The following is a 288,358-nucleotide window of genomic DNA, read 5'->3' on the forward strand; positions in this document are numbered from 1 at the left end:
AATTTAGATTTGAAAAAAAATAGTTCAACTCAAAAATCTATTCAAACATACAGACACATGGATAAAACAGATCTGGCTATAAAACAAGACCAAGCTGAATGCACTGCACAAAATTAATCCCTGGTGTAACTCCATTGACTTGACTTCAGTGGAGTTACACTGCAGGAAACTGGCCCTTGCTTAATTTATCTGGTTATTTCTGCTGGTGAAAATGTGAAATGGTTAAAAAGCTTGTTTCAGTAACATGTATAATTTTGATGGAGGAAAATGGGGCCTAAAGAATCTGGCTTTTTTTTTTAAAAAAGTCATTTTTCAAATCACCTTTCTGACACATTTGTCCATATTGATTAGATGCTTTTAGAATAACATTGTCTGACCTGTCTAGATCTATCAATTGCTCTGCTGCTGATGCCTAATTCCCAGGCTACTTTAGCTTCTAACACTATGCTATGAATATAATTCATAAAGTCTTTTTGCTAAAAAGATCAATAATATGTGCATATTAAATCTGCATTATGGTTGATGTTCAAGTAGCCCCTTAACTGGCCACAGACTATACTTTTTTTTCATACAGAGCTCTAGATTGTAAACATTTCATTAGTAACATTTAGAGTGTACATATTTGATAGTGTATCCCCATGACTCTCAAGTGAGTTTTAAGGAACTTTTCAGTGTTAGGATAAATGCAAATTCCCAATGGTTTTCATTCTATTTCCACATTGTGTGCCACAAACTCTACAATTAAATATGTTTTGTGCACTTAAAAACTGTTTGGTAGGGAAGGCATGCCTTAATTGTTCCCAAGACATTGGGTAATGCTCTATCGATGGGCCTTAGGTTGAACTAATAGGCAAGCAAGTTTGCAGCTTAGCTTCAGCAGGTTTTAAAGCACTAATGAGGCACAATATACTTAAGTTAAAAATTTGTCAAGATAGGCAAATTAAAAGTTGATACAATCTTACATATTTTCTTTAATCACACACACACACACTCTCTAATTACCTCAATTTATACTGTACAGCAGTATACGCACAAATTAAATATTTCTAGGTTAATGGACAGATAATAACCATACAAATCTTAAAGAATTCAATTATATCTTGAGTTTCATGTAGTTGAAATATGTGATTTCAGGGAAACAGGAAGGAAGGAATATGAAGGTTCCAACTTTTCAACACTAGATGCCTACGCTGGATATGCACAAGGTGAATATGCTTGTAAAATATGCATTTGAATGAGCAAAAGGAGTAAACTGCATGTTTTGGGGTTTCCAGATACCACTTCCAGACACTGCATGTGTATATGTAGTATGTGCAAAGTGTGAAAATGTGGCACCTTTTAAAACCTTAAAAAATAAATACTGTCTGTTGTCACTTAAACTTTATGGTGTTTTTCTGGAAGCCCCTTTAAAACAAAAAGGTGAGATTCTAGGTGTTTGAGTAACTGCAGAGTGGATTGTAACTTCATTGGATTTTAACTGCTGCATGCCATGCTCTCATGTTCAGTGATATAAAATCTTTCATTTTCTATTTATGATATAAATGTTTAAATGTCCTGCTGCTGAGATGTATCATTCAAATCAAAGGTTCAAATGTAATATTAGCCTAATGCCAGGATGAGAGTGAAAATGATGCTTTAATTCACAGTCACTCGGTACAAGATGTCTTCACAGTCAATAACAGACTCCTGGATATTCTCCTTGCAGACCCATTACTTCAGCATTCGTAAAGTGGAACACAGCACTTCTTAGAATGCTATAGGTTTGGGGGTTTGTTAAAGACCATAAAAATGTTGGTTACATTGAAAAGGAAACATCAAACTTGTTTTCAGAAGGATAATTTCAAGACAGGCCATTCAAACAATTAAAGCCCAGAGTGTTTTGTGGTTATATTTCACAGATGTTTGAGGAATGGTTATAACCTGCCCAAATTCATTTTTATTAAGCCCACTGGAAACTTGCAGCAGTGGGTAGGAATACTGTACACCACAAAATTGATTTTTTTAATGGGACTGTGCCTTTCAACATACAAGACATGAATATTGTAGATGGGGTTGGTGGACTGTGCAGCTAGTTCCCTGTGCTTGTAAAGCTCAACTTGTTTTAATGCTCAAGAACAAACCAAAAAAGTCATATTAATAAAAGCATCTTGGTTTATACCTCCCGACACACCTTCTATACACTTTTCACTTCACAGTTAACTTAGCCCAGCATACATGCTCAGTGTGGCCTTTCTTAGCTGTACACTTTACAGGCTTAATGAAAATCTGTCCCAAATGTACAGTGCATGCTTCAAGTACAGTTTTCAAGGGCTCATAACTTGGTCAAACCAGACTTCACTGAAACAATCAAAGGCACTTCTCCACAATGAAGGCTGTTTAGTTCCATTCCAAATTTCAACTTTCATCTGCCAGTCAGGCAGTTGAGCTGTTCTAAACAAAGCCACTGCAATTATATTATAATAGAAATGCATTTTTCCACCCTTCTTTGAGTCAGAAATTATTGACTTGTTTTTTGCTCAAATATTGAAAAAAAAAATCACCTCCAAGCAGAGACCCAACCTGAAAAGTTTCAGCCTGAAAGGTGAAAGTTTCAGAAAGATATACGCACCTGAAAACCAAGGGGTTAGTTTGGAAATAAAAATGCTATTCATAATGTAGTGACTTTTTTTAGGGATGATCATATGGTAAAATGTTTGTCTGTGCAGTTAAGCATCCAAAAGTTTGACTGCATAACCAGAAACTTTTGAGCTTTCCAGTCTTGCATCTTCCATGTTCTCTTTCACAATCTCCTGCTTTACCAACTCAAAAAGAACAGGAGCATTTGTCTCACCTTAGAGACTAACAAATTTATTAGAGCATAAGCTTTCATGGCTACAGCCCACTTCTTCGGATGCTTATGCTCTAATAAATTTGTTAGTCTCTACGGTGCCACAAGTACTCCTGTTCTTTTTGCGGATACAGACTAACACGGCTGCTACTCTGAAATCTACCAACTCAGTTCTCTCTGGCAATCCATTTTTCCACTTGGCAATGCTGTTATAATCCTAGCCTTCACAACCTCCTCAGGTAAGGAGGAGATTGTGAAGGCTAGGACTATAACAGCGTTTAAAAGAGAACTGGATAAATTCATGGAGGTTAAGTCCATTAATGGCTATTAGCCAGGATGGGTAAGTAATGGTGTCCCTAGACTCTGTTTGTCAGAGGGTGGAGATGGACGGCAGGAGAGAGATCACTTGATCATTATCTGTTAGGTTCATTCCCTCTGGGGCACCTGGCATTGGCCACTGTCGGTAGACAGGATACTGGGTTAGATGGACCTTTGATCTGACCCAGTACGGCCGTTCTTATGTTCTTATGTTCTTATGTAAATCATCTCTAGGCATGGCTGGGTCCTTTCAAATGGAAGTTGCTCTTCAGGAGCTGTGAGGCAGCCCATCCTTTCAGTGGCAGCGGATAAATGGCTCTCCAGCTGTATTAGGATTTTGGGGGCTCCCTTGAATTTGCACCTGGAAAGGACTACATGTTTCTGAAAAACTTTGGGCCTGATCCTCCTTTCAGGTCCTGGTCCCCAGCCTTCCAGTAGAATGAGAACAATCATTTTAAAATGCCACCAAGTCTGTGCTGAAGTACATTAGTACACAAGTACTGAAGTACACAAGTTTAAATGATCTGGTAACACAACATTTTATTTAACGTAATGATGGTGCATGGATCAGATATGCCAAACAGCTTATATAGTCATAGATCTGAAGGCCAAAAAGGACTATTATGATGATCTAATCTGACCTCTGGCACCACACAGCTATAGTACTTCACCCAGTAATCCCTGCATCAATCCAAATAACTTGAGGTTGGGCTAAAGCATATCTTTTAGAAACATGTCCAGTCGTAATTTAAAAGCTTCAGGCAATGGAGAATTTACCACACCCTTTTATAAGTCTGAAGCAGCTAGCAAAGTGTAGTCACAGAGTTTACATTCTAGATATATGAGTGGGTATAATACATTACAAGACAAGACAAGACAGAACAAATACACTGGGCCAGATTCTACACTATTAAAACCAGTGTAAATCAAAACAACATTTACAGCAAAGCTTCTAGGGTCTAACCCTGCTATTACTCAAGTAATTGAAAGTCCTAGCCACTAGCTTCAGTGAGAGCAAGATCAGGCCCCAAAATAATTAAAGAAAAATAACACAAAAATCATACTTTGTTATTTCATATCATAACCAACTGTGACCGGAGACCCAGAGTAGGCAACTGAGGTCACTCAATGAGGGTGAACTGCAAAGAATGGGGCAGATAATCCCCGCTGCGAGCAGCGGCACCGGAGGCAGCAAACAGGGCGGCTAACAGGGGAGTTTGAGAGGGAGTTTGCAGGGGGAGGTAAGGGGGGAGGCAGGAGGGCGCGGTGTGGTGTGTGCTCTGAGTCCACAGGTGCTGAGGGCAGAGACTACAGCAGCCATGAGCCAAGCAGCAGCAGCAGACAGAATGCAGATGGCTGCATGTGGAAGCTGTGGTATGTACATGGTCCTAGCAGGGGAGCTGGAACACAGGTATGTGTGTATGAAGTGTCGCCTAATAGTGTTACTGGAGGAAAAGATTAAGGGGCTGGAGATGCAGGTAGATACCCTGGTGGAGTTTAGGCGGGGGTTTGAGCAGCTGATGGAGGACAGGCAAGGGGGGGCTGAAGGAGAATGCCCTGTGGTGCAGGTAGAGGCAGAGGTAGAGGACGGTGAGAGGGGAATGGAAGGGGGAGAACATGGGAGGTGGAAGCATGTGACTGTGAGAAGCAGGCCAAGGAAAAGAAGGGCCAGTGAGGGGGGAATAGAACTCAGGAATAGGTTCGAGTGTTTGGATAGCGAGGTGGAGGGGCAGCAGGTGGCGACTGAAGGTGGGAGGGTGAGGAAGAAGAGAAGAGCAGCTAGTCCAAGAGAGAGAGGGGAGGAGTTGATGGAGACAGCACCAATTCTGGGCCCCGGGAGGATTCAGGAAGGCATAAGGGGGAGCATAAGGGAAGATAGGAACAGGCACAGGTCAGGACTAGAGGGATCAGAGACTAGATTACTAGATCGCACTGTTGCCAGGCAACGGCAGGTGTATGTAATTGGAGACTCTTTACTGAGGAGATTGGACAGGCCTGTAACCAGGGCGGACCCGGAGAACAGAAGGGTGTGCTGTCTACCGGGCGCAAAGATACGCGATGTGGACCTGCGGTTGAAAAGGATCCTAAAAGGAGCAGGTAAGAACCCCTTGATAATCCTTCATGTAGGAACGAATGACACGGCTAGGTTCTCGTTAGAGAGAATCAAGGGAGATTATGCCAGGCTGGGGAAGACGCTCAAGGAGATAGAGGCTCAGATTATCTTTAGTGGGATTCTGCCCGTTCCGAGGGAAGGGCAGCAAAGGGCTGATAGGATTGTGAGAATAAATAGTTGGCTAAGGGAGTGGTGCTATAAGGAGGGCTTTGGGATGTATGGCCACTGGGAGGCTTTCGGGGACAGACACCTGTTCTCACGGGATGGGCTTCACCTGAGTAGGGAAGGAAATAGACTTCTGGGAGGGAGGCTGGCTCATCTAATCAAAAGAGCTTTAAACTAGGAAGTTTGGGGAGACGGTTGGGAGATGCACAGTTAATCTCCACGCCAGATTCCAGTATGGAAAAGGTGAGTAAAATGAGAGGAGACATAGCCGGGGAGATGAGATTGGACATAGGAAGGACAGGGGGGACGGACACAAGGAGGCCCGCAACATATAGTGCTACTAATGGGAGACAGGCTAAACGACATACATTAGGGTGTTTATACACCAATGCCAGAAGCCTAGGTAATAAAATGGAGGAATTGGAGCTCTTGGTCCAAGAGCTGAAACCAGATATCGTAGGAATAACGGAAACGTGGTGGAATGGCAGTCACGACTGGAACACAGGTATGGAGGGGTATGCGCTGTTTAGGAAAGACCGGAACAAAGGTAAAGGTGGGGGGGTGGCATTGTATGTCAACAGTGAAATAAGCTGTAAAGAAATAATAGTTGATGGATTAGATAACACAGAGTCCATCTGGGCAATACTCACACTGGGTAATAGGACTACTAGAGCCTCTCCGGGGATAGTGCTTGGAGTGTGCTATAGACCGCCGGGATCAACCCAGGATATGGATAAGGAACTATTGAATGTGTTTAGAGAAGTAAATACTAATAGGAACTGTGTGATTATGGGGGACTTTAACTTCCCAGATATAGATTGGGGAACAAACGCTAGTAGCAATAATAGGGCTCAGATGTTCCTAGATGTGCTTGCTGATCATTTCCTTCATCAAGTGGTAGCAGAACCGACAAGGGGGGAGGCCATTTTAGATTTGATTTTGGTGAGTAGTGAGGACCTCGTTGAGGAAGTGGTAGTAGGGGACAACTTGGGCTCCAGTGATCATGAGCTAATCCGGTTTAAACTAAACGGAAGGAGTAACAGAATTAAGTCAAAGACTAGGGTTTATAATTTTAAAAAGGCGAATTTTAATAAATTAAGGGGACTGGTAAGGGAAGTGGATTGGGCAAACGTATTAATGAATCTTAAGGCAGATAAAGCCTGTGATTACTTTAAGTTAAAAATGCATGAGCTGTCAGAGGCCTGTATTCCAAAAAAGGGAAAAAGATTACTAAGCAAGAGATTTAGACCGAGCTGGATGAGCGACCGACTCAAAGGGGCGATTAGGAAAAAACAGAAAGCGTACAAAGAGTGGAAGAGGGGAGGGATCAGTAAGGAAATGTACCTAAGTGAAGTCAGAGAATGTAGAGATAGAGTGAGAAAGGCCAAAGGCCGTGTAGAGTTGGACCTAGCGAGGGGAATTAAAAGCAATAGTAAGAGGTTTTACAGCCACATAAATAGGAAGAAAGCAAAGAAAGAAGAAGTGGGACCGCTGAAGACTATTGCCGGAGAGGAGAATAAAGACAATCTAGGCATGGCGCAATATCTCAATGAATATTTTGCATCGGTGTTTAATGAGGCCAATGAAGGTATTAGGGATACTAGCACCACTACAGAGGGGCATTCAGGATGGGGGATTACCGTATCCGAGGTAGAAACAAAACTTGAACACCTTAATGGGGCTAAGTCGGGAGGACCGGACGATCTTCATCCGAGAATATTGAAGGAATTGGCGCGGGAAATAGCAGGCCCATTAGCGATAATATTTAATGAATCTGTAAACTCGGGGGTGGTCCCGTTAGACTGGAGAATAGCTAATGTGGTTCCTATTTTCAAGAAAGGGAAAAAAAGTGATCCGGGTAACTACAGGCCTGTTAGTTTAACATCTGTAGTGTGCAAGGTGTTAGAGAAAATTCTGAAAGAGAAACTAGTTGAGGACCTGGAGGTTAGTGGCAATTGCGATAAATTACAACATGGTTTTACGAAGGGCAGATCGTGCCAAACGAATCTGATCTCCTTCTTTGAGAAAGTAACGGATTTATTAGATAAGGGAAATGCGGTGGACCTAATATACCTGGATTTCAGTAAAGCGTTTGATACTGTACCCCATGAGGAATTATTGGTTAAACTGAAAAACATGGGGATCGATATGAAAATCCAGAGGTGGATAAGGAATTGGTTAATGGGGAGAATGCAGCGGGTCGTATTAAAGGGTGAACTGTCAGGTTGGAGGGAGGTTACTAGTGGAGTGCCTCAAGGTTCGGTTTTGGGACCCATTTTATTTAATCTATTTATAACTGACCTCGGAACCGATTGCAGGAGTGGGCTGATAAAGTTTGCGGATGATACGAAGGTGGGAGGCGTTGTAAATTCGGAGGAGGATAGGGATATCCTGCAGGGAGACTTGAATGAGCTTGTGAATTGGAGTATCAGAAATAGGATGAAATTTAATAGTGAAAAGTGTAAGGTGATGCATTTGGGGATGACTAATAACAATTTTAGTTACAAGATGGGGACGCATTGGTTAGAAGTAACGGAAGAGGAGAAGGACCTAGGGGTTCTTGTAGACCGCAGGATGACTATGAGTCGACAATGTAACGTGGCGGTGAAAAAAGCCAATGCTGTCTTGGGATGCATTAGGCGAGGGATATCTAGTAGGGATAAGGAGGTCCTGCTTCCGTTGTACAAGGCACTGGTGAGACCTCATTTGGAGTACTGTGTGCAGTTCTGGTCTCCCATGTTTAAAAAAGATGAACTCAAACTGGAACGGGTGCAGAGAAGGGCCACTAGGATGATCAGAGGAATGGAAAACCTGTCGTATGAAAGGAGACTAGAGGAGCTTGGGTTGTTTAGTCTGACAAAGCGAAGGCTGAGAGGGGATATGATTGCTATCTTTAAATATATTAGAGGGATTAATACAAGGGAGGGAGAAGAATTATTCCATCTTAGTACTAACGTGGATACGAGAACGAATGGATATAAACTGGCCGTGGGGAAGTTCAGGCTTGAAATTAGACAAAGGTTTCTGACCGTCAGAGGGGTGAAATATTGGAACGGCCTTCCGAGGGAAACGGTGCGGGCGACGGACCTGTCTGGTTTTAAGATTAAGTTAGATAAGTTTATGGAGGGAATGGTTTAATGGTAAAACATAGTAGTCAAGGAAAACCAAGCAATGGTAGGTAAATAGTATAATGGCTAACAGGGGTCAGGCTGGAGACTCTTGCCTATATGCTCGGGGTCTTACTGATCGCCATATTTGGGGTCGGGAAGGAATTTTCCTCCCGGGCAGATTGGCTGAGCCTCTGGAGGTTTTTCGCCTTCCTCCGCAGCATGGGGCAGGGATCTCTAGCAGGAGGGTCTCTGCCGATTGTAGTCACTAAAACAGGATTGGGGACTTCAACAGCAGAGTCCAGGGAAGGGGTAGGGATGGTTTTATGGCCTGCAGCATGCAGGGGGTCAGACCAGATGATCATAACGGTCCCTTCTGACCTTAAAGTCTATGAGTCTATGATTCTAAGCTGGTGGATTCCAATACTTAGATTTACCAAGCCAGCACAAACCAGCTTCTATAATACCTCACTGATTACCCAGAAGCCAACAACATAGCTCCCTTAATGTAACCCAGCCTCAGGCCTCCACCCAGACACCCAAGTCAAATATGATGAGGATTACTGAAAATCTTATTCATCATATAAAAAAGTTCTACCAATCCCAAAGGATCGGACACATTACCTCCCAGGTTAACGAATAGTACAGATCTTACCCAAATACACGCTAACAGCCAATTCTTATTAACTAAACTAAAATTTATTAAAAAAGAAAAGAGAGAGAGAGTCCTGTTTAAAGATCAGTATACATACAGACATGAGTACAGTTCTTGAGATTAAATTCATAGTAGAGATGGCGAGCTTTGTAGTTGCAAAAAGTTCTTTTAGAATTAGTTCATAGGTTATAGTCCAATGTTCATATTCAGGGTGATTCCAAACTAGGGCTGGAGATCTCAGCCTTATGGCTTAAGCTTCTCCTGCAGGAAGCATCAAGCAGATCTGAGATAAAAAGAATCAGGACCCAAGGGTCTTCTATACAATACCAGGCCTTCTTTGACAGGTCGGAGTCCTTAGGCAAACAATGGGCAATCAGAGCAACTTTGAAGTAGCCCTATTTCTTAAGCATCACAGGTAATTAGCGATACGGATTAACATAAGGCAATTTATCCATTAGGCAGACTATCACAAACTTTAAAGAGACATAAACAAATGACATTATTTCACCCAAGAATTCATCTAAATGTTAATATTCCCTTTTGATCTCTGAATCAATAGCTATAGTAACAGACAGGAACTGTTTACATGGCTAACATTTAACAAGATATGAATACACACATACAATTAGTATCACCTCTAATTTCTAACAATATAGGTTTGCATTTCAAAGTTCTAGCCTATCTACCATGGAGTATCCCTAATTATCATTCATATACTTTTCTAACCTGTCTCTAATGGTTGACTCTGGTCATTTATCCTGCAAGCTGCTTCACCCTTTCTGGTCATGCATCACACCAACCTTTACATATAGGTTCAACTTTGCTTTTAACAAATAGACAGCAAAGAATTACTGTATGATTGATTTTAAAAGTGGCTGTCAATAATTGGAAAACCTTTGGGTCTACTAAACAAAGCAGGCATATAAAATTAGCTGTTGTACTTAACCCATACATGCAGTCATAGTAGCTGATTCTGCTTGGCTCATGACACTATAATCAGAATTGGGACCAGTGTTTTACAACAATGCTGGTGACATTGCATTATGATATTGTGATCAGTGTTTAAAACTCCCATGGGTAACATCCCTGGCCAGAAGGATAATACACGAACAAATTGTCCTTCATTTCCTATATTTCATCCTGTGCTGTCTATGGCTTTCCAATAGATTCCTAGCTCCCTCCTTGACAATTAATAATCTTCCAGTCAGTCTCAGTTCACTTTCAAAATGGTGAACATGGAATAATGCTTCCTGTAAGTCACTGATACACTGTCGGTAACACATGCAGTTGAGTTATCCAGTTCCATTTCTCTTCTAGCTTTGGTTACACATTTTTGCCAAATTCACACATGCAACTTCATCCCACAAATCTGGAAGTCCTTCTTTTGCCCCATTCTTTATTAGTAAGTACCTTATCATTAAAAGGAAACCACTGGGCACATCACCTGCAACTGAAAATGGCTTCTTGTCCTTTGACCCTTCCCAGACCATAACAGTGAAATTAACGTCCGATGTATTTCTTGCAATGATCTCACACTTTGTGCACCTTGGAGGATAATTTTATGTCACAAGACACACCATGATACATACATGCAGCTTCACAACAGCTGCTACTATGTGATCTTTAGTGAAATCTTTAACAGGGAAGACCTTAGCATTGTGTTTTCAGAACTCCATGTGTATCATAGGGTCAGATCATACTTGGCCCTTCTGCAGGACAGTAGGATGCAGTGAGTGCAAGGAGTTTTCAATTTTTTCCTTTTCTGTGGTCTGCATATGTGCCAGTCACAAGTGCAGTCCCTGATTTCAAAGGAACACAAGGACTTCTCCCTTAATACACCCCACAGGAGTGTATGTGCTCCCCAAATGGGCACAGATGTCATAGCCCCAGCTCTCTGCACACCACTCAGTAGATGTGAGTAGCATAGCAATGAGCATGCTATCTCTGTGCACTGGGAACTCCAGGAGGATTTTGTCTCAGGCAGAATACCTCCTTTTGCTTCCCCTGGAGCAATGCCACTCCACATTTCCCCCCCCCCCTTCTCTGCAACATGGGGAGGCACTCTATGGGGATTAGATAGACAGCTATAGGGGATGGAAGGCTTTGGAGGATGACATCCAAATCAATACAAACCTGAAAATGGTTTGGGTTTGACTCAGCTCTTATACTTTCTGAACAAGCTACCCTTCTCTAATAGAATCCTGATGTAGCACACCCTCTGGGGGCACAAGTGAGATTCCAGTTCTTGAAGGCTGAAAGTCAATGTTAACCATCAGTCTGATCTCATTTTGGAAATGTATTTCACCCTCTCATAACACTGAACTTCCTCTACCAGCAAAATCATGCCAAATGTTTTCCCACAACACATAAATGCATCTTACTATTGCTGACCTCTGTAAAATGACCTCCTCTGCCACTTAGCAACATTGGTGTGCAGTGCTGTGTCCCCACTACAGCACAATGTCACTGCTGGAAGTACTACAGCATCCTTAGCGGTTAACGTCCATTGCCTGTCTCTAACCTTGTCTCTTCTATCTGTCGCACAATGGAGCTTTCTGGACTCTATATAAAGTATCATGGGGGAAACAGAGAGCTCAGAAATGCAATTGTTACAAAGGCTTGTTGCAAAATAAATCATGATGTCTCCCCTTGCAAATGATTAAGCACTGTTTGAGTTAATGCTATTGTGGAGGCTTTCGCTGTAATATGTTTTTCCTGCTAGGCAAGGCAAATATTATCAATAATATTGCCTCAGAACTACATCAGCAACGCAAACCTATGATGTTGTGCCCCCACAAGGCACCTTCTGGCTGCCCAGCACGAAACTCAGCAAGCAAGGACATAGGCCACTGGCAACAGAAAAAAATGCATTTATTTATTAATCACCAAGCCCGAGGGTTACAAAAATGCCACTGAGACTTAGTGTACTTCCTATATAAATTATTTAGCATTTTAGAATTCAACACATACTATGAGAGCAGGTAATGCACATAGTTCAGGGCATTAACTGATACTCAATATGGTATATAATAAGCATAACCCAGGGCCAGATGAACTCCTTTTATACCATTTCCACCTCCAGCTGATGGGTAAAGTCCAGTCCCCTAGACTTGACAGTGCTATATATTACCTGTAGTTCTCATGCTAGTTAGTTAAAAATCCCACACCATACTGTCCTTCCCTGGAGGACTACACTATAATGGAGTGCCTGGCTCTAACAAACACTGAAGTCTGATCATTCTTACTCAGAATCATAGAATCATAGAATATCAGGGTTGGAAGGGACCTCAGGAGGTCATCTAGTCCAACCCCCTGCTCAAAGCAGGACGAATCCCCAACTAAATCATCGCAGCTAGGCTTTGTCAAGCCTGACCTTCAGGTTTTGCTCCATCCTGCCTTTGGTGGACTTCTCTTGTATTCTGTGACACTTGGCTTCAGTTTGGTTTATTATTTCCAGCAGGTCTCTTGAGGTCCTTTTGCAACACAATAATAATATTCCTTCTATTGACAGACATCTTGTCTCATTGCCCTCAGGCATATCCAAACCAATCACTATACCCTGGTGTTCCAGGTCTCGTAGGTTTGCTCTGGAATATCCCAACAAGGCTGAAGTAAATAGGATGAAATTCAATAAGGACAAATGCAAAGTACTACAATTAGGAAAGAACAAGCAGTTGCACACATACAAAATGGGAAATGACTGCCTAGGAAGGAGTACTGTGGAAAGGGATCTGGGGGTCATAATGGATCACAAGCTAAATATGAGTCAACAGTGTAACGCTGTTGCAAAAAAAGCAAACATCATTCTGAGATGTATTAGCAGGAGTATTGTAAGCAAGACATGAGAAGTAATTCTTTCGCTCTACTCTGCGCTGATTAGACCTCAACTGGAGTATTGTGTCCAGTTCTGGACACCACATTTCAGGAAAGATGTGGACAAACTGGAGAAAGTCCAGAGAAGAGCAACAAAAATGATTAAAGGTCTAGAAAACATGACCTATGAGGGAAGATTGAAAAAATTTGGTTTGTTTAGTCTGGAGAAGAGAAGACGAAAGGAAACATGATAACAGTTTTCAAGTACATAAAAGATTGTTACAAGGAGGAGGGAGAAAAATTGTTCTTCTTAACCTCTGAGGATAGGACAAGAAGCAATGGGCTTAAATTGCAGCAAGGGCGGTTTAGGTTGGACATTAGAAAAACTTCCTAACTATCAGAGTGGTTAAGCACTGGAATAAATTACCTAGGGAGGTTGTGGAATCTCCATCATTGGGGATTTTTAAGAGCAGGTTGGACAAACACCTGTCAGGGATGGTCTAGATAATACTTAGTCCTGCCTTGAGTGCAGGGAACTGGACTAGATGACCTCTCGAGGTCCCTTCCAGTTCTATGATTCTATAAGGCCCTGACCTTTTTTCTTTTTCAGGCTCAAAGGCCTTTTACGGTACAAGAGCCTTGCCTAAATTCAACCAGAGAAGACAATGCACTTGTCTCCCCTAGCATGGCTGTGCTGGCATGAACATGGCTAACCCAGACTGAATGTGACTGATCTTAACTGTAAAGAGAAAATTCCTTAGAGTGAGAGAAGTCGCCTGCAAAAAACATTACGGTTCACTGATAAATTCTGAGAACACTGGTGGCATAAGACTCCATCCACCATCATCACAAAGACACAGTAACAGAACCAACGAGAGCCTTTTTCTCCATCACCATCATTTCAGCCACAGAGCTATTTTGTCTACTGAACCAGCCCATCTGCTCAGACAGCATAGTCCAACCATATCCAAGTAAGAGTTGGAAAGAGCTTTCATCCTACTTTGCAGAAAAGATTAACTGAATATGAAAGGACCTCCAAGAGGCAGAAAATTTTAAATCAGACATTAATGCATTAGTCAGTCTGCCACCTGTGATGGAATTTGGTTCCATCATGCATGTAGAAGCTCCACAGCCCTCAGAAATATTATCCAACGTGAAACAGATCCAGGCCCTTTATGACTACTTTAAACCAACAAAGAACAACTGTGTCTACTGCTAACAGAATGCTTCCCTCACCTGAGAGGCCCACAGGGACTTATCCTAAATAGTTTTGCTCCTCTGAAAAAATGCATTTTATAAAACACAAGAGATGATTTGAGAGAACTGGAAATATGGGATAGATTCTCAGCTGATGTTAATGGGCATAGCTCCATTGACTTTAATGGAGATATGCCAGTGTATGCCAAACTCAGACCTGGCCCAAACTGTTTTCAGTAGAGAGAATCTGGCTGTAAACCAAGGCTGAAATAGGACATTAGCCTAATCCAGTCTGACTACCTTTAGGGCTCGCATCAAGATCTTCCTCTTGGATGACGTTTTTCTACCACAATTAGGCAGAAGACTCTCATGAAGTCCACTGGTGACTTCATAAACCAGATATAATTTACCTTTGCAGCATTTAGATACTGCGGTAATGGGTGCTATAGAAACCCCTAAAATGGATAAATAGATTATGAAAGAACTGGCTGCATGTGTCATACTGACATACTGAATAGACTTTCCCATCCTGCTACCATCAATGGGAAAGCCATCTACATTGACAAAATGGAATACTTTTGGTTGTACTACAAGAGAATGCATGGCAGATTTTTTTTCCTCATAGTGTCTCTTTAAAATTAATTATTTTGAGGACTCTATATTTTTATACTAACTTGACAGATTAATACAACTACAAGAACTATTCTTTAAGTTCCTCTCTATGTTCATGTTCCATGTCTTATTACCGTAATTCACTTACCAAAAGGAATCAGAAACTCATTATCTAAATTCAGGTGTGCTTTTGAAAGTGCTGAAAAGCCTACTTTAAGACTACAGTCATTATAAGCTCATCCCATTGTGTTTGAAACCATAGCCATAAAACATATGTACATATTAATCTGTGCCATTCATTTATTCCATTCAGTTGTTTTAAGTGTGGAATAGATGTAATCTAAGTTAATGGCCAGGTGGGCCACATACAAATGCTACAGGTTTCTACATCAAACTTACACCAACCAATTTTTCTGTGTTGAGATGATGGTCCTGGTGGTTTCTCTTCAAAAGGATTGACTCCACCCATTTAGAAATTTACACTGAATGTTATGTCCAGTAATAAAGTATGCCATAATCTACCTCCATGCTTAGTAAAGAGGCAGCTTGATCTACTGGTTAAAGCAGACCACAGAGAGTCTAGAAACGGGCTTGATTTTCCTCTCACTTAAACTAGTACAAGTCACTCACTTGGAATGCCCTACATAACTCACCTATTCATGAGTAATGCACCTACCCCAAAATCATTTCAATAAAACCCTTATATCTCACCATCTGTGTATCTGTATGTGTAAAATCCATTACACATATTTTGTTCAAATATCTATTATGTAGAAACTTTTTGATGTTCATTGGCTGTATATCTGACATGACCCCTCTTGGGGAAGCTCTGAGAATATTTTCAACTTTTACCAGCAAAACCAGGTTCATGCATAGATTCATGATGGTTTTAGGGAAGACATTTAAGCATGGTTGTAATTTACCTTTATACTTCTTGACAAAATCTCAGATAAGATGAAATATCATTCATAACTCCCTTTTCACTCTCCTGCCATATGCAGAAAATATATAAACCTTACTTATGTAACTATCAATAGAATTTGGTTAGACTCTCTTGTCTGGATTTAACTTTCTTCCAATATGCTTCACCATCTAGACATCATGAAAATGTGCCCTCATACAGGTTTTATTTCACAAATAAAGGCACCACAACATGCTACCTAATCTTTATTATGTGTTCTGAAGATCCGCAACTACCAAATATTCCTCAACCATAATTCCTCAGTTCTTGCAGTGGTCTAATGGTTTTGGGGGTCATCTTGCTCTATGAATATTTCAGCAGCTTTCCCAGATTTGGTGCTTGAATCATGGGGATGGGATAACTTCCTGTCTATTACAATTGCTTTTAGGGGCACCTGACAAAGACAAATCTTGCTGGACCAAATCTCGCGTTGTTGCCCATTATTTCTATAACTTTGCCACAAACAAGGCTGTAGGATTTCCCCCTAACTGTCAGTGGTTAAATGATGGAAGAACTGGAACCAGTTTTTGACAAGTCATAGATGAGACATGAGATCTTGGCTTTGTTCTGGAGCACAGATCCTGCAAAAACAGCCACAAAAACATTCCAGCCACAGCACTCTCAGGTGGGGAGCTCTGAGCACAGCTTTATCCAGTGAACCAACCTTTCATAACAAAACCAAGTCTTTTTATTAGATGAGTCCTAAAAGGAACTCAAACTCAGTATATTCCCAAGATTTGGGAGTGTGTAATGGGGGGATATTTTAAGAAGAACCCTTCTTAGTGTTGCTGACTCACTCTGATGTTAGCGCAGATGGGTCCTATCATTCCCAACCCAAGAGTACAAGAAGACTTGAAGTGTCTCTTCAAAGCAGAGGGATTGAGTAAAATGGAAGCAGGAAAAAATATTGCAACTGCCAAAATCAGGAGAAAGCTTAAACTGAGGTATATGTTTGATTGCTATTTATATTAACAATAAAGGCAAGCCCTAGAAGGGAGTAAGGATTTGGAGCAAGATAGGAGCTCCACCGGTTTACAAAATGCCTTACAGATTGTGCTCGACCCCACACAAATATGCAAGCCTCCCTTTGAAGGTGAATTCAGGCCACTTGACAATTGTGGCCCTTCATGTTCCTCATGCAATTAATCGGGATGACAAAGCAATATTTTGACAGATTTAAAACTCTCGGCACGGTCAAATATATATATATTTTTTCTGGTAAGTGAATGTAATGCTTGTGGAAAGTATCAGACTGACAGCATGGAACTCAAAGGCATAGCCATGTGGTACAAGCAACAGCAATTTATGTTTCCCCACATTGTCCTGCTGAAGTGTCTCAATCCTCCTTTCAAAACGTGACTTCCACAAATTAGAATGTAATTCTCTTGCAATGCTGATTCAATCCTTCATCTTCCTGTTGTCTCTAATAACCGGAGTACTAATTAGTGTCACTGTAATGGTGGTTTCTGTACTATGAACATTCTGCAACTGGGAATTGAATTAAGACCATCTTCTCGTTTCACACTGGGCACCGAACAGTCATCATACCATAATAACTTTCGGTCGCCAGAACCAGGGGTGGTCTAGAGCAGACCAGTGACCCTGGAATGACAAGGCCTGTAGCTCTTCCATTTTTCAAACAGAAAAACAAAGCCAATGGACCCCAGGACTGGAAGGAATCCAAATTTAATGCATCAAGCTCTGAGCACTAAAATGAAAGCCAATGAGATCTATTTTATATCACCCTTCCTTGTTAAGATCTTAAAACTCGCCATATTGGGATTCCACATTCAACATTAGAATATGTGATCTGCAGTACATACAGAGCCCACAATCACTGATTTCTGATGATCTATCACCCTCAGCTAATTGTCTAAAACTCTTTTGTCACAACAGTTTTTGTTAAAGAATGATTTATATCCAGGACATTAGATATTTTGGACTCTGGACACTGTGGCAAATAGACACTGACTGCCTAAGTACCTTGTTTATTTTAGTTATTAATTCATATTAATCCAAGGGGAGGACTGTTGTTATCAAGCCAGTTTCTATTCTCAGCAATGCCTGTACATCTTGAGCCAAGTTAGTGGGGTTGCTTCAGTTAACTGGGATCAGATTGTAGCCCATTTTTTCACACCATTAAATAATGTTATGAGTACTCTACATATGAAGTGTAATGCTCTTGGTAATTTGTGTGGTTCCCATCCCTTTCATGTGTTGTACATATGTAACATTTGCTTTATTTTACTCTCAGAAAATTCAGTTTCAAAATTTAGAGTTAAAAGACTATATATGTTATCATTTTAAACAAAAAATCTAGGACTTGGGGGTCCAGAAACATTGACAATTTCAGGATTCTGTATTTAGGTTCCTGCCCCTGAAAAGTCCTAACACTGGATCCTGCAATGTATGTGAGCAATTTCATTATTTTTAAAAAACAACAAGAACAAAACCCACCTGTAAATCTGTTTTCTCATCCCCAAGAAATCCTTTACGAGAAATGTAAGGAAATGCATTGTGGACTGCTGTGAGTTGAGCAATAATCATAAAATTTGAAACAAAAGAATCAGAACAAAGCTTTTTTTAAAGATTCTAAATCACACACAAAACATTTGTTCTGCTCCAGCTCTTTGTGAACTAATTGGCTCTCCTGGAGGGACAGGTAATTGTACTTGACTACACAAGCTGTCCTGAAGCTCCCTTGGAAAGCTCCAGTAAGCTTCCAGTGTTAGCAGCCATCAAGGATTTCACAGGTCAGGCATCAGATCGATACAGCTAAAAGCAGCAGGGACTGCAATGTCGACAGCAGGTTTCAGAAAACGCTGCAAGTGCCAGTTTGTTCCCCTTCATGCAGAAGCTCAAGACAGCTTAATTAACCCTTGGAAAATACAATTTATCCAGAGGCTCTCCGGGTCTGTACTAGGCCTTATTGGTGAACTGATAGCAGAGATACTATAGCTGGCAGCTCTGAATTCCCATTTCCCCCTTTAATGCTATTTCAGTTAGGATGCAAAGAAAACATGATTTTAGGTGGATGTGTTCATCTTGTCCTGAAGAGCATGCTACGGGAGGCCACTGAGGAAGGTGTTTTGTTAGAAGTCACATGTGATTTCAGCAGGAGCCCTGCCCAGCAGGAGCATTGATCCTGGGTTGTGCGTATGTATGTGTATATGTGTGGTGTGCATGTGTGTGTGTGTGAGAGAGAGAGCACTATCTCCCACAGGTCTAAATGCTTCTTTGCCCTCTTGCAAAGATGCTCCCTTGTTAGCTGTCTATTTTTACTGTCTTTTAATACCATATGGCCATGAAAAGTGCAGAGTAGGTAATTTTCTGCATTCCAAAACACCTACATTTTAGAAGACAAAAGAACTTGCCGGGGTGACAGACCAGTAAGAAGTTAGCTTGTCTGATGTGTTATTCACATTTGTGTCTCTAAGGTCAGGTCAATAGGCCAAGGGGTATTGTCCTTCCACAGTTCTTTTCAAGCTAAGGAAAGCAGACATGTATAAAACTAGCAAAAAGAAAAACAAATCCTGAAGTTAGTGAGGCTTACTAATTTTACCATAAAAACGTGGCCGTGAATTCGGTTTACAGATAATTTTGAATATTAAATCTACTTATTTTTACATTAGTTATGTTTTTAATTTGTAAAATATCAATAAATTCATGGTAATGGATCTTCTTGAGTTTATATTTACTGTCATTAGTGTAGGAATACATGTAGCTTTTGTTCCAGAACGGTGAACAGTGCTGGGGTAAACAGGGTAGATACCACTTTCCTTCCACTGGTTCATTACCATTTGTGATCAGTTACAGGTTGTATGGATGAGTAGGCTGGAGTGGATTAACTCAAATTAAAGAGGGTTGGTGAGTATGTGTTTGTGGGGGGTGGGGGGAGAGTACAGTGCCATACATATTCTACCATAAACTTAAACTTATATGTGAAGGCTCATGGCATTAACTATGAAACTCTGAATCCATATTCTCACATCCAGAAATATACAAAACTAAGAATTTATTATCAAATAGGACATACTGAACAGTGAATAGCCCAAGATTATAAAGAACAATGTCAAGCCAGACAAAGTTCATGAGTCTTTTTTTTAAACTCAGTGACAGAATTAGTGCGCAAAAGGAACCTAGTGGATTTATTTAATATAGGTGGACTTGTAAAGTTTCCATATAATCTTACTTGCAAAATGAATTCACATTTTCTGGGATATAAGGACTGTCAGAGGCAGTGACAGACACTGTCCGAAGGCCTACAGTCGAACGGTAATGATAGATGGCAGCATATCAGGCTGACGGGAGGTATCTTGTGGAGTGCCATAAGGTGCACAGTATAAGATCTAGTCTCATGTGACATCCATATTAATGATCAGTGAGAGGGGATAAACAATGCTTTGATGATATATATCAAGGGCCAGATTGTGCCTGACCTCACCCAGGTGTGCAAGTGGGGCGGGTGCCCTGAGCCTCCCTCTCTGTTGAAGAACTTGTGTGCAGGATTTGCATTGGGCTCCCAGGGATAATCCCTTCTCTCCCTAAAAGTACAAGAATAGGGCAGGGAATTGGCTAGCCAAAGAATGCAGCATATGCTACACAAAGCTTCCCAGAACTCCCAGTGGGCTAGAGGGCGTGGTTCTGCATTGTCCCCATGGGCCTGTTCCTATCAGGCACAATAGAGCCCTAAATTAAAATTAAGACATGGTGCAAAGCCTGGTAGGGAGAGAGATAATACACAGAGGGGTTAGAAAAACATGCAGGTAAGAAAAGAAAGTGATTTATCCTGGAAATACACCAGCAAAAATAATCTGAAATACTAATACTCATCCCATGGGAAATACCTAGAAAACAGCAATGCTCTATCTGACACTGGCTGTCAATGGTGTCAGCAGTCTTTCTAGCAGCCGAGGAACAGCTGTGCAGAGGGGCACCCCGGCATGTATCCTGAGCAGCCAGGAGCAAGGGAAGGAAAAGGTACCACTAGGGCAGCCGTAGGCCACCACAATTTCCCTTTTAGAGAAATCTTCCACTGCAAAACTAGGAGCAAAACCAGAATGGGACTAGAGAATCAGGAAAAGTTTTGTAAGAGTAAGATCTGCTACAGCGTAGAAAATTTTCATAACAAGTTGAGTAATTCCCGTTGCTCTGGGATATTTAAAGCCAGAATGAAGAAGACCCAGATAACAGTGTAGGCAATGTCAGCTAGGTGATTCACATGTAGTGTTAGGGTTTAGTTCAGTAACTTAAAAGTTTTGTTTCCAAGTAAAGGACAACTGAACAGGGCCGTGGGAGATCTGACTCTATTCTATTCTATTCTATTCTATTCTATTCTGCCACTGACTTCTTATATGACCTTAGGCAAGTCATTTATCCTCTCTCTACCTCTGTTTCCCCTTTCACTAATGGTCTGTTTTGTCTATTTAGACTGTTAGGTCTTTGAGGCAGGAAATGTCTCTTACTATGTGTTTGTAAAGTGTCTCCCACAAATGGGTCCTGATCTCAGTTTGGACCTCTAGGCACTAATGTAATAATAATAAAAAAAATCTACATTGGGATTAGCTAGAGTCCATGTGAGCTGGAAGTGCCTGGGAATAGTACAAAGTTTTGCAGTTAATTATGTAGCTTGTACAGTACTTGTGTTTAATTAATTAATATGGGGATGGACTGTGCTTGAGTGCCACTGGAAAGTGTTGGTTTCTAAGTTGGTTACATTACTCTTTTCATCCATATTGTTCCTTGGAATCGTTCTTTTTAAAGATCCAATGTAAGCATTTTGTTAAGGAATTCCAAGCGGATTCATAGATACTCAACCAGAAGAATTCATAGATACTCAACCAGGAGCTGAGGATATGGCTTGGGTTAGTCAGGAGACTTCCAAAGGGAGTTTCACTCTGAATTGTTCCAAGAAAAATTATAGTTCATTACATCTGCAAAAATAAAATCTCTAAATAGCTTGTCTACATGGTGGCATAATGCCCAATATGGCAGTGTGATTTCTAAAGCGCACTAATGTTTCTAACAACACTATGTTAAAGCACACTAGGGCACTTTTAGTTAGCACCCGCAGGGTCTACATGGATCAGTTAATGAGCATTCCAGTAGTACGCTTTAGAAATCACACCCCTGAAGTGCGCATTACTCCACTGTATAGACAAATCCTAATTCTTCTGAACCACCATTAATTTGGCTGTGTAGTATAGCTTGCAAACTCCATTTTAATACTAGCAAAGAGCTAGAATGCTCCTATAAAATGGCCTGGAACGTAGTTCCTTACAGTAATGATGTTGCATAGTAAAGACAAATTGAAGATTCTCCAGTGTGGTGCAGTCACTTTGTACCACACTGCCTAGGCAATCTGCCCCTGAAGCTAGCATAGTCAGTCCCAGGAGACTCCCTGCAGTGCAAGGGGTGATCATGGGATTCCATACAGCCTCTTTTGCCCCTGCTTGCTGATGGTGTCGCAGGGAAAATGGAGCAAGGCTGGGATGGTCCTAAGCTGAGCTGATGCCTGGCTGCATTTTAGACCTCTGGAGGTTATTAACGTCTAGCATAAATAAGAGTAGCCCATGAGACTGCATCAGCTCAGTGCAGAGGCACACAGTGACAATAGTGTCAGGAGAGTGCAAAGTTGAGCTTTAATGCACTTTTACACACACACCCATGCCTGATTTATGCTGTGGGAGTTTTGCCCACAGCAGAGAATGTGATCCATTATTTTTTTTACTAGTGGGAGAACATGTCAAGTATTGACAAACAGCTAATTTTCAATCTAATCCCAACAGGGGCTCCATTTTTGCATCTACAAAATTGCAGACACATTTTTCCCATAATACTTTGTGCCTCAAAAATTGCATGACTTTTATATCTAAATTCCTGATTGCCTCAGTCCACAAAATTGGAGTCCAGCTCCTGAAAATTGAACCTTAATGCCACCATGGAAACTGAATGGAGTTCTTCAGTTCTTGATACTGTGTTTCCAGAACAAACACTATTCCAGAACGTTACATACTAAACTTGTGAAACCAGCTCTTTATCCATCTACCACCATGGTGTATGAGCTGGACACAGAAACACCCAACAATTTTTTTTAAGAAGTGGCAGAAAGAGGTCATTTGGGAAAGTGCCTAGATGAAGCTTGGTGAGAGAGGTTTGTTTTGGGTGAGTAGAACCTTGAACAATGGTATCGCTGCTGCAAACAGAACATACAAAACACTCAGTGTTAAATCTTGGCCATAGAGAGTGGTTAGATTTTCACAATAATATTACAAAGCGGGCAGCTGTTTGCATTTCATTCATTTAGATTTTAAATAATTCACTCATCTCTGTTCTATCTGCATGTATATGAAAATTGTACAAAATAAACCATTATCAAATCATAAACTCTTCTTATCTGAGCATTAATACCATCATCACAGTAACTGAACTCCCTCACACGTTCAGGCCTAATTACCATCCAATAATCCACTTACTCCCCGCCCTCCTTTCAAACAAATGCTTTTTTAAAATCTGTGTTGTCAGCTAGGCCTGGTAGCATGCTCTGAGTGCCAACAAAAGGGTTAATAATTCTCAGAGTTAAGGGACCCTCATTGAAAACACCCTGCCTACAACCATGTGAGCTCCAGTGCCTCAGCTGATGTTGGCAGCTGTGATACATCACATGGTGGAGATGGGCAGTCTCTCAAGCAGTCAGCCCTGATAGCGTTTCTCCATTGTTGCAATGTCCTGGTGAAATCGCTCGCCGTGCTCGTCGCTCACTGCTCCACAGTTCGGTGGAAAAAAATCTAGATGAGAGTGCAAAAAATGTATCTTTAGTGACATGTTGCAACCAAGGCTTTTATATGCCTTGAGGAGGTTTTCCACCAACAACCTGTAGTTGTCTGCCTTGTTGTTTCCGAGAAAATTTATTGCCACTAACTGGAAGGCTTTCCATGCCGTCTTTTCCTTGCCACGCCCGCATGGTCATATGTATCATCTCGAAGAAGTTCACGAATCTGAGGACCAACAAAGACACCTTCCTTTATCTTAGCTTCACTTAACCTTGGAAATTTTCCACGGAGGTACTTGAAAGATGCTTGTGTTTGTCAATGGCCTTGACAAAGTTCTTCATCAGACACTTGATGTGTAAAGGTGGTAACAAAATCTTCCTTGATTCAACAAGTGGTGGATGCTGAACATTTTTTCTCCCAGGCTCCAATGACTGTTGGAGTGGCCAGTCTTTCTTAATGTAGTGGGAATCTCTTGCATGACTATCCCATTCGCAGAGAAAACAGCAGTACTTTGTGTATCCAGTCTGCAGACCAAGCAAGAGAGCAACAACCTTCAAATCGCCACAAAGCTGCCACTGATGTTGGTCATAGTTTATGCACCTCAAAAGTTGTTTCATGTTGTCCTTCATATGGACTGCATGACCAACTGGAATTGATGGCAAAACATTGCCATTATGCAGTAAAACAGCTTTAAGACTCGTCTTCGATGAATAAATGAACAGTCTCCACTCATCTGGATCGTGAACGATGTTGAGGGCTGCCATCACACCATCGATGTTGTTGCAGGCTACAAGATCACCTTCCATGAAGAAGAATGGGACAAGATCCTTTTGACGGTCACGGAACATGGAAACCCTAACATCACCTGCCAGGAGATTCCACTGCTGTAGTCTGGAGCCCAACAGCTCCGCCTTACTCTTGGGTAGTTCCAAATTCTTGACAAGGTCATTCAGTTCATCTTGTGTTATGAGGTGTGCTTCAGAGGAGGAGGATGGGAGAAAATGTGGGTCCTGTGACATTGATGGTTCAGGACCAGAAGTTTCATCCTGTTCCTCTTCCTCGTCTGACTCAAGTGAGAATGATTCTGGTGCATCAGGAACCGGCAGTCCTTCTCCGTGGGGTACTGGGCGTATAGCTGATGGAATGTTTGGATAATGCACAGTCCACTTTTTCTTCTTTGACACACCTTTCCCAACTGGAGGCACCATGCAGAAGTAACAATTGCTGGTATGATCTGTTGGCTCTCTCCAAATCATTGGCACTGCAAAAGGCATAAATTTCCTTTTCCTGTTCAACCACTGGCGAAGATTTGTTGCACAAGGGTTGCAGCATATGTGTGGGGCCCACCTCTTGTCCTGACCTCCAATTTTGCAGCCAAAATAAAGGGTGATAGGCTTTCTTAACCATAGTGGTTATACTGCGCTTTTGTGGTGCAAAAGTCACTTCACCACAAACATAGCAGAAGTTATCTGCACTGTTCACACAAGTATGAGGCATCTCTGCTCACTTTGGCTAAACAGAAATGTGTCCCTTTGCAAAATCAAACACTGACAAATAAGAGAGCACGACACTGTATGATTTCTAGAGCTGATATAGGGCAATTTGTTCAGCAGAGTGATGTAAGCTTCATTATGATTGCATCATCCATGACTTCTAGGAATAACATGATGCAATTCATAGCATGTATGACGCAATACCAGCTTCAGATTGCATCGTTCATTGTTTTGCCTAAAAAGCAAGTACTGTCCAAACCCAGTCATAGATTTATTCATAGATCCAGTCAAAGATGTATTTTAGTCATTTCTGGTTTAAATTGAGATCCCTTCCCTTTATAACTCACTTATCCTCCGCCATTCCCAAGTCAAGGGTTGTATATACTGACCCAATAGCATATCTTGAAAACTAGAGCCAATCAACAATTTTAAGCATCATTTTCATTCTCAGTCACCCAGAATTAGTAAAGTTTGACTACATTTATTTCAGAAGCATTTTGGCTGTAGAGCAGTGTAATTTTTAACCTGGCCATTTCAAAGCTGAATGTTCCTGTTACAAGGAACATACTGAGTTCATGGGATTGGTGTGGAAGTCTTAAAGCCTCTCCCAGAGGAAAGTGAAGCAGTATCCAAAGTAAACATTCTAAGAATGTCACAAAACTGAGGTGATTTTTAGCTATAGCTATGTAAAATGGAAGTTTCCAGCAAGCTTGCCAGCAATCCGATATATACGTAATAAATCCAGTGACTGAGTCCTTAAAAAGGATAGTCTTTGGCTTTGGACTAGCAAATGCAATAAGGTATTTAAATATACCAAGATGCTGAAGATATTTCTGCTATGTACATTTTTATTTAAATCACAATTGTTAGCCTGTGACAATTCACCTATATGTCAGAGGTGATTTTATATTACATAAAATGTCAATAGGACTGAAAGGCAAATTGTTTTCAGAACTTTAATTTAAAACAATAAATTGGCTCAACTTAAAAAAGACAAAGTATCTTATTTGGATTTGCATTTCTAAATAGTAGAAATTTTAGTGATTACAGATCATAAACCTCTTGTTAAATTTTTTGGACCAAAAACAAGTATAACAGTTGTAGAAGCTGCTAAATTACAAAGACAGGCTCTGATGATAGTATCTTATCACTATGGGTGAGATTCTGCCAGCTTTACCCATGTTGAATAATACCTTACTCTGCAAGTAGCCCTGCAGAAATCAATCAAGTCACTGGGGCTCCATGCAGGTGCAGGGGTTTGCCTGAATGCTTCTCACTGCAGGCTGAAGGTACAATGTTACTCAGCATGAGTAAGGCTAGAAGAATATACGAGAACAGGCTCAAGCCATCTGAAACATACAGAAATGCTAAAGAATCTGCCCTCACCAAATCCAGTTTTCAGAATCTCTTTTTGGGAAGAATTTATCCAATCTTGCCAGAAAAATTATAGCAGAGACTGAAAATAATGCTATCCCCAAAATGATAATCCTTTGTATGGGGAAAGTTTAGATGATGAACAACTTTAAGACATAGATATCTGAAGAGGTGAACTCATAACTAGAGAGAGAGACTGAATTTTGGAATGTCTGTGTGTAGTACCAAAAACCTTTAGGCCCAGATGAAACCACTTGAAAGCCACACTGGAAGGGTTAAAATGAAAGCTGTCAGCAGAAACTAACTTTGGTGGCCAAATTTGTACTAGGTTATAGAGTTGATGAATGCACAGAGTGATGTGTACCAACAGGCCTGTAATGTGCTTGTCAGTGCATCCTGCTATCTTTTGAAATGTGTTAAGAACCCAGGCCAGAGAATGACAAGCAAATGTTCCTCATAACTGTATTTGATACAAAAGGTGGCCAAAGATGAATGCCTGAAGTCATACCAGCAAAACCACTTGAAATTCTGAGAAATGGGCTTGTTACATACAGATTTACAGAAGTCTTTTCAGACAATGACCCTCATTTCACATCTGAGAAACTCCAAAATATTCTTAAAGAAGAATGGTATGAAACATAAGTTTCTTACCCTCTTGAAGTGTTTTGTCCAAACTTTACTGAGCAAAAGGTATATCACTCAGGTATATCAGGGCAGGTCTTCACTACGGGGGGGGGGGGGGGGGTGTCGATTTAAGATACACAAATTCAGCTACGTGAACAGCGTACCTGAATTCGACCTATCGGAGCCGACCTACCCCGCTGTGAGGATGGCGATAAAATCAACCTCCGCGGCTCCCCGTCGACGGTGCTTACTCCCACCTCCGCTGGTGGAGTAAGAGCATTGATTCGGGGATCAATTGTTGCGTCCCGACGAGACGCGATAATTCGATCCCCAAGAGATCGATTTCTACCCGCCGATTCAGGCGGGTAGTGTAGACCCAGCCTCAGTCAGTTGGTAGCAAATGTTAACTTTTCTTACTGTGCTGAACCACAGACAAAAATGCAGAAAAGACCAGCTGAGTAATTTTAGAAACATCATTTTAGAACCAGACTTTCAGTCTTAGGACCTCATATAGCAAAACAATTATAAGAGGAACAAGTAGGAAAATGTGGAAGCAAAAGAGTGACAAACAATCAGGTATTTTCTTCTAAACAATAGAATCCTGGTTCTGTTGAAGTCAATGGGAGTTTTGCCCTTGACTTCAGTGTAACCACAGTTGCACTCCAGTCATTTCCAGGTAGGAGAAAAGAGGAAGAGGAATGAAATGTAAAGGTACTGTGTCCTGTAACATAAATGGTGAAATGATTGAAAGGTTTTGAGATAATTTATCTTTTAAATATAAAATATTTTGGAGAACTTGAAAAGAATAGGTTTATTTTATCCTGATTTGATAGACTGATTTGCATCATTGGGCAATGCAGAGGTTCTAGATATTATGCAATCTATTTTAGAGATCAAGTAAATAAATTATCTTGTGATCAATGAAACCAACGCATCTGTGTATAACTGGGAAACTTATTTTATATGGATTTGGGTATTAAATACACTTTTTGCATATTCATATATCTTAGTTCAGTAACTAAATGGGTTAATTTTCTAAGGTTATAGACATGCACTAAACTGGAATTCTTCTGGTATGTTGTGACTGCTTGGAAAAGCTTAGAACAGTATAGGTGATATGCTGTTGCAACTAATGTTCTAGTCTACACCCACCTTTAATTAGTTTAAAGACAGCAGTGCTTGAAAACTACTAGAAAAGTGTGCTCAGTTATAAGTTAGATAGTCTGTTCCTTTGATCTCTAACTCATTGGTTTAATAAAAAGCATGGGGATCATCATGTATCAGCAGGGTAATAGACTACACCATAGTTCCATGAGAAGCAAAATATTGATAAACATGGGTTTGTTTTGTTTTCCTTTAGCATCTCAGAATCCCGCTATGTATCCATTAACTGTGCCATTGTAAATCCTTTATCCTACCAAAAAGTGACAAAGAGTCCTGTGGCACTTTATAGACTAACAGACGTATTGGAGCATAAGCTTTCGTGGGTGAATACCCACTTCGTCAGATGCATGTCCTTTATCCTACCATCACTGAAGCAATGACTAAGTTATGTTCCAACTTTAACTAAATCCTAGAAACAACTAAAGGGAGAAATCTCAGTGCTGTGACCACACTAATAAAGTCCTCCTTTACTGCATGTGCCTGTATTCCACTTTTAACTTGTTCCTACTTCACAATAATAAGAGGTTTTAAACATTTTTACTACATATTCTCAAGCTTATTTTAAACAAAAGAGTTGCTCTTGTTAAAAGCAATAGTTTGATGCATAAACTACAAATGATTTATTTTTTTCCCCAAACCTAAAAAAATCCTTGAAAGATCTCACACATTAGCATCATAATATATGTCACATGGGACAATTCATCACATACTAGCTCATATGCACACCGTAAGATATGTTTTATATATAGTTTTTTGTCAAATAACATGTAAGCATGTTGCATGTGTTAATGGAGGCTAGTAAAACAGAATAATAATGCACTGGCTGAAGTTTTGGACTTTTCAACACTTTGTCTACACTTGTGTTTCCTATGCTGTGTTTCATGGCTTATTCAAATGTCAGCATGAAAATCACTCTTGTAAACAATGCCCTTTAAGCATTTATATTATTACTGTGCATTTTGAACATGATTGTTGATATTTTCTTTTTACAATCAATTAATGAAAAAAACACTCTGAACTATACAAAGGAGATAATGTCAGGATCTGACAGATGCTTTGCATGTGCAGTGCATTTATTGCAATATTTTCACTTGAAAGAGAAGCAGCAAACACATGTTTTTGTCCATTGCTCCTCAGTAAATATATTTCCCAAGGTCCTGGGGAAATCAATGAGAAAGCACTCAAAATATTCAAACTAGAATACAGTGATTAATCAATTTTTTAAAAAATTGAAAATCTTTAGCACTGATGCCAAAAGAAGAAAACTAGGTTATTTTTAGTTTTTTGTTTATAATATTCTCTTGAAATCTAGAATGGAGCATGTCTCTTGTGCTTATTCCAATAGTTAGATCTGAATTTCCTCCCTCTCCTCTCTTCTATGGACCTCGATGAAAGTATCAGCCCAGCTCTGGGAGTAGCATTTACTTGTTTATAGTCCATAATTCCAGGCCAACCCAGGATCCTGGAGGACCCCAAAGACAGAAAAGGTCATTTAAGTGATGCATCTTAGTAGATGAAGTTGGACTCATTTACACATGTAAGTCAATCCCATGTAGGATCTTAAAAATTCCTATGTTGCCGTGTGATTGAATAAATGCTGGGAGCAATCCAGCCACGCTCCCCCCTCACAAACACTTGTAGCTGTGAGGAAGGTGATAAAAATTATAGGGACTTTAAGAATGTACTCCTAATTCACTTCCCCTTTTCCTTAGTCTTGTCTCTGTCTTACTCAACTTCCATAGTAGTTTTCCTCTCCACTTGCTTCTTCCTTCCCCCATTTCCTGTTTCTCATGGCATATTGTTCTACTTCCTCTTCTTTCATTCTCTGGCCTTTACCCTTTACTGATCCAATTAGGGTGTTGAAGGATAGGCCCTCCTGCTTTTGGAAATTAACTTTCTCTTCCCTAACTGGTCTGGTTTGTTCTCTCTGTCTCCCCCCACTCCAGAGTTCATTCTATTACTGCTCCCTATTGATTGCTATAGAGACAGACAGCCATGCTAGAAGAAGACAGAGGGAGTAATGATCAGGCCATCAGGTTGGAGTGTTACAAGAGAACTGATCTTGTAAAGGAGATGCATGAACCAGGTCCTCATCTGGTATATATCAGCATCCCTCCATTGATGTCAGTGGAGCTACAGTGATTCATACCAGCTGAGGACCGGCCCATAATGTGCTGAGAAGTACAGCTACATATCTGCCATCAGAAACAGGGCCGGCTCTAGGCACCAGCAAAACAAGCTGGTGCTTGGGGCGGCATATTTTTAGGGGCGGCATTCTGGCGCATGCCATGCCGCCCCTAAAAATGTGCCCCGGCCTCCCTAACTCACATCCACTGCTGCCGCTCACGTGCCACGGCGCACGAAACAGTTGATTCGTGCGCCGCTGCTCCCCCTCCCTCCCAGGCTCTCAAACCTGGGAGGGAAGGGGAGATCCCGAGCAGCCGCGACGCGCGAAACAGCTGATTCGCGTGCCGCTGCTCCCCCTCCCTCCCAGGCTCTCAAACCTGGGAGGGAGGGGGAGATTCTGAGCAGTCGCGGCGCGCGAAACAGCTGTTTCGCGTGCCGCGGCCGCTCGGGATCTCCCCCTCCCTCCCAGGTTTGAGAGCCTGGGAGGGAGGGGGAGACCCCGAGTGGCCGCAGCGCACGCGCTGCTTCTCCCTCTCCCTCCCTCCTAGGTTTGAGAGCCTGGGAGGGAGGGGGAGCAGTGGCGCGCAAATCAGCTGTTTCGTGCGCCGCGGCCGCTCGGGATCTCCCCTTCCCTCCCGGGTTTGAGAGCCTGGAAGGGAGGGGGAGACCCCGAGTGGCCGCGGCGCACACGCTGCTTCTCCCTCTCCCTCCCTCCCTCCTAGGCTTGAGAGCCTTGGGGGAGGAGGCAGGGCTGGGAATTTGGGGAAGGGGCCAGGGGTGGGGTAAGAAAAAAACGGGGGGGGAGCGGCCAAAATTGTTTTTGCTTGAGGCGGCAAAAATCCTAGAGCCGGCCCTGATTAGAAAGATATAATCTCAACAAGATGTTTCAAGGAAGGTCTTTCAAGGATTACTGCAGTGGTTAAACCTAAGATCATGCCAAAATGTAGGTATGAAAGGAATCCATATAGGGTTACCCGTGCACTGAGTGAACAAAGAGAGGAAAGCAGCATGCGACAACAGTTAGAGGTGATAGATAGTGGTGTTAAAGACACTATGGTAGCTTGTCACATGCATATTCCTGGGACAGGTGCCTTGTGACAATACATAGTAGCACAGGCCTAATGTTCCCACTGGATCTAACAGGACCAAAGAAGTATGTAGAAATTAGACAATAGGATAAACTGTCATTGCTTCAAAATAAAATATAAAACATTATGAAGAATGCATATGTTCACACACATCCAAACAAATGTTTCTGAGAAAAAGCAACTTTGAGATTTCCATGTCCATAGTGAATAATTCAAAACTAAATTCAGTTCAGAATAATCTGTTTTCTCTGATGGCCCATTCAAATCTGACAATGAACTTTAACAGTCAGGCTTTTACACACATGTTTTGTTTTCTTTTGCCTGGTTCCCCTTAGACTGCAAAAGAAATCAGTGAACCAGAGTCAGTGCAACTGATAAACATGACCTGTCTTTTGTTAGGCACCAGCATGTCATGTATAGCTGTAAGAAAAGAATTATACAGGGTAAACATACTTCCCTATGTCAGGTGATTCTCCAGAGGGCTAGACCATTGGCAGAAGCAAAATAAGTAGCACCAATTGCAAGTCTGCAGCAGCATAGTTTGTATTCATCGTCAGGGTCATTAGCATAGACAGAATTTGCAATAGTCTCCCATAAACATATATACTCAAAACCACCAGAGATCAACAGGAAGGTGTTGAGAGGAGGTGATTTTGTATTTGCCTTAGTTAGAAATTAACACTTTGTTTAAGTCCCCGTCCCCATTATAATTTTTTCATAAGAACACTCCTACCATTGCCAGTCAACTGATCAGGATATACATGCTCTCTTTTCTGTACAAGCAAATATTTCAAACCCAGAGTATTTTTGCACTTTACCTAATGGCTTTGGGCAACATGCCTCAGTCTGGCAGCTGAGAAGAACATCCATCCTTTAACATTTAGACACTTGTCTAAATTCTGCTTTGTCTTACTGAGACTTATAATGACTATTTTTTGTCAATCTCTCTCTGACTGCTACATTATAACAACATCGAGCATTGACAACACAGTGTCATCTAGGGCAGCATGGTGCTCAAAATGATAGAGCTCCAACGAATAATCTAATTCCTTCGAGGGCTGCAGTTTAGTCCCTAGTGAAGCTGATCAGGAATCACAAGTACAGTTGCATTAGGACTGTATGCATAAACAATGGCTGCTCCTGAGAGCAATTGCTCTCTAAAGGAGGTGAGAGAAAACAAGAGAGGAGGAGCGTTTGAGAGGAGCCAGGCTACTTTTCAAGTATGGAATGATACCAGATATATGGGCAGCACCATTAGCATTTTGTATACATGCCTTTCTCAGAGGGATTGAAAGGCCAGGCAGTGCATTAATAGGGAGCCTCCCATCTTCTTTGTTTGATCAAGATGGCCTGAGATTGCTGGAAACTACAGCCCAAGCAGTGAAAGACTTGCTCAGTGGGAATTTGTATTTTGTGAAAGGGTGAAAGAAAAGAGTCTTACAGAAAGCACTACAGGGTGGAAGAGAGAGTCAGTGTTCTGAAGCATATCCTTAAAGTTGTGAGGTTCTTGAAATAAAGCCTCACATTAGCCAAAGAAAGAAACAGAGTACTGAGGAGTCAAGAAATATAGCAGGAATCTCAGGGAGTTGATTCTAGATTGGCTCACGCTTTCTTTGCCAGAATGAAGCTTAATTCTCAGAATACTATTTAGGAACTGGGGAAAAGAAATGTCCCCAAAGGACTAGAATTAGTATCTTCCCTTATGCATTTAAGTGGTAAGAAAGAGACTTCTAAAGGCCCTGTGAAACTCTGCTGCACAGCCAAAGGAACATAGCACCATAAGAACTGAAGTATGAGAAGATCCCATATATCTTTTGGGGAACTCTGAGAACTTAGAAACAGAAAAATGTCAGCATGAAAAGTAAGCATTTCTAATGCAACTAATTCTCGTCAGTGAGTGCCTTATGCAGGACAGCAGAGGTTTAGAGTCCGAATGTGAGTTATATGGGTTGCAAAGGTGTGTTGGATTAAACTTGAAATGTTGTATACATTTGGGCAACTATGCTCTATCTGAACTATTAAAATCAGCAGATAATGTCACCTGTTTCAAAGTTTAGGAGTAGGAAAAGATAAGCACATGTTTTGAGGTGGGGACTTGTGTTAATTTTAAATAGAACTGTTGTGGTAACCTGGGATCCAGACACATCTAAAGAACACACAAAGACTTGAGAGATAATACAGCTGAAAGGTCAGCAAGTTTCATGGATTCAGAGCATTTAAGACCAGGAGGGCCTCCTGAATCTAGTCTGACCTCTTGAATAACAAGATTTGGCACCCAAGAATTTCCAGTCGTCCTTATCTTGAGCCAAAGCTGACAGCAGAGATCCTGTAAATGCTATAACTTTGTCACTGATTTGCTGTGCCTATCATCCATTGGTCTATGTTATAATGTCCTGTAAGTGTAGTCTTTCCTGCAATACGGCTAGCCCATTGCAGATTTAACATCTTTACCAGAATTGTTCACCTTGGTGGCTTATTGCATTTTTACATGTCTTGTTAACAAATTTACAAGGAGCTTCTGTATGGATTTTCTGCCATCTATGAGAATATGGAGTGTAACTCCATCTTCTTTACATGTATTGTGTCTCTCATTTGGATTCAGATATCCTTCACTCTTGAACTGGAAGGTCAGCTCTACCTTAACACAGGGGGAGTGCCAGATGGTCACCCTCCATTGACATAGGATGCTATATCTATATGATGAAGTCATTGCTTCTACCGCATAGTGTACACACATGGATATTATGTAGTCCTCACATTGCTTATGATGGTTTGATGGATTAAATCTAAGTCAAGTCAATGTGATAATGTTATGCTATATAAATAAAGCTACTGTCTTTTTCTGCCAATAACAGGGAATCATGCCTACCCCGCTGAACTGCAAGTCTACTCCCCACATAGATCTCTCCACCAGAAGGGATAAGATCTCAGCTACTTCCCTGGCACCATTTCCCAAAACTTAAAGAGAGGTTCTATGGGGAGCGGTGGGAGAGACAGGCTGGGGTGGGCGTGGAGTGTGTGAGGAGGGCTGTACTTCATCCCTCCACTAGCCTCATGGAGCTTAACCAACCACACAAAAAGATAATAGAGCCCTGGGTAATGTGAATTAGGGCAAGGACCAAGAGTGACTGTTGGAACCCACTGACCAACTGATTCATTTGCTGTTGGCATTTAGTGAGGAGAGGTGATAGGGTAAATAAGAGAGCAAACAGAGACAAGAGCAAGGAGAGGAGGCATATCCAGGGATAGTCTGGGGTTGGTGTGTGTATAAATGAAGCTGCTGTAGGTCACCAACATTTGTGCAAAACAGTTGTCCCATTATCTATATTAAAAGCAGTAGTATGTGAAGACTGAGGCTACATCTTCACTACCCGCCTGAATCGGCGGGTAGAAATCGATCTCTCGGGAATCGAATTATCACGTCTCGTCAGGACGCAACAATCGATCTCCGAATCGACGCTTGTACTCCACCAGCGCAGGTAGGAGTAAGCACCGTCGACGAGGGAGCCGCGGAGGTCAATTTGCCGCCATCCTCACAGCGGGGTAAGTCGACTCGGATACGTCAAATTCAGCTACGCTATTCGCGTAGCTGAATTTGCGTATCTTAAATCGACCTCTCTCCCCCGCCCCCCCCGTAGTGAAGACGTAACCTTTGTTCCTTAAGTAACAGAAAATAGGCAAAAAGGAAGACATGTCTCTGGATTACTGCAAGTGATATTTGTATCCTTAAGGAATTTGATGAAATACCCTCCTGTGCCAACCTTTTCCCCACAAAGGCTCAATTTGATGAACTACTCAACTATAGTGTGTCAGTGTAGTGATATAATGACAGTGTCAGGGACATACACACTTACATAAGGCAACAAGATTGTTCTATCATCTGATACAAACAGAAAAATTCTAATGAGCTCAGTGGAATTTCCAGTTACTTTAGTTACAATGTTTTAATTTTAGACTGATTTTATCACCCTTGTGCAATTTACCAACCGATGTCCCAGCCACTTGTATATGGGACACTAATTGAAACTGATTCTGTGCAGCTCAGGAAGAGAGGGGCATAGGTGGTTTCTACCATGGCCAGAGCAGCCTTCAGCTTAAGTCAAAGGAGTCAAAGATGCTGATCTAACTTACAGAAGTCTTCCAGGCTATATAGGAGCTGCAGAAGAGCCCAAAACCTGTAAATTGCACTTCTCTGCATCCTGTCCCAGGCATAACCCCTTTTCACCCTCATCTCCCACCGTCAGGGGCCCCAAACACTGGGGGCTGAAAGGGTGGATTATGTAGGGACATTTACATCAGCTCTCTGCAGCTCCTGTGACAGGGGAAGTCTCCCTCTGCCACTTGTGGTTCTTTTTAGCCCCTGTACGTTGTCAGAGCAGCATCTAGGTGCCCTAGTGGGGACAGAATTGACCAAGAGCTCTATATATGCATATTTAAATTTGAGATGCACTGGATCACTTAATACATTGTTTCCATCTCTAAATACTGTGACAGCTTTATAAAATATGGCCCTGATCCTGCAGCACCCGCTCACTCAGAATGTTCAAAATGAAGTCCTGCTTTCCTATTGATTACTACTGTACTGTTCCTTTAAGTAAAACAAGACTAGCATTGTAAACAGATTATTGTTTCTAGGACAACATACAGTTCAACTTTTTACTCTTCAACACAACACATGAAAGGGTGGCTACAAAGATACAATTATTTCATTTTGCTAAGTTTACCAACATTTATAAAAGCAAATATGACCTTCAGCTTGAACACACCTTGCATTTAGGCCATGTCTACACTAGGAGTGCTTTACCAGTATCGCTATGTCAGTATACTGGTGAATTAGTCCTTGTGTGGACACAGCTTATACTGACAAAATTGCACTTTGGCCAGGATAGCGTATTCCAGGGGCCCTGGGCAAAAGCACCATTTGCCCATAGAACTGTGTCTACCCAGCTATGTCGGTTGGGGATCACACCCCTTCACTCCCTTAACCAACAAAGTTACGTTGGAAGAAGTTTGTAGTCAACACACAGTTTGTGCCTCTGGCATTAAATTCCACAATCCAGTTGTTAGCTGCATATTGGTCATTATTACTTAAACAAAATCATACATATAATATCCTGAGGATATCCAAAATGTAATAGATTGCATGTGGATGATTCAATAACCTAATGCGGAATATGTTACTTCATATCTATAGTTAAAATGGCAAAATAATGTCACATGGATTTGAGGGTTTAGATGTGGATATTTATATTTAGGTACCTGGGACCTCTGTAAGGAGCTCTGGATAGGCTAACTCTTGCGGCGCTCTTTGCAGGATTGCAGCTGAAGTATGGGAATCTAGAGTATGTTATGGACAGTGTTCAAATGCCATGCCAATAGGTAGCTAGACCTGAATTAGAATTAGGAGCCCCAGACTTAAACCAGGACCCTATTGTGCTACAGACTGTACAAACAAAACAAAAAGACTATCCCTGTCTCAAAAGAGTTTTGTTTCTTGTGATTATAGGTTCTATATGGGATAGGTAACTGTGTACTGAGCAGGTCCCAGCCCTGGTTGGGCCTCTGGCTGCTACCATTATACATATAATATTTATGTGGAAGGTCAGAATAAATAGAAATAAATGTAAACGCTAGTACAATCTCTCTAGTAGTACCACTCACTTTTGAAAGGCTTTTAAATGGCAGGAAATCATAGTTATCAAAATTAAATACGCTGTTGGGATATTTTATAGTGTGTTAATTAATAGATGCCTAGATGCATATCTAGAGCTTATGTGTCATATGAGCATTTTACAAAAATTCTTGGATCTGAATAATACAGTTATTATGTACATTCTGGGCTGGTGCCAGCCAACCCCAATACGTCAGAAATATATTGTAAGATATCTATTCATAATCAGCAAAGACATATATTATCATGATGATTGATTCATAACGTGCAGATTTTCATGTTCAAAGTGGAGAGATGAGTGTTGTCCAGTGAGTTGTGCACAGGACTGGGAGGAAACCAAGTTTCTATTCCTGCCCTCTGCATGCCTCTCATGCTCCCCACTACATGTTTCTCCCTGCTGCTGACTCCATTAGTCTGTCTAATTAGTCGTTTTTGCTTTAAGATGGCTTTGGAGGGCCATTGAGATCATTCTTTGCTCCCCGCACCCCCCATGCATAAATGCACTCACTTTAAATTAAGGAAAAGGGAGAGAGACACACATTTGGGCCTCTGCTGTGCGAGAAGTGGAGCTCAGCTTCTTGCGTTGGGAGTCTGTGCCTCAAAAACATTTCCAAGGGACCCTTCTGTATGCTAGGTATAAAATCTTGGCTACACTGAAGCAAAGCTCCCACTGACTTCAATGGGACATGATTTCAACCCAGAAATCTTGGGACTCTTAGGGTCCCATCTCTCAGGGGACCTTCAGTGCACTCTGGTGAATTCTAAGTTAATAATGCTTTTACTCTGAAACTTTGCTGTGCTTTTCAACCTAGGATCTCAGACATTATTAGAACAAACCTCACAACACACCTGTCAGGTGGGAAAGCATGATCCCATTTTACTGATGATGAAACTGAGGCACGGTGTGCCATAATGACTTGCCCTGGATTACACAGCATGTCCATGGCAGAACTAGGAATAGAATCTTATATTTCGAACTCCTAGTCCCTGCTCTAGCAGCTAGTGCATGATCTCAAAGGTATGTTTACACAGCAATTAAACACCTATGGCTGGCCCAGGTCAGATGACTCAGGCTTGTGGGGCTCAGGCTGCTGGGCTATAAAATTGCAGTGTAGATGTCTGGGCTCAGGCTAGAGCCAGCGCTCTGGGACCCCAGGAGGGGGAGGGTTCTAGAGCCTAGGCTCCAGCCTGAGCATGAATGTGCTGAGTCTGAGTTAGCTGACCCCGGGCCAGCTGTGGCCGTGCCACGGATCTTTTATTCCAGTGTAGACATACCCTCTTTCTTGCATCAAGTAAGTGAACTGGCAGGTCAGCAGCTGAGCCAGCTCTTCAGCAGGCAACTGGTCAGTGGGCTGGAATGAGCATAGCAGGAATAGCTTATAGTTTTCATACAGCCCGCTGATGCAGCAGCCGCCTCCCAGTATTGTAAATGAGGGCAAGTCCTCCCAGTTCCCTTCCCCTGGCACCTGCATCCATGATTATACTATTGTGTATACATCGTCCCTTAAATCCCAGCAATATACTCTCAATTCAGTAGTTAAAGCATCTATGTAGCATACTGTAGTAAAACAAACAGCTGTACCCTACCCAGAATAATTCAAACCTCCGAATGAAATACTAAAATGAATCTCTATAGTGAGTCTAGCTTTATTGCATAGAGAGATGAGTCCAGGAAGACTGTACACACAAAAGCATTATTTTTTGATGGAAGCATAATACTTAGATTTCAGGAAGCAGTTGTGGTTGGTTTTCTGTGCTCTACTTGTAGGCTACAATAGCGTGTACCCAGCTGTCTCTTTTACACGGGTTTATGTATCACCGAATGTATTATTTATACCTGTAAAGGAGAGAGTAGCACAAAAGTCAGAACTCAGTTACATATTGTTTATGAAGTGAGATATCAGTGCTATTGTGTCAAAAAATTTAGTTTCATTAGTGGGCTTCTCTGTAATCGAAGGATAACAAAATCAGACCTTCAATTAATAGTGTTGAGATATCTCCCTTCCCAAAAATATTAGAATTTGTATTGATTTAATGGGCTGTTACTTTTAAAGTGACTGTTTTTAAAGAGTTGTACATAGTTGGCTTTATTACTACAAAAGAACTGTCAAGTGTGGAAGTATGGAATTATTGTACTTACATTAAAGAAAATTAAGGCAGAATGCCCATCTTTTTAACTTTATGTTCCTTTAATAGGCATTCATTCTTCATATTTTCCTTTCAAATATAAGAATGTTTGAAAGGCATAAAACAGGTTCATTTTAATAAGAGAAAATAAGAAGACTGCCATATAGAAAATGACTAAATTATGCTCAGTTTAGGGGTTTCACTTCTCTTTTTTGCCTCAGGCTTTTTGGGACATTAAGGCCATGTTATAAATCCTGGTCAGTGTTTTTTCTAAAGAGCAGAAATGAGAGTTTATTAGCATCACAGTGGTTGCCTCAATAATGACAAAACAGTTGCTCATTACTGCTCATTAGATTCATATTAGATTCATTTGCAATAGCAATACATCTTCCATTCATACTCGATTGCAAAACAAGAGATATGATTTGACACCTGCTGTAGTACAGAATTCATTACAAAGTAATAATACAAATAGGAATTCAAAGGATGGACTTACACTTGCCTCACTGATGGTTCTAAAATGTATGTCATTTAATGTAGAATTTGTATAGGATAAATAAACACAGCAGGCAATCAATTTTTTCAAGCACTATATACATTCTCATAAAATATTACACACACACATATATATTTATTTATTTGTATATGTAGGTAAATGTGAAAGGCAGATGAACAGATGAAAATTATTAGACTACATGCAGCATATTGTATATACACACACGCGCACACACACAGACACTTCAGTGACTGAAGTAATGTTCCAAGCTGGTAGTATTTCCAATATACAAATTAAAATATCTATTAATTTAGAGATTCAGAATGAAAAACAAAAATTAAAAGGCATGTTTTCTTTAAAATATCAGGTTAAATAAACAAAGGATAAAATTTCCCCTTGGTTATCGCAAGCAAGCCCCCCCTCCACTCCCCTCCAGGTAGAATCTGACCCCAGGAATTTACTTAAATTGTTCTTCTTAAATGCCATTACATTCATTTATATTAACACTATATTGCTGCTACTATATGTTCATACTTTAATTGTATCAAAACTGACTTACTGATTATGATGCTATTGGGCTGACTATCTCCTTCCTGTGTAAAAGACCCACAGGAGAGGGGGGAAAAGTGATTCAAAACATCTTGAGTTCTTGCCTACTTCACCCCTCATGGACGATGGGGTTTATGGCTCCACTGAGATAGCTGGAGATCTTGAGACCCTGCAGAGCCTAAGAATTCAGGAGCAGGTGGTTTCCAAGTCTCAGCCTTGCATATCCTCAGACAGTGCATATGAAGTTGCCCTGGACCCTGCTGCTCCTAGCAGCATAATTTATTCAGGTGCTGTTACAATGCATTTTCCCTCCTTGCCACCAAGAAGCAGAAAAACAAGAGCAACATTAATTTCCATCATTTTTTATTATTCCATTTTTCCATGCATACAAAGGAGCAGGGCATGTAAAGCAGTTCTGTCTTCCCAGACACCCCTCACACACACTAAACCCCTCAAATGAAGGGGCTTCTATGGTCTAGCGGGGTGGACACCCACTCCTGCCCTGAGGGGTTGAAAAAGCCCTGCAGAGGGCTGGGGCAGGGCAAGGTAAAACCCTGGCTGATTGGGGGAAGTGGCTGCAGCTGGGCCACATCCTAATCAGAGCCCAGATGGCCTATATAAGAGGCTGGGAGCCAGGAGCTTAGTAGAGTTTCTCTGCTTTCAGAAAGAGAAGGGTCTGGCTGTAGGGGGCTAGACAGGGTACCTGTAGTGGAGCAGGGCTGGGGAAAGGCTGAAGAGCTCCAGCCTGGATAGCCCTAGGCTGTGGCCTGGTAGTAGGCCAAAGGGTACTGGGGGTTGCAGAGGGCAGCCCAGGGCTAGGCTAAGGCAGCAGGTCCAAACCCTCCTTGCCAGTGATGAGTGGCCTATACTGCAGTCTGCCCCAGGGAGTGGGGGCTAGTTGGTGACTGGCAATGGCCTAGTGCTGAGGCAAGGTGGGGATAGTGGGTGGGGGTTCCCCAGGGAGGAGAGACCTAGCGTGTGAGGGTATTGCCAGGGGGTAGCACCCAGAGCAAGGGGCACCGGGGTCCTAGGAGGGACACGGGAGCCAGTGCAGAGGACAAGGTGGATCACTGGCCTGCAGAGGGTACTCCAGAGGCTGGTGAGCTAATTCCCTGGATGACCAGCAGGAGGTGCTGCAGGGGTGAGTCCGCTCCTCTTACATATGGGCTCAAAAATGTCAAGAGACACCCTACAAAATTAAAGTAGCTCCATTACTCCACCTCTAGGAAGAAGAATTCTCCTCCACATCTTCTTTTAAGCCAATATCTTACATGTCAGTTCCCAGTTATTGATTTGTAGAAGGGCTATACAGGATACTTTTTATGGATGTTGGGGTAAACAGTTGTTTGGGAACCACTTTGATTTTGTGTCCTACTTTGTTCAGTTTTAGGGGCCTTTTCTATCCCTTGGCCACTGTGCAGCAGAGGGGTGCCATTATTTAGACGCACTCCATTTTGATACGCTAACTGAGCTTGCTACAGCAGAATTGGCTAAAAGCATCCAATGCTATCTAAATTGTTTTAGACATGAAATCATGGACTTGACAATTGATTTCATACTTAAGAATTCCAGTGGTGAGCTGGAGCCGGTTCGCACGAACCAGTTGTTAAATTTGGAGCAGTTTTAGAACCGGTTGTTAACCTGCTTTCCTGCGAGGAGGGGGCGCTGTGGCTTTGATGGGCTCTGGCTGGGAAGTGATGTAATTCCTCCTCCATCTGCTGGGGGCGCTGCGCTGCCCCGATCCCTGGCCCTGGGGCTCCCGCTGCTGCCTGGTGGGTCCCCAACTGCCCTGCCTGCAGCCAGCCCCTGCCCCACGCCCCTGTCTGCAACTGGCCCCATGTCCACTGGTGCCCTGCAGTTTCCAGGGCAGTAACCCTGCTTCAATGAGGTGGTCAGGGAGCAGCTGGGACACACATGTGCACACTCTAGGGTGACCAGACAGCAAGTGTGAAAAATCAGGATGGGGGTGGGGGGGTAATAGGAGCCTATATAAGAAAAAGACCCAAAAATTGGGACTGTCCCTTTAAAATCGGGATATCTGGTCACCCTAGCACACCCCCAGGGAGTAGCGGGGACCCACACATGTGAAACGGAGCTCATTTCTAGTTCAGACCCATCTTTTTAAAAAAGAACTTTAGGTAGGGTTAACATACATCCATATTTTCCCAGACATGTCAGGCTTTTTGGTTCTTAAATCGCCGTCTGGGAGGAATTTTTAAAATATGGACGTAGGTAACCCTATTGGTACAAAAAATACATACTGTGGCACATCCCTTAAATCAGAACTTTTTATAGGGAACCGGTTGTTAACCTCTTGGCAGTTCATCACTGACAAATTCCCATTGGAAGATTACCAAAAACTTAATTCCAGGATTCCATAATAAAGGTAGAATTTAAATAAAATAGTGACTGAGATAGACAGACAGACATAAATTGGGTCAGTCTTTATAGAGTGGTCTCAGATTCTGGTCTGTAAATTTTTGCAGATGTTTTGGTTTAATTTGCATCTCCATTACTGGTCGACATAGGCAACACTGGGGGTATGGGAAATTTCTTTATTCTTACCCATTTGGTAAGAATGGGGCAACTAGGCCAATATTTTCAAACCTGGGTGCCTTGTGAAGCACCTAAAACCATATTCAGGCACCTGCTCAAAAGTGGTTTGACTTTCAGAGGTGCTGAGCAATCACTATTATCAATGGGAGCTGCACCTTACAGGGCTGCCAAGTGGCAGACATCTTGCAGCCCCATCATGTATCCCCACAGACTGGCTTTGGGCTGCTGGAATGGCCTAGAGGTGCTACTACTGACCCTGTTAGAGACTTCTCTACAGCCAGCCAGGCTGCCGCCTGTCTCGCAGCTCCCCTGCTGGCTCTGAATGGGGATTCGGGGATTGAGCAGCCAGCAGTGGTGGGGGCAGAAAGTGAGGCGTGTCTGGCACTAGCCACAGGCTCTGCCAGCCATCCCGCTCCAGCTACCCCCAAGTTCGCCACCCCCAACAGCACCATCCAGCTTCTCCTTAAACTACCCCAGACACCTTCTAAAGAGACCCTTACCAGGGCCCTCCCAATCAATGCCCGACACCCTCCAGGACCCACTCCAGCACCAACAAACACATTCCTCCCCGAGCTCAGCTACAGCTATCAAGTTTTGTACAGCTCTATATCCTACTTCCTCCCACTGGTGGGGTCAGGTTGTGTAGTGTATAGCTATGTGCTACTTACTTGAAAAATATGCAAATTAACTCATTAAATGATTTGCATGAAATGTCATACATGGAGCTGCTCAAAACCTGGTGGCTATTTGGAAATTCTGAAGTAAACTCAGCTAACCCTGTGTGCTAACTTTTGCCAAATGCCACTTTTTTTTTTTAATGGTGATCATGTGTGTATTATGACAGAGACCTTTACTTGAGAAGTGGTAAGCAGATGAGGTAATTTCTTCTTCATTTAACAGAGTTTACTCCATCACTTTCTTGCTGTTTGCAGTTTTTCTTCTCAGTGGGAGTCCTTTTGCAGTAACAGTGGCACCTACTGAATGACCCCCAGGAGCACTCTAATTGTATTCTTGGAAGGGAGGCTGCTTTCTTCACACTCACCTCCTGCCACAATGCACTAACAATATATGTTAAAAAAAAGTGCCCATGTAAAACTACATTTCTAAAAGGCAAACAAACATTCATTCTCTTTTAAAATGGGCACTTTATTATCTCAGGACCTTTGGTTACTGTACAGTATTATTTAAATGCTGCCTCAGATTTGTGACTCCTGTGTCCCTGCTTGTCATAGGGACATAACATTCAGTTACTGCTGAAGGAACATTTAAAAACAGACTGATTTTGGTGTAATCAGTCATTGGAACTGCAGCTTTAAAACTTGGTTTCCAAGATTCCCTATATTAGAAAAATCACATGATGTCCTAGCAGAGAGTGGTGTGACAGTCAGTTGAGTAAATTAGTGTTTTTAAAATAAATTATTAAAGATACTATCAATAATGAATTACTAAAGAAAGCAAACTATCAGCTACTATTACCCTTAATACCAAACAAAACTCTTCATTATCCTTCTTTACATAACTTGTGGCTCCTCTTCTGCTACTGACTCCATGTGGGTGCACTGCACTGAACAGTCAGTTGCAGGATGGGGGCCTAAATTATCAACTTGTGCACTGCATTCATGTGCACTCTGGAAACCAGAACACTGGACATATTATACAGGCTATTTAAAACTGTGTAGCTAATTTTTAAATGTTCACCAAAATGAAAGTGGCCTGAATTTTCATTAACATGCAGGAGTTTCCTAATTTCTCCTGGGAGAAGAGGAGATGGAGTCCACCTTCTTTCCTTCTGGACAAGATCTGAGAAATAACAATGCAAATATATTAATATTGCATAGTCAGGGCTACTTTTTATTAATATGCTATTAATATAATGACCTTTGCACTACATTTAATGATCATGAAGATCAATATTTATTCTGAGGTCAGGGGGAAAAAAATCAATCCTGCAGTAAAATGAGTCATATTTAATAGATCCCATCACAATAATTAAGTTTATGTATAAAAAGTAGCATTGATATGTGAACAATGAATGCTATGACAGATGGGTTTTGTCTCTCAAATAGATGGATAATATGGGAAATTAAAAGACCTTTCTTTCTGAGCACTTTGACAAATTCTTCCTTGTGACCCTAAAACTCTTTGCTAGCAATACTATTATATAGGAAAATTGGAAGCCATTGCTTCTTGTAGACCCAGAAGAAGCAGTGTGCTATTACTTCGACTCTTGCTGTTCCTTCCTTTCCTTTCTTGGCTGCCCTTTCAAATGACTGTTATGGTAGATATTGCTTGGACATCATGGAAGCTTAGCAATGTGCCTCTTGCTTTCCAGTAATTTATTTAATTTTACTCCTAGCTTATAATGTGCAATGGATGCCAATGAGGAACAACATACTTTTTAACTGCTTACATGGGAAACTAGTTCTAATTCATCACATTCCATTATAAGGTAACAGATAATACCAGCCAATCAGATCATAGCAACAGTAATAATCCTTACATACTACCTCTCATCTGAGGATCTCAAAGTGCCTGAAACAAGTCTTGTCATTCCCCATGAGATGGATAAAATGATAGCTAAGAAGTGACTTGTATAAAGTCACAGTTAGTTAGTGGAAGAACCAGAATTAGGACTCCCAGAATTATTCCCACAGTGAAAATAACTCCCAATCCCAAGGCTGTTGCTCTAACCACTAGAAAACATCTCCTCCCTGCAGATGCAATAAAAGATGCCCTGCCCAATGACAACAATAGCTCTGTTATCATTTTCTACATTTTTGAAAGTAGATGAATGAGGAAAAAAAGTTTTTCCATGCTGATATGTAGTTATTATATACATGTATGTACACTGGAAAACCACATGTGCAAATACACACAAAATAGAGTGTACATTAAGTGCCTGCTTCTCCTCTATTACAATGATGTACATTAGGAGTAATGTAATGCAAATGAAGTTACACAAATTGTGAGGAGTTGGATCACAGAAACCCTCTTGGGAGCTGCCACCTGATGTGCCAAGGCTACTTCTACCCCTGCTTTCTCTGCCAACTCGGGACACCAGCACCCTGTCTTGCTGAGCCAGACACGGCTGTCTGCTCCAACACAGACCCAGGGTCTGAATTACTTGCCCCAAAGCTGCAGACTTAACTGAAAGCAGCTTACAGAAGTGTTCCTGCCTTTAAACACTGAGGGTACGTCTACACTACGAAATTAGTTCGAATTTATAGAAGCCGGTTTTATTGAAATCGGTTGTATACAGCCGATTGTGTGTGTCCACACAATAAAATGCTCTAGGTGCTCTAGTCGGCGGACCGCGTCCACAGTACAAGGCTAGCGTCGACTTCCAGAGCATTGCACTATGGGTAGCCATCCCACAGCTATCCCACAGTTCCCGCAGTCTCCGCCGCCCCTTTGAATTCTGGGTTGAGATCCCAATGCCCGGATGATGCAAAACAGTGTCGCGGGCGGTTCTGGGTACATGTCGTCAGGCCCCTCCCTCCCCCGTCACAGCAACGGCAGACAATAGATTCGCGCCTCTTTACCTGGGTTACCTGTGCAGACAACATGGAGCCCGCTCAGCTGAGCTCACCGTCACCATATGTCCTCTGGGTGCCGGCAGACGTGGGACTGCATTGCTACACAGCAGCAGCTGCTAACTGCCTTTTGGCGGTAGACGGTGCAGTAGACTGGTAGCCTTCATCGGCGATCTGGGTGCTGGCAGCCGTGGGGCTTGCCTTTTGGCAGTAAATGGTGTATTACGACTATTAGCCGTCCTATTACAAGTCGGGTCATCGCACGTTAGCAGAGTCTTCCCCGAGCAGCCGATTGTGCAATAGGCCTGAAGACCATCATCATACGCCGCCCCGTATTTGCTGCCAAGCACCCAGAAAGATGCCGAGGGCTATCAGTCACGCTGCACCGTCGTCTTAAGATGTAAAAAATAGATTTGCTCTGTATTCATTTGCTTCCCCCTCCCTCCGTCAAATCAACGGCCTGCTAAGCCCAGGGTTTTTAGTTTAATCTTTGGGGGGAACATTCTGTGTGACAGTTGTTTGTGTTTCTCCCTGATGCACAGCCACCGTTCTTGATTTTAATTCCCTGTGCCTGTACGCCATGTCGTCACTCAGCCCGCCCTCCCTCCTTCCCCTTGTCCGTCAGATACTACGTTTGCGCCACAGCTCAGAGAGCCGAGAAGCGGTTCGCGCCTTTTCTTTGAATTCTGGGTTGAGATTCCAATGCCCGGATGATGCAAAACAGTGTCGCGGGCGGTTCTGGGTACATGTCGTCAGGCCCCTCCCCCCTCGTCACAGCAACGCAGACAATAGATTCGCGCCTTTTTACCTGGGTTACCTGTGCAGACAACATACCACGGCAAGCATGGAGCCCGCTCAGCTCAGCTGAGCTCACCGTCACCATATGTCCTCTGGGTGCTGGCAGACATGGGACTGCATTGCTACACAGCAGCAGCTGCTAACTGCCTTTTGGCGGTAGACGGTGTAGCATGAGTGATAGCCATGGGGCTGGCAGCCGTAGGGCTGCATTGCACCAGCCCCTTGCCAGGCGATGGTATATTATAACTGGTACCCGTCGTCATCGTATTGGTGTGGCTGTCAATCATGGCCACCTGGGCAGACATGCTACTGTTTCGATGATGATGGCTACCAGTCGTAATATACTATTTTCTGCCAATTGCCCAGTATTGTCTGCTAAGCACCCAGAAGAGGCCGAGGGCGATGCTGGGTGCTGGCGGACGTGGGGCTGGCAGACGTGGGGCTGCATTGCTACACAGCAGCAGCCCCTTGCCTTTTGGCAGATGATGGTATTTTATGATTGGTATCCGTCATCGTCATACTGGTATGGGTATGGCTGTCACTCATGCTGCACCGTCAGCTGCCACCTTAAGATGTAAAAAATAGATTTGTTCTGTATTCATATGCTTCCCCTTCCTCCGTGAAATCAATGGCCTGCTAAGCCCAGGGTTTTCATTTTAATCTTTGGGGGGACCATTCTGTGTGACAGTTGTTTGTGTTTCTCCCTGTTCCTGTACCTGTACGCCATGTCGTCACTCGGCCCTCCCTCCCTCCCGCCCTCCCTCCTTCTCCTGGTCCATCAGATACTACTTTCGCGCCTTTTTTCTGACCAGGCGCTATAGCTAGCACTGGGATCATGGAGCCCGCTCAGATCACCGCGGCAATTATGAGCACTATGAACACCACGCGCATTGTCCTGGAGTATATGCAGAGCCAGGACATGCCAAGGCGAAACCCGGACCAGGCGAGGAGGCGATTGCAGCGCGGCGACGAGAGTGATGAGGAAATTGACATGGACATAGACCTCTCACAAGGCACAGGCACCAGCAATGTGGAAATCATGGTGTCACTGGGGCAGGTTGATGCCGTGGAACGCCGATTCTGGGCCCGGGAAACAAGCACAGACTGGTGGGACCGCATCATGCTGCAGGTATGGGACGATTCCCAGTGGCTGCGAAACTTTCGTATGCGTAAGGGCACTTTCATGGAACTTTGTGACTTGCTGTCCCCTGCCCTGAAACGCCAGGATACCAAGATGAGAGCAGCCCTCACAGTTGAGAAGCGAGTGGCGATAGCCCTGTGGAAGCTTGCAACGCCAGACAGCTACCGGTCAGTCGGGAATCAATTTGGAGTGGGCAAATCTACGGTGGGGGCTGCTGTGATCCAATTTGCCAGGGCAATGAAAGACCTGGTGATAGCAAGGGTAGTGACTCTGGGCAACGTGCAGTCAATAGTGGATGGTTTTGCTGAAATGGGATTCCCAAACTGTGGCGGGGCCATAGACGGAACCCATATCCCTATCTTGTCACCGGAGCACCAAGCCACCGACTACATAAACCGCAAGGGGTACTTTTCAATGCTGCTGCAAGCCCTGGTGGATCACAAGGGATGTTTCACCAACATCAACGTGGGATGGCCGGGAAAGGTACATGATGCTCGCGTCTTCAGGAACTCTGCTCTGTTTCGAAAGCTGGAGGAAGGGACTTTCTTCCCGGACCAGAAAGTGACCATTGGGGATGTTGAAATGCCTATCGTGATCCTTGGGGACCCAGCCTACCCCTTAATGCCATGGCTCATGAAGCCGTACACAGGCAGCCTGGACAGGAGTCAGGACCTGTTCAACTACAGGCTGAGCAAGTGCCGAATGGTGGTGGAATGTGCATTTGGACGTTTAAAAGCGCGCTGGCGCAGCTTACTGACTCGCTCAGACCTCAGCGAAAAGAATATCCCCATTTATTGCTACTTGCTGTGCGCTCCACAATATCTGTGAGAGTAAGGGGGAGACCTTTATGGCGGGGTGGGAGGTTGAGGCAACTCGCCTGGCCGCTGATTACGCGCAGCCAGACACCAGGGCGGTTAGAGGAGCACAGCAGGGCGCGGTGCGCATCAGAGAAGCTTTGAAAACGAGTTTTGTGACTGGCCAGGCTACTGTGTGAAACTTCTGTTTGTTTCTCCTTGATGAACCCTCCAAACCCCCCCCCCCCCCCCGACCCGGTTCACTCTACTTCCCTGTAAACCAACCACCCCACCCCACCCTCCCCTCCCGCTTGCAGAGGCAATAAAGTCATTTTTTTTAACATTCATGCATTCTTTATTAGTTCCTTACAGAGGTAGGGGGATAATTGCCAAGATAGCCTGGGATGGGTGGGGGAGGAGGGATGGAAAAGGACACACTGCATTTTAAAACTTTAACTCTTATTGAAGGCCAGCCTTCTGATGCTTGGGCGATCATCTGGGGTGGAGTGACTGGGTGGACGGAGGCCCCCCCACCGTGTTCTTGGGCGTCTTTGTGAGGAGGCTATGGAACTTGGGGAGGAGGGCTGTTGGTTACACAGGGGCTGTAGCGGCGGTCTCTGCTCCTGCTGCCTTTCCTGCAACTCAACCATACGCTCGAGCATATCAGTTTGATGCTCCAGCAGACGGAGCATTGCCTCTTGCCGTCTGTCTGCAAGCTGACGCCACCTATCGTCTTCAGCCCGCCACTTGCTCTGTTCTTCCCGCGATTCAGCCCGCCACCTTTCCTCTCGTTCATATTGGGCTTTTCTCATCTCCGTCATTGACTGCCTCCACGCATTCTGCTGTGCTCTATCCGCCTGGGCGGACATCTGCAGCTCCGTGAACATCTCGTCCCTCGTCCTACATTTTCTCTTTCTAATGTTCACGAGCCTCTGCGAAGGAGAAACATTTGCAGCTGGCGGAGGAGAAGGGAGAGGTGGTTAAAAAAGACACATTTTAGAGAACAATGGGTACACTCTTTCATTACAAGGTCGCATATTTCGGCTTGCAGGCAGCCATCGTAGGCCACAGTGTTTTGGCTTTTTTAACCTTCTTAACATGCGGGAAAGGTTGCAAACAGCAGCGCATTTCCCATATCAAGGATGAATTGGGTTGTCCATTTAAAATGGGGTTTCAATGTAAAAGGAGGGGGCTGCGGTTTCCCGGTTAACATGCAGCACAAACACAAGTAAACCCCCCCCCCCCCCACACACACACACACGATTCTCTGGGATGATCACTTCACCCCTCCCCCCACCGCGTGGTTAACAGCGGGGAACATTTCTGGTCAGAAGAGCAGGAACGGGCGCCTCTGAATGTCCCCTTAATAAAATCACCCCATTTCAACCAGGAGAGCTTTCTGGAGATGTCCCTGGAGGATTTCCGCTCCATCCCCATACACGTTAACAGACTTTTCCAGTAGATGTACTGGCCGCGATTGCCAGGGCAAAGTAATCATTAAACACGCTTGCTTTTTTTTGTAATGTTTACAAATAGTTACAAAGTTACACTCACCAGAGGTCTCCTGTGTGCCCTGAGGGTCTTGGGTGAGTTCGGGGGTTACTGGTTCCAGGTTCAGGGTCACAAACATATCCTGGCTGTTGGGGAAACCGGTTTCTCCGCTTCCTTGCTGCTGTGAGCTACCTACAGTACCTCCATCGTCATCTTCCTCGTTCCCCGAACCGTCTTCCCTGTGTGTTTCTCCAGTGAGAGAGTCATAGCACACGGTTGGGGTAGTGGTGGCTGCACCCCCTAGGATCGCATGCAGCTCCGCGTAGTAGCGGCAAGTTTGCGGCTCTGCCCCGGACCTTCCGTTTGCTTCTCTGGCTTTGTGGTAAGCTTGCCGTAGCTCCTTAATTTTCACGCGGCACTGCTGTGTGTCCCTGTTATGGCCTCGGTCCTTCATGGCCTTGGAGATCTTTTCTAATACTTTTCCATTTCTTTTACTGCTACGGAGTTCAGCTATCACTGCTTCATCTCCCCATATGGCGAGCAGATCTCGTACCTCCCGTTCGGTCCATGCTGGAGCTCTTTTGCGATCCTGGGAGGACTCCATCACGGTTACCTGTGCTGATGAGCTCTGCGGGGTCACCTGTGCTCTCCACGCTGGGCAAACAGGAAATGAAATTCAAACCTTCGCGGGTCTTTTCCTGTCTACCTGGTCAGTGCATCTGAGTTGAGAGTGCTGTCCAGAGCGGTCACAATGAAGCACTGTGGGATAGCTCCCGGAGTCCAATAACGTCAAATTCCGTCCACACTACCCCAATTCCGACCCGCAAAGACCGGTTTTATCGCTAATCCCCTCGTCAGAGGTGGTGTAAAGAAACCGGTTTAAAGGACCCTTTAAGTCGAAAGAAAGGGCTTCGTTGTGTGGACGTGTCCAGGCTTAATTCGGTTTAACGCTGCTAAAGTCGACCTAAACCCGTAGTGTAGACCAGGCCTCAGATGCCCAACTCCCAATGGGTTCTAAACCCAAATGAATCTGTTTTGCCCTGTATAAAGCTTATACAGGGTAAACTCATAAATTGTTCGCCCTCTATAACACTGATAGAGAGAGAAGCACGGCTGTTTGCCTCCCTGCAGGTATTAATACATACTGAGTTAATTAATAAGTAAAAAGTGATTATTAAATACAGAAAGTAGGATTTAAGTGGTTCCAAGTAGTAATAGACAGAAAAAAGTAAGTCACCAAGTAAAATAAAACACGCAAATCTGTCTAATCAAACTGAATACAGATAATCTCACCCTTAGCGATGTTTCAGTAAGTTTTTTTCCTCAGACTGGACACTTTCCAGGCCTGGGCACAATTCTTTCCCTGGTATAGCTCTTGTTCCAGCTCAGGTGGTAGCAAGGGGATTCCTCATGATGGCTCTCTCCCCTTTGTTCTGTTCCACACATGTATATATCTTTTGCATAAGGCGGAAATCCTTTGTCCCTCTCTGGGTTCCCACCCCCTCCTTCTCAATGGAAAGACACCAGGTTAAAGATGGATTCCAGTTCAGGTGACATGATCACATGTCACTGCAAGACTTCATTACCCACTTGCCAGCACACCCACATACAGGAAGACTTACAGGTAAAACAAAGCCATCTGCAGTCAATTGTCCTGTTTAATGGGAGTCATCAAGATTCCAAACCACCATTAATGGCCCACACTTTGCATAATTACAATAGGCCCTCAGAGTTATATATCTTATTTCTAGTTTCAGATGCAAGAGTGGTACATTTATACAAATAGGATGATCACACTCAGTAGATTATAAGCTTTGTAATGATACCTTACAAGAGACCTTTTGCATGAAGCATATTCCAGTTACATTATATTCACTCATTAGCATATTTTTATAAAATCATATAGAGTGCAATGTCACACATTACTGGTGTGTGTGGGGGGTGGGGAGGAGATCAGGCCTTAGATGTCTGGAGAGAGGGGAATCCCATTCTGGCTCTTTCACATAGGTTCTCCAGGATAATCAAAGAATATCCATGATTCCTCTTTCTTTCAGCGTTTGTTGACAGAAGCCTTGACCTCAGTGTGTTAATCCCCTGTTCCAGCTAGTTCAGGATACAGAACTGATTTTGCACACAGTCATTTCTCCATTTTTTCTTAATTATTATTTTATACTTCATCTCTCTGGCATTGTTAGCAAACTGGCACTCTGACAGGGAAATTGGGAAGTACACACTTCTCAGAAGTTACTTTTAAAACAGTTCCATAGGTGAGCTAGCTGGCATTACACCCTTCTTGATAGGGCTCTGTAGAGGGGTTGGCCAGGGCTCGTCCCTCTCCAGGGCGGCGGGAGACCACGCCGTCTCGCTACTTCCTTCCAGTTGTTGATGGGGAATTAGCCTGGCAGCAGGAATCTCTCGCCGCGGCAGCAGTAGAGGCAAACACAGACAGTTTATTCATGCCAGCCCATGGTCGGCGGGCAACAGAGAGTCAAGGGCTCAGGCCCTCAGGCAGGGGCTGAGCAAAGGCAGGTAAACATCAAGCCCAGGCCCTCGGCTCAGAGGGGCCTGGGAGAGGGGAAGACTGCCACTGGGCTACTTCCGAACTGCCCATCTGGAGGTAGCTAGGTCCGGACGGTGTCCTCCCGTGGGGTTAAGCACCATGGGGTCCTCTGGGTAACTGGCGAGGGGCAGGCTGGGCAGCTCCTCTGGGCTTTGGTTGGTGTTGGGCGTCAACAGGCCAGGCCAGGCCAATCCTTGGTCTGCCGTAGGTTGCCGGGGTCTCCCAACTGGGAGCTGAGCCAGAGATAACTGCTGCCTGAGTGAGCTCTGGGGTTGGGCTTTTATACTTCCTGTCCTGTGCCTTGACCTCTGGGGGGCAGGTGCAGGACTCACTGGCTCTGCCCGCTCTGGTTTTGGGAGGGGCTCGTCCCTCTCCAGGGTGGTGGGGGACCACACCTCCTCGCTACAGGGAGGGATCAGTCCGCTGTGGCTGGTGCTCTCCCTTCTCCTGGGCTGCTGCTGGCTGGATTCTCCCTCCCTCCCTGGGCTGCTGCTGGCTGGAGTCTCCCTCCCTCCCTCCCTGGACTGCTGCTGCTGAGTGAGTGAGGTGTGGGGGGCCTTGCCGGCCTGCCCCCCCCCGCCTCTGGAGGGAGAAGCACGGGCCCCAACACCACCCAGGGGTCTCTCCTGCCTGCCTGCCTGCCTGGCCGGCTGACTGCTGCTTGCTGCTGCTGTGCTGGAGCTGCTGCTACCGTCGAGGTGTAGGAAGAGACCGAGTTCCTGTTGGAAGATATTGTGGAGGGGGTTGTTTCAGGACTGAGAATTGAGTGACTTTGGACATCTCTGCTCCTGGGGTGGTGGTGCCTCCAGTTGTTGTTGAAGGGAGCAAGGGGGTGGGGCACGGAGCCCTCGTCCATCTGCTCCCCCTCTGCCACTGCCCCCTCCACCACCCCACGTACCACCTGGACCTGTTCTTTGCCCCTCGACGGGGCTGCTTGCTCCCCCCGCCCTGTTTTTACCACCTGGGACTGTCTGTTTGCAGCAGTGAGTAGCAGAGACTGACCTACACGAGCACCGTGGGCGCACTTCCTTACCCACCTTGAACTTTTCCTGCCCCCCAGCTACGTTTGGCTGGTGGGGTCCCCTTGCTGTAGCCCCCCTGTGTTGGCCCTCCCCCACCCCGCCCATTGCCTGCTTTGAGCCTCCCTGTTAGTTTGTTTGCCCCGCCCTAACCCTTTGGCCTTTGTTACTTGCCCCGCCCCAAACTTTAGCTTGGTTAGGTTGCCTGCCCCGCCCTTGCAGTTTCCCTCCTGGACTTTGCCTGCCCCCTTGGTTTTTCCTTTTGCTGCCCCTTGCCCTACCCCACATTTTGCCTGTGCGCCCATGCCCCCCCCCATAAGCGCTTCTGTCCCTTTTTGGTTGCCCCCCGTGCACTGTTCACTGTTTTTTCCACTGATGTTGTAGTCCCCCCCACCCAGTGCAGCCAGAGGAGCCGGCATCCCTTTCTGGCACCTGTGCCCCCCTTTTCGCCCCTGTGTGCCCCACCATTGGTGCCCTCCTCCCCAGCCTGCAGCCTAGCGGGGAGGAGCGGTTGCTTTTTCCTTGTTCCCCTGCCACCCACCCTAGGGGCGCCCTCCTTCCCTTCCCGCAGCCTGTAAGGGAGGAGTGGTTAACCCCTTCCCCTTCTCCCCCATATTCCCCCCGCCCCTCCTGCTAGACCCTCCTCCTCTGCATCTTGCCTGGCGGGAGGAGCAGTTCTCTGATACCACCCCCCCCCCATATAAGGCCATCATGGCAGAGGACTCTGCTCCTTCCTCTGCTCCTGCCCCTGCTTCGACCCCTTCCCCCGCCACTGCCTCTGCCCCTACCCCTGCCTCTGCTGACCCTGTGGTTTCCCTGTTACCCCCCGCCCGCCCCAGTGGCTGGCCCCTCGGCTGCCCCTGGCCTGGACTCCGCCGCTGCCACGGCTGCCCCTTCCACGGGCAGGAAGGGCCAAGGAAAAAAGAAGGGCAAGGGCCCCGCCCATACGGCCAAACCTCCTGCGGGCGGGGCTGCCCTCCCCGCCGCGGCCCCCACACCTGCCGCGGCCCCTCCGTCTCCTGCCGTCCCTTCCACCAGTTCTGGGGGCGCTCCATCTCGGGCCCCCAGAGCGTACGCCCAGGTGGCCGCCGCCCCTCCGCGTACCGCCGCACCATCCGCCCCGACCGCTGCCTCCGGACCCATCCCTGGTGGCCGCGGCCCCTTCCCCTCGCTGACCAGGAGGTACGGCGTCCGCTGCCACCTGGTGCCTGCCTCGCCCCACAGTGAGACCTACGTGTGGGTGTTGGCGAGGGTGGTGGGGCCCATGGCCATCGTGGCAGCCTCCAAAATGTATGGGAAGGCTGTGTTCTTCCTGGCGTCGGAGGCCGCCGCGCAGGAGGCGGTGGAAAGGGGCCTGGTGGTGGGGGGTGTGTTTGTGCCCTTGGAACCCCTGGAGGACCTGGGCGTACGGGTGGTCTTGACTTCCGTCCTGCCCTACCTCCCCAACGCCGCCCTGTTGCCTGCCCTCTCCACCCTGGGGAAGCCCATCTCCATTCTCAGCCCTCTTTCGCTGGGCTGTAAGGACCCTGCCCTCCGTCACATCCTGTCCTTCCGCCAGCAGGTCCAGCTCCAACTACCGCTGGCGGCGCGTGACGGAGTGGCGCTCGAGGGGCCTTCCTGGTACCCTACCAGGGGGCCCACTATCGGGCCCATTATTCCACGGGGGAGGCCCGGTGCTTCCTCTGCCGGGCGACGGGGCATGTCCGGAGGGACTGTTCCCTGGCCCGGTCCGGAGAGGCATCCGGGACCCCCGGGGCCCGGGAGGGTGCCGGCCCTGTCATCACCGGTGACCCTGGCGGCTCGGCTACCGCTGTTGCCGCCGCCCCCCTCCTCCTGCCGTGACTCCCGCTCTGGCCGCGAGGACGGCCGAGCAGGCGGGCCCCGCCTCCGTTGAGTCTAGTTCGGCAGGGCCCGTGGAGGAGAGGGCGGGGAGGCTTCTGCCGGCTGCGGGAGAGGGCCCGCCCCAGGGGGAGGTTTCCCTTCCCCCCCGCTGTCCCGCCCTTGCCGCCCCGAAGCCATTGTCCTTGCCCTCTGGCCCTACCCCTGCTGACCGGCCTGCCGCCTCCGCTTCCACCTCAGAGGGCTGGGTGACCGTCCGGGGGAAGCGCGGCGCCCGCAGGTCACGGGCTCTCTCCCTCCCCTCCGATGAGGAGGGAGAGCAGGCCCCCCGAAAGATGCTGCGGGGGGCTGCGGTTGTTAGCTCTTCTACCGCGCCCCCGGACGGTGCCCAGCAGGAGGTGCCGGCCATGGACGCCGTGGCAGCGGCCGGAGAAACTCCTGCCCCTCTTGTCGAGCCCCCCCCACCCCGAGGAGGCTCAGGTGGCGGTTCTCCTGGCCCTTGTTCCGCCTGTGCCCCCCCGCCGCCGCCGCCAGGGCGGTTGTTGTCTCAGTGACTGGCAGGGAGGTTGCTGGGGCCAAGGGGACCGTGTTTGCCTCCATCTTCAATGAGATCGAGGCCCTGGGTCTGACCCCAGTCACCCAGGGGGAGGACGACCCTCCGCCAGCGGGCCTCGATCTGGGCGGCGGCTTGGTTCCGCCGCCCCCTCCTGTTTCCTGTCCCTCGCCCCACTCTGCCGCACCCGATCTGGTCCTTGGGGAACCTTGGCCCTACCCGTCAGCCCGGCCGCAAATACCACCTCATGCGAAGCCGCCGAGCCCCTCGGGGCGACGGCCAACGTTGAGCGGCCGGTTCCTGCCCTTCATCCCGCCCCTTCCTCCGGTTCCTTCCCTTGAGACTTCCTCTGTCCCTGCTGCCTCCGTTCCCTCGACCCAAGACCCTGGCCGAGAGGAGCCGCATCCCAGCAGCTCGGCTGTGGGAGATGGAGAGCCCGTTCCCATCCCTGCCCCTGTCTCCGATCCTGTCCCTTCTCCTGCCCCTGTCCTAGTTCCCGCTTCGAGCCCTGTCCTTGATCCCGCTTCTTTCCCCGATCCTGCCCCTGAAGTCTTACCTATCTCTCTCCCTTCCACCTCCAGTTCAACTGCCACCGCCGGGGTTGTCGCATTCCTGTTGCCTGCAGACAACCCTCAGGGGGTGGTTTTCGTGTCTCCCCTTCCCATCACTGTAGGGGCTGCATTGTTCCCTCCGCCGCCCTTTCCTTTGCCGGGGATGGGGATGGGCTGCCCGGCACAGCAGCGCCGGAGCTCGGCCCCTTGTTTGCCCATCTCCGTGGGCCGCGAGGACCTTTCAGGGGCCCCACCGGAGGACAGTGGTGACTTGGCCGCTGCCTCCTCCCCTGCACTGAAGGATGAGCTGCGCCTCTTTCTCTCGGACACCCGCGGCTCAAAGGGCAAGGTGCAGCTCGCCCTTCAGTGCTGGGGGGATTTCCATCGTGTCCTCCGGGCCGTGAAGGCGCTTTTGGGGGACGGGAGAGGGACCGGGGGGCGGGACATCGCGGCCTATCAGCGGGCCCGCAAGTTCCACGACTCCCTCTTGACCTTCGGGGTCGAGACCGGGGTCGAGACCAGGCTCTTGCGGGGCCCGCTGGAGGCCGTTGATCCCCCCGCCCGTGAGGAACTGCCCCAGCCCTCGCTATGACTGTCACCGTCTTTGCATCATTGAACACCCGGGGCTGTAGGGTGGGTCTCTGCAGGAGCCAGGTGCTCTCCTTCCTTCTGGAGGGGTGGTACTCTGTGATCTTCCTGCGGGAGACCCACACGGCTCCAGCCGTCGAGGCTAGCTGGCGGCTGGAGTGGGGAGACGGGGTTTATTTTAGCCACCTCAGCGCCCATTCGGCTGGGGTGGCCACCGTGTTCTCCCCCGAGCTACGGCCCGAGGTGCTGGGGGTCGCCGAGGTCGTGCCAGGCCGCCTGCTGCACGTCCAGGCCCGTGCTTCTCAACTTAGTCAACGTCTATGCCCCGAACACGGGCCCGGAACGAGTGCCTTTTTACCGGCGGGCGGCGGCCTTCCTCGGCACTCTGGATCCTCACGAGTTCCTGGTCCTGGGCGGGGACTTCAACACCACCCTCGAGGACCGGGACTGCTCAGGGCTTGAGACTTCTCAGGCAGCCGCGGGCGTCCTCAGGGAGATCGTGGACCATCACTCCCTGGTGGACATCTGGCGCGACCACCACCCGGATGACGACACCACCTTCACCTATGTTCGGGTGGAGGATGACCAGTCGCGCCACTCCCGGTTGGACCGTATCTATCTGTCACGTTTTCATCTGGCCTGGGCCCACGCCTCCGGCGTCCGGCCGGCCCCGTTCACGGATCACCATCTGGTGACCATGACGGCCTCTCTGAGTTCTGAGAGGCCGGGGCCGGCCTATTGGCATTTTAGTAATAGTTTGCTGGAGGACGTGGGCTTCGTGGCATCCTTCCGGGAGTTCTGGCTGGCCTGGCGGGGGCAGCAGCGCGCCTTTCCCTCGGCACGGCGGTGGTGGGATGTGGGGAAGGTCCGCGCGCAGCTCTTCTGCCGAGACTACACCCGGGGCGCCAGCCGGCGGAGGGATGCGTTGATAGGGCAGTTGGAGCGGGAGGTTGTAGAGCTAGAGAGGCGTCTAGCCTCCGGCCCCGAGGATCCACCCCTCTGCGCGGCATACCGGGAGAAGCGGGAGGAGCTCCGGGCCCTGGAAGACCACCGGGCCCGGGGCGCGTTCGTTCGATCCCGCATCCGTCTCCTTCGGGAGATGGATCGCGGCTCCCACTTCTTCTACGTCCTGGAGAAAAAGAGGGGGGCCAAAAAGCATGTCACCTGCCTCCTGGCGGAGGACGGCTCCCCCCTCACGGATCCGGAGGAGATGCGTGGAAGGGCCAGGGCCTTCTATGCCGCTCTTTTGTCCCCGGATCCGACTGAAGCCGAGGCCCACAGGGTGCTCTGTACCGAGCTCCCAACGGTCAGCGTGGGCGACCGAGACCGGCTGGAGCTGCCTCTCTCTTTCTGGCCGAGTTCTCGGAAGCCCTCCGCCTCATGCCCACCAACAAATCTCCGGGCATGGACGGGCTGACCATGGAGTTCTACCGCGTGTTCTGGGACGTCCTCGGCCCAGACCTTGTCACCGTCTGTGCCGAGTCCTTGCACAGCGGGGTCCTCCCTCTCTCTCGTGCAGGCGAGCCGTGCTCGCCCTGTTGCCGAAGAAGGGGGACCTCCGCGATTTATGGAACTGGCGTCCCGTCTCGCTCCTCAGCACGGACTATAAGGTCATAGCGAAGGCCATCTCGCTGCGGCTAGGGTCCGTGCTGGCGGACGTGGTCCATCCCGACCAGACCTACACCGTCCCAGGCCGGAGCATCTTTAATAACCTGTACTTGGTCCGGGACCTATTACAGCTGGGGCGTAGGGACCAGGAGAAGGCATTCGACAGGATGGACCACGGGTATCTCCTGGGCACTCTGCGAGCGTTCGGCTTCGGGCCCCAGTTTGTGGGTTTTCTCCAGGTGCTGTACGCTGAGGCGGAGTGTCTGGTCAGGCTCAACTGGACCCTGACCAAGCCGGTCAGCTTAGGGCGGGGAGCATGGCAGGGATGCCCCCTCTCGGGCCAGCTGTACGCTCTGGCGATCGAGCCCTTCCTCTGCCTCGTTCGTCCGAGGTTGGCGGGGTTGGCACTTTGGGAGCCGGAGCTGTGGCTGGTTCTGTCGGCGTACGCCGACGACGTGCTCCTCATGGTCCAGAACCCGGGGGACCTGGTGCGGGTGGAGGCCTGCCAGGCCGTTTACTCGGCGGCCTCCTCCGCCCGGGTCAACTGGGTCAAGAGCTCTGGCCTGGTGGTCGGGGACGGGTGGCAGGCGAGCTCCCTCCCACCCGCGCTTCAAGCCATTCGGTGGAGTGCGGGTCCGCTGCTCTATCTCGGCGTTTACCTTTCCGCCACGCATCCTTCTCCGCCGGAGAACTGGCAAGATTTGGAGGTCAGGGTGGGTGAGCGGTTGCGGAGATGGACGGGACTGCTCCGGTGTCTCTCCCTACGAGGGAGGGCGCTGGTGCTGAATCAGCTCGTCCTGTCCATGCTCTGTCACCGGCTCAACATCCTGAGCCCAGCCCCGGGGCTCCTGGCCAAGCTCCAGAGGATGGCCCTGGAGTTTTTCTGGCCGAGACTGCACTGGGTCTCTGCAGGGGTTCTGAGTCTTCCCCTGGAGGAGGGAGGACAGGGCCTTGTCTGCCTTCGTAGCCAGGTCCATGTCTTCCGCCTCCAGGCCCTGCAGAGGCTCCTTTATGGTGCAGGTAGTCCGGCGTGGAGCACGTTAGTGCACGCCTTCCTCCACCGCCTCCGAGGGCTCCGATACGACCGGCAGCTCCTTTTTCTTCACCCGAGAGGTCTTCCGCGAGACGTCTCGGAGCTGCCGGTCTTCTACCAGGACCTCCTCCGGACCTGGAAGCTTTTTTCGGCGACCAGGTCCATTGTGGCCATCAAGGGCGCGGACCTCCTCGCGGAGCCCCTGCTGCACAACCCCGATCTCCGTGTGCAGGTGGTGGAGTCTCCCTCGGTGAGCTGGAGGTTGGTCCTGGCTGAAACCACCAGGGTCGGAGACCTCCTGGACTACGCCGGGGGGACTGGGCGGATCCCCGTGCGCTCAGCCGGTGCATGGGGCTCTCCACCCTTTCAAGCCCTCTGCGTGTACTCCAGGAGGTGGGTGCTGCCTTGTCGCCCCCTTCTCTCAGATTCCTATGGTGGGCCCTGTGAGAGGGCGCTCCCCGCCCACCCCTCACCCCGGGCCCTCCAGACCTTTTTCTCGGGCCCCTGTTCCGCGAACCCCCCCCCCGGCTTCCCCGCTCCCATACTCCGAGCCGGCTGCACGCCCTACAGCCGGTCCGGTTCCGAACTGCGCCCAGAGACCACCTGTACACACTCGTGTTCCACACACTGCATCTCCTCACCCTCGCATCCCGCCCCGACACCAAATGGCGGGACTACTTACTGCCTGTGGAGGGTGAGGAACCCCAGTGAGCCAGCCTTTATTCTACCTTAGTCCCACGGCCCGCCGGGGACATCAGTTGGCAGCTCCTTCACGGAGCCGTAAGCACGGGCTTGTACCTGGCGTGGTTCACCCCTATTCCCGAGGCCTGCCCGTTCTGTGGCGTGAGGGAGACCCTGGCGCACGCCTACTTCGAGTGCGCCAGGTTGCAGCCCCTGTTCCGGCTCCTCCAGAACCTCTTGTTGAGGTTCTGGCTGCACTTTTCCCCACACCTGTTCATTTACGCACACCCTATCCGTGGCCCCACAAAGTCGCGAGACCTCCTCATCAACCTCCTCCTGGCTTTAGCCAAACTCACCATCAACAATACCAGGGAGAGGATGTTGGACAAGGGGGTGCTCTGCAACTGTGGGGCCTATTTCTGTACATCCCTGGTCTCATGTCTCCGGGCAGAGTTCCACTCGGCAGCGTCCGCTGGCTCCCTTGACACCTTTGAGGAGCAGTGGGCGCTGTCCGGTGTTCTCTGCTCGGTGTCCCCATCCGGCACCCTCATTTTGAACCTTTGACCGTCACTCCACTCCCTGTTTTTTCATTAGTTGTCCCAAGAGATTAGTTGGTTCCTGGGTCCAGTGGTCCCTCCTGCTAGGCTGGGGGAGGGGCCTCACAGTTGTTTCCAAAAAGGCCTCGCTACAGGCTCCTTTGTTGGTCTGGCAAATGGCAGTCCAATAGTCATTCATTCAGTCAGGCTGCTCAGAGCTAATGAGAAGCACATATGCTGCTGTTGCCAACTCTTGCATTTTAATAGAGCTTTAAAACCAATTCATTTGCAGTTATCGTTAAGATGAAAGCCCTGAGATCCCCAATTTTTATATTTTGTTTAAAGAGAGGCCTGCTTTCTTGTCTGTCTTTTAGCAATCTCAGCTGCCTTCTTCTGCTTTGTTTAACATATAAAAGCCTTTAATACTTTGAACTCATTGCAAGTTGCAAAATGCTAAAATTGTCTACGTGAAAAACCTTAATCAGTCAGAAAGTTGGTCAATTATACCTTTATGCCATCCTTATTGAGTATCCATTACTCCTGGACATAGCACATTAACTGACTCATTAGCTATTTCAAACCATATGGACTTGGGTTTGGGTGGGTCAGTTTGATAATATCCTGAGGTGAGCTTCCTAATTATTGTAATTATGTGATCTCAATCATGGGGCCAGTCACACAGAGTAATGTCAGAGACTTTAAAATGAGTGTCAATGCACCCAGACAATGACTGAGATGAGCGACATGCTCCCTGAATGTTGCATCTCCCTTAATACCCCAAAAAGTAATTACCTGAGAAGTTCTGAGAACCTGGCAAGACAGCGCAGTGACAACTGAGTAAGCTCACAGCAGTGCATGAAATGCTATAGCTGTGCACGAACATGAATAAATTTCTCAGCAGAAACTGAGAAACTTGATGCCTTGTTGCTGATATTCTTTATACATAGATGGCTCTAGTGTAAATCTAGCCATGATATTTTAAGCAGGAGGAGCAGTGGGGAGAAGGGGGAGGAAGGCAGAATTAAAAGAGGAAGTGCTAAAATGTCAGTGTTAAATACCACAAAGGTGTCACAATGCAACAGTGTGAGAAGTTATAAATTGTTCACATAGTGCAGTAAATTTAAGGGGCTTTGTGTGTGAAACTGAAAGATTTCAGATAATTGATTGAAATCTTTTATTCTCAGATTAGGTTTGAGCAAGTATTTAAAGAAAGAATTAAAATAAATGGAAAATTGATCTAAGTTGTAATGTACAGTACTTTAAAACAAAGTGAGAAACAAATATAGAAGCAGGGCAGGGGGGTTACATTTATATATAGCACTTGCTCCCTGAGAATGTCAAAGCACTTTATAAATGTAACCCATGCAAACATAAATGTGGCTCTTTGTCACCTGTGAGTAGCTACACCATGAACAGAGGTTTCTGAGGATACTACTGCCTCTAAGCTAAAGGATCAGGCATAAAATTTCGAAAGTTTGTAAGTGACTTATGAGCCTAAGTCCCATTTTCAAAAGTGCCTAGCCACCTAACTCCCATGGGAGTTTGAAAGTCAATGGGATTAGGCTCATAAATTACTTAGGTGACTTTCAGAAAGTTTACCCGGGTCATTTCATTCAATTGGTAAATGTTCATGCCTGTAGATCCAGCAGTCCAGTTCTGGGTTTTCCCTTTGCAGACAACCCAGTCAAGGGAGTCGTTACATAAACATTAATTAATTAATGTTCTGTGAGGTGGATATTAGCATTCTCATTTTACAGAAGGGAAAATGAGCCACAGAAAAATTAAGTGATTTGCCCAAGGTTAACTGTGACAGAATAACAAATAGAAAATATTTTTTTGACTCACAGTCCTGTGCTTTTTACAAGACCTGAGGGTTTTTTTGCCTTCCTCTGCAGCATGGGGCATGGGCCGCTTGGTGGATTCTCTGTAACTTGAAGTCTTTAAATCATGTTTTGAAGACTTCAGTAACACAGCCAGAGGTTATGGGACTATTTCAGGAGTGGGTGCATGAGGTTCTGTGGCCTGCAAGGTGCAGGATGTCAGACTAGATGATCATGATTGTCCCTTCTCGCCTCAAAGTCTATGAGTCTAAGACCATCATTTCCTTTCTCTGGTGATACAAAAGCGATTATCCCAGCATTGGGCCTACAGAGGAGCTGGTGAGAGCCACTCACCCTTGCATCAGACAGGGCAGGTAGGCCTAAAGAGGGCAACGTGGGGTGGGGATTGTTGAATGACACCCATATTTGGGGTTTGAATATACTAAGACTCCCAAAAGCAAATATCCAAACGTTGGTCTGATGGATCATCCCTAACATGTAATGCTGAAAAGCTATCTTCTGGGCTGCATACCACTGTTTGGCAATGCCACGCAGATGGAAAATGCCACAATAGACAATTTAAAACACATAATAAAACCTTTTGTCAGGAGTTTTGAGCTGTGGAAAGATCTACTAGGGCATCACCAACATTTCTATGCCCATGATCTAACAATACTTTCTAATTCAGGTCCCAATTCTGACATTCTTTCTCAGAGAATCATACAAATATAGGGCTGGAAGGGACCTCAAAAGGTCATCTAGTCCATGATCCTGCATCAAGGCACTTTTAAGTATACCTCGATCATCCCTGATGTTAATCTCTTCTTAAAAACCAATGACATGGATTACCACATGTTCAGCAGTAATTTATTCTGTAAGTAGTCTCATTGGAATCAATTGCAGAGATATGCCAAGCCCAGGACCCATCTCACCGGGACTCTTTGAAATGAATGGGTACTATTTGAAGAATACAGATACTACAGAATCGGGTCTTCAGTAGGACATCCTAAGTACTTAACCTGTAAACAGTTAGTCAAAAGTGGTGCACTCTAGATAAGTAAACTAAAAAGCACCAGATGATGCTTCCTGCCTCTACATGTGTGGGGTAGCAGAGGGCGACACCTCTAAAAAGTGCAGATTTACAAAAACTCTAGGTAATCAATAACCTCAGGAACAATAAGTAGACAATAGGTGAAGGTATACAGCAAATAGACCTATCCTTCTCCTCCCCGCCTCTACCCACCGCACCCCATATTCAGTCAGAGCCTCAGTATCTCACTCCAGTTGGATGTTAAATCTATGCAACTAAAGCAAAGGGGAAAGTCACACCACAACAGATAGCACTCTTGGTACATTGCATGACTGACAGGTCTAGCATAAGGACCTCCAGTTATAGTGCAGATGCTGCTATAAATTGAATCCTAAAATGGATGGTTGCTCCCCTACCTCCAACTAATAAAACATGAAAAGCAAATATTTGTGATAGACTCATAAAATCATAGAACCATAGAAGGGACCACAAGAGACATCTAGTCTAACCCCATGCCAAGATGCAGGATTTGTTGTGTCTAAAACATCCAAGACAGATGGCTATCCAGCCTCTTCTTGAAAACCTCCATTGAAGGAGCGTCCACAACTTCCCTAAGCAGTTTGTTCCATTGTCCTACTGTTTTTCGTTAGGAAGTTTTTTTTCTGAGATTTAATCTAAATCTGCTATGCTGTAGTTTGAACCCATTGCCTCTTGTCCTGCCCTCTGTGGCAAGACAAAATATTTTTTCTCCATCTTTTTATGGCAGCCTTTAAAGTATTTGAAAATGGCTATCATGTCCCCTCTTAAATCTCTTCTTTTCCAAACTAAACATACCCAGCTCCTTCAGCCTTTGCTCACATGACTTGCATCCCATCCCTTTGATCATCTTTGTCACTTGCCTCTAGATCCTTTCCAGTTTCTCTACATCCTTTCTATACAGCAGTGACCAAAACTGGACACAGCTGATACCTAAGTAGAGTGGCAATATCGCCTCACGTGACTTGCATGTTAGGCCTCCCAAAATTCAATTTTTTTTTTTTTTTTGCAAAATCGCATTGTTGACTCATGTTGAGGTTGTGATCCACCAGATCCTTCTCAGCAGTGCTGCTGCCAAACCAATTATCCCCCATTCTGTATTTGTGCATTTGGTTTTTCTTCCCTAAGTGTTGCACCTGACATTTATCTTCGCTGAATTTCATTTTGTTGTCTACAGCCCAGTTCCCCAATTTATCAAGATCCCTTTGAATTTTAGCTTTATCCTCAAAAGTATTTGCAACTCCCCCTAGCTTTGTGTCATCTGCAAATTTGATCAGTATGCTCTCTAGTCCTACATCCAAGCAGGACTGGTGCAAGGATATTTTGCGCCCTAGGTGAAACTTCCACTTTGTGTCCCCCTTCCCTCTTTCTCTCCCTTCCCCCGGGAGCATTGCTTATTATAAAGTTTCAAAAATGAATGCTGCATAATGTGGCATTGTTCATTAGAATTAATACAAGGGGGTCAGAGGAGATGATCACAACGGTCCCTTCTGGCCCTGGGGAACCTATGAGCAAGGAGGAGGCTGAGAATGCCCCCAGCTCGCAGGGTCTCTAAACGTTCCCAGGCTCTGAGTACTTCGCCCTCCAAGGGGGGACCCAGGGGCAAGGAGGGCAGAGCCAGGCTCTCCCAGAGAGCAGATGAGGATCTCCCTGGGGATCAGGGATGGCTCCCCCGCATTAGCACAGTGCCACTGGGGGGGTTGGTGTTTGGAAGCGGCACCTGCGCCAGCCCTTTCCTCTCCGTTGTGCTGCGGGGTTTAGTTTCACTTTCCCTCACCCCAGGAGGCGGCTGTGCCCGGCCCCAGGTGCGGCGTGTTGGAGGGCGAAGCTGTTCAGCACCACTGCCTCCCCCAATGGCTCCGTCCCTCGACCATGCTGGTTGCCGCGCCTGGCTGGCTGTCTCCTCCTTGCTCCGCCACAGGCTCCCACTGACCATCCTGCGTGGCGCCCCTCACTGCGGGAGCAGGTTTGTTATGGAGGCCTCACTTCCCACCCTGCCCCGCTCAGCTGACTCCCGTGACACTGGACACTGCTTTTTGGTGTCCCCAAATCTTGGCACCCTAGGCGGCCACCTAGTTCACCTAGTGGTTACACCGGCCCTGCATCCAAGTCATTAATAAATATGTTAAATAACACTGGACCCAGAACAGATCCAAGTGGAACCCCACTTGCGACCTCCTTTCAATCTGACATTCCATTAATAATTACTCTTTCTGGTTGTTTAACCAATTATGCATCCATTTAATGGTGGTTCTACCAAGCCCACATTTCTCCAGCTTACTTATGAGAATGTCATGTGGGACTGTGTCAAAAGCCTTGCTTCAGTCCAGGTATATTATGTCCACCGCATTCCCCTATCCACCAAACCAGTTACCTGTCAAAGAAGGAACTCAAGCTGGCTTGGGATGATTTGTTTTTAGTAAATTCTGATTATAAGAGAAAATCCAAGCAGCAGATATTTTCACTCTTTCACCTGTGCACACCTCTTCTCCTGTAGGGACACTCATACATGGTAGCCTCCCTGCCTCAGTTCTCTTGAGAGGGAGGCAGATTCCTTCATAATTAGCTTTCTCTGAAGAAACATGTCTAGGATAACATCAGACCTCCTTTTTGAACAGCTGGCCACTGTCTCTCTGTAACAACAGCTTAGAGGAAAAGGGGTAGACACCCTTGACTTGACTGTTGGGAGATCAAGTTTCTTAAGAGACAGGATAATACCAGGGTGGGAGCTTGTTAATAGGATCATGATCCTGGCAGTCAAAGAGTGAGTTGTCTCCAGTCTAGTGCAGCTAGGGAAGAACTTTTTCTTTGCCTCTTCTTTCCACGTAGCAGAGCAAAGAACCACTTACTGGGTGTGGAGCCTTACATTAGCTTCCCATTTAAGCAGAGCTACCACGAGATAAAATCCATTTTTTATTTCTTCAGTTGTCTGTTTATAAATATACATATGCTTATTTTTAGTCTTTCCCCCTTTTCTCCCTATCAAGCAAACATGTTTGTGAAATCCCTCATTCTTTGGAGAAGCACCATGGAATGCACTTCTTTAAGACACCAATATTATGGTGCAATATAGTAATAGCCATTCAATCATGGGTGAATCTGAAATGAACATACTCATGTTAACCCCTTTGAGGAATAGGCTGGTATGTCCAGGAACTAGGATGACCATGTGTCCGGTTTTCAACCAGAACACCCGGTCGAAAAGGGACATTGGCGGCTCCGGTGAGCACTGCTGACTGGGCCATTAAAGGTCTGGTCAGCGGTGCTGCAGTGCTAAGGTGGGCTAGTCCCTACCTGTCCAGGCATTGTGCTGTGCCCTGGAAGCGCCCAGCAGGTCCGGCTCCTCAGCAGGGGGCCACGGGGCTCCGTGCACTGCCAACTGCCCCGAGCACTGGCTCAGCACTCCCATTGGCTGGCTCCCAGCCAATGGGAGCTGGGTGGGGGGTGGTGCCTGTGGGCAAAAGCAGCATTAAGAGCCTCCTGCACCTCCCCACCCCCGCCTACTAGCGCCGGACCTGCTGGCCACTTCCAGGGCACACGCAACGCGGTGTCAGGACAGGCAAGAAGCCTGCCTTAGCCCTGCTGTGCCACTGACCGGGAGCCGCCCAAGGTAAGCCTGTGCCCCAACCCTCTGCCCCAGCCCTGAGCTCCCCCCAAACCTGGAGCCCCCTCCTGCACCCTAAAGCCCTCATCCCCAGCCGCTGCCCCAGCCCAGAGCCCACCCCCCAACCAGAGACCTCACCCCCACACACACCCCAGCCCTCTGCCCCAGCCCTGAGCCCCCTCCCACATTCTGAATCCCTCAGCCCCACCCCCCAGTGTGGAGCCTCCTCCTGTATCCCAAAGCCCTCATCCCAAGCCGTACCCCAGAGCCCGCATCCCCAGCCGGAGCCCTCATCTCCTCTCGCAGCCTAACCCCCTGCCCCAGCCCAGTGAAAGTGAGTGAGGATTGGGGAGAGTGAGCCACTGAGGGAGGGGGAATGTAGCGAGTAGGGGGCAGGGCCTCGGGAAGGGGCAGGGCCAGGGTGTTCAGTTTTATGCGATTAGAAAGTTGGCAACCCTAGCAGGAACGTGAATTTTTCAATAAGACCTTGTATGTCTTGAAGTGCTATTAATGGGGGCACATGCTGTCTTTAAAAATGCCACAAATGCTGTAGTGAATGGACTATTTTAGCACTGTCAAAAGATAGAAACATACTTAAAATTTGGTCTGTTCCCTATTTAAAATCAACTTCAGCCATATGCCTCATTTAAAACCAAATTCAGCCCTATTCCCTGTTTAAAAAGAAAAAAACCCATAACATTTTCCATTAGGATCTCTTCTCTGTCTTGTAAGTATATTCTATCCTTTGTTATACTTCACTGTAATCTTAAATTGTACAAGTCAAATAAATGTTTACATGATACCAACACTGGGAGTGATTTCAAATGATCTTGGCTTTGGATGGAGTTGTATCCATAAATCTGCAGTTTTTTAGTTATATAAGAAAATTATATAGCAAGCTTTTCATTTGAAACCAATGAAGACCCTAAACCTCAGCTACATATGCAGCTACGCAAGCCTCTATGTGGCTAAATGAGCCACTTCAAGAGTCTATGCAGTCTGACTTGAACGTACAAAAATAGGTGCAGGCTGCATATGCCAGAGTCTTCATTAGCAATGAATCAGATCCTTGTGTCTTTACTTGTAGTTTCACTTTTGCTTTCCAATGACTATTTTAAATATAGCTCTTCTTTTGCAGAACCTGTTTTCATTTTGTGACATTATCCTTGTTCATGAGTCAAAAGCTCAAGAGAGTTTACAGATATTTTTGGAGTTCAGAGTTTTACATTAAACCCCAACTTTCCACTAATTCACTGATTTCACGACGCTCATAAAATTGTTATATCCACCCCCAGTTCTCATTTTTTTTCATAAGAGGAAAAAATCAGCAACACAACCACAAGTTTTGTTTCTTGGGAAAACATATCATTCCTCTGTATTCAGATATAACAAGATTTTTTTCATGTAGTTTCTGCTAATTTTCACTGTTACTCTTTGGTTTCTATAAGGATCCTCCCAGGGTTTCCATGGGCAGGGAACATGTGGCCCAAACAGTCAGGCACTTTATTTCATTCTTTAATATTGGTTTAATACTTATGTTTCTCTATACGTGTATATATATCTCCTCAATATTTATTCCACTCTATATGCATCCGAAGAAGTGGGCTGTAGTCCACGAAAGCTTATGCTCTAATAAATTTGTTAGTCTCTAAGGTGCCACAAGTACTCCTGTTTAATACTTCGACTACTTCAAGCTGAAGCGGGGCATGTTCAATCTGAGGTACGACACCCATTATTTGACAATCAAGCCCCTTTAACTCCTCTCGGGCGGGCACCTCGCACAGGCTCTTGTGCGGAGCTGAGCCTGAGTCTCTCCCGCTGAAACGCGGCTTCTCTTTTACATGCACTTCCCCTGCCTGCCATCGCCGGGCACTGGGGCTCTCCCACAGGAAGCCGTGCCCGCTCTCTCCGAGCCACACCCAGCACAGCCCTTCGGCCCGGGCAGGCGGCTCTTCCCACCCACGCCTCCTCCTGCTGTCATTCATCCCCATGTGACTGCCGGGCCGCGGGGCTGCCCGCGCGCCTGTTCCTGGGCTCCTCCGGCAGCTGCTCCTTCGCTCCGCGGCCGGCGAGACGCGCCGCCAGCCTGAGGAGGGGCCGGGCTCGGGGCGGGAGCCTAGGCCGGTTAGTGTCTCGGGGAGCTGCGCGGATCGGACCGGCCTGGGAAGAGTCCGTGGCTGCTGCGGCGCCCCGGAGAAGAGAGCCCGCGAGGGCTCCCCCAGTAGGTGCAGTGATTGTGTGGGGAGAGCAGGAGCAACCCTCCGAAACGAGTTGGGGGAGCCGGGGGTGAGGGCGCAGGTTGTCGGAGGGAGCCTGGGGCGGCCTGAATAAGGCGGCAGGGGGGCGGGAAGCTGGGGGAGTTATTGGGAAATCGCCTGGAGCAGAGCGGGGAGTAGGAACACCTGGGTAGCCTTCCCCAGTCTGCTGCCATCTCCTTTAGCCGATCTGTCTGCCTCAGCAGCTGTTAGTCTCCCCGGCTGCGCTCGCCATCCCGTGCAACTGTGGGGGTGGCCTAAGAGACCACTCAAGCCAAAGTCAGCCCCGGAAAAAGGTGCAAGAGGCCCGTGCAGTGCAGATAGCACCAGCCACCTCTGTAAAGTGCTTTGAGAGTGATGTCAGAAAAATCCCACTTACAGCAAGAACTAGGTACTGTAAACACTCAGGGCTTGTGTGAAAGTCCACTTTGCTGTAAATTGCACCAAATCCAGTTTATCTAGCTCAAAAGGATAAAGGGCTCCCACTCAGTCAGGCCTGCCAACCTTTGAACACGTGGTTCCAGAGTGGGGTGTTGGTATGTGAAACCAGATGTTTAGATCCCCAAAGCCACCCCTGCTGATGCATCTCAACTTACTGAGCTTAATAAAGAATGGAGTGCAGACTCAGGTAGTTGTTCTGTCATCCATTGATTATTTTTATAATGGTGCATATTCCTAAACCACCAATGCATTGTTTAAAGGTTTTACTGTGGACTCATGCCAGGTTGCATGTTTATAGATTCTTGCAGTGCAACTTTTCTTCCATCCCTCTGTCTTAGCCACTTACCGAGTAATAATGTCGTTGCTTGAATGGGACTATCCCCCTCATTGTCTAAGCGTTGACTCCATGTAGTCATTTGCTTTCATTTTGAACTGGAATAAAATACTACCATTCTCATTTGGTAGCATTTTAAACCCTCTTTGCACAGGAGGAAGGTATTACCCAGGTACCAGGCTGTGAAGGACTTAACTATGATTTCCGTTTTGGACCAAGGGAATTGGAAGGTTTCATTTTCTTTCATAATGGTTTCATTTTCTTTTCTTTCAAAGGTGTGATGCCACCTAAAGGGCGTGGAAAAAGCAAGCTCCCTGTTCCCCTTCCCAAAGGAATGATAATGAAAGACACTGAAGGAAAGGAGTGGAGGTTGGGCAATATAATTGGCCAGGGAGGATTTGGATTGATCTATTTAGGTAAAGCACCAGTGTTAATGACAAGAGTATTTCTGTGAGTGTCTATACTACTTTATCCTTTAAAACAAAATGGTTTAAAAAAAAGAAAAAAGAAACAGCAAGAGGTGCCAGAATGTGTTTCACTATCTTAAACAGCGCTCAGGTTGAGAAGTTTTGCTGAAGGAACTGCATGATTCTTTCCTAGATTGTTCAGAGTACTGTTTGTATAACAGAGTGAAGGATATACCTTGGGCACATGTGGGGCAATACTTGAGTAGAAGATTGCCAGAGAGCACCAATAGTAAGTGCTGTAGGATATGGTGATTCAGTATGTGGCAGTAACTCTCTTGAGTCAGTACTGATCCAGTGCTCCAAAGTGCTGTTGGGGGCATTGGCTGTTGAAGGTGCCATCTTTCAGCTGAGACATAAAATCAAGATACAGAGCTTTTGGTCATTAAATAACCAATTACACATTTTATAACAATAGTAGTAGTAACTTTGGTGCTATGTATGAATTAAAGCCACACTTTTTCCAGAGTTTCAGCTGAAAATGGTATTCTTCACTTGTCCAAAATTGCATAGTATAGCTGCATGCTCTTCAACAGATGCTATATTCTATCCAGAGGTAGCTGCTTTTCAGTGGGGAATAAGTGAGTCTGATAAATAGTTTGTAAAACACTTTGGGATCGTTTATATATACGTGTAAATTACTAATGTTGGTCTCTATAAAAGAGAAAAATCTGTTTACAAGGCAGCATGATGGACTTTTCCTGTACCACACACATGCAGAATAAATATGGGAACTAGTCTACAATGAAAATCTGTCAGGAACTACGTTGAGCTTGTACTGAGACAGCAGTGAAGAATTAGTCCTGAATAGCAACATCAGTACAACCCATCATCCCTAAAGGCAAACATGCTCTTCTTAAGTTAGATAGCGATATGTTAACTAGTGTTTCCAGACTTGGGGTATTAATATTCAAAACCTGCTTATCAAGCCACTTCAATACATGGATTGAATGTGCATTGCACATAAAAAGATCTGTTGTAACTTTTTAATTTTTCTCCATTTATTTTGTCATGGAAAGTGTAATTGTTTGGGGTTTTTTTGGCATCCATTCTTTGTGTCACTTCTTTATTTTCTATTTTCCACTCTTTTTGTTTATGTGCTATGACATTTAGCTCATACAAATTGCTTTGTCAGAAGACGATATGCTAATACGTTTGGGGACAGCACAAGCTTTCCTTGTTGCATGGTTTCTAGACCACTGGAACAAGTCAGTTTTTCATTAGAACAAGCACCATATACAAAATGACTTATTTCTCTGTTCTTTTGTCTTTTTAACTGCAACTTCTTGTGCATGGGTGGATCCTCTCTGCCCATGCAGAGCTACACTGGAAGCAGAAGCACAGGAGTTTGCCCACATGGAGAAAATTGCAGGACTGGAGCCTTGGTGAATGTGGAACAAGTTTTTACTTTCTGTAGAAGGACTTATGGGTGTTTGTTGCATCCTATTCAGCCATAAATATAGGCATTTGATGTGCCACTGTTTTCTTGATAATAGATGCAGTACTGTCTCTTGCATTTTTTCTGTTCCATCTGTCAGGCAATGTCCTTGTTCCATTTATTTCCTTTGCTGCTCAGGAACAGCTGGGACTGAGCTGAATTCCTCCATATTTTTTCCGTGTTTGGTGTGGTGAAGCACAGAGCTGAATAGTGACTGTGCACAGTCATGAAAACCCATATTTTACTTCTTGGAGACTGGTTCTACCTGAGGACTGGTATGTTAGTGCTCTAAATAAAATGGATGCCTTCAAACCCTACTGTACCATCAGCAATGGTGGTTGTAAATTATAGCAATCATCAATCTGATCTGCACACTCTGATATCTACAATTTCAGTCACAAGAACCTGAAAAGAAAAACTATGAACAAGACTGCCATTAACCAAGATGTCCTGCTTTCTAGAATGGAAAAGAGGATGGCATCCATTCCACTGTATGGCTCCATAGAGGAGGGGACGAGAGAAAGAGATGATTTCAAATACCACTGCTTCTGATTGCTCTCCATACAGTCAGTCCTGTACCACTTGCCAATCATTTAAGCATACAGAGACAAACTAATATGTGCTTGACGCTTCTCCAAAAGATGCCCAGTTTAATCCACATTAAGACACATTTCACCCCAGTCCTTTGCTTCCCTGTGTATTCCATTAGTAAAAGAAGAAGCAGGCAAACTCTGCTTTAATCCACCTGTGTCCAATAATATTCTCTCTAAATATTAATCTTTCTTAATACACTCTTTTCGGAGGTGCTTGATCAGCATCTGTTGCTCAAGGCCAAGAAAAGAAAAAAAATCCGAGTTGTCATCTCTCTGTCTCATTCCAGTCTATAGAATTCTATTCATAGGGTGAGATCAGTAACCAAGGCCCCTCAGAAATGTGCAATCACAGAAGAGGTGAGGGACAGAGCAGTTCTGATATTTACATTTTTCTTTTGATGTACGTGATATGTTTTACGGACTTCTCTTAAACATCAGTCAGTTGCCTTGGAGAGATCCTATGTCTAGAGCCAGAGGTAGGCAACCTATGGCACGCGTGCCAAAGGCGGCACACAAGCTGATTTTTCAGTGGCACTCTCACTGCCTGGGTCCTGGCCACTGGTCCAGGGGGCTCTGCATTTTAATTTAATTTTAAATGAAGCTTCTTAAACATTTTAAAAACCTTATTTACTTTACATACAACAATAGTTTAGTTATATATTATAGGCTTTTAGAAAGAGACCTTCTAAAAACGTTAAAATGTATTACTGGCACGTGAAACCTTAAATTAGAGTGAATAAATAAAGGTTATTTTAGAGGGCTTGGCACACCACTTCTGAAAGGTTGCCGACCCCTGATCTAGAGCATATATAGGAAGCATTACCAGAGAAAATATACCCCAGCATGAGCAATGGAATGAAGTCAAGGTGCCTCCTGAAATTGTTAGTCAAGGATTATTTGTTGGGAGGGGAGGAAAAAGAAAGTAATGGAAGGAGGGTGGAAATGGAAACTTACAAAAGTTCCCACAGAGAAGTGAGAATGATTCATGGAACTCTGATGTAGTGATGAGGGGAAACTGAAGTGAGAACGTGGTTTCATTTGTTATAACAACACTTTTCTCCGATGGAACCCAGATTATTCTCGTAGGGCACATGTTTAGAACATCTGGTGCAACAGTGAACAAGGAATAATTCAGTGTAAGTAATTCTCAGTCTAAAACAAAAAAACATTAATTGTGTACCAAATCTACCAGGGTATTTCCTGTTACCGGAAAACCGTACAAGACCTTGTAAATGGTATATCGCATGGAGATTGGTACATGTTTCATGCAGTTTTTACTGGTTTTCTTTCTGACCACACAGACCACAGAAGACTTCAACTATTGTGGTGTATTGTTGTTTGAATCCCACCACGCTGAGGCAGAGAGCAGCCAGAGGAGTAGTATGGAATGATAGTGCAATCTAGGGCCCTTGTATATTTCAGTTTTGTGTTCCTGATGAGTATAGCAGGAATAGCCGGAAAAAATACAGCTGTTTGTTAGAATTTTTGCAAAAGTCGTTGTTGTTTACCTCTGCTTTCTCTCAGAAGGGAGACTTGGTACTGGATATGGCACTAAATTGGAGGCTTGGTTCCCCTTGTAACGCAGAAATTAGAAAGAGGAACATAACAGATTGACTCAGCAGTGCATAACTAACTCATCTGAAATAGGAAATGGATCAGACTTATCAGCAAAGATTGACTCTGTGCTGTAAAGAAAGGTCCAAAACAAGGAAGCTTATTTCTTATTCATTATGACTAGGCCCCTATCAAATTCACGGCCATGAAAAACGTGTCGCGGATTGTGAAATCTGGTCTTTTGTGTGCTTTTACCCAATACTATACAGATTTCATGGGGGAGACCAGTGTTACTCAAATTGGGGGTCTGACCCAAAAGGGAGTTGCGGGGGGAGGTGTCATAAGGTTATTTTAGAGGGCTTGCAGTATTGCCACCCTTACTTCTGCTCTGCCTTCAGAGCTAGGTAGTTGGAGAGCGGCGGCTGTTGGCTGTGCACCCAGCTCTGAAGGCAGCGCCTCGCCAGCAGCAGCACAGAAGTAAGAGTGGCAATACTATACTATGCCACCCTTACTTCTGTGTTGCTGCCTTCAGAGCTGGGCAGCCAGAGAGTGGTGGCTGCTGACTGAAGGCCAAGCTCTGCAGGCAGCAGTGCAGAAGTAAGGGGGGCAATATCATACCATGCCATCCTGACTTCTGCGCTGCTGCTGGTGGTGGCTCTGCCTTCAGAGTTGGGCTCCTGGCCAGCAGCTGCCGCTCTCCGGCTGCCTGGCTCTGAAGGCAGCGCCACTGCCAGAAGCAGCACAGAAGTAAGGGTAGCTGTACCGCAACCCCCCTTACAATAACCTTGCAACACCCACCCCCCAACTTGTTTTTGGGTCAGGACCCCTACAATTACAACACCATGAAATTTCAGATTTAAATAGTTGAAATCATGGGAAATTTATGATTTTTAAAATCCTATGACTGAGAAATTGACCAAAATGGACAGGCATTCTGTCTGAAATAACGCCAGCCAGATGCTCAGTTTGGGCCTAATTCTGCAAAGATTTGAGCACTCTTTAATCCCATTGTCTTTAGTGGTGTTCAGGAGTTCTGAACACTTCACATGGTCAGTTCCTTAGAAGGACATACTAATGAATAAGTACTAGGTCTCTTTTAGGTAGTCCTGTGTCTGAGATATGTCTTTTTTCACCCCCTTCTTGAGAGGAATAGAGTTCTGTTCATATATATATTGCTCTATGTTGTGGAGTGACTACTATACTTGAAATGTGGAGCTAATCCAGAGGAAATTCTATAGAACTGAACAAAATGGGCCACACAGTGGGATATGCTAGGTTTGAATGTCTGCAAAATGTGAACAGCACAGCTATTTTATAAAAATGAAGGTTAATTTTGCTGGCTGTATCTTTTAATAAGTAGTTTTACAGCAGTAGTATAAAGTTTTTGATGTGCATTGTTACAGCTTAATTCCCCATTAAGTGTACGCCATACTCCATTAAGCTTTAACAATGTACTTGAAAAATTTTATACTACTTCTGCAACATATTTACCAAAGATGCATTTCCTGGAAGGCTTTGTTCACTAAATCAAAGCTGTGGAAAGCTATTTACTGTCCCTGAGCTCTTGGATTCAATGGTGCACTTGGATTCAGCCGTTCAGGAATATGGCACCTAACCTTTTCTAAGTAGAAAAGTGCCAGTGTTTGCCCTTTATGCTCTCCTTTTTAAATATTTCTGTCTTCACTTTTAAGTGTCCTCTTTGCTCTGCACCTTCTCTTCCTTCATTGTCTTGCCTCTTCCTCTTAATTTTCACGTCTCTCTAGAATCCCTCTTAACAGCAGAAGGCTTACCAGCAATGTGGTTCCTCCCTATGCTCCTGAAGCAATTTGAAACTGTCTAGAAGTGCTCTGCTCAATTAGTTTCAAGCTACTGCTTATGCTGAGGGAGAATGCTATGGTTCACGAGCCTGTCCTGCCTAGGCTGCTCCATATTAGAGCTTTCCTTCTGTTACCTATACTCTACCAATGGGTTACTATGATAGAGCTCACACAGAATATTCCTATTCATTTAACGGGAGGGAGAAAAGCAAAGCAAACAGGGAACAATACAGCGTTTTCATGATACAGTGCCCAATTTAAAGTCCTTTAGGGAATAGTGGCAGTACATGGGAGAATTAAACAAGAGTTTAGAAGGGTGCAAGTGAGAGAGAATACCAGATATTCATTTATCTTCCTTATCATGGCTAGTGATTGATGCTGGTCTTTACATAAATCATTCTTTATTTCCAATGGCAATGACTCCTTTAATACACAGTTAGGGCTTAAAATTTAAATGCAGAAACATCACACAATACTCAGTTAAGTTTAAGGTTCCAACATCATTGTTAAGTCTGCTTTGCATTTCACCATCCATGTACAAGCTAGAAATTTCCTTCCTCACCACTGCCAGTGCTCGTACTTCCTTTGCACATATTCATTAGATGGTTACATCATAACATAAGTCTTCACTCCCAAGATGAGGGGTGAAGGCATAGAGATTTCTGGTCCATTTCTAGATGGTAGTTAGGAGTAGGGAGGTCAGATGTTACTGTAGGTATAGCTTTTTTTGTATGTGTTAAGATATGGGTAGAAAAGAGGTCCAGTTATAGGCTACTTCCCACATGATTTCCTAAAGGTATAATACTCTACTATTGAGATTCTTATGACGGAGATTGCCAGGGATATGTTGAGTTTGTAGCAAATCATGAGAAAGATGTATACAAAGTAAGAAGAAGGAGAAGAATCAGCAGAACTGCGTTCTTTGATGGCCATGAGCATTTACAGATGCAATGTGATATCATGCCATGAAGCATGTGTCCCTAATTTGGCATTACATGATAATAGGAGGAACTTCTGCCCTAAGATATGGCATTTGCTGCAATATGCAGGCTGCCCCTCTAAAACACATTTTTGATTGGCACCTATTCACTATTGAAACTGGCATAGTACCTTCTGAGCGGTCACAGTGTCAGGCTTGCAGATGAGCAGGAGTGCAGGCATTCCATAAACCAATGCATGCATCAAGTTTAAGAGCCTGGATTCCCATTCAAGAATGCTAAAACGGCTTTTGTTCCTTAGGTTAAAGGGTATGTCGTATCTCCTTCAGCTCAGAGCTAGATTAACTTTGAAAGTCAGTCAGTGTCTTTCATAGCTCTGGAAGGCAAAATTTTGGCTCTGGTGAATTAGGATTAAAGTTTCATGAAAAAATGACAGAAATTATAATAAAATTTTCACCAGAACTGTGCTGTACTGGAGGCATTTGCAGATACCCCACAAAATCATTTTGCAGTGGTGCTCAGTTTTCTGCTGAATAGTTTAGCCAGGTGCTATGGAAGCCAAATCCACAAGATTCTACTTTAAAGGCCAGTGGATACAATATCTGCTTAATAGAACCCCAAATTCAGAAAGGAAGACTTGAGAGAGACCATTTCCAAAGGCTTCCTCAGAAATTAGTCTAGCCAGAAAATGGTAGAGTATGGGATAAAATCATGATCACCAAACAGAGAAATCCTTCCTCAGGAAACTTAGAGTGTAAGGACTTGAAGAACTGAAATGATCAATTCCATGAGATACTGAAAGAAAACAAAAGGGAAAAATACAAAGGGCTCTATTAAAACTAGAAGTTGTTTCTGCATGTTTTGATAGGTAATACCACAATAATTTAACAACTGTAGATGGTAAATATTTAATCTTTTTAATGATTGCCACCATTGATTGCTTTTATTTATTACCAAGCCAGTGTTCTGAAAATGATTCTTTAGGATGTTTATATAAATCAAAACTTTCTTTACATTAAACACAGTGGGTGAAATCCTGGCCCTGTTGAAGTAAATGGCTAAACTCTCATTTACTTAAGTGGGGCCAGGATTTCACTAGTCTTTTCATTACTTTTACATAAACTAATTTGCAGTTCTTAGCCCTAGCTTTTGAGTACCATGTTAATTTTTGAATCATAGGTTTTGTTTTATTCCTGCGTAAACAGAGCTGAGAGGACAATACCACTAAACATTTTCATATCCTCTGGAAAACTAGGCAAAAGATAATAAAAAGGCTTCTTGAGCTTATTCATGTTTCCAAAATGAGCTTTTTATCTCCCAAATATCCAGCAGCAGCATAGAGACCAGCTGTGGACAGGAACAGGGATATTTTTTCTAACTGCCAAATACACTGCTTTTCTTTTCCACTGTGTAAACTTTGTCTACAAACTGATTTTATGAGAACCATTGTGAATACTTCACAATATTCTGAACATGACTACCACAAATTAAACTGCTAAAACTAAAGCTGGCACATTTGAACTGGCAAATGAAACTGGCATGTTTCTTTGTCACACTGAATGCAGTTTGTGCTATGCAGTCCTAGGGAATCGCAGTTCATCCAGAAATTCTGTTGTTACCTTGTCATATTTAAACACAGAAAGACTGATTAATTAAGATTGTGGTGCAAGCCAACAAACTCTATGAATTCATAGTTAAGGCTGATGTTGAGATCTTAGCCCAGCCTGCTGTCGCTGGGCAAAGCTAGGAAATTCTGGCCATGAGTTAATTTGATATCTTATTTTCTGCATTGCCTAGACACAGTAATTGGAAATTGTGGTGAAGAATGTAGACCTTATTTCAACTTGTATTTTTAATGTAGTTCTTCAGTTACTTTTCTCTGGTACAGTAGTTGTAACTTATGACAATATTTCCACTAACGCTGAAAACAAAAGTTCTAGAGGTGCGAGGATACATTTCAAAAATAATTCTTGGAATACAATGCATTCCTTTTTTTTTTTTTTTTTTGCAGCTAGTGTAGGTAAAATGTGCATGCCATAGCCAGAATCTGGATTACACAGTTGCCATATTATTTTGAAGTACTGTTGCTAGAATAGTCTAACCATATAGTGCGCCTGGTACTCTGTATGTACTTATATGCCATAAGAGTGCTGCTGCCAGGGCCGGCTCCAGGCACCAGGCAACCAAGCACATGCTTGGGGCGGCACCTGGTAAGGGGTGGCGGGGGGAGCGCGGCGCGGCATTCTGCGGGTGGGGGGCGCTCCGGCGGCGTGGTGCTTGGCGGGGGGGGGGCGGGCTCCGGCGGCGCGGCATTCGGCGGGTGGTGGCGCAGGCGCGGCGCTTGAGGCGGGGGGGGTTCCGGCGGTGCTCGGCAGGGGGCGGGGGCGGGCTCTGGCGGCACGGTGCTCGGTGGGGGGGGGGCGGCGCGGCGCTCGGGGGGGGGGTTTCCGGCAGCGCTCGGCGGGGGGGCGGGCTCCGGCGGTGCAGGGCGCGGCGCTCGGGGGGGAGGTTCCGGCGGCGTGGCACTCGGCGGGGGGGGGGCGCCTTGGGGGGCGGCGCTTTTTTTTTTGCTGCTTGGGGCAGCAAAAAAGTTAGAGCCGGCCTTGGCTGCTGCATTCCAGCACTGCTCTCATACAGGGTCTCTGCTTAGCCCATAGTCTAGCATTTAACTGATTGTAGTATTATGTATAGCCATGTGCTACCAAATAGAATGAGCATAGCACATGGCTAATTACATGTAGTATAGAGTAACTATGGGCTAAACTCGCAGGCGAGTATGTAGTGCTGGTCTGTGAGGTATGTAATCAGACTGTTCGTTAAACCTTTGGAGCCTTTCCAGTCTAAGTAACTCTACGTGGATGAATATAGTATCCAAGTGCCTCCCAACATAAAGAGAAAAGGTGGGTGAAGTAGTATCTTTTACTGGACCAACTTCTATTGGTGAGAGAGACAAGATTTGGAGCTTACACACAAGCCCTGAAGAAGAGCTCTATGTAAGCTCAAAAGCTTGTCTCTCTCACAACAGAATTTGGTCCAATAAAAGATATTCCTTCACCCATCTTGTCTCCCTAATATCCTGGGATCAACAAAGCTACAACATTGCATATTCAATATATAAGTGGTTAATAAAAAGCAATACAGTGATATGCCTATCACAGTGCTAACGTGAGCAACTTTGGGTATATCAGTATTTACAAGTAGTTGCTTTAAACATTCCTCCTGTTATTGACTGTATAGGATATTGGAGTGGACATTGTAATACTTTGCCATGTATAATATATATATATTTTTAAATTTAGCTTCTCTTTCCCTCATAGACTTTAAGGCCAAAAGGGACCATCATGATCACGTATTCTGACCACCTGCACATTGCAGGTCACAGAACCTAACCCACCCATTCCTGTAATAGGCCCATAAACTTTGGCTGAGTTACTGAAGTCCTCAAATCTTGATTTAAAGACTTCAAGTTACAGAGACTTCAAGTTTACCCTGGTTCAAGCGAGCAAGTGACTTGTGCACCATGCTGCAGAAAAAGTGAAAAAATTAGTCTATTTTAATGTAACATATTTTCACCAAAGTTTGGTGTGAGTGTGTAGTAGAGGTGCTCTAGTGGCTCTGTAGTTAAGATTGGGTTCACACATTCCATTGAAAGTACAGTAGAACCTCAGAGTTACAGACACAGGAATGGAGGTTATTTGTCACTCTGAAATGTTTGTAACTCTGAACAAAACTTTATGGTTCTTTCCAAAGTTTACAACTGAACATTGACTTAATACAGCTTTGAAACTTTACTATGCTGAAGAAAAATGCTGCTTTTAACCATCTTAATTTAAATGAAATAAGCACAGAAAGAGTTTCCTGGTCAATCTTTTATTTAAACTTTCCCTTTCTTTTAGTCTTTAACACAGTACTATACTATATTTGCCCTTTTTTTGGTCTCTGCCACTGCCTGATCGCATACTTCTGGTTCCAAATGAGGTGTGTGGTTGACCAGTCAGTTTGTAACTCTGGTGTTCGTAACTCTGAGGTTCTCCTGTAGGATTAATACATACGAGTATTATCAAAATAGGTTGAAGTTTTTTTAATTTTGAAATTTGGACAAAATTTCAAAAGGAAAACATTTCTAACAGTTTTGAGAAACGTTCCCTTCCCCTCTCCTCCCACCCCCCCCCCTTTTTTTGTTTTGTTTTGACTAAGACTACATGTTTTGCTCTTTAGTTGCAATTATATTGACTGTTCGTGGAAGTTTCATCACCATCTCTCTGATTTTACAGCTTCCTCTCATGTTCATATTCCTGTAGAAGATGATGCTGTGCATGTAATTAAAGTGGTAATGTTCATATCTCACTTCTAAATTATTTAAAGTACTAGCATTTTCACTTGCATTTTCTATTTATTCTTATTTTGAGCATTGAGTTGCATTGCATGTTTTTTGTGTGCCATTCTTCCATCATAGCATAATTTGTCTGCGGGAGGAATGTTTTGTGATTCCTTAATGCCTGCTGTTTCTTTGCTTCCATTACTAACCATGGACATCACAATGAGGGGGGGGGGAAATCAGACTGCGTATTTAAGAATATACAGTGATTGAAGTTAAAATGTATTAATTTAATTTCCTAAATAGTACTTGTGTCAGTCTGTATTACATGGTTTTTTTGGGGTATTTGCAGTGAACAGCTTTTTTTACCAACAGAAGTTATTGGTTTTTAAAGCAATATACTGGCTATATTTTATGTAAAATAACTTTTTTGTCAAATGTCATACTGTATCTTTTTTTAAAAAGTGGATTTTAACCCAATTGGAACTTCCAATCTATTATTTAGGAACTCCCTCCCCTCCCCTCCCCTCCCCCCCCCCCCCCGAACTCACTTTTTCACACCAAATTTATTTGTTCCTTTATAGGAATATCATGAAAATGGGCCTTTGTTTTCTGAATTAAAGTTTTACCAGAGAGCTGCAAAACAAGAGCACAGTAAGTAATATCAGCAAAACAAAATAAAATGAAAAGGTAATTTTTTCCAATTAGAGCAATTGATATCTTGAAGCTTTTATATCAAGCATAATTCAGACAGTGGGACTGATTCTGATCTGGTTTACACTAATTTTATTCTCACTGGTGTAAGTGAAAATAGAATCAGGACTAGTAGGGTGGCAAACCTGAGGGAGAACTAGCCTCTCTCCATAGTCCATTTTTTAGGATATGGACAGAGGCATTGCAAGGACTAGATAGTAAGGCTAGTATTTCAGGAATGAAGTTACTCACATGTTTAAGTGTTTGCAAGATTTAGTAGTAATTTAGGCACTGAACCTGCAAGCTCTTTACTCATAATAGCAGTCCCAATTATTTCAAATGAGCAAAAATTGCACATGTACTTAAGTATTCTGCTCGATTGAGGCCTAATTGCATACTCTGTTGATCCACGGTTTACTCTAGAGGGTAAATTCAAAAAAGTAAAGTTTTTAAAGGAACTAGTTTTTCTCAGCTACTGATTGGATTCCTATTGTGTTGTTATGACTCAGAGAAGCGTATATTAAAGGAACACAGAGCTTTATTTTTGCAGAAAGTTACTTGGTGAACTTTTTAATTGGGCTGTGGTAAAATAGTTACCTGTATGTGTTTTCATTTTAACAACAAAGATTCTAATGATAGTTCAATTACTAAAGTTAAACTGTAGATTTTTCAAACTACCTTAAATTCTGGCTTATCTATTATTATTTTGACAGTCAAAACGTGGATGAAGCTCAGACAAATAGGATTTTTAGGAATTCCAGTATTCTGGGGAACAGGCTCGGCTGAATACAATGGAAAAAGGTAATAACAAGGTGAATTGGAGTCAACACTGTTGGGCTCATAGTTGCCCGAAGATCTATTTTCAATTAAATGAAGGATGTTTTGAGCTTGTTGATATAAAGCTATCTGTGTCCCGTCTTACAAAGATTCCTTACTTGTGCATTTTCTAATAGGTATAGATTCATGGTCATGGAAAGATTAGGGGTAGACCTGCAAAGAATCTTGGACAATGATGGACACCGGTTTAAAAAAGAAACAGTTCTGCAACTTGGGGCCCGAGTGGTAAGTGCAGAGGGGAAGGAAATGGGCCTGTTTTTAAGGTATTGAACTCTTCTAATGCATCTGCTCTTTGTGAAATGCTGACATCTATTTTGGTCCCAAGTCAGCATGAAGTTGCATAGATACTTAAGTATCATCCTGAATCAGGGTCTTAATTTTCCTCTTCAAATTATATTTTTATGAAAAAGAGTGTTAATGATTAGGAATGGAAACTAGATACTGTTTACCCTAGATCTCTATGGACCTGAGCCAAAGCTCATTGAAGTGAATAGAAAAACTTCAGTGGGCTTTGGATCAGGCTCAGTAACAGGACATGAGACAAAATGTTCAAATATGGATGCCTAAAGTTAGGCACCTACACCCATATTTGGACACACCAACTAAGAGGCCTTATTTTCAGAGATTTTGAAGGTGCCTAATGTTCATAGAATCATAGAATATCAGGGTTGGAAGGGGCCTCAGGAATTCATCTTAGCCAAACCCCTGCTCAAAGCAGGACCAATCCTCAACTAAATCATCCCAGCCAGGGCTTTGTCAAGCCTGACCTTAAAAACCTCTAAGGAAGGAGATTCCACCACCTCCCTAGGTAACCCATTCCAGTGCTTCACCACCCTCCTAGTGAAAAAGTTTTTCCTGATATCCAGCCTAAAGCTCCCCCACTGCAACTTGAGACCATTACTCCTTGTTCTGTCATCTGGTACCACTGAGAAAAGTCTAGATCCATCCTCTTTGGAACCCCCTTTCACGTAGTTGAAAGCAGGTATCAAATCCCCCCTCATTCTTCTCTTCTGAAGACTAAACAATCCCAGTTCCCTCAGCTTCTCCTCATAAGTCATGTGCTCCAGCCTCCTAATCATTTTTGTTGCCCTCTGCTGGACTCTTTCCAATTTTTCCACATCTTTGTAGTGTGGGGCCCAAAACTGGACACAGTACTCCAGATGAGGCCTCGCCAATGCCGCATAGAGGGCAACGATCATGTCTCTTGATCTGCTGGCAATGCTCCTACTTATACAGCCCAAAATGCCGTTAGTCTTCTTGGCAACAAGGGTACACTGTTGACTCATATCCAGCTTCTCATCCACTGTATCCCCTAGGTCCTTTTTTGCAGAACTGCTGCCTAGCCACTTTGTCCCTAGTCTGTATCAGTGCATGGGATTCTTCTGTCCTAAGTGCAGGACTCTGCACTTGTCCTTATTGAACCTCATCAGATTTCTTTTGGCCCAATCCTCTAATTTGTCTAGGTCCCTCTATATCATATTCCTATCCTCCAGTGTATCTACTACTCCTCCCAGTTTAGTATCATGTGCAAACGTGCCGAGGGTGCAATCCACGCCATCCTCCAGATTATTAATGAAAATATTGAACAAAACTGGCCCCAGGACCAACCCTTGGGGCACTCCGCTTGATACCAGCTGCCAACTAGACACCATTGATCGCTACCCGTTGAGCCTGATGATCTAGCCAGTTTTCTATCCACCTTATAGTCCATTCGTCCAGCCCATACTTCTTTAACTTGCTGGCAAGAATACTGTGGGAGAGCATATCAAAAGCTTTGCTAAAGTCAAGGAATAACACGTCCACTGCTTTCCTCTCATCCACAGAGCGAGTCTTCTCATCATAGAAGACAATTAGGTTAGTCAGGTATGACTTGCCCTTGGTGAATCCATGCTGACTGTTCCTAATCTCTTTCCTCTCCTCTAAGTGCTTCAAAATTGATTCCTTGAGGACCTGCTCCATGATTTTTCCAATGACTGAGATGAGGCTGACTGGCCTGTAGTTCCCGGGATCCTCCTTCTTCCACTTTAAAAAAAAAAGTGGGCACTATATTTGCCTTTTTCCAGTCATCCGGGACCTCCTCCAATCACCATGAGTTTTCAAAGATAATGGCCAGTGGCTCTGCAATCACATCCGCCAACTCCTTTAGCACCCTCGGATGGAGTGCATCTGACCCCCAGGGACTTGTGCTTGTCCAGCTTTTCTAAATAGTCCTGAACCACTTCTTTCTCCACAGAGGGCTGGTCGCATCCTCCCCATGCTGTGCTGCCCTGTGCAGTTGTCTGGGAGCTGACCTTGTTCGTGAAGACAGGGGCAAAAAAAGCATTGAGTACATCCTCTGTCATTAGGTTGCCTCCACCATTCAGTAAGGGGCCCACACTTTCCCTGACCACCTTCTTGTTGCTAACATACCTGAAGAAACCCTTCTTGATACTTTTAACATCCCTTGCTAGCTGCAACAACAAGGGTGATTTGGCCTTCCTGATTTCACTCCTCATGCTTGAACAATATTTTTATACTCCTCCCTGGTCATTTGTCCAATCTTCCACTTCTTGTAAGCGTCTTTTTTGTGTTTAAGATCAGCAAGGATTTCACTGTTAAGCCAAGCTGGTTGCCTGCCATATTTACTATTCTTTCTACACATCGGGATGGTTTGTTCCTGCAACCTCAACAAGGATTCTTTAAAATACAGCCAGCTCTCCTGGACTCCTTTCCCCCTCATGTTATTCTCCCAGGGGATCCTGCCCATCAGTTCCCTGAGGGAGTCAGTCTGCTTTTCTGAAGTCCAGGGTACGTATTCTGCTGCTCTCCTCTCTTTCTTTCGTCAGGATCCTGAACTCGACCATCTCATAGTCACTGCCTCCCAGGTTTCCATCCACTTTTGCTTCCCCCACTAATGCTTCCCTGTTTGTGAGCAGCAGGTCAAGAAGAGCCCCTAGTTGATTCATCCAGCACTTGCACAAGGAAATTGTCCCCTACACTTTCCAAAAATTTCCTGGATTGTATGTACAATACTGTATTACTCTCCTAGCAGATATCAGGGTGATTGAAGTCCTCCATGAGAACCAGGGCCTGTGATCTAGTAACTGCTGTTAGTTGCCTGAAGAAAACCTCATCCATCTCATCCCCCTGGTCTGGTGGTCTATAGCAGACTCCAACCACGACATCACCCTTGTTGCTCACACTTCTAAACTTAATCCAGAGACTCTCAGGTTTTTCTGCAGTTTCATGCTGAAGCTCTGAGCAGTCATACTGCTCTCTTACATACAATGCAACTCCCCCACCTTTTCTGCCCTGTCTGTCCTTCCTGAACAGTTTATATCCATCCATGAGAATACTCCAGTCATGTGAGTTACCCCACCAACTCTCTGTTATTCCAATCGCATCATAATTCCTTGACTGTGCCAGGACTTCCAGTTCTCCCTGCTTGTTTCCCAGGCGTCTTGCATTTGTGTATAGGCACTTAAGATAACTCGCTGATTGTCCTGCTTTCTCAGTATGAGGCAGGAGCTCTCCCCTCTTGCGCTCTCCTGTACTCGTGCTTCCTCCTGGTATCCCACTTCCCCACTTACCTCAGGGCTTTGGTCTCCTTCCCCGGGTGAACCTAGTTTAAAGCCCTCCTCACTAGGTTAGCCAGCCTGTTTGCGAAGATGCTCTTCCCTCTCTTCATTAGGTGTAGCCCGTCTCTGCCTAGCAATCCTCCTTCTTGGAACACCATCCATGTGAGCCATGTAGGTTAGACAATTTTGGCCACAGTGCTTTCAGCACTGCCATCTTTGTTATGCAGAAGGATATTTAGTCTGATTTCACATCATTGTGCAGGCCAAAATAAGCCTGTAGGATTGTACATGTATCAATCTTGTTTTCAAATTCCTTTAAATTAGCATAGATTACTGGGAGATTATATGCTGTCGTTTGGGAATGCCATTTGGTTTGTGGGAGAGTGGCACAGTACTCCTTGCTATAACAAACCCCTGGGGACCCAAGCCATTTGTGCGGTATAGCAAGCGGGTGAGGAAGTGCTCCTCTGGTGGTCCTGGGGCCAAAGGAACCCTTTGTGCCCCCTCCCCCCCCACACACTTGCAGTCTTGGGGCCATAGGAGCTCTCAATCCCCCACCACAGGAGGCAGGGCTGGAGGCAGGATCCAGGGACCACATTCGCTATAGCTTAAGGTTTGCTATTGTAAAGGGCATTATAGCAAGGGTCTACTGTATTATCAAACAAATGCAATAAAATGCATTTATATTGCCCCTTTACCATCTTGCCTGCATTCTGTCACTAATGCCTTTTCACTGATGGACCAGTGGTTTTAACATTCCAAAACTGGGTGCCTCTCAAACAGCCATTTTTTTTCCTTTGTGTAAATCAGCCTGCTATAAACATGTTTCTCGTCTCATCAAATATGAAAGGACCCCTCCTGATCTGAAGTGCAGGGTGAGCAACAATTAGTCAGTTCACAAGATATTGGACTGTTAATAATCAGGACCAGATATGTTTTCCCTTTTGGAGAGTTAGGAATTCCCCCTGCCCTTCCAGTATTATAAAGTATTAGTTTCATTAATGGATCATGAGAGAAAAGACCTTAACATCACATTTAAAGATATTTTAGAAATTTCAAAGATGTATAGGGCAGATGTATAGGGATAAAATGTGGCCCAGCTGGCACGCCCTAACATCCCTGCATCAGCTACCTGTATTATAGCAGTGGAAGGAAGTGGATAGAATGGGGCAGGAAATGGATGGAGTCTTGGCTTTGCTTTCCTTCCCTATGCATCTGGCAGTGTACACTGGGATGGGCATAGATCCAGAACAATATAATCTATCCCTGGTCCCAGGGGAACCAGGAGGGCTTCAGCTAATGCAGGGCAGATCATTACCTCACATTCCAGCCCATAATGTGGCAGTTGAGGCTCATTGAATGAGTGAAGCACATTTAGGTGATAATGAGAATAATAATTAATAAACATTCCCTTTTGGACTTCTTTCCTAGTTGGATGCCTTGGAATATATGCATGAAAATGAGTATGTTCATGGTGACATTAAAGCATCAAATCTACTTCTGGGCTACACAAATCCACATGAGGTAAACACAGTATCTTTTACACTTACTGTATAATGTTGCCGTAACACTTTCACTGTTGATGTTCATTCTGTCCTATGCAGTTTTTGCATTGAGTCCACATATTAAAGGAAGAGATCTTACAGTATGGACACCATCTTTGGACTCGATCCTCCGTTCTATTAAGCTTATGCTCAGTATGGCTAAGGAGAGAAGCAAGGAAAGGCATTGCTAACCCACCTTTCAGGTCCCCTGATCCTGTGGCTGCCAGGGGTCAAAATGACCCATAGAGTAACTTGAAGAAGCCTAGTGGCTCTTCTGTATTATGTCATCTGGACTGGTGCAAAGGGACTTCACAAGGGTTAAGGATGTGGCCCATTGTATTCAGTTTCTCAAGATATTCCTGGCTTTCTGGTATTGTTATAAGCACTGTGGCCGTGTGGCTTTTACTTTACCTCTCTACAATGCACAGAACAGGATAGTAGGTAAGTAACATGAAGACTACTATATGCTTTTAGCATACAGCAGATTGTGAAGTGCTTTGAGATCTACTGATGAAAGAACTAGGTGATGCTATTACTAAGGCAGTAGAGTGGCCAAAAAGTGAAAACCCATTTTCAAGAAACATATTGAAATTTTTGGAGTTGTTTTCATTTCATAGTGTTTGAAATGGATCCATTTTTGTTTTTCACACTTTTCATTTTTAAATAAAAACCATTTTGGTTATGTCTTTTATAACAAAATTGAAAAACTTATCAAAAGAGCATGGGGAAATTTTTTGACAATGTTGACTGTTCTGGACAAAATTTCATTTTTGAATGAAGGCCATTTTTATGTGAGTTTTTCCTTTGAAAAATTTCAGCCAGCTCTAACGGACAATTTGATTTTTCTTCCAACATCTCTGACACACTCTGTGACAGACAGATGTTGCCAAAGTGTTATTTCACTTTGTTTGGAGATGTTTACCATTGAACGACTCAAGAACCACTCCAAAAGCTTACTTTATTTCCCAGTTCCCTTTCTGTATTTCAGCATTCAGAAATATTAAGCTCATATGATTGTTTAAAGAAAGCAGAAAAATTAATGTTAAACATAGGTCTTAAAAGTTAGCATGGTTGTTTGAAACAACTTCTTGTAGACATCTGTAATAGTCCATTGTCAGCTTATGGTGTTTACCAGACTAATGAGTCTGGGATACAGTTTTGGAGAAACAAGTTAATTGCTACCTAAGCTTATTAACACAACACAGATTGTTTTCCATCTTAGCTTTCCATGTTTTATTACGATAATGCTAAAATGCAATGATTTTTCATGTTGCAATCACTTTGTGCTGTTGAGTCAGTTTAGTGATTGCAAAAGGTTTTGAGTCGCTTAATGGACTTCGATTAGTTACTTATATGTTAGCCGGTTTGTGATTCGTGCCTCATTCTGTTTGGTATTAATCCTTCACTTTTACGAGTATTAAATTCACTCAAATTGAAAACAAGGTGACTGGGTCAGTGGGCAGAAGTTTGAATGGAAGTTTAATTTAGTTTGTACCAATAAAAAAATAATTTGGCTATATAACTCAGGGTGCATGATGTGCATGTTTATTGATGACAGATCTAGTTGCATTGAATGACTTTTTTTTTTCCTGTAGAAGCACTCAAATATTTTTCTATAGATAACTTAAAATGTAACTTCCATTTTAGAAAGGGGAGGGACTTACAATACCTGGCTGTACTAGATAAGGGTAGAATGGGGATTGAACTTTATTTGTGGATTCCCAGGCAAATGAAGAGGCATTGAGTGCTTGTAATAAAATAAGGAGTTCAAAAAGAATCAAATTTATGAGTCACGGTGTCCAATCCTCAATTGGTGTACATTGACTTCAGTGGAACTACTGTAGTAATTTGGTGTAATAATTTACACCAGCCAAGGATCTGATGCACAACATCTCAAAAATCTCTGGGTGCGTGTGTAGTGATTGAAAGTTATAAACACATTTTAAGATGTTTACTATACCTAGCAGATGGCAGATGGCCCAGTACCTGTGCCAACGATGGGACTATTGTTCACTAGAATGTAAAGGAAATCTTCCATAGGTAGTTTCCTGTATATCTTAAAATATTTATACAGTGCTATTTGCGGTGTGTGAGAAACAGAGAGTAACATCTTGACAGCATTATATCTAATATTTTCAAATGAGCAGCTGTACATACACTGCATAACTGAATAATTCTTCACCTGGAATCATCACCAGCGGCCTGATCCTGAAAGCTGTCTGCTTCCACAACTTGAACTGATATCAGTAAGAGTTCAGTGCTCGGGGGCCTTACAGGATCAGGCCTCGTGTTTCACACAGTAGTTTATTGCTTCTTGCACTAACAATAGCATCACTGAGTTCTGGGCCTAATTAAGTCAGCTTTCTAATATGCTGGTGATCCAAATGTATTATCCAACTAACAAAGCAATATATCATGAGATTTCATATGGCAGCTCTATTGACAAACAAGGAAGACAGTGATCTTTCACCCCACGTCGCATGTTTTGTAGCACCGTTAGTTGTACTGTTTTATTCTTAATTTGATAATCCCACATGAATCTCCCAGCACTGTTCATGTGAAATTTGACTCTAGGTCTTTTGTGCTGAGGATGGAATTTCATCCAACCTTTGCAGTGAGTTAAAAAGGTAGGTGACGTCATCCCTGTTTTTAAATTGACAGAACTGAAACACAGGGTTGTTAAGTGCTGGGCTAATGCAAGTCAGGGGTAGGCACAGTAAGGAATAGAACTCATATTGACCGACTTCTAGCTCCACGCTCGAAGCACGTGGGAGGCTTTGCTACCAAATAATTACTGTGTGGGATTTGTTTTTGTTATGGAAGGGGGGGTAATGTGTCAAAATTTTAAGGTTTAAGTATTTTTTAAAAGTCCAAATTAAGCTAGTTTTATCAATATCAGTCAAGATGCATTGTCACTTATGTGTAAAACAAATTTATTTAAAAATCACATTAGGCAGGTCAGAAAGTACAGTAATGTTAGGAGACATGATATCAGTTTTTAAAAAGTTTATTTTCTTATTCCATGTTATGTTTCAGAGACATAGACAGGTCTAGGCTTTCAGAACTATGTATGTACATTTACACCCATTATTTGCATTTATCGTTGAACGTGCAATTATTAGGATTTGTGCATGCATATTTGGCATGCATATCTGCATACACAGTTCCAAAAATGTATCCTTTAGCTTATTACAGTATTATGAGAACCTTTTAAATGTATAACTTTTTTGTACTGAGAGGTTTCAGAGTAGCAGCCGTGTTAGTGTACTGAGAAAACCTAGTCTGATTCTTTCTCATTCCCCAAATTCCATTTTGGAAAGTTCTGCTGTTCTGCATTATAGTACTTTGAGTGGGAATCTTTCCTGTTTTTATTTTACAGGGGTCATTACAGTAGATCTTGCATTTCTGAAATGCTTTTCTTCTAAAGCACCCTTGTAAAATACAAACTAGCACTCTGACCAACAGAATTCATAATCCCCTTTTTAAAATGAACAATAAGACAAATAACTTTTAAAATTCATATTCATGTCTCTTACCTCTTTTGGCAAGGCAGAGAAACAAATAAAGCACAGGTTCTATCACTCTGAGGCCTCCAAATGATGTTTAGAGATGGCCAGAAAATCAGAATCCACTGACCCAAGAGCAGCTTGCTGCAGATCCATTCAATAGGAGGGAGCAAGGCCATACAATGAGTTAAAGGTCAAAAGAGCAATTCTGTAGTCTATATGTTTCTTAACATGGAGCAAGCATAATGATTGACAGAGCGGGAGTGATGCGTTGGGGGAAGAACTTAGCCCATAGAACCAGGAGAGGCATGCAAGCAGACTTGCAGTTATCAGTCCTATAAATTCAAAGAGAGAACAAACCACTATTTCAGTATTGTGCAGGGTCTAAAGACAATTCACTACACGGCAATAGCTTTTTAGATGGTAATGCAGAGTGAGCATTATTAATATAGACCCCGAATGACAAAACTGAATCAATTAACCTCCTCAAATCCTGGTGCTATTAAAAGGGACAGCTGATTGACTGCCATTAAACAAACGCTTTAAAATCCGAGAGAGATTGATTTAAGTGAAACAAGCCTTGGGAGGGTGTCTGTTTAAAACACTTTACTTTTATCATTATTTTTATGGATTACGGGGGTAGGCATCCATACATTTCACATCTGCAGCCTTGCCAACTCTCAAGATTGTATTGCAAGTCTCGCAATATTTGTTTTTTTCTTAAAGCCCCAGCTGCTGGAATGAGGTTTTTACTTGAGAATCTTTGCTTTCATTTAAAAAAAAGTTTCTAGCCCAGGTGGCTGCTGAAGAAACCTTGCAAACATGATCCTTACATATTCTAACACAAGATGGCAAATAAAGAGAACCCCAAACATGCTTTTTAAAATCTCATTATTTTTAAGCCAGTCAGGACTTCTGTTTCCTGACTTATGGTTTTTGAATGCTTAGAGTTGGCAATACTCTTCAGAGCCCTCCCTAATCGACTTTTTCTCCAAAATACTTCCCCTCTCTGATAATGATAGAGTTTGTGGCTTAAAAGTGTTACTAGAACCCTCACGTTACTGTTACAATATTGAAAAGTTAACAGTAGATTGTGTTACGGCCTGCTTTCCCTGGGCAGCTACGGTACAGAAATCTTCTCATATGCTGATTAAGTGCACAGCAATTAATAACAGAAAAGTTAAAATATTTGGATTTCCAAAGTTAAGTAGTTATTGAGTCTGCGAAAGTTCCCTTTCCTTTCATTTACAGTGAATAAAATCTTTCGGAGATAAAAGTGCTGATTTTTGGTATTGGCAAGATATGGTGCAGTCTTTGTAGGAGGGGAAAATCCCACACCATTCCAGCTACACCGAACATCCTCGCAGGCACTGTACCCAGGTGTCGAAGTAAGGGGCAGAAGTGGGGAGCACAGCTCCTACTGCTAAAAGCAGAGGAAGAGCATCTCCTCTTTTCTTTGGCTTGGGTAGGCCCTTCTGCCCAGCTGCTCCACCCTTCACCTTGGCTGCTGTGAGAGCTCCATCTCCAGTCTCCATGGTTTAACCAGTGACTGTATACCAAGCCTCTTCTATAAAATAAATAAACTCATGCCCTCACGTTGATCGCCTTTGACCTTACTAGTACAGTACCATGTACACTTATGGTGCTAATAAATAGTAATTATTCACAGGGCCAAATGGAAAACAAACCAGAAAATCTGGGCATCATCATAAGCTCAATAACCATCACCAGACGTGTTCATCTAAAAATATAATACCATGGAGTATTGTAAGCATGTGACTTACTAGCCGGTGTACACTCTGGTTGCGGTTTAGCAGGCTCTCCTATAGCACTTCCTACTGACAGCCCAGGCACAGCGGCGGTCTGCTTCTTCTTGCAACTCAGCCCTTTGGCCAGGACACACACAGTCCCACCCCTTCAAGGGTAAACCAATAGTCCAAGACCTATCAGCCCTTCAACTTAGTCCAAGTCCAGATTTACTAGTCCATATCCCAGCTATTAGGGGTTTCAGTAGTCCTTACCCCTTGTCAGGAAGAGTTTCCACTCCACCTTCCTTGGTGGTTGGTAGGGAAATACTGGTCCTCCCTCTCTACTGGGTTCCAGTCCAGGGATCCTTTAATAAGCAGTCAAGTGGTGGCTGTGCCAACCCTTTACTGCCTTCCTGGGACACTTCCTACCTTACCCTGTCTTGAGTCTTTCCTACAGCTTCTTCCTGGGCTCAGAGGGTTTCAGCTCCTCCCTCTCCAAGCCTCTGCCCCAGGCTCACTGCAGAGCTTCTTAGCACTTTCTGTCACCCAGGAGGTTCTGTTACAGGAGTCTGGTTGCTCCTTGCAAGCCTACCTTTCTTTGGGAAGACTGTCCCATCAGCAGTTCTACTCTGCTCCCCGGCTCCAGCCAGAGTTCTCTCATTGAGTGAGAGCCAGTGAGCTGCTCTCCTTTCTGATCAGCTCCCAGGCCCTTTTAACTCTTCCTTCCAGGCTTAACCCCTTTAGTAGGTGTATCAGGGCAAGGCCTATAGGCTCTTATTAACCCATTCTAGCCCAGAGTGGGGTTGGTACACCCCATCACACGTCTAAAAGAGCGCTGTGGAATATCTTAAATAATTGGTCTAGGGTAGCATAAGTCTCCTGTTTACTTTGTTATTTAACATTTGTTTAAAGTACTTAAATATAAGCACTATGATCAAGTGTTCATGCATACAAATGAGCACCTACGTCTGTTGGGTACATAACTGGCCTTATCTGTGCATGCATATCTGGTATTTGCGTGTGTGATAGGCACACTTATGCATTAAATTAAGTGTGCCAGACTTGGAAAATCTGGTCCATAATCCATAACAGGCATTGCTAAGAACTGCTGGGTCCAGTGCATAATTACATGAAAAACAAAACAAAAACTAAACCAAACCAACCAAGTTCAACCCCTTGCCAAGCAAGCAGATTGGCTGTCTAGGGACAACTTCCTAGCTTTCCATGGTATTTCTTCAGTCTGACATACTGTCCTACATATTCTCTTTTTCTCATTTCCTATGGCTTGTTCCTGTTTTCTTTGTTTCTTGCAATGTAAAGCAGTGAACAGATGTAAATTGTTACTTTATGACATGTTGAGTATGGGCTAACATTGTACTTAAGTTTTGTATTTATTTTACTTTCTTTGTTACAGTCAGTGGCTTTTTCTCCCCTTCCTATAATGAAAAACATTTAATTAAAAACCCCAATAATGTATATAGTGAGTTAAAAGGATACCCTGATCTGCAATATCAAAAGCTGAAAACCAGGTTGGAAGAGGTGTTATTTAGCCTGAGAAAAGGGGTGTAATTGTAACTAATGAGATGAAATTAAGAAAAGGATCATTTAGACTACATGGGCCTGCTCCTGCTCTCATTGAAGTTGGTGATGAAGCTTTCAGGGTGAAATCCTATCTCCATTGCAATCAAAGGGAGTTTTGCTGTTTGACTTCACTGGTATAGGCTCAATCCCATCTTCATGGAGAAACCTGTTGGAAATGGAGCATCCTGATTATCACTACAAACGTTTTTTTTTTCTCCTGCTGATAATAGCCCACCTTAATTGATTACTCTCATTATAGTTAGTATGGCAACACCCATTTTTTCATGTCCTCTGTGTGTATATATATCTTCCTACTGTATTTTCCACTTCATACATCTGATGAAGTGGGTTTTAGCCCGCAAAAGCTTATGCTCAAATAAATTTGGAGGGTCCCAGAGCCTTGGCTCCAGCCTAAGCCTGATCCTGTGCACCACAGTTTTGCAGCCCTGCAAGCCAGAGTCAGCTGACACCGGCCAGCTGTTTGTTTAATTGCAATGTAGACATATCCTGTGGTTCCAGCAGGGCAGGAAGTGTGGAGATGTCTTGATGTCCTTCACTCACACTGCTCTGTCGTTTCTCTAACATGTCAAGAACCAGTTAAATTTAATATAAAAGTTGGCCATGCTTTTTAGGGTCTGGTTCAGTTTGGTGTCATTTTATCTATACCTGCCCAGCTATCCCTGCCCAAGACCTACAGTCAGGCAAAATCCAAATGCTGCTATTTAGCCAGGGAAGAACATACCTTGCAGCATCTTTCCACCACAGCCCACACCATATGTGGAAGTCTTCTCTCCACATCACTAAGCTTGATGATATGGTAGTTTAAATCCGTTCTCTGCCACGCTGACTCAGTGCATTATTGACTTCAGGCTCAATTAGGGCGGGTACCAGAGCATCTAGAATACACTGGAGAACACGGGAGAAAATCATTGGGTCAACCCAGCAAAGCTTGTGCCTTGTCCCAGATTTCCTAATGGTGCCTACAGTCTTTAATCTTGTATCACAGTTTGTACAGTCCGTCAGGTGAAAAACATAATCAATAATCTTAAACACATCACCCTGCAGGAAGAGAGTGCTACATCCCAGCTTACACGCTCCAAATAAGCACAGATCCTGCAGCAGAAACTGTAAAACCATGATGCCAGCAGCCCAAAATCTGAAGCTGCCTGGAGCACAAACAGGAATCAGTTATTTAACAGTGTGTGTTACAAAATGGTGGTGGTGTTTTTTTCCTGGGGAGGGACGTGGGAAGGACTGAAACCCACAAACAGCGCTACAATTAAATTAAAAGCACAGAAAACTCTTCTGTTACCAGATAAACTTATTCCTATTAAAACTAAAGGGAAACAAAAGTTACTAAAGATTATAGTAAGAAAACTAGTTTCTTATATTCTTACATTATAATACCTATTTAGAGAGTCTGTGCATTGACTTCAATAGGTAGTACAGGCCAGATCCAAAACCCTTCTTCTGTGAACTTGCAGCATATTACGTGGTAAGAAGCACTACGAATATTTACACAACATAATTTAGGTTGACCAGTTCTAGTAATAAGTGAAGAGCAATGGTCAGGCAAGCATGCAAAAATGAGGTACCACAAAACCAACCCTAGTCTAAAGTATATAAGTGATAGAATAGACATTTTTCTGCAATCTTACCTGCGTTGCACAGATGGGGAAACTGAGGCACACTGAGGTCAAATTACTTGCTGAGGGTGACACTGACTGTAGCAGAGTTGAGAGCAGAACACCGTTCTCCTGACTGTCTGCTGGTCTAACCATTAAACAATACTGCTTAATAGAGATTGCTTTAAAATGTGAGGCTTGCTGCAGTAGTTCTATCTTCAGTCTGCTCTATTATTAATATTCACATGGATGAGCATTCAGAATTTTTTTTTTAAAGTACATATCAGGTATAGTATTCAACCCCTTGGGGGTATGTACTCTCTTTGGGTACTTGGGTGCACATAGCCACAAATCTTGAAGAATGTGCTAGCTTTGTATTTCAAGATAAATGTATCATAATAAATGAACTCTTCCTGGAGTTCACAGTGGGGGCCAAAATCTGTTCTTTTTTATAACCGATGCAAGTCCTTTGAACCCCATTGGGTCTGCCCCAGTGTAACTCTCAATACAGTTTGATTCTGTGCTTGTAAAACTTTTTAAAAATTTTCAACATAAATGTTTCAACATAACGGAGGAACATTTTTTTCTGATTGCTTTCTGCGTTTTTCTTAAATTTTCTATATTCTGTTTAAAAAACTGTTTCCAGTACTGAGTTACCAGCAGTGATGATGATGATGTAGCTACTACCAATCTAATGACTGGCAATACCATGGTATGTTCTATATGCAAACTGGGATTTTGTGTTTTAGAGAAACTAGGTGACTTTCACTCTTTTTCTACACTTTTATAGGCCTTGCCATTATGAACTTGTAAATCTTAATTGTTGAAAGATTTGATCCGGTGTGTGTGTTTTTAGGAAGGAGAGAAAGGGGTCCCATAAGCTTTATGAGGACAGATAAGACATATAATGGTTTATGATGTTTAGATGCCCACCTGGAGAGAAGAGAGCTTAAGAACAAAATAAAAAGACGGAAATCCTACTCGACTCTGAAATAAGAGAAGAGCATGGTAGAAGAAGGATTTAAATGAGGAGGGCAGCTGTTACAGCACCCAGTTGTACATATTTTATCCTGAGACACCATTTGGTTTAATAAAATGTAGGTCTAAGACTGTCCTTAACCTATCAGTTTCTTAAGACTTAATTATAAAGGTTATACTTTCAAAGGACAAAAGCATTATTCATTTGTCTGTTCATGTCTTCCAGGTTTATCTTGCAGATTATGGACTTTCCTACAGATATTGTCCCAAAGGGAACCACAAACCGTATAAGGAAAATCCTAAAAAGGGCCATAATGGGACAATAGAGTTTACCAGCTTAGATGCCCACAAGGGAGTAGGTAGGTTTCTTCTTTTATTTCAGAAGAGTGATTACAGAATAAGTAATCAGGCTGTGTACATTAAGGAGCAGTGGTGGGTATTGGTTGATCAGAAGAAGCTCTTATGTGGTGACCTGTCACACCAGGTAATGTTGCTTCAGGTGCCATGGAAAGGGGAATGTGTTAACACTTAGGGCTTGGCTACACTTGCACTTTATACCACAATAAATCCTCCTAGAACGCGCTACCTTACTCCCCGTCCACACTATGTGCAAGGCACATAGAGAGCTCTGACTCCCCGGCTAGAGCGTTCCTGGTACTGCACCTCCACGAGAGGGATAACGGCTTTTGCACATTGGCTGAGATGTCCCAGGGCCAGTGTGAACGAGGAGTTACGTTACAGCGCTCTGATTGACCTCCAGAAAAGTCCCATAATCCCCTTAAGTCAAGTGGCCTCTCTTCTCTTTGTTGTGAGATCGGCTGAGGAATGCGGAAGTGCTGTTTCAAAGCTCCGTTTCAAACAGTCGGCTGCTTATCTGCAACAGTAAATGTTTGCTGTGAGTGAGTGAGAGGCGGGGGGAGGGGGATCTGAACTTACAAGACAGTGTGCTGACACACTCTCAGCACTCCAAAACCCCACTCTCTCTCTCTCTCTCTCTCCCTCCACATACACACAATACACTCCACCTCATCCCCCTCATTTGAAAAGCACATTGCAGCCACTTGAATGCTGGGATAGCTGCCCGTAATGCACTGCTCCCAATGCAGCTGCAAGTGCCGCAAATGTGGCCACGCCACTGCGCTGTCAGCTGTCAGTGTGGACAGATTGCAGTGCTTTCTCTACTGCGCTCTACCAAGGCTGGTACCCAAAGCGCTTTACAACTGCATGTGTAGCCAAGCCCTTAGAGAATAATGGGTGGGGTGGGCTGGAAGATGGAGGAAGAAGCTACAAAAGAAACTTGCCTTTAAACTTGGTCGTTTGTTTATATTGATAATATTATCATACAGTGGTTTGTTTTGTTAATGCTCTAGAACAACGGTTCTCAAACTGTGGGTCGGGACCCCAGAGTGGGTCTCAATCCCATTTTAAGGGTTGGCATTAGACTTGCTAGGGCCTGGGGCTGAAGCCGTAGTCTGAGCCCCACTGCCTGGGGCCAAAGCCCAAGGACTTCTGGTTACAGGTCCCCCACCTGGGGCTGAATCCCTTGGGCTTCAGCTTGATGACCCCCTTCCCCCCTGGTGTGGTGGGGCTTGGGCTTCAGCTTTGTAGTAGTAATTTTTGTTGTCAGAACTGGGTCGCGGTGCAATGAAGTTTGAGAATCCCTGCTCTGAACATAGAGATGGGGGAGATGTTTGGCAGTTTCACATTACCTAAGAAGAATTTCTGTGCCCTGATAAATATGCCTTTATGCAGATCTACACCTGTTTTTCAGTCTGTGTGTCAGACCATTTCAAGACATTCTCCTACAGAAAGAGAATCCTTTTTTAAAGCTACAAAGTGTTAACTTTTTGAAATCTTTTCCAGTAGCCTTTCATATATCTTACTTATTTAAACTCAATTTGATGGTATTGGAAACACATTTGCAGGTAAATTACATACATAGTCCTTTTATTGGATATTGATTGTACTGCCTTGCATTCCAAGGCAGACTTAATTCAACAATTCCCTAATTAGTTAAAGTCATAACCTATGTCTTGTATTCATTTACCATTAATTAAACCTTAGCTGTTTATTACACTGCAGTCCAAATTCAATAGCAGACTCACAGAGCCATGGAAAAAGGGAGTGGGAGGTCAATATTGAAAATATATGTTGCAAAGTCCCACTGATGGCTGCATTGTTCACAATCAATATGGTCAATGCAACACAACTTTCTTAGTTGCTATGTCAGCAAGACAAAAAGTCAATTCTAATATTATGCTAGTGAAAAATAGAGATTATTGAAAAACTTTGACTCTTGCTGCAAAACAATATTTTTGTTAAGTATTTCCACCCCCTCAAATTTTCTAAACCTGAAAGAATGGACTGGCTTTCTATTGCTAGCTATGCTAGGACCACAGTGTCACAAATGATAACTGTAGAAATTTGTGCTTGTTAATAGCTGCTGAACTGTTACCTTAAACTAATACTTTCTAATGAGTTTTAGTTGGCACAAACAACTGTATATTATTGCTTTTTCTATTAAAAGGACCATTGACCATGTAATGTAGAGGGTCTTGATAATTTGCCAGCGCTGTTAAAACCTGCAGTCGTTTAACGCTGGTCATTAGGAAAAATGAAATAAGACTGTCAAGTATATGCTGCTCAGACAATTGCACAGCTTCACCTGCTGAAAACATTTTGTGGTGAAGAGCATATGCTCCAGTCCCTTCCCGACCCACCCAGCACAGAAAGATCTAACTCTGTTACTTCCATCGACAGTGTGAGCTGTGTGACTGGATGCATGAGCACCACTCCGAAAACTGTCCCTTGGAGATCTGTGTGAATGTTGTTGAAGGGAGAAACTGGAAGTTGGGGCAGTTGGGGCTGAGCACCTGGGCAGGCATAACAGTTGGTTTAGTTTTCTGGCGAACAGGAGGCAGTTGAGAGTCTTGGTACTGGGGACGGGATGCATCTTTTATTTCCCTCCACCTTTTGAACAGGGCAGTCATGATTGGGTGTAGGTGGGTGAATTCTTCATTCCTCACCCCAGCAAAATCAGTGATCAGATCATCCCTTTCTGTGGTAAAATCAAAAGCCACGGTGGTGGTGGTGGTGGGTGAGATGGGGAGGGCTGTGGAAAAGGAACTCTCCACAAAGATCCCTTCACTGCCATTTCGTCTCAGTGTCGTGTGTGAGGGGCAGGGTTTGCCCCAAGAGAAAAGTCTACAGGGCCTGACACCAGACTGTATAAGGATAGGGGGCCAGACCCTGAGCTGCTATAAAAAAAAAAATGAAGATTTACACCAGTCGAGGATTCATTTGCTGCAGCTAGTTGTTGTGAAGGATTTGGACTTTTCCACTTCTAACTGCATGTTCTAAGAAAAGACCCTTATGGCAACTTCCGTCTCTTCTAGAACCTGCAGAGCACATGCTGCAGGTCTGGGTTCCACGTGGGGAAGGGAGCAGAGTCCAGGCAACATCAGAGGGCACATCTCCTCTCCAACCCTATGCATTTCCCATGGAAGTTAATATAGACTGGGACCAGGACCATGTTATCTTTTCCAAGGGGGTTGTGAAGGCACCCACTGCTAAGGGGAGTCTCTAATGTAATTGTATCAATGGATCTGGGCTGCCATTGAGGTGAGGGGGGAGTGTGCCAGGTTGATGTGAACAATCCTGGCCTCCCCTGAGGATCTGGCCTATTGTCATTATAGCTGATGGTGAGATAAGGCTCTCTCTATATATACACACAAGTATTACATTTAAAAATAAAACAACCACCAAAAAGCCCATGTTAAAAACATTAAGGTTTCAAAATCAAACACTTGAAAGATAGGAAATGCCAGCTTTATGATGGTCTGTGCAACCTTAATTCGGTCCCCTTGTGCATTTGTGTCATGACACAGTCTTTAATTACATGATCAAATACTATTTTTTTTTCAACAGAACCCCCAGCCTCATTCAGCGCTCATAGGATGGATGGTGCTCCCTGAATGGGCAGCTGTGTAGTATTTATTTTCATCTTCATTGTTCAGTTTGTGCTCCCATGCCATATATCCTGCACACTTTTCAAACCCTGCTCTGAATACAGAAGTATTACATTCCTTAGAATCTGAGTGATTCACTAACATTAAAGAAATGAATATTTTCCTGACATGCTTGTGAAATAGGGAAGTATTATCCCGTTTTAAAATCAGAAACTGAAGCAGAGAGAGATTAAGGCCAGAATTTTCAAATGTCCATGGATTTTGGGTGCCCAACTTAAGACAACCGGAGCTTGATTTTTTTTCAGGGAGTTTAGCATTCCGTAACATTTTAGAACACATTCTGTGCACAGCTTTCATTGACTTGAGCTGCAGTTGTTCGCATGTCTGCAAATCTGATCCCCAGTGTCTCAGATAGGGCACCTAGAAAACAAGGAACACAAAATTAGTGGCCCCTGTGAAAAGCTTAGTTTAAGTGGCTTGCCCAGTATCATAAGAAGTACGTGGCAAAGGCAGGGATAGAATCCTGTTATCTATGGTGGCATTCAACTGTCTTAAGCACGACACCATCCTTACTCTTCCTGCAGTCCTCGATCTCATTCACTACAAAACTTCCAGCTTTAGAAACAAATGGGGCATAGGACCTACAGACAACATCCTCATTCATTCCTGGAGCATACACTGTCCAGTGCAGGGAATGAGGCAGGCCTCTTGTGGAAAAAGCAGTATGTGGTGAGAATCATAGAATATCAGGGTTGGAAGGGACCTCGGGAGGTCATCTAGTCCAACCCCCTGCTCAAAGCAGGACTAATCCCCAGATAGATTTTTACCCCAGTTCCCTAAATGGCCCCCTCAAGGATTGAGCTCCCAACCCTGGCTTTACTAGGCTAATGCTCAAACCACTGAGCTATCCCTCCCCCCAGACTATCATAATGCGTATGCAGAAGGGGGGCAAATTAAGGTTGCACAGGCAACCATGATTCTGGCTCTTCCTAACTTCTGAGTGCTTGATGTGCAGCCTTAATGAAATTTGTTAGTCTCTAAGGTGCCACAAGTACTCCTGTTCTTCTTTTTGCGGATACAGACTAACACGGCTGCTACTCTGAAACCAGCCTTAATGATGTTCTTTGAACATAGTTGATTTAAAAAAATATATGTACATGTATGTATGTATGATTTTTTTTCCAAAGGGCTTTTCTGACTATATGTACCATACCGAAGTATTTTTAATGCCAAATATTTCAACAACAAAAATATTTATCAAGGGTTTTTATGTGCTTGTTTTCAAAAGGCCTGAGTGGTAGAACTTGTTATATTGAGTTACACAGATGGAAACCTTCAAACTTCCACTTATTCTTATTTATGAATTAGCTATACAAAAATGTGCAGTGGTTTGATTTGAGATGTCTGGCTTAGATTTCCAAAAAATATGAATTTGTGGCTTTTGAAAGTGCCTCTTGACAGTCCTTGAAACTGATTGCCCCTTTCCACAAAGCAAGTACCACACGGTTTCATTGCAAGCTTCCCACTAACTTAAATGAACATCGCTATCACAGGTAGGATAGAGAGAGCAATCCAGCCTCATGCACATTCATTCCCTGTACTCTTTGCTAAGCTTCCTAGTTATGGTGGCTGTTGTGATGTTATTCACTGGGAATCATACTGAGATCCTGGAAGTTATTTAGCATTGGACACCAAACAACCATTACATGGTATCAGTTTCCATTACTAGTCTGCATTTTTGTGACGGTCTTTTGTGAACCTAAGATCTGCCCTCCTGACCAGTATCATTCAGTATGGAACATGAATTGCTCTGTGCTTAATTTTCATTTGAGCTTCTGGGCTAGTTTCTAAACTAACTTGATAGACTTTGGTCGTCTTGGCTACTTGTTTGCTTTGGTGTTGTAAGAAAGAGAGGTTATAGGATGGCTTTTTTTAATTGGAGATTATTCCCCAAATTAAATCCCCTATTGTTTTTCAAAGGCACGGTTTACAAGACTGCAGTGTTTTAGTTTTTGCATAGAATTTGAGGGGACCATATTGAACATAGTCTTGCATTCATTTTGAAAGTTCATGCTGTATAAATAGTATTACATTTTTGTTACATGATAATTAAAGTGAATTATATCTGCATCAAATGTATGTTTTAAAAATTTGTTACATAGTTAGAATTGTTACTTTTTAACATTTGGATCAATGCATCATATGGATTTTTGTAGATTTTCTACTCACTGAGGCATGCAGTCAATATCTAATTTCTCTGGAGATATACTGCGCTTAACATATTGAGCTTTTTTTAAATACTCCAGACCCGTGCATTGAGTGTGTAAGACCAGTTTTAATTTGCCATCATAGATGAACATAAGAGTATGAACTGTCTAAGTTAAATTCCCTCCAATGTATATTTGTGTGTGCAGTGAATTTCAGGATTATTCTCCTGTTTCTTTTCCTTTTCCAAGCCAACACTTTACATAATTAATATTAATTACTTTCCCTTTTGTTTCAGTGGCAGAGACACCTCTAAATATGTTATTAGTTTAACAAAGCTTTTCTTTAATGTATGTTCACTCAAGCACCTAGAATGATTTAAAAACGTATGAAATAGGAAGGATGTTGCAGACAGAGATGATGTGTTAGGTTCAGGGTACCCAGAGCCTACAGCAAAAGGTGGTACCTGTTCCCAGTTATACCCAGTTGTTGTCAAATTTTTGTAGTTTCTCAGTGCTTTTTACTTCTGGATTCTTATATGGCATCACTACGAAGTGTCTTGTGTAGTCTGTGTCTGATTTGGCAGCTGCAACTATCTCTGATGTGGGCCTTGCCAGAGTTATCCATGCCTTTGTATCCTCCAGATTGGGTTAATGCAATTCATCCTGCATCAAGTCAGTTAGAATGTGTGCTCCCTAAATTAACATATTAGGGAGCTGGCACTGAGTTGTTCTTAGTGAATGGCCCTTGGGGTTACTTGCTTTCTCCACTGGTCTGACAGAGACTGTGTCTTTGAATCTGTAGGAAGTAGTGCACTAGTATCTGTTTTCTCAGGCTTTTGCTTGAGGAAGTTGATTCTGTATAGGTATTTAGTTTATTTGGGGTCTGTGTATGGCTGGTTAGTGGTGAGCATTATTTTTATTAATGTTGATCAATGAATTGTAGTAATTTGTATGTGTTCCTAGGGATTACATAATGGGTGCGTTCTAAACCTAAAAATACAGTAAATAAAAATGTACTCTTTATGGGTTTTGTCAAGTTTACAGAAGATTTAGGCCCCCTACTAGTTTGGAGAATCAAAAAATAAAACCTGTTTCACTGAAAGTATTTATTAAGGTAACAATACATGGCAACAAGTTATCAGCATGCAGTGTTTACGCTGCCACAAGCCAAATAACATGCTGTTAATTATTTCTACTTTTAGACATACCAGATTTTACAGCACTCCATACGCAACACATGTGGAGTTGTTCCCCTCTCCCCTCCCCCCCCCCCCCGCAAAATTCTGCTTGGCCTGCTGGGCTGGGGGAGGCTCCTTTCTCCCTGGCATGCTCAGTCCCTGTCCCCAGCAGCCAGGCCCAGGCAGGGAGTGGAAGGGGCAGGACCACCCCGGGTCTCTGCTCTGTGCAGTGTGGCGGCTGCCTGTGAGAGCCCAGCTGAGGAGATGCCAGCGGCTCACCCCCTCGGCTCCCCACCTGGGCCCGGCTGCTGCGGATAGGGGCCAAGTAAGCCAGAGGCCCCTCTACCCCTCGGCATGTTTCTAGCTTACTCAGCCCCTGTCCCTGGCAGTCGGGCCCAGAAGGGGAGCAGAGGGGCGAGTCGCTGCCACCTCCCCAGCCGAGCTCTTAAGCAGCTGCTGCGCTGCACAAAACAGTGACCCGGAGCAACCTGCTTCAGCCAGCATGAGAAGCAGCTTCCTCTCGCTCCCCAGCTGCCAGGAACGTGCCTGGGGAAGGGGCCCAATGGGAGAAAGACAGGGGGCCCCCGCCCCCAGGCAACTCTGGTGAGGCGGGGAAAGCACAATGGCCCCGGGCTGGGTGCAGGGTTGGGGGTGCTGGGGAAGATGCTGATAGCAGGTTCCCTGACATCTGCTTAGCCGAAGAAAGGGGCGTTGCCCGTGCCTCCCCTACTGAGGTGTCCGCAAACTCCAGGGAGACACTGGTGCTGTGAGTCTCCCTAGGCTAGGGCTGGCCTCAGCTGGGCCCAGAGGCACGTGCTCCCCACTCCTCTAGCCCAAGCCGCCCAGATTAGCTGCAATCACGTGTCCTCCCCTTTACATAGTGTGTGTCCCCCTTCCCCCGCACCCCAGTATCAGGAGGCATGAGTCATTTATGCTGCACCCATCATAAGTGAGATGATATTCATGTATTCAGACTATTGATGGGCAGTGGGGAAATTTACATGCTATCCACAAAACCTGGGGCCAACACTGTAGGTTTCACTACTGCTTTCACTAAAAATTCTGGCACTTCTGACCACCTTTCCTTGTTGTGTACTTTTTCTAGCAATTTTTGAGTTTGTTGTTCTGGTGTTTTGTTTTTATTAATAAACTGCATAAGTGCTATCAAAGTTACAGTGCCTTATGTGTATACATACATATATAATTCTATATGCTGTGTGCATGTGTTTGGCACTATAACTTTGAATAGTGCTTATGTAGTTTAACAAAAACATGTGATGTGTATATAATATAAATAGTCACTATATCTTTGGATAGCACTTAAGAGATTAAAAGACATAAACATATGGCCCCTGCCTCAAAGAATTTTCATTTTCAATAAGACAAATATAGAATGTGAAACAGGGTGTTGGGGAAGGGGGAGTGAGGTTAAAATAAAAAATGTGGGGCATTGTATAGTAAGTGAATCAAGTAAAGTCTAATATTTGTAAGGAGAGATTGAGCAATAGCAGGCAGCCCAGGAATAAAAGTCCGGGGTAGATTTCAAGGAGGGACTTGCAGTGTAAAAGTGAATGTGCTAGGCACAGAAGAATGTCATATTAGGTACAGAGAACACTAGGAAAAGAGATGTGCAGCCAAGTGTGGGAGGAGGAGTCAAAGGGAGGAACAAGGTGAAATGACTGAGCAGTGCAAGGGGGTGAGATGAGGTGTAAGCAAGACATAGCTTTACTGGAGAGTAGAAGTAATTCTGAGCTACCGAACATTGGATAGACGGGAGAGGAACATCAAGGAGGCCAGGGAGCAGGAAGTCAGAGTAGTGTAAGTAAGAGAAAACTGGAATTAACTGTGGCTATGGCAGGGAGGAGGAAAAGGAAAGGGAGGAGGAGAAGGAGGCCTGAAGTTGGCATTTCTAATTAGACTAACACCTTCCTTTGAAGGACCAATAGGCCCACAAATGCAAAGGCACTACAACTCCGTTAAGCTCCATGCCTAGGGGAAATCATTCATTACCAAAACCCCAAGCCAAATTCTCTGGATTCTCTTCTCTTTTCTTGTTACACTCTCATCCCCCTGTTCTTGGCTATTAACATTGGATTTGCCATACTCAACCTGATGATCCTGCAATTATTGGCTCCATTAATGGGGGAATATTGAGTAAGAGCAGAGAGGTTATTTTACTGCTGTATTTGGCACTGGTGTGACCAATGCTGAAATATTGTGTCCAGTTCTTGTGCCCACGATCTTGTTCATGAACGATCTTGATAAATTGGAGAGGGTGCAGAGCCATGAGATCAGAAGGGATTAGAAAACATGTCTTATAGTGATAGACGCAAGGACCTCAGTCTTTTTAGTTTAACAAAAAGAAGGTTAAGGAGTGACTTGAACAAAGTACCTACGTGGGGAACAAGGTTGAATGGCTGGAAGTGGAGGCTAGGCAAATTTAGATTGGAAATAAGGCCTAATTTTCTTAATAGTGAAAGTGGATAACCAGTGGAACAATTTTGAAATGAAGATCTGGTGTTCCTTTGAAAGATGTTGTCTAGTTCAAAAGGAAGTATTTTGGAATCTATGAACTGTTGCTGTCAGTTCAAGTACCACCTCTTTTCTTACACCCATGTCTATTCGTTAGGGCACTTGGTTGGGATGTGGGCACCTAAGGTTCAAATCCCTGTTCTGGAGCAGGGACTTGAACTTAGGTTTCGCCCCTGCCAGGTTAGGGCCCTGAACACCAGGCTGTAGGATACAGTGGCTGGGGTAGGTCTCTCTCTGTCTCTTATTTGGCAGCTGTTCCACTTTGTATAAATAATTATTCATTGGAACATGGGCTGCAGCCGGGTGCCCCAACATCTCAAGTCAGTGCCCTAACCTCTGGGCTATTGGTAGAAGGGGGATCACCACCACCCTGATTTTGCAAATCTAGCCATTTGTTTCCAAATTTCCTTTGCTTTTATTAAAAAAAAAAAAAGGTTAAAATGCCCTAAATTGAAACAGTGTTTTGTTTTTGTTCTATCCAAATCAATTACTTTTTGATTTGCTGATAATTTTGAAAATTTTCAGTGTCAGCTTGACTGAGAATGCTTCTCCTTCTTTCTCCCCTCCAGAACTGCTAGCAAGCTGAAAAATCTGATGTTCACAGAGTTCTGTGTATTTTGCGTACGCTGCCTACAAGTGTTGCTTAAAACTATCCAGCCTTCTTTTTAAAAACAATGCACCATATTTGACTCTGCCCTCCTGCTGCAGTGAATTCCTCAGGCTGACCATACCCTCAATGAGGCAGTACTTCATTATGTTTCTTGGAAATATGTCAGCTATTAATTTTCTCGAGTCTCATATTACAGTCTCGTTTATCTTCTTTGTCTTATTCTCAACCCCAAGCTGAACTGTTCTGTTACTTTATAGTGCCCTACAGATGACAACACTCATCTCATAAGATATAACTCCATAGGGTAATATATTTTTAAAATTATATTTCTAACTCCACAGTCAGTTTGACACACTTTTTTTCTTTCTAGGCTTTATGTGTTATGAAAAAACACTATTATTATTTATATTATGGTAGCCCCTAGAAGCCCCAGTTAGGATTGGTGGTCCCATTGTGTAAGACACTATAAACTTATAAAATAATCCTTGCCTTGAAGAGCTTACACGCTAAATAAAGACTAATGATGAAATTATAACACAATAGTAGTATTGAAAATGTCATAGAAAAACACATTATCTCTGTCATTGATCAGCCTTCTAGCTCACTCTGAGTGGCAGGAGAAATAGTTAGCAAAATAAGGGCCATAGTGGAAAACTCCCATTTTATATTGCTGGAGAGTTCCACACATGAATTCTGGTTAGCAGATGTCTTTAAGATGAATTCTTGGGAACGTTGGAGGTTCAAGACCATAAAAGTGGCTGGTATGATATAATTTACTTACTGTTCTGAAATAATAATCCGAATTCATATTAGATATCAACTAACTTCAAAATGTGGTACAAACAGAGAAGCATAAAACATTCTCATCTCAGTATGAGTTGCTTCAGTTATGCTACTCTGTGTTAGAGTGAATTTTCCAGCGCTATCCCTATATGTTGAGTTGAGAATATATTCTAAGGGCCTGACTCTGATTTCATTGCTGGGGGTGTTACTCCAGTGACTTCAGTGGAGTATCTTCTGATTTATCTTGGCACAAGTGAGTACAGAATCAGGCCTTAAATGGTCAAGTGAAAAAGTTAAACTGTGAAGTAGTGTGGAATATAATATTACTACTGAAATGTTTTAATCAGATAGCATTTAATATTGGGCTAAAAACTGTAATACCATAGTATTGTAGTTGCTAATGGAAAATCAAATTTAAAATGTCTATTTAAAAAGAATAGAAATTCTTAGTCTACAGAGAAATCAAATGTAATTTGTTTTAAAATAAGGATTCTTTTTAAAATATAGTCTTGCAAAAGTGACAAATTATCAAGCAGAATTGCTGTATTTTAAGTCAAAATTTTATGAATTTTCACTTGTTTTATTACATCTTAAAGTAAAGCAGGCTTTGAAGTTCTTTAAACCCAGATTTATTTTTTAAATCATCAAGGACTCTAATAATCTCATTTTAGATTTTATTAGCAAACTTATTTTTCTGGTTAAAAATATAATTGAGATAAAAATTGGGATTATTTAGAAAATAGAGAGTTTACATTTGTAATGAATTCAACTGGTTACTACCATAAACCACACCATTGTTTCACTAAAGAGTAGAGTAATTATTAGCCAAATAAATGTATAAAAATATTAAAGATCATGGTGATATAAATATAATCATTTCAAGAAGTTAAAATCGCTAATAATGAACGGATGAGAGAGTTGGGAGAGAGGATAGAACAATACACAATCAAGTCGATAATGAAATGTTGATACTTTTGAATTAATCTCGAAAAAGATGTGTAAATCTACTTGTGTTTTAACACTGATTTGCAAACGTAGATAAATAAACAGCTTTTGTAATTCATCATCTCTTTGTATTACTTTTCACTTTCTTTTTAATTGTTGCAGTATTTAGTTTAATTACATATATGTAGGGTTTATTCTGTGGGACGCCACAGCTTTCTTAACACATTGGTAAAACTCTTATACACACGCTGCCTACTCACAACATGACTTTGCTGTACAAATGAAGTAGCAGAACAAGAAATGGGTGAAAGATCTAAAATGTGAATTCAAAGGTAATTAGACGTGGCCAAACTACAACAATGGAATAAATTTTACTCTCTGAGGACTATTTAATCTGAAGAGCAGTTATGTTAGGTTAGCTTCTGAAATCTAAATGACTTGCCATTACTTACAGCTTCATATCAATTACTCCCTCAGTGAAAAAAGTACTCCATTGTAATTCTGACAATTTTTCTCAAAGGGCTGGTTGTATGTAGCCTGTGTCACACAAACAGGTGCCAGAATAGCATTTTGTGAAAATTAGAGGCTCTGCCATCAAAAGTGCTGGTTTATATGGTTGTAATCTGGAATTGCCATAATGGAAAAAGGAGTTGTGAACACATGTGTATGAATGGAATCATTCCACAGTTAACGGGAGATTTATGACTGAAGAAATCGCTACAGAACAGCAAGTGGTATAGATTGTTTTTATTTTAATACGAGAGCCAAGTCTTGCATTAGGACATTGTTGAATCTAGTGCAGAAAATAAATGACACCCAAGGGATAGCGTAGCATTCTGTTAGATTGAAGGGCCTTTAATAATCTGATAGTCTAATAGTGGTAAAGATAGAGAATATGTAAGAACTAATCTGGTCGTCTGCTTTTAAAACAACCATGTATGGTAACAAGAAACAGTTACGAAGTGTAGGCACTGTAGCTTTCAGTAGATGACTTTTTAAATGAAAAAAATACGTTTGCTGAGTAACTTTTTGGAATTTATTTAATGAAAGCTCATAAAATATACCTGTTTACAGCTGGATTAACAGCCACATACTCTACTACTTTGTGTCTGTCTCTCTACTTTAGACATGGGGTACCAGGCAAATATAAACTCACAGTTGCCCTCAGTTTTTATGCAGGTTTCAAATGAATTTGGAAAATGTGTAATTTATTTTCAAAAGTACTTGCTATTTTTCTACCTATTAATTTTAGTTGATTAACTGTTTGTTAGTGTACTTCAACTACCATGTTATATTGTGAACTACAGGATATGCTTCAGCTTCATACAAAGAAATGAGGGATCTGCCCCTGCTTGTTTAACCTTTTTAAAAAAAATATGTTACTTAAAATAGCAACCAACAATGTTAGTTCTTAGATTACATTGCAGTGGGTTTCTTTCCTGGGAACAGTCAATCTTTGTATGAATTCAAGTACCATCTGTCTCCCTGTGTATAAGATGTTTGTTTTTTGTCACCAGTAGTGAAGAAACAAAATTAGTATGTGTTTTCATTTTAAAGTCCGCTTTTTCATTTGGGGTTGGGGGGTTTGGTGTTCGTGAAATAACTCGGTGCTTTTCTTATTGGCAAGCAAAATTGTGATAAATGTATGAATGATTTACTAAAGAGCCAGTGTATTTTAACCTGTGCTACAACGCTCTCTTTAAACAAACAGTTCATGGAACTTATAAGCAGACCGATTTGGTGGGTAAATGTACACTAGATGGCAGTTTTGTCATATCTTCCAACTTCAAATAGTTCTGTAGTAGAACAGGAAAGGCCATCAGTATTTAGTCTGCACTGAAAGGGTCTCTGCATGACCAATGTGGACCCCATGGACTTCCTGGAACATGTGTTAGCAATTTAGCAGCAGACATTTATTTCTTTGTTTTACTGCTTGGCTCTTTGAGAAAGTGTTGGTACTGGGTTTTGGGCTGTCTGGATCATGTCAGAGGCCATGGGGATCAAGTTCATGTGACAGGCTAGACTAAGGAAGGATGAAGTTGGAGGAGGTGAGGAAACTGACCCTTACTTTCAGCAGCAACAAGTCACTGCCTGTCTGTGGACTGAGGCCAAAATCCAGGGCGTTTTAGTTTTAATACAGCTGAACAAACAAAACACTTTGCCCATTTGGCTTTTTCATATTTCATCAACAGTAGTTCAGTCAAAGCTTTTCTATTTCTTATGGGTCGTATTCTTCATCTCTCTCTCTCTCTCCCCCCTTTAGCCCCATCCAGAAGAGGTGACCTTCAAATCCTTGGCTACTGCATGCTACAGTGGTTATGTGGGAAACTACCCTGGGAACAGAACCTGAAGGACCCTGTATCTGTCCAGACTGCTAAAATAAAGTAAATAATAATAATTTCAAATACTCCATCATTTACCAAAACAGATCTGAAAGTGAACTTCAAAGGGAGCTCACATCCTGTAGAATATTGCCTTACCTGAAAGCTAAAAAATTTCCCCTTAATTAAAGGTGTATTAGAAGTATTTAAAAGATGTGAACTCTGGGAGTGTGCATATATCTCCTGCATACATTTATGTGCATGCGGCTGTGGAGATTTAATGCACACAAATGTGTGATGCAGAACAATTTCTCAGATTTTTTTAATTCTCTTAATTTTTTTAAGAAGTTGCATTTGCAAATCCTGTGTGCCAGTATGCTTGCTGCACATTCAGAATGATTTTGTAGAATGAACTATGTAACTGCTTCACAGAGACGGAGATGAAAATTTAAGCAAGCTGTCCTTATTTTTCATGTATTGTTTCATTCTATTTCTTTCGCTTTCAGTTATGTAGATTTTTTTTTTTTAAGAATTAAATCTTTTGGTTTAGGGTTTCAGTGTTATATAAACATTTAAAATACCAAGTAAAAAACTTTGTGTTAGAATCTGTCCCCCCCCCCCCTCGAATAGCGAATAGCTCATTAGATAATATTAAAGCAACAGAGTTTATTACCATTTTTTCAGTGCTCTCACTGATGGGACTTGAGAGAGTTAATTGCATGTGGTACAATATAGCCTGTTCTTCAGTACAAGGATATGCTGAACAGTAGTTTTCCATAGATGTAGCATCACAATTGGTGAAGGCCGCAAACTTTTAAGTAGGGCAAGTCACAACAGAGGTACACAATAGGGATAGCTGAGCCACAGAAATCAATCTGCAAATTCAGTATGACATCGGCTCTCAGCAGAGAAAAAGGTTAGCCTGCAGACTGCGGATAATACGGATTGCATCTGTAAATGTTGACATCGTATGTTATGTTTAATATTTCTGCTTTGGAAGTTCTGATCGGTACAGAACCCAAACTAACACTTACACAATTCTGCTAAATCAATTTAATCGATCAAGTTGCTTCACTAATTCTTTACTTACAGTTAACCCTTCAAGCACTGGTATTTTCCAGACTGGCAGCCAAAAAATTTCTTAGGAGGAAATACATAAAATATGGTACAACTTAATAGGTCCCTTAATTGTCTGAATGTTTTTGATGCCCCTGTAATGTTGTGGAAGACCAGAGGAGATGGGTGTATGTACATGTCGATATTCAGTTATATGCAAGTTGATGGGTATGTGATGGACAAATCCAGCCCCCTTCTCTGCTCAGAGACCCTTTGCAGTGGAACCAGTGTGGTTCTGCTGAGAGCAGAGCTTGGGGACCTGGATATGGGAGTGCAGTTGAAGTAGTACAAGACACAGAGGCAGGGCTTGGGACTCTGCTGCTGCAGAGATAATCCCGTTGTCTTCCCTTCGCCTCGTTTCTCTAGTCATTTAGGAAAAATCTAGTGTTAGCCCTAGTGCAGGGAAGTAGGGGTAGCTGAGTTATGGTTGTGAAGGTGGGGGGAGAAGTAAGTGCTTCATCTTGTATACTCCAGTCCAGTAACAGGTGACTTCTGCAGGGCTGCTCTGCAGCCATGCTGTGGCCTGGGGGAAAGGATTTCTTCTCCCCAGCACCTATCTCCACTGTTTAGGCCAGGTGCTGGATTTGCCGCTGTGTGCCCACTTAAATAGGTAAGGGAGATGATGCAGTGTGCTCTCACTTGTTGAGCTTCCCTTTTTCTCTACCAGTGTCACTCAGCCTTGGCATGGCTTGTGCTTTTCACCAAACTATGAACTTTTAAAAACTAAACTGGTCTTGAGTTATCAGATCACAAATAAAAGCATCTGAAAACTTCAAAAAAGAAAACTCCAGTGTAATATAAACATCTTCTAATCACTATCTCTAATTACAAAAAAAGAGTGAAATACTAAGTGACTGAAATAAAAGAATAATTAACAATCAAATGGAAACTGTGGCATGGCAGCCTCATGAGGGAATTCAGCCAGAAATCATAGAATTTCCAAGTGTGAGTTTTGGGAAATTAACGACATTTAAACAAACACACACATAGAATTTTCCTTAATTTAGTTCTGGAATTCTGATTTCTGATGCTTTCTAGTCAGACCTGAATTCTCCTCTTTTAATGTGTCACCCATTGAAACTGCTGCTGTGTCCATTACATGGTGAGAGTGAAACAATGATGGATGCTGTTTGGAAAGTTCATTTTTTTTAAACATGTATGGTTTTGTAAAGAGATGGCTAAGAAAATCACACCTCCCGTTGCCTCTAAATGTGATGGCAGCTACTGACAGCCTTAAAGGACAGGCCCCATGGGGACCCTCCCATCTGCATGCTGTGGAACTCTGCTCTGCAGTGCCAGTCTCTACTGGTGTGGAGAGTAGGTCTTGGGGCATGATGTAGCCAGTTCATCCAGTGCTTCACAGATTCACATGCCCATCCCACGGCTGTACAGGGATCATAGCAGAACGCTAGCTGTAGTTATGGCTCATGTGAAGCCACTCCATACAAAATCACCCCGGGTGGATGAGGACCTGATGGGTTTATCCTCTTCTAGATTCTCTGAGCAAAGCACTTGTACTCTGCCTTTATGAATTTAGGGGCAAATCCTGCACCTGAAGCTCTGTTGGGTCCCTTGTGGTTTCTCCGAACAAAGGAGATTCAGGATTTTGAGGTAGAAGGGCAACTTCAAGTGGGACATGCACCTGTTCCACAAGGCTCAACTCTGTGGTAACTCCCTGGACTATAGTCTGCTGCAATGCAGATAATCCCGTCTTCTCCCATGTGGGTGCATTATGACCGTAGATGCTGTTGTAATAGTGACTATGCAGCTACACTGATGAGATCCCTCTCCATCTATCACCACAAACCAGTTACTGGGCCTTGGTGCTGTGGCCCCTAAGAATTAAATGAAAGTGTTTTGTTTTGTTTTTTAAAAAGAGAACTGAGCCCCCGCAGCAATATAGGTTTTTTTAACTGCAGCTCTATCCTTTTAAAACATGAAGGGCTAGACTGAGCTGTTGGCTCACCCAGAGCAAGGAGTGATGCATAGCAGCACCACCCCAGGAGGAGCAGTGGGGAGAAATTGACTCAGGCTTGGTCTACAGTAGAAAATTAGATTGGTTTAAACCAGGGGTAGGCAACCTTTCAGAAGTGGTGTGCCGAGTCTTCATTTATTCACTCTAATTTAAGGTTTCACGTGCCAGTAATACATTTTAACGTTTTTAGGTCTCTTTCTATAAGTCTATAATATATAATTAAACTATTGTTGTATGTAAAGTAAATAAGGTCTTTAAAATGTTTAAGAACCTTCATTTAAAATTAAATTAAAATGCAGAGCCCCCTGGACCAGTGGCCAGGACCTGGGCAGTGTGAGTGCCACTGAAAATCAGCTTGCGTGCTGCAGGTTGCCTAGCCCTGGTTTAAACTATGTTGGTTTGGTGTGAAAAATTCACACCCCTCAGTTGTCGTAGTTAATTAAGTCCCTTGTAGCAGGGCCAGAAGTAGGGGGTAGCAAGCAAGGCAGTTGCCAGGGGCCCCACAAAGCTAAATTACATCATATCTACTGAGTCACTGTGGGGAAATGTAATCTGAGTGTTACAGTAATTTAATCTCTAAAAGTGAAAATAAATCACACTAAAGGAGAGGTTTTCAAACTGTGAGATGCACCCCCCCTAAGAAGACGCAGAGGGGCAAGCAGTGAAACCAGATGGCTTGGGCTTGGGCTTTGGCCCTGGAAAGCGGGATGGGGGCCCGCTTCTTAAACTCTTTAGTTACTTCCCTGGGCTCCAGCTGTGTAGATAACATTCAGTTCACTGAAGAATTCTATCAAGGTAGCTACTACCTCTCGGGAAGGTGGATTACCTACACCAACAGGAGCATCCCCGTAGTGTCTACTCTGAAACGTTACATAGATGCAGCTATACCGCTGTAGCATTTTAAGTGTAGACAAGCCCTGTCTTGCTTTGAGGTGGGGGAAGGAGTAAGGTATCCAGCCCCACCCCAGAGCCCATACCCCCAGCCGCAGCCCCCACACCAACCCTCAATTTTGTGAGCATTCATGGCCCGCCATACAATTTCCATACCCAGATGTGGCCCTTGGGCCAAAACTTCTGCCCACCCCGGTGTAGACACTGCCTTTGCCGATGGGAAGGGTTCTGTCATTGGTCTAGGTAATCAACCTCCCCGAGAGGTGATAGCTAGGCCAATGAAAGACTTCTTCTGCTGACCTAGCACTGTCTACATGGGGATTTAGGTTGGCTTAATAATGCTGCTCAGAGGTGTGGATTTTTCACACCTCTGACCGTCCTAACTAACCAACCTAATAATCTAGTGTAGGTCTCAGCTCCCTTCCCCCTCCACCAGGTTAGCTCTGTTGACATTTAGAAGGAACAGGGCCATAGCTTTGCCCCTCATTTGGTTAGGGAGAACTGGAGACACTGTCCTTGCTCTCCCCCACCATGCTTGTAGCTGTAATCCTGGCAGTCCTCACACAGTTGTCCCTACTTCACTGCATTAGGGCAGGAAGGATCTGGTGCTAAATGATTAGAGAAAGTGAGACAAAACTGTTCCCAACTTTCAAAACACAAAAATTAATCTTTGGGGTGAGAGCAAAGTGAGATTTCATCCCAAGGTATGTTTATTTACTCCCAGAACATGTATAAATCCCTGCAAAGAGGCTTGAAGTGAAGATGCTTCCCCAGTCTTTAGATGGTTAAAAATAGGTATCTGGTAGGTAGAGATTTTGTTTGAAGAGGAGTCTTTTTAAGTGTTAGTTATCCTTGAGATCTCCTCCTTTTGAAATTAAGTTTTACCGTATCCAGAATTCCAAGTGAAGGATCACCTCCTAAAAATTCACATTTCACCTGTTGCATTCTTGTGTTGTTTCAGACTGATGGACGAGCTCCCAGATTCGGTGATGAAGTGGGGTCCGGCTGGAAGCAGTTGCTGTAAGCGTGATTAGAACCTATACTGTGTATTTTATCATTCCGTCTTAGTCTGTTTATTAGAATAAGGCTTTTAAATATTTTTTATAACTTTTGGGCAAAAAGACAATAAGAACAAAGTAAACAAAGGGAACCCTGAAATTTAATATTTTAAATTAAATTACCAATTCCACTCCCCCTAAGGCAAGCATGATTTAATGCAGCATTATCCCCTCATGGCCCTGATTCTGTGAATTGTAGTGTGTGGGCCCAGCAGTCCCCCTGTGTGGTACCTCTTTGAAATTATACCCACATACTAAACTTTGCAGGATTGGGGCCTTCAGCATAAATATTTGACCAGAGATCAGAATGAGCTTGAGTTTGACCATCAGGATCAGACTGGTAAGCAAGAGCAGATCAGGCAGTATCTTCTGAGTAGCTCATAGCTGTCAGACACCCCTCAAATTACAGCATTCCTGTGTGTGCGCGCGTGTGTGCGTGCCGGCGCCCGCGTCCATTTGCCCGTGTTCTCCCCCTTCCCCCCCCAAGCTAGCCACTCAGGAGATCAGGAGATACTTTTAAAAAAAAGTTTTCCCATAGTTGTCATTAATGTTCCCAGTCTTTCATGACTTAGATTAAATCTCAGGAAAAACTTCCTAACTGTAAGAACAGCAGGACAGTGGAACAGACTGTCTCAGGAGGTTGTGGAAGCTTCTTCAGTGAAGGCTTTCAAAAAGGAGGCTGGAACTGGGTTGGGTGGTTTGGACACAACAAATCCTGCATCTTGGCAGGGGGTTAGACTAGATGACCCTTGTGGTCTCTTCTAACCCTATGATCCTACTTCCCCCTGCATTTCCTTTCGTGTTTCACATATACATTTTTTCCAGTCGGCTCTACTCTTTCAATCTCTCCATTCTGCTCTTCCCCCACCTCTCAATTTCTTGCTCATCCTCAATTTTTGTTTCCTCCTTTCTCTTCTTAGTCCTCTCTCTGCTCATCACCCTTTTCCCTTTTCCCCCCACCCGCTACCTCCTGTCTCCCCTCCCCTTTCTTTCCCTCTCCCCACCTAAAATTCCCTATAATTCTTCCTTTCCTCTGCCCTACTGCAAATCTCCCTACCTCCAACCATATGAAATCAAAACGGACAGGGGCTGGCCCCTTCCATGGAATGCAAGGCTGGCTGCCATTTCTTTACTCCTACTGCATGCTAAATTGTCCATACCTAGAGACCTAGGAGGTGGAGCAGCCAGGTAACAGGTGCTGTTCTGTTCCCTTTGCAAGAGGCCAAAGAAGGGGTGCCTTCCATGATGCAGTGCTTGCCAGATGTGTGAAGAATTTCATCCCTTTTAAGATGGCAAGAGCAGGGTCCACTTCAAATTAAATGTTATGCTAATGTTAACGCTGTATTTGACAGGTAGATGCTACAATGATTGACATCCTAATAATACTTTAGATCATCTCCCTAGAGATATGAAAATGCTATGGACAGCAGCTCCTCCTGTCTTGTATACCCTCCAGAGCCCTGATGAGAAGGGGGGACTGGGACTGGAACTGGGAGTTTCCCACATTCTGTGTGAGTACCCTAGCTGCTGGGTTATAAGGGAAGTCTGTCCCCAGCTGTGAGAGCTTGACTGAGGGGCCCAGTCCCGTAGGTGGCCTTGAAGCACGCCTACTTGATTGGGACCCACATGTCACTTAGGCGGAAGAACATCTATCTTCCATCAATTAGTGGATTGCTAAGAAGAGATAGACACCTCCCTATAGCCCAGACTTAAGTGCTAAATTCTGTGAGGGGGCAGAGCTTAGCACATACCCCTTTTGTCTCCACCTCCCATTGGCTAGTTTAGGTGGCTCCCTGCCTAGTGTGCTGGCTTTGTGCATTACATTCAAAGGCACCTGTCTTTCCCCATTTATTGTATAGTAGCCTAGGTGCATGACTCAGGCTTTCTGGATCACAGTGATGCTTCTGTGATTTTCCAGGGATTTAGAAGTTAGATGCTGGGTCAGTCAGCACTACAACATCTAAGTCCTTTTGTGGATCTGGGCCCAAGAGACAGAGGCCAAGTTCCACAAAGGTATTTAATGTAATAAGTTATCTATGAGTGCTCTCTGAGCCCCCTTAGCCTGATTACCTGAGGGCTCCATGTTAATCAACGAGGATTCAGCCAATCCACAGGCACAGGTCTAACCAGATGACCCTAACGCTCAGGATATAAGCTTCCAGTGAGAGTAGCTACTCCAGTCTGCTCAGCATTGTTACCTCACTAGGAGTATCCCCTGCCACTTGGTAGTTCTGACAGACTGCTCCAGCTCCTTGGAGTTGAGTTCTCCAACGAGGCCCCCTTTTCTGCCCACATGTATCCTGGCAACCTCAGACTGTTGTCTGCTGCACCTAGAGAGTCTCAACTGTACATGAGGCAAACTACACCCAGCTTGTGCAAGTGGATTGTGTTGCTGCTAGCAATTTAATGGATACTGAATTTGCTAAAGTTCCAGTGCACAGGAAGTGCACCCCCGATCTAGTGTAAATGATCAATGGTAGCATGCTGTCCTGTGAAATCCTGCTCCTCCAGGTTGAAATCCAAGATTTTTTAGAGACTCTTCAGTCAGCAAACTTCCTGATCAGGCTCGATATTCTCTGGCTCTCAAGGCATGATCCACACATCTTATGGAAGATGCTTGAGGTACAATTTGAGTTGATCTACTACCAACAGTTGTGTCTAGTTAAATCAGAGGCCAAGGAAACAAGGACCAGTACTGAGAAATCCACTGCCTTTTGTGCCCAGCAGATTATTAATCTCTGCAAATTATCAAGAATTTGCTGATATTTTACACCTGCATAGACCCAACAATTGCTCCATTGGTCTCAAACTAAGAACTAAAATTCCATTTGGTTGGATTTACTTCTTATCAGACTCAGAACTCAAAGCCCTACAAGAATGCCTTGATGACAGTCCTGCAAAGATCTTCAGCCATCCATCCACATCTCCCACTAGGACTCGATTTTGTTTGTGTACCTTGAACAGAATCTTGTATGTTTTGCCTTTGATCAATGAGCTGTTGGAAAGTATCGGTTCTGCCAAGGTATTTACCAAGCTTGATCTTCACGGGGTTTACAGTTAGTCCTTATTTGGGAGGAAAACCACATTTTGCAGTCCATATTGCCATTTTAAATATCTGGTTATGCCTGTTCTCTCCACTACCCCAGTCATAGTCCAGCACTTTGTCAATGACATTTTTAGGGATGTTTTAGACTAGTTCATGGCAATCCACTGAGATGATGTCCTAATCTCAAGTCAAAACCTTCCTGATTGTCTGATATTTGAGCGCCTCCAAGCAAGTGGCCTGTATAGAAAACCTGAAAAGTGTGAATTTGATCGCCCTTCTGATGAAATAGATATGGACCCCCAGAGATTGTAGACTAGACAGCGCCAAGGAATGACCACAATGTCCAGTGCTTCCTGTGGTTTGACAGTTTTTAACTGAAGATTAATTCAAGGACTTTTTGAAGATGCTGAACCCAATTATCCAACTGCTCTGGAAGAACACCACATTTACTTGGACGCAGGAAGCCTAACCTGCCTTTGATCTATTAAAGGAAGCATTTACATCGGCACTTCTGTGTTGGCCACTTCATTGTCGAAGTGGATGTCTGTGATTATGCGATCAGAGCAGTGTTGTCACAGCAGCATGGTCCCCAATACATGCTCCAACCTTGTGCATTTTATTCTCGGCAACCGATGCCCATAGGACAAAACTATGAAATCTGTGACAAAGAACTACTCTTCTAACTCTATGATTCCATGCAGATCCTGGATGCCAAAATTCTCCAAGGAAAGTTCATGTTGATTGGGAGGGTTATGGTCCAGCTGATCATTTGTGAGAGCCATCTGAAAAAATACATGCACCCAATCAGCTTCGAGAATTCCATCAGTTGCACACCAATAAGCCTGGTCAGAAGATCTTTGGTAGGCATCTTTTTGGGCAGGGGGAGTAATGTAATCAATAATCTCTGGGCCTGATAAGTGTTGCTGTGCCTGTTGAGTCATTCCTGAGCTTGATATTACCTGAGGGCTCCACGTCAATCAACCAGAGCTCAGCCATTCCACAGGCACAGGTCTAATCATGTGACCCCAAAGCCAGGTATATAGGCTCCCACTGAGAGCAGCCACTACACTTGCTCAATGTCACTATCTCGCCAGGAGTATCCCTTGCTGCTTAGTAGTTCTGATAGACTGTTTTCTGCTCCAGCCTCGTTCCCATCCCATTCTTCATTCCTGCTCTGACCTATTCCTGAAATGAATGGAAGTTAGGAGCCTAAACATTTTTGTGGATCTGGGCCTGTCGCACACAAGTCTCTGGCAGAACAGGGAATTAAACCCAGGTATTTGAAGTCTAGGCTAGTGCTTTAACCACTGGAACATCCTGAGCTATGCACTTAGCCAGAATTCAGGGTCTGTATATTGTTTCCATTGGGAGAAATTGATGAGTCCATTATTTCTTTGATGTTATTCCTGTTTTACAAGAATCTACAGAGTTCTGTTTCCTGGAACACAGGAGGAATCAAACAAGGTGTATTTTCTGTGTTCACAGTTTCAAGCCTCTTTCACCAGCACTTAACCCAAAAGCTCTCTTTTTTTCTTAGCTTTTTCTGAGGGTAATGCTACCAGTGCTTCTGTTGCAGTGTCTGGTGCTTATTTGCTTTCTCGCTCCACTTCTCGGGCCCTTTCTTTAAAGATTTAGAAACCAAACATGTTTTAAGTTCAAAGTATATGCATTTATGCGTGTTTCTTTTGCATCTACGTTTCTTAATGTTTCATTGTAAGTATAACATTTTGTCTGTAGAGAAATGTAGTATTTGGGCTCTTAGCAAACTTTCACCTGCATGCTGTTTGCAGTTACTGCAGTAAAAGTACAGAAAACCCATATTACTGAGAGTGTAATGTGCTTTATTTAATATATAAATAATAGTACAATTAGAGCTAAAAATGCATGTGCTTGGTAAATGTAGTGGAGTTGCGTGCATTGGGACTGATTTTCCTCTCCCTGGTGTCAGTGTAACTCTAATAGTTCAGCAGAGTTACTCTTGCTTTACAGCGGTATAACTGAAAGAAGAATCAGACCCACTACATTTCAAGGTGCATCTATTCTAGGGTTTTGATTCTTTAGTTGGTAACAATCATTATTAAACAATTGTCTTATTTCTTTACAATTCTCTGTATTCTAGTGTATACTGTACGAACAGGATATTCTCCAACACCCATTGAATTCAACTTTAATGCGAGATCAGGTCCTTAATTTACAGATAATCCTGTAAAAATTGTAGCTTGCAGGATTGCTTCTATAAAAAGTGAGATAGTGAGGAGAAGTTCTACTGCATTTGTGCACTCCTACCGGACAATCCTAGAATTATGACCAAGTTAGCCTCTAGCGTTGTTGTAGATGTCCTGCTTCGACAGGAAGATTTTCTTGCTTTATGTTAACATGACAGAAATATAAGACTAAAACATAGCTTTATAAATGATAGAATGGTTTAAAATCTGTTCCCGTTTCCTTCCCTCATTATCCATAAAACAAAAATCAAGTAGATGTCTTTGCTGAAAATCAAGCCCTTATTATCTATGTCCTGCCATTTTTTGGGTGCACCTGGTAGCACAGAGACCTAGATCTAACTCCTTTGCAATGCAAGCCAGGTAGGTACACATCTGAGTGCTACCAATTCCACCTGGAACTTATTGATGCACAATCCATTGTAGTCGCAAAATTGTAGGCCACATTGAGTCCCAGCTACAAATCAGGCCATTAGATCTGTTGAGTTCAACATGAAATCTTTTGTTTAGGCTACAAAGACAAATACCTCTGATCGTCAAAGCTATTCTAACCTCTATGAGAATTCTGCAAAAGCAAACTGCTAGCAGTAGGTCCTCCTGGAACCAGTTTCTTCGTGTAAATGCTATGAACTTAATTTTTTGACTTTAATAAAGGAAATTACCAAATAGGAATTCTATCCCTGTATGACAGACTTGTGCCTAGTAATTGCCTGTGACATCTTAGCCACATGCAATCCAGGTTGTTAGGAAGCAGTGAATGTGTTAAGGAATATGGGTACAGTTAGTATGGAAATGTAAGCAGCAGGTCTACAAAAGATTTTATTGCTTAGTATTTTATGAGTTTGAAGCAGCTAATGAATGTGTGGCTTGGCTAGTTCTGTATTTTCTTCACAGAAACAGTGTAAAGGTAACCCAACAGGAAGCTCTCGGTATAGGGCAAACAATGGCCTTTGCGGGGCATGTAGGGTGGGGTGGCTATGAGGCATTTGCTCATACTATTCTTTCCCCCACAGAATTCCCAAACTTAATGTGTATTATATGACATTGAAATTGTGGAGTATAAAATACTTCACTTTAAAACTTCGCTTTCCCTTCTCCTCCTCCTACAGTGTAGTACGCATTCAGTGGATCTGTTTTAACATTTTACCTTGGGGATCAGAAGAGATGAATGTCAATACATACTGCAGTTTAGTTTTAGGATTACACTAAAATAACTGCAAGAAAAGTATTCTCACACTCCTGAAGGCATCTTAACACTTCCAGAGATATTAGCTGGTGATGGTAGTGTTGGTAAAATAATGTTATTGCTGGGTTGCATTATTAAGACCTATTTCCAACAAAATCAACCACTGTCTAGTGACCTTATGGAATATTTGCATAACACAGGGATTGTCAAGACCCTGTAAATCAAAGCATTTTGCTTTCCCAGTAGGTGTTCAAATTATAAAATGTCTGCAAATTAGCATTCAGTATACATAGCAACAGCATTTTAAAGGTCCTGTTATGATCCAAATATCAAGAGAATCCTTTTAGTTGCCAAATTATCAGCATCTTTGGACTAAAAAGAGACACTTTAGGAGTAGTTTTTTAATGCTAGTTAGTGTGGTTTTGTGCAACAATTGTAACATAATGAACAGCATAGGGGATGGCAAGTTTATCAAAGTCTATTCTTTCCTTTTCCCATCCCAAGAAGAAAAAATCTTTGTATTTTGATAGTTCTTTGTTGTGGCTATTGCCTTTTGGTTCTGTTGTATCTTGGTTGTCGTTCCAGAGATTTTTGTCATCTTGGATTTAAAACTTTTTCAAAGTTGTAGGGTCCACATCAAATAAAATTCACTTTTAAAATATACTCCACAGGTGAAATAGCTAAGTTTTTGGCATGTGTTTATGGTTTAACTTATGAGGAAAAGCCGAAGTATCAAGTGCTAAAGAAAATCCTGGTGGATGGACTCAAATCAAGTGGAACTTTTTACGATGGCCCTCTGGAATTTTCCACTGCTGGATGTGCACTAAATCTGTGTGCTTCTAAAGATCTGAAAGTAAGTAACACAATCCCTTGCAGTTCAGCAATTATTTTGTGAAACCTGTTTGATTGTTTTTTTCTTTTGCACGAGATGAAGTAGTTTAAGCTCTCAAAATGAGACTGACACAGCAATTGTTTTGCTTTAAATACATCACATTTGGTAATTTCTGTTTCCCCTGGCTTTGCTAAAAAGTGGGATGTCAACCCTTAAGAAGGAAAAACTGTCATGAGTCCTTTTGACCTAAAGCCTCTCACTTCAAAGTAGTATGTCTGTGGAGAATCATTTACTTTCAGGATAATGGGGAAGTCAAGGACTTTGTTCACTAACATCTTGAAGACAAGCTTGAATGCCAGGTTTTTCTTTCTGGCCAGATTAAAAGCAAAGTTGTCTTGATCAGTGAAAGCATTTAATTCATTTTCTGTCCTTCAATTTTTTTTTTGTCTTTTGTCATTGCATTCCTACAGCCACCAATCTGAAGGGGATATTTCATCCTTGGATTTAAGTAGTTTATTTGTATGTAGTGCTGCATAGTGCTTTTTTAGCACACAGATTTAAAGATGACAGCTATCATGTTATTTCCCCCCTGTATTTTAAGTCTGAAACTATACATTTAATAAAACCTTTAAGTTTAATAAATTTAGATTGATGTAATTAGAAGCCTTACTGGACCTGATATGAAATGTCAGCCCCACGATATCTCTGCCTTGAAACTACCCATATGCAAAAGCCCTATTTCTTCTCTGATGCGTGTGCAATAAGGCAGGGTCAGGGTATCATTCATTTTTAATATTTCTTGTGAACTTTGGACCATCAGAAGTGTACATGAGCCAAGAATGCAGGATGCAAACTAATGTGACTGATAGGCTGCTAGATGAATGGTGATTCAAGTATCAGTGCACAGATGGTTCTGATTTGCTGAGTTTTGTAGCTGCTGCAACTGAAGACATAAAATATCCTTCTAGTCATAAATTAGCTCTTTGGAAGCAAAACCTTGGCACCAAAGCTTTACAACCTTCAATTAGTAGGGAAAGAAGTATTTGAATGACTGTGGTATTGACATCTGTAGGCCTGCATAGTAATCATTCCTAATAGACGAGAATATCTGTTTGAGGGGGTTTTGCATGGCTAATTAACTACCAGTGAGAATATGTAATTTTTTCATGATCTCCTGATTGTCACCTTTCTCTCATGATACAATTACATTTTATTGTAGCAAGTGGCTCACAAACCAATTGTCAGCACTATTTACGTATTGCAGAAGGCAGAACAAAAGTTCATGTTTAATAAAAAGCCACTGTATTTTGATCTTGGTAATTACAGAGACTTATTTTAGCAGTTTTATTGACTTTTGTGTTTTTATCATTTTTACAACAAAACAAAGCTATTTCGGTGACAGTATTTCCCTTGCAATAATGGTCACCAATTAATCTACACTAATTTGAGTATCTTATTTCATTTTTGTAGTTTGTATAGTTTTCTAAACTTAACTGAAATATAAAACAGCAGTTTTTAAAAAAAGGCATCTCCTTTACTGATCTACGTTTAGATCTCTGCTTCACCAGAATCTTAAATTTTTACATATTAGACATTGACTAGTAAAGCCAAACTATGGGTCTTTATGCGTTCTTTATGTGTACACAGCAAAATGCAGACCCCTTCTCTTCATAGAATGGAAGCTGAACCAATGGTGTGAAGCTTACACTTTGTCCTGTCAGCTTTAAGCAGACATTCAATAATTACTCGCAATAGGAAGAATAGTGGGTCAGAGGAAAATCAGATGTATAAAGATCAAAAAATATTATCTTAGTGAAAATTTGTATATGATGTGAAACCAAAGCAACATCAGATTCAAGACGGAAAGCATTCTGAGAAAGATACTTTAATGTGTTATTTCTCAAGTTTTTGTTCCCCGTGTTCCTAATTCAGTTTACGTTATAAATCAGCAGTTTTTCTGTAAATGTAATTTTGTGTTACTGTAAAAAGACTGAACAGCCAGATGCTAGATGCATGAAGATTTGCTTTGCAAATCTAAGCAACTGGCCTGCGTAAGGGGTTTTCAGGTTTTGTTTTTAACTTTTTCCTTCAGCTGAAAGTACAAAATCTATTATTTTTTTATACTTAGCCTACAAGTTTGATACTAAAGTAGAATGAAAGATGTTGCTGAACTTGTTCTGATTATGAGAGATTGAAGAGTGGCTACAGCACTTGCTATTTGCAAGTGCACAACCCCATTACAAGTCCATAAGTGAGAAGTGTCAATTACCAGTGCTTCTGTTCGTTGGACACAGGCAGAATTATTTGAATGGTCAATAACAAGGTCAGAGACAGGGTTCTGCTGTTTGCAGATGACTTGATCTTAGTACCTATCATCACTTAAATTTTCAGAGGGACTTCAAATTTCTCCTGCCTTGCCTCTTTGAAAAATATGCATGCATGTGCCACCTCAAACTAGAGCTCTTCTTTCCTCAAGGGTATTTCTCTAGCAAGATGTACTTAAGGGCAGAACAAATTAATGTAATCTAATTTACTGAAAAATGGACATAAGACAGGAGATTTATTTTCTGAATGGTTAAAGGAGGTTTCTGGTATTCCCCATGAAGTTTAAGAAATGTTTTAGTTTACCAAATCTAAGTTACCATTTGTGTGAGAACAGAGAATACAAGCAGAAAACGTAAGATTTTCAGAAAACTAGGTTTTAACCTACAGTTGCTGGGGCTGACTGGTTGTATCATATCCTCCCCTCCCCCAAGTTATAAGAGAGACACCCCATTTGGGGAAGATTAAGAGATTTTGGGGGGTGTGCTCCTGGAGGGGCCCAGAGTGTGCTTTTCCAGGGCTGATGCATTCTGGCCACACTGCTGATAGTGTGGAATGCCTTAAAACACAATGTACTGTTCATTCCCCTCAGCCCATCTATCTCCTCCTTCCTTTCAACTCCTGCAATCTTACCTCCTCTGCATTTTCTGCCCTTTTACACTTCTACTCCTACTCGCCCCACACCTCTCTCCTCCCATTAAAAACAAACATAAAACTTACTAATTGGAGTAATTCAATAACTATAAAGCATTTACAATCTCTCAGTGTAACAACATTCTCTGAGTATTGTCAGTAACGCTTCATTCTTGCCTGCACACACCACCCCAAATCCAGAATTCTCTAGAAACCTGTTTTGGGGTCATATGGAACCTGCCTTGAGCCATGCAGTGCTCCATGTGAGACTGTATAAGTAGAAGTGACCCTTCACTTCCTTCCAGCTCGAACTTCCTAAGGTCCGTTATGATAGCTCCATAGCCATTTTCTCTTACCCCCAATTCAAGATAGCTGTTGGAAGCAGCTAATTTTTTTAGCATTAGGTAATTTTTAGTCCCATTTGGAAATATGAAGTGCCTAGTTGATGTTTGGTGAAATGTATGTGACTGAATCAGTATTGCCTGAAGGCCCTGAGAGCATCCTGGGTAGACCAAGAGCCAGAACCTGTTCCAGTATCTTTACACCGTACTGACTCTAGAGGTCTTTAAGTCTAAAGCCAAAGAACTTGTTACCTTTGTTCTATGCTTTTCTTTTTCAATAGCCAGGGACAGAGAGGAAGCACCACCATGCCATAAATTATTAATCCTACTTGCTCATACTATATTTAATAAAATAAAATAAAAAAAGGATCTAGCGGTAATGGTGCTGTCCCAGGGAGTCCTTGCCACTGACAGGAATCATATCCCCAGTGCCAAAGGTTAAATGGCTGACTTGGCTGCTGAGGTGTGCCATAGGGCTGCTGTAAAGTCAACTGGCTGCAGCAGATCAATAATGACAACGTTTGGAGAAAGAAAAATTGACATGTAACTTGATTTCATAAGGGACGAGTGTAAATACAGATCCACAACCTCCAACCCCCTTCTTGGGAATGTATATTAGATTGTGATATGTGGAAGAAACTGAGGATGTAATGAGCCACAGCCCCAACCTTACTTGGAGAATTCTGTGACTTCAGGCAAAGTTGGCACAGTCCCCAGCAGTCAAAGCTTTCTAGAAGGTTCTGGATTGGGTCCAGCCACATGGATCTATACTGAAGCTACTCAAACTCCTGTTACAGTTGAATAACTTGTCATTTTTCATTAAGATAGACACCTATCCAAGACTCTGCATGCCCTAACATGATTACAAGATAAATAAAATCTCACTAGCATTAATCATTTAATAGAAACTCAGCCATTCAGGCACCTAAAGAATCTCTTTCATTCATTATGGGAAGCATACCCTCAGCCCTCCCTGGAAAAAAAATAAAAACAAAACACTTTACAGATGGCTTTTGCAGAATGTCCATGTGGTCACCAAATTCTGTTATTTCAGACAAGTTGGGGAGCAGCTCAAGAGTCTTGAGCATACAAAGAGAACATGCTGGCAGCTCCACTCTCTTAGGCAGGTGATCCAACTAAGGTGTCCTTTCTGATTGCAGCTGTGGCAATATGATACAGGGAGGGGATGCCATTGAGGGCTTTATAGGTGTAACATACCAGTGTATAGTCCAGACCAGTGGGGTCTGTGTCACCCACGCCTTACAATGCCTTGCTGAAATTGCTCCCATCTGGGCTGGTCACAAACAGTTTTCCAGCATGCAAACCACACCCTCAGTGTCTCTGTGTAACTGCAGCCTGCCAGCCACACTTGGGTTACACTCTGGCTCTCACTAGCCTTGGTTATATTGCAGTCCCAGATGTCCCCCAGAAATATGTCCTGTTACTGCCCAGCCCTCTCCTAGACAGTACAAATATTTTAAGTTTGTTATTCCTTTCAGGGAATAATATGCCAGTTTAAATTGAAGTGTCTGAATAACTATTTGAGATAAATACATTGGATTAGATAAAACAGTAAAACAAGTTTATTAACTACAAAGAGATTTTATGGAAGTACAAATAATGAGGCATTAAAGTCAGAAATGGTTACAAGAAATATAACCACATGCTCCAGCAGATTACTGACCAAACTCTCAGGGCAGGACTCCTCCCTTAAGTCCAATGAATCCTTCCTTTGTCTCTTCAGATGCAGTGAATGTGATGGGCAGGGGGAGAGAGAGAAGGGTCCCGTGGGTGTTCCTCCTTTTTATAGTTTCAGTACCCCTCTTGAAAAAACATTTTCAGCTGTGCATTTAGGAGACAAAGTCCATGTGGAAGGATGTTCCCTGCTGTCTTTTTCTTAGCTGTTTTAGCTTCCTTTGTTCTCCCTTCCTGCTTGGTGACTCTGTTTACTGCTTAAATGCAAATTAAGCAAAGCACACACCCCTTTGTTTAGGACAGACCTGTTTGCCAACTTCAGTTCAGGCAGGGCTGTGGGGTTTGGAACATGTTAATAACAGAGGGGAATCTTATAACTTCACATGCAGTGTTGCCACAAGCTTTACCAGGACAATACTGACCAGCAAATTATGAATTTAAGTGATTCCTTATGAGGCATACTTTGTACAAAGATTATTGCAATAGACTATAGGGTGAATACAGGGGTGTATTCTGTCACAATAGGTCATAACCAACAACTTAAACTCTCCCTAGAGATCCGTAGGCAGCCAGTGCAGAGGCCAGAGCACTGGTGTCATGTGCTCCCAGCAAGGTGCCCCAGTCTCAATAAGTGAGCATCTGTATTCTGCACCAGCTGTAGTCTCTGAATAGTTTTAAGGGAGAGCACATTTCAGTAGACTAATCTTGAGGTAACAAGTATGGATAACAGTGGCACTGTTTGCAACTAAAAGATCACAGTCTCTTACCCAGATGCAGATGGTGGTAGGATGATTGGGTTACTGCTGTAAAGATTGTCAAAGGCAGGGAGGGATCTAAAGTCACCCCTAACTTGAAATCCCTAGTAACTAATGGTGGATGTACACGCTCAAAGGAACTGATATTGTATCTGCCATCTCCAGCTGCTTGCTCCACACCACCCTCACCTCAATCTTGTCTGGGCTGAGCTTCAGCCAGCTTGTTCTCATCTATACACTGGCTGAGGCACTGAACCACCTTGTCCAAGTCAGATGAGACTGACATACAGTGTCATCAGCTGACTGAGAATACTGCACTCCATGCCTCCTTACTCTTATTAATGTTAACCTTGTCCTCCTATTTCCTTCCATCTCTATCATCTTAGAATGGATAATTGGGATAGAAGCCATGTCTATTTGCTTTCTATACTTCTGGGCATCAGATAAATATTTTTAGCTCTCTCATATCTATCTGGGATGCTAGGGTTATAGCTGAATAGCCCAAGCATAATCAGAGGTCCTATCTGATAGATTTAAGGTAATATACTACTTTATTTTTTTTGACATGCACAAAACATGATGCACTTCATTTAAGTGGGGAAGAGAAAAACAGGTATGGGGTAACATTTTTCAGAAATTAAGTCCCATTTGAAAAGTGGATTGGGCACTTGGGAGCTGAACTCCTAGTGAACTTCAGAGAGAGAATCTAAGCATCAGATTTTAAAAAGTATTTAGATAATTATCTTTGAAAAAAAATCACACTAGGTGCCTATCTGCATCTTTCAGTACCTAACCACCTTTCAAAAACCGGACCGTAGGCACTTTTGAAAATTATACTTGTTAATTTTTTGGAATTAGACCTGCAATAGTTAGAGGTTTTGTGTTTCAGCTCTTGCTTGGCGGCTGATGGAGTAGCTCTCCTATAATCCACTTTGGTACAATACTCTCCTTTTATTATTTCTTTGTGTAATTCCCATTCTTGAACTACTTAATCAACACCACCAAAGGAAGCAGATTTAATTTGTAACTGCTATATCCAGGGAGAACTGCTGTGCAGAGGGCCACATGTGACTGTTACTACTGCAGAACTGTTTAGTGTGCCAGAAGTGCTGAAGGGCAGCACGTGGCCTACAGGCTGTGTTTTAGCTACATTTACCTTAAGAGTTACAAATGCCAAAACCAAACATCCTTTGACATTCAGAGTGGGTATAAGACTGGAAAAAAATTGCATGAACTCCTGAGTATAGCTCCCAGTCTTAAGTTCTCTCGAAGCTGCGTGGCTGCGCAGCAGCCTATCAAGGGCTGCGCAGGCGCTCAGGGCTATAGCGGTGAGATAATCTCCTCTAGCTCTGGAGCTGCCGCAGCAAGGAGAGATGCTCTCCCCCAGCCCTGGAGCTTCTACAGCCGGGGAGAGGGGCCACTTACCCCCAGCCCAGCACGCTTAGTTCTGTATTTAAGCACTTTTCTTTCTGAATTGTTGAATATTTTCATTATATCATGTTATTAACTCTGTGTTAACAGGCTGATTTACCAAAGCCTACACCAAAACAGTTTAAACAAAAAGAAAGCAAGCTGGATGATAAAGAACATAATTGTCTGAGAAAAGCTAATATTCAGGTAACACACAGACAATTACAAGAACAAGAGAAACCAGGTGGATTGAACCAGATGTGTCAGCATAATGAACCACTGCTGGTGAGATTTTTGACATTATGGTAGAACATACATGGTATATGTGAAACCCTGTAAAAAGTTCTGCTTTAATAGTTCTGTATTTCTTTCTACTGAAAGATTGACACAATAGACTTGTGCAAACAGCAGGCTAGATATTAGTCATAGTAACACCAGAATTTGGTATATGCTTAGACACCATTGGATAACATTATTCCAAAAATATAAGTGTTTCCATTCCCAGTAAAGGTTAAGTGTATATATAATGATATATAATAATATTTCCATAAAAATGCCTTTCAGTAATGTAGTAGCTAATTACAGCATAACAGTAGCACTTGTCTTGTCCTGTTTGTAGGAAAGATTTTTTTGACAACTATTTTTTACATACTTTTAGTATCCTCTGACTTTTTTTGAAGTTTGCCTTTGTTTTGATTCTTAGTACTGTAGGTAAGCACTTTTCTTTCTGAATTGTTGAATGTTTTCATTATGTTATTAACTCTATGTTAACAGGCTGATTTACCAAAGCCTACACCAAAACAGTTTAAACAAAAAAAAAGCAAGCTGGATGATGAAGAGCATAATTGTCTGAGAAAAGCTAATATTCAGGTAACACACAGACAATTACAAGAACAAGAGAAACCAGGTGGATTGAACCAGATGTGTCAGCATAATGAACCACTGCTGGTGAGATTTTTGACATTACGGTAGAACATACATGGTATATTTGAAACCCTGTAAAAAGTTCTGCTTTAATAGTTCTGTATTTCTTTCTACTGAAAGATTGGCACAATAGATGTGTGCAAACAGCAAGCTAGATATTAGTCACAGTAACACTACAATTTGGTATATGCTTAGACACCATTGGATGACATTATTCCAAAAATATAATGAAGTTCAAAAAATGTTCTGTCATCATTGTGCATTAGGTGCAAAAGTAGTGCTGCACTTCCAATAGTACCTTTAACATTAGCTCTACAGTCACAGGTATTAAGAATGGTACCCATAATAACATTTTTGTGTAGTGGTTGTCATTAAAGTAAACATTTGCAAGTCAATAATAGTTTCCTCTTCTAATTTACAGCGGGGAAACTGCTCTGATAGCACTGTTTGGTAATAGTTGGGTCTTCAATAACTGCATTTATTATTAACCAATAATAAAATCTTGGTTTCAGGCCTTGAAGAGTCAGTATTTAACTGATCAAAGCTCAATAGCATTAGCTGCTCTATTATATAAAAGGTTTGAATGCCCTCATTAACTTCAACTTGTATGCCGAAGTGGATTTGTACTGCTCAGCTTCACGCTTCTAGAGTGCAAAGAATCATTCCGTAAAGGCTTCAGTGCTATTTGTGAGTAAGAATAGTTCAGAATAGAAGGCATCTTAGAAAAAGAAACCTCTCTCTCCCCCTTCCCCTTTGGTTTTAAGTTAATTTAACAATAACTATTTACTCAGTTTGTGCCCTTCTTACTGGATAAGGAAATCAAACTCATTTATGAAGCACCAGAATGAGACTTTAAAAGCAGCTTTATTAAAAAAAAATCTTTGCTTCAAGCAGTCTGCTGCATGGAGACTCCAGTACAAGGCATCAAAGTGAAGAAGAAACAGCAAAACTGCCCCAGGGCTTCTGTCAGGCAAGTGGTGAGCAGAACAATTCGGATAGAGGGCCACAGCTAATAGGAAAAGGGTTAGACTAAAAAAGGCTCCTGAGTCCTGCCGAAACAGCCCTGAATTTTTTACATCACCTTCCCTGTTAAGGAGGGAATGCAGAGAAGGGGTTGGAAGTAGCAATTAAGATGCTATTTTTATGCAGAAATTCTGTTTTGGATGCTAGAATATAAATAGCCAATTGGACCGTCCCCAACTTGCTTCCCTCCAAATCCCTCCTCTCCCACAGATCCTCAACCCCCTGTGTACCTGCCTCTTACCTGAAAGCAGCAGCTTTTGGTTCTCCACCTAGGTAGTCTATCACCTGGGTTTTGAATGATAGAGACTGGTCCCTGACATTGATCATGTGTATTAGTGGAAACTGCCAGTGACAGTGGTGCTACCTTCACTGTAAATCATGGTTTTGTGAAGCAGTATGGGTATTTGTGCTCTTTTTTTCCCCCTGCTTTGTGGTGATATCAGAAGCTGCACTTAGCTGGAAGACAAGGGTACATTTAGTACAGCTGGAGGAGAGGAGTTGTGGAATATATGTACCTGGGTGACTGAAAGAGGGAATAAGCAATAGAAGGAGCAACCAGTGAAAAGGATCAGGTATCAAGAACAGTAAGATCTAAACCAGCCTTTTGCATAATATTTGGTTGCCATTAGTATTTTTGAGTTATTTTTCCCTAGGAGGAAAAAGTAATTGGGAAATATGTCTATTAATCTGGCTATTCCACTATAGTTGTTCCTTAGTACTCATATCACTAACAAGAGAATTAAGTTTAAATATGGATGTCAGCATGTTAAAACATTCAGATGAAGAATTAAGGGGAGAGAAGTTGGAGAAAGAATATACAAAATGAAGCCATGGGAATATGTTTGGATGGTATGCTTCCTGCTACTTCCTTTTATTTAACTGATTTGGAAAGTTGGTGTAGGAGTGTAATATTGGGATTGCAGCAATGGTTTTGGGTGCATTTGAGAGAGAGAGAGAGAGAGAGAGGTTGTGATGTACAAAATTAGGAAGGATATTTCAGGCATAGATAAAAAGAAACAAAGGCTGCATGGTCCAAGCAAAAGAATGTTGGAAAGGCAAGATTTTATATACCCTTATTCTAGTCTAGGCACAGCCATGATGATGAGGAAGCTGAATATGATGAAGAGTCAGAGAAAGGACTCAGTATATGACATGGTTATAACAGCAGGAAAGGAAGATGAGTTTGATGGTGGCATTTTGAATGGATTGGAAGATGGAAGCCAGGTTTGACAGAGCAAAGGAGTTTGCAAGAGTCTAGTCATCAACGTATTAAGGCAGGAGAAGAGTTGTATTTATGGAGGGAGAGTGACATTTACTGGAAAACACTGAAGTTGTTACAGAATTCAGTAGCAGCCTAATTGTGAGAGGTGGAGTCATTTATGACACTGCAACCCCAAGGCCGGGACGTGGAATAAGTAGGGAGAGATCTGTTTTTAGCCATTTAGTTTTTTTGGAGGCAATACATCAGGAAATTGCCATATCTCTATGCCACTGATCAGGAGTGGAAATAGTAGAATTGGGAGTGTTATGTGTAAGTTGGTAGGCGTGAATGAAGATATGACCTTAACCTCAGGAAAAGAAGGAAGAAAAGAGGAACAAGAACCAGAACCCTGCAGTTCACCAAGAGTGGAGGGAAGTAGAACAGTTGAAGGAGACTATAGTGGTAGGGGGTATAAAAGGATGGTGTGGTCAGCAGTGTAACAGACTATTGAATGAATATGGAGAAAAGATGCAAGAAAGGTGTCATTAGACACTTGGAAAATAGTGAATAGATTGGAGAAGAGTCGAGGAGAGTGAACTGACAAGAAAACCAGAGTTCAGAGCTTGCTCAAGGACTTGGAAGTGAAATGGGTGATAGTTGGAGAGCCAGAAGGGCTTTTAGGGTACAGGAAACAGTGGTATGTGTGAAGGCAGAGGAAAAAACCACCAGCTGGGGAAGGAAGAGCATGAGAGTAGGCATGAAGGCAAATGACAGAGGATCAGAGTAGAACATCATTGGATTGTATTGGAGACCATAGAGAAAAATAGTTCATGAGGTAGTTCTTATCTTTTTGTGGTGAAAACTGGACTGAGTTGAAGTGTCAAAGAACTACTTCTGTATCTAATTAGGAAGGAGAATCAGTTGGCAAGCCAAATGGTAGATAATTCAGGGTTCATGTTGACTTTCTCCACTACAAATTTTTCATCCAAAGGACTACAATGCCAGGATATAGGATAAGTGGGATGGATTTAGAAAAACGAGTGTGGAAATGAGTGGGATGGAATATGAAAACTATAGTCCGAACAGGATATTTACGGACAGGAGTTTGCAGAAGGAAAGTGGGATGGGAAGATAGCAACATTAAAGGAAGAGATGACTGTCAAAAGAAACTTCAGGACTGAAATACAAGACACACAACTGTGCGTTGAAGAAAGTTTTGCAATAAGGATTGTGGGTGCAGGAGTCAGATCCGAGGTGAAGATCAAAGCAGGACAAAGAAGCCATAAAGTTGATGCTTCTGGAAATTAAAAACCACCTACACCTTTGAAGAATCATGACAAGTTTTGCTGTACTGTGGAGATATAAAATGAAATCTAAATAAATAGGAACAGCAGATTTGACAATCAGAAGTTTAGAATGTGTATATAATAGCTTTATTAGCAAGAATATTGTAAATGTTACAGATTTTCACAATTTTGAGGACAAAGATAAAGGTATTAGAGCCCTTTAGATGTTGCTTTTAAAAATGGAATGCTAAATATTTTTTTGCAAAGCATTTAGTCTACATGTTATAAAACCAAACCCCCCATTAATTTGAAGATATGAACACTGCTGTATTTGTACATTTATAAAGCTTTAAATGCTAGCTGCATCTGACAGAATGTTCACAAAATCTAGAGGGGTTAAATCTCTACTCCTAGTAGCTCAGCAAATGTTACTAGCAAATCTTGCTAAAAGCTTGTCAGAATGTGTTCTTTCACTGTAGATCTTTGACATTTGCATATAAGTTTCCCCCAGAAAGCAGGGCAACAGAATATTTTAATCTTTGTTCTTCTGATTCAGATTTCCACTCGGTTTAATGCTGGAAAATTTAAATATTTTTTTCTCCCTTGCAGGAAAACACCGTAAGACAACTACACAGGCACTATCCCCAAACAGTTTTCAGGGAAGTTAAAAAGAAACACCACCAAAACAGCATTACATATTCTCCAGTATCTTTGCAAGAACCCAATAGAGATTTTACTTGTCCTTCTGTATCCAGTATTTTTAAGCTTGCATTTACTGAAGAGAGGTACCGATACACCATGACGATACTTGTACTTCTGATATTAATATTCCTTGTGTTGTATTTTCTTTGATGTCACCATTTAAAATGTCTTGAGTTTATGTGCAGTGTCATTAGCCCAAAGCTGTACAAGTTATTTTTTCAAAGTTTCTTCATAGACATTTTCACCGAGATTGGCTTAAAAAAGATTTGTGAAGTAACATACTGTAAATAGATACGTTTTAACATCTACAATGTACAAGGCTACATGTGTGTTACACTATTTTTATTTGGTTGTTTCTATTCTGAACATTAGGCATGCTTCCCAGAACTAGTCCTTTCATAGAGTAATACTAAAAATCGTAGAAGAATTAAATCTCCTGTGTCTTTCATGATAAAGGACTCTGGTATATGTTTGATATATAGACATTGTTACATTTTACTTTTACACTTGCTTCAACAAATAGTTTTAAATACTGGTGCATGTAATTAGTAACTCCATGCTGTAATTTTTACAGTGGAATAAAATATAAAATCCACAAGTGTTAATGTTAATTTGATAAACTGTCTGCTGCTCTTATTTTTTTCCACTTTTCCTAAGCTCCAGTACTGTACTTTATTCAATTTTACATTTCCATTAGACTTCCTAAAATATTTCCTTACCTTATTACAATATGGACATTCACCAAAGATGACATTAAAACTTTGTCTGCTAGAAGGAAGACCTTGTAACCACTGCAAGATAAGATAATGAAAACTTAATATTTATTTTATGCCCAATTTAGGAATGAGTCTAAAGTTCTTATAAACAGTGCTCTTCACCATAGTAGCTGATAAATCCCTGATTTGTAGTGTTTTCACACTGGATTAGGAGCATGCAATTTCGCTGGATTAGTTTTCTGTACAATCTACCTATAATGATTAACTGGTTTCACTTACTGAAAGTACTCTAAAGTGATCCTCTCTGACTTTCCCCACCCTCCCTTCTGAGGTTTTCAGAGCAGTATTCCTAAATTGTTCTACTTTTGTAGCACCTAGAAGCTCCTGTCTTGGTTAGACTTTTGCCTGTACACACACAGTAAGGCAGGTTCCTTGCCCCCCAAGAGCTTATAAAACATAAGTGAGTGAGTGGGAGAGAACACTAGGGAAGCAGCAATAAGAACATGTAATTAAGAAGGCTTAGTGGTTCTGCTTCATTGCTGATACAGTTCTCTCTCACCAGTCCTTTACCCGTCACCTAACTAGCTATTTCTACTGCTTCCATAATCTTCTCATACAGAAGCCCATATCTGGGATCCATGAATTGGAGACAAGTGGATTTGTTACATTAATAAAAATTTTACCTCAAACAAGCAAGCCTGATGGAAAGGTTGTCCACATCGGGAATCACCACACACTTGGTCTGGAATAGCACCATCAAGTCGGTAAGCATAACAGATACCACAGTCCATAGTGAAGTCCTTTAAAAATACAAAACAAAGTATTTCAGATAAGTTAACTTTTTTGTACATTGACATATCTCAGGGTAGAAATGAAGAAGAAATAAAGTACATCACTTTCTAATTATTGTGTATTTCTTCCTTTAGAGGTCCGTGTAATCTGTTCCAAGACTGGAACTAGTTCTATTTACTGCCAATAGATGTGATCATCTTCTCCCCACCCCACACCCCGTCATGAGTCTATGAGTTGTTGTACAAGCATCCATCATCTTTGTCTGTCCAAAGCAAAACTAAGGTCCACTTGCGTACCATCTTTGATGTAATCCATCTATTGCTTCCTCAGGATCTCTTTCCTACCATACTCTCCATGCTATCTTCACCAGGTCCTCTTTGTTCATCCTCTGTATGTATCCAAGCCAGCAAAGTTGCCCTTCCTGGATTTTGTCAGACACATCACAGACTGACTTCCATCTTAATGCTTTCATTTCACTGTCTGTCCCTTTCGGTAATCCTTTATTGTGCAAAGACATCTTGTTTCAAACACCTGTAGGCACTGACCTTGAGTCTCTACCACCCAGGCTTCTGCACTATATCACATTGTGGAGTGTGTCACGCTGTCTGGAGTGGCTAACAACAGAGTGCCTACTTCAGGGCAGACTATCAGAAAACAAGGGACGATACCCCAAACTGGTGCTATGTTCTATAATTAGATTTCACCATGCCAGCAACAAATTTGAACATCTGGATCACTACCTGTCTTACCATGGAATCCCCTTAGATTCTCCAGCCTGTCTTGCCACCCAGACAAAGAAACGGTTACTCACCTCGTAACTGTTGTTCTTTGAGATGTGGTGTTCATGTCCATTCCAAGCAGGTGTGTGTGCGCCGCGTGCACGCCAGCCGGAAGATTTTCCCATAGCAGCGTCCGTAGGGTCGGCTCCGGCGCCCCCTGGAGTGGCGCCTTTATGGCGCTGTATATAGGGGCCACCCGACCCCCCACCGTCTCAGTTCCTTCTTGCCGATACTCCGACAGAGGGGTAGGAGGGTGGGTATTGGAATGGACATGAACAACACATCTTGAAGAACAACAGTTACGAGAAGGTGAGTAACCGTTTCTTCTTCTTCTTCGAGTGATTGTTCATGTCCATTCCAAGCAGGTGACTCACAAGCCCAAGTCTAGGTGGTGGGGTCGGAGGTCACTGCAGACTGGAGGACTGCACGGCCAAATGCAGCATCCTCCCTAGCCTGGTGCGTAATGGCGTAGTGAGCCGTAAAGGTGTGGATTGAGGACCAGGTGGCCGCTCTACAAATTTCCTGTGTTGGGATGTGGGCCAGGAACGCAGCTGAAGAGGCCTGCGCTCTTGTGGAGTGGGCCATGATAGGCGGGGCTGGTATATTGGCCCGACTGTAGCACTCCTGGATATAGGTTCTGATCCAAGCCGAGATCCTCTGTGACGTGACCGGGAGCCCCTGCCTACTGTCAGCCACAGCTACGAAAAGTTGGGTCGACTTCCTGAAGGGTCTCGTCCTTTCTATATAAAACGCGAGAGCCCTGCGAACATCCAGAGAATACAGCCTGCGATCCATAGCCGAGGAGTGCGGTTTTGGATAAAACACAGGGAGACAAATGTCTTGACCCATGTGAAACGGGGAAACCACCTTAGGTAGGAACGCAGGATGCGGCCTGAGTTGGACCTTGTCCTTGTGGAAGACTGTGTATGGAGGCTCGGATGTCAGAGCTCTGAGTTCCGATACCCTCCGTGCTGATGTGATAGCCACCAGGAACGCGACCTTATATGAGAGGTATAACAGCGAGCATGAAGCCAGCGGCTCGAACGGAGCCCCCGTGAGGACAGACAGGACCAAATTGAGGTCCCAAGCAGGGACAGGTTGACGGAGATGTGGGAACAATCTGTCAAGACCCTTAAGGAACCGTCCAACAAGTGGGTTTGCAAACACTGAGGTCCCCCTCCCTCTCCAGGGTGGAATGCGAAGACTGCAGCAAGGTGGACTCGAATCGATGAGAGAGTTAGTCCCAGGTGTCTCAGATGTAGCAAATAGTCCAAGATGAGAGGGATTGGGGCGAGCAAGGGGCCCTGACCATGCTGTGTAACCCAGAGGGAGAAGCGCTTCCACTTGGCCAAATACGTAGACCTTGTCGACGGCTTCCTGCTGCCCAACAGGACCTGTCTGACCTGATGGGAGCATTGTAACTCCAGTGGGTTTAGCCATGGAGCATCCAAGCTGTGAGGTGGAGCGACTCCAGGTTCGGATGAAGGAGGCGACCGCGATCCTGCGTGATCAAGTCCGGTAGTAGGGGCAACCTGAGCGGTACCTTCGTAGACATGTGTAGAAGAGACGCGTACCAATGCTGGCATGGCCACGCAGGAGCTATGACGATGAGTCGAGCGTGATCTCTGCGGGCCTTGAGGATCACCTTGTGAATCAAGGGAATCGGGGGGAAGGCGTAAAGAAGCCCGTCTGCCCAAGAGAGGAGAAACGCGTCTGATAGGGATCCCTGACTGCGTCCCATGAGGGAGCAGAATTGACACTTCCTGTTCTCATTGGAAGCAAACAAGTCCCGGATGACCCCAGAGTCGGAAAATTGAGAGAACTACATCCCAGCGGCTAGACCATTCATGACCCTGGAACGAACGGCTGAGTGTGTCCGCGAGCGTGTTGTGCATGCCGGGGAGGTAGGATGCTATCAGGTGAATTACGTTCTGTACGCAAAAGTCCCATAATGCTTGGGCCTCCTGGCAAAGGGGAGAGGAGCGAGCACCACCCTGTTTGTTGATATAAAATATCGTTGGAGTATTGTCTATGAGGACAGAAACGCACTTGCCCACGAGCTGGGACTTGAATGCCATGCATACGAGGCGTACCGCTCGCAATTCCCTGACATTGATGTGCGATGAAAGATCCTCCCTTGACCAAAGACCTTGGGTCCGTAGGTGGCCCAGATATGCACCCCATCCCTGATCCGACGCGTCCATTACCAGGGTCAGGGAGGGCTCTGGTTCAAGGAAAGGGACCCCCGCGCAGACCACCTGTGGGTCAAGCCACCATTGGAGGGAGTCCAACACCGGACGAGGTAACGTCACCACTGAGTGTAGGGAGTCCCTGACTGGCCGATAAACCCCTGCCAACCAAGATTGGAGAGGGCGCAGTCTGAGCCTGGCATGTCTGAGGACATAGGTACATGCTGCCATGTGCCCTAGTAATTTGAGGCAGCTTCAACTGTGGTGGTAGGGTAACTTTGGAGGCGGAGAATGATGTTGGACAAAGTTCGGAATCTCGCCTCTGGGAGATATGCTCTGGCTTGTGTCAAGTCCAGAAGTGCTCCTATGAATTCGATTCTTTGTGTTGGAGAAAGAGTGGACTTGGCCTCGTTGAGTAAGAGGCCGAGGGAGCTGAAGGTGTGCCTGATGAAGACCACCTGAGCCTCCACGAGTGCCTTGGTCCTGCCCTTGATGAGCCAATCGTCCAGGTAAGAGAATACCTGGATCCCTTGCCTGCGGAGGAAGGCTGCCACGACTGCCATGCACTTCGTGAAGACCCTTGGGGCTGCTGATAGACCAAAGGGTAGGATCGTGAACTGTAGATGAACGTCGCCGACGAGAAACCTGAGGTAACGCCTGTGGCGAGGGATTATCGCGATATGGAAGTATGCATCCTTTAAGTCGAGGGTGGTATACCAGTCTCCTGGATCCAGGGAATGAATGATGGAAGACAGGGAGACCATGCGGAACTTGAGCTTCTTGACAAACTTGTTGAGATGCCGCAAGTCCAGAATAGGTCTGAGGCCCCCTTTCACTTTCGGAATTAGGAAATATCGATAATAGAAGCCCTTGCCCTGTAGTTCTGGAGGCACCTCCTCCACTGCCCCTGCTGTAAGGAGGGACTGAACTTCTTGAAGGAGAAGTTGCTCGTGAGAGGGGTCCCTGAAGAGGGACGGGGAGGGGGGCTGGTTGGGTGGGAGAGAGGAAAACTGGATAGAATATCTCTCCTCTACCGTGCGAAGCACCCAAGCGTCTGACGTGATCCGGGCCCACACACGATAGAAGGGGGACAGACGTGATGAAAAGGTAAAGTTGGGAGGATCCAGAGATCTGTCCGGTAGGCCGTCCTCGACCGAACCCTCAAAATGGTGGCCTAGGCCCCGCGGAGGCCTTGGTTGGGTAGAAGACTGTCCGAAGGGCTGCTGTTGCTGCCTCCTCCTGCCAGTCCACGGTGTCCTGCACACGGCATCACCTCGATTTTGAAGTTGATATGGACGCAGGGCCTGTTGCGGCCTAAACTGCCTACGCTGAGTAACAGGGGTGTGTAGGCCTAAAGAACGGAGGGTGGTCGGCGAGTCCTTTAGGCTATGGGGCTGTTTGTCCGTCTTTTCTGAGAAAAGCGTAGGCCCTTCGAAAGGTAAGTCCTGTATAGTCTGTTGGACTTCATGAGGAAGGCCGGAAACTTGAAGCCAGGCTACGCGCCTCATGAAGAGACCAGTAGCCAACGTGCGCAAGGCCGAATTGGCTGTGTCCAAGGCTGCCTGAAGGGAAGCTCAAGTAATCAATCTTCCCTCCTCAACCAGGGCTGAAAACTCGGTTCGTGAATCCTACGGGAGGAGGTCCGTAAACCTAGACAAAGCCGAGCATGTGTTGTGTCCATACTGGCTCACTATGGCCTGCTGATTGGCAATACGCAACTGTAGGCCCCCGGTTGAATAGACCTTACATCCGAAGAGGTCCAACTTCTTAGCCTCTCTATTTTTAGGAGTGGATCCCTGAAAACCTTGTCGCTCCCTCTGGTTAGCCGCATCCACCACCAGGGAGTCCGGCGGGGGGTGCGTGTAAAGATATTCATAGCCCTTGGTTGGGACAAAATGCCGCCTCTCAGTCTTTTTGGCTGTAGGGGCCAATGAGGCTGGAGTTTGCCACAAAGTGCAGGTTGTGTCCGCAATGGTTTTTATGAGGGGTAGGGCCACCCTAGATGGGCCCGACGGGGCCAGGATATCAATTACAGGATCGGTTGTCCACCTCGATCTGTTCTGTCTGTATCGAGAGGCTCTGGGCCGCTCGAGTAAGGAGCTGTTGGAGGAGTTTATTATCCTCTAAAGCCGGAGCAGCAGAAGTTCCCGATACTGCCTCATCCGGAGATGAAGAGGAAGATGTTCCATGTAGCTGGCCTTCATCTAGCACGTCTCCCTGTGTAATGGCCTGCGGCACACGGTACTCTGGCTGCGCAGCCAGTGTGGGCTCAAGATGCGGCACCGCGGGCGGTACCGGGGTCGCCACCGAACGCCAAGGAGTGCTGGGCGGTGCCTGCGCTGAAGGAAGCAAAGCCCCTGTCGGTGCCACTATTTGACCTGGGGGTGCCATAATGCCTTGTGGCACACTCCAGACGGCGGTGCCGGTGGCATTAGTGGCGGTGCCCCAGACGCTGAGGAGACGGAAGCGGTTCGTGAGCGGGACCCATAGGCCTGACCCACGGACTGATGGTAGGCCCATGGCGTCCAGAACGGCCACTGTGGAGGTGGTTGCCACTCCTACTGATGCCACTGTGGCGGGTATGGTTGGGCACTCCTGCGCGAGGACGATCTGCTCCTCGATCTGTTAGAACGGTAGTAGTCCGCGTCCGAGTCAGAAGTCTCTGAATAGGAGGGCATCGGAGGAGCAGTGCCCACAGTTGCCGGGGGCTACTATGGCGCTGCGTGGAGAGTGCGGTGAGCGCATCGCCAGTTTACCCTTAGAGTGATACTGGGGCCCGGCGGCAGCCGGAGGTTGACTGCACCGGTGCGGTGACGCCGGCACTGGAAGGTTCAAGAGGTCTGAGGTGGCCTCGAACGCCTCAGGCATCGATGGAAGGCGGACCTCCTCCATAATGTCCGGGGATCTATGGTGTTCCAGACTCGACCTTGCCCTCTTCGGGGCGGGAGTCAACGGGATGGCTGGATGGGTCTGCGGCGCGGGTTGCCCCGTAACAATCGTGGACTGCGCCCGACCTTTAGAGTCCCCGTGGGGAAATTATTCGGTCCATGGCCTGTTCTTTTTAGCTGGCACCGGCGAAGGAGAGTGGCGTCTTGTCGAAGACTATTTCTTATGCGCCGACTCTCTGCGGTGCCAGCGTCTTGGGGCCTTGGCCTTACGACCTATCTCCGGTGCCGGGGTACTGCGCACCGAGGATGAAGTGCTGGGTGCCGGCTCTGAAGGTCCGGGATCCGATTGCGGCCGCAGTGCCGCCTCCATTAGGAGGACTTTAAGTCTCTGCTCTCTATCCTTGAGAGTCCTGGGGCGAAAAGCCCTGCAAATAGGACACCTGTCCCTTTGATGGGTCTCCCCAAGGCACCACAAGCAGGAAGAGTGCGGATCACTTTTTGGCATAAACTTCCCGCAGTCCCGACAGAGTTTAAACCCTGGGGACCAGGGCATGCCCCAGCGGGGCGACGAAAAGTTGGGGAACCCCCCCCCCCCCAACTGACACCTAACTATCTAACCGTAACACTAACTACTAACTAATAAACTATGTACAAGAACTATAGAACACTGCCACGATTGCTAAAGAGCAAGAGAAGTTCCAGCTAGCCGTCACTGGAGCCGACCCTACGGACGCTGCTATGGGAAAATCTTCCGGCTGGCGTGCACGCGGTGCGCACACACCTGCTTGGAATGGACATGAACAATCACTCGAAGAAGAACTGGACTTTGTGATAATGGTCACTTAAACCCAAAATCACACCACATCAGGTTTCACTTACCCCAGATCAACTGGTATGCCAGATCTTAATCATTTTCATTGCCTTCCGCTGGACTCTCTCCAATTTGTCCACATCCTTTCCATAGTAGGGGGCCCAAAACTGGACACAATACTCCAGATGTGGCCTCACCAGTGCCGAATAGAGGGGAATAATCACTTCCCTCAATCTGCTGGCAGTGCTCCTACTGATGCAACCCAATATGCCCTTCTTGGCAACAAGGGTACACTGTTGACTCATATCCAGCTTCTCATCAACTGTAATCCCCAGGTCCTTTTCTGCAGAACTGCCGCTTAGCCAGTCGGTCCCCAGCTTGTAGCAGTGCCTGGGATTCTTCCATCCTAAGTGCAGGACTCTGCACTTGTCCCTGTTGGACCTCATCAGATTTTTTTTTTGGCCCAATCCTCCAATTTGTCTTGGTCACTCTGGCCCCTATCCCTACCCTCCAGCATATCTACCTCTCCCCCCAACTTAGTGTCATTCACCAACTTGCTGAGGGTGCAATCCATCCCATCATTCTCATCACCTTCCTCTCCTCCAAGTGCTTCAAAATGGAATCCTTGAGGAGCTTCTCCATAATTTTTCTGGGGACTGAGGTGAGGCTGACCGGTCTAAACAGTTCAGAAATGAAGGATTTTTCTGAGAATCCATATTTATATTTTTCTTATGACAGAAAGCAAGCTGACAGTCTTTCTACCCTCGTGGGATTTTTCCTTTGTCAGTGAGTGAGGAATGCACTTAGCTTTTTGATGCCTGACCATCATACGTAATGGACACTTGCTTTGAAATTAGCATTTTCTGTTAAAGTCCTTTATTAGCATTTCACAAAATTTCATTGATGGATTATTTAGTTACAGGGTTATGCACAATGTAAATGTTTGCTATTACATAATAACAGAAACTGATAAGTGAAAACAGTACAAGTAACATTCCACTAGTTTTCATGAAGATTAAATTCCTGAATACACTTTTAAATTTATACTCATTTTGATCTATACTAATACCCAAGTGAATACATTCTAGTCCACTGGTCTGCCAGCGTTACAGGGTGCACCATTGTTCTATATAATTGGGCTTTCAGTCTCAGTGGCATACACTTCTGATGTGCAACACCTGGGATGTTATTCTATACACTTCCAGCACTCAAACCTAGCTTTTGGCTCATGTTCAAACACAGTCTTCTGTAATCCAGCCATTCAGGTAATTGAACCAGTCAGTCTGGTTTAGTTGTACTCTATTCATCTCTATCCGCAGTGTAGCCTGATTTAGGGTGTGTTAATAATATTAATTTGGATAGTATGGGTTTTAGGCTTGCCAATCTGTTTGATTAGAAGATAAAAGTTTTTGTCCCAAATTAGGATTCACAGAATTTACAAAGGATCCTCGGGGGTGTGACAGGAAGCTCACACTGAGACAGATATAGCCATAATGACTTTTTATTAAAATTAATGAAATAGTAATTAAATGGTAAAATAATCAGAGTTCCAAAGTTACAATTGTATTGCTGCTATTTAAGAGATACATATGGCAATACAGTATTGTATGCTACAAAGCTTTGGTTGATATACTTACACCCTTTTTTGATAACCTAGTGGTAAAAGACACAGGACCTCGCCTCTGGCAGTTCAGGTTTTTCAATTCTTGAGTGAGAGGTGCAGAGCTTAGACGAAGCTAATGCTAAGAACTATTGAAGCTAACTTACAGTTTACTTAACTAAATTAAAGTTAAAATTAAAACCTAATAAACAAAACTAAGAACAAAAGTTTAGGGAAACCAAACTTAGCCTTGTCCCCTAAGAACTTAAAGTTTGAAAAGAAAATGAGTATGGCCTACTAATAGTAGTTGTCATGGATAGATAGCATATGCTAGCGAGGTGGGTCACCTCTTTTATAGGGCGGAAGTGCCAGAAATCCTCTCTTATAGCAAATTTCATTTCTCCCCCACAGAAATGTTAGGGTACATTTACCCCATAGGCTAGTATGTTTGTGTGTATTGATGACATGAACATACACACATAAGTTTCCTTATGGTGTACCTGTTAAGTCTGTGGGTACAAAATTGAAAAAACCCTATTCCATTCTTCCATTTTCTGTTGCTCTAGATAAAAGGTCTTAGACGTATGTGTGGGTATCTATTTAGGTAACAGATCTTAATATGTAGGTTAACTTTGCTATCTGGGTAAAAGGTTGTAATATAAATATACTAACTTTGCCTCAGCTTAACATACAGGTTTTGGCCTGTAGGTCCCTTGCATTACAGCCAAACTTATTTTCAGTAATTTATAAACCTATTACAATAAATCAAATACTTATATCTTTTCTTATAAATTTATCTATGCAAGCAAGCAGATTAATCCTTTAGGCTACACCAGTTTCCCTGTGGCACTTCTACTGTTCCCTGTGACCTCTGTCTTAGTCATGTTCATTGTCATCCCATGGCTGCTTGGCTGGTCTACCATTGGTTTACTATTTTCTACAAGTCTTCTTTTGAAGATGCCCTTATTGCTATTTCATCTCTATATTGCAGGTTTTGACGTTTTCCCATTGTGATCATCCTGCTGACATAGTCCATAAATATGATAAACAGCAATGGACTGAGGGCCAACCCCTGATGCAATCTGATTTCTAATACCAAGAGGCTTGCTGTTCCAGAACACATTCAGATCACTGTTTTAGATCTATATCCTGCATTCCCCATAGTTATTACATTCTCAGATAATATTTCAGTACTGGTGCGAGCATCCTTCTGTTCATTTTAACATATGCTTTTTCTAGGGTCTATGACAGCCCAGAAGCTATCCTGTTGATATTCTAGCTGCTTCTCTGTCACTTGCCGAATTACGAACATGGAATCTATGGTTGCTTGGCTTTTCCTAAAGCAGAACTGTTCTTGTTCACTTGTCCTGTCCACCTTTCTCCCAATCCTAGCATCCAATGTGTGTTCTGGTAACTTTATCCCTTGATAGTGTCTGCATTCATGGATGCTTCCCTGTATTGATACCAAAATAGATTCTCATCAGTCTTCAGGAATTCTCTTGATTCACTCTATGACTTTTAACTATTCTGCTCATCCACTTCATACCTCTCTTGCCCAGGATTTTCACCAGGTCTGCCATCATTTTCTCAGATCCCAATGCCTTACTATTCTTCATTTTCTGGACTAGATTTTCTCACCTTATCCTCCATTGTCAGACTCAGATCTGACATTGGGCTCACATGTTGGCAACTCTGCTAAAAAGGCCGTTTTGCCCCTCAAACTACTGTTTCCACCTCTCCTTTGCTTATTCATGTGTTACTAATAGCCTCCTCTGGTCATTCTTTACGAATGGCACTGCAAAACCATCCTTCCTTTTGATCTCATTGTCCAGCTATGCCGGAAGGACAGGAGAAACTGCATGTGGTTTAATTAGGCTACCATTTTATTAACTATCTGGGAGCTCCCCACAGATAAAAGTGTATAATTCTGGTAATGGCATTATCATTTCAATATATACTGGGGGGCTTCCATCAGCCAACCCTCTTTCCCATCCTAGTCCCCAGCCCACCTATTGCTGGGACCTTCCATCTCCCCCATGTGGGATAAGGTGGGCTCTAAGAGGGGCAGTTGGCTTCCTGCCATGTGAGAAATAGGAGCCCTGAACTTCCCAGTTTCCAGTCCTTTAACAAATACCTCCTTTGAATTCTTTACCAATCCATTTATCTGATCCCCTCCATACAGAAGGTTCTGAGCTATGCCTAAAATTTGCTCCCCTTCTGTTACTAAATGCCAGCTTTTCCCTCTGTGGGCTGAAGTGTGTGTGGGAAGCATTCCTACCCCTTCCCCTGCTCTCACCATCATGCTACCACATGGCACCATGGAGATTGCAGAGCTTGAGTCCTTGCTGTTCTGCCTGGTACAGGTAAAAGAGGGCTTTTCCTGCTTGACTTAACCTCTCCTCTCTTCCAGTCACCTAAGAGGATGGGTCAGCATCCTCACGTTGACCTGCTCTGCCATTGCTGCAACCTCACTCCTTGCCTTGCTATCCTTTAAAGAGGTACACACCTTCCTCCAGCCAAACAGTCCGTTTCCCCCCCACACACACATATACCTGCTTAATGTGTGGTGTGGCCATTTTTGCCATGCTGTAGATATTTTTGCCAGTGGTTCCTCCAGCAAGGCACACAACAATCCCTCTCTCCACACTTAATGTGGAGTGTGGTCATTTTTGTCAAGCTATAGATCTTTTTGCCAGCCAGTTGTGGATAGTTTACAAGGTTGGCATACAAGCTTGGTCATGTATGGCATTCTTTTTGCCTTCTTCATTGCCTGCTTGGCAGCTCACTTTCCTTCCTTCTATTCACTTTCATTTATACTCAGTGTATTTCTTTAGGCTCTATTTTCTTGTTTTGGGTAACTACCTGTGCTTCAGTCTATCACCACTCTTCTCTTTCCCTCTGTTTTCCCCATCTGCATCAGCCACAAATCTCTTCCGCTGCTGCAATCCATGTTCTTTTGAGGTAGTTCCATTCTTCAGCCAATACCAAATTTATTTCCACTACTGATGTACGTGTCCAAATGATTCACCTTCTTTTGAAACCATGGATTGGCTATTACATATGGTTTAGTAATAATTTCCCTTCCTCATTCCATAGTACCTAGACTGGAATTTCCTAAACACATTATATTACCCCTTCTGTTTTTGCCTGTCTCTTCCATATCTCAAGTCATCCAACATCTCCTTTGGCATGGTTCTGTCCGCTAGTGCTTTCAAATCTTGGTGGAAACTCTGCTTCATTGCATCTTTCTTGAGGTGCATATGCTGATATCACAAACAGAACATGCTCCTTAATTTGGACCCATACAGCCATCACTCGGTCACTTACTCTAATAATTTCAATTATTGTTCTCTCTCAGCTCTCCTCTCACTACCATCCTGACTCCATTACATCTGCTTTTGTTACCACAGAAGAGTTTACAATTTAAGCCCAGCTCCCTCACTGCATTCCCCATTCACTGTGTTTTCTGCAGGTATAGAACACAAATACCTCTCCGTACCTTCATATCAGCTACTTTCACACCTTTGTCAGTCAAATGGGGTACATTCAATATTGCTACTTATATGGGAATTCTTTGGCTGTGCAGGTCGTTGCGATTCATCTGACTCTTCATTCTACCCTGACCTTTTACAGGACTGTTCAGACACTGACTGCCAGAAATCCCCAGCTCAGATGCTGGGGCTGCCAGGCTTGAGGTGGGTGAACTTCTGGCATAAGGCTAAGATGCCCTCTCACCATTAGCATTATCCCTTGCTAATATCTACTACTGCCCTTTGGTAACTCACCAAAAAGAAAAACATTGCTTGCACCAACTAGTCACCTTGTGCCAGAAACTATAGTGTATTAATTGGTGTCCCTGACATACACTGCAGTGAGAAGGCCTTTCCCCAGTTGAACTAAGTACATGCCCAAACTCTCCCCATCTTGTTGCTATAGACCAGATGGATCAATAAGAGGCGGTACTGCTGTTGCTGCTGCCCAACACCATGCTTTATTTATCCCATAGATGAGGGTTTCAGATCAGAGTTTTCCTTCTCCTAAATAGGCTACCCATCCAGACTGAGGAGCCCTATCTGTCCCGAGAGATTTGATAATAATTCAGCAAAAGGCTCATTTTTGTCCTAGTATGATTTCATGCACCTAAAAACAATGTCCAGTCTTGATTGACATGCAGTTTTTTAACTACATTATTTCATATGGTCTTCATGCTTTTAACTACAGTGAACTTTCACTGTATTAGACAGAAGGCCTCAGTAAGATATTAGTTTTTAACTTAAGAACTTTAAAATTTCATGTGAGAGCCACACTCAATCCTGTGTTATAGTATGGTGAAAAAGTTAATTCCAATAAAGAAAGTACTCACCTTGTGCAGTAATGTTGCTTCCTTGAGATGTGCACCCCTATGGATGCTCCACTGTAGGTTGTCTATGTCCCTGCGCTGCTGATCAGAGAACTTTGGTAGCAGTCTGTCCCACCCGCACATGCATTGCTCCCCGCCTGCCACTAGGCTAGGCAGCATGCATGGGCAATTCCTCCTCAGTTACTTCTCTACTGCAGAGTCAACTACTAGGACTCCGAAGTAGAAGGGAATTCCCATTGGGACACACAGCTCGAAGAACAATCATTATTGCACAAGGTGAGTAACTTCTTCAAATGGTGTCCATATGGATGGCTCCACTGTAGGTGACTCCTGAGCAGTGCCCACCACTGGAGATTGTGACTTTGGAGTCGAGTCGGATATGGATGATAGTACTATGGCACCAAATTTGGAGTCTGAAGCCAAATCCCCAGGATGCCATAGTGTTCTGCAAAGGTATGTGCAGATGCCCAGGTAACTGCTCTGCAGATTTCTGATATAGGAATACCCTGGACAAAGGATGAGGAGACCAATCTCGTAGAATGCGTGCGTATTGAAGATAGGGGGGAGGGGCGGGTTACATTATGCAATTGGTAACAGAATTTAATACAGCCCAAGACCCACTTAGAGAGACAGTGAGATGAAATCACTGTGCCTTTTGACCTATCTGCAATGGAGAGGAGGAGTTTTGAAGATTTTCTGAAGGCTCTTCTCACGCCGAGCAAATAGAGGATAGCTTCCCTATTATCCTTATGAGGTTTGGGATAAAAGGCTGGAAACTGAATAAGCTAATTTATGTGAAGGCAGAAGTCATGTTGGGAATGAATTTCAGATGTTGTCTAAGCGTGACCTTGTCAGGGAAGAACCCAGTGAAAGGGGAATGTGCCATTGGAGCTTCTATTTCCCCAATCCTTCTTGCAGGGGTGATGACGATAAGAAACACCATCCTCATGGTAAGGTGAGTTAACGAACAAGTGGCCACGGGTTCAAATGGTGGCCTAGTCAGACCTTTTAATAGTAGGTTGCGATCCTGTTGAGGCATGGGAAGTCTGGGTTGTGGGAAAAAGTTTGCTATGCATTTAATAAACTTCTTCATAGTCGGATGGGAGAAGATTGAATATCCTTGTCTGCTGAAGGAAGGTTGCAATTGCTGCTAGGTGAAACAATAGAGAGTCCCGATTTCTTGAGAGTCAACAGGTAGTCTATGATCACTGGTAGGGTGGATGTATTAGGGATGACACGTTTGGGATGGAGATAGTTTTGTAGATAGTTTGTAGATAGTTATGGCAAGTAGCTCCTTTCCTACTGAGCAATAACAAATCCTATACCACCTCAGAGCAAGATGTCTCTATGTGCTGGAACCATGAAGGAGCCAGACTTCGAGACACAGAATCCACAGGTTGGGATGGAGAGTGTCTCTCTCTTTCAGCGACATAAGATAAGGAGTGATTGGAAGAGTCATCGGTGGCCACAGTGCCAGCTGTGACAGGTAAGGGTACCACGTCTGTCTGGGCCAGGTGGGAGAAATCAGTATGCTTGCTCTCTTCACTTTCAACAGGACTTTCAATATTAGAGGGAATGGGGGAAAAGCATAAAGGAGGCCTTTGTCCCATGGAAGGAGGAGGGCATTTCCCATGGAATGTCGTCCGATCCCCACTCTAGAGCAGTACTGTGGACACTGCTTGTTCTGGTAAGTAGTGAATAGGTCTACTACCAGTATCCCCCATTGTCAGAATATGTTGTGGAGTACCACCAAATCTATCTCCCATTCGTGGTCATGTGGGAATTTGTGGATGAGACTGTCTGCCGTCATGTTGTGTATTCCTGGTAAGTAGGCAGCTGATATTAAGATACTGTGGGAGATGCACCAGTTCCACAGTTTTAGTGCTTCTACGCACAGGGAATGAGACCTTTTGCCTACATGATGGTTTGTGTAATACATGCAGGCCATATTATCTGTCATGACCCTTTTGTGCATGTCTTTGATCAGCAGGAGGAAGCAAGTGCACGTGTTGATCTCTCGCCTGGAGACCATTTGTCCTGTATTGTGCGACCATTGAGATCCATGCGGTTAGGAGTAGAGATCAGGAAGACTGAACAAACGGGATTCCCGTACAGACGTTTACCGGGTCCTTCTACCAATCAGAGGATCGCTTGACCCTGGTGGGCACTGATAGTAGTTTGCCTACATTGTCTTTGTTTGGCCTCTAAACTGAACCAAAAGCATGCTCTGAGACATTTCATGCATAGTCTGGAATGAGCAATAATCCATGTGCCCATCGCCATGTGGCCCAGGAACTGGAGGCAATGTTTGGCCAAAATTTGGGGGCTGGATTGTACTGTCTCTATTAACGAAGAGAGACTGAGAAATCTGATGTGGGAAGAATGGAGTCGAGATTGGCTCCTATGAATTGTAGTCCCTCTACGGGTGTTAATGTCTATTTTTGTTTATCTATCTGTAGGCCCAGATTCTGAAACAGGTCCAGTGTGGTCTGAGTGACTTGCTGGGACTCTGCAAAGGACCATACCCTGAGAAGGCAGTCGTCCAGGTGAGGATAAATCATGATGCCTTAAGAGCGTAAGTGGGCCTCATAACGTCACAGGCCGCCACTACCAAAAGGATCTTGAATACTCTGGGGGCCAATGAAAGGCCGAAAGGGAGTACTCCATATTGGTAGTGGTCTTGACCTAGCATGAACCTGAAGTAACATCTGTGGCTCGATATGATCAAGATGTGAAAATAAGCATCTTTGAGGTTAAGGACCGAGAACCAGTCTCCTTTTTCTAACGATAATGAATTATAATAGATAACATGACCATCTTGAACTTCTGAGCCTTGATCAACTTTTTGAGCGCTCTGAGGTCCTGTATGGGTCTCCAGTAAGTAAAAAATTAGAAGCCTCTGCCCCTTACATGTGTGGATACTTGCAACATGGCTGCTACACTGAAGAGATACTTTATCTCCTGACATAGCAGGCTCTTATGAGAAGGGTCCCTGAAGAGGGATGGGGAGGGGTGTTTGGGAGGGGGAGAGGGAGGAGAAATAGGTGGAGTAGCCATCTCAGATGATCTCCAACACCCATTTGTTGGAGGTTATCTGTTCCCAGGTTCTGTGGAACGGGGCGAGATGATCTCCGAAGGGATGGGTGTTTTCCATCGTGAAATGAGGAGAGAATTCTACGGGCACCTCAATCAACCCGTCAAAACTATTTCTTCGAGGTGGAGGGCTGAGAGGAAGTTTGCTGAGATCCCAACATCTTCCATCTGGAGAACCTGGGATTCTTCCTCTGAGGTTCATACAATCTCTGTGTATATTGAGATGGATATTGTGACTACTGAGATGAGTATTGTGAGCAAGGCTTGAATGGTGGCTGAGGGCTGTACTTTCTTTTATACCCAGGTATATAGATCCCAAGGGATTGAAGAGTGACCCTCAAATCTTTTAACAGATGGAGGGAGGCATCTGTCTTTTCAGCAAATAATTTTGTCCCCTAAAAGGGGTAGTTCTCCACCGTTGTTTGGACCTCCTTGAGGAAGTCAGAGATGAAGCCACGAGGCCTGTCTCATCACAACGCAGTCAAAATAGAACGTGCCACCGTCAAATGCATACTGGAGCGACTTTTTGCCACCAACTGGCTCTCATTAACCAAGGCCTTAAATTGGTCCTTGTGAGGATGGGGAAGCTGTTCAATAAAAGAACTAAATTTCACATAGTTCTGAGAGTCATATTTAGCCCACAAGGCTTGATAGTTCACCACTTTGAATTGAAGGGTGGCTTAGAAATAGGCCTTACTACCAAACAGGTCCAGGTGCTCCCAGTCCCAGTTATAAGGGGTGGACTTAAAGTGGTGTTGGCAGCCTTTAGAGTTAACTGCATCCACAATGATCGAATTGGGAGGCAGGTGTGAGAATAGGAATTCTGTGTCCTTTGCTGGCACATGATATGTCTTGTCCGCCCTCTTGCAAGTTGGTGGGATGGATGCAGAGGCCTGCCATATCACCTTGGCAGAATTCATTAGCCTCATTAATAGGGAGGGGGCACTCTGGAGGAGCTGGAGGAATGTAGAATGTCCACCACCACTCCTCCAGAGTGCAACTCAGACACTGCTTGTAAAGGCCTCTGCCACCCTCTGTGCCAAGACCTGGAACAGCTTAAAGTCATCTGCCATAGATGGTGGAGGGGGCATCACAGTCTCATCTGGTGATAATGATGAGAAGTGGGCTGGAGGAGTAACTTCCTCTTTGACTTTGGCCTCCGGTTCCTCCCTAGCCTGCTTGGGGAGTTCAGAGGCCCTTGAGGCAGCAGCTGAAGGAGGGTACTTCCTCGGCTGTTGGTATGCCATACTAGCAGTGATGGAGGCTTGTTGCCTTTGGGCCTGCCAGGTTCCCAGTATGGCCACTCTGATGGGAAGGGGCACAGTGGTTGGTACCACAGTTGCCCATACCAGGGACGTTGTGGGTCAGAAGGGTGGTATGCCCGGTGTCCATAGTGAAACTGGGCTCTGTATGGTGGGTGAGAAGGGTGTTGGGAAGCTAGGTCCTCTTGCTCACTTTCTGATTCAGACAATGAAAAGGACTCTGGGTGAACTCGGTATTGTGGCAGTACGGATGTTGATGACTGTACTGACAGAGCCTTCCCTGGGGCGGATCTTCTATGTTTCTCATGCCCCCATGGTACTGATGCTTCTTTGCCTGCACCCGTTGAGTCTCTACGCATTCCAAGTTGCCCTGTCAGTTCAGTACCATGCATGCTATGGGTACCAGATTTAGACAGGTTTGGTGCCATCGGTACTGATACTGACCGAGACAGGGATAATTTTTGGCTCGATCGGTACTCGCTATGGGGACTCACAGATCTTTTCTAAGAGGCCTTACATGAGTGGCTCGCAGGCATCTCTCTGAGCTCACCTCCCTTCGAAGTAGAGGGTTATACTGAGGGTTACCACCAAGACTCCAGAGGTTAAAGGACCGACTCCATGAGTAGGAGTTTGTCCTTCCTGGATCTGGGATTCAGTTGCTGCACACTTCTGTGGAATGTGTTTCTCTCCCCAGACAGCAAATGCACTGTGAGTGTCCATTGGTAACTGGGATAGATCCCTTGTAATTGAGGCACTTTTTGAAGCCCAGAGAATCAGGCATATCCTTGTCCAGCCCCCCCCCCGACTGCGGGGCAACAGAAGACAAAGTCCTTTTCTTTTCTTCTAGGCAATGGCCAAAATAAAATATAATGAAGCAAAGAAAGAAAAAGGGCTTCAAAAGAAGTTAAAATTAGCAATTCTAAGAGAGATAACAATCCATGAACGGACAGCTCTAGTTCTGTCTTTAGCCAAGGATGATTGAGAAGGAACTGAGGAGGCATTACCCACACATGCTGGCTAGCCTTGTGGCAGGTGGGGAGCAGCACATGCGCGGGTGAAACTGACTACTACCAAAGTTCTCTGATCAGCAGCACAGGGACACAAGCACGCCAACAGAGGAGCATCCACAGGGACACGACTTGAAGATGCAGCACCATTATTTGCATGGCCTCTTGTTCCCTCTAAGCAGATCTACCTACATAATTAGCGTTCTAAATCATCAAGAGCCATAACAGAATGTTTGGATTTTCCACTTTATTAATACTATGGAATTTCCTCCTCCCCTTTTAATGTTGATGCCAGTAATTAATCACCTTAATGCTGTGGAGACCATAGGAAAGTGTGCTCTTATAACTATTTGTTAATAAGCTAACAATTGTTGCTTGATGTTCAGAAGCCTTTTTTTTTTTTTAACAAATTATTAATCCAATTACAGCCTTTCTGACTCTTATTTTTGCTGGCAGTTATAAGGTGACAATTTCATTTTCATCAGTCTATAGTATTCAGAAACAAAGACTGAGCATCAACAAAAAGCAATACTTACAGTCTTTTCTAGCACAGCACGAGAAGGAAAATCGGTTTCTAAAACTTCTTTCAAATTTTGTAGTAGGGTGATATCTGGATCCCTGCAAGTAGAAGAAAATAGACTTCAACACATGGAACTGCAAAATGCAGATTTTAAACTAAAATTGTATTAGTGAAAACACTTACCACAAGTGCATGTTGTTGTTCAGCTTAGTTCTCAGAGGATTTACCACTACAAAGTTATACATAGATATTTATATTACTCACAGGAAGAGACTTCCCCCACATTCCGGCACTTACAACTAGAGATTTTTTAAAGGTATTTAGACACCTAAATATGCAGATAGGTGCCTATGCATTTGAAATCCCACTAGGCATCTTAATACATTTACAAATCTGGCCCCCAGTTATCATATTTGAAAGATAATTGCGCTAAGTTTTGGGACATTGTACACCAAAGGTATGATCTCCCCTCAAAACATGGCAAGGAGCTATAGAAAATAGAGGAAAAGACATTAGGAAATTTGCAGTGGATTATTTATGACAAACAAAAAAAACAGGCAAAATAATCATAGATATGGTCAGATAATTATCTTTAGGAATAATTCTCTACAGGACACAGGGCATCTCCTGAATTGTGATTCTGCTGGAAAAGGACTAAAAAAAAAAAAGTGTAGCGTTCCACCTTTCTCTCAGTAACTTGCAGAACAAATTTGCTCAATCAACACTTAAAAGAATTAGGTGTTTTGTGTTTTTGTTATCCCTGCAAACTCAGCCTGGCATCTGACAGGTAAGCTGTTTTTTTCCCAGCTTGTGTATCATCCACATATAAAATGTGGGAAAAATCAGGACAGGATGTGACCCTTACCATGGTCTGCTCCAAGAAAGTAACACTCAGGAAGCATAGTTGGATGCCTGGGATCTACCTCTAAGTTTATGGAAACATTGTTTCCTGAAATGAGAGAGAATGCATGTAAATGAACGGTGTAAAGCTTTCCTTTATAACCACAAATAGAGAAAGTACTTATGTTTTTCAAATGAGTTGTTTTGAGCACACCTGTCGTTTTATGAACATTGTTACAGCTTTTAGATGGCTAAAATAAGCTATTTGGCTTAGAATTCTGAACTGATGGTGTTCATGACTACAAATTTCAGTTCAGTATGAACAAGTTTTATCTAGGCAGTGAGTTAAAGTCCTCTGATAAACCGCAAGTGGGGAGGGTGCCAGAGTCCCAGCTCCAGCCAGAGCCCAAACATTTACACTGCAGTTTTATAGCCTTGAAGCCCAAGTCAGTTGACACAGGACAGCTGCAGGTGTTTTACTGCAGCATAGACATACCCTCAGGAATCAAGAAAAGGCAGGGGAGAGGAATTGCATTTTCAGTTCTTTCATCCTTCCAAAAACAGTTTCATACTAAAAAAATATTTACAGTATAACCTAAAATGTATTCCAAAATTTAGTTTTCTGACAGGGGTTTCTCATTACAATTAGTAGTGAATAATTTTTAAAAAGTAAACTAATTTTTCTTTTATTTAAAAATCCTATACGGAAATACTTCTTATATACGATTATCACAAATGTGTCCTCAGTTTTGAATTAATCAATGCTTGTGTTTGTAATTTATAAATATTTATATCAGAACTTTAAATGTAAAACTAAAAATACAAAATTATACTTTCTCCCAAACAAATTCAATATTCTGCCTCAGGTTAGTTTTGTACAATAACGAACATGTAATTGTTTGGTTTTTTTTTAAGTGTTACCTTTGTTTTCCTATTCCTTGTTCTTTATTAAGTAAAGCAAAACAATCAACTTCACTTCTGTTTAAAAAAAAATACTTTATTCCTTCTCCTGTTTTCCTACCTATTGCAATTCTTCTCATTGTGGCACTCCGTGTGGGGTTTTCTGGCTCAAGTACCCAAGTCTTCTCATCAATTTCATCCATAGCATTCCAGAATTCTTTCAGTGATTCTAACGCTGCCAAGAACTGGTTATAAATGTCTACTAAGGAGCTCTAAGAAAAGAGGACATTTTAAAAAGTTACATGGCACTCTACCAATAGCAATATAGAATGATTTTTTTTTTTTAAACTACAGCATTTCAAAGTTTTTAAATCTAGCACACATCCCGCTGTAAAATATACTGCAGTGTGCTAGGGTCAACATTTTTCCTGTTAGTACTCAAAACGCTTTTTTGATTTGTTAATGGACCACACAAATATTAACTACCGATAACTGTAATGTACTCAAAAAGTACAGCTAAATTTTCTAACACGTTTTTGTTATATTCTAATGTATCTAAAGTACAGCATTCTTGAAGTTAGTAGCCATTCTCAAACCTAATAATTTCAGAAATCACTGTTAAAACCTAGAAATATTGTTATTACATATTCATAACAACTGCATTCTAAGTAAGCAGTGAGTAAAATTCAGCATAATCTGCTGGCTGTTTGAGTTTGCCTTCTTGACCCCCTATGCAGTGATTCCCACTCCAAACTAAACTTTTCAAAAGATTTTATTCAGAGTCAAATAGTAGTCAGAGTCTTTTGTAGATGGATTTAATATAAAAAAGGCATCCTCTGCATCTCAAAAACAATTGTGTGGCCAGAAAATTGCTTATTTCAGTCCCAGAATGTGATTTCTAGAAGGAATTATTTACTTTTTAAAAAGTCTGACCCGCTAGTATGGTTTCAGGACTCAATTCTCCACTGTTTGTGTCTATGAGAAAGGGAGTGATGCTTAGTTATCTAGTCCTGGGTAAATTAAAGTTGCAGAAGAGGCATAGCAAATTCAATTTCCACTGCTTAACAGACCAGAGAATTCAGCCCTCAACCCCTTCAAAGAGAATGTAAACGTTAAAATATTTAATTTCAAGAGATTTAATTCTTTATCAATGTACAGATCTGAGTTTGTAATTCCAGTTGATTTTAAGAGAATTACACCCTTAAACTCTATTATACAACTTCATTTCAAACATAGCATATGCATTTTCAACACACACTTTTTTTTTTTTATATTTCATTGTTTCAGTCAAATAGATATTGCTAGAGTAGTTTGGTCCTAGACAACTTTAGAAAAATAAATTTGACTTTGAAAAGAACTATTTCTTCATAAGGATTTTATAATGTTGATCAAAAGTCCATCAGGGAAAAAAAACCTTCGTAGATTATTTAGCAAATTTTAATTAAATAGTTTAAAAGAATGGCTCTTCTACTTCCAGTCTGGGTATGATTTCAGACACAAAATGCAGATTTTTTTTCTTTCATCTTCAAGTGCAATCATTCTAATGAAAGTATTTATCTTGCGAAATTATATATAACACATACTAGATAAATGCAAAAGCTGGTCTCTGTATCTCCACTTTGGCTGACCACTAAGATGATAGGGATGTAATACAAAGAGGAAAGAAGAGAAAGAGGGAAAGAGATGGGCAAGTCAGAGAGCAGAAGGTTGCAAAAGTCCATATGAGAGAATCAAGGCATGGATACAAATTTTGGAGTAGAGCTCGAGAGTAAGAAATGTACTTTGTCTATATTAAAAGAGGAAACAAAGAAACCTAGATGGTGACTGGATATGGGGAAAGGGGTGGGGAGAGATTCAAAGATGATAATGAGCTTGCAAGCCTAGGAGACAGGAAAAATAGCAAAAGTTGTCAAAAAAATTAGAGAGAGACTATTGGAAATGAATCAGGTGGAAAGATATAGGGTACGTCTACACAGCAAAGAAAAACCTGTGGCTGGCCCGTGCCAGCAGACTTGGGCTCATGGGTCTTGGGCTGTGAGCTACACATTGCTGTGTAGACTTCCAAGCTCAGGTTTGAGCCCAGGCTCTATGAACCTGCAGGGTGGGGTGATCCCAGAGCCCAGACTCCAGCCGAAGCCAGAAGTCTACACAACAGTGAAACCGCCCCATAGCCTGAACCCCGTGAGCCCGAGTCAGCTGGCACAGGCCAGCCACAGGTTTTCTTTGCTGTGTAGAGATACCCATAGAATTCAGTTTTAGAGACTTACTTCTCTGGGATACCCTGCTGCCATCTCAAATTTAGAGAGGCAGTGGCACTTTTGAGACGGAAGAGAGGGGAATAGTTTGGAGGTAGATTTGGGAATCATCTGGATGGAGTGGTTATTCAAACAATAGAAGTGGATGGGGGAAACAAGAGAAGGAAGAGGAGTAAATGGAGAAAAGAACAGCAATGCTAAAGGTGTCCCTAGATGGAGGACGAGGAGCCATTACATATTTTGGAAGAAAATAATATGTAAAAAAGGCCACATGATTTGAAATCTCACATATCATTTTGGCCTGGAAGTTCTTGGGGTCACACAAGAAAAAATCAAATTAACAAATAAATAGTGATAATTATTTACAAAAGTATTCCTTTTAGGAATATATTATATAGAAAATCTGTTTATTGTAACCTTTATCTACCATTTTTTTCTCTCGGTCAACTGGACAAAAGGAAGCAAAATTATAAGGGTTGCTGAATTTTTTCTTGGAGCATGATATTTCATTGTTTTTTTGTATCTGAGAAAATATTGTAAAAAGAAAAGGTATAGGTTGGAAATAAAATGTTGGAGTTTTTTCCGCTGTTATTAAATTATATTAAAGTAGGAAAGCACTTAAGCAGAAAAGTGTGAATACTGCCAATCTAAAAACCTAACTCTTATTATCTTTAAAAGCATTTTGTTACTTTTATAATACCTGAAGTGATATAATAATGTCAGTCACTTAACCAGATCTTAGAATATAATATCTTCATCTTAAGTACTATTATTTCCAGTATTTTAATAATTTTCATACAGTCCTGGAATGTGATCTTTTGTGCTCTGATGACACTTAAATTAATAGCATAATTTTCTGGTACTTGCAACAGTTGCTTTCCATTTTTTTTTTTTTTTTTTTTTTACATTTTCCTACATCATACACAGATAAATCTTCTAATAATCATTGCTATCTTTATCTTTGGGGAATTCAAATGATTTCAATAGAAAAAAGCAACATCAAGGGACTACAACCCACAGATAAATATTAAAATCCAATTAATTTTAATACTAATTGTAATTTCTCAATGATGTTCCTTAAAAAGATAGTTACATTCCTCCCCTTTGGATTTTTTTTTTAAATGCTCTGTTTATTTGATCTTATTTGCATGCTTCATTGATGTTGCCAACTGGCTTTTTCTGTATGCCTATCTACATCTATATCTATTTAAATCCATCATACTACTTTGTCATGCAACCATGAAAAATGTATCATTCCTTTATACTTCATTAACCAGTTTATTTTTGACCACTGTTCTTTTAAAACAGTGCTGCTGATACTATTTTGGGCTCTGCCAACAAGGTACTTGCTCATGTGATCAAATAAAAGACTGTTACCTTCTGTAACTACTGTTCTTCGAGATGTTGTTCATGTCCATTCCATTGTTGGTGTGTGTGCTCGTCAAATGCACCGGTCAAATGCAGAAGTTTTTCCCTCAGTGGTATCCATAGGGGACCAGCTCTGGCACCCTCAGGAGTGGCGCGCGTATGCACCAGTATAAGGGGCGCTGCCGGCTCCCCACTCCCTCAGTTCCTTCTTGCTGGAACTCCAACAGAAGGGAAGGAGGGCGGGTCGTGGAATGGACATGAGCAACACATCTCGAAGAACAACAGTTCCTGAAGATAACCACCTTTTCTTCTTTGAGTGCGTATGTCCTGGATAGGGACTTGTGCCAGGAAAGCAGCCGAAGAAGCTTGTGCCCTTCTCAAATGAGCCTTCACTATTGGAGGAGGCACAGTCTATGGTATCTCGTAACAGATACAGATGCACATGGTGATCCAGATTTAAATCCTCTGTGAGGACACCAGGAGACCCTTCATCCTGTCGGCTATCACAATAAGGAGCTTAGTCGATCTACGGAAGGGCTTGGTGCGCTCTAAGTAGAAAGCCACTGCAATGCCGGACATCTAGAGTATGCAGACACCTCTCCTCGCTGGTCAAGTGTGGCTTTGGACAGAACACCAGAAGAAAAATATCCTGGTTGATGTGGAAGTGCGATGCCACCTTTGGCAGAAAGGTAGAGTGGGGCTGCAGCTGAACCTTGTCCTCGTAGAACATGGTGTATGGAGTTCCGAAGTAGGAGCTCTAATCTCGGACACTCATCTCACTGAGGTCACAGCTACAAGGAATGCGACCTTCCACAACACGTAGGAAAGGTAACAAGAAGCCAAATGCTCAAAGGGCGGGCCCATGAGCCTGGAGAGGACCAGGTTGAGGTCCCATTGGGGGACTGGGTCCCGGACCACCTGAAAGAGTCTTTCAAGGCCTTTCAGGAACCTAATAGTCATGTCATAAGAGAGTATCGATCTACCCTGGAGATGAGGGTGAAAGGCTGAATTAGCCGCCAGGTAAACCTTGATCGAAGAGAAGGTGAGGCCCTGGTGCTTTAAGTGAAGCAGGTAATCCAGAATGGACTGCAGAGACAACCGGTTTGCAGAGATACCCTGCTCCGCTACCCAGCAGGAGAAATGCTTCCACTTTGCCCGGTAAGTTGCTCTGGTGGAGGGCTTCCTGCTCTCCAAGAGAACCTGCTATACCTGACTAGAGCGGGCTTGTTCCTCTGGATTCAACCATGCAGCATCCAAGCTGTAAGGTGGAGTGGGGTTCGGTTCGTGTGCAGCAGCTGACCGTGATCCTGCGAGAGCAGGTCTGGAGGCTGGGAAGCACCCACGGGGCTGCTACAGCCAGGTCCATGAGCATGCCAAACCAAACCAATGCTAGCGAGGCCATGCTGGGGCAAATCAATGTCCCGTGCCTTGTTCCTCTTGATTTTTAAGAGGACTTTGCTGACGAGTGGGATTGGCAGGAAGGCATACATCAGGTCTCCTGGCCGAGGCCTTGCAGGGAGCAGAACTGATGACACTTTCTATTCTGTCTGGTGGTGAACAGGTCCACTCGGGGAGTTCCCCACTTCTGGAAGAGCATCCTGATAACCTCCGAGTGGAGAGACTGCTCATGGTGAGAGAAGAACCTGCTGAGGCAATCCGCTAGCGTGTTCTGGATGCCGGGGAGGTGCAAGGCTTCCAGATGGATCATGTCAGATGCAGAAGTCCCACAAGCAAAGGGCTTCCTGGCACAGATCTGACGAATGAGCCTCTCTCCCCTACCCCCTGACTGTTGACATAGAACACGGAGGCCATGTTGTCTGTCAATATCTGCACTACCCGACGGGGTAAGTGGGGAAAGAACACCACACAAGCTAGACAGATGGGTCTGAGCTCCCTGACATTTAAATTAAGTGAGCGCTCCTCTCTTGACCATATCCCCTGCATTCGCAGTGTACCGAGATGTGCTCCTCATTCAGGCTTGGATGTATCTGATATCAGGGAGACCTGATGGTGAACGGGTTGGCAGTGATGCTGGCAATCAGATCTGACACTGCCCTGAACCTGACCTCTGGCAGAAAGGCTCTGGCTCAGGTAGTCGAAGATCGTTCTAATAAACTCTATCCTTTCAACAGGAACCAATGTTGATTTTTGTTTTTAGTCAACAGGCTCAGAGCTTGACAGGTCGCTTACAATGTCTCGCTGCACTGGACCTGGACTCTGGAGCAGCCCTTTATGAGCCAGTTGTCGAGGTATGGGTAGCATACAATCATACAACGAAACTCTCTGCGTAGCACTGTTAGGGGATCCACTGTACAAAGATCTGGGAGTTTGAGGACATCCTCAACATAGTCAGAAAGTTAGGAGGTACTAGAGAAAGATATGGTCTCGATGACCCTACAGCTGTTGGGACTGACAATTGCATGGTGCCCATTAACAAGGGGGATTTCAGCTTATCTGACACGATCAAGTCTCTAGAACATCTAAATTCTTGCAGTAGGTGTAAATGAGCCAAATGTGTCAATACCGAGGGAACGGTCTACTTCGGTGGGCCTATCTAGAAAATAGGGCAGGTCCAAAGGCACTGGTAGTTGAGACACAGGTCTGTTAGATGACTCCGTTACTGAGGATGTGGATAGCCTCTGTTGTTGCAGATGTCTGGCTACTCACATACCAGAACCAAGGAGTCTGAAGATGGCAAAGGCTTCCATTAAATAATGTGTTTGGAGTCTCTGCTAAGTCTGTCATGCTTCAACAGTATTCGGGTTGGTTTCAGCACTGAGATATAAATGGTGCCCATGGTGTTTTGAAGAATTTCAAAGAGCTCCAGGTACAGGAGCAGCTTGGAGCCTCCACAGAACTCTCTGTGGGACCTAAGGTTACAGGACCACAGTGTCTCTGAGGTGACCAGGCTCTTTTTTTTTTTTTTTTTTTTTTGGATGAAGGCTCTACTACAGCTAGACATTTTCTTAGAAGGCTTGTTGATACTGCCTATACTTTTCTCTGATGAGGATCTCTGACCTCCTCTGCTTCTTGGTCTCCAAACAGGAAACAAAGAGTGCTTGGAGACTGATGTCGGGGGGAGGTGGGGAAAGGGCCTGAGGTTGGTCACAGAGCCTACTCCATCATCAGGAGCCTAAACTTGATTTCTCTATTCTTTCTCGATATGGTTTTAAAAGAGGCACAGATCATGGGCTTACACCCCAGCTTGCTGGGTATTAACTATTCATGTAGAAAGAGTATGTGTTAAAGAACTTCTTCTTAGCAGTCTAAATTATATGAATGGTTCAAAATACAAGGAAAGAAGAACTACATAGGTGATATGATAAGGTAAAATAGGAATAGGGGAAATTTATCCAGGGTGACTTGCTTGGGCAGAACCTTATATTTGGGATTAAACATCTAAACACCAATGGCAATATCCTAACTCCAGTGAAGTCAATGGAAAAACTCACATTGATTTCAGTGGGGCCAGGTTTTCATCCTACGAGTTCGGAGGCACCTGAAAAGCATGACTGCTTGTATCTTACACATTCAAACAGTAGTGCTAAAGTATTAAGCATTAGCCTACCTACATTCTCTGTTCCTTTACTACCTCTCGAATATTAATAGTATTAGTAGTTCTGCAGAAATGCATGGCTGATCTTCCTTTCGCAATGTTTCACTTAGATAAGTGGGTGGCTGCATCCACACCCTGGTCTCTTCTCTAAGGGAATTCCTGAATTCTATCTCAAACATATCATCCCCAAAATCCCATAATATACAAGTGGAGGCTAAACTACATTAGTTAGGTTTTAAAAAGCAATGAGTTATTGTTTGGATAAAATGAACCCCCTTCAAAGGTTTCTAAGAATGTGACATTGAGGGACAAATCCAAGGGACTAATTAGTGTCAGAATAGCTTACAATATTCACTCCTGGTATGACCAAATGAGTATTCCAGTACCAGATCCCACCAGGCCATTTGTCTAAGGCTGAGGCATGCTCGAGTAACTTCTCCATCTCTGAAATATGTAGAGCTGCCACATAAAGCTCTATTGAAACCTGTACTTACTTCTCACCTCTCTTTCAACACAAGATCCCAGCCAGATATTTGTTTTGAGAGCAGTTCTTTCGTATTGAAATATTCAACCCTCCACCAGAAAGCCACGTCTTCCAAGAGTGAAATTCCACAAAAACAGTTCTCAGTTAAGAAAAGAATGTTACATTAACTCTGAAGGGATCCTTGCTTCTATAGGATCCACACGATATTTCAAATGGCAGAATGAAATCAAAATATTTGGGGACACAACTACTGATGTATGCCTGCACCAAACATTCACTGCTTTCTAGATGGCTCCAAGAGTTGCAGTGCCCAGGTGCAAGTCTCAATTGTGAAACTAGAAGGTAGTATATTCAACACTCCACCAAAAGACTAATATCAAGAATATGTTTCAGCTGAATACCAGAGAAAACACAATATCTGTGGAACAGTCTTTCCAGTGTTGTAGGTAGGACTAAACACGAGAAAATTTAATGAACAATTCTGGACTGGTAATAGAAGGGATTAGATGACCTTTTTCATCTGTAATTTGTTATTCCATGTCATTTACTGAAAATGAATACTTCCCTCCTGCTCTCACACACACATCCACCAAAACTAAATCTAAAACTGAGCGAACATGCTAATATCTTTAGAAAAATGTTGTCAACCATTCCAGGCTTTTGTATTGCGTTAGAGAGTCACTACCTCATGGATATGTAGAAAGTTGAGTTCTGTAAAGCTCCTATACTAGAAATACCACAATTATGATCAATATTATTTTACTATGGGAACTATTCCTTCAAAATTCTAAAGAATAATGCCATTCACACCAATATACCTTCCCAGATCTTGTATTATGTTTCACTGTTAGCTGCATGACCTCATTAGTCATTAATTTCCATTTTCATGACCTTCATGAATGAATCCAGGTGGGTAGTGGTCAATATAGGGATAGTAATCTAATGTGAGGGCACAAGAATCCATAACTGTAGAACCATTCTTATAGTGTATGCTAAAATGTGCAGACTGTAAATTTATCTGGTTAATTAGAAAAAGTATATAACTGAAATAAATAGATGTTCTTGCACTTGTCATTGAGAAGCACTTTGCATTTATTTGGCACATATAACAGTAGTAGCAGCAGCAACTTGCCCTTGGTGCTGATTTCTGCCTACTCTAAAATGTCTCCTCTGAGCTAGAATACACTGGCTGTTGCTGATCATGCTGTGAGACACCTGCACTGGCTACTAGGCTTGTCATGACGCACAAAACCCTACCATCTTCAGCTTGACATTGTGCAAGTTATAATTATTCATCCAAATGAATATGTCAAAGCAGCAGCAGCAGACCTCTCATCAGAGAGAAAGAAAAATACATCAAAACATTATCAACCCAGCAGGAAGACAGGGACCATAAGGAAAATTACCCATTTTTAATATGGACGCCATAAAGCCATGTCTATTATTATTCAAAAAAGGAAAATAAAGATCTTCCAAGTTTCAAGTCCAGAAGCACTAAAACACAACTTGAAATAGGCAAAAGCTGACAGGAGGAGGGGGGGAGGGGGACAATTACCTGAAATCTATTTATATTCCCTTTAACAGGAGTTTGTATTTGTATTATAACCGGGACATTTCCATTGCTTCAGTTAAGGGTCTTGTCAGTGTTTCCATTAAAGGTGACCTACACATGTTAAAATTAAAAACCTATCAGGATTAGAACTGCATGTTGAATACCCAAAATATCTAGGGCAGGGCAAGAGTCACATTCTGTATGTCTTCCTTTTTAGTCGTCTTAGGTACCAAAATATTCAGCCATACCAGGAATTGCTGGATACTGCTCCAGGCAATATCCCAACAAGTCCTATGCTAAATTACCAATTTGCTAGAGCCTGAATTAGGCCTACAAGGGTTAATTCCATACATTCTGAAAAAATGGGTGATTTTCTATTTTTCTAAGAAGTGTTATATCCTGCTTCCAACCCCCAAACACATTTTTGCAAAAAATTGACACTCTGATCGATATAAGCAGACTCCATTCTCCAGCAGGGCTCTACAACTGATGCGAATGTACCAGCATACTGCAGTGTGTTGGGAGCTTCATTCAGAATTAGAGCAGACTATCTGCAGTTGGAATGAATTGTCACTGGTTGCAAAGACAAAAAAAGGATAAGTCTCTAGATAATTACACTGTGAATAGTCTCTCTTATCCCAGGGGCTTGGAATATTCAGTATCTAATTCTAATCTCAATAAATTTTTCCACTTTAAGATTTTTGTAGGTCACATTGACAATGCCAGACTTTCACCTGCTTGCAACATGAATGTAAACATTATCAATTTTAACTTGTCAAACAAGGTTGATTCTTGGGAGGTTTGTTTAAAACCACTTCAAAAAAAAAAAAAAGTTACTCCAGATGGTAGTTCTTAAGGTTATCAGCAGCAAACTATCAGAGCTGAAATTGACTGAGAATATTTGTGATGCTTTTAACTTAAGTCAGCTTGTATTTTTCAGTCTGTCAATCAAAAACAATCAACTCAAATATTTTCAAAAATTAAACATGAATTTACACAGCCTATAAGTGGCTTTAAAAAAGGTTTTGAAAGTGATATATGCATACACAACATAAAATCAGTATTTATAACAAGAGCAACAAAGCCACTACAATTTACAGAATAAACAATACGCATATAAGTTTTTCCAAAACATGTATGGAATCAACCAAAGCTCTGAAAGCGAAAACAAAACTGTGAAATGTCAAAATATATTTATTATTTCCTATATATAATCTTGCCCAGATCTGCAGTTGTTCCTTCATCAAACTTCCAATGCAATAAGTGTGTCATCCTGAAAGTGACAAGACTCAGAGTTTTGCCACTCAGAAGTTATGCAGCCATCCCAAACTCATACTGATACAATCTTTATGCCACACCACAAGAAATTAATGTTTTACATACACTTGCACACTTTTTATTAATAGGTGGAAACCCTAACAATCTGACAAGGACAAGATTTTTTAAATATGTAATATTTACAAAAAATGATGTTTAGTTTTATTTAATTCAGGAACAAACATTAAATATTTTCTACAGTGTGTTCCAGTTAATTTGTCTGTAAATCCCTTACCAAGAACATGCACTGCTATTGAAGGGAGAGATGTAAGAAATAATGCATGAGAAACATCAGGCCTTCCACAAAAAAGGAAAGCAATGGCATTTGGTTCTTAATTAGAACAAATCATTAAACTTACAATACTATATCAGACTCAAGTGCTCTTATTAAGCTACATACATTATAAAGGATTGCTGTTTGTTGGTGGTCAGTGTTTTAAAAAAAATATTCATCATGGTTTAGAGGGAGCTTTCCCCCCTGTTATCAGTAATTACTCTCTCATGTATATATTTCCCAGTATCATTCATAAATATTTGGAGTCTCAGCAGTCCAGTGTGTAAGAGATGGGGTAGGGATTTAGTGTTGACACAGTAGCTCTACAAGGTTGAGGAAACATTTTAAAAATTGAAAAACTGATGAAAGCAAATTAATTTAAAACTGTAAATGTTGGAGAATTAAATATGAATACACTAAATATAGCATTCTCCCAAGCATGTGTGAAGGAAAAAATACCAAAGAAAACAAATGGGAAGTGGGTTCAAAATTGTCAGACCTGTTTTTCTTTTTAAATATACCATTACCACACACCTGTCATATCAGAAACACAGTGTAAATATATCTTTAAGCTGGTAAATAAATATAATCTTAGTTATTAGAAAAGGACACAGTATGGATTTTACCTGTGGAATCCAAGAGATAGCAAATTCAACAGGGAAGTCTACACAGCAATCTGGCGGTTCTGCAGGATACTGTGGAGGAAAAAATACTTTAATCATTTTTTGCTCTTTTATGTGATTTGCCATTCAAGCTGATGCATTGTTGGGGAAAACTTGGTATCAGATGAGAGAATTTGATAATGAAATTTAAGAGCCTCAGATACCTTGAATACCAATGAAAATATGTAAACTATTTCCCCAGACAGTAATAAAATGTTAGCAGTTATCATTTAAACAAGAAACCTTCATTTACAGAAAATTTCAGTATAGCAGATTTTATTGAAGCCAGAGAGCTATCAGTTCGTAAAGTGTACAATGTTTTCAAACATACATATTTTTTTTAAAAAGACAAATGGGGAGAAGTCAAGACGGAGGAAGGATGTTTCTTCCCATCTTTTCTTCATCCTGTTTAAAGAAAGGTTAATACTTTTCATATTAATATAGGCCCAATGAATGGAAGAACCTACATTTGCATTCTTAAGTTATTTTTCCAGGTTTAGAAATGTTTAACAACTCTTCCCAAGCCTAGGATTCAACTTCCAATTTGCTGTGATACTCACCAATATATGAAAAGCAGTACTATCAAATATTCAAAACCGTCCAGTGGTGAAACTAAATTGCAACTGTGTACTGCTTCTTCAAAAACTGATAAAACTTGGGCATCTGATTAACATTGTTTAAAAAACAAAAAACAAAAAAACAATCTGACATTAAAAGAAAGAATGCCAAGGGAAGGAAAAAATAGCCAGAACAAAAATCAACAGGCTATATACAAATATGAAAGCTGATTCAATTTCAAAGTTTAATTCTTTACTTAGTCATTCTTTACACTATCCCAATCTATTGCTTTTTGTAAGCATTACACTATGAAATCTGTGAAAGAGAAACTAGGCATCTCCATTTTCTACACAAATACAAGGAAAAAAATAATTAATTTCACAGAAATACGCCCATTTCAAAGGCACCCACTATCAAAAATGTCATGACCTTTGTGACCTAAAAAGTTACATGGCTCACTCCAATACAACTTTTCCAGTTCCACCTACTAATTCTTCAGAGAATATACACATATTACGTATACAAAAAAAAAAAAGTATCCCCATCATGATAAGCAAGTGTGTAGTGGGGCTTTTTCTTGAGGGGACAATACTCTGGCCCCTACCAGAGCCCACATGAGGTATGTGATTGTTGGTCTGAATGCTTCTACCACTGCATCCAATGCAGCAATGACCCCAATCAGCATGTTTCTCGTCCTCCACCTTACCCCTACCCAAGTCCCATTATATGCTACAGGAAGAACAGGCAGTATCGGAAACTACTAGAGGTATGAGGATAGCTCCTCAGCACTTTAGGAGAAAGGACAATGATTAGTTGAAAAGGAAACAGAAGGTATGGATGAGGGAGGAATAGGAGCAGAGACCAAAAGAAGAGAAGGACAACTGTTTTCCTCATTAATGAAATGGTGTATTAATTTTATAAGACTTTTCTTTAAAAAGTGAGACCCTAATTAACTGGTTAAAAAGTATAGTTCAGCCTTATAAAGATGATACAAGTCTTCTCCCATCTTCCCCATAAATTTATCACTAATCCTAGTGACTAACTGAAATTTTGATCATCAGTTTGTTAGAACCCCTTTTCTGACATCTGAAATTTAACTGAAAACCTCATCGTATTATCTGCAAATTTTAGACTTGCTCCAGGTAGCTTCCCATTATCCTCTATGGTAAAGAATAGTGTATAGAAACTTTGTTTCTCTGCAATATCCATATCCTCTTTGATCATTCTCCTGACTCCCTTTTAGTCTATTGGACTACTGACTGATGCATGCTATATTTTTTTATTAAAAAAATAAACAAGTATATATCAGTTTGCTGTTTAAATTTCCACTTAGCTCTTCTAACTGTTAAACTAAGTCAGAAAAGGTAAGTTCCTTGTTGGATTTCCACTTTTTAAAGGAAACTTATCGCTTGAATAAGCTTTTGCCTTTTTCCATTTTAATCACACTGGTTTCAGTCACAGTCATGACTTGCAGACAAGTTAAAAAATGAGCACGGGGAAAGGGAACTGAAACAACTGGGCAAGAAACATGTACAGGGTTCTTTCACCTGCAGAAGCAATATATTTTGCCATTTAACCTAGCAATTTGGCATTACATTTTTCATTAAATATTTCATTGCTTGTATAAAAGTATACTTGCTGTCCTACAAGGGTAAGAAATTTGATCACAATGCCTGAAATTATGAACAAACTAAGCCAACACAAGTTTTCCATGCTAGGGACCAGCATCAATGTTGGGAGCACAAGTTAAAATCCCAGCAGTGTTAGTGTTGTCTTTTATAGGTAGGTAAAATGAATTCTATGCATTTTTCGGGGGTCTTTCAGATGCGATGGTGAAAACTGGGTTCCTACTTGCTTTATGCGAACTAAAAAAGTTCCTATGGCACTTTTTGCCCTAAATATCTTGGCCAAACTTTTCTCACCTCATAGTATCATGCTAATTATCAGCCTCTACCTTATACACTTCTACTAAACAGAACCACTTTTCCAAGGTACATCATTTAGGAAAGCATGTTGGTATCTTTCAGTATGAGGCTCTATATAAAAGTAAATTATAAGGATCCAGAGGCCACAGACCTTGTCAAAATAATAAAGAACATAAATTCAGTCACACTTTACGTTAAAGTTACATTTATAAATAGTAAATACAAGTTAGAGATCACCACACTGTAGGGCTGTCAATAGCAGTTAACTCAAGCAATTAACTCAAAACAAATTAACTGTGATTAATCGCAGTGTTAAACAATAATAGAATACCAATTTATTATAAATATTTTGGATGTTTTTCTACATTTTCAAATCAATTGATTTCAATTACAACAGAATACAGTGTACACTGCTCACTTCATATTTTTATTGAGAATGTTTGCACTGTAATAAAGATAAAAAGAAATAGTATTTTTCAATTCACCTCATTCAAGTACTGTAGTGTAATCTCTATCGTGAAAGTGCAATTTACAAATGTAGATTGGTTTTCGTTACATACCTGCACTCAAAAATAAAACAAATGTAAAACTTTAGCGCCTACAAGCCCACTCCATCCTACTTCTTTTCAGCCAATTGCTAAGACAAACAAGTTCATAGAATCATAGAATATCAGAGTTGGAAGGGACCTCAAGAGGTCATCTAGTCCAACCCCCTGCTCAAAGCAGGACCAATTCCCAGCTAAATCATCCCAGCCAGGGCTTTGTCAAGCCGGGCCTTAAAAACCTCCAAGGAAGGAGACTCCACCACCTCCCTAGGTAACGCATTCCAGTGTTTCACCACCCTCCTAGTGAAATAGTTTTTCCTGATATCCAACCTGGACCTCCCCCACCGCAACTTGAGACCATTGCTCCTTGTTCTGTCATCTGCCACCACTGAGAACAGCCGAGCTCCATCCTCTTTGGAACCCCCCTTCAGGTAGTTGAAGGCTGCTATCAAATCCCCCCTCATTCTTCTCTTCTGGAGACTAAACAATCCCAGTTCTCTCAGCCTCTCCTCATAAGTCATGTGCTCCAGACCCCTAATCATTTTTGTTGCCCTCCGCTGGACTCTTTCCAATTTTTCCACATCCTTCTTGTAGTGTGGGGCCCAAAACTGGACACAGTATTCCAGAAGTTTGTTTACCTTTATGGGGTCCTACCTGTAATTCCCTACCCTATAATGCACTTGCACAATAACGAGATTGCACTACAATACTTTTATAAGGTGAATTGAAAAATATTTATTTTATCTTTATTACAGTGCAAATATTTGTATAAAAATAATATAAAGTGTTCACTGTACACTTCGTATTCTGTGTAGTAATTGAAATCAATAGATTTGAAAATGTAGGAAATATCCAAAAATATTTAAGTAACTGGTATTCTATTATTAACAGTGCCATTAAAACTGTGATTAATTGCAATTATTTTTTAATCTCATGATTAATTTTGTAATCGTTTGACAGCCCTACCACCTTGTATTACAAGTCAAATTAAATTACCAACTTAGAAAAGCTTTAATTGAATATTTGAGTATTTGCCTAACAATTTATATATAAAAAATATATTTGGAGCCACAAACAATCTACCACAAACTACTGCCGGAAGACTCTTCATTTTATCCACAAGTGCCTGCTGTAAGGATAGAATTTTTGCATATCACTTCAAAACTTCACAAGTAGCTGATCCAGACATCAGCCCATCACAGGACGAAAATAAATATTGACAGAAATCAAACCAATTTTTTTAATGTTTTTATTCATGACTAAGGTGTGTTTTGAACTCAGAAAAGCACCTTCTCCTCTGAAATACAAATTAAGTATGCAAATAAGTAACTTTTGAGTAAGATAAACTAAAGCAAGTATTTTCAGAAGTAAAAGACTAGTCTGATTACATTTTGTAGAATAGTTTATCTAGAACCTCAAAAATGTACCCAAACTGTCTAAAAGCTAAATGAGAGACATAAGGCCTATTATTTCAACAGAACTAGATCAAGTTCCGTAACACAAGATTTAGCATCTAGCTCTGCATTACTGAATACTTCTAATTTTGCTTCAGTTTTCAGTGAGCTTCAACATGTGCCAGGGGCGTGCAACCTAAAAAAAGATAGAGATAAGGGGCATGAAAAGGGATATAGCATACACCAGGGTTTGGGCAAACTGCGGGCCACATCTGGCCCACCAGCCGTTTTAATCTGGCCCTCGAGCTTCTGCTGCAGAGCAGGGTCGGGGGCTGCTCCACACGGCTTCCGGAAGCAGTGGCATGGCCCCCCTCCGCTCCTACGCGTAGGGGAAGCCAGAGGGCTCCGCTCTGCATGCTGCCCCCACCCACGCATCTCCCATTGGCCAGGAACCACGACCAATAGGAGCTGCAGGGACGGTGCCTCCAGACGGGACAGCGCGCAGAGCTGCCTAGCCACGCCTGCACATAATAATAATAATAATTAATGGAGATATCCCATCTCCTAGAACTGGAAGGGACCTTGAAAGGTCATCGAGTCCAGCGCCCTGCCTTCACTAGCAGGATCAAGTACTGATTTTGCCCCAGATCCCCAAGTGGCCCCCTCAAGGATTGAACTCACAACCCTGGGCTTAGCAGGCCAATGCTCAAACCAGTGAGCTATCTCTCCCCCCTCTAAGAACCGGAGAAGGCACATGCCACTGCTTCCAGGAGTTGCTTGAGTTAAGCACCACCCCCCGCGCCCCAACACCCTGCCCCAGCCCTGAAACCCCTCCCGCCCTCCAAACCCCTCGATCCCAGCCCAAAGCACCCCTCCATGCCCCAAACCCCTGGCCCAGCCCTGATCCCCCTCCTGCCCTCCGAACCCCTTGGTCCCAGTCCGGCGCAGCCTCCTGCACCCCAAGCCCCTCATCCCCAGCCCCACCCCAGAGCCCACATCCCCAGTCAGAGCCTGCACCCCAACCCCCTGCCCCAGCCCTGATCCCCCTTCCACCCTCTGAACCCCTCAGTCCCAGCCAGGAGCACCCTCCTACACCCCAAACTCCTCATCCCAAGCGCCAACCCAGAGACCGCACCCCCCGCTGGAGCCCTCATTCCCCTACCCAGCAACCCACCCCAGCCTAAGACCCCTCTCCCACACCCTGAACTCCTCATTTCTGGCTCCACCTCGGATCCCAGCCCCCCAACCAGAGCCCTCACCCCCTCCCACACCCCAACCCCAATTTTGTGAGTATTCATGGTCCCCCATACAATTTCTATTACAAGTTTGCCCACCCCGGCATACACCAAATATTTGTTACAAGTTTTGGTGCACAGTTCTTTGTTTTTGACTGAACTACACTCTGTCTTCCAAATAGCAACCTCAGGTTCAATTCTAGTGTCTTTATACACTACCCTCACAACATTCCACCTCTTTCAACCACATAAATGACTAGCTAGCTCATAGGATAAATACTTAAGTAAATATATGACTTAATCAGCTAGTTTATTGTAGATGTTAACTAAAAAAATTCCTCGAGGCGATGATATAGTAATTTAGAAATCATCAGTTTATCTGATAATGAGATATGGATGCATTTTGAGGACTTTTCCAAACTGTAAAAAAGATGGATAAGAAAATATTTAGGTATTTCTTCTAAGGCACTTGCTGACCTTATGAAAAAATATTTAACACAACACAGTACTTCAATCATCTACAATAGAACTTGTCCCCTGAAAATTTTACTCTTCTAATCTTAAAGTGAACATCCAATCCAAGAATACTAGACACAAAACTGTATAATTTCTAGTGGTCTTGAAGACTATTAAAAAGCAATCCAACTCAGTCTTGTGTGACTTATATGCCAATCAAAAAACAAACAAACAAAAAAACAAGTACTGAATATTAATGTAAATATGTACTCCTGGTCTTCTGAAATTTCTTTTCTCCTACCTGTTTAAAATCTATTATTTAGATATCAACTTACAATTGATGAAGGAGAACTATTCTCTAAATACCCTGGTCTATATCTGTTACTGGCCCTCCCGAACCCAAACATCCCCACACAAAAAACCAACACATACTGACAATTACTTTCAGCCTTTAAAGCTGAATTAAACTGAGCCCTCAAACTCTTAATAAATCATTCTTCTTACCAGCAAAAGTCTGGTTTCATTTGCATTTTGCCTTTCTCCTTTCACTCTACAGAAAGGAAAAAATTGTTTCCTAATTTCCATGCCTACCCCACACCATGCCTCAAAACCAATTCTCTTTCTTTTGAGAACATCGGCAGTACCTGAAAAAGTATAGCGCCTGGTCTAGAAAATTAGGTCAGTTTGACTAGGTCCATCAGGAATATGAAAAATCCACCTCACTGACTGGAGTAGTTAAGGTGATCTAAGTCCCCTTGCACACAGTGCTACATTGACAGAAGAATTCTTCCATCAACCTAGCTACTGCCTCTTGGGGAGGTGGATTACCTACACTGACAGGAGAACCCCTCCCATCAGCATAGGTAGTTTGTATACTGAAGTGCCACAGCATCAGCAGTTGTGCTGCGGTAGCATTTTATGATGTGTAGACAAACCCAAAGAATGTTGACAATGTGGTCAATGCTAGAACTTCATAGAATCATAGAATATCAGGGTTGGAATGGACCTCAGGAGGTCATCTAGTCCAACCCCCTGCTCAAAACAGGACCAATCCCCAGACAGATTTTTGCCCCAGATCCCTAAATGGCCCCCTCAAGGACTGAACTCGCAATCCTGGGTTTAGCAGGCCCGTGCTCAAACCACTGAGCTATCCCTCCCCCCAATCTTTATCATACTTACCAACATAAGTAGCAAAAGAAATCAGTAGTGGGGAATGGAGTATAAAGAGTGAGACTGCTACGTCAGTTAAAGTTTGTGCAGATGAAGCGTACCATGTGGGACAAATAGCAAGGAATCCCAGGGGGAAAAAGGCAATGACCAGACAAGTGTTGGAAGATTTTCATCTTACACTTCATACAATTTCTTCTTCAACATGGCAAGTTAATTCAGCTATTTACAATATTTGTATTTACAGTACAAACCAATATTTGATGGGGGTGTGCACAAAAGGAGTACACAAACCCATTTCTCTGTATGCCTCTGAAGACAAGATTGGCCAACTAAACACTTTGATAGAGCATACAAGAGAATAGGCAGTATGTGCTCAGGGAACAAATACAAAGGTAAAAAGCTTTTAACCCAAGTACTGATGTTATCAATAGAAACAACATAGCAAAAATTAAGCAGAAGATATTTCTCAAAGAAGATGATATGAATGACTATCACAAAACTTTCCTTAAAGCTTAATGAGCATTCTTTTTCAATGTGTACTAGTGAAAAATCAAAATTCCTATGTCACCAACCATGTTTTATATATTAATTTTCTTTTGTGGCAAGTTTAAATGTCAGACACATTTTTAAAAAGGACAAACACAATTGATCATTTCACCACTATAATCTTCTGAAAAAGAGTTGATTGATGACTATGAATTACAATCTGGTGTGATTGCACTATGTTCTCAGTTGTTAGCATATGAAACTACTGAAATACTAAAACTTCCTTTTCCTACTAGAAGTCTCAGAGATTTTTAAATTACTGTACTAAAAAGAGTATACAAAAGTAATCAGATACTCAGTAGTGCATTAACATGATGGCCTTGATCCTCAAAGTAATCATACAGAACAGTGATAGGGTACACCTGAGGACACATGGGCTAAAATGTGGTCTTCAGTATCCAAATGCGATACTTAGATAATACCAAAGGGAGTGTGTGTACCTAATCTACTCAACAGGAGCAACTTGGTAGATACTTAGCTATGCTCATTGATGCAGGATTGGATTCCCATGCATTCTCTATTCTGATCATCAGATCCTCACCCTTGCTCCAGCCCTTTTACACTAAATAAAGAGATCGAGCAACATAAAAGCTCTAAAATCCCCAGAATTCCCCAGGGCTGGGACTGCAGAGAACAGCCTGTGTCTGTCTTCCTAAGACCGCCTCACAAACCTTGGTGTAGGGGGACATACCAGGGGCAGAGAGGTGCATATTGGGGGAGGGGCCAAGATTCTGAGCAGCACTACTGAAGCTGGGGAAAGACTGCTACAACTTAGATGGCCTCTTAGACAGCTGTAAAAGCAGAAGATTATTTTTAAAATGGGATAGTTGTTAGAAATTGACTTCTCAATCACAGAAATACTGTTTACAGCAGTGGTGGGCAAATTTTTTGGCCTTAGGGCCACATCTGGGTATGGAAATTGTATGGCGGGCCATGAACGCTCACGAAATTGGGGGTTGGAGTGCGGAGGAGGGTGAGGGCTCCGGCTGGGAGTGCAGGCTCTGGGGTGAGGCCAGAAATGAAGAGTTCAAGGTGTGGGAGGGGGCTCAAGGCTGGGGGTGGAGCAGAGGGGTTTGGAGTATAGGAAGGGGCTCTGGACTGAGGCAGGGGGTTAGGGTGTGGGAGGGGGTATGGGCTCTGGGCTGGGGGTTCCAGGGTGGGGCCAGAAATGAGGGGGTCATCAGGATACAGGAGGGGGCTCCGAGCTGGGGCAGGAGGTCAGGGCACGGAAGGAGGTCGGGGTACAGGCTCCAGGTGGCACTTACCTCAAGCAGCTCCTGGAAGCAGTGGCATGTCCCCCCTCCAGCTCCTACGCGGAAGGGCAGCCAGGGGGCTCCACACACTTCCCCAGTCCACAGGCACTGCCCCTGCAGCTCCCATTGGCCACAGTTCCCAGCCAATGGGAGCTGCAGAGCCGGCACTTGAGCAGCTCCCTGGCTGCCCCTACACATAGGAGCTGGAGGGGGTACATGCCACTGCTTCTGGGAGCCGTGCGGAGCGGGGCAAGCCCCCAAACCTGCTCCCCGGCTGGAGCTGGAGGGCCTGATTAAAAGGTCTGATGGGCGGGATGTGGCCCGTGGCCGTAGTTTGCCCACCCCTCATTTACAGGTATGAAAAGTTGTCTCTTATTCAAATGCAAAATCTCTGTCTCTAACTTGATGAGATTCATGTAGCAATTCCTCTATGAACATTAAGGCAGGATTATTTCACAAACACAGAAGATAGAACATTGGAGACAAGTTATGGTGACAAAAAGGTATCTGCCTAGAAAAGGTAAGTGTGAAATATTGTTTATCATCAGCTTTAGAGAAGCACTGCTTCCTAGAAAGAAGGTGACAACACTCTGGTGGAAAATGGGATGGGGTGAACCAGAGTACGACAGGAATTTGATCTACATGGATAATTGAGTTTTCTAGGTCTCGCATCTTCTTCTGGGTCCTTCAAATAAACAGTTTTTGCAACAACTCAAAAATCTTGTATGCTATTTATGTAGAACTTAACAACTATTCTGCCATCTCAGATTTGAAAATTCCTCTTCAAAATTTCCAGGTTGTTGTTTTGTTTTGTTTTTAAACAGAAAGAAGGAACAGTCTTTTCCCCAACCTTGTTCCAAGAAATAGCTGTTCTGCAAAAACGTTCAAATAATGAAATTCAGTCAGAGTCAGAAATTTTTGCCACTCAAGTACAAGATACAAGGATAAATTACTGAAGGTAAGAATATGTAGAAGGGAATGCTGTCAAACAGACCAATTATTTAGCCTAGAAAGGCTGAAAGTTCTCTTTTTACCCAAAGACCCCACTGTAGTCTCCCATACCTACTCTTCATCTCCACACATTACACAGTAAGTGGCTAAAGAAGCAACCTAACATTTTTAACATCTGTTACAGGCTTAGTCTTCTGACTGAGCGATCATGAAAAACGGCTACTAACCTTTCCATAACTGTTGTTCTTCAAGATGCATTTCTCATGTCCACTCCAATGCAGGTATGCTCATGCTATGTGCACCGCCGGCAGAAAGTTTTCCCTTCAGTAGTATCCATCAGGTAAGATCTAGCGCCCGCTGGCGTCGCACCTTCATGGCAGTGTATAGTGACTTGCCAACCCACCACCCCCTTAGTTCCTTCTTGCCAGTAACTCTGACAGAGGGGTAGGTGGGCAGGTTTTGGAATGGACATGAGCAACACATCTTGAAGAACAATTATGGAAAGGTTAGTAACAGTTTTTACTTCAAGTGCTTGCTTATGTCCATTCCAATTTAGGTGACTCCCAAGCAGTTAAGCAACTGGGGGTTTTGGAATTCATGGATATGCTGATTGCAGCACCGCTCGGCCAAAGCCTGCATCATCTCTGGCTTGTTGGGTGATGGCGTAGTGTGACGCAAACGTGTGGACTGAGGACCAGGTCGCCACTCTGCAGATATCTTCAACTGGAACCTGCACCACAAATGCCACCGATGACGCCTGCACTCTCATAGAGTAAGCCTTCAAACGAGAAGCTTGGACTTTTGCCAGGTCATAACAAGTGAGAATACACAACATGATCCATGATGAGATTCCCTGGGCTGAGACTGGACTGCTTTCATCCCATTCGCAATGGCTATAGACAGTTTAGTGGTCTTTCTAAAGGGGTTGGTTCTCTCTATATAGAAAGCAAGTGCACGTCTCACATCCAGCGAGTGGAACTTCTGTTCCTCCCTGCTTGCATGCGGCTTAGGATAGAAAACTGGGAGAAAGATGTCCTGATTACTATGAAATTGTGAGACCACCTTCGGAAGAAAGGATGAGTGTGGCTGCAACTGCATCTTGTCCTTGAAGAAGACTGTGTATGGTGGTTCAAAGGTAAGGGTCTGGATCTCTGAAACCCATCTAGCCAAGGCGATGGCCACCCACCCGGGGTGAAATGCAGAGATCACAGCTAGATGGACTCTTATGGAGGACACAATTGGGCCTTACTGCTTTAAATGAAGCAGGTAATCCAAAATAAAGTGCAGTGAGGGCTCAGTAGGTGAAACACCTTTACGCATCAACCTCTTCCATTTTGCCAGGTAAGTGACTCTAGTCAACAGTTTTCTGCTCCCCAAGAGCACCTCATGAACCTATGCTGAACAAGACCATTCTGCTGGGTTCAGCCATGGAGCTTCCATGCTGTCAGGTGAAACGATTTGAGGTTCGGGTAGAACAGGTGACCATGATCCCGAGAGATCAAGTCTGGGAACAGTGGCAGGCAGACTGGTGTGTTTACCAAGAGGCCCAGCAGAGTAGTGAACTAGTGCTGGTGTGGCCAAACCAGAGCTACAAGGATCAGTCGCATTCCGTCCCTTCTGACTTTGTACAGGGCCTTGTGAATGAGAGGAGTGGAAGGGAATGCATAGAAGAGCCATCCCATCCAGGGAAGGAGAAAAGCATCCATGAGTGAACCTGGACTGTGTCCTACGAAGGAGCAAAATTGAGGGCACTTCCTGTTTTGCCTTGTTGCAAATAGATCCAGCTGGGGAAATCCCTACTTCTGGAAAACAGTGTTCAAGATGTCTGGGCGAATGTACCAGTTGTGATGGATGGAAAAGGATCTGCTGAGATATCCACTAACTTGTTCTGCAACCCCGGTAGGTATGAGGCTTCAAGGTGAATGGAATGGGCCATACAGAAGTCCTCCTAACATAATGGAGAGGAGTGAGCTCTCCCTTGCTTGTTTATGTAAAACCTTACTATTGTGTTGTCTGTGACGACCACTACGCACTTGCACTCCAGGTGGGGTAAGAACATTTGGGAGGCTACACGCACGGCCCTTAACTCTCTCACGTTGATATGTAACTCTAGCTCCTCCGATGACCAGAGACACTGGGTCCTGAGGGTCCCCAAGTGGGTTCCCCATCCCATCTTTGAAGCATCCGTGACCAGGGACTTTGCAGAGTAGGGTCTTGAGAAGGGAATGCCTGCACACAGCATCTCCGGATCCAGCCACCACCACAGGAGGGCAGAAATCACCGACGGTGGAAGAAAGACCACCTTGTTCAGATGGTGTCGTCCTAGTATGTATATATCAATGCCAGCCATGTCTGAAGGGGATTTAGACGTGCATGTTCCACATAGGTACAGGATGCCATGTGTCCCAGAAGCTTTAAGCAGTTCCTCGCTGTTGTGATGAGGTGACTCCTTAGACTTCGTATGAGTGCCTCTACAGCTATAAATCAGCTCTCTGGAAGAAACACTCTGGCCCACTTCAAGTCAAGGATTGCCCCCAATCAATTCTATTCTCTGAACTGGGGAAAGTGTTGATTTTTGCATGTTTATCAATAGTCCCAGATCCTGGAAAGTTGACTGTATCAATCTGACATGCACCTCCACCTGGTCTCTGGATCGACCTTTGATCAGCCAGTCGTTCAGATAGAGGTATACTTGCACCCCTCTCCTCCTCAGAAAGACTGCCATGCACTTCATGAACACCCAAGGAGTTGCTGACAGACCAAAGGGTAGCACTATGAACTGACAATGCTTGTGGTCTACCATAAATGTTATGTATCTTCTGAGACCTTGAGAGATAGCAATGTGAAAATACGCATCCTTTAAGTCAAGGCACACCAGTCCCCTGGATCCGGAGAGGGGATAATCGAAGCCAGAGAGACCATGCGGAACTTCAGCTTCTTCATGAATCTGTTGAGGTTTCGCAGATTAAAAATCAGTGTGTTGGCCTTTAGGATCAGAAAGTAACAGGGGCAGAAACACCATCCCCTTAGCGCCGTTGGAACCTCTTTCACTGCTCCCTCCCTTAGGAGCGACTGCACCTTCTAGGCTAAAAGTCTCTCCTGAGAAGGGTCCCTGAAAAGGGATAGGGAGGAAGGTAAGGAGGCGAACAACTGAATTGCAGGGTATATCCCACTTTCACCATGCACAATACCCAACAGCCCATGGTAATGCAGGTCCATGGCCGGTAGAAGTGGGACAACCGGTCCACAAACATAGGGGAAATAGAATCTAAAGGCTGTCCTGGTACACCATCCTCATGTGTACCCTCAAAAGGTCTGTTTGGACCCTGCCAAGTGTCTCAAGGGGACAGATATCTGGGCAAATGAGGGTTGAGATGTAGGCCTTCTCTTGTAGCCCCTATTCCTCCTCTGGCTATACCCTGTCCCATGTCCAATGCTGGGCGTCTCTGGTCGGAGCAATGTCTGCTCCTGGGCGAGGCATAGGATTCTGCCTCCAAAACCAAGCCGTAGGACTCACTCCTGGGTGACCATGGTGGTGCAGTGCTGACCGGCACTGGAGAGCAGTGCCACGCCATCATTGCAGGCTTGCCCTTCGAAGTCACCTGCCTTGGTGCCCTGGCGTCCCGTGATGTCGGATCTGCAACAGACAGTTCACAACCAGCCAGGGATGGCGGCATCGTGAGTGAAAGAAGGTTCCTCACAGCCTCAAAGGTCTCTGGCATTGATGGTAAAGACAGGGCCAACGCGGCACAGTGGCTCTCCCTAGGTGGGGAAATCCATTGGCACTGGACTCAACGGCACCCTTCCCAGGGCCAAAAGTCGACGGAGCCGCATACCCTGTCAGCACCTCAGAGTGGCCCAACATGGGCTGCACTCTTTCTGAGTTCCTATTGCTCACAGGTCTCGGGGTCAGGGAGCGCCCCCCAGTCTGTCTTCCTGTGTTTTTTCTTTGGCACCAGTGATGACGAGTAGTGCGAAGAGGCTGGTGCCAGTTTCCTGTGAACCAGGGATGAATGACGGTGCCAGGAGTCCCGGTCACCAGCGCACAATCCTTTCCTGGTGCCGGTGAGGAGGAAGGGCACTATACCTCTTTTCAAGGATGCCAGAGCACTTCTGACCAACATCGAAGTGCTCTGTGCCAATTCCACTTGAAGCTCCGAGGTGGGACGAAGAGCCACCTCCATCAGGAGGAACTTAAGTCTGTTGTCCCTGTCCTTTTTAATCCTGGGTTTGAAACCTCTACAGATCTTGCACCATTCTTGAACGTGGGCCTCTCCCAGGCACTTAAGACAGTTATCATGCAGGTCACTCACCGCTATCAGTTTGTGGCACACCACACGCTGTTTGAAACCCTGGGACCGAAGCACATCCCGGTGCCCAGTGCAGGCTACCCCACAAGGTGAGGAACACTGCTAACTATATTATACTTACTTAACTATTTACAGATAAAGTCCACTGAGAGCAACACTTGCGAGACGCAAGAGACGAGTATGTTCCAGCAACTGTCTTGGGTGGTAAAAAGGAACTGATGGAGCAGTGGGGCAGCAGACCATGAGGGCACGACTCCAGAGGGCACCAGAGCTGACCTGACGGATAACACCGAGGGAAAAGCTTTCCAGCGTCAGTGCATGCGGCACATGCACACCTACATTGGAATGAACATGAGCAAGTACTCGAAGAGTGAAGGTTTCCAAAATGGCACTGGATGCTAACCTGTAACGGAAGGTTTTTGCAAGTGGTGTATAACTTGATAACAAAAGATACTTATAGATTACTATTATGCACTGAGAGTTTTAAACTGGTCTTAAAAAAAAGTCTTCGGAACAACATTCACTGGTTTAATCATTGTTCAAACCACCTGAAGATAAAGGACAAGCACGCAAAACATTTTGGAAAGAAACCAGTTCACTAACTTCAGTATAAAAGATAAAAGAGAGGAATCCATTATTTTTGGTCTTATTTTCTTAAAGTATTTTCCCACAAATAAATTCACCTTTGCATTTAACTTCAGTGTGATTAGATGCTGTCGACCACATGAGTCTTCTCCTTTTAGCTTGATGGTATTAAGACCAGTATCTACATATACGACTCTGAAAGGAAAAGAAAACTCTGGTAGTATAAGAGGGAATTATAACTCGTAATCTTTGCTATATTCCTAATTAGTCTGTTACAAATATTAATCAGTGGAAGTCCTGCATGCCAGACATTTCTGTTGTTGTAGATTTACTGCTGTTAATACATCAGTCTACTGCTTAATGCAGTCATATATCTCTGGGTTATTTACAATGTGTGTCAAGGCTCATGCTGTGGTCAGTGAGCACTATGTTTCAGTTTTCCATCACTGGAACCTTTGACACACACAGCATGTTCCTGTCAGCCTCTACTTATGTACACATTAAACTTTCTGTCAAGTTCCTTAATCCATTTCTGCAGTTTCTTACAGTATAAGACTTATGTTCTCTGTTTGCTTTTCTCCTCAATGAACTTCTCTTTTATTATCATCAATACTGTTATTTTAGAAAATTCAGTTGGTATTGGTTTATATACTCAAATCAATTTTCTAAAGAAAATATAGTATTAGAACAGGTATAAAGTCATTTACAATAATTTTCTTTCATGTTATGACAGTTTTTTATACAGTATACATGTACCCAAGCAAGTGTTAAGTGCATACTGAAGGTTGCTAAGATTTTAAACATGTAACAAATACAGGAGTTTTGTTCAAGATGCCACAGATTTAAGTTTCCTACTACAATGGAGACCAATAAATTTTTAAAAACAGCATTCTTTGGAAATAAGGTCCCCTGAGTAGTTTAAATTATTTCCAAAGAGGTTCTAACTTTGCTGTATATTTACTAGTGAACTGGGCATGTGGATACTTTGACACTTTTACAATACCATTCTCTTGTAAAGATACAAAGCAGTCTAAGCGTATTGCACAACTTATCACCTATACTGATGACAAGGTCCATTAGAGTTCAAAACTATCTTCTGCCTGCTGACCTGCCTAACAGTTTTTTAAATAAAAACCATTACATGCTAGTCCAGTCACTGAAGTCAGCACACTGGGAAAATGGCTCTTTCAGGAGAAGCAGGCCAGAGAAAGCCTTATTAAAGCAGAAAAAAATAGGTCTGAACTAAAGGATATGCATGCTCTTGGATTGGAAGCAGAAGAAAATAGTGAAAAGAAAAAAATAAGGAAAACATTTGTACTCCACAGCACACAATCAAATATGCAGGCATTGGGAAAAAATAAATATAAAAAGTGGTAGAAGTTGGGGATATGAAAAAGGATGAATCATGAAATAATGACATCTAATTTTCTTGTACGATATCAAATGACTCAAAGTTCTTTTGGATAATTTGACACTAATATTTTCCCTAGAAAATTTAAGAGTTGAATTCAGGACTTATATGAGAAGGTGTGATTAAGCTTAAGTCAATCGAGCTGCATTAATTTAAACCCGGTATAAATTTGGCTCTAGTCACCAGCAAAGCAAGCAGATGCTTGGGGCAGCACATTTGCAGGGGGCAGCATTCGGGCCATCCTTTTTTGTTTTGTTTTGTTTTTATTTGCTTGGTGGCCCGCCGTAGAGCCCCATAACACTCACTTCATCCCCTCTCGCAATGGTGCAGAAGTGGAGAACCCACAGGACCCTGGGAGCTGTAGTTCCTTGGCTAGCTCCCTGCCTATAGAGCCAGCCCTGGAGCAGGGAAAGAACTACGTTTCCCAGCAATCCCTTGGCAGCTATCAACAGGAAAGGGAGGGGTAGGGAGTGAGGTAGCTGAGCCATACTGCAGCTTGCTGTGAGTCGAAAGGGGTGGCACTGTGAATGGGGAACAAGTATGCCCAAGGAGTAGAAGACTTCCCCAGACTGGATTAGGGATACTGGTGTGACCTCACCTTGCAGCCCCCAAAGAAGGAATTGGGTGGACTAAATGGACAATGCACCTCTCTATCTAAAGCCTAGCAAGGGAGGTACGTGGATCCCACTAGAATTTAAAATGAAAAGTAAGGGACGGGAGGCTCTGCTAGAGTACTTGGGCAGCTTTAGATCAGTACCAGGAACTTAGGTCGATTTCCACTTGTGAGCCATGGAAGCAGAAATTGACTTTTCCTTTCCAGATTTAGCCAATATTCAGAAAGGGAATCTAGCACCTGCCTTCCAGATTTGAACACCCTCAAAATTCAGGAGTGCTAAAGCTCATTTGCGCAGCTGTTACTTCATTTCTCCCAAATCAAATATACTGATCCACTTTAACTTGCTATAGAAAAAGTAGGATAAAATTGAGCAAGAAATGCTTCCCAGTGGTTATTAGGTGTGGAATTGCTATTTTCAACAGCCATTGCCTTTTTTTGTTTGTTTGTTTGAGTTTTATTTGTTTAAAAGGAAGACAGTGATATTGCATTGGCAAATTCCCCATAGAAAGAAAGAGTGGAACAAAAGAATAATAAAGGTACCTCAACTTTTACTCATTTATGTAGGACAGTCTTATAATATGTATCCAGATATCCTCCAATCACACAAGCTGAAAATTGTTCCACTTTACTGCAGTTCTGTAACCATATGGGAACCAATCCTGTCTATGTTTTGTGCACATCCAAAATTCCTGCTGAATGACCTGCCCTGGCAGCGAGTTACCAGTGACCCAGGCCTGGGACTGCAGGAGGGTGCAGGTTGCGGGGGAGAGCCCAGGGCTGGGGTGGCATGGGGTGGGGGGGATCCCAGGGCTGGGGCAGCAGGGGGGATCCCAGGGCTGGGGTGGATGGCAGCCAACATTTTTTTTTTGCTTGGGGGGCAAAAAACCTAGAGCCGGCCCTGAGTCTACATATCCATTTTAAATCAGAAAATCATTAATCCCATCTTTTTCAAAAACCTTGCACCAGATCCCCATAGCAAGATTTTATAAAGTGAAGATTAAGAGATTCTAAATCCATCCTTCACTTGCAGTTGCTGAGAAAAACAAAACATGATTTCATATAGTTAAACCAGGAAATGGATACTAGAGAAAAATGTATAGTGTCATGCCCAATATGTAGTATAACTGGTGCCTGCCATAAAGCATCACCAGATCAGATAGCAAAAAAGTAGAGAAAAAAATTAAAGAGACGCTGTCAAGGTTGTTAGGATTTAAGATTAACCTACCTTGACAGTTGCCTTGTATATTTCAGAACAAGATCCAAAACTGGTTTACTCTTCACTGGAAACTGATGGACATATTCTATCTCTCAAACACTTGTTTACAAAGGAAATAAGTCTTTAGTGCTGTGACAAAGTTTTATTTTAAAATACTGGAATCCTTACGGTAAGTCCAATAAATGATTAACATCAAAGTAGGGCAATTGTAAAGGCCTAACAACCCTTAGTGTGCCTTTAAAAATTAAAAAAATACATATCAAATTATTATAAATAAATAGTTTCATACCAGCAGTATGATCACATTCAAGACCTTAGCTTGGAAAGACCCTCCAGTCAATTTCCTGAATGTTGGAAACTAGGCACACTGCAAAAACTACAAAAGTTTGAAATGTCTTCAGAAAGGGTGCTATGATAGAGAAAACCATGTGTATTTGTGCAATAATACACCTTTATACACCTACCATATAAAAAAAATCCAAGAGAAAGTAACTCCCATCTCCCACTTTTCCACACATATATTGTCAATAAATTCTAGAACAAAAAAGTATCTTTGCAAAAAATTGTTTTTAAAAAAATTTAAATTGTCATCTTAACAGTCTGAAATGCTGGAAAAGATCTTCCATGCTAATCCTCTATGATGTACTATTGAACTTAAAGCCAATCTGAAAATCCTTACCCCTTAGAGCTTGGGAAGGGGGAAAATAATGAACTTTGACCTCTAGAACTCTCCCCTGGTGGATGACAGACTGAAAGAGTACAAAGATACACCTTGATTAGAGATAGAGAGCCTAAGACTTTAATATTAAATAATCCACAACAGAGAAGCAGAGCTTGGAGGCTAGTTGTTATACACTACCTACAGTGAAAACTAGGGCTATCAAGCAATTAAAAAATGAATCATGATTAATCATACAATTAAAAAAATTAAACACAATTAATAGCATTGTTAAATAATAGAATACCATTTATTTAAATATTTTTGGATGTTTTCTAACATTTTCAATTACAACACAGAACATAGTGTACAGTGCTCACATATTTATTTTTTACTATAAATATTTGTGCTATAAAAACAAAAGAAATAGTATTTTTCAATTCACCTAATAAAAGTACTGTAATACAATTTCTTTATCATGAAAGTTGAACTTACAAATGTAGAATTACGTACAAAAAAATAACTGCATTCAAAAATAAAACAATGTAAAACTTTAGAGCCTACAAGTCCATTCAGTCCTACTTTTTGTTCAATCGGTCACTCAGACAAGCAAGTTTGTTTACATTTGCAACAGATAATACTGCCCGCTTCTTGTTTACAATGTCATATAAAAATGAGAACAGGTGTTCACATGGCACTGATGTAGCCAGTGCCACAAGATATTTATGTGCCAGAGCTGTTAAAGATTCATATGTCCCTTCATGCTTCAACCACCATTCCAAAGGACATGCGTCCATGCTAATGAGGGGTTCTGCTAGATAACAATCCAAAGCAGTGCAGACCGATGCATGTTCACTTTCGGCAAATGAGTCAGATGCCACCAGCAGAAGGTTGATTTTCTTTTTTTAGTGGTTTGGGTTCTGTAGTTTCCGCATCAGAGTGATGCTCTTTTAAGACTTCTGAAAGCATGCTCCATACTTCATCCCTCTCAGATTTTGGAAGGCACTTCAGATTCTTAAACCTTGGATTGAGTGCTGTAGCTATCTTTAGAAATCTCACATTGGTACAGTCTTTGCGTTTTGTCAAATCTGCAGTGAAAGCGTTCTTAAAACAAACAACATGTGCTGTCATCATCCGAGACTGCTATTACATGAAATATGTGACAGAATGTGGGTAAAACAGAGCAAGAGACATACTATTCTCCCCCAAGGAGTTCAATCACAAATTTAATTAAAGCATTATTTTTTTAACAAGCGTCATCAGCATGGAAGCATGTCCTCTGAAATGGTGGCCTAAGCATAAAGGGGCATATGAATGTTTAGCATATATGGCATGTAAATACCTTGCAATGCCAGCTACAAAAGTGCCATGCGAACGCCTGTTCTCACTTTCAGGTGACATTGTAAATAAGAAGCCGGCAGCATTATCTCCCGTAAATGTAAACAAACTTTTGTCTCTTAGTGATTGACGAACAAGAAGTAGGACTGAGTGGACTCGTAGGCTCTAAAGTTTTACATTGTTTTGTTTTTGAGTGCAGTTATGTAACAAAAAAAAATCTACATTTGTAAGTTGCACTTTCACGAGAAAGACTATTATGGTATTGTATTAGGTGAATTGAAAAATAGTATTTCTTTTGTTTATCATTTTTTCATTGCAAATATTTATAATAAAAATAATATAAAGTGAGCACTGTACACTTTGTATTCTGTGTTGTAACTGAAATCAATATATTTGAAAATGTAGAAAAACATCCAAAAATATTTAATAAATGTCAATTGGTATTCTATTGCTTAACAGTGCGATTAAAACTGCAATTAATCATGATTAATTTTTTTGAGTTAATTGCATGAGTTAACTGCGATTAATCAACAGCCCTAGTGAAAACTTTTTTCCATTTCTGAGTTTAGTATTTCACCATAAATGGCTTTTCGGATTCCAGCAGAATCTTTTGCACTTCAGAACATGCCAAATCAGAAATAATCAATCTCCCAGGATATAGGCTGTGAAGTGGAACAGTTACAGATTGGGAGTCAGCAGGTGCAATGACATCAGTAGGAGATACTGAGGGTCCCACAAAATTCATATAGAAATACAACCTAGACCAGTGATTCTCAACCTGTTTACCATTGTGGGCTGCGTATGTGGCTCTCTGTGTGTTACTTGGGCCACATCCACACAATATATATACTACCTGTATGGCCCTGAGGAGTCACGATGGCCGCAGCTGTGTGCTGATTGAGCCAGAAGAGGGCTGCGGGTTGAGAACCCTGGTCTAGATGCTGGAGCAATTACTATGATCCATGCGCTCTTCTGGCATATTTTTGCTCACCAGTGGGATTAGTGGAAAAGTGTAAAGGTTTAGTGAGGAGATGGGGGGGGTTAAGGTGCCTTTCGTTTAACTGTTTGTATCCAGACCTGCTCTGGAGCAGAAATGAGGACACAGCACACTTGTCAAAGAGGTCTGATGACAAATCTCTTGAATAAGAGATCTATCACAGTTGATCCCAGACCCAAACTTTGGTCTAAACTTAAAAGTTTGGTTGATGTAGGCATAGAAATAGCTATGTTGATGGAAGAATGCTACCACCGATGTAGCTAACTTCATTTAGGGAGCTGGTGTTCCTACACTGATGGAAAAAAACCTTCCATTAGCATAGGTTGCATCTACACTACAAGGTTAAGCCAGCATACTTATGCTGACATAACTATGCTGGTAAAGTCTCCGTAGCGTAGACATATCACTAGTCATGTTGTCTTTGAAGACTGTGCCCACAGTGTTCTCTCTTAGTGCACTACCTATGCTTGCCAAATACAAACATAAGATGCACTTGATGAACTAGGCATCAGTTCCACACAGCCATGCCCTCGCAAAGCTGTTGGGACTGCACACCTTGTTTGTTGATGTAACACCTGACTGTCTTCTTGTCAGTGTCTTGAACAGTCGTAGAAAAAAATTTATAACCCAGCTTGTAGCTCTCAGTTCCAGAACATGGAGTTTGATCTCAGGTACATTCCATCAACCATGAACTGTTAGCTTCTAGAGGTGTGGCTCTTCCCAAATTATGATGATCGCAGTAGATGGGAAAAGAAGACTAAATGTATTGTCTGAGAGTTCGCAGCATTGGAGAGTTCTAAGGTTGTTTTGTTGTTATATATAACTCTTGTTTATATATATATATATATATATATATATATATATATATATACATACATATACACACACACACACACACTCTCTCTCTCTACCTAGGTCATCTTTGCCTGCATTTCAGCCAGTGGACTCACTTAGATACAGGGGAAACTTCATCCTATGAATTACAAGCAGGAACCATGTTCTTTTTGGCTAGTAAAAGGCTTGTACAAAAGAACTGGGTCTTTTATCAATAGAAATTGCCCATCTCTCCTTAAGGGAGGGCAGATTATGACTTCTCATAAGAAAGTATGGCATCTGCTGAAGAAATCACCACTTGACAGTTTTACTTGGCCAGATTGTCAATATCTCAGCTGTCTTTTCTGTTTAAGGTTATTGAAAAAGTGGGGGAAAAGCAATTCTGAATATCTGGTGGCCTCAGACCTCTTGCACTCTTTTCAATATGGGTGCCATCCAGTGTACGGAACAGACTGCTCCAGTTACATTGGTAGATGATCTCTCGGTAGTGGATAAAGATTTCATCACCATGCTATTATTAAATGCCAGATGGCAACACTTCATGCCAACAATATCAATGCTAACGCCTCAGTGGACCCCAGCAGAATAGGCTAGAGCTGTTTTTTGGATGGCTCTACTCTTTTCTATTGAATAGCTGCTCTCTCTCTCTCTCTCTCTCTGAGGGAGCTCTCGTGTGGGGTTCTGCAGGTTTCCATCTTGTCACTCTCCCATCCAATGTGTATTTGGGGAAGTTGGGAGGATTAGTCAGGAGATGGGGGGTTGTGGTGCCTTCAGTATGCTGATGACTCCCACCTTGGTCTCTCTATCACTTCATCCACCCATAGCAGTCAATTGCCTAGCCCAGTGTTTGGAAGACATCGGGACATGGAGAAGAGTTAATTAGCTGGTTGAAACACAGTCTAGAGACATCTGAGAGGATGTTGATAGATTCATAGATTTCAAGGAGAGAAGGGACCATTGTTTTTATCTAGTCTGACCTTCTGAATGACACAGGCCATAGAACTCCCCCAATATAATTCCTAGAAAACATTCTTTTAGAAAAACATCCAATCCGGATTTAAAAATTGTCCGTGATGAAGGATCCACTCTGACCCTTGGTAAATTATTCCAATGGTTAATTAGTCTCACTGTTAACAATTTAAGCCCTATTCCATGTCTGAATTTGTATAGTTTCAACTTCCAGCCACTGGGTCATGATATCTCTTTCTCTGCTAGATTGAATAGCCCATTATTAATTATTTGTTCCCCATGTTGGTACTTCTAGATTTGGTTGCAATCACCCCTTAACCTTCACTTTGTTAAACTAAAGAGATTGAGTTTCTTGATTCTATTGCTATAAGGCATGTTTCCTAATCCTTTAGTAATTCTCGTGGCTCTTCTCTGAATCCTCTCCAATTTAGCAACACCCTTCTTGAATTCTGGACGCCAGAGGTAGGCACAGTATTCCAGCAGCAGTCATACCAGTGCCAAATGGAGAGATAAAATAACCCCTCTACTCCTACTCAATATACCCATGTTTATGCATTCAAGGACTACATTAGCCCTTTTGGCTACAGCATTGCACTGGGAGCTCATGTTCAGCTGATTATCCACCATGATCCCTAAATCTTTGTCAGAGTCATTGCTTCCCAGGATAGAGTCCCCCATTGTGAAAGTATGGCCTCTTTGTCCCTCCCCCCCCCCCCCACAGATGGTGATGAAAACAAATGTAAGAGATGGTAGAGATGATATCACTTCATCTACTTCAGGGGCTCAAGTAGCATCACAGGGCAAGGTGCAGAATTTAAGAGTCTGATTGGTGCTACCAGAAGAGCGTGCCAGTTTTTCCTCAAAACCAAACCTTGCCTTGTTAACGCCAAACTAAACTACTGCAATGTGCCCTACATAGGGCTACATCTTATTTCTATCCGGAAGTTGAAGCTGATACAAAATTTGACCAATTGTTATTGGGTACATCTTTCCAGAAATATTTGACATCAGTGCGTTTAGATTTCCACAGACCACCTATTTAGGTACAATAACAGAAAGGGAAAATTCTGTTTTAAGTGAATATTCATTCTTGGACCCTCCATGTCAGACAGTTTCCAAGGTGAACATTACCCATCTCAGTGGCAACGGGGGCAGGCCAGATGTTTGCTCTGAGCCTGGATTTAGGAACTCCCCTCTGGAAGAACTCTCCAGAACAATAGCTTCCAAAGCTGAAAAAGTGCCATATAAAAGAGTATTCAACTCAAACCATTTGCAGCAGCTCCTTGACATAAAAAGAACAGTTACCTGTTCTGTAACTGGCGTTCTTCGAGATGTGTTGCTCCTGTCTATTCCACAGTAGGTGTGCGTGCTCGCCATGTGCACCAGTGCTGTAAGTTTTTCCCTTAGCAGTACCCATACTGGGGGAGCACCGCAGCGACCCCTGGAGTGGCACCTGTATATCGTGCTATAAGGGGAGCCACGGGCTCAGTTCCTTCTTGCCAGACAACTCCGACAGAGGGGAAAGAGGGCGGGGTGTGGAATAGACAGGAGCAAAACATCTTGAAATTACGGAACAGGTAACTGTCCTTTCTTCTTCGAGTGATTGCTCCTGTGTATTCTACAGTAGGTGATTCCAAGCAATATCTGTTGGAGATGGGGAGGAGTTCACGATGGTTCGGGACGAAGTACTGCCCTGCCAAACCCGGAGCCATCCCTAGACTGGGAGATGATCGCGTAATGCCAAGCAAATGTGTGACCTGAGCCCACGTGGCCGCCCTACAAATGTCCTGGATGGGGACATGGGCGACATAGGCAGCTGATGAGGCCTGAGCCCTCGTAGAGTGTGCCCTTACAATCGGTGGCGGGGGAATCCCTGCCATATCATAACACGTGCGAATGCACGAGGTGATCCAGTGGAAAAGCCGCTGGGTGGAGATGGGTTGCCCCTTAGCCCGTTCGGCCGAGGCAATAAAGAGTTGCGAGAATTTCCGGAACAGCTTAGTCCAATTCAGATAAAAAGCCAACGCCCTATGCACAACGAGCGTTCCTCGTTAGGGGAGTGGGGCTTAGGACAGAGCACGGGGAGGAAGATGCTCTGCTCCGTATGGAAGGCGGAGACCACCTTCGGGAGGAATGTCGGGTGTGGGCGGAGCTGGACTTTATCCCTATAGAAAACTGTATAGGGGGGTTCTGAGGTTAAGGCCCTGAGCTCTGAGACATGTCGGGCCGACGTGATCGCCACTAGGAAGGCCACCTTCCACGAGAGGTGTGACCAGAAACACGTGGCCAAGGGTTCAAAGGGGGGGTCCCGTGAGATGGGACAAGACCAGGTTGAGGTCCCATTGCAGCACGGGGGGGCCTAGCGTATGGGAACGAAGGGTCAAGGCCCTTCAGGAAACAGGAGGTCATCGAGTGAGAGAAGACCGAGTGGGCTTGCACAGGCGGGTGAAAGGCTGATATGGCCGCCAGGTGCACCCTGACTGAGGCAAGTGCCAGTCCCTGGGCCCTAAGGGATAAGAGGTAGTCCAGGATAAACTGGAGAGGTGCGGCGGAAGGGGTCACTCCCCGCTCACTCGCCCACCTGGCGAACCTGGACCACTTCACCACTTACGTCTGACACGTGGACAGCTTCCTGCTTTCACAGAGGACTCGCCTTACCTGCTCCAAACACCGATTCTCCTCCTCATTCAACCACAGAGCAGCCATGCTGACAGGTGAAGCGCGGCCAGATTGGGATGGAGAAGGCGCTCCCTGTCCTGGGAGAGGAGGTCCAGGCGGAGCAGCAGCGCCCTCGGGGGGGCCGCTAAGAGGCGTAGGAGGGGCCCGTACCAGTGCTGGCGGGCCCACGCTGGGGCTATGAGAATTACTCTCACCTTGTCTGCTTTCACCTTCTGAAGGACCTTGGCCATGGGGGGGAACGGAGGAAGGGCATAGAGGAGCTGGCCCGACCAGCTCAGGAGGAACGCGTCGGAGATCGCGCCTTCCCCTATCCCTCCCCTGGAGCAGAACCCGGGGCAACGCCGGTTCTGACGGGTTGCAAACAGGTCGATCTGGGGAGCTCCTCGCTCTTGGAAGAGCCGGTGAGCAACCTCCAAATGGAGCGACCACTCGTACTGGGGGGAGAAGACCCTGCTGAGGTGGTCCATAGCGTATTGCGAACGCCCGAGAGGTGAGCTGCCCTCAGGAAGATATTGTGGGCTATACAGAACTCCCTATATCAGGTCTTTCCGGTAGAGGGCTAGGGAGCGAGTCCCGCCTTACCTGTTGATATCGTACACGACGGCAGTGCTGTCTGTGAGGACTCTGACCATCTTGCCGCAGAGGTGCGTGAGGAACGCCACGCATGCCAACTGAACCGCCTTGAGCTCCTTGACGTTTATGTGAAAGGGCAAGTCCGGGGCCGACCACGTTCCCTGGGTTTGCACGTCTCCCGTGTGGGCTCCCCAGCCCAGGTCCAAAGCATCGGACATCAGGTCTATGGACGGGTTAGCCTCCCTGAAGGGAACCCCTTGCAACATATTGCTTGGGCAGGACCACCATAGGAGGTAAGCGAGTATTGGGGACGGGACTGTGAGAACCTTTTCCAGACTGTCCCGAGCTTGGGAGAACTGGGACGCCAGCCATAATTGGAGGGGCCTCATATGCAGCCTGGCATGGCGGACCACGTAAGTGCACGCCGCCATGTGTCCCAGGATCCGAGAACAGGCCCTCGCCGTGGTCACCGGGAAGGCCGTGACTGAGATGATGAGATCCCTGAGGGTCTCGAACCTGTCCAGGGGGAGAGAGACTGTGGCCCTGGAGGAGTCCAGCAGGGCCCCAATGAACTCTGTGTGCTGAACAGGCACTAATGTTGATTTGGTCTCGTTCACAACCAGGCCTAGATCGGCGCATATCAAGAGGAGCAGCTCTACGTGGGTCTCCACTTCAAAACGCGACTCCCCCTTGAGAAGCCAGTCGTCCAGGTAAGGGAAGATTTGTATGCCCTCCCACCTGAGGTAGCCGCCACCACAGACATACATTTCGTGAAAACCCTGGGAGCCGTGGATAGGCCAAAGGGGAGGACCATGAAGTGGTCCATCCCCACCATGAATCGGAGGAAGCGTCTGTGTCCCTCGAAAAGATGGACATGAAAGTACGCGTCCTGGAGATCTACGGTCGCGTTCCAGTCCCCCGAGTCCAGGGAGGAGATAATAGAGGCCAGGGACACCATGCGGAATTTGGAACGGGTTAGAAACCTGTTCAGGTCGCGCAGGTCCAGAATAGGCCTGAGACCCCCTTTTGCCTTCAGGATCAGGAAGTACCAGGAGTAGAACCCTTTGCCCTGGAACTGAACCGGTACCCTTTCCATCGTCCCTAGGTGGAGCAACCGGTCCACCTCCTGACGCAGGAGGCGGACACGTTCCAGGTCCCCCGGGGCCATCGTGCATGGCGGGTGATTTGGTGGGGGTGAGGTGAACTGCAACATGTAGCCCTTGGAGATGGTACTGAGGACCCATTGGTTCGAAGTTATGCAGGACCACGCCCTGAGGAAGGCAAACAATCAGTTGCAGAACACAAACTTTATTAATCGAGGGGTCTCCCTGGCAACCGGCCCGGTGTCCCCCTGCAGATAGTCAAAACCACCTCTTGCCCTGCCTCTTCTCCTCAGAGGGACCAGGCTGCAGCACAGAGTGGGACTGCCTCTGAGACCGACGCTTCTGGTCTCTGGGCCTTTTGTATGGGGGCTCATATCTGCTCCTCGCAGGCTGAGCCGCCGGGAGCGATTTGGCCTTGTCCTTAGCCGGAGGGACATAAAGGCCCAAGGTCTGCAAGGTGGTGCGGTAATCTTTCATCCCATGCAGCCTGACGTCCGTCTGGATGCAAAGAACGCCTTGCCATCCAACGGGAGGTCCTGCATCAGTGATTGTGCCTCCGTCGACGACCCGGACAACAAGAGCCACGACGCCCTGCGCATGGTGATCGCAGAAGCCATTGAGCGGGCCGCCGTGTCTGCTGCATCGGATTCCGCTTGCAGGACAACTTTTGCCGCTGCCAACCCCTCTTCCACCAGGGCCTTGAAGTCCTTCCTGTCCCAGTCTGAGAGGAGGGGCTCAAATTTAGGCAGGGACTCCCACAGGCTGAAGTTGTACCTGCTCAGTAAGGCCTGGTGGTTGGCTACGCGAAGCTGCAAGCTAGCCAACGAATAAAATTTTCTGCCAAAGGAGTCCAGTCTCCTGGTGTCTTTGTTTTTTGGGGTGGGCGCAGGCTGGCCCTGACGCTCTCTGTGGTTTACCGATTCCATAACGAGCGAGTTGGGTGCCGGGTGTGAATACAGGTATTCATGGTCCTTCGCCAGCATAAAGTATTTCCTCTCGGCCTTTTTCGATATTGGGGCCAAGGAGTTTGAAATGTTGGCAGTGCAGAGGCAGGACCATGTGGCCCGGTGCCGAAGGAGACAGGACGTTAAAGAGGGAATCGGACCCTCCATCTCCTTGGCCTGCAGCTGGAGGTTGGAAGCCACCCGCTTTAGCAGGTCCTGGTGCACCCTGAAGTCCTCCTGCGGGACTGATGGCGGAAGCGCCGCTATGGTGTCGTCCGGTACCGGAGAGAGGGCCTGTACGGAGCCAGGCGCCTCGGTCGGTGCCAGGGCGTCGATACCGAGGTCAGAGTCCTGGCGCGGATCCACCGACTCGTGACCTGCCGACTTGTCTTGTGAACGGCCAGAGGAGGCCGATGGAGCCCGGGACGCTCCGGCAACTGAACGGGCCTCCACTTGGGCTGGCACCAATGGCCACAGTGCCCACTGGCATCACTGTCCTTGCCACGGAGTCCCTTGCTATTGGTTCGGCAGAGCATGGGATGGCAATGTGTGTCCTGGCGGAATGGCACGTGCAGAGGGTGCGTGGACGTGTGCCGAGGCCGAGGTCGCTGAAGAACGCTCAGTGCCGCGGGAGCAGTAGGAGTGGCATCTGTGGCGTCATCTCACTCGGAATCTGGATCTTGACGACGAACGGTACCCACACGACGAACTGCTTCGGTACGCGTGACGGCGACGCTACGCTCGGTGTCCTGATGTCGAGATACCCCGAGGGGAGCCTCTGGCGTGGCGCCTAGACGAGCAGGAACTGGAACGGGAGCAGCGACATCTGTCCCATCGAGAGCGGCTCTGGTACCCACATCTAGCAGGTGAGCATTCGCAGTGCCTCTCTCGGTGCCTCTGCTCGCTGGCAGGCAGCATGGAGGGTCCTCGCAACTCCCGTCCTGGCGGCGGCCCGGACGGTCTGGCGGCGTCTAGGGTGGCCGGGAGCTGTCGGAAGAGCGGCTGCTGCGCGCCGAGCAGTGCGGGGAGCGATCATCGGAGCAGGAACTGCGACTGCTCGGAGAAGTCTTGTGGGCTTGCTTCGTGACCTAGTGCCCGTGCCCAATTGCGAGCTCGGGACGGGCAGGGACATAATGTCCTTCGCAGCCTGCACCGCCTCCGGCGTCAACAGCATCTGTACCGGTGGGGATGCCTGGGTTGACGGTACCAGGCTGCTCCACTCCACAAGAGTCGGAGCCTTAGAGCCCGGGGGGGGATCGAGGCTGCCCAGCACAGGACCAGCCTCCCCTGTGTCCTTATCGTGGTGGCGTTGCGAGGCCGAGCTCTTTCCTTGCTTTGTGGTGGGAGAGTGGCGCCGACTGGTCGAAGGGGCCTCGCTATGTACTGACGACGCAGTGGCCAATGCCGGAGTCCAATCTGCGCACCGGCATCGGAGTCAGCGCTGACTCCATCAGGACAGCTTGAAGTCTGAAGTCTCTCTTCTTCTTGGTTCTTGGCTTGAACGACCTGTAGATCTTGCAATGGTCGCTGATGAGAGTCTCACCCAGGCAGCGAAGACACTCAATGTGAGGGTCGCTCCTGGGCATAGAACGGCGACAGGAGTCGCACGACTTGAAGCCTGGGGCACGGGGCATGCCCCAGGCCTGCTCTATCCACTGAAGAACAATCTACAACGGTACCACTAAGGTAGAGAAGAAGGGCTGCAGCAGAGCTGGAGCACAAAAGTTCCGACTACCTTCACTGGTGGCAAGAAGGAAATGAGGGTGGGGGGAGCCCATGGCTCCCCTTATAGCGCGATATACAGGCGCCTCTCCAGGGGTTGCCATGGTGCTCCCCCAGTACAAGTACTGCTAAGGGAAAAACTTCTGGCACCATGGCAAGCATGCACACCTACTGTGGAATACACTGGAGCAATCACTCGAAGAAGAATTTAGAGATTTCCTGGAGGAATATCCTCTTCCCTTTCAAACTACTTAACAAGTAAACAGCAAGGGGAAAAAATTACCTTGGATATAATGCAGGGAGGGAGGAGCAGAGTGTCTAACATGGCATGTCCTAGAGTAGAATTTTCCCTCTCTGTGTTCTCCATGTCAGACAGTCTTCAAAATGGGCTGTAAAAAACAGTAATTCATCCCTAGGAGAAGAGAGAGGATTCAACTTACTGTTGTAGAATTGAGAAGGAAAAGGAACGTAGGTATTGTTGGGAACTCTGTTCGATAACACCCTTCTACCAACACTGCATCAATAAGAGTGAGGATATTGATTCTACAGTAGAACCTCTGAGTGATGAACATCTCAGGAATGGAGGTTGTTCTTAATTCTGAAATGTTCGTAACTCTGAACAAAACGTTTTGGTTGTTCTTTCAGAAGTTTATAACTGAACATTGACTTAATACAGCTTTGAAACGTTACTATACAGAATAAAATGCAGCTTTTAACCATCTTAATTTAAATGAAACAAGCACAGAAACAGTTTCCTTACTTGGTCAAATCTTTTTTTTTTAGTAGTTTATATTTAACACAGTACTGTACCACATTGGGTTGGTTATGTTTTGGTCTCTGCAATTGACTGGTCACTTTGTAACTCTGGTGTTCACAACTCTGAATTTCTATTGTATAGTGTTTGAGAAGTGTAGATGAAAGGCCCTGTAGCAGCCTTAGAGACCGCCTCATAAGATGTGTGTTATTTCTTCACCCACAAAAATCATTGCTCTTTTCATATAGTGCATTTTAGTCAGAGGAGTTGTACCTGAGGTTTTGAATGCCTCTCCTATATACACCTTTGTTCCTTTGTAGGTTCTGTAAACATCTCACATGCATTTTACTTCCTCAGTATATTTGGATTCATACAGAAAGACAATAACACCACTTCCTATCCTATGAAGAGTGTGGTGACTGTTGGGAGCTGCCTGAGTGCCCCAGGCTGGCAGTACTACCTAGTGATGAATCTCCAGGGACACTCTGCCTAGCAGCTGTAGTCCAGAGTAGCATTGCCAATGGTGATAATCAAAGGCCACTCTGCCTATTGACTATGGTCCACAGTAGCATCATCCAATGGTGAGAGTCAAGGAGCGCTCTGCATAGCAGCTATAGTCCCAATGTGTGTGTGTGTCGAACAACCCAGGCCCACCCTACTCCACTGGGTTCCAGCAGAGGACCCTGCAAAGCAGAAGACCATATAGGTGGCCTGGGGTCTGGTACCCTTACTCACGCCCCCGGGTCACTTCCTATCCCTGTTCCCTGTACCTCCGTTGGCATCATGGATCAGTCTTGGGATCCCTCCTCCTGGCTTCCTTCCTGGTTTGTCTCTAGAGCCCCTTCTCCCTGGTGACAGCAAGTCGTCATCCTCAGTTCCTATGGTTAATGGGATTCCAGTGGCTTGGCTAGGAGGCTCGGTCCCAACTGTCTGGAGTCTCAGCAGGATGCAGCTGCACCCAACTGCTCTCCTCCTTGGTCAGCCCAGACTGAGCTAAACTGCTCCCTTTTGAATGCTCCCACCACTGAAAGCATGCCCAGCAGAGGCAAGGGGGTATGGCTTCATGCATACAGAGCAGCTCCTTAACCCCTGCTTCACTGATGTGGGGTTAATACACCCCATCACAGTGACACTGGGGGATGGAAGCCCTTTTATTTTACAGAACCACCAGATTTGTTTGAACGTGTAACTGATGTTTCACGGAGAGCATACCAAGCTCTGAAACCCCGTTGCACCAAGAAATGGGGAATAGGAAAGATACTTTCAGTGAAAAGGCAAAGAGATCTACCAAATGTGAAGCTGATAGATGGTATTAGGACTCATAGCACACAGATCAAAATCATGACCGGAATCTGCATATAGCCAGAGGACCGATAAGATTGGTGGTCCTCAGGAATCTTATATAATGGTGATGAGTTTCTCATGGGTTTTTTAAAGTGCAATACGCTTGCAGTTGCTACTCATCTTTCCCAGAAATATTGGCCTTGAGCCTCATTGTCAAGACCTCTTGTAAAGACACTAGAATATCCTTTGCTTCAGCTGACTTTGCCCTGATGTGTGTCCCTTGTAATACCAAGCTCTAAACTTCAAGCAATACATAGACATCATTTGTAAACTTCCTCCAACATGGCAAGATGTTTGTCACCTTAGAATAAGTAACTGTAGTTTCTTCCTCTCAGCATCCCAGGTGATGACAAGCCAGGCAGTGCTGGATATTGATTAGGATAGGCCCCTGACTACACTATGTGGGGAGGGGTTGTATGTGAGCAGGAGTTGGAGAGGAGGTTCCAGATGCATTTAGGTTTGAGAACAAAAGATTCATTCAGGTTTGAGAACAAAAGACCTAAAGCTCAATGAGAAGATAATTATAATTACTGTGGCCTGTTGCTTCACAATCTTTACTCTCAGTGGCTGAGTGAAAGAAATAAAGGAAGCCACTTAGTCCACTTCTGAGATAAGGATGCCACAACCTTTGCATGCGAGTGTCTCTCCCTTACGTAGTACTTCTTTTAGTTTCCCAAGCTTGAATACAGATAGGTTCATCAATAAGCTTCCACTCTGACCTATGATGCACTGAAAGGCTAAATTGGCTAGACTGCACTCCCTTAGTTCTTAATGTGTCTTCCTGAAACAGCCAAAACTGATTTTCTTTCTTAGTGTAGAACCCTGAATGTTTTCTGCCTTTTAGCAATTATATATACACCATTTTTCTGCAAAAGCATTTGCTTGAATTAACTAACAAACTTGATGGGTCATAACACGAGACAGGTTATGCTACATATCTCCTCCTTGGATGACATTGCCTTCAAGTCTTATAGGAGTTCAAATATGTTCCCATATATGGGGTACAGTATCTACACTGATGACCAGTATCTCTAGGAGATTTATTTTCATATTCTGAAATTTTGGGATGATAATGCTGTAATGATGGATTTCAGTATTTCCACCTGGAATATTGATTTCCTTATAAACTTGAGAGCCCTGGGATCTAAAGTGGTCTACATGCTATTAGATTCATAGACTTTACGGCCAGAAAGGACCATCATGATCATCTACTCTGATCTCCTGCACACTGCAGGCCACAGACCCTCACCCACTCACTCCTGCATTAGACCCATAACCTCTGGCTGCGTACTGGAGTTCTCAAATTATGATTTAAGGACTTCAAGTTACAAAGAATCCATCATTTACTCTAGTTTAAACCTGAAACTGACCCATACTCCGTGCTGCAGAGGAAGTTGAGAAAACCCCAGGGTTTCTGCCAATCTGACCTGGGAGGAAATTTCTTCCCAACTCCAAGTATAGCGGTCATTTAGACCCTGAGCATGTCAGCAAGACCCACCAGACACACCTGGGAAAAAATTCTCATAGTAACTCAGAGCCCTCCCCCATCTAGTGTCCCATCTCCAGCTGTTGGAGATATCTGCTACTAGCACAGATGGGCCACATGCAATTGTACGCAGTCTCATCAGACACTTCCCGCCATAAATTTACCAAGCTCAGTCTTGAAGCCAGTTAGGTTTTTAACCCCCACTGCTCCCCTTAGAAGGCTGTTCCAGGACTACTCTTCTGATGGTTAGAAACCTTTGTCTAATTTCAAGCCTAAACTTGTTGATTGCCAGTTTATATCCATCTGCTCTTGTGTCATTTCATCTTTGTTCCTATATATGCAGTAAGCAGGAACGTCTTATGGATAAGAGCCCACTCCCCCACCTGGAGAGCTTTCTTCACATAGAAAGCATACCCAGCTGTCTCCCTGTCCAGTATAGTTACATTAAAAATATGTTATAAGAAATGGTGGCTTGATTGCCAGTTGAATGAAGACCTTATAGGATACTACTTGACCAACCTCATCTCCAGAGAACTGATGTGCAATAGTTGAGCATGGAGAGACCAAATTCCCTGGTGTGGATTCCCTTCTATGAGTTCCCCTGCCATTGAGCTGCCAATGAGCTGCCATGTTGTCACAGCAATATGAACATCTGCCACACACAGTGCTCAGAAAGAGCTGGAATGGACCCAGACAGTTTGCAACCCCAAGCAGGCTCCCTAAATCCACACACTTCCTCTTTTACACAGTGGAGCCACAATGCCTCCCTGCACAGAAGCCCTTTATGGCTGCAAAGGAGGAGTTAGATTCAGCCCTCAGACAGTGTAATGTACTTTTATGTGCTAGTTTGTTAGAACAACTGTGTGTCATCTAGGCTTTTATGAAAGGATAAACCCATTTGCTGGTGCAACAGTAGCTTTACCTACTACATGTAACTCAGATATGGTGACATCACTTATCTTTCACTATTTAATGAAAAGTGTCACAATCAAATGATATACAACTCAGGGAAAAAGCAGGAGAGAAAAGGAGAAAGAAGAAGTTGTATTAAAAATATTGTCTATGCTGACAGTTTATAGCACACATAAAAATTGATTTCTTTGTAGTAATATGTAGCATCTTATCCTTAAGGTCATTTTTTTTTAATAGTGTGATAGGCCTTTTGGTTCATATAATAGTTTCAGAAAAGCAAAAGCAGTAGACTGATGTTCTCACTACCAAACTGTTTGACCTGGACAGACTAAATTAACTGACCAAAGATACTTTGCAGCACATATTCTAAAGATAACCTCCATTAAGTAATGAAAACCAAACATACTTATTCCAACCCAATGTTTCTATATCTCTGACAAGGTATGAGTAGTATTCTGGAGGCGGGGGTTCATGCAGCTCTTGTGTATTCTTTAAAGCAGCTTCCTGTTTAAAATAATATTAAAACACACCATCATAAATGGCACACAATTTCAGTATTTTTGCATCTGTTCAGTCATACAATTTTAAAATTCATTCAAAAATATTAAGTACAGTTAATTTTACTTAAACATTACATTTGCTTTTGTTTTAGCCTCCAGATGAAGCAGAGAAAGAAGCAGTTTGGTAAAGTGCTTCAGATAATGATGATAAAAACATTTTTTTAACAGATGTTGACACTGTAGTCTTCACATGTAAATATCAGGTGTGCTTTTTAAAAAAGTTAATAAATTTGAAGTCAGGCATCTTGACTGAAAGAACACTTCACTTAAAAAGTAAAAGGTTCTGTTAAGTGCACAGCTGCCTCCTGGGCTCCAAAGCCACAAAGGCAAGTCCTTACTACTTTATGAAATCCTCCCTGTCTTCTTTACAACTTAGTACATAAGGCTTTATATAGCAACCCAACCCTATTCCATTTCCTGATGTTAATACCACGTAGTCCTTGGGGATGAAGTTGAGGAAGAGCTGGTCAAGTGCTTGTCCCCAATGTCCTAGTAAAAAGAACAGGAGTACTAAGGTGCCACAAGTACTCCTGTTCCTTTTGCGGATACAGACTAACACGGCTGCTACTCTGAAAAATGTCCTAGTAAGCGATCTCCCCTGACAACGAAGTCTAGGGCCATAGAAAAATCAGGCCATATGTTCCATATTGTGTCATGCACAGTGATACTCATTTCCTAGAAGCATGTTTAAAATAATGTTAAATTATTTTAAAGAAAAATAAAATTGGAGGTATATTTCCAATCTAAAACCACTGATTGGAGGTGTTCATTGACTCTCTTCTCAGGAAGACTGGTAGTCCCACTCACAAAGTATGAAAGTAGTCAGGGGCTGAAATGAGAATCCAGGAAAGAGGGGTGAGGAGGAAAGAGGTGGGGATTAGTGCAGATGTGAAAACATAACTGAAGCCTTTATCATGAATGGGAATTGGCTATAAGACAGGCAGAAAAAGCCCAGTTCGAAGGAAGACCAAGGCAATCAAGTTTCAGAACAGATTTGTACAGAAAGCAGCACCCTTCAGGAAAGTTATGAATGCACCAGGTGAAGTTTTGGTAAAAGAAACTGTTCATCTTCTCAATTGTTTGTTGCTATATATTGTACCCAAACTCTCTTCAGTTCAGAGTGAAACAAAAAAGTTTTATTAAAGGCACCAGGCAATCCAAAGCCATATCACTAGTTAACTTTAACAGACCTCAGTTAGAAAAACACAAAGAATCCACTCAAATGAAGACTACTAAATGGTGGATTGGGGGAAATGAAAGAACGAATGCCCCTACCCCTATCAAATGGAAAAACACTCCTACAAGTGTGCAATGAGTCCCAGGTTTTGTTTTTTTGGCAGAGAGATACTATGCCAATTTGGAATAGATGTCTTAGTCATATGGTGGGGATTTTCAAGCCATTAATTAGACATTCAATAATGCAATTGTGGATGAAAAGCTGTGATCAAAGACTTCAGTCAACAATGCCATATTTTCTCAGGAAAACTGCCCATTACAGTTAGGAGATTGTCTTATAACTCTTTCACTCTGGCTCTAAGTTGGTTAATAAATGCCTTCTTCAAAATACTATCAAAGACTTCCCAAAAAGCCCTACAAGTAGTGTTTATTAGCATACCCCAGTGTACTCCATAGCAACCTAAAACGAAAGTGTGCAGCAAGATTCCTGGATTTGGCAGCAGTTTGCATCTATTTCTATTTTAGATGTCTCTTTGTAACAAGAGCTAGACACTTCAAAATTAAAACAGATAGTGGAGCACAATTTTGCAAAAAGGGGTGGAGAATCATGTAACAAACAAGGTCCTCCTTATTAGTTTCCAGACAGAACATTTACTAATAGATTATATTTAAAGTAAATATAGATTCTGTATAAAATTCATTATTAGCTAGAATAAATGAAATTTTGGCATCATGAAGAAAAATTCTGGGATACTTAATGACATATTTTCCATTAAAAATAGTAATTTTACTGATAAAATAACAGAAATACAACATCGACATCAAAGAGATTTTTCCCAAAGAAGTTTAAAATAAAACCAGTGGAAGGCTTTAAAGAGCAGGGTTCCACATAATAAATTCTGATTAGTATTTCCACATATTTTGTTGCAATATTCTCAATTTAAGTTATTACTACTTTGGATGAAGGAAGAGTCTGCTGAGCCAATCTACAGAATATTCATGAAACAGATTCATTAGCATTTTGCTCTGTTTCACAGAAGAGCAGCAGCCTTTTTATAGATAGAAAGAAATGGGCTACAGTTGCCCTGTTGTCCAGCCAGGCAAAGACTGAAAGAGTACAATTGAGTAATACAGCAATGCGCAAAAACAGTGCTCAAACTGTCAACTGCTCTTCAGAATTTCTTTGTGAACAATTTTTCCCAGTTACCACAACACTTGTTTTCTCACACAACACACTCACAGTCCTCCCTCATCATTGCCTTGGCTAATAACTCTGCTAGGTCTTAGATAAGCAATAAATACCACTGAACACATTGCTTCAGAAATTAGAGTTACTTTACTTTGATGAAAATGGAGCAGATTCGTATAGCCAATCCTCAGATGCACCAAGACCCCAAAAGTATTTTAGAATACTTGATTCAAGAGATCAAATCTTTACAAGATATCATTTAACCTCAATTTTTCAAGCATTGCTCTCTCCATCTTAATTTCATTTTAAATGAATTAATCCAGCATAAATGAAAGAACACCTAAACATGGGCTGAAAAATATTCTATTCTGCCCATTTTATATATAAATACTTCCCATATGATCAGTGTAAGTTAAAACAAACTGTTATTAAATTTGTAACTATGTTTATATCAATCACAACAGCATTAAACAATCCATGACATCAGATTTTATTGTCCCTTTGTTTTCGGTTGTCTCCAGTAGTTATTTTCTCCATCAAAACTGTGTATGACACAAAACTGAACCTTTCTAAATAAGCTAGAGGCCCGTTAGATTTCCATTTTGAATAATAAATGTTTTGCTTGCAGACATAGTACAGTTTCTATTTCTTGGAGTTAATTTATCTGATCTGCTAATTCCAGTATATTAATGCCTGGTGAGGGGCAGATACTTTTATTCAGAATTGTGAAATGACTTTTGTATATTGCTCCAATTTTGGTAATATGGTCGCAGAATCTTTACTCTCATCAACTATATCTGCTTTATGTATACACTATCCAGTAAAATCTGTTTACTATTGTTTCAGAAAAGTCAGATGAACCATTTGTTTGACATTCTGCTATATTTCTTCTCAGTCTTCTTCTGACAAAGATGTATAACAACTGTCCACTTACCGTCCAGTGTAGACAAAGAGTTGAGCCATTTGTCTATTGACATTTGGTTCTTTATTACCAAATTTAACAAGTTTGTAGAGTATTTGTTTTCATTCGAGAGATACAGACAACCCAATGTACACTCTGGAGTTTAATTTTGCATTTATCAAACAATTCTGATTATATGTCTGCTAAGGCCTTGTGTGCACTATAATTGTTACCTATGTTTAAGTAATATGCTTAAATACAAGAGTGTCCTGCCTATTTGACCAAATAGGTTTATAACCATGATAAGGAATTGTGTTCTAGCCATGGCAAAGAACAAAACTTTCTCTACACTAGACTTATTTCCTTAATTTCCCATCCTTGCTACCACTAGTGCAGTATCACCGGTGGAAGTACTGGTGTAAACAAGGTGCCAGCAGTCACCAGCATCTTTAAACCTCCATGTCATCTGATCAGCCACAACACTGTTGTTAAATTGCTTGAACCACATCTAAGGTAATATTTCCACTGCTGCTACCATCAATGGATTAGTAGCATTAGGCTTTGTCTACACTAAAAAGAGTTTTGCCAATGCAAGTTATGCTGAGATACAGCCACCCCTGTAATTAAACCACTGTTGGATGTCCACACTATCTCCTTGTGTCGGGGGAGCGCATCCACAATAGCAGCTCTTGCACTGACAGAGAGAGCAGTGCACTGTGGGTAGCTATCCCGCTGTGCAACTGGCTGCCGGGTGCTTTGGGAAGGGTTTGCAATGCCTCACAGGGGCAGGTACAGGGTCTCAATCCCATCATTCCATGGGCATCCTACTACATTGCCAGCAGCTTTTCAGCTGCCGTAACCTGCAACCTAGCCATCTGTCAGAAAGCATGGATCCTGCACTGCTCTTTAGTATTGTGCTATGCATTATGAACACAAGGCTATAAGAGGATCCCAATGGGGCATGGGGACTATTTGGCTGGGGAATGCCTTGAAGGAGCATATTAATATTGAGCCACAGAAATGTGTGTTGCTATAGTATGCTGAACCTGGCATTGTTTGTTTGCACCGTGCTATGAACCTTGCAATGACTGCTGTGTATGCCTGAAAAGTAACACATTTTAAATCACTTTTTAAAGTAGCACTCGGTAATAAGACCAAACTGACATTGCTGAACACTAAAACAAGACACCCACAGAAGTGTGCGGGGAAGACAGAAGTGTGAGTGTGAGAGAGAGTCAGAGACAGAATGTGTATAGGGCAGAGGTCCCCAAAGTGTGAGGCGTGGAGGAACATTGGGAGACACGGCCAGGCCTGGGCCAGCCCCCCCCGGGGGGGTAGGGAAGGGAGCGCCAGCCAGTCCCTCTCCGCTCCTAGCTCTGCACCAGCCCCACCCCCAGCCACGGCCCTGGCTCCCAGGCCTATCCCCAGCTTCGGCCCCGGGTGTGGCCCCGCTCTCAGCCACAGCCCCACTCCTGGCCCCAGACCCGCCCCAGCTGCAGCCCCTGTACTCCTGTCCCTGTGTCCTCCTTCTCCCCACCCCAGGAGCTGCAGCCCCACTCCTAGCCCTGGCCAGGGGGCATGGACAGGAGTAAAGACGCTGAAAAGTTTGGGGATCCCTGGTGTATGGGAAGTATGTGTGTTGGGGGGGATTGTGCGTGGTTCAGCATGCTGCCTCTAAGTTCAGACACCAGCCAGAAGCAATCAATCCTGAGGCAGAAGCTGGTGCACAGAGAGCTGGTATCCCCTGGTCTCCCCACCCCAGCTCAGCAGAGAATAGTATACTGGCAGGGGGGAGGGGACACCCTGACATCAGCCCCCACCTCGCTCCCCGACTCTGCACAGCACAGCAATCACTCTCCTCCCCACCCACCAGCAGCAGCCCGGCCTGCCTGCCTGCTGCTGTGATCCTAACGCTGGGGAGAGCGGGTTTCTGGTTAATGTTCTGATACCATGATTCCCATCCAAGTTCTCCCATCACAGCCTCCTCTCCCCACAGACCAAGAAGATCCACCCCCTCCCCTGTAGTCCAGGCAGGAGTGTGTTTGTTACTGGAGCGGGCATGCTCAGCTGGGCAGTAGTTATGTGAGCTCTTCATGCTGAGGAATTTCAAAACTTCCTGAGGCTTTGAAAGGGGAGGAGCACATGCCTGTGTAGCTGGATGTAGGGCAGCAGAGTTCAAAACAGTGAGCAGAGCAGTCACGGTGTGATATCTCTTGGAGGCCAGTTATGGCAACCTAACAAATGCAGCGTCCACACTGACGCTTTGCTGATCTAACTTTGCCGCAAAAAGCTCTATGCCTCTCATCAAGGTGGTTTTATTTTGTCAGCAAAGTAAAAGAGTCTTGCCAGCGGGAGGCGTATTGTAGTGTGTACACCTCCACTGTTTTGTCAGCAAAAGCTGCCTTTTGCAGACAAAACTGTGTAGCATAGACAAGGCCTTAGTAGCAGCAACAATAGGAAGATTCTGGGGGGAGAAAAATAGTGTAGCGTAGATATCTGCCAATAGACCTTTATGAAAACTGTACAATTGTGTGCATGTTTGTTTTTATGTTCCTTTTAACATTTTGATATTGCCATTGAATGAGAAATGGATCAGTGGATGTTTTGAAATGAGGTCAGTAATTTTGTTAAATCACCTTAATTAGAAATACTTTTGGTATCCCAAGACAACGCAAATTCTGAATAAAACAAATACACACACACACACACACACAAAAAACTCTCCCAAAGGTTGAATCTACACTGTAAAAAACCCCATAACACAGTCAGTCAGTAGACTTGTTTAAAATTTAGTTAATCATGGTTCAGTCCTACCTCAGACAGGATGGAACTATATTTTGAATTGTGTTCCCAAATCACAATACATGGAACACATTACTCCAGTATGATGGTGTTTTTTAGTTGTTTGTTTTTAAATGTAGAAAAATCCCTGTGAAGACAATATCAAGAGAATGATCCCTTTACATGGGTATGAGATGGGTATCATCCATACAAACCAAAACCTGAGGTAAACACACAATCAGGGAAGTACCTTCTATATGATGCTTAATATAACAGGGCCACTTGCTGAAGTGCTGGGTTATTACTTCTGGAACACTCCAAGTAGTCCAATGAATAAGAACTAATGCCAAATACCATAATTACTAAATAAATATCAACTAGCCGTCTATAGCCCTAAAATTGAAATATTCTAATAAGGTTCATTTTAAACTTTAAAAAGCTAACATTCATTCATAGCTTTCTAAAAAAAGGCAAGTAATGAGAAAGTGAAAATTAAGACCACTTGAACATCTCCTTGGGATATATTACTCACCAAAATAGTTTTAAGCTCCACCATAAAACTGACCAGATCAGAACAGTGTTGCAACCTCTGGGGAGAAAACATTATCAATTAATTTCTTCCATCCAGTATGTTTTAGTAACAATTTTAGTTTCATTATCCATTTTCTGATATTGTAATAAATCAAAGATAATGTAAAATGGGGGAAATGCAACAGATTTGAACTATATTTCAGTTAAAAAATAGAACAAACCAATTTCAATGTCAGAATTTTTCTGAATAAATTAAGTACTTTTTTCATATAATGTAACTGAAACTGACAGCCAATGAGAACAAGTAGTCTTCGGGCTTGTCTACACTGGCAATTAACAGTGCTGCAACTTTTTCGTTCAGGGATGTGTTTTTTCACACCCCTGAGTGCAGCAAGTTGCAGTGCTGTAAAGTGCCAGTGTAAACAGCGCCCTCCCAGCACTGGGAGCCGCCCTCCCAGCCCTGGGAGCCGCCTTGATCGACAAAAGTTTCACTGTCAAAAGCGCTGTTGTGGACAGCACTATGTCAGTGGGAGAGCGTCTCCCACCAACATAGCTAGTGCTTCTTGTCGAAGTTGGTTTAATTATGCCGGTAGGAGAGCTCTCTCCCGTGGGCACAGAGCAGCTACACGGGAGACCTTACAGCGGTGCAGTTGTAGCAGAACAGCTATACCACTGTAAGGTCCGTAGTTTAGACACAGCCGTAGACTAGCTTTTTTTTTTTTTACCATGACTGACTGGGTAATACCATCTTGGAAATGGAAGTAGCCATCACAATTCTGTAGCCAGGATGGCCCCACAGAGTTTCTGTGGACTGCCCACTATTCTTCCAGATAGGGCCAATAAGGGTAAGTTCAGACTACACAAGCAACTATATAACCCTCCTATTATGAAAGTTCTTTTAAACTCTCTTTTTATATTTAAGTACTATTAGTAATAAAGAGCATAAGAAAAAACAAGAGGAAAAAGACAACAGCATAACTGTTCTCAGTTGTGGGCTTTTTAAAAATAGTTTCCCATAAGATGTCAGCTGCTTTAATATAAAGCATTGGTACATCTTAATAGTCTTCAAAGTCTGAAGTTTGCAGGAAAATGAAAAAGTTATTTACAAGACTTCACTTATCTTTCTTCAGGGTAAGTTATAATTCCCCAAGCACTGCAAAACAATACATCTTTACTGTACAGTTAATGGATTTTTTTCTTAAATACTTTTAGAATGGTATGGATGAGTAAAAGCTTTTCAGATTTAATATTCATATTTTTCAAGCTCACAATGGTTTTATAAGAATAATATACCTGTTTTACAATCTGGTGATACCCATGCAATACCTTCTTTAGACGCCAGCTACAGTGTATCCTAGAAATAGTTTTCATAATTTTAACTTGATTCAAGTGATCTTTAAACAAGGAAACAACATGTGAAACAAAAGTCCATCTTACTATTTACAAAGTTCTCTCTCACCCACCTCCCAGAAAAAGAAGAAAAAAATATATTTTCCAACTTTGAATTTTTTATACTAAGATGAGTTACTTATATTTTTAAATGTCACTTTCTCTAGCCAAAATTAATAACTAGACATTTACCTATAAGCCAGTCTCTATTCTAGGTTGAAAACAACAACATAATTCTTACAAGTTAATATGGCTTCGTAACAGATACTAGAATTAAAAAAAAAAAATCCTGAAAATTTCAGAGTTAACTGCCACACATTTTAGTGGGGATATTGAAGATGACGACAAAAGTATATATATAAAAAATAAGCATTAATAGCTTACAAGAGCTAATTAGTTATTGCATTGTAAACTCATGAAAGTTAAATTATTTTCTTCTTTTACTAATCTTCAGAGAAGAATATTAACTGCAATATTGATCAAAGCAACATGGTTGAAAAGACTTTCCATCTTACACCGTATGCTCTTTCGGTCTATTACTTGGATATATTTGTATAACTCCTAGGACAAAGGGCATGCAACCTATTTGGATTCCTGGACACTACAATATGAATATTAAATCGCCACCATTCTTAAACACACTTTTTTTCTGGTACTTACAACTCAATGAAAACAGTATTATTTAGATAGAATTTTCACATAGTTATCAGACAATGAGCAAAAGAAGCCTGAGGCCAGCTACTCTGTGACACTAGTATTCATATATGTACACAAACTCATACATCCCCACTGTAAGTCAGAACAAATGTAAGTGTATTTATTATGAAATATTACCTCACCTTGCATTTTTAAGCTGAAAATCTGATGGTAACAGTATCCTTATATGGAAGTCTCTATCCTAGAAAATAAGTGTTTAGTTAAAATGCAAGTTTGCAGATGTATCAAATAGAGAAAATACAGAAACAACTCATAAAGGGAAGCTGTTATGAGAAAAATGGAGGAATAAACTTATCTTATGTGGATTTTTTTTCTGCATCAGAGACTGCATTATTCCAAACATTGTTTCTTTAATCATACAGGACAGTACAATATGTTATCTTTCAGATGAACAAAATTGATAGAGGAAGAAAATCTTTAGGTAAGAGATCTCTGAAACTTTCTCAGTTCACCCTCCTAGTGAAATAGTGTTTCCTAGTATCCAACCTAGACCTCCCCCGCTGCAACTTGAGACCATTGCATCTTGTTCTGTCATCTACCACTACTGAGAACAGCCGAGCTCCACCCTCTTTGGAAACCCCCTTCAGGTAGTTGAAAGCCGCTATCAAATCCCCCCTCACTCTTCTCTTCTGCAGACTAAACAAGCCCAGTTCCCTCAGCCTCTCCTCGTAAGTCATGTGCTCCAGCCCCCTCATTTTCATTGCCCTCCGCTGGACTCTCTCCAATTTGTCCACATCCCTTTTGTAGTGGGGAGACCAAAACTGGACGCAATACTCCAGGGCACACTGCTGACTCATATCCAGATTCTCGTCCACTGTAATCCCCAGGTCCTTTTCTGCAGAACTGCTGCTTAGCCAGTCGGTCCCCAGCCTGTAGCAGTGCATGGGATTCTTCCTTCCTAAGTGCAGGACTCTGCATTTATCCTTGTTGAACCTCATAAGATTTCTTTTAGCCCAATCCTCCAATTTGTCTAGATCACTCTGGACCCTATCCCTACCGTGCAGCGTATCTACCTCTCCCCTCCAGCTTAGTGTCATCTGCCAACTTGCTGAGGGTGCAATAAAGTTGTTGAGCAAAACAGGTACACTAAGAGAAATGCAAGCTCTTACAAAATTCTTACAGGACACCTTATTTTTGTTTTTAAAAGCAACCTACAACTCTAAAGTTAATTCTACAATTAGTTACACACCAAAGACTCCAAACAGTACAAAATGAAAGGCACCTAGCATGCAAGCTATTTTAAAATTTTAGCTTTTATTTTTGTTTTAGGTCCCCCACAGTTATGAACTAATAGCTGCTGCACTCTGAGATATCCCAGCTAACAGACAGCTTCACGGGAAAATGGAACCAGTTTGTAGGCAATCATTTTTGTGTGCACAAGAATGTATGTGCATGTGTGTGTGTGTGTGTGTGTGTGTGTGTAAATACACAGTTTTGCAAACTGTAGAAGCTCATCCTATAAAGACTTACATTGTCAGGTTTAGTTTTATGCATGTAAGTAGTCCTAGTGAGGTTAAACACAGTAACACGGTCTTTGAAATATCAGGCTTTATTTTACCTTAAACATAAAAAAAAAATCTACTTTATAAACAATAATATGCATTTGAAAGAAAGCAACTACCTAGAAAACTTGCATAGTAATGACATCGCTGAAGATCTGGAACAAAGCCAAGATTAAAACAAAACAAAAAACCCACACACTTCCATGCTGAATGTCTCCTTTCCCCTTGCTACTGTAGAATTCATTGCAAAACCCTAATGTAAGCTCATGTTTTATAAAAGGATAATTACAGGCCATCTTAAAATCTTAATTTGTCATTAAGACTTAAGTCCGATCTACAAATTCACACTGGTTTGAATCAAGGGTTGCATCAGACCTTCAAAAAGAAGACTAACAAATTTATTAGAGCATAAGCTTTCGTGGACTACAGCCCACTTCTTCGGATGCATATGCTTATGCTCTAATAAATTTGTTAGTCTCTAAGGTGCCACAAGTACTCCTGTTCTTCTTTTTGCGGATACAGACTAACACGGCTGCTACTCTGAAACCTGTCATCAGACCTTCAGTTAAACCAGTGCAGTTTCTATGGTAGATAAGCAATTAGAGAAGCTTGTTTAAGACACCAGCAGGTCAGCCATAACATCAGCAAAGATACAAATAATGTTTGGGGAAAAAACATGCCGACATTTTTTTTTTTTAATTATATACACAAATTTTGCTCCAAGGAATGGACATCCCAAAGACACTGCCTTATAGTGGTTTCAAAATATAGAGAAACAAAAAAATGTACCCCATAACCTTTACTTTCATCATATATTACAACTCTGAATTTTATTACACTTAAATTAGGGCTACCATACATCCGGATTTCCCCGGACATGTCCGGCTTTTCGTTCTTTAAATAGCCACCCGGGGGGGATTTCTAAAAATCTAAAAATGTCCGGGATTTCCCCCCGGTCGGCTATTTATAGAGCGAAAAGCGGCAGCCAAAGCCCTTTCCCGTCTCCCCCCATCACCTGCAGCCTTAGCACGCCTCCCGGCCCCGCAGCTGTCCACCCCTCCCCCAGCACTTCCCCCTCCTCCCCTCCCCTTAACACTCAGCCCCCTGAGTCTGAAAACAAGCAGGGGCAGGTGGCAGAAGCAGGTAAGCTGGGGGGAAGGGACGCGAGGAGGAGGGCTCCGGGGAGGTACGGCACGGCCCAGTCCGGCCTTGGCCAAGCGGCTCCCTCCAGCCCCGGCCAAGCGGCTCCGGCCCTGGCCAGCCCCAGCGGCTCCGGCCCGGCTTGGCTCGGGCCCCAGTTCCGGCCGAGTGTGCCAGCTGAGCACCCTCAGTCCCAGTGGCTCCAGTCCCGGCCCCAGCAGCTTCGGGTCCCGGGGCACCAGCCCTGGTTCCAGCCGAGTGCACCGGCCCCGGCGGCTCCAGCCCAGCCTGGGCCCCAGGGCGGCAGCCCCAGTTCCAGCTGAGCGCGCTAGCCCGGCCCCAGCCGAGGACCTAAGGCTGGGCCCAAGCCCCGCGACCCCAGCCGGAGCTCCAGGCGGAGCACAGCCCGATTCCTGGGCTCTTGCTAAAGCCGGCCCTGGTCAGGGGACAGGGAAGGGGGGGGTTGGATGGGTCGGGAGTTCGTGGTGGGGGCTTTCAGAGGGGCAGGGATGTGGAGGGGGGTGGGACAGACAGGGAGCAGGGGGCGTTGGATGGGTCGAGTGTTCTGGGGGTCCTGTCAGGGGGTGGGGAGTGGTTGGATAGGGCGTGGGAGTCCCGGAGGTCTGTCTGGGGGAGGGAGTGTGGATATGGGGCAGGGGTGTGGAGAGGGGTCGAGGCAGGCAGGGAGCAGAGGGAGTTGGATGGGTCGGGAGTTCTGGGGGTCCTGTCAGGGAGCAGTTGGCAGGGGAGTCCCGGGGGTCTGTCTGGGGTGGGGGGGTGAATATGGGGTGGAGGTGTGGATCAGGGTCGGGGTACTCAGGGGACAGGTAGGGTCCTAGAGGGGCAGTTAGTGGCAGGGGTCCCAGGAGGGGGCAGTCAGGGGACAAGGAGCAGGAGGGGTTGTGGGTTCTGAGGGGGCAGTCAGGGAATGGGAAATGGGAGGGAGTGGATGGGAGCAGGGGCGGGGATAGAGCAGGGCTCCTCCCCGCCAGTGTCCTCTTTTTTGATTGTGGAAATATGGTAACCCTAACTTAAATGTCCTTTTTTCCCCCAAGAAAGAAGCAAAGGTAATTCTGACCTTTTCAAAGGTCAAATAACTATGATACACTGTTTCATTAAAGTACAGAAAGGTAGCAAGGAGTAACTAACTTTAAAAGGAACATGGACAATTTGGAAGTCACATTTCTGGCTAAAGATTTCACATATTCCAGAAATATAAACACCTACTTAGGCTATTCAGATAGAAAAGATATTGGGGGCAGCAGGAGAGGAGGTGGGAGGAAGGGAAGGGACATGGAGTTCCTTTTCTTTGTGCAGTTACAGTATGTTGTATGTACTCAGTATCACATGTCAATGTTTACTCATGTCAAGTAAGAGACCTGCAGAGGAAGCAAAAGTGACCAGATTTTGTAATGATGTCTACTGTAGGGCACGGACCCCCGCGCCGACACTGAGCCCGCCCCGCTCACTGGGGGAGGGGGAGACTCCCTCACAAGCCTCCCCCCTCTCGCTAAGGGGACGACACTCCCTTAGGGCGGTGCTGCCGGTACCTGCACGGTGACAAAGCCCTCGTAGACGGTCCCCTCGCGGTTCTGAGGCAGGAGCAGCGGGCACTGGCGCAGCAGCGCCCCGGAGCCAGCCATCTCCCGCCGCGCGCGCGGGCTGACGGCGCAGTTCTCCGGTCGAATCGAATCCCACGCGCCACACCAAAACCCGCCTCTTCACGGGTTACGCGCATGCGCCCAGTTTCTGCGGCGGGGAGCCGGCGGGCTCTGGCTGGGCAAAGTGGCGCGTACGGCGCTTGAGGGCAGTAGGGGCGGTGGGAAGGTGTGGCTGTGTTCGGGGGCGGGTTATAGGTTTGCGCGAGGCCGCTGCTGCCCGGGCTCGCGCTGTAGGGCTGAGCTGAGACCTGATGCAAGGCAGTGTGTTGGGCTTTAAGGCGGACCCTCGCCCCGCGGGTGAGACCCAGGCAAGGCGTTCAGAGCTTTCTCCTGTGCGTGCCCCTGCGCTCCCTCCTGCGGAGCCAATGCCCTCAGGTCCCTCCATGGGCCTTCGGCGCGCCTCAGCTGCAGTGGGCTCCGGTGAGCTGATCAGAGCTGGGAAAGGTGAGAGGGAGAGCCCGGCCCAGGCAGTGCAACTCAGCCATTGTCCTAGTTCAGTCAGCGATTCATTAGCAGTGCATGGCCGGGGGCGCACGCTGACTGCACTGCAGAGCCAGGGCTTTCCCCCCTCAGCAGAGCGTAGCAAACTAGCAATGCATTCCCGTCTCCCCCCGGCAGTCGAGCTCTGCTGGCTGGGCTAGACAGGCTCTTGTTCAGCCCTCGCTACCTCTTTGGTACCAGTAGCACGCAGGGGTAACTAGAAAGGAGCCAGTAGGTGCACTTGGGAGAGTAGAAATGCAGTTGTTCCTGGCGCCTGCGTAGGGCACCAAAGATAGGGATAGGATAGCTCCTTAAGTTTTTTGATTTGTTATATTACAGTAGCTCCTTGAGGCTCGATTGTGCTAGGCACTGTACCAACGAAGAGGAAGTCCTTGTCTCCAAGAAATTACAATCTAAATGGACAAAACAATCAAAGAGCAAGTGTGTGTGTGCGGGTGGGGGGGGGGGGAGGGGAGTAGTAGTATTCCCATTTTTCTGATGGAAAACTGAGGCACAGTTTTAGGATTAGGACAGAGATTAAGTGATTTTTTTCAAGGTCACTCAGGAGGGCTATTGCAAAGCCAGGAATTGAACCTAGATCTCTTCACTCACAGTCTAGTGCTTTAACAACAAAACCAGCCTTTCCTCCTGCACAACAAATATGGGGACACCTGCACTCTGGCCAATGCACAGAGCTAATCTACTAGTGTCATTGTTCTGGTGTTTTGTTCCCATTCTGCCACTAACTCACTGAGGAAATATTGAAGCAGAGCCCCAGCAGGATATTAGGTGAATTTCAAATGAGAGGTAATACCTATGTCTTAAGACTTGTTGTAAGATCCTATGGTAGCTTCTACAAGAATTGGTGGTCACAACAGTCTATGATTTCCTATATTCTTGGTGCTGGTTAATGTGTTTTGACATGCAAATAGGTAAGTCATTGAAGCTCACCAGACCTTCAGTTTATCGGTGATACTGAGTATGATAGTAGTAGCAGTTGAGTTCTCTACAGATGGTGCTTGTTTGCTTTAGACTATTCAGTTTCCTTGCCTCTGAGCACGGGTTCCCAAACGTGGTTCACGGCTTGTTCAGGGTAAGCCCCTCACGGACCGCAAGACTCTTTATTTACCGGAGCGTCTGCAGGTACGGCCGCTCGCAGTTCCCAGCGGCCAGGAATGGCGAACCACGGCCACTGGGAGCGTCTCACAGCCCACCAGGGGCTTACCCTGAACAAGCCACGAACCAAGTTTGGGAACCCCTGCCTCAGATGATCATTGAAAATGTGAGATTTTTACTAACCATTTCAAGCAACATTTTGCCATCTGATCCCCACAGATTGATGTAATATTGTCTTTAATTTACCTTTGTGACAGATGATTTCTATTTGCATCTGTTTATGAGCATCTCATTATGCAACATTTCACCTCAAACAGTTAATCTGATGCTTCGCAGTAAATTGCATCCTTAATTAATAAATAAAATGTGCTTTGGATCAAAACATTTATTCTCTTGAACTATTTTCTCTCAAAGTGTACCTTACACCAATAATTACCTTATTTAATTACTTGGTTCCTGTGTACCTTATCAGAGTTGGCATTAGCCTTAATAGCATCTCATGCAAAACTAAAGAAGCACCATCCTTCCTTTTGGCCATGTTCTTTTAGTCTCCAGTATTACAGCAGATGTTAATTCATGTGTCTCTAATCATGTATAGTTACTGTGTAAAACTCATAAATAAAAACAGTACTCTAACAGTAAGAAACTTTAAATGAATAGCTTTCTAAGGGTATGTCTACACTATGGGATTAATCTGAATTTACAGAATTCGAATTTTGGAAACAGATTCTATAAAGTCGAATGTATGCGGCCACACTAAGCACACTAATTCGGTGGTGTGCGTCCATGTACCGGGGCTGGCGTCAATTTCCGGAGCATTGCACTGTGGGTAGTTATCCCATAGCTATCCCATAGTTCCCGCAGTCTCCCCCACCCATTGGAATTCTGGGTTGAGATCCCAGTGCCTGATGGGGACAAAAAAACATTGTCGCAGGTGGTTCTGGGTACAGCCTCACCCCCCCTCCATAAAAGCAATAGCAGACAACTGTTTCGCACCTTTTTTCCTGGGTGAACACTGCAGACTCCATACCACGGCAAGCTTGGAGCCCGTTCAGCTCAAGACAGCAGTCATGAACATTGTAAACACCTCGCACATTCTCGTGCAGTTTATGCTGAACCAGGACCAGAAAAAGGAGGCGAGGAGGAGCGGCGATGGCAGCGCAGCGACAAGAGTGATGAGGACATGGACATGGACACAGAATTCTCTCAAACCGCGGGCCCCAGTGCTTTGGAGATCATAAGAAAGGCCGTACCGGGTCAGACCAAAGGTCCATCTAGCCCAGTATCCTGTCTATCGACAGTGGCCAATGCCAGGTGCCCCAGAGGGAGTGAACCTAACAGGCAATGATCAAGTGATCTCTCTCCTGCCATCTATCTCCATCCTCTGACAGAGGCTAGGGACACCATTCCTTACCCATCCTGGCTAATAGCCATTAATGGACTTAACCACCATGAATTTATCCAGTTCTCTTTTAAACTCTGTTATAGTCCTAGCCTTCACAACATCCTCAGGTAAGGAGTTCCACAAGTTGACTGTGCGCTGCGTGAAGAAGAATTTCCTTTTATTTGTTTTAAACCTGCTGCCTATTAATTTCATTTGGTGACCCCTAGTTCTTGTATTATGGGAATAAGTAAATAACTTATCCACTTTCTCCACATCACTCATGATTTTATATACCTCTGTCATATCCCTCCTTAGTCTCCTCTTTTCCAAGCTGAAGAGTCCTAGCCTCTTTAATCTCTCCTTATATGGGACCCATTCCAAACCCTTAATCATTTTAGTTGCCCTTTTCTGAATCTTTTCTAGTGCCAGTATATCTTTTTTGAGATGAGGAGACCACATCTGTACGCAGTATTCGAGATGAGGGCGTACCATCGATTTATATAAGGGCAATAATATATTCTCAGTCTTCTTCTCTATCCCCTTTTTAATGATTCCTAACCTCCTGTTTGCTTTTTCGACCGCCTCTGCACACAGCGTGGACATTTTCAGAGAACTATCCACGATGATTCCAAGACCTTTTTCCTGACTTGTTGTAGCTAAATTAGCCCCCATCGTATTGTATGTATAGTTGGGGTTATTTTTTCCAATGTGCATTACTTTACATTTATCCACATTAAATTTCATTTGCCATTTTGTTGCCCAATCACTTAGTTTTGTGAGATCTTTTTGAAGTTCTTCACAGTCTGCTTTGGTCTTAACTATCTTGAGCAGTTTAGTATCATCTGCAAACTTTGCCACCTCACTGTTTACCCCTTTCTCCAGATCATTTATGAATAAGTTGAATAGGATCGGTCCGAGGACTGACCCTTGAGGAACACCACTAGTTACCCCTCTCCATTCTGAGAATTTACCATTAATTCCTACCCTTTGTTCCCTGTCTTTTAACCAGTTCTCAGTCCATGAAAGGACCTTCCCTTTTATCCCATGGCAGCTTAATTTACATAAGAGCCTTTGGCGAGGGACCTTGTCAAAGGCTTTCTGGAAATCTAAGTACACTATGTCCACTGGATCCCCCTTGTCCACATGTTTGTTGACCCCTTCAAAGAATTCTAATAGATTAGTAAGACACGATTTCCCTTTACAGAAACCATGTTGACTATTGCTCAACAGTTTGTCTTTCTATGTGTCAGACAATTTTATTCTTAACTATTGTTTCGACTAATTTGCCCGGTACAGACGTTAGACTTACCGGTCTGTAATTGCCGGGAGCACCTCTAGAGCCCTTTTTAAATATTGGCGTTACATTAGCTAACTTCCAGTCATTGGGTACAGAAGCCGATTTAAAGGACAGGTTACAAACCTTAGTTAACAGTTCCGCAACTTCACATTTGAGTTCTTTCAGAACTTTTGGGTGAATCCCATCTGGTCCCGGTGACTTGTTAATGTTAAGTTTATCAATTAATTCGAAAACCTCCTCTCGTGACACTTCAATCCGTGACAGTTCCTCAGATTCAGGGCTCCAGCATTTCTGCCGCCCCAAGCAAAAAAAAAGCCGCGATTGGCGGCAGTTCGGCGGCAGGCCCTTCGCTCCTAGAGGGAGTGAGGGACCTGCCGCCCCTGAATTGCTGCAAGTGCCGCCCCTCTCCCTTGGCCGCCCCAAGCACCTGCTTGTTAAACTGGTGCCTGGAGCCAGCCCTGCTCAGATTTGTCACCTACAAAAGCCAGCTCAGGTTTGGGAATCTCCCTAACATCCTCAGCCGTGAAGACTGAAGCAAAGAATCCATTTAGTTTCTCCGCAATGACTTTATCGTCTTTAGGCACTCCTTTTGTATCTCTATCATCAAGGGGCCCCACTGGTTGTTTAGCAGGCTTCCTGCTTCTGATGTATTTAAAAAACATTTTGTTATTACCTTTGGAGTTTTTGGCTAGCCGTTCTTCAAACTCCTCTTTGGCTTTTCTTATTTCATTCTTGCACTTAATTTGGCAGCGTTTATGCTCCTTTCTATTTGCCTCACTAGGATTTGACTTCCGCTTTTTAAAGGAAGTCTTTTTATCTCTCACTGCTTCTTTTACATGGTTGTTAAGCCACAGTGGCTCTTTTTTAGTTCTTTTACTGTGTTTCTTAATTTGGGGTATACATTGAAGTTGAGCCTCTATTATGGTGTCTTTAAAAAGCACCCATGCAGCTTGCAGGGATTTCACTTTAGTCACTGTACCTTTTAACGTCTGTTTAACTAACCCCCTCATTTTTGCATAGTTCCCCCTTTTGAAATTAAATGCCACAGTGTTGGGCTGTTGAGATGTTCTTCCCACCACAGGGATGTTGAATGCTATTGTATTATGGTCACTATTTCCAAGCGGTCCTGCTATACTTACCTCTTGGACCAGCTCCTGCGCTCCACTCAGGACTAAACCTAGAGTTGCCTCTCCCCTTGTGGGTTCCCGTACCAGCTGCTCCATGAAGCAGTCATTTAAAGTATCGAGAAATTTTATCTCTGCATTTCATCCTGAAGTGAAATGTTCCCAGTCAATATGGGGATAATTGAAACCCCCCACTATTATTGAGTTCTTAATTTTGATAGATCATATTGTTAATGGGGCAGGTTCTATCCGTGGAACGCCGATTTTTGGGCCCGGGCAACAAGCACAGACTGGTGGGACCGCATAGTGTTGCAGGTGTGGGACGATTCCCAGTGGCTGTGAAACTTTCGCATGCGTAAGGGCTCTTTCATGGAACTTTGTGACTTGCTGTCCCCTGCCCTGAAGCGCCAGAATACCAAGATGAGAGCAGCCCTCACAGTTGAGAAGCGAGTGGCGATAGCCCTGTGGAAGCTTGCGCCAGACAGCTACCGGTCGGTCGGGAATCAATTTGGAGTGGGCAAATCTACTGTGGGGGCTGCTGTGATGCAAGTAGCCAAAGCAGTCACTGAGCTGCTGCTACGAAAGGTAGTGACTCTGGGAAATGTGCAGGTCATAGTGGATGGCTTTGCTGCAATGGGATTCCCTAACTGTGGTGGGGCGATAGATGGAACCCATATCCCTGTCTTGGCACCGGAGCACCAGGGTACCCAGTACATAAACCGCAAGGGGTACTTTTCAGTGGTGCTGCAAGCACTTGTGGATCACAAGGGACGTTTCACCAACATCAGCGTGGGCTGGCCGGGAAGGATTCATGATGCTCGCGTCTTCAGGAACACTACTCTGTTTAAACGGCTGCAGCAAGGGACTTACTTCCCGGACCAGAAAATAACCATTGGGGATGTTGAAATGCCTATAGTTATCCTTGGGGACCCAGCCTACCCCTTAATGCCATGGCTCATGAAGCCATACACAGGCAGCCTGGACAGGAGTCAGGAGCTCTTCAACTACAGGCTGAGCAAGTGCAGAATGGTGGTAGAATGTGCATTTGGCCATTTAAAAGGTCACTGGCGATCCTTACTGACTCCAGTATCCCCATTGTTATTGCTGCTTGCTGTGTGCTCCACAATCTCTGTGAAAGTAAGGGGGAGACCTTTATGGCAGGGTGGGAGGCTGAGGCAAATCGCCTGGCTGCTGATTACGCGCAGCCAGACCCCAGGGCGATTAGAAGAGCACACCAGAAAGCGCTGCGCATCAGAGAAGCTTTGAAAACCAGTTTCATGACTGGCCAGGCTACAGTGTGAAATATTTGTTTGTTTCTCCTTGATGAAAACCCGCCCCCTTTATTGACTCATTCTGTGTAAGGAACCCACCCTCCCCCTTCGATCACAGCTTGCTTTCAAAGGAAATAAAGTCACTGTAGTTTAAAAATCATGTATTCTTCATTAATTGATTATAAAAAGAGAGAGAGAACTGGGAAGGTAGCCTGGGTGGGGTTTGGGAGGAGGATTGGAGGGAAGGAAAAGGCCACTAAAAAAAGGTTAAAATAATGACAGCCCTTTGCTTGGGCTATCCACTGGGGTGGAATGGGAGGGTGCACGGAGCCTCCCCTCCCCCCGCGTTCTTACACGTCTGGGTGAGGAGACTATGGAACATGGTGAGGGGGGAGGGTGGTTATACAGGTGCTGCAGCGGCAGTCTGATCTTGCTGCCGTTCCTGAAGCTCCACCAGATGCTGGAGCATGTCTGTTTGCTCACGCAGCAGACCCAGCGTTGCATCCTGCCTCCGCTGATCTTCCTGCCGCCACCTCTCAGCTCGAGCGTCTCTCCTCTCCTCACATTGGTCCCTCCTGTTCTCACATTCACTGGCATCTTTCCTATACTTTGAAACCGTGTCCTTCCACTCATTCAGATGAGCTCTTTCATTGCGGGTGGATTCCATGATTTCCGCGAACATCTCGTCTCGCATCCTCTTTTTCCGACGCCTTATCTGAGAGAGCCTTCGGGACGGAGGAGGGAGGCTTGAAAAATTTGCAGCTGCTGGAGGGAGGGGGAAAAAAAGGAGAGAATTTTTTAAAAAGATACATTTTACAGAACAATGCTTATATTCTTTCACGGTGAACAACACTATTCACATTACATAGCACATGTGATTTCTGTGCAAGGTCGCATTTTGCGTCTGAATATTGAGTGCCTGTGGCTTTGCTGCTAAAGATCACAGACGCAGGTCCAGGCAACAGAATTCGGCTTGCATGCGGTCATGGTAAGCCATTGTCTTTCGGCTTCTGCGCCCTCCTTTCCCACATACCAAGCAAAGCTCGTTGAGTGCTGCAGTTTTCCTGTTAACCTTCAGAAGCAGAAAACAAACTAACCCCCCCCCCCCCCACCCTCCAATTCTCTGGATGATCGCTTTATCCCTCCCCCCACCGAGTGGCTGGTATCAGGAAGATCCCTGCTAACCACACGTGAAAAGCTCAGCACCAATTCCCTGCTTCCCCCCCCCCCCCCCCCCCCCCCGCGCTTGGCTTACTACAGGGAAGGATTTCTTTTCAGCCACAGGCAAACAGCCCAGTAGGAAGGGCCACCTCTGTCCCCTTAATTACACAGCGAGATAAAGAACAGATGTTGCTTGAATGCCAGCAAACACCGGGACCATATGCTGCCAGGCTTTGTCATGCAATGATACCAGATTACTTGCTACTAGCATGGCGTGGTCAAGTGTCCTACCATAGAGGACGGAATAAGGCTGCACTGCCCATAAACCTTCTGCAAAGGCTTTTGGAGTACCTCCAGGAGAGCTTCATGGAGATGTCCCTGGAGAATTTCCGCTCCATCCCCAGACACATTAACAGACTTTTCTAGTAGCTGTACTGGCCGCAAATGCATCCCAAGTCCTCAGGGCAAATTAATAATTAAAAAACGCTTGCTTTTAAACCATGTTTTATATTTTAAAAGGTAAACTCACCTGAGGTCCCTTCCATGGGGTCATGGTCTTGGGTACTGGCTTGGGAGGCGTGGGAGGGTACTTCAGTCAGGCTGAGAAAAAGATCCTGGCTGTTGGGAAGAACGGAGTGCTGGGTGCTCTCTGCAAGCTCGTCCTCCTCCTCATCCTCCTCCTCTTCCCCATCCGCAGAATCCTCAGGTGTAGCTGATGAGACTATCCCGGACCCGGAATCCATGGTCACAGGTGGGGTAGTGGTGGTGGCCCCCCCTAGAACTGCATGCAGCTCGTTGTAGAAGCGGCATGTCCGCAGCTCTGACCCGGAGCAACCTTTTGCCTCCTTTGTTTTCTGATAGGCTTGTCTGAGCTCCTTGACTTTCACGCGGCACTGATCTGAGTCCCTATTGTGGCCTCTCTCCATCATGCCCTTGGAGATTTTTTCAAAAGTTTTGGCATTTCGTCTTTTCGAACGAAGTTCTGCTAGCACTGAATCGTCTCCCCATATAGCGATCAGATCCAGTACCTCCCATACGGTCCATGCTGGTGTTCTTTTTCGATTATCGACCTGTATGGTTACCTGTGCTGATGAGCTCTCTGTGGTCACCTGTGCTCTCCTGTGCTGGGCAAACAGGAAAAGAAATTCAAATGTTCGCGGGGCTTTTCCTGTCTACCTGGCCAGTGCATCCGAGTTCAGATTGCTGTCCAGAGCGGTCACAATGGTGTACTGTGGGATAGCTCCCAGAGGCCAATACCATCGAATTGCGGCCACACTAACCCTAATTCAAAATGACAATATCAATTTTGGCGCTACTCCACTCGTCGGGGAGGAGTACAGAAATCGATTTTAAGAGCCCTTTATTTCAAAAGAAATGGCTTTGTTGTGCGGACGGGTGCAGGGTTAATTCGATTTAACGCTGCTAAATTCGCATTAAACTCATAGTGTAGACCAGGCCTAAGAAAATTTTTATACTCTACCTGGTGAACATTATTATAAACATAATTTGTTTATCTACTCCTTACAGGTTTAAGCATCAAGTTTCTTGATACAAAAATACAATTTATTTTTAGTGTGCTTGTTTGGAACATGCTGAATAAGGATATCTCACATCATGCTGGTTGATTTGGCATAAAAGACTCAGTGTCCATTAAATAAATAAACCAAAAATGGTACTAAAGAAGATGGTTCTTACAGCAAAATAGGTATCGGGAGCCAATCTCACAACCATAGGTCACCCTTTGATCCAATTAAATAGACTCATGAATTAAGATCATAAAAACCCTGAGTGAGCACCCAGCCTACCCAAAACTATTAACTGGCTCAGACCACAGTCCATGATACTAGCAAAGAAAGCTAGTGCAGCCACTGAAAATAACTCACTGAATAAGTAGCAATTTCCAGTTGTTTCACTGTCCCATAGCAACATCTTCTCTCATTTCCAATACAGAAATTTTTGATATCATACTTTCCCCTACTAAAATTACTTGACCCCCAGAGGGGGGACCGAAACTTGCGCCTGCCTGAGCCCCGGTGGGAGGGGAGGGAGCAAAGCCTGAGCCCCACCTCTCTGTGCAGGGGAGCCAAAGCTGAAGCTCAAGGGCTTCAGCCCCGGGTAGGGGGCCTGCATCCTGAGCCCTGCCACCCAGGGATGAAACTCTCAGGCTTTGGCTTTGGCCCTGAGCAGTGGGGCTCAGGCTTCAGCCCCAGGCCCCAGCAAGTCTAAGGCAGCCCTGGCGACCCCATTCAAAGGGGGTCCCAACCCACAGTTTGAGAATCGCTGCTTTAAGTAATTGCTGCTGTGAAAGGATTTGTTTTAGCGATAGTTTGTGTTGCTGTCACACAGTATGTTGTTTGTGAGCATTGTAAGAAGATGCAACATCGTGCAAAAAGACTCTTTGTCTGAAGTAGGGCTAGTCTAATAATAATAAAAAAAATTACACATATATATGATTGAGAATCAAAGCATTGAGTTCTGTTTGCTTTGACTTGTGGGGTTATGTTATTTATAACTATTCAATTTTTACTCGGATGTTTGACTCCTACAAAAATTTCACAGATTTTATCACAAATAAATTATCTGAAAAGTCATTATAAAAGTTTGTTATTCATTATTTACCCATTTAAATCTTCCATTCATCTAGTTAAAGAGCAGAAACAATACTTTGTGACTTGGATGATAAAGTACACAATATAAAGACCAAATACTCAAAAGGAACAGTTCTTAAACGGCTAGTAGGTTGGGAATTATTCATCAAAACTTTTCAGTAAACAGTTAGTGTAGCGGGGTGGTTACCCCGCTCCTGCCCTGAGGGGGTTAAAGCAGCCCTGGAGAGGGCTGTGGCGGAAAAAATGCTAGGCTGGTTGGGGGAAGCAGCCATAGGTAAGGCCACGCCCCAATCAGGCCACAGCTGGCCCTATAAGAGGGCTGAGGGCCAGAGACTGAGGAACAAGTCGCTCTCTAGTTTTTGAGGGAAAAGGACCTGGCTTCCTGGGAAGCTGAGAAGGGTATCTAGGGTGGAGCAGTGCTGGGGAAGGGCAGAGGGAGCTGGGGAGCTCCAGCCTAGCAAAGCCCCAGGCTGCAGGCCAAGCTAACGGCCCACAAAAGGGTACTAGGGCTGCAGAGGGGTAACCCAGATATAGGCAGAGGCAGCTGGTCCAACCCCCCTTGTCGATGATGAGTGGTTTACAAACTGTAGTCTGCCCAAGGGAGCAGGGGTGAGGTGATGACTGGCAGTAGTCATTGAGGCAAGGTGGGGGTTGGGGGTTCCCCTGGGAGGGGAGACCCAGACAGAGGGGGTACTGTGGTGGGCAGAACCCCTGGGCAAAGGGCACCGGGGTCTGGGAAGGATAGTGGGCCAGCGGCAGGTCAGACATCAGCCGGCAGAGGGTGCTCCAGAGCTGGAAAAGAACTAATTCCTGAGACGACCAGCAGGAGGTGCCGCACCGGTGATTCGTTGCCCCGCCATAGTTACCACCAATGAATACGTTTACAAAAGTTGTGATTCATTTGAAAACCATTCAGTAACCAAGAAAGGCCTACAGGGAATAAAATATAATCAAAGTATTTTGTGAAAAATAGGAAAGTAGAAATACTATAACATTAATTGCCTGTATTGGTATCTCCACCATAAAGTTACAAATAGACAATAGAATTATCAATTAAAAACATGCAAAATTATAAACACTGTTACTTCTGATCTTCATCAGAACTCAGTGTCATCTTATTAATCTTTCCCAAGTGTCCTTTTCTTTTTAGCTGTATTTAATGCAATGTAACAACTAAAAACAAGGAAGAGAGATGGCAGCGTGTGACCAGCCAGCAATCTGTACGGCACCAGTTTAAGAATTCCTACCCTAGTTAAGTCTGAAGAGGCTAAAACTTTTTTTTTTAATGGCCTGTAATTAAATAACAGTGAAGGAATGCCTTGAGCATTCTGTGGTTTTAATGATTTGTTTCAAATGAAGCCCAATCAGAGGCATTTAATTATGAACATCATCACCCCCAAAAGCAGGTTTGATCAGGACAGACTGTAACTTTAACAACATGAAGAGGTGAGGACTCAGACAAAATATCACCTACGTTCTCTCTCTAGGACTTAGACAAAAAATTAAAAAAGATAAGCCTGGTTTAAATACAAGTAAGCAATTTTCTTCTCTTGGGCCAGGAAGCCTGATTCTGTACATCTGAGCACAGCTCAAGCATAGTAGAGAGTGTAGGTCTCAGGGAGCTAGATATAGCTCCGTGATCCTCAACCATCTGGTCCTGGTAGAAGTTAGAGCAGCAGGGGGCCTGTTCTAACTTTCACCCTGACCCTATTCCAGGGAAAGATCAGGCATAGTGGAGCTCAGTTCCACTATAGGCCCTCTCTCCCATGACCTGCCACTGGAATGCCAGAGTCACTTCTCCCGCCCTCCCCCCAGTCTTTTTATACTAGGGCAACAAGTGCAGGGGATGGCTTTTCACTGGTGAGGAGTTCCCTTACACAATGGGAATTCTTTATCTCCACCTATTTTAAGGCCACTTTGCATCATTTATATGGCACAAAGTGGCCTTGGTGGACCAGAGAATCTGGCCCTAGGTTTTCAAATACTTCACTACTGCTGTTGTGTCTTTGTTCTAACGATCTTAAATGAATAAATACCAGGGAGGGAGAGGAATTATTCCAGCTCAGTACTAATGTGGACACGAGAACGAATGGATATAAACTGGCCGTGGGGAAGTTTAGACTTGAAATTAGACGAAGGTTCTGACCATCAGAGGGGTGAAATATTGGAACAGCCTTCCGAGGGAAACGGTGGGGGCGAAGGACCTGTCTGGTTTTAAGATTAAGTTAGATAAGTTTATGGAGGGAATGGTTTAATGGAAAAACATGATTTTAGCCAAAGGAATACCATGCCATGGCAGGTAAATAGTATAATGGCTAACAAGGGTCAGGCTGGAGACTCTTGCCTACATGCTCGGGGTTTTACTGATCGCCATATTTGGGGTCGGGAAGGAATTTTCCTCCAGGGTAGATTGGCAGAGGCCCTGGAGGTTTTTCGCCTTCCTCCGCAGCATGGGACAGGGATCGCTAGCAGGAGGGTTCTCTGCCAATTGAAGTCACTAAGCCACAAGATTTGGGGAGTCGAGGGAAGGGGTAGGGACGGCTTTGTGGCCTGCAGCATGCAGGGGGTCAGACCAGATGATCATAATGGTCCCTTCTGACCTTAAAGTCTATGAGTCTATGATTCTTTTGTTTTATGTAGGAGCTTAATATCAGAAGTAAATGTATCAGCAGCAAAAGCAAGCACATTGATGAATTAGTTGACAATCTCTTCTGTCCTAAAGTTCACCATAATAACTTTGTTTTTTAGCATTTTAAAATTTCTAATACTTTGGTTTATAGGGTTCTGCCAACCTACATTTGTCTGTGCAGATGTATGCAAAAGGATGTTGGAACCCATCCCTTCTATTTGGCAGATGACCCACTGAAGTGACTGCTGTATGAACACTGATGCATCCATACAAATTAGCTTCTTGACATAAAGAAGATAGGCGCTCTAAAACCCAATTTACATCTTCCTGAATTATATAAATATTCCCTTAACAGACACTGGTAATTCAAGAAGACCTGGCCCATCCATATGTTGTATTGATTCTAAAGGCTCAAGAGTATGCAGTTAATCCCTTTCAAACATTGTAGAGCACAAACTCTTGGAGATCTTCCAAACTGCCAGCTGAAAGTTGCCTTTCAGAACCAGTGGATGTGTGTTGTTCTGAGATTCCAAAAGAAGCTACAGTATTAGGCCAAAATCTGACATCACACCAGTGTAAAGCCAGATTATTTCAACTAATTTTAATGGAAATATTTTGGATTTACAGCTGTGTAAACATCAAATTCTGACACGTGTCATCAGTGGGTGTTTTAGATCTACTGAATTCACCATGGTTTTGTCCATATGTGTACCTAAGTGAATATGATAATTCTATACCAGATACTTGAATCCTTTCCAATATATATAATCACATTGCACCAGTTACACATCTTTGTACTTGTCTGGAAATATTGCTACAGCTATTAGAGGAGACTAGACATATCTGGAGTCTGATGTCATTTAGGAAATGCTACAAAACCTTCCTCTTTGTCAAAGCCTTTCCTCCATAACAGGAGTACATTCACAACAGTAAGACCCACTTCTTCTGTATCCTTGACCCCTAAAAACACCAAACCCAAGCTCATAAATCAAGCAAACAAACCAAAATCTTCTGCAGAGTTTTTATAACCCAAGAAAGAGAAGAGCAAAAGACTCTGTGAAGTTGACTAGAGATTGATTTTATGTGGAAAGTAAAATCAGATGCTATGGTGATGGGTAGTCACCCTAAGATACATGTGGGTATTCACCCACGAAAGCTTATGCTCCAATACATCTGTTAGTCTTAAAGGTGCCACAGGGCTCTCTTTTGCTTTTTTCTAAGATACATAGATAGTTTTAAAGAATATAAACGCTACAGTGACCTAAATTCTTATATTGCACATGGACTTTTGTACACATGAGTTATGCACACCAAACATTCAGTGCGAACACGTTGGAGTTGCCTTTATGCAAAAGTATATGCATATGCACATCTCCTATGTGTGCACAGGGATTGGGTATTTTACATTTGCACTTTTGCATACAAATTTAAAATTTAAACATTTAATTTAAAACAATTGCAGTGTGGCCTATATTGCTTATTAGTTTATCTACAATAACTTTTTAACACCATTTTATAATCATTGGAAGAAAAGCGCCATATATAAGAGGACAATAGATGGTTCCTGGGGTTTTTACAGGTGAGAAGAAGTAATTGAGTCTGTGAAAGTTCAATAATCATGGTAGAGTACTTAGTGAGTTGCATTTATCCAGGGTACAATCAAAGCAACTGAATCAGTTGGAGACATCATTTGTATTGGCAGAAAGATATGGATCAAAGGACTTCTTTTTGGAAACTTAATAGTATTACACTTTGGAGCTAAAGTGCACAAATCATATTACACAATTCAGATTCAAGGTCAAACAGATTAATATGAAATTGAAGTAAGCTATTTTACTATATAGAAATTTTACTAATACTGTGCTAAAATATAATGCTGTGATTAGCCAGGTTATGATCTTGAAATTATAGTGCTAAGCCATTGTAAATCAATGTTGTCGAAGTAATAAAAAAATTACCATATAAAAATACTCTGTTTGGCGTGAACAGAAGGAATAACCAGCATGTAGCAAGGACATAGAGCCATAGGAATGAGCAGTGCTTAGTTCACATTTTCAAGGTTTTCTGCAGACCCATGAGAGCTAGAAACTCATATACTAACCAATTAGATTCTGGAGCATCCATTTGGGACTGACTTTATTAATTTGTGAACTTCATAATGGAGTAAAAATAAGGGCAACTATATTTTTAAAATGTGAACATTGGCTGATATCTGAAAGGTTTATCTGAAAGAGCCCCAGGTTGTGGATGGGGGATCTTTAAGTCAAAGGAGTACAAAAAAGGTGAGAGACAGTATGTTAAAGGGCCTTTTTTAATTAAACTCATGAACTATTTAACAGATTTACTTGAAAATACTCAGAAACTTCACCCTTTTCTTTAAGAGGAAACATTCAATGTAAACTTCCGAGTTTAATGTGACCAGTGTCTTGGTAATATAGTATGTTTTTATATATCTTTATAATGGGGCTAGAGCATTTGTGGACACTACATTTTAAAACCAGTAGATGCAGCATTATGACTGTATATTAAATAAAAGGTTGAAACTAAAGCACTTTATTATATATAACTTTATAATAGTTTCAAGAAAGTAAATAGGAATAGGAGCTTAGACTGTAAGAGTACAGACAACATTGTGCAGAAATTAGACAAAATAGAAATATATAATATGATGTAAAAGGAAACAAATAAAAAAATTAAGAGGATTTTACTAGAGAAAAACAATTTTATTTTATTGTAAAGCTCTAAATGAATAAAATAAAGTCTTTGAATGTGAAGATGATTAAAAAGACAAAATCATTAGCTAAAGATATTTACAAGTTTGGAGTCTTTCATTTTGATTATAATTTTAATTAGCTGGACACTGGGGGGGATGAAAATGAAAGCCTACATCATCTACTTAGTCTTTAAATTGCATTCCACCTTAATTTTCTGCTCTTCAGTTCTTAATTTTCTCTATTTTTGTTCTAAGTAATCCGGTTATCAGACTAAAGTGATTTTCTCTCAGCCAGGTTTAACATTCAGTATTTGAGTCTGTGAACCAAAAGTTCATCCCACTGCTTCAATTTTTAGTCTTTCAATAGCAGAGACTCTCCAGGTAACTTTTTCAGTCTTTTGTCTATACAGCAGGGTGCTTTATGTTCACATGACAGTTATGCAACTAATAACAAAGGCTTCTATTTTAAAAATAACTATGCTCCATTTACACAGTTTCCCCCAGAATTTACTCATAAAATGCAGGATGCACCAAAAAAGATTAAATGCTGCCGTTTTCCTGTTCATTAAAGCCATTTTTCTAAATGCAGCTGAGTTACTTGCTTTTGCATCTCGGAGGAAAGGGATAGGGTCAGCCAAAATCAGTTGTTCTTAAATATAAGAACAAGCTACAATTAGTGTTTCTTTCTTTTTAAATAACTTGCTTTAAGGAAGGTTCCCCTCCAAAATGTATTTTGATTCTTTTGTATCAAAGCTAAGTATGGGCTGTTGTGTGGTGATGAACTTTATTTTGTGACCCTAAGGATTGTTAAGAATCATTTATGTTATGGGGTGGTGTTATCCACCATGAAAGCTCTGTGCAGTTCTTAAGGGATCCACAAGAGGGGCTAAAAGGGGCAGGGTGCCTGCAAAGGGACCCCTGGCCACAATGGGGTGATCAGTAAACAGCCACCCCACTGCAACTGCATTTAATTATGTGCTTTCCTGAATCAGGGCCCATGACCTGATTCAGAGTCTCTGGGAGTCTCTGTTAACTTGAGTTGACTTCAATGAGCTTTGGATCAGGCCTATTGTTAGCAAAGTTAACCATGTAGTTAGCTGCTTTGCTGAATAGCTATGGACTTACATGATCAAAGTTAAGCATCTGCTTAAGTGAATCAATAAAATCAAATGAATCAAACCTCAACAGCTACTGATGCTCAATAACTTTGAAAATCAAACCACTTATTCAGGAATCCAAATATGGCTATAGATTCCTAACTTAAGTTAGCCTGAGTTCGCAGGGAAAGTCAACGGCAGAGCCAGGAATAGAAACCAGGAGGCTTGACTGCTAGTTTTCTGGTCTAATCGGATATGCTGATTCCACACTGTGTATTAAAATGTATACGTTAAATAAACCAATGTGTATCAAAGTCAGGGTCGATTTGATTTAAATTACTAGTCAGGAAGACTCAATTTAATCATGGATTTCTACATAAAAGTGCATTCTTGTTGGTTATAACCTTAATACATATTCTTCACAACTCAGAGATAGATGTAGGTTTCATTTTTAGAAAGTACACACTATACATTTTTAAAGTGATTTATTTTGAAAACTTTTCAGATTAGTTTTACAGCTATATCAGAAAATAAACAATTGGTTATTTCATTTACCAAAGGTAACTGAAGCAGATAGTTCACCTCCCAATGACTTCATAAATATCTCCAATTCAACAGGTTAATTATTAATATTTAGAGGATTTTCTTGCCGTGCTGTATTAGGAGGAGAACATCACCAGACAGACATTTAAATTGTTTTGTTTAACTAAAACAACAACGTTATGTATTCTGGATTTTTTTCCTTCAACAGCAAACGTGTAATATTTTAACAAAACAAGCATATGAATTTTTTAATTTAGTTAAACATTCAAGTTTTTTAAAATCAGGTTTGTTTTTGTTAAAGTTGTTTTAATAAAATAGTTAAATGAATTAAAAAAAACAGCAAACATTAAATTGACTATGTCAGCCAGGTCAACATGAGAAACTTAAAATATTGGCTTCTGCAGCTAACTCAGTCATTTTCACCTTCATTTTCCTGTTTGTTCATAATCTGAAAAAGAAAAACAAGCTTTCCTGCTTTTTCAGGTCCCAAACGTTTTCTCAGTTTGGAATGAATTAGTCCAAAGGAAGAAAATATTCTTTCTGCACCGGCAGAAGAAGCTACTGCTGTTAAAAGTGAGATTATCACTTCAATAGTCTCTGAATCCAAGTGCTTAAGTGACTTCCACCAGTTCACTGGTGTGACTTTCTTTAAAACATCATCAGCAAATATATATTTCTTGAATGGTTCACCCTTAGCTCTGAAGTTTATTATAGTTGGCATTATGAAGGGATGTCCATGTCATAGCCAACTCCTCTTCTTCAGCAGTTAAGGTTTGACCATGGTACTGAGTATTGAGAATATTTGCAAGAAAATGAGCTGGAGACAGTGCTTGTCCCATTTGTTTTTTAAATGCTTGTAATTTAACTCTGTCATTGCATATTTCTCTTTTTAAGATCTCACTCAGTTCCTTCCAAATTTCAACAGCGTCAGCAATAAAACAGCTGTTTCCCTGCATTTTGTTCAAGGCTACAGAAATAGGCTTCAGGGTACTCAGCATGTGTTCAACATTTCTCTTAACCCAATGTTGAGAACTTTGGCTGTGACAGTGCCATCTATTTTTTCATGATTTTGTTCACAACCTATCATCAGATTAGGCCAGTTCTTGATATAGTGCTCAAAACAGTTCCCTACTGAGTTCCATTGCACGTCTTCTAGGAGAGTTAGCTTGGTTCCTCCCACTTTTTGCAGAGCAGCTGCTGTAAAGTGGTTGTTATGGAAGTATTTTGCAATTTCAACAATATTAGCCTTTATTTCTGGAACACTGTAGTCTTTGGCTAGGAAGTGCATCAAATGAGCACTGCAACCGTATGTTATTAGCTTGGGACTCTTCACTCTCTTCTAAATTTCTTCTTATCTTGGATATATTTGGAGCATTGTTTGTGACCAAGCTGTGTACTAGACATTTTTTTTTTTCACAGTTTGTTATAGCTTTTACTGCTACTTCTTGTAAGTATTGTGCTGGGTGTGCATTTCCTGATATATTAATTGTTTCTGTAAGAAAGACATTCCCTTCTTCTGTCATCACACAATCACATACAACAGGATCATTGCGGACATTGCCCCACCCATCAAGACTCAGGTTAACAATTTTACCCTCTAGACCTTTTGCACACTGCTCAATTTCTCTTTCATACACTTTATCCAGCAATTTGCCTGCAACATCTGCTCTGTTGGGTGGACTGTATCCTGGTCTTAATAACTGAACCATGTTAATGAAGTGTGGGTTCTCAATCACACGGAAAGGAGAGTTTGTTGCATAAACAAACCGAGCAATTTTTTCATCAGTTACCTCTTTTTGTAATCTGCTGGTTTTTATCACAAACTTATCTATGGTTGTTTCCGGATTATGGAGATTTTTTTTTCTTTTTGCTACAGGTGATATACTGTGGCTATGTGACATACATGATGTGACTGAAACACTAGCATTGGCAATAACTCTGAAATTATAGAAAATCAAGGTGGATAGTCTTCAGAATCCTGTATGTTGAGGATGGATTCTCCTAAACAAAATAAGTCAGTGCAGTTATTAAATTATTACCCTTCTCATTTAGTATTACTCATTGCATTCACTGACACTCGATGCTACTTTAAAGGTGAAACTAAAAGGAAGATCTGCCTATTTCAGATATTTTTTTTTTTATCACAACTGCATCTAAAATGATAGTACTATAGAGTAACAACTATATTTTTTGCTCAAACATGAGAATTCAAGTATTGTCCAGAAGGAAGAAAGGCAGTCCTTAAGAAAGAAGTATGAAATAAAAAAGTTGACCAACCTGAAGAGCCCACATTTTCAGACATATTCCATTCATCATCTTCAACGCAGCTTCCTCCTGAGAAGGAACACTTCTTATGATGTTGTTTCATTTGGGCAAATAGGCCTTGCATTTCTTTGTTGCACTGTTTGCATTGCAACACGCATGCCTGTCTTACCCACAGGTAGAGGAACTTCGTTAAAATATTCCCAAACTGGGTCTCTTTTACAGACTGCTGCCATTGTAGGTTTTCCCTTCTAGTAAGAGAATGGTATTGTAGATCTCAAATCAATGAAGGCTACACTCAGAAAGACCTCAAGACTTCTGGAATATGCTGCTCAAACAGTTTCACATTTGTTTCTATTGCCTGTCCCTCCCTTCTCACATTTATCACCAGACTTCTTCTCCTTGTCCAGTTCTATTCCGCCCCCAACAATCTTCTATTCATTGAACTATTTGAAACTTTGCACTTTTAGAGAGAGGTAATGGATTGGCTCTGTATACACAAATTTGCAGAGGGACAGTAGGATTGAGGTCTGTTATTTCTCACCTCTATATATTATTTATTTATTTTATTTTAAAACATTTTTGCTGTTAACAAACATGTTATCTCTGGACACACAAATCCACAGTTTGAGGACTGCAAAACTAAGCATCTCTGATGGTATCTTCTAGACTGAGCACTGAGTTCCATTGGGTAGATAGAAAGATTAAGCTAAATAATCTATACAGAAGCGCCTGGAACTCCATAAAATGGTGTCCCTAATCCATGAACTATTGAAACTCATTTACAAAACTTTTATTAAACATTACATGAATATATTGTCTCGTACTATAGAATTAGAATTTATAATTCCTATTCTAGGATGAGATATCTTTGAGCTATAATTTATCTTAATTAAAACTATCTTAAATAGGTTTTTTCCTCAAAAAGAATTTTATCAAAAAAAATCAAATTTTTTGATTTAAAAAAAAATCATTGATTTTATCCACTCTGATCAAAGTTTAAAAAAAAAAAAGTCCTGGTATCTAAAAACATTGTTCCACTTAGAAATAAGGCACCAGGTTTTATCAGTGAGCATAAGTAACCACTGGAACAAATTCCCAATGGAGTGATAGATTCTCCATCTCTTCATGGCTTCAAATCAAGACTGGAAGATGCTTTAGTAACACAAAAGTTACTGGGCTCAGTACAGGGGTAACTGGCTGCAATTTTATGCCCTGTGAAATACTGGATAATAGACTAAGTGATCTGATAGTCCCTGGGATCTTAAAAACCTATGAATTTATGAATTAAGTGTATTTTTTTAAAATTCTGAGTCCAAGTTTTATGTCATATAAATTGGGACAGCTCCATTGATGTTGACCTTAAACCAGCTAAGGGTTTGGTTCTGTATATCTGAATGTAGAGAATTATTTTCGGGTGCAACAATAAGAGAATGAAAGACATATGCAGAGAGAACTTTTTAAAGAAATAACAAAACTAAATGGGGTTTAGAGAACTACCCACTAAATCACATTTTTAAGAGTGGCTGTTAAAGTGTTGATGAACAAATATCAGCTGATGAGTCAGGGACACTAAAAGACCAAATGTATGGGTTTCACTAGATATTACAGTAAGTACTGAGAGTTTCACTTTTATAACCCAATGTGATTAAACAGCATACTGTTGAAAATGCAGATGTGATACTACTATAGTAAAATAAGCCTTTTAAAAAGATTTCTAACTAAATCATGGAAAAGACAAAGAAAAGGGGGAGACACTTTGCTAAAAATGCAACAACATGGGAAGACCTTTGTTTGGGACTGATCTCTGAAGTCTCACACTTCAAACCATAGGGCCCTAGAACTGTTGTATAAGTGGAAGCTCAAAAACCCCTGGGTGAAGTCTGGTCAACATTGCAATGGCTTTGCATTACTAGGTGGTGTGTATGAGTACAGCTATGAGAAGAAGGATTGTAAATAAAAGAAGTTCTGGTTTTAGGATGACCTTGCACTTCTAGGGATAGGATCCAAAAAGGGACTTGGGGGTTGCAACATTGAGTGTCATGGCACCTAGAAAATCACAGGAACAACACTGTGATCCACAAAATGAAATTAGCTCCCAGGGTCCCTACACAATGCATGGGGAGAGATAGGGGCCCAAGAATTCAAGCCACAAAAGCCAGCGCACTAGGTGAGGAGCTGCTTAAGCTAGTCATTGGGAGATGCCGCCAAGAAGGGGGTGTGCTAAGCTCTGCCCCTCTCAGAGATAGGCACCTAAGTCTAGGCTGCACAGACAGGGCCAGCTCTAGGTTTTTGCCACCCCAAGCAAAAAAAATTTTGGATGCCCCCCATCTCAGCCCTGGGCTCCTTACCGCACTCCCCTGCTGCCCCAGCCCTGGGCTCTCACCCCACCGACCTGCACCCCCCTGCCTCCCCAGCCCTGGGCTCTCACCCCCCCCGACCCGCACCCCCCTGCCGCCCCAGCCCTGGGCCCTCCCCCCCACACACACACACCCTGCCGCCCCAGCTCTGGGTTCCCCCTACTCCCCCACCATTGCCCCCACACACACATCTCCTGCCGCCCCAGCCCTGGGCTCACCCCCCCCAACCTGCACCCTCCTTCCGCCGCAGCCCTGGGTCACTAGTATCTCGCTCCCAGGGCAGGTCATTCAGCAGGAATTTTAGATGTGCACAGAACATAGACAGGATTGGTTCCCATATGGTTACAGAACTGCAGTAAAATGGAACAATTTTCAGCTTGTGTGATTGGAGGATATCTGGATGCATATTATAAGACTGTCCTACATAAATGAGGAAAAGTTGAGGTGCCTTTATTATTCTTTTGTTCCACTCTTTCTATGGGGAATTTGCCAATGCAATATCACTATCTTCCTTTTAAACAAACAAACAAAAAAAAGGCAATGGCTGTTGAAAATAGCAATTCCAGTCCTAATAACCACTGGGAAGCATTTCTTGCTCAATTTTATCCTACTTTTTCTACAGCAAGTTACAGTGAATCAGTATATTTGATTTGGGAGAAATGAAGTAACAGCTGCCCAAACTGAGCTTGAGCACTCCTGAATTTTGAGGTGTTCAAATCTGGAAGGCAGGTGCTGGGGTGGGGGGGAGCTGTGGCTCTGCAGGGGAGCACGGCAGCATGTATGCAGCAGCGTGTCCGGCACTGCGCGAAGCCAGACACGCTGGTCTGAGTGGCACGGTAAGGGTGCTGGGGGGTTGGAGAAGGGGTAGGGGATTCCGGGAGGGCAGTCAAGGGACAGGGAGCAGAGGGGGTTGGATGGGGCAGTCAGGGGACAGGCAGCAGTTGGATAGGCATGGAGTCCCAGGGGTTTGTCAGGGGACAGGTAGGAGGTGGGATCCTAGAGGGGAAGTTGGGGGGGGTCCTCAGGAAGGGGGAAGTTGGGTACAAGGACCAGTGGGGCTTAGATAGGGGGTGGGGTCCTGGGTGGCAGTTGGGGCAGGGGTGATCAGGGGACAGGGAGCAGGGGGGGTTGGATGGGTTGGGGTTTCTGTGGGGGGCAGTCGGATGGGGGCAGGGTGGGGCTACCCTCCCTCCCCGTGGAGTGTCCTATTTTTTGAATGTTAAAATATAGAATCCCTACTCACAGTGCAGCTCTCCATTCACAGCAAGCTGCAGCATGAGGTCTCAGCTTCCTCACTCCCCCTCTTTCCTGTTGGTAGTGGCCAAGGGAATGCTGGGAAATGTAGTTCTTTCCCTGCTCCAGGGCTGGCTCTATAGGCAGGGAGCTAACCAAGGAACTACAGCTCCGAGGGCCCCCCGTTGGTTCTCAGCTCCCATGCTGGATCCCTGCTGCCCCTGCAAATGGGCTGCCCAAGCACATGCTTGCTTTGCCGGTCCCTAGAGCCACCCCTGTGCACAGAGGTGACTGTGTCAGTTTAGCAATCCTTACACGAGAGTCAGCCTTTAGAATCGGGTGGCTTAGGCACTTGAACAGCTTTTTGAGAGAATGAGTTAGGCGCCTGCTTTGCTCCACTCAAAACGACCAGAGGAGGAGCCACCCACATTATAATTTTTTTAGCCCAGTAGTTAGAGCACTTGCCTGGGATGTGTGAGACCCAGGTTCAACTCCTCACTCTCTGCCTGATAGGGAGAAAGGATCTGAACTCTCAGGAGAGTGCTCTAACCACTGAGCTATAAAATATTCTGAGGTGGGGCTCCCTCAATCTCTCCAGTTTAGTGTCATCTGCAAACTTGCTGAGGGTGCAATCCATCCCATCATCTAGATCATTAATAAAGATGTTGAACAAAACCGGCCCCAGGACCGACCCCTGGGGCACTCTACTTGATACTGGCTGCCAACTAGACATCGAGCCGTTGATCACTATCCATTGAGCCCAACAATCGAGCCAGCTTTCTATCCACCTTATAGTCCATTCATCCAATCCATACCTTTTTTAACTTGCTGGTAAGAATACTGTGGGAGACCGTATCAAAAGCTTTGCTAAAGTCAAGATATATCACATCCGCTCCTTTCCCCATATCCATAGCGCCAGTTATCTCATCATAGAAGGCAATCAAGTTGGTCAGGCATGATTTGCCGTTGGTGAATCCATGTTGACTGTTCCTGATCTCCTTCCTCTCCTCCAAGTGCTTCAAAATGGTTTCCTTGAGGACCTGCTCATGATTTTTCCAGGGACTGAGGTGAGGCTGTAATTCCCCAGGTTCTCCTTCTTCCCTTTTTTAAAGATGGGCACTATATTTGCCTTTTTCCAATCGTCCTGGGCCTCCCCCAATCACCACAAGTTTTCAAAGATAATGGCTCTGCAATCACATCTGCCAATTCCCTGAGCAACCTCAGATTCATTAGATCTGGACCATGGACCTGTGCATGTCCTGCTTTTCTAAATAGTCCTTAACCTGTTCTTTCACCACTGAGAGCTGTTCACCTCCTCCCCATACTGCGTTTCCCTGGACAGCAGCGTGGGAGCTGACCTTGTCTGTGAAAGCAAAAAAAAGCATTGAATACTTCAGCTTTTTCCACATCATTTTTCACTAGGTTGCTTCTCCAATTCATTAAGGGTCCCACACTTTCCCTGACCTTTTTCTTGTTGCTATCGTATCTTTAGAAACCCTTCTTGTTACCCTTCACATCCCTTGCTATCTGCAACTCCAGTTGCGTTTTGGCCTTCCTGATTTACACTCCTGCATAAGCTAGCAATATTTTTATACTCCTCCCTAGTCATCTGTCCAAAGTTCCACTTCTTGTAAGCTTCCTTTTTGTCTTTAAGCTCACCGAAGATTTCACTATTTGCTATTCTTTCTGCACATCAGGATGGTTTGTTCCTGCGCCCTCAATAAGGCTTCTTTAAAATACAGCCAGCTTTTCTGGACTCCTTTCCCCCTCCCAGGGGATCCTGGCCATCAGTTCCCTAAGGGAGTCAAAGTCTGCTTTTCTGAAGTCCAGGGTCCGTATTTTGCTACTCTCCTTTTTTCCTTTTGTGAGGATCCTGAACTCAACCATCTCATGGTCACTGCTTCCCAGGTTGCCACCCACTTCTACTTCCCCTACTAATTCTACCCTGTTTGTAAGTAGCAAGTCAAGAGGAGAACGACCCCTAGTTGGTTCCTCCAGTAGTTGCACCAGGAAGTTGTCCCCAACATTCTCCAAAAACTTCCTGGGTTGTCTGTGCACTGCTGTATTGCTTTCCCAGCAGATGTCAGGGTGATTGAAGTCCCCCATTAGAACCGGCGCCTGTGTTCTGGAAACTTCAGTTAATTGTCCGAAGAAAGCCTCATCTACCTCATCCTCCTGGTCCGGTGTAGTACACACCCACCATGACATCACCCTTGTTGCTCTCATTTCTAAACTTAACCCAAAGACTCTTATCAGGCTTTTCTTCAGTTTTATACTGGAGCTCTGAGCAATCATACCGCTCTCTTACATACAGTGCAACTCCTCTACCTTTCCTCCCCTGCCTGTCCTTCCTGAACAGTTTATACCCATCCATGACAGTGCTCCAGTCATGTGAGCTACCCCACCAAGTCTCTGTTATTCCAGTCACATCATAGTTCTTTGACTGTGCCAGGATTTTCAATTCTTCCTGCTTGTTTCCCAGGCTTCTTGCGTTCATGTACATGCACCTAAGATAACTAGCTGATTGCTATGCTTTCTCAGTATGAATCAGGAGGCCCCCCTGTTGCACCCTCCTCCTTGTGTTTCCTCCCGGTATCCCACTTCCCCACTTACTTCAGGGCTTAGGTCACCGTCCCCGTGCGAAACTAGCTTAAAGCCCTCCTCACTAGGTTAGCAATCCTGCCTGTGAAGACACTCTTTCCTCTCTTTGTTAGGTGGATGCCATCTGTTCCTAGCAATCCTTCTTCCCAGAACAACATCCTATGGTCGAAGAATCCAAAGCCCTCTCTCCGACACCACCTGCTTAACTACGCATGCTATTTACCTCCACAATTGGATGAATGAAAGCCTTGGTGAGCTTTCATTGACTGGGATCATCAGCTTTTGGTTAATCTCAACGTATTTCAGTACAGATGCTTCTGGTAAACTTCTTTCATTTTCCAAAGGTTTTTCTCTTGCCAATCAAGCCAGTGCTGTTGTGTACTGTTCTCAAACTACGTTCTCAGAGGAGCACTTAACCATGACAAAATAAGGATGAATTTGTTTAGGTAAGTTAACTTGCCATGAATCTCTGAAAGGGCTCCTTGGTTCTGTGTCTTTCCATTGTTACAATTTTCATTTATTAGGTTAAGTCAAACTCCTTTGTCACTGACTGTGTCCAATATAATTAAACTCATTCAGCCTAATCTAGAATTTATTTCTGTTCAATTTAAAGTTCTTTTCTCTGGCATAGAGAATATTAGGTTTCTTCTAATTGTGGAGTTGATCATTATAACTTCAGATCAGCTGCAATTACTTCCGTCCCATCTAGATCCTCAAATATCTGAGAAATGATGTGTTCTTAAAACTCAGGTGCTGAGAGAATCCTGAAAAGATGCTCACTTTTACTCTTATCTGCCAAAACAGTTGAAGGTGCAGTATTTTGCACATTCTCTGTAGAACTGGACCTGCCAAAACCCTTGGCTTGCGTCCAAAACGGAAAACTCTCTTGCATTTTGAAGTCTAGACAAGATCACCTTAACTATTCTCCTGGGATAGTGCTTTCATTAATGGCTTATTCATATCTTTCTGATCTCTACAAATTTTTAACTTCTTTGTAGTAACCATACTGTTACCCCATTCAGTTTTTGTCTGAATTCACTCACGTAACATCCAATTTTATCATCTAGTGAAGTTCAGCTTTTACTCTCTCTCAGTATTAATGGGACTTTATGTGGTGCATATACTTTTGACAGCACATTCCCTTCTACAGCAGTGTGATGTATAATATCCTTAATGCATCCCAATCTGTTTAAAAACATCATCAAATTCACTATCATCTTTTGCATCTATATCTGTGAACAAAAATGTTTGATCATCTGCATCTGTAGACTGCTCTTAGACCCAAGCACAAATAAAATTTCCTGTTCCATTGTTCCAAACTCTACCAAGTGGTGTCTATACAAACATGCCAGTGGGGCATCCCTCCCAGGCTTGTGCCCATTGTATGAAACAAGCTTGGTTTTCTATTTTAACACTGGACAGTCATTATTATTTCTGTATACATTTTCCATTATTACATTGTACTTGTCTCCAATATGTATTGTGAAACTGGTGTTTTGTTCGTTTATTTCCATTGTCACCAACCATTCTGTTGCAGGGCCTTGCATTGTACACTTATTTAGAAACAGAACAACTAACTCTGTTTCTGCATGATGATCATAGCTTTGTCCTCTGCTTGTATACAAAACCAAAATACATTCATGAGTATGTCTGCAATTGTTACTCACAGCAAAACAATTTTGCTAAGAGGTTGCTTTCATTGCATGCATGATATTAACAGCCAACTTTGATGTATTTTTAAAGGCTTAGCTGTTGGAATCAAGATTATTATCTGAGAATCATAGCATTCATTAAAAATAGTAAGTTGCTAGCTTTTGTGGTTGTGGATAATAGCTTGAAAACATTAATTCTAAATCTCCAACCCTAGCAGATAAATAGCAAGAACTCCAAATTTATTCATTTTAAAATCTGATTTTTGTGCCAGTTTCATGATTTTTTGTTGCCTTATTCATATTTTTTTGAATGTTTGAGGTGGTCAATATTGTGCAGTCCTTGTGCTCAACACCTTTCTATCATGTTGTGATTGCCTCCACATCGGTTACAAACAAAACTGGCCTCTATTTAACCATGAATTTTGTTTCTATGCAGTAGTATGCATTTTCATTTAGTTGCAATTCAGTTCTTTCACCCTTTCATTTGCAAATCATTTTTCATTAGTCTTACAAATATTCACTGTTCTTTGCCACATCAAATCCACTTCATCCAGTAAAGTAACTTTGTGGTTTTTACTTACACCACATATAATTTAGTCTCTAATTAGTGTAGCATGTTAAAAAATATTTGAAATTTCTAATTTGTTTTTAAGTCATAGGGTTCAAAACACACCCATTTTTCATTTTCAATTTTTTTCACATTTTAATCAAATTTTATCCAATTTTAATTGAAAGTTATTGAAATTACTATCTTTGTTTACCATTTATTTTTGCTTTGTAAAAGAGAAATTTAACCATTGCCATAATATTTTCTATACACTGATAAAATAAATTAAAAAAACAAAATATTGTAGAAAAGGTGTAAATTTTTCACAAAAAATAATCAATTTTTTTTAAAACCATTTTGTGACTAAAAGCCTTTTGATTTGAAAATTTTGGCCAGCTCTACTAATTGGTCTGTATGTTAACTATTCAGATCTAAAGGGTTTAGTTTTGTTACACATCTATGTAACACCATGGTCAATGATCTCACTTTGCTGGTTTCCTGTGCTTTTCCCAAGTGACTTTATGTGCATGTCAGAGTACTTATGAAATTTTAAATGATTATCTTGCAATTTGCAATCCTCTTCAGGGTCCCACTGGAAGACCTGGTATAGCAGATATCTGAAGCCTCTGGGCCTGCAACTGTACAGAGTATATGCACCTCTTTGATTTCTCTGAAATACTTCCAGGAAAACTTGGGAATGTTGCTGCCTCCTCTAGTTCTCTGACATTTTTCCTTCCACTATGAGTAATTCTGGTGCCTTCGTTTGCTTTCTTTTCTTTTGGCTTCTGATACTATGAAATAAAAGTTAGATGTGCCAGAGTGATGGTAAAAAGATGGATTTTTATTTTCTGGCTCCATTCACATGACATAGGCCATGTTTACGTGGTACATACACATGTTAAATTTTAGGGGTTAGTATGCACTGACTCCAGTAGCCTCTCTACAGTAATCTAGAAATTCTCATATTGCAAAAACTTAAATATAGCTAAAAAAAAGACCTTTCTTAAAAATAAAAAAAGCCCTCACCTAAACAGAAATTGGGAGAAAAAATTAAGTATGTTCAATATATGGCATCCTAGAACAATTGATATTTTAAATGTGTAGTAAATGTCAGGAACATTTTTACTGCCCTCCCTACATTACAACATTTGGATCATTTGTCTTTCAAAGGACTAGTAAACCTTAATTTGCTTTAGCAGCTTTGAATGGTTTTTTATTATTTCTTACCACTGCCTTTCAACTCAAGTAATTTGAAAATTAAATATGAACTGCAAAACTCAATCAAGTAATATTCTTTTAATATCAATTTTTATATAATTAGCCCCCAAACTGTGACTATTAATCTCATGCACTTTGAGGAGGGACAACGCTAATTTCCCACTTAGCATCATTTAAAAGTGAAGTGACTCCAAATACCATAGGAAAAAGCCCCCCCTCATGATCTGTGTGCATCATTACTGCAGACTTGCAGGATTCTATTGCAATACATTACCAGAACCCAATTTTTACAAAAACACAGGCAGATGCTGGTGGACAGGTGTCCCATGTTAGTGTTTTGGAACATTGGGCCTGATTTGGCTATTTTTATAGGAGTGTAAATTAGAAGAAAATCCACAAAAGGAATGGCCCAGCTTCAACAACTATGTGTAAGATTGGGCTCTTTTGCACCCAACTCCCTTACATTTAGTAAAACTCCCTGATTCCTCCTTACAAGCATTTCACTGATGGGATGAGAATCTATGCTCGTGTGGCTTACACTTTCTTCTGGCTCCTCAGTATGTAAGTTAAAGTTTTAGATTCAATTCAATTTTGCATTAAAATAGCACACCTAACACATTATCTGGCACTGACCCTTTCCCTCTATCAGACAGCTATCTAGCACTGATCTGCTGCCAAGGAGAAACTTGGGCCAGTGCCTAAAGACTAGAGCTGGCTGAGAAATTGTTTTCCCATTCTGCAAGAGTCTGAGAATTCAAGATTTTTTCCCATATCAAAACAGGACAAAAAGTTAAAATCTCATTGTCGTGAACCGATTTAAAAAAAACAACACAAAAATTCAGGTCAATTGAAACGTTTTATTTTGGTAATTTTGAAATGTTTCACTTCAACCTTTTTTTTTAATTTGTAAACTTTTGGTATACATTAACTAAAATTTCTAACCAAATTATTCTGAAAAGACAAATGAAACTTTTTATTTCAAAAATGTAAAAATTGAAAGTTTGACAATTGTGAAACTTTAATTTTTCAAATCAGGAGATTCATCAGAACAGATCCTGGCTCTCTGAACAGCTTCAGTTTTGATGAATAGACATTTTCTGACAAAAAAGCTTAGAAAATTCCTGTCCAGCTCTGACAATTTAGGCGTGTGTTGGAAGGACTTCTCTTTTCAGTGCCTAATTTTAGTTATGGTGTTTCTTCTTATAAACTCCCTATTGGACACCTAAACCCTTGGTCATGCCACAATGTTCAAATATTAAGCATACCCAAGTGCACACAGCAGCCTCGTTTGTGCTTAAATTACCCTTTTAAGAATTTATGTGTGCCTGTGCTCCATTTGTTGATATATGCCTAATTCTCTGTCTAGGTGGTAAAATGGCCTATTTCAGGTCTTACATGACTATGGCCATATAATAATTGTACATGGAAGTAAGCGCAGAAAGTTTGAGAAGCATAGAAAGTAAAGTAGGAAATGGGCCATTCTCTTTATCAGTGCATCCCAGCTGAAGAAGCAGGGAGCCACAAACAGCCCTCAGAAAGTAGAACAAGAGTATGTGGTATTTACAGGCAACCCCCAAAGGTGTGCTGCAAATCTCTGAGAATGTAGTCAATCTGCTTTTGAATGTCAATACTGACGGACATTCTGAACATAATAGATAGAAAATTCTTTAGTCCAAGGGAATAGTCCAAATGCTGTAGCACCCCATTTCCCCAAGTTTGTAACTGGGACACACTAAATATGTGTTCTGATTTTAACATGGACCTGGAAACATCTTATGAAAGAAGGCAACTAGTTAGGTGTGCCACTCTTATAAGTCTTTAATATCCCTACACAACTCTGCTTATCTTAGGCCTGGTCTACACTGGGCGGGGGGATCGATCTAAGTTACGCAACTTACTCAACTGCGGTGAGTCGACTGCTGCCGCTCCCCCGTCAACTCTGCCTGTGCTTCTCACAGCGGTGGAGTACAGGAGTTGATGGGAGAGCGCTCAGGCATCGATTTATTGTGTCTAATCGACCCCCGCTGGATCGATCGCTGCCCACCGATCCGGTGGGTAGTGTAGACATACCTCTACAGGAAGCCACCTCTGAGTTTTAAAGTAGAGGTGGTCAACATAGGGATGGTCTAGACAGTATTCCCTCCTGCTATGAGGGCAGGGGATTGGACTTGATGACCTCTCGAGGTCCCTTCCAGTCCTAGAGTCTATGAGTCTATGAATAAAACATTTTACATTCAAAAACAATTTTTTAATAAAAATGGTCTCTCTCCAGTTTTAATTTTTTATTTCAAAACTTTCCATTTTTTTTCATAAACCACAGTATCATATTCTTCAGTTTTTGAAAATGAAATGAAAAAAGTTTTGGTTTTCAAAAGCAATTTTTGTTTTGTTTTGAAGTAAAACACAACCAAAAAAGAGTCATGAAAAAGTTAGAGACCTCCTCTTTTTTGTTCGTTTGTTTGTTTCTTTAGAATTTTTTCACAGAAAATACTGTTTTCCAACCAGCTCTAGTTTTAAAATAGGACTGAGCTGATGAGATGGCTAGGTTCATGGAGAATGTAAGCTCTTATGTAGTGACTGAGCTTTATCCTAGAGTTAATGTAAACAGGAACCATAGAAAATAAGGGATTTCCTTGTAATTCTACATCCCTAAAAGAGTAATGATGCCTAGATGTTATACATATTGAGCTAGGGGTAGAGAAGAGAAAGGGAGCAGCTTGCTTGGCCCTGAGAGCCTCCTTGACATAAAGTTCTTTCTCTGACAATCCGAGAGTTGCCATATTAATAGAATGAAGGACACAGTTCTGGATGTCCACCTGGATTTTCCAACCCAGCTGCTGTCCAGCTATATCTATCCACTGAGAGGAAGGAATTAGATAAACCAAAATATCCGATACCGCTACTATCAGATGGTCCCCAGTATCCTTCATCTTCAGATGCCTCCAGTCTTTTTGATATTTAAATCCTTATAGCCCTGGACCGTTAGAAGTGCTTTCCTCCTGGTCCATAAGAGCCCAAGTTTTTTAGCCTTCGAGATATATTACAAAGGCCTTTCCTATAAGAAGATGGATGATTGATAGGGCTGGGTAGAGTGGGACTTGGGTGGGGATTTGGGGATTGAACCTGTTCCCATTGAAGTCAATAGGAAATGTTGCCATTTACTTCAGGGTAGCAGGCTAAAACACTGTGTGTGGCAGTAACTATTTTCTGTTATATTCATGTTGTTGGATTATTTCACTTGATCCTGGGGTAAGTGGAAGATCTGTTTTATAATTTTACTGCTATAAAACAAAAGGTTGTCATGGGAGCACAGAGCACTGAATTGGTACTCTTTTATTACAATGTAGTAAAAATTCAAATAAATAAATAATACCTTATCCAAACTGGAGTTATCAAATTCAGCTAACAGATACTGGTAAGTAGTACTGTTCGAAAGATCATTTAAATCAGCCATCATGTGCTATGAGTGAGCATAGAAGACAAGTAAGCAGGACAGTTATTGTCAAAACAGCACGTAGGCTATTGACAACAAATGCAACAACTCTTGTTGGCAAATGACAGCCAATCTCAGCTCTTGTATATATCACAATGATAAGAAGGAAAGTAACATGATAAATAAAATAACACAGAGAGAATGCAGTGGCCCAATGTGTCTGAATAGCTGAATAGTAAACAATATCCCCCAGATTCTTGGGGGGGCTGCATTGTGGCTTCTTTCCATTTTAGGGCATGTCACTGCTCTCCAGTGTCACAATGTAGACAGGTAGGAACCACAAAAAGCACTAATAGTTGCCCACAGAATATGCCAGTAAATAGTGACCTTTCATGAAAGACAATATGAGACTGTAATAAGAATTAGAATCAGGAAACATCAGGGAAAAGCACAACAAGCAGCACTGGAGAGATGAGCACCATCCTTGAGTAATCGATATGGACAAAATGAGAGATGGAAAGATGTTTGAGGATGTGAATAAATTACTGTGCCATTGGCAAAGTAAGACCTATTTCTGGAGGAAAAAGAGAAAGACAGAAATAAAAACACCCCTTTGAAAAATATGGTTTTCAGACTATCAGAAGTGATTAGGCTAGTATAGTCCGTAATACTTTATTTTTTTTAAAGCTTAGCTTTTTATGAGTTACACAAACATTAAAAGCATCTTAAAATGGCATGTTTACATTTCTGAATTTGTATACATTTGAAACTGCTTATCTGACCTTTTTTTGGAAAAATCTGAAACCAAATTTGCTTTTAGGCTTTGACTTGGTATTCAAGCTTTAGTCTGAAGCAAAGCTTAGTGCAGGGGAGTTATCACAGAAAACCTTAAAATGGGTTTTTAAGATAGAACCTGGTGACACTAACAAATGCAGTTACCAGAATATAATGGTAGACCACTCAAGTTGGGTGGATTTTTTGTGCAGTCATAAATTTTAGCTGCTTTCTAGGCAGCTCCTGGATTCCTGAAGGGTAGCTCCTTGCACACATTTCCCCTGCTCTGTCTGCACAGAACCAACAGGAGAATCCAAGACGGCTAGGGAACTGTACTGTTTCCTTTTCCTCTCTCCCTAGGCACAGTATGGGCCAAAATCACTATTTTGGCTACCTGGAGCCTAACCCAAACCCCACTTAAGTTAATTGGAATCTTTCCATTGACTTCAGTAAGCTGTGGATCATGTCCCTGGAGATTGCAGAAGCAGCAGAAACTAGAACAGGCTGGGGAAAAATATGCTGATTATTATATCCTATACTCCTATATTGATACACTATCGTCCATAGGCTCTATATTGTGATTAAATCATAACAATCCACTACTCCACAGCAATGCTTATCCTCTACCATGTTAATGTGTATAAAAATAGAGAAAATACATATTTATAACACAGACCATAACTTTGACAGAATTTTTACACTTAGGTAAATAATGTGCATTTTAAAATTTGCAGTACCTATTTGCATGATAGACCAATGCAGTTTATTGTGAATAACACACATTTTACAAATTCTCCAAGAATTGTGTGTATTTATACAAGAGATCACTGGAGGCATTTCAATACCAATTCTTATGTTATCAGTGAACATTTATAACAACATTTTTTAAGAATGGAAAGAGTAAAATCACAAATGATCAAATTCAGAGAACATAAAAGACATTCACAGTGAAGGCTGAAGCATCCTGCTTTTTTGTTTACCTATTGCAGGATTCTTGGTATACATAATATAATGTATATGTAGGCACAGCTCAAGTGAGTTAATAATGGAGTATCATCCTTAACTGAATTTCCTTGCATCAGTAGGTATATTCACAGAATCATAGGCCTGGAAGGGACCTCGAGAGATCATCTAGTCCAGTCCCATGCTCATGGCAGGACTAAGTATTATCTAGACCATCCCTGACAGGTGTTTATCTAATCTGCTCTTAAAAATCTCCAATGATGGAGATTCCACAATCTCCCTAGGCAATTTATTCCAGTGCTTAACCACCCTGACAGGAGGTTTTTCGTAGTGTCCAACCTAAACCTCCTTTGCTGCAATTTAAGCCCATTGCTTCTTGTCCTATCCTCACAGGTTAAGAAGAACAATTCTTCTCCCTCCTCCTCGTAACAACCTTTTATGTACTCGAAAACTGTTATTGTCCCCTCTCAGCCTTCTCTTTTCCAGACTAAACAAACCCAGTTTTTTCAATAGGTCATGTTTTCTAGACCTTTAATCATTTTTGTTGCTCTTATGTGGACTTTCTCCAATTTGTTCACATCTTTCCTGAAATGTGGCGCCCAGAACTGGACACAATACTCCAGGTGAGGTCTAATCAGCGCAGAGTAGAGCAGAATTACTTCTCGTGTCTTGCTTACAACACTCTGCTAATACATCCCAGAATGATTTTTCCTTTTTTTTTTTTTTGCACAGTGTTATACTGTTGACTCATATTTAGCTTGTAGTCCACTATGACCCAGATCCCTTTCCACAGTACTCCTTCCTAGGCAGTCATTTCCCATTTTGTATGTGTGCAACTGCTTGTTCCTTCCTAAATGGAGTACTTTGCATTTGTCCTTATTGAATTTCATCCTAATTACTTCAGACCATTTCTCCAGTTTGACCAGATCATTTTGAATTTTAATCCTATCCTCCAAAGCACCTGCAACCCCAACTTGGTATCGTCCACAAACTTTATAAGTGTACTTTCTATGCCATTAGCTAAATCATTGATGAACATATTGAACAGAACCGTACCCAGAACTGATCCCACTCGATACGCCCTTCCAGCATGACTGTGAACCACTGATGATTACTCCCTGGGAATGGTTTTCCAACCAGTTTTGCACCCACCTTATTATAGCTCCATCTAGGTTGTATTTCCCTAGTTTCTTTATGAGGAGGTCATGCAAGACAGTATCAAAAGCTTTACTAAAGTCAAGATATACAATGTCTACCACTTCCCCCCATCCACAAGGCTTTTTACCCTGTCAAAGAAAGCTATCAGGTTGGTTTGACATGATCTGTTCTTGACAAATCCATACCTATCACCTTATTATCGTCCAGATGTTTGCAAATTGGTTGCTTAATTATTTGCTCCATTATCTTTCCGGGTACAGAAGTTAAGCTGATTGGTCTGTAATTCCACGGGTTGTCCTTATTTCCCTTTTTATAGATGGGCACTATATTTGTCCTTTTCCAGTCTTCTGGAATCTCTCCCATCTTCCATGACTTTTCAAAGCTAATCACTAATGGCTCAGAGAACTCCTCAGTCAGACCTTGAGTATTCTAGGATGCATTTCATCAGGCCCTGGTCTGGTGACTTGAAGACATTTATTTTTTAACTTGTGCTTTTTCTACTTTAGCTTCTAATCCTACCTCATTTTCACTGGCATTCACGATGTTAGATGTCCAATCACCACCAGCCTTCTTGGTGAAAACCGAAACAAAGAAGTCATTAAGCACCTCTGCCATTTCCACATTTTCTATTATTGTTTTAACCTGTCCCCCTCATTGAGTAACAGGCCTACCCTGTTCTTGGTCTTCCTCTTGCTTCTAATTTATTTGTAGAATGTTTTCTTGTTATCCTTTATGTCTCTAGCTAGTTTGATCTCGTTTTGTGCCTTGGCCTTTCTAATTTTGTCCCTACATACTTGTGTTATTTGTTTATATTCATTCTTTGTAATTTGACCTAGTTTTCACTTTTTGTATGACTCTTTTTTGATTTTTATATCACTGAAGATCTCCTGGCTAATCCAAGGTGGTCTCTTGCCATACTTCCTATCTTTCCTACGCAGAGGGATAGTTTGCTCTTGTGCCCTTAGTAATGTCTCTTTGAAAAACTGCCAACTGTCTTCAATTGTTTTTCCCCTTAGACTTGCTTCCCATGGGATCTTACCTACCAGCTCCCTGAGTTTGCTGAAGTCTGCCTTTTTGAAATCCATTGTCTTTATTTTGCTGTTCTCCCTCCTACCATTCCTTAGAATCATGAACTCTACCATTTCATAATCACTTTCACCCAAGCTGCCTTACACTTTCAAATTCTCAACCAGTTCCTCCCTATTTGTCAAAATCAAATCTAGAACACCCTCTCCCCTAGTAGCTTTCTCCACCTTCTGAAATAAAAATGATCTCCAATACCTTCCAAGAATTTGTTGGATAATCTGCGTCCTTCTGTGTTATTTTCCCAACAGATATCTGGGTAGTTGAAGTCCCCCATCACCACCAAATCCTGTGCTTTGGGTGATTTTGTTAATTGTTTAAAAAAATTCTCATCGACCTCTTTTTCCTGGTTAGTCTGTAGTAGACCCCTACCATGACATCACCCTTGGTTTTTACCCCTTTTATCCTTACCCAGAGACTTGCAACAAGTCTGCCTCCTATTTCCATCTCAACCTCAGTCCAAGAGTGTACTTTTTTTAAAATATAAGGCAACACCTCCTCCCTTTTTTCCCTGCCTGTCCTTCCTGAACAAGCTGAACCCTTCTATGCCAATATTCCAGTCATGTGTATTATCCCACCAAGTCTCTGTGATGCCAACGATGTCATAATTGTGTTTATTTACTAGCATTTTGAGTTCTTCCTGCTTATTCCCTATACAGACATCTAAGATACTGATTTCATTTCCTCCCCTTCCAGTTCTGTCTTTTCTCTCCTTTATCCCTGCTATAACAGCCCATGCTCCACCCAAAGTCTGACCCATTTCCCAGGTCTCCATGTTTTTGACTTACCTGTGGGCTTTGGTTACCTGCCCCCTTCAAACTTATTTTAAATCCCTCCTCACTAGGTTAGCCAGTCTGTATATAAATCTGCTCCTCCCCTTCCTCGATAGGTGGACCCTATCTCTGCTTAACAGTCCTTCTTCCTGGAACAGCATCCCATGGTCAAGGAAGCCAAAGTCCTCCAGCGACACCATCTTAGCACCCAGGCATTCACCTCCAGGATGCATCTGTCTCTGCCTGGGTCCCTACTCTGGACTGGAAGGATTGAAGAGAACACCATCTGTGCTCCCAATCCTTCACCCTTACTTCCAGATATAGGGATGGGGGATTGTGGTTTAACACATAGCAGTACATTGACTGTCAGCTGGAAAGCCATTTAACAGTTGTGGAACAATATACAGAATACAATACACCCAGAATACATCTTCCCAGCCCTCCTTACAGTATGAAGCCAACATTTAGAAACCCATAACAGACCAACACCTGCTAAGTATAAATAATGAGCATGAACATACAAGTGGACAAGTTCAGAGTGATGGAGCAAACCCATGAAGAACCTTAAAATTCATTAAAAAAAACTTTACATTTATTCCATAATCTGACAGGGGACTAGTGAATTGACTTGTGAACAGCCATAAAGTGAGCACTGATAGTTATGCCAGTAAAATGTTAACAGCAGTGCTTTTTAATAAGCTGCACTCTGTTATGAATACACTGAGGGAGCCCAAGCAGGAAAATGCAATAATCATATCTACCAATCACAAGAAGATCACTAATATCTATCATAATTTCTCTCTATTTTGCTTCTACTGACCTACAGTAGAAGTGTATACTGCAGTGGAATCCCTAACATCAGCTACTAGCGAAAACAGGTGCAGAAAGAAAAGCATCTTCCACTTGGAGAGTCAGAATTTTTCTTTTAAAACCCCCCATTGTGCAATGCAGGTTGGAGTCTAGGTTGTGCATTGTGTGATGTATGTATTATTTTATCTCTTCCTTCAGTGTTTTGTTGTGACATACATAAAACATGTTCACAAAGTTACGCAAAAGTGAACTGAAAAGATTCAATATACACCATGGCCAGCAAATTATTCTTTTCTAATTCCATAAATACAGTCTTGAGAAGCCAAGATTCCTACAATTTTGTGTCCATGGTGGGTGGAAAACTGCACATTACATGTTATCACTGTCACATAATTACGGTGTACTGTGCAATACTATTACTCTTGCCAGAGAACTACAGTGGAATGGCACTGCCCTGTTACTAATGCTTAATGTATGACCAATCAAAAACAGAAAAATCATATGACCAGTGGCAGCTTGTGTCATACCATCAGTTAGTAAATTGGATGCAGTTTGTCAGATGGACACAATATCCCTCCACTGTAGGTGGTCTCAGTTTCATTAGGTTTCAGATTAATGGTGCTGAACAGTAATCCAAAAATGTGTGATAGGTACATCAACCTCATTTCTCATTATCAGTGCTTCCCAAACGTATTGGAAGCAGGTACAAAACATAGATTTTGTTTGGCTTATTTTGATCCTTGCAGAGTCTATTGCCTATCCAACATCACTGCTGGGTGCTTATGGTTTCAGTTAGTAGTGTCTGGTACGGTAACTGGATGAGATGTTACTGAAATAATGTAGCAATTATGCATGTTGCAGAAATAGTTGGTGGCATACTGCTAAAACTTTCCACCCAAGATTTAACAAGCATTCAACACTCAATTTACATACAAGAATGGACACTGGAGTTATTCTAGCATCACTTGAAATTAGATGGTCAATACAAGAGTGTTAGGGATTTTCTCTGTTTCCCATGAGATCAACAAGGCAGGAATATGGTTGCTTTACCACAATTCCTTCAAAGTCTCTCTCAAGTTCACTGAAACAACAAACAAAACAAAGTATAAAACTAAAATACTGTTCTTCTTTGGAGCTATTTGAGTGGCTTACACATACTTGGCCTGTGGAAGTACTGTACGTTTTAACTACTTTTCAAGTAAAAAATAAGCAAGTTACTTACATTACTCAAGTATTGGCTAATTAAATCAAGGCACTTTTAAAAAGCAGATTTTTAATGTAATCCAATGTAACAATGTAGATCTTACAAAGATGACAGATAATTGACTATAAAGGTTGTAGTAGCTTCATGGAAGCTGCTGTAGTCTATAGAGTTAATATGATACCACACACTATCTGAGTAATAAAAGTTCTTGTGTGTTTTGTTGTTGTTGTTTAAAAACAGTGCATAAACATCAGCCAATAAGCTGTAAATACTTAAAAAAAAAAAACTCTAAATACAATAGTATGGATCAAGTATTTCTCATTTTTAAAAAAATTAAACCTTATTTATGTTGAGCACACAAAAGTATCTGAAAGCCAATAAGCATTTTTTAAAAATTGTGTATTATGAAAACTTCTAGGCTAATTTAATATAATTTGTTCTTGTGCTAGGTCAAATTTCAATCCAGGATTTTATATCAAGTCTTAGGGCTGATCTACACTGGAGGGGGAATCGATCTAAGATATGCAACTTCAGCTACGCAAATAGCGTAGCTGAAGTCGAAGTATCTTAGATCGAATTACCTGGGGTACACACGGTGCGGGATCGACGGCCGCGGCTCCCCCGTCGACTGTGCTACTGCCGCTCGCTCTGGTGGAGTTCCGGAGTCGACGGTGAGCGCGTTCGGGGATCGATATATCGCGTCTTAATGAGACGCGATATATTGATCCCGGATAAATCTCTTGCTACCCGCCGATACGGCGGGTAGTGAAGACGTACCCTTAGTCTAAAAATGTTTATGGCTAATCAAACTCCTGAAGATTTAAAGAAACATTAATTTGAAAAACAAGAATACCACTGTTACAATGTAGTGTATGTACGGTATGTCTTAATATGATATAAACTGGTTGATATATCACATCTCAATTTTTTTCATCGGTATGTCTTGCTACTGTTTAAGAATCATAGAATGTATTCTTACATTATTTCTGTGAAATAATTATTTTAAAATTCTGCAATTTTCTAGCATAACTAGACAACTTTTCTTCTGAAGTTCTAATGTATATGTCCATTATGCCAGTTTTTCCACTCTCGGTCTCTCTCTTTAATGAATCTCTTTCAACATGATGATACATTGACATGCCACTTTAATTAGTGTCATGAAAGGGGGGAAAACACTCAAATGCTTTGCAAAAGTTGTTGGAGCATCTCCTTAAAGCAAATATGAAGGACTAGCCTTCACATTTTTTCTCCTTTCACATGATATTGTTACAGGAGTTTTTGTAAACTGGTGTTATAAACAATTATTTTTAGTTGAGAAAGGCACAAAGAAAGATTAAAAATTGATATAAGGACATTTTGGTTCTTGATCTTCTTTTCTTCTCATCTCAACCTTTAGAAAGTTTTGCTGGAAGAACACAAGGAACAGCAGGTAGGTTTCTTACAGATCTTTGAGTCCTCCTTCCACTTAGATCCCAGGGGAGCTAGAACAGTATACCTCTGTGGTTCAAAAAGTCTTTGGACCAGAAAAAGGGGCCTTTATCTGCCAACATTTCAAACATATTCAATCAAATATTGATCTAGAAAATCAGTCACTTTTTCTCTAGCAAAGAAATTAAATTAGTACAACTTACTGAAGATCTACAAATGGTTCTCCTGAAGATAATGATAGTACCCTAGGCTGTTTCTAGGATCAAAAGTTTGTATGGACACCAAACTGATTTAATATTTTCTGTAATGCCTGGAGGAAAAAAGGGTGAAAGATCTGCTTGCCAACAGTAATATGCTGGAGATTATCTCATGTGGTGAGTCCTTGCATCAAGGAGCCAGGTAGATTTTACAATTCCCTCTTATCTTTGAAATAAAAGGAATGGAATATGGCCCATTTCACCTTACAAAAAGATTTTCATCACCAGAAACATCTGATACATCTTATTAATGTTGGCTCTGGTAGCACATGCCTCTCTGACTCATAAACATTCCCTCTCTCGATTGTGTTCTATTTTCAAGATGTCCCTCATGTTGCTTAAATAGAAGCTAGAGGTCTCGTCTTCCTATTCTTAATACTGGTAATTCAGAAGATGGGGGGGGGGGGGGGGGGAAACATATCTAATGTTAAATAATGAGCTGAGAATTCCTTCCAAAATTATTTTTAAATACCACTACTGCAACATATTCATCTGGCTGTTCTTGAAAATGACATATTTGTGTTACAGACAAAGGCAGTCTTTACAAGAGAACATAAGGTTTTAATAACTTATTTTAATGAATTTACTAGAAAAATAAATCAGACATTACCAATTATCTTTAATAATAGTCATTATTAAACCATTTGTCATGTTCTCACCAACAAAATTGGATTCTTGGGAATTTAACTACATAGAGACAAGAAAATAAAAGCTTACTTCAGCTGTATCAGCAAACTGACCAAATTTTCTTTTCTCTCTCCTTCATAAGATACATGAAAAGAAGAACAGGAGTACTTGTGGCACCTTAGAGACTAACAAATTTATTAGAGCATAAGCTTTCGTGGACTACAGCCCACTTCTTCGGATGCATAAGATACATAGATACATAGATCACCAAAATTCCCAAACTTCATCACATCTAAACTTTGTAGTTGTCCCGTGCCTCTATGATAGGCTGAGCCAAAACCCTGGGTCCAAATATATACAGAAGGAAGAAGACCAAGCTGTAAATATTGGATCTGAATCCAAACTTTCCAAACATATAAGTAAATTTGGACTAACGACTTTGTTTTGACCTGTTACTGAGGAAGTAGATAGTCAAAGTTCAGATCACCAACCTTCCAAATGTTTATCAGAGTCTTAAATATTCAGATCTGCTTTTCTTCTCCTCCTTAACATACATATTATACACACATTCACTCACATTTACTCGTTCTCTGTTTTAATTAACTAACATAAAATCATAAGGCCTAAGAATAGTTAAGATGTGTAAATATTCACACACACATGTTTTCTCTAAAAGTGAAACTAGCTAAGGTAAAATCACAAGGGCTAAGGATCCTCATGATTCAGTGCTTAAGCCGATCATCGGGAAGAAATTTCCCCCAAAGTTAGAAGCATCCTAGAAGTTTTGAATTTTTCTCTTGCTGCAGACAGAATATTAAGTTGGATGGGCCATCAGTTGCATCAATGAGGCTATTCCTATGTTGTATACATAGACTTTAAGGTCAGAAGGGACCATTATTATCATCTAGTCTGACCTCCTGCACAACGCAGGCCACAGAATCTCACACACCCATTCTCGCAACAAACACCTAACCTATGCCTGAATTATTGAAGTCCTCAAATCATGGTTAAAGACTTCAAGGTGCAGAGAATCCTCCAGCAAGTGACCCGCGCCCCACGCTGCAAAGAAGGCAAAAAAAACCCAGGGCCTCTGCCAATCTGCCCTGGAGGAAAATTCCTTCCTGACCCCAAATATGGTGATCAGCTAAACCCTGAGCAAGTGAGCAAGACTCACCAGCCAGACACCCAGGAAAGAATTCTCTGTAGTAACTCAGATCCCACCCCATCTAACATCCCATCACAGGCCACTGGGCATATTTTCTGCTAATAGTCAAAGATCAATTAATTGCCAAAATTAGGCTATCCCATCATACCATCCCCTCCATAAACTTATCAAGCTTAGTCTTGAAGCCAGATATGTCTTTCCCCCCCACTGCTCCCCTTGGGAAGGCTGTACTAGAACTTCACTCCTCTAATGGTTAGAAACCTTCGTCTAATTTCAAGTCTAAACTTCCTGATGGCCAGTTTATATCCATTTGTTCTTGTGTCCACATTGGTACTGATCTTAAATAATTCCTCTCCCTCCCTGGTATTTATCCCTCTAATATATTTATAAAGAGCAATCATATCTCCCCTCAGCCTTCTTTTGGTTAGGCTAAACAAGCCAAGCTCTTTGAGTCTCCTTTCATAAGACAGGTTTTCCATTCCTCGGATCAACCTTGTAGCCCTTCTCTGTACCTGTTCCAGTTTGAATTCATCCTTCTTAAACATGGGAGACCAGAACTGCACACAGTATTCCAGATGAGGTCTCACCAGTGCCTTGTATAACATACTAACACCTCCTTATCTCTACTGGAAATACCTCGCCTAATATATCCCAAGACCACATTAGCTTTTTTCACGGCCATATCACATTGGCAGCTCATAGTCATCCTGTGATCAACCAATACTCTAAGGTCTTTCTCCTCCTCTGTTACTTCCAACTGGTGAGTCCCCAGCTTATAACAAAAATTCTTGTTATTAATCCCTAAATGCATGACCTTGCACTTTTCACTATTCAATTTCATCCTATTACTAATACTCTAGTTTACAAGGTCATCCAGATCTTCCTGTATGATATCCCGGTCCTTCTCTGTATTGGCAATACCTCCCAGCTTTGTGTCATCCGCAAACTTTATTAGCACACTCCCACTTTTTGTGCCAAGGTCAGTAATAAAAAGATTAAATAAGATTGGTCCCCAAACCGATCCCTGAGGAACTCCACTAGTAACCTTCCTCCAGCCTGACAGTTCACCTTTCTGTATAACCCGTTGTAGTCTCCCCTTTAACCAGTTCCTTATCCACCTTTCAATGTTCATATTGATCGCCATCTTTTCCAATTTAACTAATAATTCCCCATGTGGAACCGTATAAAATGCCTTACTGAAATCGAGGTAAATTAGATCCACTGTGTTTCCTTTATCTAAAAAATCTGTTACCTTCTCAAAGAAGGAGATCAGGTTGGTTTGATATGATCTACCTTTTGTAAAACCATGTTGTATTTTGTCCCAATTACCATTGACTTCAATGTCCTTAACAACTTTAACCTTCAAAATTTTTTCCAAGACCTTGCATACTACAAATGTCAAAATAACAGGCCTGTAGTTACCCAAATCATCTTTTTTCCCTTTCTTAAAAATAGGAACTATGTTAGCAATTCCCAGTCATACGGTACAACCCCTGAGTTTACAGATTCATTAAAATTTTTTGCTAATGGGCTTGCAATTTCATGTGCCAGTTCCTTTAATATTCTTGGATGAAGATTATCTGGGCCCCCCAATTTAGTCCCATTAAGTTGTTTGAGTTTGGCTTCTACCTCGGATGTGGTAATATCTACCTCCATATCTTCATTCCCATTTGTCATCCTGTCATTATCCCTAAGCTCCTCATTAGCCTCATTAAAGACTGAGGCAAAGTATTTGTTTAAATATTGGGCCATGCCTAGATTATCCTTAACCTCCACTCCATCCTCTGAGTTTAGCCATCCCACTTCTTCTTTCTTTGTTTTCTTCTTATTTATATGGCTATGGAATCTTTTACTGTTGGTTTTAATTCCCTTTGCAAGGTCCAACTGTACATGGCTTTTGGCCTTTCTCACTTTATCCCTACATGTTCTGACCTCAATAAGATAGTTTTCCTTGCTGATCCCTCCCATCTTCCACTCCTTGTAGGCTTTCTGCTTTTTCTTAATCACCTCTCAGATGCTTGCTCATCCAGCTTGGTCTACAACTCCTACCTATGAATTTTTTCCCCTTTCTTGGGATGCAGGCTTCTGATAGTTTCTGCAACTTTGACTTGAAGTAATTCCAGGCCTCCTCCGCCTTTAGACCCACAAGTTCTTCAGTCCAATCCACTTCCCTAACTAATTTCCTTAATTTTTTAAAGTTAGCCCCTTTGAAATCAAAAACCCTAGTCACAGATCTATTTTTGTTTATCCTTCCATTTAGTTTGAACTGAATTAGCTCATGATTGCTCGAACCAAGGTTGTCCCCTACAACCATTTCTTCTATGAGGTCTTCACTACTCACCAAAACCAAATCTAAAATGGCATCCCCTCTTGTTGGTTCAGCAACTACTTGGTGAAGGAATCCATCTGCTATAGCATCCAGGAAAATCTGAGCCCTATTATTATTACTAGCTCTTGTCCTCCATCTATATCTGGGAAGTTAAAGTCTCCCATGATCACACAATTCCCATTAGTATTTACTTCATTAACAACATTAAAGAGGTCTCTATCCATATCCAAATCAGATCCCAGTGTTCTATAGCACATCCCAAGCACTATCATAGGGGAGGCTCTAGTAGCTTTCTTCCCCAGTGTGATTTTTGCCCAGACAGACTTTGTCTTATCCATCCCATCACTTCTTATTTCTTTACCGTCTACCTCATCATTGATATACAATGCTATATACCACCACCTTTGCCTTTATTTCTGTCTTTCCTAAACAGCACATACCCTTCAATACCTGTACTCCAGTCATGACTACTATTCCACCATGTTTCTGTTATCCCTATAATATCTGGTTTCACTTCCTGCACCAGTAACTCTAGTTCCTCCATTTTGTTACCTAGGCTCCTCGCATTAGTGTACAAACAACTTAATTTTTGCTGTTTGGCTTTGCTCACATTCTTTACCCGATTAAGCACAGACTTTCTACTGCCAGTATCACCTATTAGACTGGTATTTACACTACCCTTCCTCCTTATGTCCATTCTCCTACCCACGGCTGTATCCTTTCTTACTTTGTTTTCTTCCCTTTCAATGTTAAAATATGGAGTGGAGATTACCTGGATATCTCCCAACCATCTCCCCCCAATTCCTAGTTTAAAGCTCTCTTAATCAGTTGCACCAGCCTCCATCCTAGAAGTCTATTTCCCTCCCTACTCAGGTGAAGTCCATCCCGAGAGAACAGTCCTCTGTCCACGAGTGCCTCCCAGTGGCCATACATCCCAAAGCCCTCCTTATAGCACCACTGCCTGAGCCATCTGTTGATCATCATAATCTTATCACACCTTTATTGCCCTTCTCTAGGAACAGGCAGAATCCCACTGAAGATCACCTGAGCCTCGATTTCCTTTAGAGTCTTCCCCAGCCTGGCATAGTCTCCCTTGATACAGTCTAGCGAGAATCTAGCCATATCATTTGTTCCCACGTGAAGGACAATCAGTGGATTCTTTCCCACTCCTGTTAGGATTCTCTTCAGCCTCAGGTCCACAACCTGTATCTTAGCACCCGGCAGACAGCACACCCTTCTGTTCTCTGGATCAGGTCTAGTTACAGGCCTGTCTATTCTTCTCAGTAAGGAGTCCCCAATCACGTAAACCAGCCTCTTCCTGGTAACAGTGCGATTCTCCGGTCTATCCTCTGCTCCCTCTGGGTGCAAGTCCTCTCGATTTCTATTGTCCCTTGTAATCCTCCGCAACCCATCCTGTATCCTCCTGGGACTCATATTTGGTGTTATCTCCATTGACTCTTCCCCTCTTCCTATAGAACTAGCTGCTCTTCTCTTCTTCCTTGCCCTCTCACCTTCAGTGACCACCTGCCATGCCCCTTCTTCATTTTCCAACTCCGCAAACCTGTTCCTAAGCTCTATTTCTCCTTCATTAGCCCATCTTTTCCTCTTAGTCACATGCTTCCGCTGTCTACTTTCCTCACCCAACAGTCTCCCCTCAGAGTTCTTTGGTCCTGCTTCCATCTGGAAGTCTTAGCTTTTCCCTTCAGCCTCCTCATGACTTTGCTCCATTATCTGCTCGAACCCCCTTCTAAACTCAACCAGAGTTTCCACCTGCATCTTGGATCTTTTCTTCCACCAGCTCTATCAGGCGACACTTCATGCAGATGAAACTCTTTTCCAGGATCATGTACATACCACAGTTTCCACATCCAGTCATCTTCATTGTGTCTTCCACTGCTGGGGTCACTACCACTGCTGCCTCTGTATCTGTAATAGCCTTCCCATCTAAGTCCTGTTAGTCAGGGAAACACAAACCAAACCAAAACACCACCACCCATAGCAAAACAAACCCCCAGTGAGCACCACAACACTGCCAGAACACCACACACTCCCTTCACTAGCCTGTCTGTTCCTCTGCCTGGTTCTCATAGTCTTCCCCCCAAACTCCCCTTGCAAATTCCCACTCAAACTCCTCTGGAAAATTTCTCTCTGCAGTTGAGAGAATTGTTCATTGTTGTTTCTGCGTAGTGAAACATATTTCATGGCAATCCTTAAAATGTTATTTTCCTCTATGTGATCACAGCAGACTAATATTTAAATACATAAATATGTTAACTTAAATTTGTGGAGTAGGTAATTGACTGCAGAAGTAATTTAGATTGTTACTGTTGCTTCTCTGAACTTTAGTCTACATTAAATGCACCTACTGATAGTAGAACTATAAAGACAGAGATTATGAGCACATTGTTCTAAATCCTGCTCACTTTACTTACATGTATAAAAATTGTGCTCTAAGTTACACTAATGTAACTCCAGAGTAATTCAACTGAATTCAGTGAAGATACTCTGATACATCAGTGTAAATAAGAGAACCATCTAGCCTTTGAACAGTCCAATTGGAATTTACTAAAGCTAGTCTCATAAGAATAAAATGAGTAGAATTTAGCCCAAAATATTTTTTCAAGTTTATCTCAACTTAAGTGTGTTGAGACTGTTTACTAGATTTTTAATATTGGCTTAATAGGGAATTTTATAGATTCCAAGGCCAGAAGGCACCATTGTGATCATCTAGTCCGATTTCCTGTATAACACAGGCCATAGAACTTCCCCAAAATAATTCCTTTTGAACTAGAGCATAATCTTTAAAATTGATTTAACAATTGACAGTGCTGGACAATCCACCATGACCCTTGGTTAATTACTCTCACTGTTAAAAATGTAAGCCTTATTTCCAGTTTGAATTCATCTAGCTTAGAAGCTAAGGGTTATAAACAGTTGAAATATTAATCATTCAACTTGATGTGAGATATAAATTCATCAGTATTTTTCATTAATGAACTTGCAAAAAGCAGGTAGTCCACCAAAGAGCTAGTCATTATATGTTTGACACACTGTAAAAGTATTTTGATTCAGCATGATGCAATTCTCCACAGCTTTTCTGAAGATCCAGAAATCACTGAGGCATGAGGAAAACTCCCTATAAACTGTGTTATATGGATGATATATAATTACCAGACAGAGACATTGATCTTGCATATAGTATAGAAAAGACCATATTCCTGGGAAAAAGTAAGAAACTCCTTTTTAAAAAATGACATTGAATATTAATTTAACTTAGAGGACTGATTGCTAGTTTGGGGAAACATCAGTGAAATCTGTATTTTTCCTTGGAGATGTTCATAGCTTATGAGTACATTTCTCCACCAAACACTTAGGTATCTAGTATTCTGTAAAAAGAGCTCAACAAATTATCCTAATATCTATTGGAGGAGATCTGAATAAGGAAGTACTGTATATAAGGTTACTAATACTACACTGAAAAAATGTAGTCTGTAATATTTTGGACATATTGATTGTACCCATGGAGCTCTCTCATGTAGACTCTTGTGCTGATGTTGGCTGGTTGGTTATTGGTAGGGGTGAGAGAAACAGTTCAGTGAAAAATCCCTCCCTGTTCCCCGTCAACCTTTTTTCATTCCTCAAACCAAACCTTCTTTGAGCTTTGGGAAATTAAGACTAAGCCCCTCAACCCATTGTTCGGAGAAAGAGGGAGATATAAGAGGTTCCAACATTGTACGTAGACTTTTCCACCATTTTCCCTTCACCCCCTTCTTACAGTATGTAGAGGAAATGGAACCTTGATGTCTTTCCAAGAACAGACCCTCATCTTCAGAGGGCAGTCAGGTAACCCAGACACATTCCCCTGGAATGCAGGGGTAGCCTGATGGATCCCTTGTTTTCAGTCCATTCAGGCATCTTCTGGTGCAATGGACCAAGTAATCTGAATTCCATGAAATGCCTTTTTAAAATGTAAAAGACTTTAATTTTGAAATAATGGATGCTGATCCCTGTGCATAAGAACAAGAAAGTTCGCCTCTCTGTTACTGCAGTGAGTAGGTTTGCCATGCCACTCTGTGGAGTAGGGGTGCCAAGTTAAATGGGGCACCAAATTTGAGGGGAAAAATCAAATAAAAAAAAATAAAAATGAAAAAGATGAAAAAAAATACAAATAAAATAATGAAGATGTTATTATTTCAATTCCCGTGCATATATGGAGGGAATATGAATTATAATTCATTTATCTACATTTCTGAGAATTTATTAATATGTCATATCTTTTATTTACTGCAAAAATAAATAATATTTTAGCAAAAAAAAAAACAAAAATTTGCGATGTAGGGTCAAGATGACCCACTTAACAATTTGGATAAGCAATAACTCAGCCACAATGAAATACATCCACCAGCAGCAAGAGCTGCAATGCTCGTGACACCTAACTCAAATATACATCAAGGTCGCATAGCCGGAAATTCATGTAGAGCGGAGATATTGCGAGTTGATACATGTCAAATGGTCATTTTAACACATGTTGCAAGTAGATGGTTAAGAATCAAGTGAATACTGTGGAAAATTGTGTTTCCTGGTGCCAAAGAATAAAGAATAATGTCTTTCAGCATTATAAATCCAAAATGTGAGTATCTTTAAGTGTTATTAAACCTTAGCGTTATTACTGGGCTGTATAATTATGAATTTTTCTTTGTTATAACTGATTCACATGTAATAAATAAGGGTCCATAAAAGAAAAGTAACAGCGTTAACGCTTAATAGACTATGAAAGTGATGCTGTCACACTCCAAGTGGGTAACTGTGAGGAAGGGGATTATTTTCTAAACAATCGGTGTCGGGTTATAATGTCGAAAAAGGTCATTTTGTTTCCGTGTAAACTCTGTAACTAACTGTTTTAAGAGGCAAGTGAGTGTATGTTACTAATTATTGAATCTTTAAGCAGTGAAAGGATGTGTTGGGATGGCTGCAATGTGGTTTAAATTGCCAACCATGTGGTTGGTGTGTCAGCCATCCTTAACGCTATAATTCTTGCAGTTGGGAGCACAGTATGTAACAATATTCAAATTTCCCATGGCAGAAAGAGGAAAAAGAAAACCCTAAGGAGCTGAGTATCGTAAATGAAAGGCTGAGAAGGAAAAGGACCAAGATGAGGGTAGCTCATATCCACAAAAAAGCAGTTTGGAAACTCAAGATGATGGAAACTTATTTCTAGATGAAGGGAACTCACAGCATCAGACATATGGAAATGGAGAAAATTTATTCACCTTCAGAGAGACATGCAGAAATTGAAATAAATGAAGTAGAAAGAAGAAAGGATGAGGAAGTTACAAACAAGTTACAGTATCAGGACCCAACTTCATGGCCTAGATGTGATGACAGTGTGCGGCAAATTCTCATGGAACATGAACCTGAACAAGTTCATGAATTTCCCTTCCCTAAGGCGTCATGAATTTCCCTTCCCTAAGGATGGAAATAAAAGAAAATTCTCTGCTCAGCATTACAAGAGGAAACTCATTAATGGGGAAGAAATTCATGAAAACTGGTTATAATATTCATTGTCGAAGGACTCTGTGTTTTGCTTTTGCTGCAAGTTGTTTAGAAATCAAGCAATTGGTACACTTCGAAAATGGTTCAAAGGACTGGAAAAACATATCTTCAATTCTCTCTTCATATGAAAGAAGTACAGAACATTTGGAATGTTTTCAAAATTGGAAAGAACTTGAATTACGATTGAAAAAAGGAAAAACTATTGATGAAGAAAATTTACATGTGATCAAGGAAAAAGAAGAATATTGGCAACAAATATTAGAGCATCTGATTGCTTTAGTGAGAGTTCTTGGTGGGCAAAATTTAGCATTCCATGGCCGCGGTAGAAATGAAAAATTATACACTCCAGGTACTAGAAACTTTTTAAAATTTGTTGCATGCCTAGCTTTGTTTGATCAAAATAACTGATCATAAAACACAGGTTCATTACTTTGGAAAAAATATGTAGAATGAACTGATTCAAATCCTAGCAAATGCCATTAAAAAGAAAATTGTAGAAGCTGCCCATTCTGCAAAATACTTTTCAATAATACTGGACTGTACACCATGTGAGTCATGTTGAACAAATGACGATCATTCGTTTTGTGGATACAGAAAAGTCTGTAGATGAAGATAATGTTGAAGTGCTCATAAAGGAACATTTTTGGGGTTCATACCATTGAAGGAGATGACCGGAGCATTTATGACTGAACCTATTCTACAAGAGCTTGAAACAATGCCATTATCTGTTGAAAACTTACGTGGCCAAGGTTATGATAATGAGAGTAATATGAAGGGTAAAGAAAATAGTGTGCAAAGGAGAATGATGGAAATCAATCCTAGGGCCTTGTTCGTTCCTTGCAGTGTGCATTCTCTGAATTTGGTTGTCAATGATGCTGCTAGATACTGTTTGGAGGCAAACAGTTTCTTTGACCTGGTGCAACGTATTTATGTGTTTTTCTCAGGCTCAACACGCTGTTGGGAAATTCTGACTCGCCATGTGAATTCTCTAACTGTGAAACCACTTAGTCAGACAAGATGGGAGAGTCATATTGATGCTTTGAAGCCTCTTCCCTATGAACTTGGAAACATTTATGATGCCCTAATTGAAATTTCTGATGATACTACCTTTACTGGATCATCTGGCAATACGGCATGTTCAGATGCAGAAGCTATTGCAAATGGCCTTTCCAAGTTCAAATTTGTAACTTCACTCATTTTGTGGTATAATATCCTTTTCGAGATTAACCTCACTAGTAAGCAGCTTCAGGAAAAGAACTTGAACATACATTCTGCTATTCAAAAACTGCAGCAAACTAAAAATATTCTGGAGCAATTATGAAGTGATGAAGGGTTCAAAAGAACACTGATAGACTGTCTTGAGCTTGCTGAAGAAATAGACTTTCCAACAGAATTTGAACCAGAGAAGATTTGCATTTGGCAAAAGAAACAGCAGTTTTTGCATGAAGGATGAGACACACCCATTCAGAACCCAAAACAAAGGTTCAAAGTGAATTTCTACTTTGCAGTCCTTGATACTGCTATTTATTCGGTTGACGAAAGATTTCAACAGATGCAGCAGCTAGAGTCAGTATTTGGCTTTCTATACGATATCCACAGCTTGCAAAAGAAAACAGCAAAACAGATAAGAGAATTTTGTATAAAGCTGGAGTCGGCATTGACTCATGAAAATTCAAAAGACATTGATGCTACAGATTTGTGTAGTGAGCTTCAGGCTTTTTCAAGATGATTTAAGAAACATTCCACTCCTGAAGAAGTACTGAAGTTTGTTTGTGAAAATGAACTCTCAGACAGTTTTCCAAACATTTTTATAGGTCTACGCATTCTTTTAACGTTGCTAGTTTCTGTCGCTAGTGGGGAATGTAGCTTCTCAAAGTTAAAATTGATAAAAACATATCTGTGTTCAACAATGGTGCAATAGAGACTTGTTGGACTTGCCAAAATGTCAGTAGAGCATGAAATAGCTGGAAAACTAGATCTAAAAGAACTAGTGAGTGAATTTTCAAAACTTAAAGCAAGAAAAGTCATGTTTTAAAAGCACAGAATGTTTTTTATTCAGAGTGTTTTGTAAATACAGGTTAAAGTTCGTTGAAGAGTTTTCTTATTTCTTTCTATATTGGATGTGGTGGTAATGGCAGTTAAAGCAGGATAGCATAATGGATAATTTTGGATTTGTAATAATAAAAATTATAATTAACATTTTAATGCATTTTTATTTGAAATCGTACTGAAATATCACCTAGCTGTCGTTTACAAATCTATACTGAAAATTTTTGTGTCTTTATTTTATCTGATCTCGGAAACATTGGTTGGACAGACGGACAGATGGACAAACCGAATAATTAAGCCTCTGCTTAAAAAAAAAAAAAAAAGCTTAAAAAAATTAAAAGGAAAAAGGGGGCAAAATGTTTCCCAGTTTACAAAAAAACTCAGCCTAGATCTGCCCTTGAGGTTTGGGGGTGTGGGCACCGAGTGCATGGTTTGGCTAGGGCGCCAGTTGCTGGCAGCTAGTCTAGGGCCGCCCCTGCTGTGGAGCAATCAGATGTCACAGAGGGAAACAGGTTGCTTGATTACCCCTAAAAATGAGGAAGTAATGCTAGAAAGAGGTTCCAAGCTGCTGAGTTTCCTCTCAGATACAAACAACAGATAGGGGAAGTCATGGCCTGTAGGGTCACCAGTTCTAGTGGAGTCCTCAAAGGTTCAATTAAGCTTCAGATTAGCATTCAAAGTGAATATGAATTCTGAACGATTTGAGGTTCTTACATCACTGCTTTTGGGGGAGAACTACAATCACTGGAACTGACAAGGCACTAGTTAGTTAACTGACCCCAAAAGCTAAACAAACAATAAATATATTTTGGCATAGTCCAAGATTTGAGTATGGTTTCCAACAGTTCAAAAAAAATGCAGTGTTTACAGAAAATAATTATAGTGAGTGGGGTTACTTTGATAAAATGTAGAAGGTCTCTTTACATTTTGGAGGTAACAAAGGAGGAATGACCTTTTGAATGTAAATAAAGTATTTTATCTAATTGGGGTAATCAAAACTTGTTTTAAAATAACACAAAACATGCAAAATTTCAATTCACTAGTTAATTTTGCATAATTTTCAAGACATCAACTTTCTTTGTTACAAAATGTCAAGTGCGCAAAAATTCCCTCAAAAGCTTTGCATATCAGCTTTCAAAATTTACATCTAGATCAAGTATCAGAGGGGTAGCTGTGTTAGTCTGTATTCATAAAAACAATGAGGAGTCTGGTGGCACCTTAAAGACTAACAGATTTATTTGGGCATAAGCTTTCTTGGTTAAAAACCCACTTCTTCAGATACATCTAGATCAGAAGTCCAATTTTCCCATTTACTGAGAAAATCCCCTAATAGATAACACTGGCATTTTGGCTTGTAAAGAGAAGATTAGGAGTGATGGATCAGTATACATAAACTCACAAATGTTTATAATATACACCGCTGCATACACATAAAAACACACCAGGTCAGATGGACATAGAAGTTTGCAGGGATATATGCGGAAGTACCATGGTTCTTTAGTATATCTTGCACATGCTAGTTGGAGTCATAATGACCTGATTCTCATTTATACTAAGGCCAGTTTAGTGCTTAAAGGAAATTAGACTCAAGTTTACGTACTTTGGTCACATTAGATGTAGAGACAGATATAACATTAGAAAGTTGTTATGGAAACAATGGCAGGGGGTCATTGTAGTGGGGATGACCAGCAAGAAGATGGATAGCTGGTGTGCTACATACCACTGGGAAATCAGCTCCTGCATGTTTCAAGCTAGCAATGGATTGCTTCTAAAAATTCTGCTGTGATATTTACATGAAAAAAAATGGATTTAACTTACTTAAGGATCTTAATCTGAATAAGAATGAAGCCCATATGACTTCAAATTTAGGGCATCCAGAGCCGAAGAAGAGATTTGGAAGTATAATTGTTGTTGGTATTGTTGCCATGATTAACCAATAGCTAATCTGTGTAGCAGATTAACTGGCTTTTTTCCCATCAGAAGACTAAAGTGTACTTAAAGCAGAACTGATTCTCCTGATTTATATACTTGACCAACAAAGAAGCAAAATTTAAAAACATTATACCCCCTCCTATATGAAATAGCCAAACTACATGTAAATGCACACAGCAAATCAGCCAAACTACATGCAGATCTATTAGCAGGGAAACTTTTAAAAGGTCAAGAGTTTGGATGCTTATAATAAAAATAAATAACTTTCAGGATCTAAATTAGTAAAGACAATAAAAGAAGCATAAACTGCAGCATGCACTATGTAAGAAGAAAATTAGAAGGCTAAGATGGATTTCAAAGAGCAAATAGCTAAAGGTATGAAAACAAATAAGAAATTCTTTAAGTACCGTATATCAGAAACAAGAAGCCTGCAAAAGAATTGTCAAGTCTGCGATCAACAGAAGTTAAAGGGAGCAATTAAGGAAGATAAGGACACAGCTGAGAAGCTAAATGATTTTTTAGTATCAGTCTTGATACAGAAGATGTTGTGGAGATTTCTACCCCTGAATTGCTCTTTTCTGGAGCAAAGATGAAGAGCTTTCAGAGATTAAGGTGTTAAAAAAAAGGGCTGGAGCAAATTGTTACATTAAAAGCAACTATTTTGTCAGAGGATCAGAGAGTGGCAAAAGTTGCACCTCTATTTATGAAAAGACTCTAAAGGTGATTCAAGAATTACCAGACCAGTAAGCTTTACCTATATACTCGGTAAGCAGGTCGAAATAATTTAAAATAAAATCACAATACATATGGTACATCAGTGTAGCTTCTAAAAAGAAAAATCATGCCTCTCTATCTACTAGACTTCATTGAACACATCAGTAAAGTGGGTGATAAAGGAGAATCACTTGACAAAAGTTGAGACCTCCATATTGTCTTTGACAAGGATTCCCACAAGAGGATACTAAAGAAACTAAGTAGCCAAGAGGTGAGCGATGTAGGCCCCTGGCAAAACTCCCAAATGGGGCAAAATTTCATCCATGTATTGTTACAGATTACTTTGGCTAAAAGACAGAAAACAAATACTAAGAATAAATACTCAATTTTCATCCGGGCAAAAAGTTCAACTCTGACGTGCCACATGTTCTGTAGTAAGACTGGCATTATTTATTTATTAATGATCTGGAAAACGGGATGAACACTGATATAGTAAAATATGCAGGTGACATAAAATTATTCAGGTTAATCAAGTCTAGAGAGGGTTATATGGAACATCATAAGGAAATAAACAAGCTAGGTGAATGAGCAACTTCATGGCAGATGAAATTCAATGCTGATATATGCAAATTAATGCACTTTGGAGAGAAATTTTTTATCTATTTATAGACCATACTGGGTTCCAAATTAATTATATCAACTTAGGAGAAGGCCATGGACACCATTGTTGACAGCTCAGTGAAGACCTCTGCCCAATGTGCACCTGAGGTCAATTTTTTTTTTTTTGGATGCATGAGGAATGGGATGGAGAATAATACAGAAAACATTATAATGTCTTTATAAAAAAACAATAACAACAATGGTTCACCATCATCTGGTGCAGTATTGGTCACTCCATCCCAAAAGGATATTGCAAAATTAGAGGAAGTTCAGGGATGAGTGACAAGAAGGATTAAGGGTATGGAAAGGAGTTTGAAAATATAAAATATAATACAAAGGTCATGTAGCAGTACCTGTATGTATTTGCTTTTAGTGTGGGCCAACAAGTGTTTAAAAAACTAATGTTTACGTTGTGTTGGAGTTCAGTTTAATTGGTAATAAGCAAATATGTAAGGCACACAACTGCAGAGCTGCCCCTGGTAAGCTTGGTTTTACATACTGGAATTTTTAAAAATCCTCATTAGTGTTTCCTCAAGTGAAGTTTTTTATTAGCTTGTTTAAAGCAGACTGCTGTTGCATGAAGCTACGGTAGCAATTTATAGCACATAGCATCTTGTTGTGGCTTCTTCATTGGCTACTGTGGTGAACATGGGGTTTAACAAATAAGAAATCCAAGGGATTTTCACAGGTTTAGTACAGTGGTGACACATGTTATCATCTTGGTCAACACAACCTGGAATATGATTTTACACTGCCATGTCACATCAGCCCACAATAACTAGAAGTCGTTTTTTACCTAAGAAATAATAGTAACCAGAAATGACAACTTGAGTTGGCTCTCTGTGATGCAATGGTGTTATTTTCTGATAACACGGAGTACAGCTTGTGTCATCTTTGTAAATCACTTTTTTCAGTGTAAATTCTGTATGTTTTTAAGGGTAAAAGACAAATCCAGACTTTTCTGCTTTTAAAATGTTTGGTTACAAATGTAGCAAGAAAGGCTGCCCCTTGCATTAAACTGACATTAAAAATATGATATTAATTCTCAATCTGAGACTCTCTACATGTCTTCAGTGTACAATGATTAATTAGGCTGTTTTGTGATGGTAAAATTATCTACCACTTGGATCTATTTTCTGGCATAGGTCTGCATTAAAAGAAAGGATGTTTCCTGGCTCTCTTCAGCTTTTATTTTTCTAGCTGGTCTGTATTAGTCTATATTAGAATCTGAAATGCTACCTCTGTTAAACTAACAATGCATGTCTTTCACCTTTTTTTCTGAAAATCAAGTAATTGTTTGACTTTCAAATAAAAAGATGAATTTAGATTTTCTACTGTACTGCAATTTTTTCTCCTTTATGGTTTGTCTAGCGGAATGATAATGCTATGCTCTTGTATAGATAGGATGCTAGAAATTATCGCATAAGACTTGCCTACATTTTAGTCTTTTTGCAAGAAATATACAGCAGTGGATGTATACAACACAATTTAAAAGGCATTTCATGAGGTTTCATTTTCAAATTCTGCTGTAAATTCTCAAGCTATAGTAGTTTAATGCAGATGCCTAGATGTCCATAAAAATCTGGAGAGAATGGTGTATGTTATAATGTTATTATAAAACTGTCCATGATATTAACACTCACTGTATATTAAATACACAAAACTGTTACAATGACTTGAAGGTTGAAATGAACCCACAAAAACTAATAAATTCTTCAGGACACTAGACAAAAGGTTGCTCTTTACAAAAAAGAAGAAAGTACAGTAGTACAAGCAGTGAAAAATTTAAAAAAATAATTCTGTATAGATACATAGAGGAAGTCCATGTGTCTAAATATTTACCCAGTAGCAAATTATGAATGAATAAAATCCTGAAAATCCCATGTAAAAATGGTATAAGTAAAGACACTGCTGTAATTCTGCTCTCAGTTACACTCTTGTAAATCCACGGATTTTAGACTGCAAAATTTAGTTAGTGTAAACTTGACTCCCTAAATTATATAAATTGGAAGAGATATCCTACAATAAAGTAAAAATAAACTGCCCTGAGTGTAGTGGTGGCTCAAATCAAATAGAGGGGCTAACTAACAAGACTGACCGCATACTTGTAGGATGATGTCAAAGGCCAAACAAATTATTATATATATCTCTATCATGTTTTATACAACATAAAGAAACAAAAAATGGCAGAAGGCCATTCTCACCCACCCCTTCACTTAACCTTTGGATGAGTATAAATCAAGAGTAATGTTATACCAATAGAATTAAAACCAGGATCTTATTAAGAGGGATAAGGCAAAGATGCCACATTTATTGTAAATATAATGATAAAGCAAAAGATAAAAGTAAACAACGTTGTTTTGACTACTTATTCCTATCACTACTTATTCCTTATACACAAACACACACACACACACATATATATATATATATATATATATATATTCATTCATTCAAGTTCTGTATAGGCGTTCATGCCAACTTACTGGCCAGGTATCTTGGTCATGAGGATGGAGCCGAGTCTGTGTCAGATGCACCTGATGCTCCTGGAGGTTAGCAGCAGAACCAGAGACTCAAAGTCCTCAGTCTTGAGAGTCCATTCTTATAGGATTTAATTCCTATGTTAGTCTATGGGAGCTGTTTCATTCTGCTGTTGCTGACTCAATCAGCAGATGGCACATTCCTGGACACATTCCTGGGCACATTCCTGGTGGCTCCAAACTGTCCAAAGTTTGTGTTTCTCATCCTTCCAGGTGATGGGGTGGATCCCAGTTTACCCTCCAGGGGTTGCCTGGTCATCCACTTGACACATTCTTCGGCCAATGGATACTCCCTTTCTACGCTGGCACCTCCCTAACCATTCATGTATATCAAGCATTCATCAGCATACATTCCATATCTTAACCATATTTTAATTTACTGTCTCCACCACTTTTGGGGTGTGTGCTAATTTATTTGAGACTCCCAGCCCTTTAATCACAGAGGGTAGGGGTCTGTCCTAGGAGCCGTTGAATGAAGTGAAAGTCACTTAATAGCTTATAGTGTTTGTTTACATTGTATCAATTACTTCAAGAACAAAGTCAATTAACTTGTTTGTAAGTTTTACATAGTAATAAAGTATCTTTCACAGGATAGATATAATCAATGGTTTCTACAGACAGTAGCTTACAAGTTTTAACAGAAGACCCAAGAGATTTTTGTACTTGGTGAAACTGTTGGATTTTAAAGTGTGGGGGACAAATTATGAGGGGGTCACTGTCACTTGGGGGAATCACTGTTAGTACCTTCTTTAATATCCCTACAGTAACTCCATCCACTGGATTATGTATTTAGGCTCAAATTTTAAAAAGTGTCCATCAGGTTAGGGTTCCTCAGTTTTTGGATGCCCAGTTTGAGAAATGGAGGTCTAGTTTTCAGATATGCTGAATAATAACAATTCCATCTGAAGTCAATGGGAGCTGTGGGTGCTCAGCATCACCCATAAAAACCAGGCCCTAACTGTCTCAAACGGTGAGTCCGAAACTAGGAATGAAATGTTTGAAAATGTTGACTAGCCTGTCTTTGATAATGTTGGTCTCCAATGTTTTGATGGAGTTACTGCAGGTTTACACTGCTACAACAGACAGCAGAATGTAATCAAGAGACTGCAAAGGCAACTATCACGAGGATAGCACTGAAATCTAATGTCATGCTTTAGATGTGATGGTGTGGCAATGGTGTTGCATTTGTTTGATTTCCATAGGGCCAAATATGATTTTCTACCACTTTGCCATCCTGCCATTGCCATCTTCTCCCCGCAGAGGCAGATGTCCACTGTGTTGTGGCTTTGTTTGGATTCCCAATCTTCAGTTTTTGACCTTGTTCCCTGGTGACCTGCTAGGCTAGGGTGAATAGTTGACCCTTCAGTGTTATATTTTGCCCTTAGCCATTTCCATGTTACCTCCATACTGTATCAGGCACATGTTTTATATAAAACAAAACAGTTTTCTGGTAATGGTACACAACTCGGAGCCAGGAAATCTGAGTTATAGGGTATGTCTACACAGCTGACAGCGCTTTAACGTAGCTGTGTAGTCGCAGCTCCAGCACTGAGACAGAGCTCTCCCAGCGCTGTAATAAAACCACCTCCACAGGGGAATAGCTACCAGCACTGGGAGCGTGGCTCCCAGCACTATAGCACTATCTACACTGCCACTTTACAGCACTGAAACTTGCATCACTCAGGGGGGTGTAGTCTCACTTTTGCAGCTGATTAGCTGTGTGAATTTGGGCAAGTCACTTAACCTCTTTCTACCTGTTTCCCCATTTGTATATTGGGAATTATAATTATATTTCACAAGGATGTTATAAGGCTTAATTAATTAGTAATGTTTATAAAGTGCTCTGAATACTTAAGTGGGAAGGTGCTCTATAAGTGCAAAGTATCTGTTATTATTATTAGCCTCATCGTCACAGAGGGCCTGTGCTAGTAGGTGACCTCATTGACCATAGTTAGGAATACAATAACTGAGATATCCACGGACTTTGCCAGTTCTCACTGTTTTAGTGAAGATTTTGCTATTAGGCTGGGTTGGTAGGCTGCATTGCTCTTTTCTGTGCATGTGAACCAAGCTTATTTTAGGAAGGGGCAGAGATACTCAAATTTACATCTCTGATTTAGATGCCCTTTCCCCCACTTATATGACTGCAGGATGTAAATAAGTCTATTTTGCATGGTGAATTTCCCTTGTCTGTACTGGCATACCACTTTTTGGTCTTAAGAGGCCTGATTCTCCTCTCACTTACACTGGTGTATCTCCATTAACTAGTTTATTCCTGTGAGAGTTAGAGGAAAATCAGGCCCATGCTTCCTACTTCTCACACACACATGAGCAATGAGGCTAATTCTACTCCATTTATTGTACCATAAAATGCCTTACCATCTTCGCTATTACATCTTGCTCTGTTCTGTCTATCAGTGTCAATGTTACATTGCCTAGCTTCCTAAAATACCGTCTAAACCAGCCCTAGATTTAGCCCATAGTACCTATTGTCTATGGAAACATCAATGGAGCACAAGTGCTGCTGTGCTTAAGCACAACTGGATTGAATTAAAGGCGGCTGCCATTTTATGTAGTCCCAAGGTCATTAATAGTAAAATATGAAAATCGGAGCTCTTTACTGCTGGTCAAAAACCTTAATATGGTACATGACCTTACATGGAATTCAGACCATAAAATGAGAAAAGTTTAATAAATCTCCCTGTAATAAGTATTCTACATTATGACAAGTAAAACTCAGATCAAGCTTATCCTTTGAAGTTTTAATGGACACTTCAATATGATAGCAACTCACCTATGATTGAAATAAGTTTGCAAAGCCTGGAGCAGCTCCAGTCATCTTGAACTAGAGCCTTGGACGACAATGAACTCAGGCAATTGCAGGCTTCAAAGGGCTCATTCAAATATTCTAGCTTTCCTCTTACCCTGTATTGCAGGCAAACTTTTAAATATATTTCTTCATATCAAAGAGTATTTTAACATGAGCTATTCATAATAATGTCATCCTGTAATAAACTTGCACAGCTTTCAAGTGTGAAAAGGATTAATCAGATATGCCCTTTTGCTCCACCCTCTGTGCAATGGAGAGGAGAGAAAATCTCATGGAAAAAGCAGCTATGTAGAATGTTGCACCAAATCATGAGTGGTTTCAAGTCCCACTGCAAAAACCCTGTGCAGCCCAATTGGCCACACTGGGGAAGGAGGCAGAGTGAACAGGGAACATGGCAGGAAGGAGCAAGGGAAGAATTGCTCTAAACAACATGTTCTCTGTACAAGTCCTAAGTCTGTTTAAAAATACCATAGTAGCTGATACTGTTTCTTTTAGAGCTGGGTAGGAAATAGATTCCTGTCCCATAAATTTTTTTGAGATTTCACAAAATTTCCCTGTTCCACAGCAGAACAAAACCAAAGACCTTTTGATTTTTTTTCACAAGAAGAGGCCCACTCCAGAATAGCTACTAGCCTGGTGGTTAGGGCACTACCTTGGACCAAGGGAGACCCTGCATCTCGCACATCCCATGTGAGTGCCCTAGGCTATACAGCCAGTCTCTCTCTCTCTGAATATTTAATGGAACAGTTCCAACTGGAGAAATTCAGAACAGGCACTTGAACCTGTGTCTCCCAAATCCCAGATGAGAGCCCTAAGCACCAAGCTACTGCACAGGCTCAGACACACATGCACATGCGTGCACACACATACTTTGGAAGTGAGGCTGTGAGTGAGTGTGCTTTGCTGTTCTCTGCATTTCCTTCTGTTGGGAAAATGGGGTTTTCTTTCTTGTGTGTTTAGATTCGTGGTTGTTGTGTGTTAAATTTCAGGATGTCTTTGCAGGCTTTTGTCTGCTCTCTGGACAGTCCAGGGGGCAGAGAACACAGTTTGTTGTGGATTCTGAGGGTTTAACCCATGGCCATGGGCTGTTGATTTTGCCTCCACACTCTGCCTCTGTGGAGAAGGTGACTGGTTTAAAAATGTGAGGTTTGCCTCCCTCCCATATGAGCAAAGGTGTTATTGCATTGTTGCCACACTTAGCCTTGTTGAGCAGGTAGTTGTGGAGGGGATTGTTGTGTGGGGTGCTTTTGTCACTGTAGTGCCCTCTCTGCATCTGCTATTAAAGTCACTATCTTTAATAAAAAGAAGAACAGGAGTACTTGTGGCACCTTAGAGACTAACAAATTTATTAGAGCATAAGCTTTCGTGGACTACAGCCCACTTCTTCTGTCACTATCTTTAATGTTCCTCCTTTTTTAAGATGTGAGCAACTGGCTAGAGACCTGACGAGTTATGGTGAGATCACTAGCTCCATTAGGAGGATTCCTTTGGGTTGTAATGGACCAGAAGTTTGGCATGTCTTGCCCTTTCGTAGGCAGGTTTATATAATATTAAACAATGTTTTCAAAGTGTTAAAAGTTTCCCTGAAATACAGGATTGGGGAGTGTGACGACATTGTGTTTGTTGCCAGGGAGGACACATTTATTGCAGGAATCGGACACATTTGGTCAATCAGTTCCCTAAGAGGAGGTAGGCTGCCCCTGGGAATGATGACCCTGTGCCTGGGAATATGGGGGTTTCTGAGAGTAAAGCCCAGGGTGAGGTGGCTGTGACAGAGACTGGGTCCCAATAGGCGTAGATGACTCATGACTTGTGATACTGCGGGGGGAGGCACAATGTAAAGGGGAGGACACGTGACCACCCCATGGGTCTCGTCTGGGAGGAACTTCCAGTCCACCTTCCTGGACCAGGGTAGCCAATCCTGCCAGCTCCTGGGGGGCTGGGGCCAGGAGCTGCTCTAGGCACCAGCAAAGGAAGCACGTGCTTGGGGCAGCCCATTTGGAGGGGCGGCAGGGATCCAGCATGGGAGCTGAGAACCAACAGTGGCCCCTGGGAGCTGTAGTTCGTTGGTTAGCTCCCTGCCTATAGAGCCAGCCCTGGAGCAGGGAAAGAATTACATTTCCCAGCACTCCCTTGGCCACTACCAACAGGAAAGAGGGGGAGGGAGGGAGGAAGCTGAGACCTCATGCTGCAGCCTGCTGTGAATGGAGAGCTGCGCTGTGAGTAGGGATTCCATATTTTAACATTCAAAAAATAGGACACTCCACGGGGAGGGAGGGTAGCCCCACCCTGCCCCCATCCACTTCCTCCGACTGCCCCCCACAGAAACCCCAACTGATCCAACCCCCCTGCTCCCTGTCCCCTGATCACCCCCTCCTGGGACCACTGCCCCAACTGCCCCGCAGGACTCCACCCCCTATCTAAGCCCCACTGGTCCTTGCACCCAACTTCCCCCTTCCTGAGACCCCCCCCACAACTTCCCCTCTAGGACCCCATCCCCTACCTGTCCCCTGACAACCCCCTAGGACTCCCATGACCATCCAACTGCTGCCTGTCCCCTAACTGACCCCCAAACCCCTGACCCATCTAACCCCCCCTTCTCCCTGCCCCTGACTGCCCCATCCAACCCCCCCGATCCCTGTCCCTTTACTACACCCCCCCCAGAACCTCCTACCCCTTCTCCAACCCCCCAACCCCCTTACCGTGCCACTCAGACCAGCGTGTCTGGCTTCGTGCAGTGGCAGACACGCTTCTGCATACATGCTGCCGTGCTCCCCTGCAGAGCCACAGGCTCCGCCTCCCGCCCAGCACCTGCCTTTCAGATTTGAACACCTCAAAATTCAGGAGTGCTCAAGCTCAGTTTTGGCAGCTGTTACTTCATTTCTCCCAAATCAAATATACTGATCCACTGTAACTTGCTGTAGAAAAAGTAGGATAAAATTGAGCAAGAAATGCTTCTCAGTGGCTATTAGGACTGGAATTGCTATTTTCAACAGCCATTGCCTTTTGTTTGTTTGTTTGTTTGTTTGTTTGTTTGTTTGTTTGTTTGTTTAAAAGGAAGACAGTGATATTGCACTGGGAAATTCCCCATAGAAAGAAAGAGTGGAACAAAAGAATAATAAAGGCACCTCAACTTTTCCTCATTTATGTAGGACAGTCTTATAATATGCATCCAGATATCCTCCAACCACGCAAGCTGAAAATTGATCCACTTTACTGCAGTCCTGTAACCATGTGGGAACCAATCCTGTCTGTGTTCTGTGCACATCTAAAATTCCTGCTGAATGACCTGCCGTGGGAACGAGTTACCAGCGACCCAGGTCTGCGGCGGAAGGCGGGTGCAGGTGGAGTGGGTGATCCCAGGGCTGGGGCAGCAGGAGGTGTGTGGGTGGATGGGTGGGGCAATGGTGGGGGGGTAGAGGGAACCCAGAGCTGGGGCAGCAGGGTGTCTGTGTGGGAGAGCCGATGGCTGGGGCAGCAAGGGGGTGCGGGTGAGGGAGGTGAGAGCCCAGGGCTGGGGCAACAGGGGTGTGTGAGTCAGGGGGGTGAGAGCCCAGGGCTGGGGAGGCAGGGGGGTGCGGGTGGTGGGGGAGAGCCCAGGGCTGGGGTGGGAGGGGGGTGCGGCGAGGACCCCAGGGCTGGGACGGGGGGCAGCCAACATTTTTTTTGCTTGGGGCGGCAAAAAACCTAGAGCCGGCCCTGATGGGGCTAAATACATGCTGGTGTATGGAGTGCTGGCCGCAGGTTACTCTGGATCTGGGGGAGCCAGCCTCAGCTTGTCTCTGGGACCCTACACTGCAAAGTAAAGAAAGATCTTCTTTGTGGCGAAGGAGGCCATGAAATTATCATTCTCAGCATTGTAAAATGCCACCAGCGCTACCCTAACTCTGGTTTGGCTTACACATATGAACCCGAACCCTAACGCCAAGTGGCCTACCCATAGGTACCCTAACCTTAGGGCAGGGAGCCCTACCCATATAAACCCTAACCCTGGGAAGGAGAGCCCTTTCAATAGGGTGGAGAGCCCTTTCAATCCTAGGCGGGGAGCCCAACCCATACCAACCCAAATCATACAGAGGGGAGCTCAACCCATAGGAACTCTACCCCTAACTCCAATTAGCCTACTCATAGGAACTGTAATCCTAACTCCAAGTGACCTATCCATAGATACCCTAACCCTAAACTGGGGAACCGTACCCATAGGAACCCTAACCCAAGGATGGGGATCCCTACAGAAAAGAACCCTAAATCTAGGGTGGGGAGCCATACCCATTGGGGGTATGGCTCCCTGACCTAGGGTTAGGGTTCCTATGGATAGGCCACTTGGAGTTTGGGTTAGGGTTCCTATGGATATGGCTTCCCACACTAGGATTAGGGTTCCTGTGAGTAGGGGTCCCCACTATAGTGTTAGGGTTCCTACGGTTTGGGCTCTCCAGGCTAGGGTTAGGGTTTCTCTGGCTAGGGCTCCCCTCCCTAGTGTTAGGGTTCTTGTGTTTCGGACTCTCTGACTTAGGGTTAGGGTTCCCATGGCTAGGGCTCCCTGCCCTAGTTTTAGTATTCCTATGGGTATGGCTCCCTGACCTAGCATTAGGGTTCCTGTAAGTAGGCCAGTTGGAGTTATGATTAGGGTTGCTAAGCGTAAGGCACCCCACCCTGTTATGCTTATAAGAAGCACACGGGATCTGTTTCAGGGGAAAAGGCAATACGCCGCATTTATTAAAGATACAACAATTAGCATATGTATTTAATCACCCCCCCCCCACACACACACATACACATGCAACCCCCCCCCCGCCAGGTGATGTTATAGTTACCAGTCCAGAGTCTGGATCAATCTAGTGGCCAGCTAGGTTGGTCATGGGTAGGTAGGAGCCAGGTTCTGTTGGTCACAACATGATGCCCCAGGGAAGTCTTGGCAGGACAAACCCAAAGTTTCATGGCAAGACACCCTGTTTATACAGTGATTTTCCTTCATTGGGACCAATGAGTTTTGCACCGTCATGCTGTAATCCAGGGGTCTCAAACACGCGGCCCGTGGGCTGGGTATTTTCTGCGGCCTGCAAGCTCCTTGTGGCCCCCCCACCCTCCCCAACGTTTACCTAGAGCGTCTCTGGACCGACGCGCACCAGGGGAAGGGCAGGCTCCCTGCCTGCCCGCCTGCCCCCGCGCCACCCCGGGAAGTGTCCAGAACTTGGGGAAGGGGGCGCACAGAGGTCTGTGTGTTGCTCTTGCTTCAGGCAGCACCCCCTGCAGCTGCCATTGGCCGCAGTTCCCCGTTCCCGGCCAATGGGGCTGCTGGGGCGGTGCCTGAAGCAACAGCAACACACAGACCCTTCTGCCCCACCTCCCCCAGGTTCCGGACGCTTCCGGAGCAGCGCGGTGCAGTGCAGCAGGGAGCCTGACCTGCCCCCGCTGCGCGCTGGACCAGAGCCCGCCCCCTGAAGCCCTTTTGCACCCTAATCCCCTGCCCTGAAACCCCTGCCACACCCTGCACCCCTCCTGCACCCGACCCCCTACCCTGAGTCCCTGCCACACCCCGCACCCCTCCTGCACCCCGACCCCCTGCACTAAGACCCTGCCGCACCCTGCACCCTGACCCCCTGCTGAACTGAAGATGGCAAACCCAATTGCCTGGGCATTGAAACCTAGCAACCAATGACCAGAGGGAGCTGCTGTCCTGGAGTCATTCAGCCCGTGACAGGGACTTGAACTCTGCATTTCGGGACTGTCCCGCCCAATTTGGGACAGGTCGTCACCCTGGTTAATTAGTCAATGCTCTGAATGTCACTGCAAATGCTTGGTGAGGTGCCTTAATCCCTGAAGTGTACACAAGTCTCCATCAGGAGTCTATCTCAGCTGGATTCGCTGAACACTGCTCCTGGTGTGAAGCAGGAGTGCTGAAGGCCCAGAGGTCCAGTCACAGGAGGCAGTGAAGCCGTGTGTCTTACCCTGCAGGAAGAGTGAGACCTCTAGGGGGTCTGGCACATCAAAGGGCTTCCTGAGAGACTGTTCCAAAACCAGAGTGTAGCACCAATCGTATGGATCCATGGCAGTAGGTGAGGTGACATCAGGGCAGATCTGTGCAGTGACTCCTGCTTGCTGCAACAGGAGGCGATCTGAGGGGTCCGTTCATGTATTCCCAGCCCTGGGCTCTCTGCCGACCCCTTTGGCTCCTCTTCCTCCCAAGGAACCACCTTGGGATGGGTTTCTGCCATTGCCCCTCCCCCCCTCATTGCATCCCTCCATCCTGGCACCAGCATCTCAGTTGGGATTCTCCATTCCCTCATCCCCTCCCTGATTTTCCATCATGGAGCTGGATGTCTGGGCTTGGTCTGGGTCTGTCTTCTCCGTGGCGTGCTGCTTTGGGAAGACTGGTTGCTCTAGAGTTTTGGTGCCCGACCTCAACCTCATGCACAGGGCTGCCCTACTCTAGCCTGGCTATTTTGTTGCCACAAAGCTAGAAAAAAAATGCATGTTGGACTCCCTGGCTTTGCAGGCTGAACCCTTTTTGTGCCTGTTCCCCCTCAGGCAGAAAAGAAAAGAAAAGAAAAGAAAAGAAAAAAGAAACGAAACTTCCCTGGCTTTGCAGGCTGCCAAAAGAAAAAATGTGTCCTTTTAAAATCCTGAGGTCTGTGCTTCTGGTTCAAAATGATCCCACCGCTCTGCCACCATGTCATGGCTGATTCCCCACTCTGGCACTTCAAGTGCAGAAGGTGGGGTCCCACGAGGATTCTAAAAATTAATACTGGCCACTCCAGGCTTGTATTAAACTCCCAAGGTTACAGCTTCTCTCTGAACTTGGATAGGTAGATGCTGCCACCACCCAAATGCAAAAATAACCCTTCTGAGAGCCCAGAAAGGCACATTTGGGAATTCCTTCCTGTGGGGTACCCTCAGGCCCTTTCAGCTGCCCTCCCCAGGGAAGAGCTGAGAAAAAAAAACAAAGGAAATCAGCTGTTGCCACCAGCTAATTAAACAACATACGCACAAACCTCTTAGGGACACAAACATCCAATCCTGGTCTTAAAAAAAGATAAATTTTATTAAAAACAAAAAGAAAGAAAAATACATCTGGAACTTATGCTTTTTGCTAGGTTTTAAATAAACAATTACAAGGATTAAGCATCAAGATAGCTTCTTGAGGTCCAGCTTAAGGGTTACAAGAAAAACAAAAGCACCTGGGGTTAGCACAGAGGAGTCACAAGCCATAAAGAAACAAAAGAGATAAACCTAATAGCGTCTTCCTAGACATTTCCTGATCTACTTACATATCTGGGGTTTCAAAAGAGTAGTTTCTAGGTATGATCTGATGATTTTCATACCTGGCACAAGCTTTTACAGCCTAGATCCAGCCCTGTCCCTGCTTTCCGGGAGAACAAACACAGACAGACAATGGGAAAGTTTTTTCCCAATTTTAAAAAGTTCTAGCCTTCCCATGGGCTCTTTTGGTCAGGTGCTCACTCTCTTCCTTTAACTAGGGACTTTTTAACCCTTTACAGATAAAGCAAGTAGAGAACAGCTACAAACAGGGATTTTATAGCTAAGTGGCTGGCTGGGTGTCCATAAAAGGGAGATACCCCCGCCATCATTTATCACACGTGCCTAGGGGGCAATGCAGTCGTAAATACTGATACGTTCACTTGAAAAGCCGACCTGGCCGTTCTGAAGTTGGGAGACCTTCCTCAGCCACCAGCCTCTGCCCTTCCCTGAATATGACCGTGAACATGACACTCTTCAACTGAGGGTTTACAATAAAATTTAATGTAAAGCACGGAGGGAAATGTCTCTCCAGATACTCTGGATTAGATAAAACATTAAAAGAAGGCAATAAATCAAAGCTCCAAAACAGCCCCACTAGCCGCCCAGGAACAACGCTCAACCCTCCCCTGTAACTCTATCAAATAAAGAAGGACCTGTTAGGCTCTGGTGAAGGGGCTGGTCCCCTCTCTTGTACCGGGGAACCAGTCAGGGACTTTCTGATTAGAAGCCAGGGCAGAGAGCTCTGGAGGACGGTGGATATTGGTTGGGTTAGAGCACATGCAGTGGGAGTATGCCAGCTGCTGCACCACTTCATAGGGCTGCCTGCCCTGCAGGGGCAGCTCCAGGCACCAGTGCA

General features: G+C 43.1%; 3 protein-coding genes and 1 long non-coding RNA gene across 17 annotated transcripts; 2 read left to right on the forward strand and 2 right to left on the reverse strand.

Moving 5' to 3' along the window:
* Positions 1–41,374: 41,374 nt before the first annotated feature.
* VRK2 (VRK serine/threonine kinase 2) lies at positions 41,375–138,002 on the forward strand. 11 transcript variants are annotated; one of them, XM_065589616.1, is made up of 15 exons: positions 70,056–70,245; positions 71,330–71,470; positions 82,133–82,188; positions 82,761–82,830; positions 83,583–83,670; positions 83,823–83,931; positions 88,695–88,787; positions 98,472–98,604; positions 112,732–112,852; positions 117,733–117,791; positions 124,955–125,136; positions 132,383–132,556; positions 133,046–133,219; positions 134,090–134,165; positions 137,315–137,452. In XM_065589616.1, the coding sequence occupies exons 2-14, from the start codon at positions 71,335–71,337 to the stop codon at positions 134,126–134,128; spliced, it is 1,434 nt and encodes a 477-aa protein (XP_065445688.1). In that variant the 5' UTR covers positions 70,056–70,245; positions 71,330–71,334; the 3' UTR covers positions 134,129–134,165; positions 137,315–137,452. The 11 variants fall into 11 exon arrangements, with proteins under 11 accessions (XP_065445685.1, XP_065445687.1, XP_065445689.1 ...); XM_065589615.1 differs by lacking the exon at positions 134,090–134,165 and having other exon boundaries at positions 69,878–70,249; positions 137,315–138,002; XM_065589612.1 differs by lacking the exon at positions 134,090–134,165 and having other exon boundaries at positions 70,010–70,148; positions 137,315–138,002.
* LOC135982537 (uncharacterized) lies at positions 49,326–51,556 on the reverse strand. Its single transcript, XM_065589610.1, has 2 exons — positions 50,630–51,556; positions 49,326–50,030 (listed from the first exon to the last, which is right to left on the reverse strand). The coding sequence occupies exons 1-2, from the start codon at positions 51,168–51,170 to the stop codon at positions 49,528–49,530; spliced, it is 1,044 nt and encodes a 347-aa protein (XP_065445682.1). The 5' UTR covers positions 51,171–51,556; the 3' UTR covers positions 49,326–49,527.
* Positions 136,830–219,258, reverse strand: FANCL (FA complementation group L). 3 transcript variants are annotated; one of them, XM_005312880.5, is made up of 14 exons: positions 218,553–219,258; positions 214,483–214,541; positions 213,548–213,608; positions 212,256–212,312; positions 205,523–205,620; positions 185,659–185,755; positions 170,597–170,665; positions 159,286–159,436; positions 158,290–158,373; positions 157,608–157,653; positions 157,441–157,522; positions 138,807–138,923; positions 138,127–138,198; positions 136,830–137,661 (listed from the first exon to the last, which is right to left on the reverse strand). In XM_005312880.5, the coding sequence occupies exons 1-14, from the start codon at positions 218,643–218,645 to the stop codon at positions 137,626–137,628; spliced, it is 1,122 nt and encodes a 373-aa protein (XP_005312937.1). In that variant the 5' UTR covers positions 218,646–219,258; the 3' UTR covers positions 136,830–137,625. The 3 variants fall into 3 exon arrangements, with proteins under 3 accessions (XP_005312937.1, XP_042713175.1, XP_008177240.2); XM_042857241.2 differs by lacking the exons at positions 185,659–185,755; positions 205,523–205,620; XM_008179018.4 differs by lacking the exons at positions 205,523–205,620; positions 212,256–212,312; positions 213,548–213,608; positions 214,483–214,541 and having other exon boundaries at positions 218,553–218,808.
* On the forward strand, positions 153,566–155,077 carry LOC112058717 (uncharacterized). Of its 2 annotated transcripts, none has more exons than XR_010599940.1 (3): positions 153,566–153,702; positions 154,002–154,088; positions 154,940–155,077. It is a non-coding gene; the product is annotated as an uncharacterized LOC112058717 (long non-coding RNA). The 2 variants fall into 2 exon arrangements; XR_002887871.3 differs by lacking the exon at positions 154,940–155,077 and adding an exon at positions 154,647–154,783.
* Positions 219,259–288,358: the final 69,100 nt, after the last annotated feature.

Source organism: Chrysemys picta, chromosome 3 (assembly GCF_011386835.1).
Source record: "Chrysemys picta bellii isolate R12L10 chromosome 3, ASM1138683v2, whole genome shotgun sequence".
Classification (NCBI taxonomy): domain Eukaryota; kingdom Metazoa; phylum Chordata; order Testudines; family Emydidae; genus Chrysemys; species Chrysemys picta.

Bases quoted from the DNA above. Each gene is read 5' to 3' on its own strand.
- LOC135982537 (XM_065589610.1), bottom strand. From the start codon at position 51,170: ATGGAGTCCTCCCAGGATCGCAAAAGAGCTCCAGCATGGACCGAACGG. The intron at 50,031-50,629 runs GTGAGTGTAACT...CTCCTCCGCCAG, and splicing joins GGGCACACAGGAGACCTCTG to CTGCAAATGTTTCTCCTTCG.
- VRK2 (XM_065589615.1), top strand. From the start codon at position 71,335: ATGCCACCTAAAGGGCGTGGAAAAAGCAAGCTCCCTGTTCCCCTTCCC. The intron at 82,189-82,760 runs GTAATGTTCATA...GTTCCTTTATAG, and splicing joins CTGTGCATGTAATTAAAGTG to GAATATCATGAAAATGGGCC. The intron at 117,792-124,954 runs GTAAGCGTGATT...TATACTCCACAG, and splicing joins TCCGGCTGGAAGCAGTTGCT to GTGAAATAGCTAAGTTTTTG.
- FANCL (XM_005312880.5), bottom strand. From the start codon at position 218,645: ATGGCTGGCTCCGGGGCGCTGCTGCGCCAGTGCCCGCTGCTCCTGCCT. The intron at 185,756-205,522 runs GTATGTTTGGTT...TTTTCCTTTCAG, and splicing joins GAAACATTGGGTTGGAATAA to AGTCGTATATGTAGATACTG. The intron at 137,662-138,126 runs GTAAGGAAATAT...ATCTTTTTTAAG, and splicing joins AATGTCCATATTGTAATAAG to CCAATCTCGGTGAAAATGTC.